The 288,358-nt window shown below is 41.1% G+C and overlaps 1 protein-coding gene across 1 annotated transcript; it reads right to left on the reverse strand.

The window, feature by feature from the left end:
• Positions 1–90,926: 90,926 nt before the first annotated feature.
• On the reverse strand, positions 90,927–206,029 carry SUCLG2 (succinate-CoA ligase GDP-forming subunit beta). The gene is made up of 11 exons (XM_040076414.1): positions 205,919–206,029; positions 184,480–184,621; positions 155,207–155,306; positions 154,986–155,076; positions 148,853–149,005; positions 147,799–147,888; positions 145,233–145,329; positions 141,708–141,869; positions 140,171–140,313; positions 100,565–100,685; positions 90,927–92,890 (listed from the first exon to the last, which is right to left on the reverse strand). Exons 1-11 carry the CDS (start codon positions 206,000–206,002, stop codon positions 92,775–92,777), a joined length of 1,299 nt encoding a protein of 432 aa, XP_039932348.1. The 5' UTR covers positions 206,003–206,029; the 3' UTR covers positions 90,927–92,774.
• Between the last annotated feature and the right edge of the window lie 82,329 nt (positions 206,030–288,358).

Consider the following 288,358-nt stretch of genomic DNA (forward strand, 5'->3'; position numbering starts at 1 on the left):
AATGGTGTGGTTGGTGGGAGGAGAGCGAGACCAGCACTGCACATTTACAGACAAAACCAAACCTGCCTTTTTTATAAATTCCCATATCCTTCAGTTTGGTTTCTTCCCACTCCATCGTGGCTATGTGCTGATTAGGTGTTTCTGTCTTTCCCTGAAGTGATCATGGATTTAGTGACAATATTATTAGCCCTTGTTGTGAGATGCCCAGCTGGAAAATAGATCACGGGAAAATAGCTGCTCTAGAGGCAGAATGGAAACCATTTGGGATGAAAAGTATGCAATAGGCTGTGCTAGATCTGTTCAAATTATTCTTAATCATATCTTCTTTAATTAAGGCAAGGTTATGCTTCATCTGGAAAAAGAATGCCTATTTCAAAGGACAGTGATGGTTGAAATAATTTTCAGAAGTTTGTAGGCTCTTCTGCCTAGACTTAGGCAGTGCTCATCAGCAAATGTTATTAATTAGCAGTTGCTAATGGAATATGCAGAGTACACAGTGGGGCTGTGGGTTCCTGCAGCTAATAAAAGAAAGCTCCTGTATTAAGGGGGTGTGAGCACACAGAACCATGTAAGTGGTGCTCTGGATGTGTGGTTTCTGTTTCCATGACTTGTCAGAATTACGCAGAACACAAAACCATACAGGGACTGACAAAGCAAGAGCATCCTCACTAAGAGAAAATTAGTGGGTTTAGGTTGTACAGCACAGCCCAGAGTGACATGACTTACCTGAAAAATCTTACATTATATAACTCTTCAAAGTACATAATGCTTATAATTTTGGTCTATTTTGAAATGCTCTTTGGATTTCTTCTTTCCTCCTAATTTCTGTAACTGGTGGCTAAAAGGCACTTGGATTTCCCAGCTGCCTTTTCAGAGACTGATTTAGAAATAAGAAAGCTCAAACCAGGCACTCATTGGTGCCCACTTGAGCAAGAACCCCTTTGCTGATGGCACAAATGTGCACTTTCCTTAATGTGGAACTGTATTTTCCTGTTGGAGTGGAGCTCTTTTATTCCAAAGAAATAATATCTCTTTTTTTTTTTCCTTCTTGTTAATATGCATGCAGGGCCACCACCTATTTTTGTTGGAACTAGGAAGAAAACCATTTAAAACAAAAGAAAAATATGTAAGGTTTGGCATTTACTTCTCCTTTCTCCAACTTTTCTCCTTCCATCAGTCATAGGAGGAACTAGATTGCACATGACAGGGAAGTAAATTAAAAAACAAAACAAAACAAAACAAAAAAAACCCCAAACACAAAAACAAGTATTCAGGAGAGAATAAAAAGAAACAATCGTTTTGAACAACGACTTGGAAAATTCTAGGAAGATGGAAAATCGATGTTTTCCTTTTGTATCCAAACAAACTTTGCCGAGACGCCCAGCACCCTAGAGGAGCGCTGCTCCGAGAGATGCGCGTAGCGCTGCAACAGAGACGGCTTTGGAGGGAGAAAACACTGTTCTTGTGAAACGCGTTATTTAAAGGTGAAAAGAAATGACCCGGGCGAGTTCGGAGCCGTGCAGCCGCAGCCGTGCAGCCGCAGCAGTGCAGCCGCTAGAGATCAGCCTTGTTCCGCGCCTTGCTCCGCGCTGCTCCTGCCCCGCCGGCGCTGCGGGATGCGAGCATCCTCCCGATTCTCCTTGGGGATGCGAGCCCTGTGCGTCTGCACATTTCCCCCGTGCTTGCCTCCAAACCTTCCGTGGTTAATTAGCACGGGAGGTGCATTTTTCCTGCAGAGAGAGCGTGTGCGTCTTCCTGCAGCAGAGATGCCGAGCTCCCTCTGTCCCCCCAGGTTGCTCGGTTTGGTTTAGCTGCTTTTTTTTATACTATTCTCTATTATAAACTTTGAGAGTTTTGTTTCTTCCCCGACTCCCATCTGCTGAGAGCTGACTGTCTTAATGCCGTGCCTGACGTTTTCCATCCTAAGATACACACGGGTCTGGGAGGGGGGGGGATGAAAACAGACAAAGAAGAAGGACATTTTGATTTTCTACAAGAGTTCTCCTGTCCTCACGTCTCTGAGATTGGAGGCAGTGGGTGGCAGGACAAGCCCAGCACTGCTCTGTGGGCTCAGGGCGGGGCTGGTGGGCATCCATCGTCCATCCCACCCCAGTTCATTTTTACCCCGGAGATGCTGGGGGCAGCGACATCGCGCTGCTCAATAGCCTAAATGTCAAGGCGGTGCACAGTGTTCCCCACAAGGAGCAGCTCTGCAGATGCTTCCCCTGGAGCAGAGCTCTTCCAGCTCCCACTCTGTGCCACACTCAGCCTTAATGCTGCAATTAATCTCCCACTTTCCCCGTGTCAGGTACTTCAGAACTTCCCCGATCATCTTTCATTTTGCGCCTGGGAAATGTATTGAACATGATGTGCCGATGTAACCAGCTGTGACAAATTGTGGCACGGATGTGAGGAGCACATGGCATACCAAAAGATGTGAAATGCCAAGGCCTGGGCTTCAGCTTCACCTGTGTTACAGCGCCTCAGTTACAAGTTTGTGTCGGGCAGAGCTGTGCTCACCCTCAGGGTTTGCCCCAGTTCTTCACCAAATCGCTGTTTATGTTCATAGGTGCATCTCACATGATGTGAACGTGTTTTGGACACATGCCTCACTGCTGGAGTGAAATGGTTAAACTGCAATGGATATTTTTAACTACTTACAGCCCTTTCTGGGAAAATGTACATCGGTTTTCATTGTGCCACACTGCGAAAATCTACCCGTGGGTTGGTTTAAACTGATGAGACCGCTCTTGTGATTCTCTGCTAAAATGAAAAAAACCTGAAAATGAAATCTTAAAACCCCATGTGACTGAGTGGTGCACCAAGGACAGATGTGGGCTCAGTCTCCTCCAGCTCTGAGCTGGCCAGATGTGTCAGCCTGAGGGGGTGTGCCTGCCTGAGGTCACTGCTGCTCTGGGAATAATCCTGTGCAACTCTCTGAATGGGTGAATTTGAAAGCCACTGTCCTCAGGGGCTGAGAATATTCCTCCTCCTGCCCATCTCTGGGAAACAAACTCAGAAAGCACTGGAAGGTGGCCAAAATTAATTTATGAATTCTGCAGAGATTGCAGTGCTCAGTTTTCTAGAGGAGGAAGTCAGTGTATGCAGCATCAAATATCTTTTCCTGCTGGAGGGAGAGTTATTGGCCAGCCAAAATTTCAGATTCTGAGCGCTGTATCTACCTCAGTCTTGAAAGCCCAAAGTGCCATTAGGCCTGTGGCGTGCAGGAAGGCTCTTTGGAAAGCCAAAAGTGACAGCACCTGTCCTGGGTGATGGAAACCAGACTGAAGGAGGAGAGCCAGCAGTTCTGCAGGAACTACTAACCCAAAGGGATCCCTGCAAACTGGGGTGAGAGCTTGGGAGTCGGAGTGGAAGGAGAGAAGGCTGAGTGAAGGGGGAACACTGCAACAAGTGTCAGCCCCAAATAACCTTCATGTCTGCCCCGAGTGAGAGGTCTTCTCTGCTTTCACAAGTGGTACGTGGGCACGTGTTACTCTTCCACATTCATTTGGTGTCACCAACTCCCTTATGCCTGCAGAGGACAAGGATGAGCCCAGCATCATAATATCCACTGTGTGCAGTACAGAGGATTTTACAAGGAATGTGACAATATCTGAGAACCCGATCTCTTCCAAAGTGAGAAAATAACCAGGAAACACTGGCCCGAGTCCCAAAAGAGATGTCACTGCATTTAATGTGTATTTATGCAGCTATTTAGAAGCGAAGGAGAAGCAGTGATTATGTATAGAATAAAAAGGAACAACAAATTTCGATTGTTTTCGTTTCCTCTCTATCTGATTAGGCAGGAAGAACAACAGACTGATACACTCTGAGCAAAGAGGAACACGCTAAATGCTCTGGTCCTTGGAGGATTTCTTTTTATTTATTGCACGAAACAAGGAGGGGGGAACAAAAGAGATTTGTTTGGAGTCAGCTGTGGCTTTTGGCAGCCCAGGCTGAGCCAGCCCTTCTGCACACCCACGTGCTGCTGAACTGAGCAGGGATTCTTGGTGCCACCTCCCTGCTCCTGGGCTGAGGTCCTCCATCAGCTGCAGCACCAAGTGACAGCTTTGCCAGTCAGCCCTGGGTGGGAATTGTGGCACGGGAAAGGGCTGCAGCACAAGGTGTTCCTCTCCTGGACACATTTAACAGCAGAGTGTGTGGGAGGGTCCGTAGTGACACAGGGTCCCCAGGCAGGTGCAAAGGAGAGCAGCTTTATTGCAGAAAACAAGCCTTTTTAAGCAGTTAGGCCTTTACCAGCTACACAGTTTTAAATCATAGCAGGCATAATTCAACCAACCACCACACACCACGATTGTGACAGCACTTGTTTTTCTACCTCTGATTCAGCCGAGTCACTTTCCCTTAGTCCTCTTCTACTTAGCCAAAGCAGCAGGCCTGAGCCATGATTTACAAAGCCTTCCTTTTGTAAGGTTTTACCCATATCCCACAGTAGAGCATTCGGTGGAATGGCTGAATGTGGTGCCTCAGGGTCCTCTGGCTCAGATGTCCTCTCGGTGCTGCGAGGCACGAGCCAGACGCTGAGAGAACAAAAATCCATGATGGACACCCTCGGCAGGGATGGACAGCGGGGATTTATGGAGACAGCCAGGACTATTCCAAACTCTGTGCACAGCCACGGGGAGCAGGGGACACACGAGATGTCTGGCATCATCCCAGCACAAGATGTAGAAGGAAACAAGCTGAAATTGGACACGAGCTCCTAAGTCTATAATGTGCCACCTCAGAAAGATGGAATCACCAGCTATGGCTTAGCTCTTGTAGACCTTGACAGCCACAAAAAAGGATGTGCTGGGCTTGAGCAGGAGCTGCTGGATGAACTCCCTGCAGTTGCATGATTTCATTCATCTGCCCTGAGGACACACCGTGGGTTCACAAAGCACTGGGGAGCATCACTGCTCAGTGCACCAGGAGCTGTTATGTATTATCAATGCTTAAGTAGTAGATTGCAAGGGTAGGCGACAGAGTGGCTGCAAAAAACATTTTGGTGCTAAAGGTTTAGTAGCTTTTTCATGCAGCAGTTAAAATTCTACACCAAAAAGTCCTCATGACCTAAGTGACACTACGGGGGCAGGAAATAACAGCTGCACGTAAGTGTTTTGTGTACATTGAACCAAGCTTTTATAAAACCAGGGAGGTCACGCTAAATCTTGTTTTCTTCCTGTTCTCTCCTATGGCCATGGTGGTGTAGAGCAGCAAGACACTCAATTAATTCACCACTGCTGGCATCAGAGCCCTGCTCCCTCCCTGCTGTGTGGGGAGACAGTGGTGCTCTGCCTGAGAGGGTAAACCTGTCTACACCCCAAAAGATGCAAAACACATGCGGTATGGCTGAATAAAGGATGGATTTTATTCTCTCTCATCCAAATATAGGACACCAAGTGCTTCAACATATTAGCTTATCCTTGTCTTCTTAAATGTTTTAATGATAGTCTTTCAGTTTCTTGGTTATGTTTTATGTGGAATGATGAAGTGAGGTTTTCCCTCAAAAGATGTGCTGTAAATGCCATTATAAATACCACTTTGCCCTTCAGTGGGCATGTGCTGGCCTTTAGACAGGTATGAGACCCTGATTCTCTGTGGAGGAAGGATGCTCTAACTTGTGGCTTTGGAGAGCTGTGTCCAGTTCTCCCTTAACCATGTCACTCAGTGCTCAAGCCTCCTGGCAGTTAAACATTTGTACCTCACTTTCATCTGCACTGACACTGTGGAAGCTGCTCTGCTGTTCCACCCCAGCCCCACGATCACTCAGCTTTCCACCACTTGATGAAATTCAAAACACGGGGAAATTTCAAAGCAGAGCTGAGGATGGACAACTCCTTCCCAGCAGGGTGTGACACTGAGGATTTGAAGAGGAGAAGTCCTGGCCTCTCCTTCCTCCCTCTGCCTCTTCATTTCACAAGTGCATCAGGTGCTTTCTCAGCTGAGAGCTGAGGGTCTGCACTGTTAGATCCTACATTTCCCTGTGCCAGCAGGTTTTGGGGCAGGTTAGAGTTGGATGCTAACAGCCAAATAAAGCAAAGCATATCCGTAAAGAGACTCTCTCTCCATTCCCCAGGACCCAATCTGGCCACACCACAAAACTGAGACAAAATAAGCAAAACAAAAACCTTAATCAACTACAGCCATACAGCAGTATAAATGCCAGGAAAATGTATGGGAAAGCAAGCCTAACCCATCCTGAGAACCCTTACTTCCAGGTTGGAGCTGTTCTTACTACAGGGTGCTGCATTGCTCCAAATAAAATTCCCACTGAAGTCACACTGGGTTAGGCTTCAGGGATAGCTCAGGATTCATTTCATGATGTGAAGTATGGTTATCCTTGAACTTTTGTTCCAGCCCCAGGGATATCTCATAGTGCTCTCCCAGATTTTGGGATGATGAAGGCAACATCTTATTAAAGCTTTGCAGTGTTTCTGTGCTGTCTTCCACAGGTAAGAGGAGAATGGAAATGTTATTTGCATGGATAAGGAGAAAACTGGCTGAATTGAGAAGCAACATTTGTAATCCTGATTTGAGGAAATGCCTGTGTTTATCAGGGCATTACACCCTCTGTTTATCTGTCATCTCTTCCCGTCTCCAGCTGACCAGTGAGATTTTACCCTGGGCAGATTTGGCAAGCTTTGTTTTGTGTATTTACTTCTTCCTTGTCTTCCCTGCAAACAAACACACGCAGCACACCCTGCCTGGCGTATCCACAGAGCACACACAGACTATCATCTCTTATGAATGCACCAAAAAAAGGTCAGAGTATTCATCTGGCATTGCAAATCAGCACCAGTTATGTACTCTGACAGCACCAGATGTCAGCTCCAAAATGAGCTGCATCTGTTCAGCAGCACACAAGGAGCAATGCATGAGAGGATGAGAGCAGACTCTGGAATGGCCCCTCAGAGCCAGGGCTGTGGGCTTGCATGGCAAATGCAGCAACGAGTCCATCTGTAGAGACAGCTTTGGGCTTCTGTCCTAGGCTTGCTGTGCTTAAGCTGAGATGAGGATGAGAGCTGCAGATACAATGCAGCAATCAGACCGACTTTGGGGCAGGCCTGAGCATGGCAATTCCCTTTGCCAGCTCTGAGCAACTCAGGTCTGGTTTTACCTCCATCAGCTCTTTCCCACTCCAAAGCCTGTTCCCACCAGCTAAGGGATGTTAACTGGGGTTTTCTTCGTCTGGTCAAGCCCTCAAGCAGCATCTTCCTTCCAGGGTGCCATTTTCCACTGACACCAAGGGAAGAGCTGGTTCTGTAGTGACAGCCAGGACAGGTGACTTGCCCTGCCCTGCCCTGGAGAATCCTGGAAGGGCTCCTCAAAGTCACACCTTTGGGCTAATCATGCCCCTTGAGAGGCTTGACAAAATATATGCCCACTGGACATGATGAGGATGGTTTGGCTTGTTTTGTCTGTTGGGGTTTCTTTATGGTAAGGGCAAGGAAGATTTTCCTTTCCTCCCTTGCACATTGCAGCTGACATGATAAATCTTGGCACAGTAATGAGAACAAGTTAGTACGGGACTATATTTTCTCTTCTCATAATGAGCTTTGTCACAGAAATGGATTGATTTTATGTCACTTTCTTTCCTCTTTATAATTTTTATGGGTAGAATGAGTTAGCAAAATTTTCTCTCTCATAAATTCAATATAAATTTGTCTTAGCCTACGTAAGTCTGTGTTTATTTTGGCCACCTATTTCACAGCTCCCCTGTTTACAGCATGGGAAAGAGGGGAAATGGCCAATCAATCAAAATCTGGAATACTGAAAAGGTCACAGCCATTCACACGATTCCACCATGCAGCGTCGGGCATTTCCCAGCTGCTGCACCGCTCCAGATGTGCCTCGTTCTGCCTTCCCTGCAGTGTCCCCAGCCCCTGGAGAAACTGGGGGAAATTCAGACCTCGCCTAAAGGAAACCAGTGCAGGAAGAATGGCAGTGAGAGGTTTCTGCCTCCCGTCCAGCCAGAGCAGATGTCCCGTCTGGCACAAGGCGAGGAGCGCGCCGAGCCGCCGCGAGCCACCGCGCTGGCCATGGCAGCGCTCCCGTCACTGCTGTCACCCTGTCACTGGGACTGCCAGCCCCACGGAGGGAAAAGGGATTAAACATCCACCATCTTCATCCAGCTGCTCCTCCCTGTAGCCCCAAAAAGCTGCAGACCGGATTAATGAATCGTTTCCTCTTGAGTGCTGCGTAGTTTTCTCCATCCTCTCCAAATTTCTTGCTTACCGCCTCCAATAAATCCTTTTTTCCCTCCAATTCGACAGCTGCCACTGTGGCAGAAAAGCTTTTTTTTTTTTTTTTTTTTTTTTTCCCCCAGCTACACACAAACAAATGAGGGGCTGAACTTCAGGTGTTTCTCCTTGTAGAGCTAAACTAGACACCTGCATATTCATTGGTGCTCGTTTGTCATTGCACAGACTAATTTGAAACTTGAAAATCCTCTAGAATGAAAGCATGGAAATAAAAAGGGATTTCATCTTTCTGCAGTTGTGTGCAAAATCACACAAAATGCCATGACTACAAGTAGGACTACAAGTTGCCTTCTGCTGCCCAAAACAACAAGGCACAAGGTATGGGTGGCCAGCACACACCACAACAGCCTCAGGCTGTGCTGAAAGGTGGCCTAGCCCCTTCCAGGTAAGAATCTGGCCTCTAGAAGCCAAAATTGATCAAAAATTTAAACCCATAATGAACCTCATCTCGACCCTCTGAAAGTTGTAACTCTTTGCAGTAAAACTTCACGTAAAAGATAAACCCATTACTTAATGGGGTTTTGGATGATAAGTCTTTTAAATAGAAAGACTATAGAAGAAAAAAATAAGCAGAGGAATTGCAATTTTGCATTTTATGTAATAAAAGCAATGAGGGGATAAAGGGAATACGTGGCTGCTATTTTACAAATTGAGTTGTGGAAGCCAAGCTCCATCTTTGCTCCCATTAAGGATTAACATCTGGATATAAGAGTTTAAAATCCAAGATCGCTTTGAAAACGATGCACAGACACAGCTTTACGTTGTTGACTTAGCTGCATTTTGCAGTTACTGTGGGCACTACACAACTGCTTTGCAAAACAGCCCCATCAGACACTGCAGAAAGGGAGGGAAATCTGAGGTAGACCCAGGGACATGCAGAGGGAATCCCCCTCTCCCTTTTCCACGAGGATTAACTGCTCTCTATCAGCACCTCAAAACCATCACACTAATAAGTGAGAGAAGAGACCCACTCACTGTTGAAAAAGATTCATTTTTATCTTCATCTTTAATGAGAAGCTTCAGGAAATGTGGAAAAAAAATAAACCAGCAAATATTGGTTTAAACCACTGGAAAATTTTAAAGCCCATTATATAAGGGGGACAAGTCCTAGAGAAGGAGAAAATAATTTTAGCTGTTGAACAATGCCAGCATGTCGACAAATGGGTGTCATCTGGCTTTTTGAAGGCATGAAGCCTGGAAATTAGAAGTTAGCTTCCATTGAGAGAGAGGGAGCAAGAAAGGAGTATATTTCGGTCCTGTGATGCTAATATTAGCAGGTTTGTATCTCTTTTCCTTTGACAGGGTAGTTGAATAAACAGCCACTGATACAGGGAATAAGGAATCTGTAATGCATAACCACTGCATAAGAGGAAACTCTCACTGTGTACTCACAGGAGAAGATAAATAAAGAACTCAAGGTATTCTATTTTTAAAAACCCAATTTCTTGGGTTTTTTTTTACAGCAAACTGTGTTGTTTTGCCTCAGCACTGTTGGGAACAAATGTAACTGTAACTAAGCACTACTAGAGGTAACAGAACAAAATCCCCCCAACCCAGTAAGCAGTGATGGGTTCATGCCAAAATCCTCCTCGCTCTTGCTACCATGGGCTCTGAAGTTTGGCAAAGTAAAATTTACAGAAGGAAAAAAAAAACCCCTTCTAAATCCACCCAAACACAAGGCTGAGGGGGCAGTGCAAGTGCAAAACCCAGGGGGGCCTTCTAAAATTTGTTTGTACTCCTGGGTGCATCCCAACACTCACTGAGAAGGAAGCAGGGCAGGAAGGTACATGCTAAAAGTGAGCTCCTGGTTCCAGGCTCGTGGCAGTCTGTCCAGCTGCACAGTGATCAGTGCTGGGCACATCAACCAGCTAATTGACAGTTAATTGGCTTGTCAGACACTTCTAAATATTCCTTTCTGCCATAAGTAGTAGGGATGGGGGGAAAAAGCCACCTGGGAGAGAGCCTCAGTGTTCTGTGTTGCAGAGTTTTTGGATAAGTCATCTTTTCTTGGCAGCTAATACAGATTTGTTCACAGAGCTGTTCACCTCAGCTTGTTAATACAGAGGCCCTCAGACATTGTTCACATATGACTGGAGTTATGAAAGTGTGCTGTGATTTATAGGCACCTTTCAGTTTACATCTTTGATTTACCCACACTGGGATTTGCTTCTTTAGGGAGTTTTGCAGTGGCATTTGCAAAGCACCAGACCACAGCAAGTCGTGAAGGGCTTGGCAGTTCAGGAGCAAGAGTTGCAGTGCATCCTTACAGAGCCTGAGTGCTCTGAACAAAGGCAATAAGAAATGTTTACCCTGCAGAAGCTCTTCCAAGTCCTCCTTCAAAAAATCTGGTTCTTCTGCAGCATTTCCTCCTGAGTCTTGCAGCCTGTAAGGGGCCACTCAGGACACAACTTTGAGAAACTATCTCCTTCATTTCCTACACCTGGAAAAGTATCTATTTCCCTGATTGGTGCATCTGGAAGAGGTCAAGTGATTTGGGCATTTCTCCTTTCCATCACCCTTTGGTTGGCTTTGTTTGCCACCCCTTGCTCACTCTGCAGCAGGACAGAGCAGCCCTGTGGTGCACAAGACACCCAAAAGAAGGGCTTGGTCTGCAGATGCTGAGAAACCTCAACACATAGACTCTTCTCCCTCATCTTGCCCATTTGGAACTGGAGGATAATCCTGATCTCCTTGGGAAGCTGCTGTGAGTGGCTGTCACTAATTTCAAGCAGTGAATTGTGGTTTACAAGCTCCTTGGCAGCAATATTTAGCGTCCACAAATTATTCCCAAAGGCAGTGGGAATGCTGTCACATCCCCGTACCTCCAGAGTCACAATCACTTCTTTGCTCTCCTGTCACTGATTTTTACTGTTCACCCAGGTCTCCCCTCTCTGCCCAGCCCATAAGTGCTCCATGCTGGAGCCATTCAGGGGGGTGGGTGCACACACAGAGGGCTGGTACCATGACAAATGTATTATTACCACAAAAAGAGAAGGGAAAGGGATTTGACAGGGAGTGTTAGCTTAAGAGAAGCAGCCAGTAATGTGATTGTATCATTTTAGTTCTCTTTGCTGTCTGACATGAAGATTCCTCTTGGGTTCACGCCACCAGAGATGAAAATTTAAACAAAACTTACATAATTTAACACTGCTTGAACATGGGTGGCAATGATCTGCCTTCATTTTTGTTTTCATTAATCCCAGTTTTGCTGTTAGGTTTGTTTGTTTGTTTGTTAATCCTACAATTGAAATTAAACCAAAGCTGTTATACATGAAGGGCTTGCATGGATCAGATCTTTTAGCATAATATTGTGTTATTTTACACAAAATGATTAGCTAGTAATTGGTTTAATGGAAGAAAAAAACCAAACAAAAGCCTCAGTGAAATATTTCACATGCCATGCATGGCTGAAGTTATGCTAACTGTGCAGACTATCAGTGCTCTGTGCTGGACACAGCCTTGTTCCCAGTGAAACCAGCAGAGATATTCCAGGATGGGAGCAGGCTCAGATGCAGGATGTCATGGAGCAGATAAGGAGCAGATGTAATTCACTGTGGGGTTACTGATGCTGGCACTTGTGAGCTGGTGGCAGCATGTTCCAGTTACAAGCACATCTCCTCCCTCTGTGAGGTGTTCCCCGTGGTGCAGGAATATCCCAAATTCTGTTTTTCTGTCTGTGTGTACAGCACATCTCCCCAGACTTGCTTTCCTTTGCTGCAAGAGCAGCTGTGATGAATGGCTCTGTCAATCACGGGGACGTGCAACCTTGGTTCACCACCCTGTGATATCTCTGATTATCTCCTCACAGCTCGGTGGTCTGCAGTGGCTCAGCTTCCCCCAGCTCTGCTGCTCATCCATCTGGACCTTTGAGTCTGTCCCAAACCCACTGAGCACGAGTTTTGATGTGCTGCAGTGCCTGAACAGCAGCAGAGAGGCAATTGAAGCTTTTTTTAAGAATCGATAAAATCTTTTACATACTGCATGAAAATTTTAAGCATCATTTTGCCTTGATGTCTGCTTAGAAATTCTACTCCATCCCGTTAATACCAGGGGAACTGTGTTAATTTGCCCCAGAAGAGGATTTGTCTCTTGTTTTGATCAGTGGCATGACCTGGATATTTGTGTATTTTCTGTTCTAATGTCAGAGTGACTCGATGACATGCACAGGCTATTATTCAATAATGATGCCTAAATGGAGCTATCAGAAGGGTTATTATCAAGGTTATTAAAAAGCAATTCTTTCTGCCTTCAGTTTAACCATGAATTGCAGAGCTAACCATCATCTAGGTGAGGATGTGCATATTAATCAAGAGGCTTCCTATGGTCTACCTAGATATCCCAAGTCTGGATAATGATTGATTTACTCTGCTCTTAAATTAGCACACAATCATCCAGGGGTGTTGAACATCTGACCAGCAGAGTTAATTCATGATGCTTGGCATCCATTTTGCGATTTTCTCACATCTGTTCTTCCTGGCTGAGACACTACATTTCTTTTAAGAGCCCAGAAAATGGCACACAGAGAAATGTTTGTGGTGCAGGCAATGGTCCTCCTAAAACCACTTCCACTTCAACATTTTCCAGGAGAAATAAGCTTTCTGTAGAACAATATGCCAGATGCTGAGACATGGAAAATGCCAATAATTTTTTTAGCAATCATTTTAAGGGAGCTGCCCAGAACTGCATTCCTGGGCAAACCAAATTTAATCAGGGTAGTTCCTAATGAGCCTGTGAGCACCACCTTTAGGGAAACTTATTTAATTTCACTTCTTGCCTCGCTGAGGTAAAGGGCAGCTCCACCCTGCTGTCACAGGCTTGCAGCAAACCCTGAATGCAAGAGGAGTTGCATCTGTTGAGCCTCAGAATCACCAGCTTTGAACAGAATCATCAGCCGCCCCAGGACTTTCCTGCTGACTCTGCGCTGTCAGGACACACATTTCAGGCTTGGCAAGACTCTCACAGTGCTGTCAACCTGACCAACACGTCTCGTATTAACTGGTTTCCCATTTGCTGTTATCATCATTTCCACAGGCTGCGCTTCAGCTTTGCTGTGCACTTCTAACACTTTCGATATCGCTTTTTGCAAGCGAGGAGACCAGAGATGCCGACGTGTCCAGCCCAGCTCCTTCCCCTGGCAGCCCCAGGATGACAGCCAGAATTACAAATGGTCACTAAAGGCAGGCAGCCTGCTCTGGTCCATCTCCAGTCATGTTATCAAAACTGCTCATCCTGTCCTGGGAAGATGTCAAAGATGAAGTGTGCACAACAAAAGCGAGGGTGGATTTAATAGAGATCCTTCTGAGTAATGTTGTTTGCACAATGAATAAAAAGCTTTGGAGGGGCTCTCATGGCTTTTTGGGCAGTGATTTGAGTATGGGGAGCTTCAGCAAAATGGGAGATAGAGGCATTTCAGAGGGGGCACTGAGATTCACCTCCTTAGGTTTAAGTGTTGTGTGGCTGGTGGTGATGTGCTGATGGACACTCCCGTGCTATTTTTTAAAACACTGCTGCCAAGAGTGGCAATGATTACACTGATTTGGAATAGCTGCCAAAAATGAGAGGAAGAGAAGAGTTATCATTTGTATGCAGAAAGACATAACTATCAAGAAGGGAAGTGTATTCTGAATTTCATACCAATCATGGAATCAGTAGCCTGGAAGCTGGATTCACAGTAAATATTCAGCATAAATATGAGCAGGGTCAACCAAAACTGCTTCAGTGGAAAAGTGAAAAGCCTTGCGGAGAATCATCCCAAAAACCTGCATGCTCCTATTGAATAATTCAGCACTTGGAAACTCATGTTTAGTTGTTTCTTCTGCTTATAAAGCACAAAATACCAGGACTCTATATTTCTGATGTTTTGGCATAAACTAAGGCGAGTAGCTCATTGCTCAGAGGAAGTTTAGATATTTTCTGATAAAAATTCCTTTGTACAAGCACTCTCCCTGTTAGGAGAACAGATCTTACTACACACAATTCTATTAGAGCCCAGCTTCCCATGCTGCTTCCCCACCCACCAAGCTCAACTAGAGAGAGATAATCACTTCTGGAAAAGCGTCTTTATTACAAGTTAGGATGTACTTCAAGCTTCTCCCATGCAATAACAAATTCACACCCTGGGAACAAATAAAGCAGCAGAGTTCTGCATCCCCCCCTTTCAGAGCTGAGTACCAAACACAGACATCCCATCCTGCTTTAGAGTGAAGCTGTTGGATTAGATTCTTCCTGGAGCCCTCTTTTATGAGAAAACCTATTTTTAGACAGGATTTAGCAAACAGAAGAAGAGCACCCAGCCCACAGATCTCTCAGGGGCAGAGCCTTGTGGGAGCTACAGAGATGGAAAGCTGGTCTGGCAAAGCATTTTAGGTACGTCCAAAAGAAAAGTTTCAGGGAGCAGAGCTGCTGAGGGCTCTGTGTGGAGCTGAGGTGTCCCCAGGGTGGGACATGGGTTCTGGGTTGTTTGGTCCTTCTCATCATCAGGGGTTGCTTGAGCCCAGCCCAGCTCAGCAAAGTGGACTCCTGTGGCCTGATAATTTATTCCTTGTTATGCCTTAGCTCTGTAATTTACCAAAATAAAGAATAACATTCCTGTAACAGAGATTAATGGCTGTCAGGCTGCAAAGTAATTTTTCAATATGAAATGGAGCAAAACTTACATTTTTAGCACAATTTCCCAGCTCAGTGATGCACCTGGTAATAATTATGATTTACATTAACCATAACATCATCCTTCTTATATCAACTTGCCTTAGTGAAGAATGAAATAGGCTCTTGTTAAATATTTCATGAAATAATTCAAATTACATATGCTAAAAATTTCCCAGCTTCCACTAGCCAGGCTAAAAATCAACAAGAATAAAAATTATTTGCTGCTGTAAACCCCTGTTTCTATGTTAAGAATTAGGCAAGTGGAGCCCTAAGACCTCTTGTGGTTAAATTAATTATAAGAACAGTCGACAAAAACTAGAAGTCTAAAATAATGATGCAACTGCAAAACTCATTTATGCAGATTTTCCATGTGCTGAGACTGAGTTCAGGCTCGCTTTCTCCTGTAAGAATTTGCCTGTAACAAAACAAAAGAGGAACAAAACCTCTGCTCTCCCCAAAGCCAGAAAAGTTCAGCCCTTCAAGACCACCTAATTAATTAACTTCCAGGCAGCAGGGCTGCAGAAAAGCAAAGGAGTGGGTAATTTGTTGCTTTGCTAATCTAGGGCCTGAGTGAGTCCCTCATTCTCCAAGGCAGGATGAAACACTTTCCTAGTGGAGTTTCTTGCCAATATATAATAAACTCCTACAACAGAACCAAAAGACAACATCTTTTCCCTGGAATTTGTGAGGAATGCAAAAAATTTACATGCTAAAATATTACATTTATAAAAAAAAAAAAGGTACTGGAACAGAGTGAATTATTTGTCTTAGAAACACATATAAATGAAACACAGAACAAATGGAACCCTAAAGAGCAGCTAAATTAATTTGAATAATAGGATTATGATTTATGATTTCCCTATTGCAAGAGCCAGCTTCAATTCCACAACCTTTAATTATGCACTGGTTGCACAAAAGCTGCTCTGGTGCCGTGCGTGGAGCACCTGGACCCCAGGACAGGATTCAGGGGAGAGCTCAGGCACCAGGAGCAGCCATGGTTTCTTCCCTGAGGTCCTGCATCTCTGCCAAGAGGAGCCCCTTGGCCAGCATCTTCCCAGGAATCCAGGGAGCTAGAAACCCTCACTCCCCATAAATATTCCCCCTTCCACTTAACCAGTGCCTGGAGCCCCTGCTGCAGACCGTGCCTTTGGTGACAGGGACAGCTGATTTTGGCACCACCGAGGGCCAGCCCTGCCTGGCACGGGGGTGCAGAGCTGCCCAGGAAGCAGCTCAGCCCCTCCAGCCCACAGGGCTGCTCCCTTTCCTCTGGCTCACTCCGTCCCCATCAGCTGAGCTGGGAAATAGCCGGGTGCTGCTGCCACTGCCAGAGTAAAGTTCAGCACTGAATCATTAATTAGGACGGCTGGATACTCTGGGATTTAAACTAGTGATTAATGAGCCTCTCCAGCTCTAGCTCCGTGTGAACAACTATCTAGTTCATGTTATATTTAATTTATTTAAAAAAAAAAAACCAAAAAAACCCCCTCGCCAAGGCAGTAAATCTTGCTCAGAAGAAATTAGTGGAGAAAGAAATAACACACCACATTTATTACATTGCTTGCAAGATTATATTCACACTCCCCTGCACTAATTCGAACGTCTTCTTTAGAGAGATAATAAAATTTATGGTTTAAGGGTTTATTTGAAAATCTGTTTTGATTGGAAATGGTGAAGGGGGTAAAGATAGGGTAAAGGTGATAGGGTAAAGAAAATGGGTATGGCAAAAAAATGCAAAATAATTCAGATAAAGCAAAAATACAATGCCTTATTCTTAGTCCTTTTGGTATAAAGCTCCCAAGCCCTTTGTGGTAAGACAGTATATTCTGCCAAACCAAGCAATCCACTGTTAATTACCTTGCAAAGGAAATTTGAATTGTACTGGCTGCATCATGCAGGTGTTCAGACATCCTGGGTTTCCTGGTGGTTTTTGCTTTTCTTTAAGCAAAGGTTACGGTGTGGGGGTGCGTGGCAAAAGCATCGGAAACGCAATTTTGAACTAATCTGTTGGGAGCATTAATCCACACCTAAGCTCCCTTCGCTCCTGTAGGATCCATAATCAAAAGCTGGGATCGTGGCTGCTAGGGCAATGCTTCCCCCCACATCTGCAGGCAGGCACTAGGAACTCAAACCCACCAGTCTTAACTAATTCCTCTAACTGTGCTCAGTGATCACCTCACCAGGAGTCAGCCCAGGGTATCTGCAAATTTCCATGTGTTTGAAGTTCTCCTCTCCTCTTCTATCTTTGTCTGAAAGCTGTCAAAATGCAGCTACAATTTCACAGGGTAATGAGAAAGAGATTAAGGAACACACACATCTGTCACCTAAATACATGCAATAAGGAGAACATTAAATAAATAAAATCAGGATCCCATAAAAACAAACAGCCGAGGGTGAATTGGCAGCTTGGGTGCCTCCAAAATCCAAGGTTAACTCCTGCAGCCCCAACTGCAGCAGCATCACCTCTGCAAGGCACTGGCCCATCCACAGCAGCTCCTGGGATGTTTTCATTATGGCCAGGCTTGTGTCCAGGCATGGAGCTAAGAAGGACAAGCATGTTCTCCATCCAGCCCATTCCCCTTTGCAAGTGGGGCGTAGCCCAAAGCCCCTGCGACAGCTGTGCTGAGTGAAAACACCCGAATTTCAAACTGGCTGCAGAACCCTAAGGAGAGTCTGCCTGCAGCACATTAAAAATGCACCGTTATTAAGCCTAAAATCCTGACATATCATTCTTTGGGATCACTCCAGTATCATCTGTGGAAACACTATCAGATTTCCTTCTCTGTACAAGGCTGAAGAGATCAACCCAAACCCGTACACAGGCAGGAGAATTCCACGTTCCTGGGGCTCCTTTCCAGACCTTTGAGCTGGGATGTCCACACAGCTCTCTCCACAGGAGGTAATGGAGATTGTGGAAATGGGCTCATTCTCTCTGTGTTTATGCAATAATGTCCTGGCAAACCTCGCATTCTCAGCCTTTACTCAGAAACGCTCAAGCTCCTAAATTGGATCCGTTATCTCCCAAATGAAGACACATACCAGTAAGCTAATTATGTCCCTCACCAAACTCGTGAATAATTAAATATTTTATTGTGATGTTACAATTTGTATTTATTATCCTTTGCTAAGGAGTGAAATTAAACATAACGAGGTCTGTTAGTGCCTCTCTTCAGAGAGGAGCCCACATTACAAGCACCTATATCATTTGCACCAATGGTGATTAATGGGTTTAATTTACTTGACTCGCATATGTTGGAATTTGTGAGGGGGAGTGAGAAGGAAACTCGGATTGTTAAAATCCTTTTAATTAGACTAATAATGCCAAGTTTGCATGTGTTAACTAGGGTGCACTATTAATTAGTTTCAGTAGGCTGTTTTCTGAAAGGTGACACTGTAGCATTCAGGCCTGTCGTGTGATCCCAGGAGAGCTCGTAAGATGACAAACAGAGCATGACATTACACATAACTGCAAACAAACAGCCTTTAATCTTTCTGGATGAAGAATTGGGGGTAATTGATGGGCAAAACACTTGCTGCACTCCGGCTGCCTCTTCCTCTCGTTGCCTTTACCGGGTGTCGCTCGTTCAGCTGCAGCACAGCCTCCACAGAGCAGCCCATCCTCAGCAGTGGTAAAGTTGCAGGGTATTTATGGTTCTCAAGCCAACCCCCCCCAAAATGACAGCTGAGGGCTTGTTCGCACACAGGGTGCTCTGTTCTGGGGTTTCACAGCTAAAATAGCCCTTCCAGTGCAGGAGGCAGCAGGCTGGACAGCCTGGTCCCGCTGCCAAACAGCTTTTCCTGCAGGTACCTGAGTGCCCTGAGCATCACCAGAGCAGCTCTGGTGCTGGGAGCCTCGAGGCACCACCAGAGACACACTGTGCTCTGCTGTGGACCCTCTGCTACTAATGAGTCGTGATCTATTTGTTTAGTGGGGTTTTGTAGGTCTTGGAAAGATGCTGCAACACAGACGTGCTCATGGCCTCAATCCTGCCTGGGTTCTGGTTCAGAGGGCAGGGAGAGCAAGGTCTGCTCCATGATCAATAGGCTGCAGCTCCAGGTCCTAAATACACACCCTGGAGACCATCAGCATCTCCAGGAGCCACGGGCAGGAGGTCTGCACAAGGGTTCCCTTGCTTGTGTACTAAAATTAAAGTAACTGAGGGAGGGCACAATACAAATCTGCAATGAATCTCCGCTGCTGTCCCACGAGGGGCAAACACAGGAAGGAAGGGACAGATTCTGCCTCTGATCAGATGGCATGAGAAGGTTCTTGCTTCCTTTTTCCCTTGCCAAGGTGGGGGTTAAGACAGGGGAAACGTAGGTTCCGTGTTTGGACTTGGATGTTTATTATTTCTTGTCTATTTACAGACTCGCGAGCCGTGAGCCCTAACTAGCAGGTTACGGAAAGGAGGTAAAATGGAGCACCTGTAACTCTCCCCAAGGTTATTTAAGTGCCAATTACTCAATAACCAAGGTGACATCTATATTATTTATACTTTTGACCCAATAATGACCACCCAAGGCCCACAGTGCAGACCTTTTTCACCCAATTACAGAAAACCACCTAAACCCATGAAGAAGAAGGAAGAAGAAGGTGAAGAAGAAGGAAGAAGAAGGTGAAGAAGAAGGAAGAAGAAGGTGAAGAAGAAGGAAGAAGAAGGTGAAGAAGAAGGACTTAGACAACACCTAAAATCCTCCATCTTGACTCATGAGGTTGGGAAGGGAGATGTCAGTGGTGAGGAGGGCATGTGTGAAGCTCCCCAGAATAAATTTGGCTCCTATTTTCACAGAGGTTAAGAAACACACAGCTTAAAACAACTTAATCCCATACAGCTTCCCATGAACTTAAAATTCCCTTGTGTGAGCAGTTGGCACCAGGACCTGTGAGGCCTGAGCCAAAGCTTCCACCTGCAGCTGGGTGGAACAGGGGATTCCCAGGTTTTTTTCTAACCCATATTAATCAAGCTGGGCCACCACAAGCAGCTTTTGGGGTGTTCTCAGACGAAAGAAGCAATAAAATCCCTGCCTTTTTACTGGAGTAAAGCTGGAATTCAGCTGCACTGTCAACAGGCATTTGTAACACTTAGCAGTGCCATGCTGGAATGGATGTCTGAAGGACTGAAGATTTCAATTTTCACTTGGCTTTCTCTGTTCATATTCAATACCTGTCGGTGCTCTAACGTGTGGAATTTGCATCCACATCCGTGGGGACATTTTGAGTGCAGAACAAGCCGGGATTGTGCAATAAAGATCCATAGTGCAGACAGGAACTGTAATAATGGAGGGAAAAATGTCTTCAGTGCATTTCTTCTGCAGCTCTGTCACACGGTTCCATGAAACCAGGGACAGGTTTCATGTCCCTGCAGGCTTGATCAGCTCTAATGGCAGAGAAAGTCGGCTCCTGTTGAAGCAAACTGGAGAGGAGAGGAGATGTTTTGGCCATTGCTCCAGGGGAGGAGTTTGGAAGCCAGTGTAACCCTGTGGGAGGGCAAAGGTACATTTTTTATCACCCTAAAATCCACACTCATGGCTGGGGGGAGGGTGTCTGAAGTCACCACTTTGAGGGATCACAGGACAGGTGGATGCAGCTGCACAAAGATTATTTCTACAGATGCCACAAGGCTGGGGGCAACCAGGGTGGGTTTGGGACACATGGGTCCAGAGCAGAGAAACCACTTAGGAACGAGGAATTTGGGGTTATTTTCAATAGCAATTTTAAATTAATCGAACTACAAAATGGCCTCCATATCATCCATTTTTCTTAAAAAAACCTCTACTCCCATCAGACATGTAGAGTCAGGAGAGGAAGGAGGAGAAGACCATGCTCTTCATCAATCTGAACAGGACACAGACACGTGCCCAGGTTTGGTGTTCCCAGGGCTGCTGGCCATGCTTAAATAAGTTATTGCTTTGGACATTTCTTGCTTTGCTGCTCATTTACAGGAATTTCTAGGCTAATATCCTCTCTCAAAGTGTCCAATAATTGATTCTCTGTTTCTTACAACAATTGCATGGTCTTGAGTTATCCAATGCCCTCAGTTCCTAGAAATCTAAAAGCTAGAGATATATTAAATAGCCTCTAATGGATTTTTTTTCCCCCAATTAATTTATCTTTTTTTCTTTTATTCTCTTGGTCCTGCAGCACCCTGCAGCTATGAGTTCCACAATTTCTTTAGGAATTTCCTTTTTGACATTTCTGCTCAGTAGTGCCATGTGAAATCTCCCTCCTTTTGTCACATTCATGAAAAATTGAGAATAAAGTTCCTTGATATTTGTAGTAGTAAAAAAAGGCTTTTTGCTTCTCAAAGAGGGGAAACATTTCACTCATAAGACCAGTGACTCAGGGATACTAAATACATACAAATTATCTGAATAAATAAATGCTTAATGCAAGGTCTTTGATTCTTAAAGGACCAGATATTGAATCTCTGAGTAGGATATCCACGAGGGATTCCCAGGAAATGAACAGCAGTATTTAGCATTAAGTGGAGCTTAAAATCCAGACATGTCAAAAACGTCTTTTGATTAATTGCTGAAATGTATTTACAGACTAAATAATTTCCTACATGACAGGAAGCCTATTTATTGCTTTGATCTCTATTTGGGCAGCGTATGATCAAATAGGGATCTGCTCTCTTGCTAGAAACATCCAAATTTCCTATATTTAAGGATGCTTTTTAGAGACACTGGCCACATTAAGTCCCAGGTGTCTCACACAAAATTAACTACAATTAATTTAATAACTTTCAATATACTCATAAATTAAGGATATTTAATATTTTCCATCCTCAGCCTTTCAGCTCTGCTTGTTAGCAGCCTTTAAGATAAACCTTGTCCTTCTTAAGGGTTAAAAAAATCTCATTAAAGCCAGGTTCATAAATTACAAATATACCCCTACTTGCATAACTGAAGCTAGATGATGTTTGAGGGGAACAGTCAGGCTACAGACAATGGCATATTCTGTTCTTTGGAGCCACAACAAAAACAGATATTCAGCAAATCTTCCTTCACAGAGGACACGGAGCTGAAATTGAGTTCTGGCTGAGGCACATCCCTTCACTCCCTGCTACAGCTGTTCAACTCAAGTATTTCAAACATCCTCCCAGCCTTGGAGTCAGTCTGCTTAATTCCCACTGAAGGCTTGCTGAGCTGTTTTCAGCCTAAGCAAAGACAGATCAGGAAAGCAAAGCCGCAGAACTCAAGTCTGAAAAAAGAAACCCCATCATGTTCCCACTCACTAAAGCAGGGGCCAGGGCAGATGCATCTTGCAAACGTCACAAAAGAGGTTTGAGGCAAAGGAATGCACTCCTGGAAAGGCTGTTAGATCCAATCTACCTGTGCCAGGCAGACCTCTGCATCTCAGGCAGAGGCTTTCCTGCATCCTCCCACCCCCATAATTTCATTTTCACTCAGATGAAAGCTGGTCCTATCATCCTTCTGAGGGACTACTCTGCATTGCCAGGCCAGGTGTTTCTAGGAAATATGTACACATTTTTTAAACATATCCAATCACATTTTTTTCCTCCCCTGCATCAAGCTTTCCTGATTCAAAATGCCCTGACACAAAGGGAAAGGCGCCCATGACAGTGGTGTCAGGTCTCAGGTGGAGGCAATGCTCTGAGGATCAGGCACCTAAACCCTGAGCTCATTTACTCTGTCATCGTCTGCCACACCCTAGAGCTGAGAAAGCCATCAGCAGTTTAGTCCACAAAGAAGCAGATGTTAAATTAAAGCTGTAGCCACACAGAACTGTCAAAAATCCTAGGAAAGAGTGATGGGTGTTCAAAAAGGAAGTCAGAAGAGAGGGGAGACAGTACCAGAACGTTTGCAAGTCCCTGTTTCTGTGTCTCAGCTGACATCAGAGCAGCTTGGGGCTGGGCAGGCAGTGCCCAGCACAGGTGAGGGTCACAGCTGAGCCAGAGCTGCACATCTATAACAAAATTACCTCTATCACAAAACCTCCAGCAGCACCTTATTGCATCTATTCTGAACGAGCATCGAGTGACCATTTAGACATTTCCTGACAAGTGATGTGTCTGGCAATGCACTCTCTGTGTACTTCGACTTCCTCCGGTGATGAGTGGAGGAGTTAGTGGCAAATAAACGTATTTTTTTTACCATTTACCAACTGCTGGGCTGTGAGCTGGCTTTTCAGTCAGGTCTTTTCAGCTTAAATAGCAACACACTCTGAAGTGCTGTTCTGGGATTTGAAAGGAGACACTCCAGATCTTTCAAGGAAAATGGGTTATGGCCATCTATTGCTGTTACAAGCAGTTTACACCTGGTGCTTTGCTCACAGCCACAGTTTAAAATCTGCCTTGCAATAAGGAATGAACCTGCAAATTTATCCATAAATATGGATGAAAGCATGTTTTGTTTGGCACAGGTTCTTCTCCTGGCTACAAGGAGATTTTGGCCATGACCAAATCACCCATGGCAGGTAGAGGTTGCAAAATTGTGATGAAGATTTCTGGCACGAAACCCACCTCCAAGTGGGAAATCCAAAAGGTTTTCTCAGTGAATATTTTGGGCACTCTGAGGCATTTTATCCCTAGCTGGGATAAGGTGAACTCTCAGTCATGCTTGGATAGTATGAAATGTTTCAGTCCAAGACTTTAACCTTTCTGATAGAGTTTTGGACCCCAAACCAAGTAAATTGTGGACTAGCAAGTATTTCAAACCAATGCTATTCAAACCAGTGCTATTTCACATTACAGAGGTAAGTTTAATCTTAAAAAAAAAAAAAAAAAAAAAAAAAAAAAAGTGACAGAATGTACTTTCAAAGAATCTTCAAATTCTAGTAAAAAAGACACATAGGATCCACAGCTCAAAAACCAAAAAAATCAACCACACCAATTCGAGGTTGGACTCTGATGACCAGGATTTAGTTTCCCAACATAAATGAGAGAAATAACTTCCTCACAGATGAGGAAATATGCTTATTTTTAATTCCTTCCGGCAACCAAAGAATACCTGTCACAGCTGGAACAAAGACACCAAAAGAAAATACCAGAAGGAGGTTATGATAATAAGCTTATTTTCATTACAGTAGGATTATATTTTAAACCTTTCATTAGGCTCTTAAAATTTCAGAGCGTGCTTCTCAGAGCCTACATTTTTGAAAGACAAAAGAAAAACAAGAAGAAAAAGTAAAGTCTGACTCCTGTAGATGAACTCAGTTTTGTTGCATACAGAATATATTTTTGTACAGTTACTTAATTATATTCAGGGGACATCTAACTCGGATTATGACTAGAATCATGCATTTCTTCATTTACAAAGTCCTATTGGAGTCTGTGTGTCCTAAGCACAGGCCCTTTGAAGCATTGCTAAGTGGGGTAATTTGATTGCACGAGTTTTCTTGTAAAAATTATTGTCTTTCTGGATGTCTAATTAAAATAAAAATGTAATAAAGAATTTATGGTTTTAATTAGAGCATAGATCTAAAAGCAATTATAATGTGATTAATAATTCCTTAACAGGCTTTCTTGGACAAGATGAAGAAAAGAAGATTTGGGCCCCATGAAAAATCAATGTGCATTACTCAATTACATTAACGAAGCTACACAAAGCAGTCTGGGTCCCAATTAAATTGCCCCTCATGTTAAACTGGCAATGGACTCTGTGCTTACTAATGAGTCATGATCTATTTGTTTAGTTATTGCTGGGGTTTTGTGGAACTTTTATTGGAAAGATGCTGCAACACAGAGGTGCTCATGGTCTCAGTCCTGCCTGGGTTCAGGTTCAGAGGGCAGGGAGAGCAAGGTCTGCTCCATGATCAATAGACTGCAGCTCCAGGTCCTAAATACACACCCTGGAGACCATCAGCATCTCCAGGAGCCACGGGCAGGAGGTCTGCACAAGGGTCCCCTTGCTTGTGTACTAAAATTAAAACATCTGAGCGAAGACACAACACAAATCTACAATGAATGGTGAATCAAAGCTAGGCAGGGAAGATTATTCCTTATTTCTCATAAAAGCAGGAGCTCTAGAGAACCCGATGAATGTACCAGGGAGCAGGTATGAAAGTAACCAAAAGAAATATAACCCCAAGAAACATGCCCACAAAAGTTTCTGACAAAAACATTTTAAAGATCAAAGATATGAATTGATTCAAAAGGGGAAGAAGAAACTCAGTGATAGAGAGGTTTTCCCCTAAAGGTCCAGCTGTCAGTTTGGTGAAGCTCTAACACAGGGATGGCCCAAAGCCATCAGAGGACACCTAGACCTGCCCATCCTTGTGTTCTCAACCATCTGCACCTGGTTGCTGTCAGGGTCAGGACACTTCACCCAGTAAAGCTGTTCTCTTCTCCCTTGGTTCTCTTTTAGGTGATGGTTTGGTAAATATTGATGAGAGGGACTTGGGGGGATGAGGATTTAATGTGCAGCTTGTGTGTCATCACTGAAATTCCTACTAGAAATGTTATTTTACCTTTAATTAATAACCTGGCTGAACTGGTGGAGCAGAGAATTGAATAAGTTCATATTTTACAGATCAAATGAACTTTAAAAAAACCAACATAGTTATACATTCACTCATGCAAAGACAGCTCATCTGACCAAGCTGCCCAGCAAATGAAGCCACACTAATTTAAATGTACTGCAGAAGGAAAATGATCTCACACCAAACTTCTAATTTGTCATTCTGTAATATGGATTGTGGCTTGGAAACTCACTAATTGGCCATTAAGAACACATTGTTATAGAGGTGGACTTCTTGGTGTGTGAAGAACAAAACTCCCAAACTTCTGAGAGAAAGAAACAACCATTCGCTCCAAATGAAGGTAGAGGACATTGACATTTCATTATGTTCACTCTCAGCTATCACAGAACACAGATTTATTTTGGCCCTGTCAGCTTGGGTGCATCCCTGAACCTTCACTGCTGTGTGTGAGTGATGCTGCCCTACTGCAGCCACACACAAAGGTAAAGATGCTGTCAGAGCTACCTCCAGATCTCATCTCCTGGGCACACACTGTGTTCCTTTAAAGTTCTTAAAACTCCCTTTAAAAACGCAGCATCCTTCAGCCAAATTACTTCATGAGTTCATGGTGATTGCAAAGAGTTGGTCATATTAAGAAAGAAAAGATTCAATCATTGCAAAAAAAATTATTCCCTATTTTACTCCAAGTTAATACTGCGATTTCAGTTCCTTAAAAATCTGATTGTAAAAATCCTTTAAAACCCTTCAAGAGGAGTGCAAGGTATTCCCAAGATTTTCCTTTCATGTTTTTGTCTCTCCCATCCAGGATCCTTGGGTTCTATGCTATCTGTGACTGGGGGATTCACCAGACACCAGATTCACAGGACAGGGAGGCACAGCACGTTTCAATTGCAAGGGGCACATCCCATCCTTGAGGACAGCTCCTGGCAAGGTCCTGTGCTCACTCCCCTGTCCCCAAGTTCTATCTTTGCTTAACACACCCTTTCCTCCTGATATTTCTTTTCGTATCTCTTTTTCCATCAGGAAACCATTTGCCTTGGCATGCTTTTTCATCTTCTCATTTACATGCCTCCTGCAAGACAAACTCCAGCATTGATTTTACCACAAGATAATGTTAATAGGATCAATAAACCACAATGACTACATCAAAGTGTCTGTTCTTCACCCTCCAGGACTGCAGAAGGTGCTTCAGTCTTAAAGTACATCCAATACAGCATCTCTCACTCTTCTTGTCTACTCTAATGCATGAGAGACTCTCTGTCTGCCAGGTAGAAAATAAATTACTAGCTTGTTGAAATATTTTAAATTTTAATACTGCTTCAGCACATATAAAATATTACTGATGCAATTAAAAAATAGACAATCGGCTCAATGCACCTTAAAATGGGTGCGGGGCACCCTGAGAGGAATAAATGAGGTCTGGTGGGAAGATTATTGTAAATACAGATTTCTCCTTCATCTAAAGAATTCTCAGCTGGTAAAAATCAAATGTCCTATTTCATTCAGGTCAGCCACTTAAGGATTTTTCTAGGGGGAGATTGGAAAAGAGTGGCTCCCTACAAGCCAGATCCTCTAGGATGCACAGAAGGGTAATTTTCAACAGAGTAAAGGAAATTATGTCGGCTTTAGTTTCTCAGTTGCTCCATGTGTTGTTTAAGATGGCTCCTTTCCCAAGGGACACAAAATAGGAATGTCCTGGTTAAAGGATTGGATTACAGGTTTCAACAGGAAGTTTGCTCCAGCTCCTTCAAGCCCTGTGCACCCCCAGGAAAAGCTCACATGGTCCCAAGGTGGCTTTTTTTTGTTATTCCTTTTGTTTGCAAGCAATATCTGACACCTGAACTCAAGGCATTTTGCAGACAGTGATAAAAGACCTGAAAGTCGACCTAATTATTTTTTCTCTAGACCATATGAAGTGTTTCAGTGAAATGCTAATGATTTTGTTCGACTTTTTCATTTTAACTGGCAAGTCCTTTGGCGCTGGTGAGTTTGGAGGTAGTGAAGGGTCTTGTCCAGGTGAAAATTGGCCTGGGCTGACACCCAAGGACATCTCTGTGTTGGGGTGAATGGGAACCAGGTTTCTACCTCAAATAATCAATTGTTCCAGTGCCTGATAAGGGTAAGCAGGCGTAACTCTGAGGAGCCCTGAAGGTTTAGACAGAGGATACAAAGGCAGCCCAGCTGAGAAGCAGCAGCTAAAAGCCATCACCTTCCAGGAGAGCCTGAAACAGGGCAGGGCTCAGCACCTTTGCTAGGAAATGTCTGCAGAAAATCCATGTAAAATCCAGCCAGTCTGGTAAATCAAACCCAGCAGCCTGCATTTGTGAGACTTCACTGGAGAAAACAGCTGAGATTTATAAAGTGCAATTCAGCAACACAGTGCTACCAAAAATTCTTCCCTAAGGGTTCTTGTAAATCCAAAACCTCTAAAAACCAGATTTTCTGACTCTTTTCCGGTTGATTTAAATGGAATATGTTATCCTCAGAGCACTTTAAAGGCCTCATCAATTTTTTTTTTTTTTTCATTTTTTTTTACTTGTACATGCCAAATAAAGCCAAGGCTTTAACATTATACATAATGAAGCAGATTTATTCTGACTGATTAAGTCTGCTTAAATTTAAAACAAAGTTCAGGACTTTAAAAACCTAGATGAGACATTATCATCATATGTTAGAATGCCAGTTTAGCCCCATAAATATGAAGTCTCTAGCTCTCTATTAAAAAACATAGTTCTGGAAACTAAAAAGAAAAAAAAGCATCTGTACTTGGATTTAAATATTAAGAGCCCCATTATAAAAAATTTGCTCTAAAAATAAGCTGACAGCAAGAAAAAAACAGGACAATGTGCTCAGTTACACCAGTGCACATCAGTATTTTGGAGAGGGGCTGATTTTTTTACAGTGATTTGGAGCAAACTGCTGCTCCATGCAAGAGCCAACGTGCATAGCTCAGGTCGCCTGTGTTTGCCTTCCTGAATCTTGAGATAATGAAATAACTTCTGATTTATTCCAAATTTGCCTTGGTGTAGAGCTTGTCTACATGGCAAAACTGGGGAAATGTATCCACATTAAAAGCAGACACAAGCATAAAATTAATTTGTTGAATCATATTTACTTTTTTGTAGGGATCATTATTCATGCCTAAAAGAGCAATAATTTGATTTTTTTTCCCGAAGTGAATTAAGGTAAGCTCAATTAAATCCAGTCTAATTCTCTATAAGACTGTCTTTTCAGAGGTTTAATGCAATTCAGTGAGCTGGTTTTAAAAGATGCTTTGGAATGGTTTTACTGAGGGCCTCCAAGTTGGACCAAGGACACTATACATACTTAAAATGCATACTTAAAAATTTACTTAAAACCTTTGGTGACAATTAGGAATAATTTTCCGGTCTTATGCATACCTTTTTCTTTTTTTTTTTTCTTTTTTTTTTTTTTTTCCTTACCATATGAACCTAGAATAGCTGGTTTTGAATTAGAATTTTATCTGAGGGAAAAAAACCACAACAAAACACTCAGAAGAAATACTGCAGGCTTACTCTCAGTAATGTCCAAGGGAGATGGGAGGGAAGCCCAACGCTGTTCCATGGGATTAGCCAGGTAACTGGGGACTGGGACCCAATTTCATTACCTAATTACACTTTCCCTTTATTTGTTGTGATGATTTAGCTGTAGGTCGGCTTTCTAACGTCTGTCATAATGACTGAGCTAGCTCTGGGAGCACGAGCAGGGTGAAATAAGAACGGACACGATGCATTCAGCTAAATTGAGGTCTCAGCCAAGCCAAGGTTCCCACCCGGGTGCAAACGTCCCACCAGGGGCTCTGGCCACAGTCTGGCTCATGGAGCCTCCAAACAGAATTTGGTCAAAGTGCAGCTGGGGAAATGACTTTAACCTTTTCATAAGCGTCCAGAGCTAAGCAGAAATGAACAGCATCCAAGGCAAAATGTCAGAGCAGGACAACTGTGAGCAGGGGGGGAATCAGTGAGGGACATCAAGACCAAGTCACACTCGCAATGACAAACACTGCCATTCCTTTGTCTCCCCCTTCCATAAGTAAACAGACTGTTTGACAATATGGGTAGCAGATTCCTCTCGAAAAAGTCAAGGCTGGCCGACTTAACCGCCACTCTTAAATAATTGCAGTAATTGCTTTCCAAAATTCTTATTTGTGTTTTTACTACGACCACTACTGAGAAAATCAGACTTTTCAAACCCGCTTCAAAAAGTCCTCCGGATTCTACTCTCAGGCTCATTATCCACGTGGTTTGGTTCACACAGATTTTAGGGCTGTAATCCTTGTCTGAGGATGTGAGTGCTCAGAAATGGCAATGAGGGTGAGCAAAGGGCAGAGCTGGTGCAGTGAGAGCCCCCCAGAGCAGCTGCTCCCTGGGTGCCTGTGCTGTGCTCCAGCCCAAAAGGAGCCTGCTTGCATGCCAGGGAGGATGTTCTCCAGCTCTGTGGGGAAAAGGCTGATCAAAGCTCTGATTAAAGGGGGATCTCACAGGGTCAAACTGAGCTCCTTTGTTCTGACTGTTTTAAAAAAACATTCACACTCAATAAAGCTCGCTGTTCTCTTAAGGACATGTTGGCAATTAAATCCCTGCTTGGCCAGCTGGACCAGCTCAGATTTAGTTTAGAAATGTGGAGGAAGGTGGTGCATCTTGAGCCTCATAACCCGAATTCTCCCCGTGTCATTCACTTTTGTTCAAGCTGTCGAAGTTTCATTTTAAGTCACGTTTCCATAAAGGCTGGATACGCAGTTTCCTGCATATGCATTTTCTCAGCCACTCAGCACTCTCATTTAGATAATTTCTTTATGCCCTTCAGTCAAAACTGCAATAACAAAGCCTAATTACACCAGAAATGCAGCAGTCCCCATCAAACTTGAGGGTGCAGCACCCACAAAACAAGTCAGCTTCAGGAAAGTTTGGCTAGAAAGGAAAATAATCTTCGTGAATGTACAAACTTTAAAAAAAGGTCTGTTAAATGTGCACACAGGCAGGGAATAAGTTGTGATTTTCATAAGCAATGCCAGTTTTTAAGTGCAGTCCCCATCATTTAACTACTGCATCTCCCTGAGGATAAAGAGGAAAGCACAAATCCAGTCCAGCAAATTTACAGCATAAGAAGTGAATCGTGTTTTCCAAACCCTTTGTTTCTCAAACCAGAGCCTTAAAATTGCTAAGCTGTAGCACCATTATTTGAAACTAAAAATAGAAAAACAGGAAAAAAAAAAAAAAAAAGGAAAAAAGAAAAAGCAAAAGCACTGTCTGGAAAGACAGTGTTAATTTCAAAACACCCCATGAAGATTTTGTTCACAAAATGCTTGACAAGATGGAAATGATGCTCCTTCAAAAAGTCTATATAAAAATCTAACCTTCTAATTCCAGTTCCTCAAAAGTAGTGACAAAATAACAGAATTATTCTGAACATATCCCTATTCCCAGGCATATGCAAAGCTGCTTGCATGAGGTTTCACATCTCCAACTTGTATTCTCAAGGCCCCACAGAGCTGCTCCTCCAAGGAAGCCACTGCCCAAGGGTTATTGAGTGCTCACCACTGAAAGACAAATGGATCCCAAAGAACTTCAACCACAGCACTACAGAACCAAATTAAAACCTGACCTTTTACACCAGGACTTGCCTCTTGCTCCGTTGTGCAGGGCCAGAGGACACAAACAAGGACAGACCCCAGGTCAGAGAAGACACCTGAAAGCAAAAGGAAAGTGCCCACAGCCTTTTTAGCTTTTGTAGGGTGAAGGATGATCAGGAGCAGTGGGATTTGGCCACACAGGATTGGTCTGATCCCAGATCACTCTCTGACTCCAACCAACACCCCCAAAAAAAGGGATTGCACACCCTAGGCTTCCTCTGGAGGCAGCAGCTGTAGAGTTGCCACCATGGGATCAGTGAACATGGGCTTGCTTCGATCCCATAGAAGTCAGCAGCAACGTTCCCACTGCCTGTGGCTGCACAGGATGGGGACAGCTGGGACAAAGGGTGCCCTTGGTTATCAGGTGTGGCTGTTCTTTGCATCCTCATCAGGAAACACGTGAAAAGCAAAAGAGCAGCCAGATGTAGACTGATGTCTAGACAAAGCAGCCCTCTTCCAGCCTGGCTTCACAGAGTGACAAAGTCAAATTGAATTAAGGAAATAAAAGCTAAATTCTCTCTCTGCTTGAGGAACATCAGGTGCTGAAAACCTGGAGTGTAAGTAGGCAGTCCACCCATCTTCCCACCAGATTAACATCATCAGAGGATCAGAAATGAAATGCCATATCTTGCACCCAAGTAATCCATTCTGAAGAGGAAACAATTAATTAGCGCCGCGTAATATTGTCACAGGCTGATTAGGTGACACAGTACATTTCCCCCAACCAGCTCAGAGCTGCAATGAAGACACAGCAAGATTCTCTTTCACTGAAAGCAAATATTAAAACAACATTCATTATCTTTTCATGAAAGGGAAAGAAAACAGTGACCTTGGCAGAAATTCTTTCTCCTTCTCAGCCTTTCAAAATAAAACTCAGCCAGGCAACACTTCTCCCCCAAGCCCATCAGAAGACAAAGCCACACAGCCTTTTTAACCACTGAAGATGTTTCAAGATGGACTTTTCCTACAGGGATTTCAGAAGCCCCACTGCAGCTACAGAAGCCAATGGAGTGAAGCATGGGCCACGGAATCCGAGAGGGAAGGAGAGCAGTGTACTACAGAGAGCTGCTTTAAACCATTATTGGAGATCTGTAGCTAAGCTCTCCAGTGGCCTGCTTCCAGCTAAAAGGCTTCCACTTGAGTGCTTCAGATCATGTAAGTTTGTTTAAGATGCATAATTCATGGAGGGTACATAACACCATCCTTGAATAACTTTTCACTCAGCACCTGCTTGACAGGGAGCGAGCTGACAGAGCAGTGTGACTTCAGAGATCTGACATTAGCACGCTATGTGTCCCAGCAAGGGACAGGGATCACCACACTCCCTTAACCCTTCTGTGGGATGAATGCCTGATAGAGCCAATTGCACTGTCTCACTCCATGATTAGGACTATTTCTGTTTGTTGCCATTATCACTGAAATAAAAGAACGACAAATGGTGTGAAGAGTTATAACTACTTGCATTGTAGTCCTTGAAGAGAATATGTAAAGAAAAATGTCTGTTTTTATAGGCTTTAAAAACAGATCTATTGCACACGAAGGCTCTGAGTACAACCACCCCCACCCACGCTGGGCAGCACCTCGTAACTCAAACAGTCCCACTGAAATCAATTGAGGATTATTGAATGCAAGGGAAGAAAGAACCACCTGGTCTTTTGGTAGAAAAATAAGATGTGTAAGGAACAAATCTTCAGCTAAAATTAATGTGATTTGCCTCCCTGTGCCTAATGGAGCTGTGCCCATTCACATCAGCCTGGATGGAGTCCACTGTGACAGTGTTCTGGTTGTAGAGCACTTGGGTTTTAATTACCAATGGTCCTTAAACTTTATAGACCTTATATATTTGCCCTACTTTACTTTGTAGATAAAAGCCCAACTGTGACCTGATAGGCAATTTAGGAATGATTTATGGACTCTGTCTGCTGTTAGTAACAGTTTGGAAGTTGCTGTGTGACAGGAAGGAGGCTTTTTTTTTCTAATTTATTTTGGGAGATAATGGTTGGAATAAAACTGTTATATATTGCTTTCCCTTATAAAATCAAGAATTTTTTTTTAGCAAAACTTTACAAAACTAGAACAAAAACAAAATAAACAAACAAAAAAATAGGGTAAAACAAGATATGAAGAGAACAATGGACACAACAAAAAGAATGTGGGATCTAGTGCACGGTTGAGGAAGAGCACAGCTTCCATAATTTATGGTGTGGGCCAGCAGTCCCAGCAGTGAGCCTTGTCCCACTCTTACCCCAATCCCAGGGTATTCTCACTAGAACTCCATTTATTCTGGCTTCTTTAATGCTGGTAAAGGATTTATGCCTCCTGCTCTCAGACTTGATGTGAGATTTGGGTTAAGCACAAACATCTCTCCATTCCACATAAAAGAAACAGCAAACATGCACACACAAACCAGGAGGGGTTCATTTTCAAGCCCAGAGTATTTGGGGATGGTCACCCCCTGGTACACAAAGCCTCCAAAAGAGACATTTCACACAGAGCAATATTTTGCCTCCTGTGTACTGCAGAGCAGTGAAGTGAAACAGAACTTCCACCCAGGGCATTCTGAGTGTGCACACTTTAAAAGGAGTAGGTTTTTCCATCCAGGAGTTCAGAGAGTTTTTTTAATTGGTGGCTTCTCTGACCTCACTGTGATTTCTGCCCTATTACCAGAGTGCTGAGCCTACCTGAAAAGTGATTTCTAACTCAGAGAGTAATATTGAAATCCACAGACCTGGGTATTGACAGGCACTTTATCCATCCTGCTGTTACTCTGAAAGCCAGCCTGGTTCCCTGCTTTTACAAGGGTCATTTCAGACTTTTATCTGAGTCAAATCCTGCTCTTGCTTCCCGCAGGGCATATGAGAGAAATGACACCAAACATTATTCTCTTACCAAGGGAGAGAGATTATCCCTGTGACATGGGTGCTTCCTGGGGACAGCCAAAAATAAAAAATGACAGTAGCAAAGAGTGTTCCATTCCTCATGCTGAGGTTCCCTGAATAGTGGGCTGTTGGTTGAAAAGGAAGCAGTTCAGTGGGCCTTTCAGTGTAATTATTTTGCATCTCTCCCTGTATAAAACTGGACAGAAATCTGGGCTGGTGAGGCAGTAGGTGCCCACGGGATGCTCTGGCTCAGGATTCTTTCCTCAGTGTCCTCTGGACTGTCCTGGAAGGGGCACAGTTGTTGCTGGCAGGTGTTGTGGGGTTCCAGCAGCCTTAGGGAATGGAAAGATCCCCATGAGGAATGGGGGCTTATTCTGGATAGTTGGGAAAGCAGCCTAAGTGAATTTGGGGAATAGGGACTGCTTTTGGGCATCATTGGAGCCCCCAAGGAGGAAAGCTGGCAGCAGAGCCAACCTCTGAGCCATCAACAGAGGGGCAAATTGGAGAGGAGGGTGGGAGCCCAGCGCTGCACTTTGGCTTTCAGGTTATCCCTGTTCCTGCTGGGCCATTGTAGGATAAGGCAAAATGACTGTTGAAATATTTAAGTAGCTTGTGGACTTCTCTCATTCAAAAAGCTTTTGTTCTGAACTGTTCCCACATGTCTCCTCTGACCTGGACCAGAGGCAGCTATTGAAGGGTTTTTTAAAACTCTTATAGCTCTGCCAGATTTCTGGGGTCTGCAGATCCCCATTTAATCCAGCAGCAGTTCTGCAAAGGGCCCACATTGAGTTAGTTTGATTTGATCCATTATTACCTCTTTCAGCCTCTGTCCTTTTCCTGCCTCTCACTAGTCATCTGGTTTAATTGCCTGATGATGAGGCTCTGCTCATATCAAAAGTACCTTCTCCCAAGGCACTGTTGAAATATAAATTGAAATAATCTCCAAAAGTTTATGGAGTATTATGAGATCAGTACAGATCTGACCATTACTTATTAATTGTTCAGTTCAAGAAATAACTATTTGATAGAAAATGGGGTGGAGACCTGGGAAAGGATGACTTAAATGAGATCTCAGTGACTGATGTTTGGAACTATATTATTAAGTTTCTGCAGTGGAGCACTGAGATTTCCCAGTGCCTTCAGGAATGGCACCCTCTGCTTTTGTGTCTCTTGCAGGGTAGAGATGTTAGAGGTCAGCTAAAAGCAAAGGATGCTTCAGAAATGGCTCACCAGGGTTATGCTCTGCCTTGTCAAAGGGTGGAAGAGCCTGGTTTGCCTCTAGAAGTTCTTTTGCTCTAGTAATGTTTTTCTTCTTTCCTTCTCTTCCAGCTTTTCTAGCTAATTTAGTTCCTTCAGCTCCACACTGATGTACAAACAAGCTTTCTATGAATCACCCTCTTTAAAACTGAAATTAAAAATACTTTGTCTTCCTAGAAGTAAACAATGAAGACAGGAGGCAGGAGGACTGCACCTCATCCCTTTCAGTAGTTCAGAGATGTAACACACGCACAGCAAATGAAACAGAGGGTGCAGTGACATCCCACAATTATATTCCATCAGGAATAAATGTGGGAAAGTGTGGACAGAGCAAAGCAACTTCAGGTACCAAATCTTCTCCTGGCACACATACATGCAAATGATGCCAAAGAATTGCAGGCTCAACCATCCAGCCAAAATCTGCAGACAAGGTAATAAAAAATAATAACTGTGCTGATGCGCACTTGTCTCTGGCACGTGGATGTGAAAAGAATTACATCTGTCCTCTCCAACTGGCGGTTATTCATGATTCCTGATGGATAACATCAGAAAGCATTCAGCCAGAGCCCTGAAAACTCTGTAGCCACAGGTGGCTGATGGAGGGCAGGTTTTGAGAGTATTCTTTTGAGACATCATTCAGCCCTGCAGCAAAAGGATGGGTTAAAGGGCACTGTGCTGCACTTGGGAGGCAATGCACAGCCCTCCCCAAGTACAAGTGTCCTTTGTGCCCACGAGAAAGGCTTGGACAGAGCTCACAGAAAATTCCCAAAGAAGACTGATGCCATACCAGAAAGATAAGAGAGAGATCAGACCTCTGTTTCCTGGGGTGCATTGTCCAGTGAGCAGGCAGAAGCCCACGTGCAGCCTTTATTTGCACAAGGGTGTTGTACAGAAGAGAGAATTTGTCTTTGCCCAGGAGGAGCCCAGGTCCTGACCCAAGTGCTAACATTATTCAGTTGACACTGTGGCAGCCAAATCACCCCCCTGCTGGGGCACATCCTGTGCAAATACAGTCACATCTGCACTGGTGAGTGCAGAATAAATACAAGTAAATGAGAAAAAGGTTCCTGCACATTTAGTTGTTCTGAGCCAGCTTTTTGGCTCTGTTCCTTACCCAGGCTGTGCCTGCAGAGCTGCCCAGCCCACGGCCTCAGCCGTGGCAGGGGGATGTCACAAGTTGCTTTGTCACTGAGCTACCTGGGAAGGGGATGGAGCCCACATCCAGCAGCACTGTGAGGGGTGAGGGGACACAATCCAAGCCTCCCCCTCCTCAGCAGGGCTCCATTTGCCAAGGGAGGTCAATAACCAGGCAGGGCACTCATCCTGCACGGAGCGGCGGAGGCGCAGTAAACCTTGACGTGCAGCATATATCCACACAGCCAGAAACAGGTTAAGGCTCTCTTGGTAGGAAGCAGCAGGCAAGAGGCTCAGGAAGGATGATTTTTCTTTTCTGACTGCCCTGTAAGAGAATACAGGGAACAATTCCTCCTGCCTCAGTTAATGGTCTCTCCCCCAAGAGTTTCGTCACCTGATTGATGATGACATTGTTTGTACAGGGATTCTGTCAGAACTACCAAAGTTCTATCAGGAAGGAAGAGATGACACCCAGTCTCCCCAGAGCAGCATCATGGGTGAGAATGAAGCAATTAAACCACTAGCTAGATGCAAGCTGAATGTAATATTCATATTTGTTGTGCTGTGTTTTGGGCTTTCATTCTTTATTTGGTTCTTTGCAGAGGTGTCTCAAGATTTATGATTTATAAAACTGTCAGGCTGCACTCTGCTTCCATGGGTCCAGTTAAGGAAATCCAACAACATGTGAGTTTTGTGTTGTGAACCTGTACACATTTCTTCCCCTGTAATGTTAAGCCTGCCAAAATGAAACTGATCGTTTGGAAATGAGAATGCTAAAGAGGCAAAAAAGAGAATGGTTTTACTAGAACTAGTGAAACACAGCAGGAAAGAACCAGAGAGCAGGACTTAGTACACACTTGTGTTACTTGAAGAAGAAGAGAAGCAGTGGGGTATAACTGTCCAAAGAGTTTAGGATATCTAGGATTTAGGTCTGTTTCTACTGACAATCTGTTGGATGACCTTGGACAAGCAAACTTTTTCATTCCACGCTTGCCTTTCTCACAGTTTGTTTTTCCTTATCCATTTAAATTGGAAGCTCTTAGGATGGGGTTTGGCTCCTAATGTGTGTTCAAACAGAAGCCAAGATGGAGAAACTTTCATCTCCATTGTGGGGCTCAAGGTGCTACAGTAATACAAACAATAATAAAAAAAGAATGAGTGATGCAGTATAATTGCATGAATAATAGCTTACATTTTAAGACTGCTCTCCCTGCCAGATCATCTTTGTGCTACTAAGTTCTGTTTACTCAGGGAATATTCAATAAATAATAAATAAAACCTCAAGCTGAGACTCTCCCAAGCACAGCAGGTAATTTAGGTGTGTCATCCATTAAAATTAATGCAAAGTGTGTGTCTAAATCCCTTAGCGCCCTCAGAAAATTCTTACCTTGAATATTTAATTTCTAGGCCACACAATTGGCAGGGTGGTCTCTGCATCCAGGGGGACAGAAATCAAGGGAGGGAGTCAGAAATCAAGAGGAGTATTAGGTGTACTTGGGTGGAGAGCTCTTACTCACCTGAGCAGCTTTACTGGCCACTGGCTGCTTTTGCTCCCCTGCAGTCCTGTGGGAACTCACTGGGAATCCATCACTGTGTCCCGACAGGGGACAAGGCTGGGAGACTTTTGCTCCCTTTGGATTCTGAAGATTAACAGATGAGGCCAAGAAAAAGAAGATTAAAAGGGAGAAATAGCACCTTCCTTGCATGTAATAAGCCATCTATCTCTTCCATCCCCACTGCTCCAGCCTGAACTTGTGCTCCTGAGATTTGCAGTGATACTCTTGCTTTTGGCCAGGGTCAGTGGGGACTCACAGCGGAAAGGGCAAACAGGAAGTTTAAAGCAACTCCAAGCCACCTACTCTTCATTCCTCATCCCCAGATTTCCTAAACCCACTGCAAGCAGGCGGCAGGAACAGCACCAGACTCCTCCCGAGTGCCACATCCCTACGCAGGACAGGAGCGATGTGCTGGGAAAGGTGCTCAGTGCAGCTTGGGAAGATCACTCTGTCTGTGTCAGCATGAGAGATAACATCCTCCAGACAGCTCTGAGCACATGAAAAATGAAGTTTTCTCTGTGAGCAACCCCACACTGCTGCGGCACTGCCTCGCTGAGGGGAGCAGGGAGAGCCCTGCAAACAGCTGCCTTGCTTCAGCTCTGTTTCTCACTATTGCTCCTTCCTGACAAATTTTCCAGCCTTGATAAAAACCCGAGCGAGAGGTGAAAACGAGATGAGCTCTCTCTGACGCGTGCATACATATTTAAGCATTTCTGTCACCGTGCGTTAGAGTTGCAGGCGCTCTAACGGTGCCGCTTTAGCTCCTGGCTTCTTGCGCGGCATCAGGCACCGGTATCGGGCTGTAAGGTTTGAGCAGCTAAACAAATCTCCCATTTCTTACCCTTTCATGTCAGCCATTAAACTTATATTGTCACCAGAATCACAGCAAAATGGAGCAGGTTCCATAATTCTGTGAGGAAATGAGGCTGACAGCGTCAGAGCAAAACACACATCATTAACAGAGCCCTGCTCGCAACACAGCTCTTAAACACGCAGCCCGGTGAATATTCATGCTCGGTCTTTGAGGGACACTAGGCTTAAATTTTGATATTGCAACTGCATCAACAGTTCTTGGGCTTCCTGGGATGGGAGTAGCAAGGAAAAATAGCATTTCTCAGTGTTGTTCAGGGTACCGTGCTCTCAGTAAACAAGACAGAGGCAAGTTTCTCTGTAGAGGAGAAATGCAGGTAGAGCTGTATTTGAAGAAGTGGATTTTGAATATTATGATGCTGGGTCCATCATTAGAGGACAGACCAGATGGTGAAGGCTCAAAATATAGTCTCATCTCTATGCAAAGTGATTTCTACAAATGCATATTAACTTTTATTGGAAGTTTCCATACACATGCAAATCTCTCTGTACTGGACTGAGCACATCCTTTAATGCAAAGCACTTATGAGCATTACAATAAGTAGCAAGAATAGCTGATAGTAATTGTCATTGCAGTTAGAAAGGGTTTGGTCCACTTTGAATATAAACCAGGAATTTTATATGTTCTGTCTTTTATTTAAACAACACCTTTCATGTCAACAACACTTTCCCAGATACAAATATGAAAGCCCAGTTATATATATATGCCAGTGAACCCCAAATAAAGTGTTAATGTTCAGGATGCACTTTGAAGGCATTGTTCTGTTTAAATGTAGTTCATAATTGTGCTAACATCTTATGGATGTACATGTTTATATTTCCTGTAGCAGAATTTTTTTTAGAAGTCTGTAAAACTTAAAAACATCAGTGCAGCTCCAGGTGAAAAATGTCTCAGACACATTTCAAAACCAGGTGTGTGACCCCTCAAGCAACAAATCTCTGTCTCAAGAGAAGTCTGTCCTTCAGGGAAAACTAACAAATCTAAACTCCGGAGGTAAAATATTTAAACATCTGTTCTCAGCACAGTGACCCATAGTCTTCTAGAAACTGGGAGGTGTTTTTTTTGGAGTGTGCCCAGTACTACTCCAATAAAATTACACATTTTCCTCATTTATTCATTCTATTTTTTCGTTATTGTTCCAAACAGCATTTAGTTACCATTCACTGTACTGCAGAATTTTGCTACTTTGGAACAAATTAAACTACCCTGGAGAATTCACCCAAAATTTGGTATTAAATCTATGCCCAAACTGAACTCAGAAAATCCAAATCATAGAAATTATCTAGAATGCTTTTTATTTGACTTTTCTGGCAAACAGAACTGGTAAATATATTTTGCACATGAACTTTCTGTTAGTTCATTGGTGCTACTCATCCTTAAGCTCCCATTAGCAGCATCCCTGGACAGAGCTCAAGCAAATTCACCTGCCAAGTGTTTCAAGCCCACTGAGGCTCTTTATCATAATTATTTTTCTTGGAGTTCCCTTTCCATCCCGTCTGACTACTGAATCTCAGGAACCCAAAACAAGTAGAAATTATAGGAAAAAATTATTCTCTCTCCACCGCTTTCTTTAGAAGAGCAGGACCTGGCCTTGCCTTTCAGGAAAGATTTTGCCTCAAAGTGAATTCATAACACTGAAACAGAAAATGGGAAAAGCCTGCAAGAAATCCAGCTCCTTCCAGCAGCACTATAATTGCACCATTGCAGAGGGGAGAAGGAAGTGCATCCACACCACTCCCAACACAAAGAAAAAGCTCAATCCCTCCAGAAAGCTATAAATTACAAAAAAATAAGTCTATTAAAATGCCATTATATCAACCCTGAAGAAAATTAGTATACTGCTATCCCAGAGTTTTCCTATAAATAAATGGAAACCAATCCTGTTGATTTCCGTGTTGTTTCATGAACTTAATAAAATCTTTGAATCTTCTGATGATTTGAGATTCTTACACTTCCCTTGTCTTTTTTCTCCTCTGCTGTTGAAGAGAGGACAGGTGGACCCCTGGCTGAATGGACACACCTTCAAAGAGAGCAGACATTTCACTCTGGCAGAAAGTTATTTTTGTCCTTTGCTACAGAAAGACTGAACTAAATTCTTCATTAAACATTTTTGTTTAATAAGGCTACAAATTCAGTGTCAGTGGCTGCTGGCTTGGGAGTGTGTGCATGTGTATAAAATGAAGCGCAAACCCGTGTCTCAGTCTAGATGAGGAAAGGGCTGCAAAGGGAGGGTCATTGCAAAGCAGTGCAGAACAGGGGGAAGTCAGCCAAAGTGCCCTTTCAGAAATGGCAGCTTTCCCAGCCTTAAAGCCTTTTGTGAAAAATAAAATATTCTATTACATTATTTTCCAATTTCAGCTGTCTCCCTTGCTGGGCTCCAGGGTGGTATATTTCCAGAAGTTCAGGAATATTTTGCTGCTCACCATCTGCCTCAATAGCTGGACATATTGGACATCAACACCAGGACCAAACATCTGTGGCCCACAGGCACCAAGCAGCCACCAGTGTTGTACCAGTGGGAATATCCATGCTCCAAATATCTGCAACCTCATCGATCACAGCATCATGGGCACACATGCTGTGTGTGTGGGAGGGAAACAAACTTCCCTTCCTCACTCAGCGCCCTTCCTTCTCAGTTAACATCAAAACTGCCTTGCCAGATCAGGATGTGCTTGGGTTTAAGGGAAAATGCTTCACTCTACCCTGTGTCTGTGGAAATGTGCAGAGGGGGTTTCTTGGCAGTCTCTTTTGGGTCATGTGTCACTCTGCAGCTGGTCCCCACACACGTGGCACCTTTCTGGTGCCCTTTCTGATAGTTCAGGCACCTTCTCATGGAATCACTTTTATTATTAAAGAGGAGAAATATTTCAGCATAAAGGCTGCTGGAAGCAGCCAACCAACTCTGCATTTGGCTTAAACGGGCTCATGCTGAAGCATAAAGTACTACAAACCTCCTGCACTGGGCAGGCAATGCCTTACACGCCACAGGAAAAGCTCTTGGGAAGGTCAAACTGTGTAATCGCCAAGATTATCCCCGAAAATACACACTCATGTTCAAAAAGACACTGATAACTGTTCAGGAATATCAACTTTGGAAGTCTCATCCTGGCATTTTATGTCCTGACAATCCAGAGGCTAATTTAGGATTCAGACCAATACATCCTATGGCAAATGCTAAGCAATAAGAAAACCCAACCCAACAAATTAAAACCATGACTTAAGAATAGCAGAGCTGAACTGAAAGCTGTGAAATTTAGAAAATGTTTTGAAATTTCTGTTCTCTCTGTTTGCATATTTTATTGTGAGACCTGACGGAAAAACCTTAAAACTACACAGGCAAGGCCCCAGGCTGCTTTATCCAGACAACATCATTTTAGACCCATTATCCTGGAAATATTTTGGCCTAAAATCCCACTTTGCTTCATGGCAACTTCCTGCTCTTCTCAAAGTAAATAAACAAATCATTTGCATCTGGAGTAAAGCAGGTGAAACGTCTGAACTCTAGGTGTTGGTGTCACACGATTTCTTTGCTGTGAACCCCCTGAATTCCAAGTTATCTGCTCAAAGCTCTCTTTGTTGGCTTTCTGCACGGTAAACTGGACCTCTGCACATTGATTCTGCTCCTGCCCACGCCAGAAATGGGCCATCCACACACATTTACAGAGGCAAGTAGAAAAACCATAACCCACTGTGACCAGGACAAGAAAGAGATGCCTCAGCCTGAACTAGGATAACGTCCCTGGTTTTGGTGCAGCCAGGAAGGAGAGAAAAACAAAAGTTGAAGTCGTGTTGCCCAGTAATTAAACTGAAAGTTCTCATTGTTTTCAGTCTCTCTCTAGAGTGTAGAACCCAAAAAACCCCCACCCTGGGATGGTTGTACATGAGTTTATTGGGTATAGCACCCTGGGAAGGATCTTCTCTTCCCTTGTCAGGCTGAAATCCGTGTTGGGGAAGGAGCTCAAACATCTCTATCCATTTCAGTGGCTTTGCATGGGTTTGCACCATGGGAGCAGCTGGCCCTGCAGAGTTGCCTGCACACAGCTCAGAGCAGGAGGAACGCGACGGATTCAGGGCTGCGCACAACAGCAACACAGAAAATCTGTATCAATTTGCAGCTGTTGTTAGAGGAGACTGGCCATGAGATCTGAGTAACTGATGCAGGGAGAGCGTGGGGAAAGGGCTGGTATTTTCAGGTCAGCCAGAAGCTATTGTGCTTGGAGGTGACAGGAAAAAATTGTTGGCTTTGCTTTTATGAAACATGTAATTTTCCATCTCCCCTGCCATGCCTTAAGAGCTTAATTGGACACAGTTGATGTAGACGCAAACCCAGCTCCCGTCTCAGGCTTCCGTTTCCAAAGGTCACAGATTTCACACTGATCCTCTGCATTATGCTATCATTTCCACGAGAACCTGAGGAGGGGAGCATTAATTGCCTGTGACTGTAATTGGCTCCAGGATGGTTGTCAGGCCAGTGGCTGGGAGCACACACCCCAGAACAGCTGTCAAACACGTAACCTGGCAGAAAGTCACCCGGTGTCAGGAGGGTGCTCCGAACAGGACTGACATTTCCTGCGCCCTCCGAGGCTCTGCAATGCAAGACAGATCTCTTGACATAATGATTCTCAAAAGGGACTAATTTGAATTAGTTTCAGCTGGTGCAAGGCGAAGATGCAAACATGAACAGCCTGTTGGCAGCAAGTCCATCTCAAATCCCCAAAGAGAAACGTGCTTTGCTAGACTTCTGTGTATTCAGGTCATGATGAGATCACTGTGGTATCACTGACACAGCACAGACATTCCTGGTCCAGGGCTGCTCTAAAAAAGCCAAAATCAGAGTAGAAAACCAAGGGACGGTGAGCAGGTCCACATGGTCTAATGGTCATTAATATCAGACATAGTTTCTCTTCTGCTAAGTCAAAACCAGTCCCTCCTTTGAAGCCAAATACAACAAATCAGATCAATCAAAACATCATCAGAAATAAGTTGTGTTCTCTGTATTACCAGCAGAAATACCAGAACTGATCTCTAAGGCCATTGAAAACCAGTTCTCCTTGATGTAATATGCACCAGAGCAGAGAGGTTTGAGTGGGATTTTTAGATCCATATCGACCAGCTATACAACAGCTCTGTGCTCCAGAAGAAATTGCCTTTTCTCCCTGCTGGACAAGTCTCCAGTTGGTCTTTAGCCTGGTGGGATCCCTGCCCTGGAGCACCATATTAACAAGAAGTGAATTCTGAATGAAACACTTAGGGAAAACCCTTATTTCCTGAAGCCCAGCATATAGGAAACTGGTAAAAAACCCTATTGACAAAATAATAAGTAAAACCTAATGACCTAAAATACTTGGAAAGTGACATATCTGTCTGTGGTCATGCATCTAAACAATTTGCTGCATATTTCTACTGCAAAATGTAAGAAGATAATCAGATGAAACTCCTCTCAAAATCACAATTATCTACCTCAAGTATCAAGCATGCAGGTACTCACATGTACAGTTTCAGCTTAGAATTACCTAGTTTTACCTCATTATAGAACACAGCAAAATACATGTATCCAAATGTTGGACACAGATATACTTATTTATGGGTTAAGATGAACTTACCCCTTTAGACACCTACATATTTACACAACTGTAGGAGAGAAAGCAAAACACACACAACACACCCCATGAACACACGTGCACTGCTCAAGAGAGGTGCTTCTAGCAACGCAACGCTAGAACATGAGAAATACAGCAGGACTGGAACAGGCTTTTCTCCTGAGTCCCACAAATTGGGTTGTACAAGAAAAATCCAGCCCAAGAGCCCCATATGTTTATTGCAGTGGCACAAACACCCTTCCCTGTGCGTGCAGAGCATGGCTGGAGCAGCCTATGCAAATCAGTGCCACAGCTGTTCAGGAAGGTGACAGATAGGACTGAGCTTGCTTCTCACCTCAGTAAAATTAATCTTAATTATAGCAACTCATTCCCGGCATTAATGTGAAATACACTGTAAGGCTGAATGTAAATCACAAATTCAACTCAGTTTATACCTGCAGCAGCTCTTTTCCACATGGTTAGAGAAGGTGCTGGGAAAGCGCCACGAAAATGCCTCTGAAGCCTTCTCTCTCAGCTGTAGGAGCAGGAAGATCCAGTGCTGACCAGCAGATATACTCTTGGGCAGAGCTGAGGAACACGGTAACACACCAAGGGAAGCCAACAAAAGACTCCCCAGACTGCAGGCGAGGCCATGCATGTGTTGCTTTGCCATTTGGACCTGGCTTCAGACTGTGAAGCTGGAAAACAGAGAGGAAGAGCAGCAGAGCCATGACAGCGACCTCTCTGTGAACCTGAATTGGGTAGCACTTTGCTCCCTCCCACACTTTAATTCATATTTCTGTGCTGACTTTAATGCTGTGTACTGGCCCCAACAAGAATGAAATTAAATATTTATGCTTTTATGATGAGATACTTTGTTACCCCATAAAACTTGCACATATGGAACTCTATTAATTTATGCTAATTCCTTATTTCTCCAGAAGAGCCTTTCTCCTCATTAGCATTTGATCGTTTAATACAACTTTACAGCACACGCTAAATTGAAGCCCGTAATCTTTAGCAATTGAGGCTTTGTGTGGATCCATTGTCATTTTTCAAAACAAAAGCAAAGGAGGGGGCAGGGAGATGTGTGTGGCAGCATTGCTTGGAGCAGCATCAGCCCTGCAGGGACGTGCTGGCAGTGCCAGCTGCAGGGAGCACAGCTCATCCAGGAGCCCGGACCTGCCTTCCTCTGTGCTGACCTCAGGGAGGGCAGAGCCGGTCCTCTGGCATGCTGCCAGCGCCTGCCAGCTGGGCCAGGGGATGGGGATAGGAAAAGAAAGCAGAGATGGAAATTACAGCCCACAGAGCAGGCCTGCAGCTGGAGGAGTGTCCAGTTCACCTCGTCCAGGGGATCCTCTGTCTCACCTTTGCCTCCTTTCCATTACCTTCCTGACACCACGCTTAGAAGTGGTGCTCTTGGGGAGGAAATTAGAGCTGCTGCTCCTGGGGAGGAAATTAGTGTTTCTTCCCTTGCCATAACACTCCTTTTCCTTTTGTTCAGTAGCCCAAATCCACTTTCACTTAGCCATAAGTCTAATTAAATTAAGCAAATAGCATTGGCTAGTGCAGTCCTGTTCCCCTTGATGGGATTGATCTCTGCCCTGGTGCAACTTCCCAGGCTCATCTGTGGGACCGCTCTAATCAGGAGATTTGCTCCAAGCTCATCTGAGCCTCTAAGCTGTAAATCAGGAGTACATCAAAACATTTCCCATTTCAGGAAAGGAAGACAACAATGTTTTTGTCTTTCAATACGCGGCTTCAAACAGAAACCAGCAGAGAACAGTGGGATGCAATGCTGAGTTTCACATTGCTTTATCCCTTTGTCCCATCTTTCCAGTATCAGCTGGGAATCTCCAGAACACTGAAAACTGGCCAGCTGCTGGATTTTTCTAGAAGTATTTAAAAAAAAAAAAAAAAAAAAGTCTTGAAATCTCAAACATCACAATAAACGGGTGTGATGTATTTAATTATATATTTATATATAAATTTTATACATACATTTACATATATATATATATAATATGTGTCAAATTTCTGTCACTGCACACAGAGGAACAGCTTAGCGCCTCTGGTTTTGTTTCTCGCGGCACTGTTCCCTTGTTTTCCAGGGGACTAGAAGAAATGCATCATTGCAACAATTCAATCACAGTATTTTCAGGATTTTCAGCGCTGCTCTGTGTCTTGCACACAGTGAAATGAGGGGCAGTTTCACCTTGAGGAGTTCCCTGTATTGTTCTTCCTGACAAGAGGAACTTACACATGCTCATGTCCAGCTATCATTGGACTTGAACTGATAGGATTGGAAGTGCCAGTGTTTAAATGGAGTCTAGGAACAGGTTTCAAAATGCAGACTGCCTGATTTTACTAATAAGGATACTCTCATTCAGGCTAGGAGCTTCTGATATACTTACATCAAAATTATTTTGAGTTTTAGTTGCAGGAGTTGTCAAGTAACTGCAGATTGCAGCCTGGATTTATACATTCTTGACATTTACAACTGCAAGGTTTAGGGAAAGGCACCCAGCCTCCACAGCACAGCTGAGTGATAGTTCAAAGCTAGAGCAGAAACCATCCAGCTGTGGAAGATTAATAATTGCAATGTGCAGAGGCCCCACTTCATCTTTGGGGAGGAGTTCATGAGCTCTCCCTTCAATGTATCCTTAGGATTGCACGGAGGGAAGAGCTCTGAATGCTCTCATCTGTTCTCAGGGACACGTTGACAAAGACATCAACAATGAAAAAGCTAAAAATATCCATTGCCCCAGTTACATAAAACACCTGCGGCCAGCAGAACACTTAAAACTCATTTAAGTCTCATTGAGTTTGGGGAAGAGTTAAAAACCTGGCCACTGGCTGCTCTTGAGTCCCGGTGTCAAAGACAAAATCACTCTCTTTGTTTTGTGGATATAAAGCAGTGACTTCAGCAGCAACTGCTGCAGCCTGAGCAAACACAGGGTATCAGCAATTTGCAATCAAAAAGACTCCACATTTTTAAGTTTAAAAAACACTTCCTATTTAAATGCATCTGCTTGCACTGCTGTTTATTTAAATTGTCAGTTAATCAATGAAATGTAGTTGAGCTCGGAGCACATCACACTAAATCAGTGTAATCACCTTCATCTTCATTTTACACTAACTGGACTCATCTCTCCATTCAGCCCCTGGCCAGAGGAAAGTCAGGAGTGAAAAAACAAGAAGTAGCTTTTACCAAATGGAGTGTTATATCTATGTTGATCCAGCTCCTCCTTTTGTGGGAGCACGTCTTTATGTTCTAAAACACTTCCAATATCTCTTTTCCTAGGGCAACGAGATTGGATTACTCACCTAGAAATTAACAGCACAGCCTAAATCGTGTCTAAATCCTTTATCAAACAGCTCCTCACATTTCCTTTACACCTGGCTCAAGGCAGGAACCAGCTGCACCAATGAGCAGCAAAATGCACTCGGGTCTCTATGGAGGTGATGCCACCTAAGGAAGGCAGCTTGACTCAAATCAGTTACTCCATCATTTCACTGACCACAACATGACAGAGTAAGTGCCCCTTAAAGACAGTTACCACATGGTTATTGCTGCTTTGCAAATTGGCTTGTCATCATGAGTGTTCAGGAGTGAAGGATACAGGTAGGGAACTCCTTAATTCCTTAGCCCTGGCAGGTTGGAGTTCCCAATGCTTATTCATTTTGCATTAGCAAGAAACATCAGAACATCTCAGCTCCCCACAACATGAGGTAAATTATTCCTGGAGCACTGTCCTTGGTAACCTCAAATTTAATTACCTTGTAATCTGCAGGTCATGTTTTTGCTCTGTGGTTACACGATTTTTTTTTTTTTTTTTAATATACCTATTTATATAACCTATTAAAAAAAATGTGACATTGGAGTGAATTTCTATAAATTGGTCCCAGGCACACAGTTTTCCCTCCCAATGGTTGAAAAAACGAGATCGTGTATGCTGTTTTAAGAATAAAACTCATGTTTTAGCAAGGTGCTTTTTAGACAAAGCCAAAATATTGATGCCAACATGAATTTCAGTTTTAAGCACAGATAGCTGCTCCCAGCTCAGTGTGGGTAGTATTCCCAGTTGGAGATAATCCAGTAGAAGTTTATCTCAAAAGCTACATGCAGATGATGAGTTTGATCAGTATCAGGGTTTATCAGTATCTTTTGTGATGTTTCCTTATGTTCAGCATATTCAGCCCTAAATAACGGCAGACACAGGCTGTTCGCTGCATGAGAGATAAAGTCTAAGCATGGAAAGGTGGTCAAGTGCCGCATCCTTCTTTGTCCAAAAATAGCCCTCTCATCAAAATTTTTCCAAAAAGAAGAGTCCTACACATGGATTTTGTGCCAAAGAGTGTATAAGTACTTTCACAGGGGAAAAGTGTGTCCTCATTGTTGTCCAGAGGCACATTCCATCACTGAGGACAGCAGCTGAGCTGCAGCCAAAGGTCTGTCCCTGATTGAAGTGGAATCTTTGACATATAAAGACTCTTTTTTCATCCCCCCCTACCCCCCTCAAAAAAAAAAAAAAAACAAAACAAACAAACAAACAAAAAAACAACAGAACCGAAAAACCTGTAGGAAATTACTGTAACTGTCTGTGCTGGTCACTTCTGTATTGTTTTTAACCTTATGAATATTTTACAGGTTTTTTTAATCTAAAACCCGCTGAGATATTAACCTTTGTAACAAAGAATGCATTGAATTCTTTGCTGCATGGTACTTGATTAATGTTAATGCAACCCATTGTTTTGTAGTTCTGGAGTACCTCACAGTGTTATTAAACGGTGTACAATTTCTTTCTACAGAAGAGAAGAAGCACACACATATTTTCATTGCATCGTCTTTTAACTTTTCTTTATCTTGAAAACACTATTAGGTTTTCCAACTAAACGTTCTAAATCTGTGCTTGTATTTTTTTTAATATATATTTTGACCATTTATCAGGTTAAGGGAGGAAGAAATATTTTCTCTGCCCTAGAATTCTAATGATGAAATTTTGATCCAGAAGAAAATTAATTACAAGCAGGTGGTAGTGAAGTTAAGTATCTAACTCTTATCACATCTGGCTTAGAGAATTATCTGATTCCTGTGATGGAGCAAACTCTGTAGGAGGCATGTGAGCTCTCAGTTGTGCATTGCACTTTTTGGTACAAATAGCATTTTTGTCTGATAGATCCAAGCTCCTATCAGATTTTAGCCCCCAGTTTGCTTCGTGGCCCTTTGGATTACAAATATCACAAGTATCAGTATGAGCTGCTCAGTAATACTTGGAGCAGTAACTCACAGGATTTCTTTCAGATAAAGGATGGATTGATATGACGTGATTTGCCTCAAAACTATGAGCAGATTTTTTCTCCTTCCCTCCTCACCCTACTTCCCCACTCCTTTGTGAATCAGCAGTAATCACCAGATGCCCTCTGAAATATGAAAAAGGGATGTGCTCCTCTAAATAGAATTTCTGCAAACCAGGTAAATTGGATGCCTCCGAGCAGTTCTGCTTAGGAAAATTACCTAAGAAGCTTCAATCAAAAGTGGTAATTTGCACACCTGAGGGAATAAATATGATGCAGCTACAGCAGAATATGCCCAGGTGGAATCCACAACTGTGACTTTCTGGGTGGAAAGGCAACAAATATTTTTCCTTCCTTCGGCTGAGGGGGTCTCACTGCTTTTGGTAAAACCAAGGGAAGCTTTCCCGCTGTGTGCAAAAACTCCAGGGTTTCATCTTTTTCAAGAAGAAGTAATAGATTAATAGGAAAACCTTTTCTCTAGACTGATGCAGACTTGTTTCAGGTGCTTGCTAATTGACAAAGCAAGCCTCAAGAGCCATCTAGAGGTTGTTTGGCAAGACTCATTTTTATTATTTTAAGACTGTGGCTTTCCCAAGTCAGAAACAAACCCTTAATTCTTTCAGGTTTTGCCCTTACGTGCAGCATGGTAAATCAAAACAAGAACTTCAGCACTGCAGACGTGCTATCAGAGCAATCTTCCTCTTCACCCACAGTGCAACTCTTTTATTAATGAGCAGCTGCATTCCTGTGGTACAAGAAAAAAGCATTACAGGAGGTGCTACGTGAGGCAGAGAGCATTTGGCACAAGGACCGTGATCTTGTGAGCTCCAGACACATTCCAAGGGAAAACAGGGAATAAGCAGATTTTTTCAAACTGGGATTTGCTTAATGATGACGCTTTTGCCATTCTGATGATGTTATCTGACCGGTTCTGGCTTCCTTTAAATCTGTGTCAAATCAAACCAAAGTCAATGCCCTGAACTGGGGCCGTGGTTTGCAGGAGGATGGGAAGAGAAGGAGGTTTGAGTGGGGTCAGTGAGTTCACTCCCACAGTTTACAGACAGCCAAAACGTGCCAGCCTTCAAACAGACAGATTCTCTTTGGGGGCGAGCATGGGAGACTTGCTTTTGAGGCATGGCTTACAAATAAAGGAGAGAACAGGGTTTTGCAGACAGGGTGATGGGAACAGTCCTTCAGTTCTAGCAGACATTTGTTTCAGTTTGCAGCTCCAGTCTTTAGTGGGCTGTATTTTCATTCAGATTTCAAGACATCTTCAGACACAAGCGGTTTTCAGTGTGAGCAATGGAGATAGTTTTCTATATTGAGTTAAAATCTCTGTTTGTCAGAGAACAAGTATGACCTTTCACTAAATCAGACTGAAACCACTTCCTGGCACCCTTTATTCTCCAAAGAGGAATCCAGTGAAGTTCTTCTTGTGTAAGTTGCTTTGATGTTATTACAACTTGTGTTTGTCTCAACAAAAAACTTGGACTTGCAGGTCTAAATATACTTCACCAAATCAAAACTTTTCACTGACATGATAAATACAACTATACCTATAAAATCCTTCTGAGTAGGAAGCACAGTTACATACAGAAAGAAACACAGCAGGAATGTTATGCATCCACTTTAGGTTAAAACATGTACTTTGGATTTAGAGGGGCCTCTTTGATATTTCCTGTAATTAATCTGCTGGAGGAAGTACTTGAATGCCAGAACAGAACAACAGAAACACAAAGGGGATGATGAATTGCTGGTGTAGCACCAGTAAAACTGAGCCTACAAAACTCTCCAGAGCTACGCAGATACAGAGACTGCCTGCTCCAGGGAAAGGAGATTCCTGAAACTCGCCTTTATTTGGATTTTCCACTGAGGCTGAGTTTCTTGGAGAACGAGAATGCACCGAGCAGCAAGAGAGGTTTAATTTCAGGATATTAAACCCCCCTGAAATATTTCTAAAGGGATAAGCCAGGCAGCTGCCTGATGGATTCCCAGGGCTGCCCTGGGCACCTGTGAGGTCTCTGTGCAGAACCAGCCCAGGCACAGCTCCACTCCTGCATTATGCATCAGCCCAGCACGCCCCAGATGTGGTGCAGAGGGGAACTCCTGCAGATGCTGCTGGGTAATGGCAAAGGCTTTCTGAATCCTGGGAGAGCAAGGAGAGCTTTTATCAATACCTGTTATGAATGAGCTGAAGTGAAATGTTTCCATAAGGGATTTCTGCCCTCAAGATGCATAAACTGGCTCGATCAAGATGCTGGAGGTAGAAAGAGACAACCAAGATAAAGGCTTCAGGGGGGATGTTGTTCTGTTTATGCCAGATATTCCAGCCCTGACTCTGAGTGCCCATGAGAACAGACAAATAATAGAAAGGTGAAAACTGAAAATCACGGCTAAAGTGTTTCTCCGGCAGAGATGCATTTCTCTGCACATCTGAATTCAGAGCACTGGACGTGAAAAATAAGATTTAGGAGTTCTAACCTTTAGAGAAACATCTGCACGAGAAAATGTGTTCCTGTAAAAGCTGCTGAAACACAAATTCACTATAATGCAACAGCCATGCAATGAACAAAAAAGGAACAAGCAAAATATGAGAAACACAGCATGTATGAATAGAACATAGAATAAAAATACATGTGTGTACACACAGACATAGGTATGCAATACGAATATGAGGAGAGCAGCTGCTGGTAGCTCAGCTATGCACAGTCACACTGCAATATGCAATTTATCAAACTGGTAAGATGAAAATAACATAAATTGTTTCACAATGTTTCTCTAATAAAGTATTGCCAGGCCTGGCCCATGGAGAAAGTCAGGGCTCTGTAGGCTGGGTTGGTGTAATACAGACATTTACAAACCTCTGACTTTTGCACACTGATCCAGAGCCTAGAAAGATATAAATTTCAAGTCAGTACTAACAACAGCTCAGAAGAGCAGACCATCCAGTTAATCAGAGGTTCTGCCTAAAATTGTTCAATGGTCTTTTGTAAAATGCAATTTTGTAAAATGCAATTTTAAACTGTCTTCCCTTAACGTTTCCTTATCTCCTTAAAATAAACAGTGGTGATCCTCTGACAGAAAACACGTAGGTAATGCTTCAGACAGTTCAGAGCATTTAGCACCTTTAATGAAGCTTCAGATTCAAACCCTAATAAACAAGACAAATCTAGAATATTTGCCAAAGGAAAAAAAAAAAGGTTTTTTCCTCATTTGCCTACTTAGAGGGATTTAATAGAGATACTCTTCACTAAAAAGAAAAGAATAATGTTGCAAACCCCCAAATCTGAAACTCTAGTCCTTAATGATTAAACCATTGCCTTCAGACAACATCCAACTCCCTCCACTGAGAATAAGCAAGATAAAACAAACAAACAAAAGAAAGACATTAGTAGGTAATGAATTATTGAGAACAAACTAAACCAGCAAGTAAACACCACATCCTTTAAAAAGCAGGTTTTTGATGCCTTTTGGAGGCTTGAGAAATGAGCTGAGATGCCCACAGTCTATTACATGTCTGGTTGCTTCTGACAGGGGGCAACACTTCACACAAAGAGCATAAAACACCCTTAAACATCAGAGAAAAGCAAGAAAGAAATGCAGATGGAAGATTAAAAGGAACATCTTGGGCTGGATGTTTGCTTCTCTTTAGTAACACACATCTGTCTACAGCATGATGTAGGAGTGATGAGGTCAGTGTTTGTATTTCAGAGGAAAATCAGGTTATTTTCCTCACCCAGGGATCAGTGTAATCATTCTTGAGTAGTCCCAGAGAAATGAGTGAGATTCCTGCAGAGTAAGGGAGGAGCACTCAATGCTGCAGATTGCAGGTGCATCTATGCCCAGTTTCAGAGGTAACATATTCTCAAAATTATCAACAAATGAGTCAGAGTTTTCCTTTGTGTGACACAATTGTGAGATGTTACTTTTTAATGTTCTTGTAACACATTTGCAGTCCCACTCAGCCCCTGGAGAATACTACAGAGTTTAGAACAACAGCAAAAATTGAGATATATAATCAAAATCTGCAGCTTTCAACTAAAGTACCCTTTCAAATTTGCCATGCTGCCAGCTACACTGAGCCACACATTTTACATGAGGGAGACCAGCATGTATATTTGAGAACAGATACTTATATTTGAGAATATTTACTTATTCTGTAAGTAAATATAGAACCACATCCCACCTGTAGACATTTGCTATGTGATTTTTCCTCATTTGCAGGCCCCCGTGCTCACAAATTATAGGCTAAGATGTGGTCCAAAGCCAGGAGAGCACTTCAGAGTTACTTTCTTTACTTTCCATCTCTTGAAGAACAGCAGTCTAGCTGTGAGCTCAACAAGACATTTAAATTTGAATTCTGTGAAGCTGACAGACCAAAAGAGAGAAGGAAAAAAGAGGAGGAATGAAAATTTCAGCATGTGCTGATGTATAAATGAAAGGTGTCACGATCCTTTCTCTAGTCCATGATCTCTGTAACCCTCTGACTTTGCCAGTGTGAACTGAGGCTCAAACATTCCATCTTCCCCAGCAGCGTCTTTGCATGACACCCAGTTATCCTGCTGAAGGATTTTCATTAAATTCAGATGTTTTCATCTGCTGCTTTTCATCTGTGGCACCAGGTTGCACTGCATCAGATTGGCTTTTGTCAGCTCGCAGTCCTTGTTTGTCACGAGAGGAGACGCAGCTCAGATGTACTGAGGGGAAAAAAAAGGTGTCCAAAAATGTTTGTCAGGAAATGTCTGTGCTTGGAACAAAAGTATCTGAACCAAGAGGCAGGGTCTAGGGTTCTTTCTGGTTATGGACTTTGTGGTAAGTTGAACTTACATGGTATGGATATCCCAAAGCAGTAGCTGTTGTTTTAGTTCCTGCTGCATCCACATATATTTTACTGTTCATTTCGAGGAAAGTTTTTGCAGAATTTAACATATAATTTCCATACTATAGCATCTAGTGATAGTGTTATATGTTCCACCTATAGATTTCAGCATTTTAACACCCAGGTATGAGACAGGTTCCTGCAAATTAAGATATTTATGATGCCAAGTGGTTGGTTTGCACAGCTGCTGCTTCACGGACTGAACTTAATCAGAGCAGCAACATCCTTCCCAGCAAAGTTTGCCATTATCTTAAACAATCAAGTCACTTCAATCAATTCATTGAAGCTATTAATGTCATTATGTTAATTACAATACATTAATGTTCATAGACTGAACCTAGACTCAGATAAAGAAGAATTGCATATATTAAGTTCACTTAGAAAATGAAAATTTCTTTCAAAATGAGTTTGAAAGGAGGGGACAGAGCTACTCACCAGTTTGGTTTGACACAGAGAAATATTTTCAATTTATCAAAGAAAAAAGATGTTTCTGAAAAATTTGGAATCCATCAATTTCTTAAAAATGGAATGCATTTCACTTTGCCCTTCTCATGTTTCATTTTGTCATTTCTAGCTGATATTCCTTGATTTTCTATTTCAAGATTACATTTTTTCCTGTGAAATTTAATGATTTGTTTTGATTAAACAGCCTGAAGATAAAAACACACTGTTTTGGGCAAATTGATTATTTCAGATGAAGCAAAAATTACATTATTATTATTACTATTATATATATATATATATATATATATTTACAGAAAACAAAGCAACAATAAAAACCAGTGTCATCTACCTCAGTCACCCTCAGCTTCTCTGGCACTTCCCAAGGGTACAGGTGAGATGAGAACAAGCAGGGAACTGAGACTTGGAACCCTTGAACCTAAACCTTGCACCTTGCAGGAGGACATTTATGAAATATGATGCAACATTTCTACCTGCGAAATATTTCAGTTCATATTACTGATATCAGAATTGGAATAGGTCCAGGTCAGAGCAATATATCTGTTTATTACATCTCCAGCTCTTTACTCCAGCTTTAAAGGTCTCAGGGCAAGGATGTCTGACCTGCAAGTGAGACATTTTACTTTAGAAACCCTTCCTCTGGTATTCCCTGGTATCTTTCCCTGATAGTCCCTGAATTTCCTTATTTTCAGCCTATTTCCCCTTAGGCACAGCCAGCTGTTTTCTGCCAATGCCAGAGCATGTATGACAGGCGTAACATAATATTAAACACATTTTATCTATGGACTCTGCTGGGCTATGTCTTCTGTGTCTGGGCTCCTTGCCAAACCTCTTGGCACATCCCTGCCTTTTACAGCATCCAGAATGAATTGATGACTGAGACAACTTATATGATGGAGTAAAGTACCCTTACTGGAAGTGACAACTGTGTTCAGGTCTAAAAAGTGGTGAGTTAGTTAAAAATCAATTTTCCCTATTAGCCAATCAATAAACTAAAGGCAGCTTAGAGGTCATTGGAGCAAAAATGTCTCCCCTGAGTCGTGAGCTGGGATCACAAACAGCCCAGAAAACAAAGCTCTCCACCCTCCAGTGCTGTAGAGCTCACAGTGCAAACACCTCTTTTGTCTATAAAAATGCAGCAAACGTGGCAACAGTGCCCTGGGATTCCAAGTGAATCGTCCTGGGAAGAATTGCACAGAAAAGATTTTTTTATCCCTTTCATTTTGCTCTCCTGCATGGCTTTCCACTTTGTTTAAAATACTCTTTACTTGGTGCCTTCTTGGTAATCCTGGTTTGAGCCACGTCAGCTATGACAGAAAAAAAGACAAAACCAGGGGAAGGACAAACGCAGAGTCATTCTCAGCAGAGCACTTTCAGTGGGTGGGGTCCATGTAAAACACAGAAATCTCTGCACAGAGTTGAACTGGAGGGTTTTTAAACCATGTCTAGGCTTTAAAACCATGGCAGACACGAGAAAGATGCTGAATATCTGTACAGAAAAGCCACAAGGAAACAATTTCCACTGATACGCTGTGTTGCTGTATGAAGAAAATTCTGAACATGCACCACAGTGTAGTTTATTTGCTTATTTCATGTATTTTTACAACATGGAGACTAAACACCAAAGTATTTCAAGAGTGGGGAGCAGGTCTAAGCTTCTGACTCACATGAGGACTTCGAGAGATTTTCTTGGCTGGATTCACTCTGTTCCTTGAGTATCTCACGATCCCAGAATTTACAGCTTCAGAATAGCTGTAAATTCATGAAAGATCCAGTTAACCTCATTTAGCTTAGGGCACAGGTAGGTAAATTACTTCCACGAGCACACTTTATCCTGTCATTTTTTTCTTCATATCCTGTTCCTGTAGCTAGGGGAGGTGCAATGCACATCTGTCCCAGGTACACGTAAAGGAAGAAATCTTTGTAAGGCACAGGAATAAAAAGTGAAATCCCTGTGCTCACAAAATAACCCTTGAGGAAAGGTACTCCTGTAACAGGTTATGGAATATTTTTTCCTCTTTTGTTTTGGACACCCATAGAATAATTGAGAGGAAAAAGGTCCCATGGGAATTGGTCTTCAACATTGCTAAAAAATTATACCAACTGCACAGCAATCACTCGAGCTACATGAAGATGAATGGAGGAGAAAAAATGTCCAATATTCCATGAAAGTTGTCTGAGGTTTTTATGGAGAAATCCAAGCCCATGTATCTGCTAAAATATCCATTGTTGTGAGTAGTTTACCTCACAGAGAAGTTCAAATGCTCTTTTTATTTTGTGACAGGGCAGAAGCATTCACACACATCAGGTTTACACACAGACATAATCAATTTCTGCTTTTCTGACAAAACTCCACCACTGCAAAAATTCTCCATTAAATGCCCGGTAATAACATTCTATAGATGTTTTATTGAAAAATCAAGTTTCTCTAAGCCAAACTGCACACAGCATACTGGTAAAAATGGGAAATAAAATGTTCATGCAATGGAAATATGTTCAAACCAGAAAACACTGGCGTAGAAAACACAGAGAAGAGCTCAGTAAATAAGTTTGATCCAGGCTGTAAAATTCTAGTGGTAATCAAGAAAAGCCTGGTTCAGGTGGTTGGCTGGAATGATGTCAGGGAGACTGGCACCAGGAAAATGACCTTTGGTGCTCTTTCTCCTTGAGAGCTGTGCTTCCTTCTCACTATTTACTCTGTCACTAGCTCAGCTCCCAGAGGATGTGCTGATATTTTTTGAAAACATTTTTGAATGACTTTTCTTAACAAAAAATTTTCTCAAACCCACCAAAATTCTTCCCCTGAAATCATGCTGAAAATATTTTGTCCCTTTGAATTGTAAAAAAAGTTTTGGCTTTGGAGGAAAAGCTCCAAGTTTTCCACAGGGAAAAACAAACCAATTTTCTAGACAGCTATCCCTCATCAGCTGTCTCCTCACCCTCCCGGGAATTGAGCTATAAGGGAGACACCAAAGCAGATTGACCCTTTCTCTAGCTGTAGGAATTGGTTTTGGTATCTTCTCTTACTCTGTTGACAATTTTCAAGCTTCTATTTTAGTTTCTTTCTTCATCAGTCTTCAGTTTTTAGTATAAATTGTCCCTGGTCTCCTTGTTTATATTTCATTCACTTTTTCCCTTGGTGGTGGTGGTTATATTGTTTTCTCCTGTGTTGGTCACTGCACTTTGTCTCTTCCATTATTTCTGCTGTAGTAAATTCCCACATAACCTTTGAATCCTTGAGACAGAAAAACACATTGTCTTTGAGGAGTTTGTCCAGGCTGTCACCCCTTGGATTTAGGAATGTGTGCAACCTGATGATTAAATCCCTTCTCTTGTCTAAGATCTTTGGGTTTGCTACACTTACCTCTGTGGCACAATTTTAAGGGAATTCTTAAAATGAAGTTACAAAACTCTGAATTATCTCACCACACAGGGGTTTTCACTATCCCCCTCCAAATCATGTATTTATTTTTTTCTTGTTTCTTATTCAATTTATCCCAGAACAACAGAAAACCTTGAGAAAAATCAGACTGGATGCACTGAGTAGCGCTGAGAAGCTAAAGATTAAGTTCTGGGGACCAAGAGAGGTGCAGGGGATTTAACTGGTACTGGTGGCTCTTGAAATTCTGGAGACTTGGAGTAACGACTTAGACTCATTCCAAGGTTGTAGAGATTATTCCTCTGGATATTGCACAATGCATCAGACTGGGCTATGGAGTGCTCCAAGATCCTGTTTATTCAGTGTATAAAATTTACCTCTGGGGGCCCCAGCTGAGGAGCAGACAAAACAATTTTCCCCATAAAGTTTTACAGCTGCTTCAAGGGTCCTCCACTAAAAGCTTCCACACTTGTGAAAAGGAGAATAAAAGGAAAAGGCCTGTCAGTTCCTGGTCTGAAGCGGGAGAAATCACATTTATTTTCTTTCCTTTTATTCAAGACTAATTCTCTTTAGAATAGAGACCGTAGTGTCAGGGAGGTCCTTCATGATGTGCATGAGGGATTGCTGGTTTAGAGCCAGCTGGTATGTAGAATGAGAGAGCAAACCCTTCAGCACAGCCACCACCATCACACCTTTGAATCTGCCCTGGCTGTGGAGGGAATTGGCTCTGGCACGCTCAGGAGAAGGGCATGGCCCAAGAACGTGACTGGAGGTGCATCAGGTCGCCTGGTCTTCACCAGGCAGGAGGAGGATGATACCCACCCCTGGTTTTCCCTGTGGACACCCCATTGGCATGTCCACGCTGTGCCCAATATCCAGCCATGCACATCATAGCTCCTAAACCCACTCTCAGGCCAGGAGTGTTTGCAGGGGCTTTATGCAAGCGGCTGCTCTAGGAAATAAAAGCAGATCTGTAAAATCACGGTGTATAATATACTAGAAATGGAATGCAATTCCCAGGGTGATCTTCATTGAGGCCAGTGGGATGATTCAGGGGAATATGATGAATGGCTACTGCCCTTTTCTTCTTCCAAATAAACATTTTGTCCCTCTCCACTGGAGCTGGGCAGCAGATGCAAAATTACGGCACAAAAAAATGAGCATAATTTGGCCATAAAAATGTTGCAATAAGTTGTTATATAACTGAAATGCCGCTGCCTTTAGTGCATCCACCCACTCATTTTACAACCAGTTAATATTTTTCTGAACTTACATGTTGTATTCTATCCCGCCGCCTCTGCAATCTTTTTGCCTATTTTTCTGCCAAAGCCACAAGAATAAAGCTGTCAACATTGCAACTAAGCCATCTTTCTTGTCTGGCAAATTGTCTAGTGGAGACTATAACCTCCTGGCTGCTCCACTGCATAATGTAAGTATCCTGTCTTAACAAAACAGAATTTAAATATTCTTTAGATACAAGATATCTGCAGGCTTCCGTGCAGAAACAAGTTAAATATATTTCCCTGACATTTTTTTACTTTTCTCCAGTGGGAATGGCACAGACATTCATATTAAGCTGAACACGTATTGACATGCTTAGAGAGATGTTATATGGCTTTTCAACTGAAATATCTCCAGGTATTTGAACTGCAATAATAAATATGGCCGCTCCTGAGGGAAGGAAGAAGCAGCGAGAAAATTCCCCAGAAGAGTGTGATTAAGAACTGAAGTGAGCCTCTGGCATACAGTAGTTATGCTTTGAATGTGATTGGGATTTATGATTTCAATTAATGCTGGAGCACAATTTTAGAAAGTTATTAGCAAGCTCCTGGCTGAACAGAACACAGTTCATTTGTGCATTCCTCCAGATTAGCTTTATCATCGTGCTGTTTACAAACACAAGGCTGGATCCTCTGAGATGTGTTTTTGGGGAGGCACAGATGACAGCTGCAGAGGAGCCACATGGACCAAAAATGTGGTTTCATCTGCGGGGTAGTTTTTAGTGCGTTGGAGGAGCTGTAATTTAACATTTGAGAGATCAAAAGAGAGAAACTTGTAAGAGAAGAGAGACCAATCTCCTTTTCTCTGCTTTTCCATTTTGCATCCCGAGAAAGGCTCTGGGCTGCGTGTTGATCTGATGTAAACGTGCTGGATGTACATCACCGAGGAGCTGGGCCCTCCTGAGGTTCCCTCACGATTTACAAACTAACCGAGGCCTGGCGTCACTGTGTGGGCTCGTGCTGGATATATCTACACACATCTACATCTCGGTATTTATATATTGACAAATATAAACATGTCCCAGCTCGCCTCTTTATCCTGTAGACACAGCTTCTCCCCATCTGCCTCCTAATTCCAGAATTTCGGTGTCATCTGTGTTTGTTAGGGCCCTGTCACCTCAGGCAGGGTCTGCTCGAGGGGACCTCCGTGCACCCAGAGAGAGCCCGAGAGCTGCGGTCTGGGTCCGAAACTTGTCTTGGCTCACTGAGCTGAATAAAGCTATTCATAAAGGCCAAAAATATCAGGTGTAAGCAGCTGAAGGCTTGGAGATTAATGAAGCATTCTGGAGGGAAAGCAGCAGAGTTTTCTCGAGGCAGTCCTGCCCCTGGGGAGGGGCACAGATGCCCTCAGGTTGCTGTTGCCCCTGGCAGCAAGGACAGCAAGCACCAGAACTTTGTCCTCCTTTTCCTTGGCCGCTCACTGCCCCCTGTTTCAGTCAGACCTCTTCTACAGAAAGTAGCAAAGGGCCCTTATTCTCTTCTGTCAGGTACTAACAAATATTTATTCATGCCTCATTATGTGGCTAGGTCAGTGTAAATGCTTTGGTTTCTGCGAATGGCAACAATCGTTCTCTCTCAGAAGAAATACCAAAATCTCCATTTAGACTAGGTCTTACATAAATCCTCCCTCTCTGGGTTTGTGTGGTTGGAGAAGGAATGCAAGGGACAGCAGAATTACATCTCCTTGTTTCCTATTGCCAACACTGCAGTATTTCAGACAGGGCAGTTTTCTGTGAGAGGCATTTTCCCTTCCATTTCAAAGAGCAGATTTCAGACCCTGTGCCAGGCTTGAACCAACACTGTGGCTGCCAGCATGACTCACAGCCACTTTGGCAGAACAATATCTGCCAGGGAAAATCTCACTGATGCTCCGGGCACAACTCTGTGACAACAGTAGGGTAATTGACTTTTGAAACCAACCATTTCAATCCGTGCATAACGAGAGTAGGACAAACCCTGCACCTGCATTATCTGGTGCGTCCCTGAGCCAAGACATGCAAGTGTTTTAAACTCTGTGAATTCAGATTAAACTACAGAACACACAGCTGATCCAATGGAAAAGAGATCCTGCTTTACAGTAACGAGTTACTAGTGATTTCTGTCAAGGCTGTGGGAGGAGAAATCTCTGAAAAATAATCACTTTGGAAATTTTGACATTGTGAGAAGCACTGTAGCAGAGAACCTACCTTTTGAAGTTTTGCTTTCAGTGGGCCTCACATGTGTCTAGACCACCGTTCAGCACGGCTCCTGGACACAGGTTTCACGATTTTGGGAGCTCCATTGAGGCTGTGAGCATGGAGCAAGCAGGGAAGAGCCAAAGGCAGCTCTGCTTCCTTCAGATCACAGGAGCCTCTGTGCCAGCCGTTTTCCACCCAGAGCAATGACAGACCCAAGAAAAAAGTTTTGGAGTAAGTTGAGAAATTTTCTGTAGCATTTCAGGGGTGTCTGGTTTAACCCAATAAAGACACTGGAAATGGAAAGGAAAATGAAAACCATAGCTTGTGGGTGCTCTTAAAGCTGATGTTAGTCCTCCATGGCCTCGAGCACGTTCTTACTATTACTCTATATTATGTCTTACAGTTTCAGAAAATTGTGAGTAAAATGTTTTTTGGCTTGTTTATTTTTCCATATGTCAAAGACAAAGCTCTCCCCTTTGCTTCCATTGAATCTAAAACTGACAAGGCTTCTCTTCTTTAACGAATCATAAAGCACCTTATTCTGCCAAGACATCTTTGTTTGTGCACCAGCCACATCAAATACAGTTAGTGCAGGGCTGGGAATACTGTTTATTAGTTAACCACAGCTGCAGAACTAGCAGATGGAGCAGAGCACATTTTTTGTTGAAGATCACAAAAGTAATGACTACTGTTCTTTTCTTTTTCATTTTTAATCTGTCATTGCTTCGTGATGGAGTTGCAGATTTTGTTAGAGACCTCATGGACTGGTACAGAAACCACAGTATCCATTACATTTAATTACTCCCCAATTTGTTTAAACAGTGAGTGATTTTATTAAATTGAATTACTTTCCTCTGCAGCTTACATGAGAAAGGGGCATTACAATTACAATCAGGTTGGCATTTTCAAGTTATAACATTTGTAAGCTACAGCAAAATTTTCCAAAGCCTTGTAGAAATTACATGCATATTTAAATGCCAACAAACTTTGCTCACATACCACCTTTACAAATGTCTTTCTCAGTTCTGTGAGCTGAGACTGAGATCCCAGCTGAGGGGTAACAAGTCAAAATGACTGAGTGGCCAGCAAAACCTGTGTCCTCTGAGGGCCTCCAGAGCAAAGACAATGATGCAGTGCCACGGAGACAGCAGAAAGATTCGGGCTGCTCACTGATACTTTGAACAGTGGATTAACTGTTGGATTAACTAAAAGCAAGAAGAAAACAATAAATGAGATGTAAGAATTTTTAGTCTTTTCACTTGTAGCATCCTGTCCAATGAAGCAAGGGCATTACCCTTGGTGTGACACCAGGATTTCAGGTCACACCAGTTCTCTTATTCTGATGAAGTTCCCCTTCTCTTTGCAGCCTCTGCACTGGATCCTCCACACTTCCAGCTTTCATACCCACACCTAAAGCTTTACAGAATTCAGATGTCTGTCCCAAGGACCTGATCAGTCTTCAGCTTCCTCAGAAGGGGAAGTGGAGGGCCAGGGACTCGGGGACTGACCTGGTGACCAGGACAGGACCCAAGAGAATGGCAGCAAGCTGTGCCAGGACAGGTTTAGGCTGGACATTATGAGAAGATTTTTCACTCAGAGGATGGTGGAGCACTGATTAGGCTCCCCAGAGAAGTGGACACGGCTAAACAAACCTATTGCCGCATCCCACAATGCACGTAAAACACTAAGCTTATACTCAGAATCTATGTGAAAAAAAAGAGTTTTGTCAGGGCTCTTGCCACAAAACATGTCAGCAAAAATATTAATTCCATTCAGGATGGAAGATTACCTCTTCTGCAAATGAGAGTGGGGATGAACAAAAGGAGTAACTGTGCCATGTGATTTTTCACCAAGGCTAACAGGAAAGTGTGGTGATAAGATGCAGCTTTTTTTCTGCTTGATACATCAAAAGAGCTTGGGGTGTGGGGACAGAGAAATGAAGGCTGGGTTTGGCAGGACAGTGGACCAGAAGAGGGATTTTATTGCATCTTTGCTGTTGCCCAGCTGCTTGCATTTGATAAAGACCCCTGGGGCTCCTTGTGCCCGTGCTCTGCTCTCCTGTTTGCTCAGGTTTTGCACAGGAGCCTGCAGGCTGTGAGACTCTCCATGCATCCCTCCCCCCTCACAGAACACTGGCCTTGGCAGAGGGTCCTAAAAATGACCAAACTCCCCCCAAAACTCCCAGCCAATTACCAGCTAGTTGTGATGTTAGCATTAACACCTCCCCAAGGTGCACCTTTAGAAAATACAGCTGTTACTGAGACACACAAAGCAGTCACACGGAGAGATTTTCCAGCGCAGAGGTTCCTCTGATCCGACTCAAGGCTGAACCCAGGTGGAGAGAGCCTCTTTGTTTATTTCTTATTTTTATACATTTGTGGGTCTAGCAGAAGATTGGCTTCTGGGGTTTTTCACCTTTCAGCCAAGTGGCTAAACCAACTGTCAGTTACAATTGTTTTCAGGTTAGAAATATGCAAACAAAGGACAGAGAATGAAAAACAAAGGATTTGTTTATGTTACATATGTGGGAAAAAGGTAGAACTGCTTCTAATATTGCACAGTAACTAAAAGATCTGACTCCTTTTTATGAAATTTCAAAAGGCTTTAAAAAACTCAGAAAAACCAGGGTAACATACAACCTGCAGGGCTGCTCTGACCACGACATGCAGAGGGGATTTATGGCATGTGCCATGATTCCATGACTGACTCTGTCAGGGCTTCAAAGAGCAAATCATTTTAGTGTTTTAAATGCTCAGCCAGATGAAGATGTTGAGAAATAAATGCCAAATGACATCAGCCATTGTAGCTACAGCCAGGGTTGGGTGTCTGTCTCAAGTCAAGGCTTTATAAAATATGAAGGAAATGAGCCATGGCGAGCAGAACCATGACACTGCCAATAAAATTCCCCATTGCCAGTTTGTCACTGGACAGTCTGTCACTCTGCCACTGGACAAGAAGCACCAAGATCAGTGGTGGGAGCCATCTCTGTGGGCAGCTTTTATTACACTGAGATCTATTGCACTGGCCAGGGAAGGCGAGGATGCCGTAAGCCTCTCTCCCCCAGAATTACCCCAAAGTGTCCCTTTCAGCTCACAGCAAGCCTGAAAATGTGTTTCTGAACCAACTAAATGTCCCTCCAAGATAAGAGAAACCTTTGCTGTCCATTTAAAGGAGCTTTAGCCAGCACCAAATACAGACCTTTCTCCTCAAGAAGATAATGTATAGTGAAGGTTCCTTCATGAGTAGCATTTTTCAGTCTGAGTGTGTTTCCTTGCTTGAAGGTACTGGTATCTTGAAGAAAAATAGGAGAGATTTCCCAAACTCAGAATTAGTAGGAGCTGCTAGGATGGAGACTGGGAAACCAAGGCTCTGAATGCACAGAATCAGACTCTGCCAGCAAACTTCTGCTCTGTACTGTCCTTGGGATGTTCAAACCCAGCCCAGACAGTCACTTAACCAGAGTCAAGATTGCTTTGCTGTGAAAATGAACCTGCCTGCACCTCTGGCGTACAGTGCATGGCTTATATCCAATATTAATGTGTTATTGATGTCAAGATTCACACCAATGACAGTCATAAAAAAATGTGGATCTTTTTTGTCGCCTGATGGATTTAAGGAAGAATGATTCCTCCAATATCTCTCTGCCAGGCTTTCCCCCTCACCATCCCTCCGACACGCACGTTGCAGCTGAGCCAAGTGAGGCATGAAGAACCACAGTTGCCAAAAAAAAATAATTTTAATTAATTCCACAAACCAACTAAGGCAGCCCCACTTTAAAAGTTGGAGAAATGCTGAGGGTGAAACCCTGCAGCAGTGCTCCAAATACAGGTTTAGAAGTTTAGCCAGGTAGTTTTTACATCAAATAAACTTTCCTGAGTAGCAGCTGGATGATCTCTTTGCTCAGTAGAACCTGGGGATGAAAAACTCAGTAGAAGGTTGAATCCATTCATCTCTCTAAGATTATTTCTTGCACAAACATGAAGTTCTCTTGAGCATAAAAAAGGGGAAGAAAACAGCATTGGGGGTCAAAAGATTCTTTGAAGACTCACGGAATTCAGACACAGTGAATTCCTCCTGTTTCTCCTCCTCATGACATTTGTCACAGACACACTCAGCCTACATCTCTCTGGGTACTAATCTCTGCAGTGTGAATTTGGTTTGCATTCTAGCAACATGTCCTCAGCAGATACGTCCAACCTTGACTAAACCAAAGGAATCCAACAAATCAGTGGATCTACACCCAACTGATAAAAAATTCTACATTTTTCTTCCCACAGACTGCTTGCAGTTGCCACCCACTTTCTAACCTTTCCTGCTTTGAATCATAAAAGAGAACACAGCAACCAGAGAACAGAATTACAAAACAGTGAAATAAGTCAGAAAACTGCAAGGCATCAGCCAGAAACAGAACATCGTCTGTGACACAGGAGATTTTTGATGCCTCTTTTTCATGACAAAAAATGTGCAATCCTAGTGCCATCCAGTGTTTTCACAATGCTCTGGTGAGCTGTGTAAATACAATAATGAGTGCTGGGCACTTCACCTGTCCTCAGACTGGACTTCACACCAGTAACACGAAAAGGGCTGGTGCAATTCTGCCAGGAGTAAACTGTTCCCTCTGAAAAGAGCACATGGGCAGCAGAGGACAAATCCCTTCCATGTAGAAATCCGTAAACAATGAAACCAAATCACTCAGCTTAAAATTATTTGTGTTTTACATCTGTGTCTAATAGGATCTCAAGTGTTTGAACAAACTGGGTTTATCAGTTTAAAGCATCTTTAACTCAGGAATTGTAGAAATCAATCAAAAACTAACTCAGTCTCTAGGGCAGATAAGTCTTAGAGGACACTTACAGAACTCTGTGCTCTTGAAATAAAATCATCTTATATGTGCCAAAATGGGTCACCATGTATCCAGAGTTAATGGACAAGCTGGCATAGGAATATTTTCCAATTAAGATATTTATGTGCATCTTTATCTGATATAAAAAGACATCAGATATTTATATCAGGTAGAGTTACAGAGAAACACACACACGAATTTATTAAATGATCCCACTGAAAGTTTTATAACTGCACAGTGTTATGGACATGCCATGCACAGCCTGAACATAAGACCTCATCAACACATTCTCTAAAAGTGCCTTTTTCAATTTGAAAATAATTACTGGTACTACACTTTATATGATTTTAAATAATTTAGGACATCAGCTAAAACTTCAGTGCTCCCTTAAAAGTTATAGCTCCAGTAATTTCCAGTTCATAAAAAAACAGCTGAAGGCTTTATTATGCTTTGGGCTCCCAAATACTAGGAATTCCTCCTTGCAGGAGGAATTACAGGGTCTGGGATGAATAGGAGATATGTGATTTATGTGTGATTTATTGACTTACAGAGGTTTTTGTAAAATGGAGTTGGCTGCACTGACTGCAGACATGTCAGACAGATTATTATTGTCAGAGGCATCCCCAGGCTCCAGGTTAAGAAGGGCAAATGTATTTCTAAATTTACAAATGCATTTCTCAGCACTTAGGCATGCTTTTGGCTACTTGGAATTGCTGTCAGAGAAGGGAATCCTTGAAGGAGCACTGTGGTCTTCCAGAGAGCCCAGATCAATGGCTCTGGGAAGGGAACCTCTGACCCTCTCACAGAATCAGTGGCAGATGCTTGGCTAATTCGCTCCTGAAAACCTCCCACAACAGAGTTTCTCATCTCCTCTAAGCTGGTTCTGCTTTGTTTTGCTTTTCCCCACAGTCGTGATTTGCAGGCTACCCTGGGATTCACCACAGGGATGTGCAGCGCTGAGCAGGAGAACAATTCCCACAGACCTGCTGCAGGAACGCTGCCCCCTCCCCTCTGCTGGTGCCTGCCAAGGCTACACTGAGTACAGACAGCCTGGGAGAGGGGAACAGAGAGCAGCATCCAAAAACTTCCACAAAAGTTCATTTTAAAGCCATTTACAGAGTCTTTCATGATAGAAGGTCAGAACCCTTGCCAGTGACTCAACCTGGGAACCCCAAAACGCAGAATGACACATACCCCTGGAGAGTGTCGGCCAGAGAGTGCATAATACATGCTCAGGGAAGTCAATGTTCATCGAGGCAATTAAATATCATGCTTTATATTGCTGTCACTTGTAATTTAGTTACACTGGAAATGAAGAATGGGTTGTCTATGCAATTGCTATCATAAACATCACCGAGCCTGTGTGGAAGGATTCACAATAAAACACTAAGTTGCCATTATCTCAGTGGCAGGTCTGTCCTCTCACAGAGCAGTAAGTAATAACTCTTTCACATTTGCAAAAGAAAGCAATATTTGCACTGCAAGGATGTGTCCTGTTAGTTTGAAAATAATGTCAATAAGGTGCTCTCCTTAGAAACATCTCCACCATCCAATTGTTTCCCAATCACAATTCATTTACTCAAGGACTGCACTCTGCTAGAGAGTAGGAATGATCCTGCTCTCATAATTACTGCTCCTGTGTGCAAACATTGACAGCACAGAGGCAATTCTGGCTGATTTAGCCAAGTGAAAGGTTAATGCTTGGGAGCTGCAGCCAGACTATTTCTTCCAGCAGGAAGACATTCAGTGTGCAATAAAACCTTCTCCCCAGCTCCTGTTAAGCCCTTGTGCCAGGGCTTTGCTAAACACAGCTTCAGAGAGACAGCAAGTGCTGACACACAGGACCAGGAGCCTCCCTGGATCATCCATACCTGCCATTGCACAACCAAAAACCCCAGGAACCCGCACAGTGAAAATCTTCAACAGTTCCGATTCCCCTCTTTGTGCTCAAATCTACCTTCCTGGCATCAAGAGGGATTTAAGATAAAAATAATTATGTTTTATCCACTCCAAGAGGAATTTCAGCCAGAGACATTTTATCAATTTTGTTTGTTTGTTGTTTGTTTGTGGTTTTTGTTTGTTTTTGTTTTTGTTTTTGTCTGTGGCCTCAAATACAGCAGTAACAAGGCAGTTACTGAACACTGGTTTACACTTTTGAAGATGCTCCATCGAAGTAAAAGCACTCAAGGGAGTCAAGTTACAAATTTCTTGGTGGACAGTTATTGATCTTTCTCAACTTTTAAGGTCATCATTGGAACATACAGGGTATTTATCACATCTGAAGCATACTAGAGAAAAAGACTAAATTGAGTGATTAAAAAAATAAATAAAAATAAAGTAACCAGGTTCTTGTGCTGTCCCAGACTAGAAATAAATTGAATTAACAGCTATGTAGGCAGGCAGGTCATATATCACACACACACTGGCAGCCCTCCCATATCACCTGGTGCAGGTACCTGCTGCAGAGGTATTCACTTTCACCTTGGAGCTACATTCACACAAGACCCACACTGAATTTCAGGTGCTGCCTTTTCAGGATGTTACACATAGTCCTGTTCTCAGGGAGGTGAAAGATCCATTGGGATTTCATCCTAATCAACATTTTTTCAGGCAACAGCAGGTCTGTGGTGCCCCACATGCGATGGTTTGGAGGGGACTGATCTTTAGAGAGCATGATCCAGTCCTCTAAAAACCCCTTGTGTCATGTCTCATGCTGAGAAGCCAAAAATGGATGGAGCCTAACACTCCTTATTCCCAGGCTGCGTCTTTAGAGACAGAGGCTAAACCACGTCTCACCTCGGGAAGTTAATTCAGGCTGTTGTAAACCAAAATAAAAAGGGTAGAGGTCTCATATTTTGCTATATTTATTGAAATTCTCAGCATCTTTCCAAGGAGGTGACGCTCTCCTTTGATAAAAGGCAACTTTAATTGCAATAGGTGTTAGGTGGCTGCCTGGTGTATCAATTGCTCCATCCTTCTCCGGTGAGATAAAGTGAAGGGAATTGAAGCTGCTAATGATCATGCACATGAATACATTAGGAAACAACTAAGTTAGTCCTCATGTGCATGTGCTGCAGCACAGCTGAGAGCAAAATGAGCATTATTTTATATTCCTTTTTTTTTTTTAACAGTAGCCCTATTTACTCTGCCATCAGGCTAGTATTTTCTTTTTATCATTCTTCCATAGCCACTGGTAATTACCTAATATATTTTGTAAACTGCAAGTCTGTTTTCAGAGCAGAAAAGGCACTTAGGCACAGATTGACTCCAATTGGCTTCGCTGGCTGCTCCACAGAGGAAAGGCCATCATCTAACTTTTAATCTCCTATGAAACAAAATGATTAAACTGTCAATATCAGGATGAGCCACCATGACGGCCACCCTGATGGAATGGTGCCTCCGAACTGCTCCTAATAATATGTATGCAAGGAATAGATTTTTCTTTATAATGCATGTAATTAGAGTACAGGACAAAATGTTCTGTTCAAATTCATTACATGCACAACTAATAGAGAAGGAGAGAATGAGGCCCTTGGCTATTTATTTGCATGAAAAGGCTCTACTATAGGATATACTTTAGAGAAATTAGTTTTTAATCTAGGTGACTGGATGAGATTTTAACCCTGAACTGGTTTTGGGCTGACCTGGGAGAATTTATGCAGACATAAATGTGATGCCCTGGAAGCCAGACGGGTGTCACTTTTTTCATTAATTTTTGAATATCTTGTGCAGTCAAGGGGAGCAGAAAATCAGTCCTTTTAGAGGCTCACCTTATGCCAATTTGCTCTGGTGAGACCGACTTTAAAAAAAAAAAAAAAAAAAAAGCAGATAGAAACTGTAGAAGGAATGTATTCTTTGTAAATTTGGGCGTTGGAGGAGTTAGGTACATTGATTCAGCAGTGATTCCCCCTGCTTGACCTGTATAAAAGCCAAACCTACAGCTGTGGCTTTCTATGAATACATTAAGTAGGGCAAGTTACTCTCCCAGCACAAGTCTATTACAGACACTATTGCTCTGCAATTTTAACATAAACTGATCCAACAAGTCCTTGATGGAGCATTTCAGAACACAACTGCTGCTTAAACAGTTTGGTTTTCGCTGCAGATTTTGTATCAGGTCAGGGCACACAGCTCTCACCCCCTGGGAAAAAGGGCTTTGAACACATCTGAGGAGGACCTGCAGCTCCACCACCTTGATCCTTGATGAATCAGTGCTCAGAGCATGAAGTAGGGAAAACAATAATTTCTACTGTGCCAGAGCATAAAACTATTGCTCATTCGGCATCTTATTAACTTGAGTCAGATCTTGCAAGTTATTTTTTTATAAAAAAGCAATCTTTTAAATAATCAGCAGGGACTTGGGAGGCACCCCAGCCGTTTCTGGTGGTGTTTGAGCTGCTGGCTGACCCTGGGCATGCGTCAGGGCTGGGACTTGTGCTTATCTGTTCCCTCTCTCCCAGGAGTGCATACAAGCTCCAGCAGAAACCCAGACTCCAGCAATTCTAGAAATCCAGCACCTCACCCTTGGGAGTCCCTGGCACAGTGCTGGTCACCACTGGAACCAGCAGCCAAACATTTCAGACGGGGAAGGAGCAACCTAATGAGCACAGAAACCTTACAGCAGTGAAGGACATGGAGACATAAATAATTTCTGTAAAAATCACCACATTAATTAGGGAGAACAAAAAATTTCTTTCTTTTAGGCTTTGAGGAGGGCAGAGAAAAACTGGTTTTAGGCTTTGAGGAGGGCAGAGAAGAAAGAACCTTTGATGACTGGGGAAAGGCAAGGGCAAAGTGTCTTCTAGTGGCTTGATGAATGAGCAGGTCACAGCAGCAGGGGGAAAGTCAGGGTTTGTGTGCCAGCTGATGAAAAGGATGTTTCTGTGAGCAACTGCAAGGTGGGAGCAGGCCAGAGCCATTTTGGACTTTGCCTAAGGCTTGGGCAGTTTCAAAGACAATCTAGCCACAAATTTCTGTGCTAATTGCTAAATCTAATTTTTGGGAGAAGCCCAGCTTCCAGCGTGCCATTACTGAAAAATAATAAAATGTTTTCCAGTATTTGTCTCCTAATGAAAACTCCTCCAAGTCAAGCTCTTCTGGAGGTTCATATAAATGAATGTTTTCACAAATGACTGTGAAGATACATCCAGAAAACTGTGTCAATTCTCATTCCCTTTCCCAACTTTATCTTCCAGCATTGTTAAGAGCTCTTGTGAGCGTACATATTTTTTTATCTTGGAATATAAAAGCTATTAAAGATGATAGATAATTAGAGAAAATGCAATGATTGATTCCTCATAACACCAGATGAGAAAGGTGAAAGCATTTTTTTCTTTCTTGGGGAATTGAGTCATGGCTTAAATAAGAACATAAACCCATGTAAGGACCTCAAAAATGACCGTGAAAGAAAGATAAAGACTTTTCCCCTGATACTTTATCTGAGCATGTGTGAAGAGAAGGAATAAAGCTAAAGTGTGGAATATTGAAACTATGTGAATTCGGAGGGGAAAAAACCCAAGGGAAAATAAAAGGAAAATACCTGTAATACATGCTGTTCAGGTGTTGTGAGACCTATGACCAGCCAGAGCAAAGCTGACTTATTCCAGTTAGCCCAGAAAATCCCTTACAGCAGCATCCAGCCATTCAAGCTGCCTCTCTGGAGCTCACTTTTTATAACAGGCCACCCTTCAAACCTCACTCGAGCTGAGCAGTTCCATCACCTGGGGAACTCAGAGCTGCCATCAGAAAAGGGGCCTGGTTACCAGGTCCTTTGCACCTTTGACAATATCTTTGTATTTGATCCCAGGTCAGTGCTCACCCTCTATTGCTCCAGAGAAGAAATGGTAAAAAACCCAAGGAAGTTACTTGTGAGCAAATCCCTGTTGTGCAGAAACTGGGGGGCATTTCCCTCTAACCACATGTGCTGCCCCAGCCTGGGAACACCTCCTGACTGCTGTGAACCCACAGCCCTGTGAGCAGCTTTGCCGAGTGCTGAGCACATCTGCACAGCATCTGGCACATCTGGGGGATTTCCTGCAGCGAGCATGCTCGTGCCACTTGACACGGATGGATTTTTGTTTTGCGTCCCTGTTCTGTAATTCTATGATCTTGGCTGCTGGAAACGGGAAATGCAGACAGGAAAGCTTTTGGGGAGTGGCAATGAGGGGCCATAAATGCTTTGCCAACACAGCTCATACATTCCTTGTATCCCCAGCTTTCTTCATGGGCTAATTACTATGCAGGCTCATGTTTTGGTTTCTGAGCAGTTGAGGAACTTGTTGGAAGGTGTATGCTGAAGCTACACTGTCTCATTATGCTACTTGCTTCCTCAGCTGGAAAAATCATCTCTGACAAGCCACTTTCCTGGGTGCAGAGCTCAAAAGACGCCAAGAGGCTTGGGGCTCGATGAAAGGTATTTGATGTCAATTGCATTTGACATGTGCGGGTTTGATATGTTCCTGGCTTCTAAATGATGCCAAAAATGCAGTTTATGAGAATAATATAAAGGCAGAGGACAGAGATCTAACCTCCTTCAGATAATTGCTCTGAGTTGTTGCAAGGTGACCTTCATCCCCACAGAGACAGGTTGTTGGTGAGAGTGCAAAAACATTTATCTCTCCCAATTTTCCATGGGCACATAAAAAGCAGCTGGTGCTGTTAAAAAACACACCAGTGACCCTGTGTCTGCTGTGCAGGTGGGTGAGATGGTGGATGCTTTATCCAAGCACAAAGGGAGCTGTCCTCTGCCTTCCCAAAGAGTTACTGTCTGGGCTGCTTCCTTGTCCCCTTGGAAAGACAAAAAAATTTGGTTTGTAAGGTTTCCTTGCAAAGGTGTAAATCCACCTCTGCTGTCAGCCTTCTCCTGTCAGGCAGGAGTGATCTGGGCACTGACAAACAGGGGCTGATGGCCAACACGGATCCTTCTTCTGATGCCTTGGGAAGGCTGGCCTGAAACAGAGACTGGGCAGAGCTGGAGAATAAAGAAGATATTTATTGAAAGGCCTCCAGGACACACCTTGGGCAGGACAGGGCCTGACCAGGGCTACACCCAAGGTGGACTAAAAATGGTCACAAAATGGACAAATGGTCACGAGGTCTCACAGTTTGATAAGTTTTGGTCCATTTGTATGTTGGGGTTTAATTGTCCAATTACAGCTCCAGGTTGTGAGGTCTCATCCTTCTTGTTCCTCCCTCCAGCCACCCTTGTTTGTGCTTTTGGGGCTGAAAGCTGTCCTTGGTCTTCAGCAGGAAAAGGATTTGTTTTGTTTATTTACTTTGTGAAGGGAACTTACCAGCACTTAACGTGAGGCTCAGACCTGCACCCCTAGGCAGCACAGAATCTGAAAAACACAAAAGCTAAAACTTAGGGCATTGCTTCCTCAGACAAACGAGGAAGGAGGCTGTGAGGGGTGGTGTAGGAATGCATTTCCACACCCGACCAGATGTTTCCATATAGGGAAGGTTTCAGACTCACCCCAAAACCTTTTAAGGGAAGAACACCAGAAGTTTCTTTGTTCTCCTGACAATAACTGGCTCAGTGACAAGACAAAAACGCCGACAGGTCTGTTTACCTGTTCCTCAGAAAAGCAGCTATTCTCTATTGGGCTCTTTGCCAAAAAACCCCACCTAAATCGTCCAACACTGAAGGGAGAGCACGAGGCTTCTCAGTGCATTCTTGAGGTGTTGTAGCAGGTGTGTGGGACCTGTCCCTATACTGTGCTTGGCTTTGTTCTTTGTTTTTGTACTATTTTATTGTTTTATTAAAACCTTTTTGCTTTTTCAAGACACATTCACCACGCCATCTCGCTAAATTTTTAAGCCATTTTCTGTGAGGTGCTGGACACCCTCAGACGTATTGAACCCTCCCAGAGCTGAACACACCTGGCTCTTTGAGAAAGTCAGTAGGGGGAATCCTGCAGAGCCCCGCTCCTGTCTGCATCACCTTTCAAAGGTGAGATTTCCCCCAGCCGAGTCCTGATTTGCACCATGAACTGATTAAATGAATTCGAGGTGAGACAGGGCATCAATGACATGGAAGCACTTGGTGCCCGTGTGCTGAGCTGGAGGCTCAGCCTCACCCTGGCACTGACAGACACATCACCATCAAGGGCTCCATTTCCCTCTGCCCAGGGCTGAGGAAACACTCTGGACACGGCGTGGAAGTGGAAACTGGATCTCCCTAATTCCATTGTGTTATCTGTCTGCTCAGGGGATGCTCCTTCCCTGCCTGCCCTGTGACAGCACCACTCTCCCAAACACTCGAGGCAGAGCTGACAACCCACACGATCCCAAACCCATCCAGGGGGAGGGTAGGATCCCCAGCTCTCTCCTGCCTGCAGGACTCCATCCTCCTCAGCCCCCGTTGTTGCTGGCTGCCACCTCAGCACCTCGCCCTGCTCGGAGCAGAACCCTCCAGGCAGCTTGAACAGCCGTGCTGACAGCTCTGCAGCTGGGAGAGCAGCCTGGGGAATGTCCTGAGGGTCCTGGCATCGCCCCTTTCAACCTCCCAGTCACACACTGCTGAATTTGCCCTGCTGAGTCCTCAGCTGCCTCCTCTCACAGTCCCAACTGGTGTGCCCAGGTCAGGCTCAATCCCACGCTGGCAGGAGAGCACAGTGCCCAAAAATCACCCTTATATCCTTCTTCTGTGGCAGGAAAATTGGTCTCATCCCTGAGGATGAGGCTGAGGAAGGCCAAGAACTCCAAGTTCTCACTGCCCACCCTGCCCCAGCTGAGTGGACACCTGTCCACTCACTGATACAGCCTTACAGGTGGCCAGAGTGTAATGGGCCCCCTGAAGATGTATCATCAAGTCTGAGGGTTGACCTGCAACCCTCCAGAGTGGCTCAATAATATTGTGAGATGGCTCCTTGGGTGTGTTTTCTAAAGCAAAGGTTTTAATAAATGGCGAAATACCAAACAGTACAGAAATAAAAGAACAGAGCCCTGTGCAGGTGCATCTGACACCTGACCAACACACCCCCAAAAAGCCCTGAGCACCTCTGTGCTTCTTAAATACTTAATGGTTTAGGATGAACAGTTTGGCTTTCTGCCAATTGAATCTAGCTGCATTTCTGAGGAACAGTTAAACAGGCCTATCAGTGTTTTTATCTTGGCATTGAGCTAGTTACAGTCAGGACAGCAAAGAAGTTTCTGGGTCCTTTACCTTCTAGGAAGAGCAAGGGGTGAGTCTTAGACCTTTCCCTATATGGAAACACCTGCTGGGGTGTGGGGAGCATTGCTACGTGTCACAGACTGGGGGAACACACAGAATCTTACTGTCTGAACATTTGGACATTTCCACAGAATTCTGCTCCAAGGTAAAAGAAGAACTTTTCACACCATGCTCCCTAATGTAGAAATCAACAGGAAACACATGCTCCTCTTTTCCTGATTCATATTCCTTGGTGTCAAAGCAGCTCAGAGCCACAAGTCGGGAATATTAATGATGCTCTGTCTGGGCTGGGCAGCACCAACAGCCCCAGAGCCCCTTATCAGCACCAGGAGGGAAGAGAGGGTGAGTCTGTGCCTGCCTCTGCTCACTGAGCATTTCCAAAGGTGTTTTCCTTCTTTCAACACTCCAAGAGTGACCTCACCTCTCCCTGAATGTCATCAGCTGCAGTTTGTTCTCAGCAAATTGCTTTGCTGTTTAATGAGGGCAATTTCCATGCTTGCTTAGATTTTGCATCTCTTACTGTTGGGCCCAAAATTAATCTGCCCTTCCTTTGGGAAGAGTCCCTTCTGTACTTCCTCTGGGAAAATACTTTCTGTTCTCCAGCTGTCCCTGTTCGTGTAGCGCTGCCTGCTGAAAGCCCATCTCACCCTTGTGAGATGCAATTGTTCCCAGAAAAGACACAGAGAATTTAAAGATGTCTTTGAAGCCCGGTTCACTCAAGAACTTTGGAAAACTGCTGCCCTAAATCTCCCAGCTGGAAGTCATGGATGGAGCCTGGATGTGGCTGGGATGGACCCACAGCTGCTTTTTAAAGCAAAGTGTAAATACCACAGCACACTCAGAATCGAGCCCTGTGCTTGCCAGAAGCGGTACTGCATTCCGGGGATATTTTGCTAAAATCTCCAGAGCAGGAAATCATTATTTTCTGCTATAAAATTCAAAATTCTAGCCTGTTTTTGCAAGCTGCAATTCCCAGCTATTCAAATTCACGCCTTTCACCCACCACTGCAGTATTTTACTGAGAATGTGTATGCTTGTAAATGCTGTGTCTCATCCAGTCGCTCAGATTTGGTTTGGGCTGGAAATTACACGTGCACATAATAAGATATAATCCTGGTTTGAAAGATGCAGACAGATAAATTGTAGGGTATAAAACTCCAAAGTGGAACCGCTGCATAGAGTTTATATATTTCACACAGGTCCTCCAGGAACTGGAAATGCAAACACTTAACCTGGAGATGACTTTGGAAAACACAGGCCAAAGAGAATGAAGAATTTGCCAGAGACATTTGCAAGAGCACCAAGAATGGGAGCGAGCCATCTCAAGTGAAATTTAAAATGCTTATCCTAAAACTCTCCCTGGTACGACAATGCACAGCTGATTCTCTGCTTCCTTGCTTAGGTTTCTCACTCCATCTGCTTAAATATCTTTTAATAACATTAAAAAGAAATAACAGATACACAGGTGCTTCTATTTATGAGTAAGAAACTTCTTTAGAAGTTCAAAAGAACAAAAAAAAAGCAATGTGTGTTCCCAGGCACAGTAAGATTTCTGAGCAAGCCTTTTTTATTATTCAATTTAAGCACAAGTAAAATATATAGCTGTTTCAGATTTGGTTCCTCTCTGAAACACGCCTTGCAGAACAATGTTTCTCTCCCCTTGTAATTCTGACTCCACAACACCACTTTTATTTGCCAGGCCTGGCAAACAATGATCTATCCATCCACGTCATGCATATTATGTCAAATTTATTACGACAGCTTTCCAGCCTATTTCCAGCCAAGGTTTCATTCTTCTTACAGATTCTGCAAATGAGCAACAGTTTTAGTTACAAATGCCTCCCCACGAGGCTGCACTCCTGACAATAGAAGGGAACTCGCTGTATTTCTTGCAGAATTGTGACACCCATACAACCAATCATTGTGACACACTGCTGAGGAACGCTGTTTTGCTCTGTGGTTGATATATTCCCAACTCAAAACCAACAGGAGGGATACTGGGAGTCATTCAAGCCCTGATTAGTACTTGGCTGGATCACAACTACATCTTCATGTCCTGACAGGAGAGGACAACCTAAAAAATCAGCTGCCCACAGCCAAGGGAACCTTGGGAGAGGTTTGACCACAGGACAAAGGAAGTTTGTGGAAACATGAATATCAAACATGCACGGAGCAAACCATGGAGCAGAGAGAGCTGCAAGATGTTCTTGACAAGTGGTGGAATTGCTAATGAGTGTCTGGACTAAACGATTCTCTTCCGTTTTTGTTGGAAAGCACTTAGAGCTTGACATTAGCTCTGACCCAGCAAAGCTTTAACACCTGCTCAGAGTGAGGCTCACTGACTCACGTGCAGGTAAGATAAAGGAACTGGGATTTGGGCAGGAAAATGCCCTGTCTGGCTCTTCCCATCTGGGGAAGCTCCCAGTGCCAGTGGAATATTATTTTCAATCAGGAAATGAAATTCAGTCCCCGCTTTGCAAAATTCTCAGCTATGGAACACTGCAGAGACCAGCTCTGAGCTGCTCCAGGAATAAAACAGCTGTCCTAGCAGCCCCCCACGATATTTCCAGTCTTCTCCTCCCTGCTTACAGCACTTCTTCCCTTTCTGTGCCCGGGAAACCTGGCCATGGTCTCAGCTCTCTTTGGTTTTGCCTGCAGAGGAGTCTGGAGGCAGCCCTGGCCACTTCTGTCTGCTGAAGGCTGCTGGACAGCTGCGTGCAGGCACCAGGCAAGGGAAGAAACGTTTGGGGAAAGCTGTTTTAGCTTTTGCTGAAAGATTTCCCAACCCTTCCCACACTGCAAACCTCACAGCCCACGGGAGTTGTAACAACGCTGGGATTTCTGCTGGCAGGGGTACACCGGGGGGCTGAGTGTTGGGAGCATTATCTTCCATCCCACTTTCTGCTGCTCGGACAATCTCAGGAAGAGCACAGCAATGCTCCATTATCAGCATCAGACCCCGAGAAGAGGATTAATGTGATTAGTCATACATGGACAGAGAAAAACTCATTTTGGAGTTTAGAGTTGTTCTGCTGGAGAACTTGCAAGTGCAAAGATTTCGGGCATCCAGTAACTATTCTAACTTAGTGTGCCAACATTATTCTGCTTTGGAAGCTTATACCAGCAACTGGAAAGAAAAAAAAAAAAAAAAAAAAAAAAAAAAAAAAAAAAAAAAAGGCAAGCAGGATTTAAATAGCTGTCAGAGAAACTGAAAAGGCTTCAGAGCTCTAAAGGTTTGAAGGAAATAAATGCAACCACTAAGGGTATTTTTTAAATCATGGAAAAATGACATTGAATAAGCTAACAATGGTGAATTTCATACAGCAGTAAATAGGAATATCACTCTTCAGCCTTGGGTTTTACAAAAGAAACCAGTGTCATTTGTCAGACAGCAAACTGAGGTACAAAGCAGTAAGAAAGGGTTTTGTCCTGGTACCCCAGGGGACCAGCTGGGAGCTGTGAACAAAAGGCAGGTCTCCTGCACAGCACCCCAGGGCGTTCTTAGGAGCAGCACTGCCCATCCACGCAGCCTTGCATCTGCTGCTGATGCTCAGGAGCACAGCAGAGCTCAGGTCTGAAGGGGCTGAGCTCCTTCCCTGCCATGGCAGCGGGGTGAGCCCCTGAGCTGTGGTGCCGCTGCAGCTGGAACCCCTCCCTGCCCAGAGCCAGCAGCATCAGCACTCCAGGGCTGACAGAGGCTAACTCAGCCACAGGGCAGCACCAATCTGATCTTCCAAATCCCACCCATCTCAGGACCTGGAGCAGATTTGGGGGGAGTCGCTGATCCCTGTGGATGTGCTTTGCACACATCATGGAGCGTGCACAGCTTAAACTTCGAAGGGGACTCCCACCAGGTCAGACCACCCAGCACTAAGCCAGGGGTGCAGCTTGCCACAATCAGTTCTCCAGAAAAAATAGCACCAAGGTCTAATGCCAAAGCAGCAGTGCTGGGTGACAGCTCTAATGCCAAAGCAGCAGTGCTGGGTGACAGCTCTGAGAGCCAGGCCCAGAGGGACAAGGTGCTCTTCCAGGCTGGTGTGAGCAATAAACTCCCCTGCAGGACCCAGTTACGATACAGCTGCAAGTAGGTGAGAGCCTAATAAACCCCTCAGAGATAAAAATGAACTAAAAAAACACCCTTCAGCACCTCTCCATCGCTGTTCAGGGAACTCAACTTCTCCCTTCCATCCCTGCTTAGCAAAGCACGTGCAGAAGTGGTTTCCTGCTGCGGGATGTCTTTGCTGAGCCAGGTCCACAGGAGCCATTGATCACTTCCACGGGTAAACAACCTTGTTTTTCACCAAGCAGGGAATACAGGGATTCAACATGCAGCCTGGAGAGTCAGAAAATTCAGGGAATCATTTTAGTGTAAAATTAAAAATAGAAAAAAAAAAAAAAAAAAAGGAATAAATGTTGATTCCACCTCTCTCTGAAATCCCTTGGAACCCAACATGTTCTTTTCCCATAAAGGACACACAGCAGCTTCCAAAATGTAACAGCACATGTTGAGTACAATTCCTGCATCCAAAGTTCTTTTTATCAAAACAAAACAACAACAGCAAAAAATTCCAGGAAGAAAACTAGGCACTGGCTCTACCACAGGAAAACTCAGATTTTGTCACATGAATCAATCAAAACCAGGACAATATTCCTTTGGTTTCAGTATAAACTGTTATTTTCTAACTTTCAGTGAATAACATCCATTCCAAATGGTCATTTATCTTCCAGAGCGAAAATAAATCTTCAACCACAGTACTTCAAGTGCAGATTATTGCCCTCAGAGGGAAAAAAACAAGTCCCTTTTCCAGTCACCTGTGAGTAAAACAATTTGCTTCCTAATTCTAGAAAGGATTCCACTGAGCAGAAGGCTACCTGTGGCTGCCAGATCATGGATTTCAGGTGGTTTAAGTTGTTGGGTTTTAGTGTTTTTTTGTTTGTTTGTTTGTTTGTTTTTTATTTTTGTTTTGTTTTAGGGTTTTTTTTGTTTGTTTGTTTTTTGTGGTTTGGGTTTGGTTTTTTTTTTTTTTTTTAGTGTTATAGTATTTAATTTTGTGGTCTCTAGTGATGGTATATAAAAGATCAATATTTTTATGTAAAACCCCCATTAATGGAAAATTAAATAATTCCAGGGTCAGGAATTACTATTAAGTTGCTGAATATAACCAGGATCATTCAAAATATTCTCAGTTTCTGAAGCAATGGGGAATTCTTGACCCTTTACATGATTTGCTTCTAATGGGATTTTTTTTTTTTTTTTAATTCTCTCCAGATTTTCTCCATATTTTTTTGATATTTCCAAGACTGACCAACACTACCCAAAGTATGAGCGTTAATCAAGGAAATCAAGGCCAAGGAAAATCGATTAAATCCATCTTTTCATATAGATTGTTTTTTCCTTCAGCTTCAGTGAAAGCAGCAGATTGACCTCTCACTTCAGCAGCCACTGAGTATTTAAGAGACCATCAGGAATTTAACAAGCCAAGTGCTGTATTTATCCCATAATTAAAAGCTGCCTTTCCCAGAGGGCAATCCCCTCCCGCTCCCTTGAACATATAATTTTTTTCAAAACACATATCGAGATGTTATTTTCTCTTAAACCTCCTTTACACTGTCCCCATCAGTCGCTGGGTGCAAGTCTCTCACAGCCCAGGGAAAGGATGCAGCTATGTTTTGGTCATCCCTTGTGACACCAAAATTGCAATGTGTTTAAACAGCGAAACGCTGTGATCTCCTGTTTCACGTGGAAATTGGAACCTGTGCTATTGGAAACTGGAACAAAAAAACCAAAACAAAACAAAACAACAACAACAACAAAAAAAAACCCCACAAAACACCTCAGATTTCTTGAAATAGATTCTGCCTTCCTTTGGGCTGGTTTTGATTGGCTTCTGTATAATTAGCTCTTGCTCACCGTTTCTGTGATAATTGCACTCTCTATTAATTGAGCATACATCGTGCTCCATGCAGTCAGCAAGTGATGAAGCTGTCAGTATTTTGTTAGCTATTACACCGCCTGATTCTTATGGGCTGTTTGATATTGGTAACAAATTAGCCAATTTATACGTCATAAATAAGATTCAAAAGCCCTGCTTTCAAAAGCCCCTCAGCTGGAGAGAAAAAATACTGTTATCTTGGTTGACAAAATGCTTGTACTAAGATTCCAAGTGCCTCTTGGCAGGAATTCATCAGAGCAGATGTATTCCTTCTATCAGGCACCATTTGGTTCAATTATTCTTAATGTTTAATGGCAGAATAATTGAACCAAATGGCAATATATACCCCCATAAAATACTTTCATCAAATGCTTTAATTGCTGGATCTCTATAACTGCGGAGTCTGAGCGCTTTATTCTGCTTACTGACACTTGACACACCATGATGTTAATACATTACTTTCATAAATCTCTTGATGAGCTTTATGAGAGGTGAGCACTAGACCCATGCAAACAGGTTCTCCACTGGTGAATGGGCTGAGGAACTGGAACAAACAGGGGGAAAAGCAAAGTGACACAAAGCTGCTTCCTCACAGTGCCAGGCACCCCCGAGCAGCCACCCCGCAGGAGGAGGAAGGATGAGGGTGGCCACGCCTGTTCCAAACCTGTACCAGACATCTTCCCCCTTGCTAGGGAGCATCTTGGTCTAAATGCCAAAGCAATTCCTTGTTTTCTACTTACCACGCTTGGTAAGTAAACTTATTTAAGTGCTTGTGCTCAACAAGTCCTTCCTTGGGCTAAATCTCCCCAAACCCACAAGAGTTGTGACAGCAATAATGTGGGGTCTGACCCACACTCCATGGACTTGGCAGAGGCTGGGGATGAAACCCATGGCTCAACACACCCCTTGGCAATCTGGAATGCCTAGACAAAAGCAGCCAGGAGGTGAGGTGAGCAGGAAGGAGAGGCAGAGCCAAGGGAGAAGTTGCCGAGAGGGGTTGGATGACTGTTTGCATTCCCTGCTGGATGCAGGGAATAAACATCTGTCACTAAGGAATAATCATGATAGGATGGAAGGGTTTGCAGGTCAGGGAGAAGACTTATGAAGCAGAAGGGGATCTCTCTCTCTCTCTAGCGCTGCATGTTTGGCTACTGCTGGGCACAGTGGTGGTCACTGATCAGGGCTCCTCACTGCCAGGAAAAGGATGCGACAATCCAGGTGTTGTGCATCCAGAAAGGACCAGAAGACTGTGAGGAGATGAAGCCACCTTCTCCCTGCTTCTGGGAAATTCCGAGGCTATCAATAGCAACAGATTTCAATATTAAACTGAGGCAAGGGAAAAGCACAGAAATGCCTGCCTGTGTTACAGATCCATGTCCTGATCTCCACACCTCCAAGATCACTGCGGGCACTGGACATGGACACACTTGTGCAGGCAGCTGCCATCCCAGCTTGTGCCAAAACAGAGAGAGTCCAGGAGGACAGAGCAGCAGAGAAAACAGCAAGAAAAGTGAGTTCCTCCCAGGTCCCCAAAGAGCCCCACTCTGCTGAGACACCTGCTTTAGCTGCAGACACTGAGAAAACACAAACACGGTGCAAAATCCTTTGTGAAGAATACTGCTGGGCTTCTGAGAGGATTAAACAGAGCAGAAGGAATAGGGAAGAGGTGCATTTTTAAAGCTTCTCGATTGGTTTCTAATTGCTGTCATCCAGCCAGTCTGGAGATGCAGGGAAGGGAGGGGAATCAAGGGGCCACAGCAGCAGCTCCCAGCCCGGAGTTTCCCCAGTGCCAGCAGATCAGAACCAGCAGGGCTGCAAGAGCAGCCTTCGCCCTGCGCTCCTATTGTGCTTTAGGCCTGAGAAATGAAACATGACAGTGTTATGGATGTATTCACAGTTTTGTTTTTACCAGTCTGGGCTTTATTCACTCTTCCTGGGTAAAGACAGAATTGAATGAAGATTGAAGGGGTGAAGCCTGTGGAAAAATCCTACCCACTGAAGTTTTCATCATGCTATGGCATTTATGTATACTACAAGAAAAAGTCACTTCCAGGGCCTAAGGGAGGCTACAGGAAAGATAAATGGGACTATTCCTTGGGAAGTGTGGGTTTTGAACAGAAAGATGGTAAATTTAGATCAGATATTGGGAAGAAATTCTTCTCTGTGAAGGTAGGGGGGCCCTGGCACAGGTTGCCCAGAGAAGCTGTGGCTGTCCTATCCCTGGAAGTCTCCAAGGCCAAGCTGGATGATGCTTTGAGCAACCTGGTTTAGTGGAAGGTGGTTGGCAGGGAAGGTTTGACTGGATGATGTTTGGAGGTCCTTTCCAAGCCAAATCATTTTGTGGTTCTGTGAATGGGAATTACGGCAAACCATTAAAGCAGCACCTGCTTTGAATTGCCAGATGAATGTTTCATTGTGATTCACATATCCTGAGTTGGGGATCCTGGGACATCATAGAGACACTGCACAGCTCTGTCCTGAGCGCTGGGAGTGATACAGGCACCTTCTGAACCACCTGCTTTTAACACCCATCTTAGAAGAGACTGAACACAGAGCGTGTGTGGTTCTGTTACGCCAGCAACAGGCAGCGGAACGAAAGGCACGCTCCATACAAGCCCTGAAAACGTGGGCTTTCCTGCTGTTGCTGCATTTCCAGATCTGGAAACAACTGGGGAAGAACTGAAGCTGTGATGTGAAAAAGCTCAAGCTCAATCATGAAACCTGTCCTTCCAAAGGGAAGTACACAGCCTCATGACACGGAGATGGGAATTTCCCAACATGGAAATCCAATGCAGCTGTCATGCAGAACAAGCCACGTTCAGCAGATGGAGCATGACAGTGAGAATCCTTCAGGTTTGAGAGCAGAAATTTCTGCAGTGACTATAATCCAGGTGATAGCGGGGAAAAAAAAACAAAAAACCAAAAAATCGAGATGGCTTCTGTTAAGGAAATCAATAGGATTGAAGCTCCAGGGCTGAGTTGGGCACATGGAGAGCTGACAGTGACACTGCTCTGCTGTTGCCCTCAATAGTTTTGCCTTGATGAGGAAGCACCCAGCATTCTGAACAGTGGGATGAGAACAGCAGCGTCCTGCTCCCACCATGGTAAACACAGAAAAAAGATTCATTCTTTTGCAAGCGACATTCTGCATGTCTGAGAAAATTTACTTTCTGCTCTGAGTATTCTCTGAAGCGAATGCAAGGACTGACTGACAGATGTTCAGTGGACAAGCTGTGGAGGTGTGTTATGTCAAGCATTCCACCAGGGCTGCAAAACAATAGGTATGGAAAATTAAATGCAAAATAATGTATTGCTTCATTTTCCCTGGGTTTTGCACATGCTTGTTTAGAGCACAGCTCAAAAGGGATTAACATCTTCGTGTGACATTCCTCCTGCTGCACAATATGGGAAAAAACACTTGGGAAAACAGCAGAAAAAGCCTCTGGCACTGAGGGTTTTCCAGCACTTCAGGAATACAAGATTTAGGCTGAGCAGTGCTAACCACTGAAGCTAAACTTCAGTGAATGGACGGGATTAAGAAAGTCCAAGAGAAATATTGGGAGTTTGTCTGACTTAGTATTGATACTGGATTCTTTGGGAAAGCCCTAATAACTTGTCTTGACATCAGAAAGGAATGCTGCAACCAGAATTTCTAGAAGGCCCCTTTTTCCCATGTCCGCCTCAAAAATGGAAAAAAACAGAGGGAGCAGAGAGAAAATCACCTGACCAACTTTTCTGCGAGGAGAAAAGGGAGGGGCAAGTCCACAGCTCCTCTTGCCCAAACATCTCCAGGAGCTCCCTGCACAGAGCTGCCAGCACCAAGCCACTTCCTTGGCACCCATTTCAGGGGTAAGTCAGGGCATCCTAATGACCTGGGTAGGGTCAGAGAGGATTTTAGACCTGGCATCTGTTGATGACAAAGAAAAGCTTCACACCTTCCTAGTAAAGTCTGAGCTTGAGAGGCCATAAGGGCAGGGCAGCACTGGTCTGCACTCACCATGCAAAGCCCATCTGCCCAGGGCTGGGGAGAGGATGAGGAGGGAGGATGAGCCCCTTGAGGCTCAGTGGCAGCTTTGCTGGGCTCCTATTGAAGGGCAGCAGTCCCTCCACAGCTGCAGGGGGTTCTTTGCTCAGGACTGGCTCCCCTCAGCCAGGATATTGCAGCAGTGGGGGATCGGCTCCACACTGCTGCCGATCCCCTTTGAAGGAAGCCCCTGGTCCCACGCTGCTCGGCCACGAGGTCGGTTTTGCTCAGCAGGCAGCCGGGTAAGGCAGGGCAGAAAATGCCATGTGCTGCCTGAACTGTGCTGCCCTCCGGGGTAAGGACTTTGGGTGGAAGCTCAGGGAAAGAGAGTGGTCACAGGGATTGAGCTGCTGAGTGCTGGCCCATGTTTCGAAGCCAAGCAGAGCAGTGCCCCTGAAATAAATGGCATTTCCTAACCCCCTTTACTGACCCATCTATGAAACAAAGCAGCAGCATCCCTCCTGAGGACTTGCTGCAATGCCCTTTCTCGCTGTTATTTTCTGTTTCTGTTTTGGAGCAGCGGTTGGCACCCAGCTCGAAAGAGGCTGCCACATGCAATTACAGGGGGAAGGTCTTGAAGGACACAGTGCTGCAGCAGAGAGACATTTGAAATAAACTTAAAGGGAGCAGCTTTGTTCAGCTGTGTGGCCTTTGGCTGCCCTGTAATTCTTTATGTCGATTATAATAGAAAGATCGAATTTCTCATTTTCTCACCTCTGTATCGAGAGAAATGCAAAAATTTCTTATACTTGATCTCTCTGAGCCCCCCTTTCCCAGACTTGCTTACCAATACTTTGTCACTGTCACCTCCTTGATGATGACCTGCTTGTATTAATCTGTGCAGTCAGAAGAGTTGCTCTGGTAAACACAAAGGTCCCAGTTCCCAAATCCCATCATGCTGCACATCCCAACAGCATTTAATTCATGGAGCAACCTATTTCTGTCAGTTGCTTCCTTCTCTCCAGGCTTGGCTATCTCTGTTGGATTTCATTAAAAATGAGCATGGAACTAATTGTGAATTGAGGGCCAGGATGTTCTCCCATCTTTGAAAACACAAAGAGGTCCAGAATGAGGCATCTTCTGTTCCAGGGAGTATTATCCTCATGGCATTGCTCTTACTTTCTGCTTGATGATGTGTGAGGACTCCAAGTGATGCCTTGGGAAGGCTGAGCTGAAACAGAGACTGGACAGAGCTGGAGAATAAAGCAGATATTTATTGAAAGGCCTCTAGGACACACCTTGGGCAGGACAGGGCCTGACCAGGGACGCACCCAAAATGGTCACAAAATGGACAAATGGTCACGAAGTCTCACAGTTTGATAAGTTTTAGTCCATTTGCACATTGGGGTTTAATTGTCCAATTCCAGCCCCAGGTTGTGAGGTCCCGTCCTTCTTGTTCTCCCTTCAGCCACCTTTGTTTGTGCTTTGGGGCTGAAAGTTGTCCTTGGTCTTCAGCAGGAAAAGGATTTGTTTTGTGTCCCTGCTGTGTGCAGAGAGCTGAGTGACACTGAGTGTGAGCTCAGAGCTGCACCTGGGCAGCACAGAACCTGAAACACATGAAAACTAAAGCTGACGGCATCACAAGGACACAAGGAGGGCAGAGGTGGGAAACCATCCCAGTTCCAGTGTGGAGGATTTTCCTTGCAGGCAGAGTGAGGCAGAGCAGACCTGAGAAGCAGAGCCCTGCCCCAGGGCCAGTGAGGATCCTCCTGCCATCCCCACCCAGCCCTGGGAGCTCCCTGCCCTCTGCCTGCCCAGCAAGGCCACTCTGTGCTTACAAAAGAGAGTCTGGCAGGGGGAACTCACTGGAAGCAGCCTGTGTCTATCCTCACACCAGAGTGGACAGAGGTCCTGTCTGCAGCCCGACATCATCCAAGGTGCACAGGAACCATTCTCCCTGCTCAGTGCTCTCAGTCCTACAGAAGAGGAATGGCCTCAGGACATGGGGAGCTGATGCAGTCTTACTCGTGGCCAGAGTGTAATGAGCATCCTGAGGATGTGTCAAGTCTGAGGGCAGCCTGCAACCTCCCAGAGCCGCTTAATAATAGCAAGACAACTTCTCTGGACATGCTGTGTGAAAGAAAAGGTTTTAAATGACAATGAACAATATTAAAATAACAAACATTATCAAACAAAAGAAACATGAGTCGAACACAGTGTGGAGAACACTCTTACCCTGCTAAACTGAGCAGTTCTGTGCAGTCTTTTAAGTACTGAATGGTGCAGGTGGGCTTTTTTGGCACCTTGCCCAATGAAACTGGCAACAGGTTTTGAAGCACATTTCCAAAGCCCAGCCAGTGCCTCTGGGCTGGCACTGGGCCAGCGCCGATGAACAGGGCACAGAACTTTCTAGTTTGGCTTCCTTATACGTTCAAAGGTAAACCAAACCCCTTTTCCTTATACAGAATCCTTTCCTTGGGTGTGGAAATGCGTTCTGACAGGGAGCACCACGTGCTGGGCAATGGGCACCGTCCCTACACTACCCAGCACCCAGCAGCACGGGGAGAACAGAAATGCAAAAGGCCAAATTCACACATGCACTGGAGAATCTTCTGCAGGCTGCTACCAGGTCTTGGATAAGTCAAATTTTACCTCACAGCAGTTATCCCTGAGGAGTAACATGCAATAATCCATGTATAGTTTTATTTTTAATCTTTAGCTGGTACTTTGGGAGGCTGAACAAAGACACAGGCGTGTTGAGGATTCTACCAAGGGTGCATCTGTCTCCAGATGAAAGGATCCTGACTTCAAACTGACTGCAGCTGTGCTGGGAAAAGTTTTAAATCACTGTGATCAACACAAGTTTTGCACCAAAGTACAAATACACATGCCATGATTTCCTCCGGGTGACAGGCAAATCCTGTTATTCTGCTTATGAATGGGCCTCATTAAGTAGGAAAAAAAATTGTTGGTGCAACCTGTTCCTTTTTAAATTAAATGTATTAAAGTTGATAGATACTCCTAATTCTCTGCTCAGCCTTTTATGCATTGCAATAACACTGCTCCCATTGTTAGGGAAAGTCTTGAGTTTGCATAATCTGCTCTTCATTTCCCTGGCAGCTGCAGATCATTCTGGGTGGCTAAATTAAAAACAGTTTCTTTCAATAATCCACCAGATCTTGTCCTCTTTTTTCCTCCCTGTACCTACAAGTTAGGGAGAAAAAAAGAAAACAAAACCATCCCAACAAGCATTAAATCCTATCAAATCAGGCTGGAAGGTCACCTCATCCATCCCTCTGCCCTGAGGCAAACTCTCCTTAAGCCATCCCTGACAGATGCTCACCTAACTCTAAAAAACACCCCCAGCTGATTTCACAGCCCATCCCTTGCCTTACCTCATGCCTACCAGCCTGACCCCAATGTTACCACAGCCAAAGCTCCTCACTGCTCGTCCTGTCCACACTGAATTTGGGGAAACCATTTCTCCTTGCAGAAGAGCACTTCTCGCTTTGAAGCAGACCTTAACATGGGTGCCAAGCTTTCCCAGGCTTTCCACTCCTCTCATTTACTCCAGATATATCTGTCCACAGCCTGGAAAGCTCAGCCCTGTTTCAGAGCCTCAAGTCAAACACTCCTCAGCCCATTCCTGCTCCTGCTTTAATTCCCATCCCACAAAAGTGAGTGGAGAACACAGGAGCTCTGGGACAGGCCCTGAGAGGATTCCAGGATGGCTGGGTGGAGGATTTCACCACCAGCTCCCAGGTGGGCAGCTGGGCTCTCACACAACTCCTGCAGCCCCAGCCTTGCCAGCCCAGCCACACAAACCCAGCAAACCCCAGAGCTGTGGGGAAAGCACAGGAAGCGAGCTGTGTGTGGGGAGATGTGGGGAAAAACCCCTGGAAGTTTAGAAGAGGAAGGGGAAAGAAGCTGGGTGATAAATTGAAAGGTGCAATGACCTTCTTTGCCCCACTTCGGCCGTGCTAGAGCTGGCCTTGACTGCAAAAGACACTCCAATTTCCCGAAAGGCAGCAAAAAAACCCCCCAAGGAATGAAATCTCACAATCATCTGAGGCTTAGTGCAGCCCTGAGAACATTCTGCATGCCACGTAATAAAGCCCTAAGCCTTGGAGGCTTGGGGATTTCTCTAAGTTGACAGTTTTTGCTCTAGGACACAGTTTGGCCACTGCCCTGGCTCTGTGCACAGATTTCCTGGCTCCTCTTGCCCAGCCAGGCTGCTCAGTCCTGTGTTTTGGACCACCCTCAGCCAGTCCTGGGCTCAGCTCCCAGCATGAGGGAAGCCTCAGGGCCAGCCTGACCCACAAGAACCAGAGGATGTGATTGCAGGTGCCCAAAACGCACTGGCCAGCAGGGCAGGGCAGGGCAGGGCAGGGCAGGGCAGCCCTGCCTGGCATCTCCTCTGGTGACTGATTTGCCCTGCCACGCTGTTCCAATCACAGCAATTCTTCAGCACTCCAGCTGCTCTGCCCAGCCCTGACAAACAGGATGCTAAGTGCTCGTTAAGGACATTACTCCAGAACTCCCAGCTGTTCCACTTTCGCTGGGAGAATTTAAAGGTATCTTGTTAAAGATGTAACACAATGTCAGCATTAACGGTTCCCTCCTGTTTTGCCCTCCGAAGTGACCCGTCCTGCAGAGCTTTATTAATACAGGTTGAAATATCCAGATTTAAAGGCTAATTAAATCCCACTTGAAGCTTTCACAGAGGGGATTAGCTGGAAGTTACCCACTGCTAATGCTGCTGTTTGGTTTGTGCGGGGAAAATGCAACTAAAAACGCCTTTCCTGGGGACACCACACCCAACTTCGCACATTGTGGAGAGAAATGATCCACACAGATCAAACAAAGCAGTGCACACCACCACAGCGAGCCTCTGGTTACAGCCAGTGCACAGTGCCAGTGAAATACCAAACCTTCAAAGATACCAAACCAGAGCGTAGGGAATTTTCCATATTACATCTGAAAAATTAGAATTATACTGTTCCATTCTGTCTATGGCTTAAGAGGAATAAAACTTGTGTGTACTGTCATTGGCCTAGATATAAGAAGAGATATATAGATAAAATTATCTACATTTTTAGATAAAATGCAAATTGTTGGAGTATAGCAGTATCACCCAATTGAAACTAAATTCCAATGCATTTGATTTCACCCACGTCATAAAACGCTGAATGGAAGAGCACAGGCAAATTACACGTTTTTCCATTTTACAGAAAGGACCAAGTCAATAAACATGTTCATTTTTACATTTATTTGACAAAAAGGTGTACACAGTATTAATCTCTGCAAAATAACAATTGTGTATGCACAGTGGATGGTTTTGAGACCAGAGTTAGGGACACAGTGTGTGACAACATTGCACAAACAGTTCTTCCACAGAATCTTATCTTTCCAGTATTAAAATGTATAAAATAGGCTGTGGCTCTTTCATTTGTTGTGGTGAGGTAAACATTTCTTCCTTCAGAGCAGCGTGGCTTTTATGCACCTTCAAGAAAGCTGCTAACGATACCCTTCTCCTTCATTCTGTCAATAACTACAGACCTAGTGGCATATTTATTGCTGTTCTAATGGTCACACATTTTCTCCTTGAGCAATATGTAGAGAAAGGAATGGAGAAGGAAAAACCTGCAGGAATTGATGGTAGCAACCCATCTGCACTATTTGTGTCAGGAGCCAAGGATTAGTGCAGATAATTTGTTTTGAATGTAACAGTTCTAATGGAAATGTCAAGAAAAATTTATTTACATTTTTCTAAGCAGAACACAGTATTGATTAGAGCTGCTCAGAAAATCACAATTAGGAATTTATTTCACAAACTTTTCTATCTCTGCCCATTTACAAGACCGGATCATAATATCCCCTCATTTGTTCACCGTTCAAATTTATTGATGATTTTCAGCACATAATTCCTGGGCAGAGTGAGATTTGTACAAAGTTATTTCGTTACACAAGATCTTTAGTATTGCCTTCTGTTTCCTGAATGAATGATTTGTGTAACTAACAGCTTGAATTTTGACTGCTACAAAGGAGTATATAATCAAAATGAATCTTGGTCAATATCTGAGTAATGAAACTTGGGGTTTTTTTGTTTTTTCCTTATGCATGCTTTTACTGATGCCTGAGAAGTCAAATACTTTAAAAATTAAAAAGTTCATTTGTGTTTTATTCCAAATAAATTAGAAATGGTTGTTGGGAGTTAAATCAGCTGAAGAATTCTCCGTGCTCCTGAGAGAAAACTGCTTCAGCTTCTCATCTTACTTTAATACCTCACAGCAGTGGCATTCTCACAAAAGAGGTTATTTTAAAAAGTTAGCAGCCATTTCCTCAGTGGCAGAAACATCCTCCTGTATGGCATTGCTACACCTGGAAATACAGCAGAGCATTTCTAAAACTAGAAAAGAAACGAATCACATTTCAGTGGTTTGTAGGCACGGTAAGAGTGGGAGTTCCTTTCACTACCAGCTACTCAAAATCCCCTGTTCCTATTGTGAGGTATCCATTGGCATCAACAAAAGAGAATCATCTTAAGGCAAAACCAGTGATTTCCAAAAAAAAGAAAATAAACATCATTCATTTGAATGAAAATAGGATTGTAAGCACAGCTTTTTACATTATTGAAAAAGTCCATAGAAAATATAAACCCACTGTTAGTTCGCTGACTCTTTACAATATAAAAACATGAATGAAAATATTGTGAAATAGGTGACCTAAAAAGTGTTTGATTAAAGAACAAGTCTGTTGACAGAGGTAAATTATTACTTATTTTGCCTTACCATGAGTTTATCAGTGACAATTTTGGAAGGAGAGACAAAAAAAAAGAGCTTTAGGGAGTGAAGTATTACTTATTACAGTTGTGACTAACAAAATTACCAAAATCAGATAAAGACATACAAACTTCTGACGATTGTAGCTGCGAGATTTCTGAAGCCCAGCTTGCAAGCCCATGGCCTGGGTCGGCCACGTGTCTCCAAGGAAGCCCACCAATGATGACTGCTTAGGAGAACTCCAATAATCCTCTGGAACACCAGCAGGAATGATGCCTTGTGAAACACAAGTACCTTCCAGGAGAATAATCCTCAAGGTGTTATTTTTTGGCCACACTTGCCACCGCCTTCTTGGCTGCGTCCTCAAGGTCACTGGCAGACGTGATGGGGAGGCCGCTTTCACTCAGAATACGCTGGGCTTCGTGGACGTTTGTTCCTAAATAAACCACCACAGACCAGAATTAGTAATTAATATTAATGAATAAATGAACACCTCTTAGCCTTACTCTGAAAAATCAGGGAATGCCCCAAACCACACATCACCTCAGTTTAGCAGCAGATGGAACGAGTGCCTTAGACCGAGCTGAGAAGAAGGAGCTCTTCATCCCAGTGACAACTGTGACAGACAAGGCAACCTGAGAGTGGCACTTGTGTGCACAACAGGGGCTTTGGGAAGATCAGAGGGTCAGTGCAGCATCCCCCAGAGTCAGCAGGGACATCCAGCAAGAGCACTGCATAATGGACCACGTACCAGGCTCTTTTCAAGGCATTTATTAGCCACAATCAGCTACAGCTAATCAGTGGAGTCAACAATAACTGAAATTCACCTGTGATAACTGAAAGCTGCAAAACGGGCCGTTGAAAGGCAAAGATTTGGGTAATCCTGAAAATTTAACCAGGTTTAAGCTGCTCCTGAATACGCTTTTGCATTTTTTACTAAAAACGGGGACTACAAAGGTCTCTGAGGTATTCAGCATGACACCAATCCCTCCTCCGTTTATAATTATAAATTATTATAAAGTATTATAATCACAGAAACATTCAGGTTGGACAAGACCCTTAAGATGTTCGAGTATGACTGGAAACCCAGCAGTGCCAAGCCCACCGATAAAACCATGTTCCTGAGTGCCACATCCACCCCACCTCAAGGAGAATATGTGATTGCACAGCACAAGGCTCCAGTTTGTGTGGAAAAAGCTCTACTTGAGTCAACAGGCTAAAGCACAGGAAAGGAAAAATATCTAAAGCTGATAAAGATATTTCAGGAAAATACATTCTCCCCACTTTTCACACTTATCTAAAAGACAAGAGCATTCCCATTTAGTCTATCCCATTCTTTTTGGAAAACTAAGACTAACAGAAAATCTGAGTTCTCCAGAGCTTTCTCCAGCAAAGGCAAGTGACAATTTTGATCACTGCTATGCCCTGCACCACAGAAGAACCTGGAGTCAGACATCCTACTGAAGAATCCACACTTTGGGATCACACACTAGTCACAAGCACCCTGAGCTGATCCTCTTTAGAATCATTTCTCTCCTCCTCCTCCATGTCATGTTCCTTGTTCATTTGCCATGTCAAAATGCTTAATTACTTTGTAATTCCTAGACCTAGCAAAATGAATTTTAATTATATTTGGAGCTATACACTAATTATACCCGTAATCATTAACCAAGCAAGAAGCATACTCTTTACTGTGCAACTTCCAGAATGCTCATTTTAAAGGACCATTTTTAATTTTTTTTTTTTTTTTTTTTTTTTTTTTTCGGGCAGACTTCATAAAACATCTGAAACGCGGAAGCAGAGCTTTTCAAAAGCCTGTTTGATCAGCATGCTCAAGTCGGGATTCCCACTGAAAGGGACCAAAGCCACCCCTGTCACAGCACTTTGTGATGGGAGAGGCAGGATCGGGGTGAGGAATGTGGGACCCCATCTGCTCCCTCTGCAAAGGCACTGGCGGAACAGGTCACGCTTCCCCACCGCTGTGCAGAGGGCACGCTGTAGGGTTTGTGGAGGAAGGTCAAAGACATCTGAAATCTTTGACAGAAGGGGGATTTGGTTGCTTAGTAACACCCAGAACTGTACAGAACTTTTTCAACAGGAAAAAAAATAATATTATGGGCCAAAAAAAAAGAGCATAATATTTGATTTTTGTTCAAGCATCCTATATAACATAATGTGGAGGCTGCTACTCGTCAGCCCAGCACTGCACAGGGGAGGCAGGAGCCATTCCCGAGGTTCTCTTCTCTCTGGAGTCCCTCCCATTTGTACAATGATTCCCAACATGCCTTAGAGGTTTTGTCTTTTATTTAGATACAAGTGTGATAAACATTTAAAACAGTCAAGAATGCAGTGATGTCTCAAGCAGGATTCTACGAGAAAAAGTGTTATGAGGAAAAAAAAATAGAAAGAGGGAAATTTTCCTGGAAATTTTCCCACTCAGAAAAATATATTGTGCTGTTTGTGATAGCCATGTATTTAGAACTAACTTTTGCTCCTCACTAAGTGGCCAATATTAATTTACTAACAGGTCAGAGAGGGAACAATACATTGGATCTGTTCTGCACTGCATTGATTGCTCTCCACACCACTTGTCTAACACGCATTACAAAATCAATACAAAACACAGGCTCCTGAGAAGAGAGGGGGAGTTTATGCAGGGAAACGAAATGATGAAAGCTGAAAAAAATCAAAAAGAAACCTCACAGTAGTCAAAAGTGTATGAGTACATTTTGTATTTCTTAAATAAAACACTTTTATAGGCAGGCCATACAACTAAACACACTTTTCAGCACGCATTTTCCTTTGCTGTAAATATATATATTTTTTTTTTTTAGTGATAGCCTTTTATCTCATTGTGATTAAGTATTTTAGCTATGTGGAGAATATGGAAATTATAATGAGCCTGCTAAAAGCAGAGGTAAAAGATTTAAAATTAAACACTCTGAAAACACTGGAAACATTTAGGAACCTACAAAGAATACCATCTTGTTGCAACAGATGTGAAAATAAACAAATAAAGACTCCCACTTTTCCAGCATTAACCTCCTGCCACTGGATGGTGTCAGAGAACTGTAAACAGAATCCCATACTCGGGCTATCAGAATAACCTGCCCTTCACCTACCCTGCAGCCAACTGAGAAAAGGTGAAAATTCACAGTGCTGGAGGCTGTGGGTCTTTTGTTCTTGCTGAGTTTTATTGTTTGGGGGTTTTGTGTGTGTCTGTTTTAGGTTTTTTTGTTTTTTTTTTAACTGGATTCTATGAAGAGAATGGCTTTCTAATTAGAAGTTTTTGTCTTCTGACACATATTACTGTCAACAACACTCCAACAGAAAACCTGGAAAGACGTAATTTTATCGGCACGTGCCTTCAGGCTTTGTAATCGAAACATCCTCCTGCTGAAAACCTGGGTTCTGCAACAACCTCTGGGTCTGTGCAAATGCAATCTCACATTTACACTTCTGTGGACCTGAAATCCCTGCTACCAGCAGCAAAGCAAATGTGTTCAACTCATTACCAAAAAAAAAATCCCAGTAATAAATATTCTAAGCATGTCTCTAGCAGTGGTAATATCACACCAGCACACGCTGTGAGAGGTTGAATGAAAATCAAACAAATAAAACACACCCAGTCACACTCCATATGAAGGATTTGGATTACTTTCCCTTTTTCCCTTGGACTGCCATAAACCCATCAGGACCAGGCCAAATGGTGACTGGTTAATGCTGGTGGTTAGAGAGGATGCAGGATTCTGCAATGCCATTTCTGGCTGCTCAGGTAAATAAGCTATAGGGGGCTAAGACCCAGTTATATACATTTGTTATGTGCTAACAAATAGACGAATAACATAAAAAAAAGTTCTGATCTACCCAAAACATTCTGCTATGACAAAGAATGTCACAATATGCAGAATGTCATTTATTATTAGTGACATGAGCAGGTTGTGCCCATGTTACAGAATCCCTAGGAAGGGTCCAGCTCTGACATGCTGCACTGCTGAGTGCACTGAGCCAAATCTCCCCTGGCATGGATCCAGGCCATGCTCTCCTGAATTCCCACCAGCTGGGAACTCGTGGCCTCTCAGGTCCCAAAGGCAGAGAGCTGCTGCAGAATCAGGTTTGAAGTTCACCACTGGTTCACCTTCTCCAACAACATTTGATTTGAGGTTTGGCTGGTGCCAAGCTTTAATTAGTGAGCTTTAGGTAGGGAACATACAAAGTTTTGGTGGCTTACACATCTCACACCTGTTGGCTCTGCAATCAAGACTGAACCAACTTCCACTGCCTACCTGTAAGAGACAACTCAGCTTTATTCTGTCCACTCCATTTGCCCTTTCCTACCTTAAACTTTCCCCAAAGAATATTTTAATCTCTCCCTCTGCCTCATGTTTACATCCTAATGGGGAAGGGCACATTTAAATTTATGCTGAATGTTTAAACCCAAGATGTCTGAATAGGCTGATCTGAATGAAGCTGTAAGTGGGATCCCATTCTTCTCTCTTGACAGGCAATTTGGGATAGTAAAAATCAAAAAAAGTCACATACTAAACTAAACCTGCAGCCAAGATACACAAGCTGGAGCAAAATTTCACTTGTGTGTAAAAGATTTCTGAAGATACTAGAGTATTTTAGATTCTGAAGAACACACAAGGTCACTAATCACACGAATGAAAAATATATATTAAAAAAATTGCATTAGACATTTCTATCTGAATGTCAACGTATTAAGTAGTTATGATTTCTCCCAGTCCTTTTTGCCCTATGACAGAGAATGAGAGGATTCAAAGGAATTGAGAGGAATTTGAAAGAGAGAGGATGTAAAATTTCCAGCTGATTCCCGTAGATATCTAATTCACAATTCTTTTTTATTCTTCCCTCTTTCCATCTAACTCTGAGCTACATAAATGAGAAGCAAGGTTTGGCTTCCCTTCAGCACTCCTAGACAGTTTTCACAAAACTTAACTGAAGTGTATTACATTTTAAAGGGGAAAAAAAAAATCCTGCATAAACCCAGCAGCAGTTACTTTTCTATCTGTAGGAGATGAAATCTGGAATATGTGGTTTCTGCATTTGTCCATGAGCTTTTTAAATAATAATCCTGTGTCTCAGCTGGTGAGTTCTTTACTGATAAGGCAAGCAAACATATGTAATTATAAAGTTACCATTTTCAAAGAGGAGAGTAATCCTTTCTTTATCCACTGGTAAAACGGCTTGTAATTATTACACAACTGAGAACAAAGATTTGTCCACAGAATCCTACTAAATCAAGACAGATTTGACTGATTAAAACTCTAGTCATCAAGACACTTGTAGTACAGCGCATGTGGGCAAAGAGTCTTTAAAGTGCAGGTCACAAATCTGATAGATTTATGGGAATAATCACAAACCTTCTGCTGGGAAAATGTTCCAAATGGAAACCCAAAAGAGTGCTTGTTCCTTTTTCTCCTTTTGAACTGTAAAATGTTATCAGTGATGTTTTAAAAAGTCTTGGGTGGTCTTATTACTTCCACAGTGCTCATTTTTGATTCAAAATCCCTGTAAGTTTAAATAACTTGGTGTGAGTTCAAAGAACAATGAAGACGATTAAGGATCCAGAGGGATTGATTTCTGAGGAAAGATTAAAGGGACCAAACATACATGTATTGCTTGGTTAGGTGATTAAGGAGGCAGAGAAAACAGCACTGACTTGCTAACAGATCCAAAGTACAACATCTGAAGGCTGTAAACATCACAGCTCTTTGTTTAGGATGAACATGAGGAATAAGAGGAGGAATTAAAAAAAACTTTTGAGATAAAGATTATGCAAAAGTGGGAGTTTGCTGCATGTGATCGCGACACGCAAAGCAACCACATGGAGACAAGAGATTTGCAGGGCAGAGATGTTCCTCCGAGAGAGCCCAAGGCTGAGCCAAAGCCGAGAGCTCCTCTGCCTGTTTATTTCTTACTTTTTACACATTTGTGGGTCTGGCTGTGGATTGGCTTCTGGAGTTTTCACCTCCCAGCCGAATGGCCAGATCAGCCTTTAGTTACAATTGTTTTCAGGTTAGAAATATGCAAACAAAGGACAGGGAATGAAAAACAAAGGATTTGTTTATGTTACACGTGTGAGAAAAGGCAAAAACTGCTACTAATATTGTACAGAAACTAAAAAGACTGGCTCCATCTTATGAACAATCAAAAGGCTTTAAAAAACTCAGAAAAACCAGGGTGACATCTGTATTATTCTGGGAGAGAGCTTCCTAAAGAAAAAGCGGTACTGCCATTTCCAGAGTCAGCAACCAGTCTAGGAGCAACATTACTCCAGCTCTCGTGAAGAGTGAGCACTCCTGGGAAGATGGCAACCCAGAGATGTTTGCTTTCAAATCTGCATCTGACACTCCAAAGATTCAGCTTCGATCTCTGTGGATGGAGCAGCAAATGGCTCAAAGGCTGCAGGCACAAGAGGAACAGGCACCTCTGCAGGGCTTTCGCTCTTATTTCTGTACAATCATGGAATTACCAAAATTACAGGAGAAAGGCCAAGCAAACGCGGTGACGGGCCCAGCAGTTTAAAATGACCAAGTTGCTCTTCTTGTTTCTTTTATAACAGTTTCAAATATCACAACAGAAACATCTTGCTCACAGGAAAAACTAATGGCTTTTTCAAAATCTTCTCTTAAAAAGCAGCAGCTACAACAGTTGAGAAGTCTCACAGATCTGACAGATAAACTTTCTCCCAGCTGTGAAAGACAGGAAAAGTTTCTTTTGCTATGACAAAAAGTGAAACAACATTGCCTAGAGCTGATAAACAATGAGATTTTGTATAATGAGACTTTTCTGCTTCTAACATCCAGCAGTCTCTCCTTCATCCATATTAAACTTTTTACTCAGTCTCTTAAGGTGTTGACTGGTGCTGCACCATCCAAAGAAAATTTTCACAATTTATTTCTAAAATCTGTTTTAGGGTGTTTAAACTTCCCTTCACTCACCAGAGGACTCATGCCAGCATGAGAATGAGGGAGGGGACAGCTCTGCTTTCTCCTGAAACACAAAAGGAGCATCCCCCTGACCAAAGGCCTCCGTGGGCAGTCTGCACCCTCAGGAATCCTGGTGAGGGTAATTTTTAAAAAGTAAAAAGCCTGATGTTGTGTTCAGAACGCATTTTCCTCCCCCTTCTATCACGGTGTGAAAAACCAGCTCAGTGTTGCATCTCAGGTCCATAAAGGGGTGCATTTCCTCCCTCCATCACCAGTGCAGAGTGACAGGATGTTTTATGCTCTTTACACACACACAAACATGAATATGGATGGCTTTGAGTAAGAGGCCTGAACACCCACCCAGAAATCCCTCTGTTTTCCAAACCTACTTGGCCAAAAAGAAATATTTTCGGCTTGCCAGGGTTGTGTGCTGATTGCAATCAAGGCACTTTTCACTCAGTGGCAGGAGACTCTCCCTCCTTCAGGGCACTTCTCAGAAATGAGAGGCAGAACTCCACAGCCACTGCCATTAAATCTGTAACTCCCAAAGAGCGCTTGTCCTCCCCTCTCAACGGCTTTTTTTGTTTCTTGTGAAACAATGCTGGATGCACTCAAGAAAAAATATTCCTTACCACCACCAAATCTTCTGGTTTTTATTGGATGTTAGCTGGAGTGGGGGAATTTGGGCAGAGGAACACGTTACAGTCATTTCTTTCTCCAAAATACTGTTTCCACCATCTTTCTTTTAATTATGGCACTGACGTAAATTTAAGAAAACTGTATTTTGCTGCAGGTTTAGCAATAATGGAATTGCATTCAGTAAAAAAAAAAAAAAAAAAAAAAAAAAAAAAAAAAAAAAAAAAATTGAAAAAGAAATACCTTCCGGTAAACATAAACCTGCATCCACACAATTCCTATTTGCATTGCAAATCTTACAGGCAGACTCATAATGCTTCCATTGCAAAATTTCATTGCTTCCAGTATCATCAGGGACCATAAATGCAGAAATATGAGTTTATTGACTTCAGGTTGTGCTATGGCTGAAGAATTGGACATATTCTTATCGTGTGGGACCAATCTGGTCAGGAGAAGAAGAAATTCCAATGAGTTACTGAGAACCCGAGGGGTGATTTTGGAGTGAATCCAGCAGCACTCACCTTCCAGTCTGACCACCAGCGGCACTTTCAGCTCCAGCTCTTGGCAGGCTTTGGTGATACCATTGGCTATGATGGCACAGTTCACAATCCCACCAAAAATGTTGACAAGGATTGCTTCAACCTGTAGGGAAGAAACCAAGCAGGGATTGAGTGGGCGTGTGTTTATGTTCTGACTTTGTTTTTTAAATAAACGCAGGTAAAAGATCCAGACCAGGCCACCAATTCCCCTCTGTCAGGCACATTCTCATTTATGGAAGGTACAAGCTTCACCTCTGCACCCAGAGAACTTGAGCCTGAGTCTATTGTTGCTCCAGGGTAAGGCAGTGATTAATTGTCTTGGTCTAAACTGGCATGGCAATTAATGTCATAATTAAAGTATTTACAAAAAAAAAAAGGCAATTTCTACATAGAAATATAAACATAAATACCTTAAACAATCTATAGTTTGATTATTTTTAAAATGTATTGAATAATCATCAGAGGCTGGAGCTTAGTAAATGCAGGGTATGAACGTGTGATGCACATGCAATGAAATATTCATGTGGGCACTTCACAAAACAATCTGGATCTTCACTTTATCACAAGCACGACAGAGGAAAAGGTAATAAACTTGCCCTGACTTGATAAAGAGGAGTAAAAATCCCTTCTAATTAACAAGGAGAGGCATGTAATGAAGAGCATTCATTACAACAGGTTAACTGATAACCTCAAAAAACCGCTCTCCATCAGTTTCTGGAAACCGCAATTTCTCCACCCAATTCACAATTAAATTGCCCTTCACAACATACAAGGCATTAATAGATAAGAGATATTAATAGGATTTCTTTCCACTTGGTAAGGTAACATAATATTAACCCAAGCCCTTATCCCAGGCTCCCTTTTCACGTTGAGGAGAGCACCACAGGGACGCAGCCCTGCTGCTCCTCATTCCACACTGGGGCTGACCCACAGCATTGGGGGTGCTCTTACAAGCACCGGGTGTCACAAACCAGCTCTGCCAGAATTGTGTTGACTCCAAACCCGCCAGGATAAAGAAGGGATTAGGAAGGGTGTGAAGGAATGAAATATCACTGCACTGGTGCACGATGTCAGCTGCGATTATGTTTAACTCACTGCACCAGAGGAAGGGATTTTGCCCAGCTCCAGGTAGCCAGGCTCATACCAGCACCTGGAAAATCCCCTGTGGCCACACACGTTTATAGCTCTGCACAATCAGGTTTTGTATCTCTCCACAGACAAAACGTGACGATTAACTCCAGTGATGTGCACTCACACGCTCAGCACCGGTAGGAATACTGCCATCCACAGTACAAAAGGAAAACAAAACATCAAATTCTATACTTTGCTTTACTTCCTGTAAGACAGGGCCACCTTCCACTAGACCAGGTTGCTCAGAAGATGATGCAGTGCATTTTGAGCTCATGGAGCCTGGGTATGGCTCATGGTATGGATTCCTCATCCCAGGCACAGCACAGGCACCAGAAGGAAATTTATGCCCCAGTCAAACAAGAACATGCAATGTAATTGTTTGTAACTCTTCCTTATAGTCACGTTAAATGCATGCATTTACCAGTTAAGGGTTTTCTGGATTTTCAGCTGGTGATGCCATTGCAATTATTTATTCCACCTTTGTGTTACAAACCCCTTAACTCTGCAGAAACTACCAAGAGTAAAACCGTAGAAGGCCCCTTCTCTGCCTTGCTCCCATTGCTTGTGCACACACAAACATTCCTGGGGTTAAGGAGTAAAAACTAAGAGGAAAAACAGAGCCCTGCCAACTCTTATCCCTTATTAACCCTTATGGCAGAGATGCCTCTATTTGGTGTTAAAACATCCTGGTGATGGATTCTAACACCAGGACACGCCACAGACAGCACTCCACCCTCTCTAATACATCCTCCTAATTCAGGGACATTGCACCAGACATGTGACAGATCAACTTAACCGAGTGTGTTTACATTATTAGAGATAAGGAGGAGGGTTTTATGCCCACTACAGATATTTTAATTCCTAGCGCAGACTTTTTCATTTAGGGATCTGCTTTTCAGCTTTCAAGCTGAATTCTAATCATGTCTTCTAATCCATTGGCAGCAAAAGGAAAAAAAAAAAAAAAAGAAGGAAATTAGATGCAGCTTGGATAATTGATGTTTGTGTGCTTGGCTTTAATAAAAATACACGGTTAAATTAGAGAGGAGTCTAAAAGGATTCAATCAATAAGAAACTGAATCAGGTAGGGAATTCGGTCTTGGGTTTTATGGTAATCTTCCCAATAAGCCAGAAGATCAGTTCAAATGATGCTGAGATTCACTTTAACTCTGCTGAAATCTGTGAACATTGTTTATATATGCTTCTGTAGCCTGACTAGACCCTGCATTTCCAGCTGAAAGAACTTTAGCATTCAGACACAGTGGATGGATGAAGAGGTTTTCAGTGTTTCATGTGCACAGTGAACACACTATCTCTGTAGTGCTTAAGTCTGTGAGAAAAATCAACCTCCTGTAGCATATCAGAACCATTACATATCCACACACTCAGCATCTAATGCCTGTGGACTATTAGACATATCAAGGAGAGGGCAAACCGCCTGCATACAAGACAGGTTACGAAATAGCATCATTATTCCAATAACCATTTTAACCTACCAGAATGCCTTATAAATGCTTTTTGTATTTCAGCAACGTTCCTAAGGAAACAAAAGGTAGGTAGAAGCATATTCGTGGGTCAAGCTTTATTAATGCAGCAAAACAGCTGACAGATGTGAAATCCCCACAAAATGTACTTGCAACTGGTTATGGATTCCTCTGGAGAAATAAGGGAACCCACAAAGGCATGGAAACATCACCACCAGTGTTGGTAAAACCCCACAGTCTCCCAGGCCTCAGCACCAATGTTGGGAAGCCAAAAGAATAGGAACTGAGTGCTGTTAAATCTTTGCAAATACTGGAATAGCCATTAGTCCTACAGCTCCTGAGTGCTGTATGAAGAGCTGGGCAGACACAGAGAGTTTTTTCTGTATATATGAAAGTAGATGTATTTATGGGTTGCTATATCTATGTAAAATCTATGCCTGCAATTCTGCTCTGAATGTTTGGCACCAAAAGAAGCCCCACACTACAAATAAATGTAATTGTGTCCTAACCAAAGTAATGGTGTTGGGAGATTCCTGCTAGCACTGGATCACCAACATGATCCACAAGGCTGCCAGGTTCCACAAAACCAAGAGCATTTTAGGTCGAGCAGAAGCAGCTTTAGCATAGCTGGCTGCTTTCTAAAATCAGATGGAGTGTGTGTGCATCTACTGTATTCTCTTCTCATTATTATTTCCTCTAAAAATGTTCCCAGCCTTAACAAAACGCACGCTGAGATGTGACCATCACAGGCTCCAGCATGAATAGGGGCAGCACCACGAAGCATTCCACCTTTCCACAGCCTATAAACCCACACTGGGGATGTCTGGCTGGCTTCTCCTCTGCTTCTCACCCTGCTGACCTTCCCAGCCTGACCACCCACACCAGCCCTGCACGCAAAAAGAGAGAGGACAAAAGCTTGACGCTGCCAAGTTGCTGTTCCTCTTTGATTTCCCACTTTTGCTGTCACCACAGAACAGCTGCAACAGGTGTAGGTTTGCAACGTGCTGCAGCACTAACAGGTCCTTCCCACAAGGCAAACTCTGAATTTCACATAAAGCAGACATCCAGATGAGGATGCATTGAACTTAGATGAGGTTTCACCAACATTGGGAGGTGGCCCAAGCACGGGCAGCCCCATAAAGAAGTTCCTGTTTTCCCTCTCCCTCCCCAGCCCATAAACAACCCTTACCCATGCCTAATTTCTGCTCATGTATTTTGGAGAACCTTTTTCACAACTCTCCCCACATTATCTCATCTGACATCAAAGACTTGCAACAGTTTCCCATTATTCACAGTGTACCATGCACGCCTTGAGACTTTGTGCACATCTTTTCACACAGATGCATGAACATTCTCAGAGTGAACTATAAATATCATAAAATCACCAGTATAATCTCTGACCTTGCGGGAAATTGTGACTTTGAAGTTCAATCCATGTATTTTAGATGAAAACAAGCTATTCAGCAACTGTCAGTAAAACTACATCTGCGGCACATTAAAAGCTGCGCCAGCAAAGAATGTGCTCGTGGTTTGTCTGATTGAAGTCTGAAAAAAACCCCCCACCTTTTATTTCAAGCAAACTGAATTAATTTATTGACCCCTCCTAACTCTTTCTTCAGCTGGAAGTGCACCCAGACAATATGAAGCAGATTAAATTAGTCAAGTTTCCTTCTCCAGGATGGCACAGGGCACATCTCTGTGGAAGACAGTGGGTTTGCATGGCACAGCTGGCAAACACGCTCCTGCCTGCAGGCTCCTAGCATTTTTTGAGGTTAAAACATGCATTGGGTCTCCCAGTCTTTCTGGTCAGCAGAGTCATACTTTGTGTCTACAAAAGCACATCCTTTTACCAAACGAAGTTGTTAAATTGCCAGGAAATAAGCAAGAAAAGCAAGTTGGCAGCTCACCGCCAGGCAATTTGTTTCTTCCCCCCTCTCCCTTCAAGAGAATAAACCCCAGTGGAAGGATGACATCTCAGATCACTCAAGTCACAGACTGGAGGATGCTCACACTGCTGGATGCTGGGACACAAGCAGTGAAGATCCAGATGTATTCCCAACCCACGGAGGGAAAATAAAGGCGCTGTCACCTGCAGCTGCATCCAGACTTCCAGAACTGCCAACATCCAGAAGCCTGACAATCACTGACATGTAAAACTTTTGTATTCCCATTCTGATTTTCAGAGATGTTTTACATCTCAAATCCCAGAGAATCCCAGTTAAAAGAAAGACATTGCCTTTTAAGAAGTAGATAGCAGTATTAAGAAAAAAACAACAACAAAGCACTGGATAAAATGGGATACACAGTTCTTCACTTTGATTCTAATGTTCTGCATTTAATCCTTTCTACTAGTCCACTGGTGTTTAATACTCATTCATTCATAGTTTACCACGTGTTTCAATGTAAAAGAAGTAGATTACATCCAATTCTCAATACAAAGTAAAAAAAAAAAATGTAATAAAATACATTTTGCCCACACTTGTGTCTTCACTCTTTATCCTTCTGCTCCAACAGATAAGTCAGATGCAAACACTTTTTATATATCTCTGTATTATTACAGCTTGGACCACAGGTCAAATGTAACTTTTTCTTATTCAGTTTTGAAATATTACTCTAATCTTCTATCTTTTTATATCAGAGAACTTTTATGGTTCATTTGAAAATAAAGATTAAGCTTTCTGTATCTGAGCAGTATGAAAGATTCACAAACACAAAAACATTTGCTTAAAACACCCACTAGAGGCCAGTGCAATTCAATGTGGAAAAGGGACATAAAAATATCTTTGGAGAGGAGAGCAGGGTTATTTTTTCTACTTAAAGCCAAATGCTATGATTTAACTTTATAAAAATCATGCAAAATATCATTCTGTCTCTTTGGGATGGAACTTTGAAAGTCTGAAAGTGGTAAGTTTAAAGAGGTTGAATCAGCAAACAGCAAAGTAGGAAAGTCTGCAGTCAGGTTAATAAATACTGATGCAATTTTGAGCGTCTTGCACTATTCTAAAACAGGTCAAGGTTTAAATTTCACTGGTGATGTACCCTGTGGCCCTGGCAGGAAAGGAACTTTTATGAACCTCCAAATTCAGATTTTTCTGTCTGGAGCACCCCAAAGTGCTAGGCAGGAAAAGCAGATTAAGGATTTTGTCCAAAATTAATTTTTGGTCTGTATTCAAGTGGTAGCAATGCAAATCTCACTGAGAGCAAATACCTGGCTCTGCCACATCCAGGTTGTGACCCTTCCTTGGGGTATGAAAAGCAGCAGGCCAGGAGGGGTTTGGAGCAGGGAGAGCTCTGGTACTCTCCAATACCAAAGATTGGACCACCAGGAACATCCCTGCTGTGGGATTTTGTCTTAATCCTCTGTAGCACTGACACAAAAATAAAACTTAAGGGATCAGAGCTCATTAATGGAATGAGATGAAATGACGACTGGCAAATTACACATCAGAGTACCACAGTGGAAACAGTCCTCAGAGACATTCCTTCAGTCCTTTGCCTAGCTCCAAGTAATGCACGTTTTGGGAACAGAAATATTCCAATTCCATACACACAGCCTCCTTCAAATTCCAAAATATATCATGGCAGGCAGCAATGTGATCTTAGGAACCTCCATTTCAGTGAATTTCAGTGGGAAGTCTCACGCCAAGCCTGTCTTGAGAACTTTTCCTCATGTGCAGGACAAACACTCTGCCCACCCTGAGCCCTGGCACAAACACATCCATCACAAAAATCCATCATTCCCGGGCATCCCTTGCCCTGGGATCAGCTTGGGATGGTTTTAGGAAGCTGCAAACCATCCCCTGCTTCCTGTGCCTGTGCTCCCACCTGGCCAAGCCTCAGTCAGGTCCTGAACAGAAGCCACATCCCCCCCACGTTAATGAGAGCAGAGTTAATTAATCCCACTTCATCCAGGCAGAGCAGGTGAGTGCCTGCAACCATGCAGACGTTCTTTCACGGGTAGGAAGCACAACCAGCTCCCAGCATAATCCTTGTTTATGATAATAAGGGAAAAGAATGAAGAGAGGGAAAATAAAATGTTGAGACCACAAAGTACCATTCTAAAGTATACTTGAGAATAAGGACAATAGCCTTTAGTACTGCTTTGGGGACATAATGCAGCAGGTAGATGATAGAAAAATTGTATTTTTGCTGCAAATATGGCAGGATAATTTTTCTACCAGATCATGGGTATTTGGAATAAATCTGTTCTGACTCTCATTTGCATTTCTGAGCTTCAATGTGATGAAGCCCTGGATGAGCAGAGCAGACTTCAGAACAACCTAGGGAAGACAACTACTTAAACAACCACATATTGCAAGACTGAAAAAAGCCACACATCATCAGTTCCCGTGTGTCAGACAAGAGCACAGTATTTCAGATTGCCTTAAAACCCTCTTTGTGCACCCAGAACTAAGGGCAGGTGCATGTCTGGGTCTGATTTGGGGGGATTAATCCAGCAAAACCAAGATGCACCCACACCACCCCTCTTTAGTGCACATTGGTCATAAAATACTCAGGGAACTCCTATTGACTGCTCCATATTAGCATGGTAAGTTATAAACACCCTCCAAACCCACTCATCCACGACAGTTTATACAGCAGCATGCCTTGCAAGTAGCTCTTCCACAACAGCAAAGTCTATAAAAATTGATCCAATATTTGCTGAATTTTGCCTCTGCACTTCAGATTAATTTCTCAGAGGCACATCATACACTTTTTCTCTAATGTTTTTACTGCCTGAAGTTTCAATTAGATTTTTGCTAAGCAATAATCAGCTTTATGAAAAAATAATGCAGCAGTGTCATCATTATTGAAACACGTGACACGGGGGGTAGCAACGTGTACCTGTTCCTTCAACAACATGTTCAGCCCTGGGGTGCCTCTGAGCACAGTTTCATCATCCTTTATGGTGTGTTAAAAGGCAAAAAGGTCAGATGAGTTTAAATAATTTGAACTAAAGCATGTGACATTCCTCAAAAGAGGGAGCTCCTGGAGAGCGTGGATATGTGATGAACTGGACAGGAGAGGACACAATCCACGGCGTGGGCTGCTGCCAGGGAGTTGTTCAAAGAGTAACTTACACTGGGTGCTGTGTTGTGGCAGGCACCTGGCAAATTGCAAAGCCAGTGCTGTGAAATGGCACAATCGAATACCCACAACAAGGCTTGATGAAACAGAACTGCTGATTTGATGGCTTTCTGTGCAAGACTTCCTGTTTTATTCAACAGCCAGATAAAAATGTATGTATTATCAGTTTGGAGACATCTCAAGGTTTGACTTCTCCTTCTGGTTTGAATTTCTCCTAAGCCCTGCTATGATGTGCCTTGCTCCAAACAGAGAGTTACTTCATAATTCAGGCAAGGAGAAAACCAAAAGCAAACCACCAAAAACCAAAGCCCCACTGAGATCTGAAATCTTGAGGTGAATATTTTAGGTATACAAGTGAAATTTATTTCCCGAAAGGGAAAGTCACCAGAACCTATCTTTATTTCCTCTTTAGGAATAGCCTTAGAAATACCAATACTATGTTTATTTGGAGTATCAAAGTACTAAATAAAAGCACTTATCACATGGGAGAAGAGAAATGAAGAACAGTTATGCTCTAGAAAGGCTTGGGGTCTTCCTTTTTGTCACCTGAGAAATATCCCTGACTTCTGCTCCCCATGCAGAAGTGAGTGAAAGGCTGTAGAAGCCACTATCTAGGTCAGGCTGCTTTTCTTACTGAGACAATAGAAACTTCTAAAAAGAAATTCTGTACTTCAAGAAGCTTAATTAAAGTACAAAAATGCATTGTCATGGGTACTGAACTGCACATACATCTGAAATCTCCAAATAATTAAAACACGTTCTTTTACAGTAACATTGCAGTCATCAAAAAAGTGAATTGCTGTTCTCATTAGGTTCCAAATTACTACCACATAAAAATCAGCTCACTTTTAACATGTAGTAAACCAAAGCAGAACTAGTAAAACTCAGAAAGGTGCTTAGAAGAGTGATAGAGACACTGGACGAGTTTTATATACAGAATATTCTAAATAAACCACAACCTTCCATCTTAGCAAAGGAAACAGAAGGAGGATTCAGAGCCAAGACTGCAAGTAGCAAGGGAAAAAGGGAACCAGGTGCAATTATTTTGTACCTGCCTGCAGGTAGTTTTATTTCTCAGTCCTTAATTCTTGTAATGAGACGGTGAAAATACAAAAGGGGTCCTTTTTACTCTTGTTTTCAAATACAGCATACAGCTATAGTTAGAAATGCTGCCACAGGATATTGGTCACGTCAAAAGCTTCTATGAGTTGAGAATATACAGCACCAAATTCCTGGGAAAAAAACAACCAAAGACTTGTAAACACAGGAGTATCAAAGATCACTGGGAAGCATCCTCAGCCACTTGTCCTCTTCTCGTGTTCCTCTTTACCTGCCTCTGGCTGCTGCTGGAGAAAACATCAGATCAAGGCAGGTCCAAATCTTACTCAATGCAGTCACATTCTGGCAGTAAAGCACAGCTTAATTTCTTTAATATATTTATGCTACCCTTTTCCAAATTAAATCACAAAATAGTTGGTGTCTGAGTCATATGTTCCTTTATCAGTTTCACTGATTACAAAACTGTCTAATCTCAGCACCTACCACGTAGCATCAATCAGGAACGTGGCACTGGACAAGTGATTTGTGATCCTGATTACTTCTCCTTTCATTTTAATACAATCAACTCCTTGCTCTTTCCTACCCTTTTGAGGATCAGATTCCAGTCAGAAGAAAATGTCTGGCACATTTCTGGTACAATCTGGAACATTTCTGGGTACAGAAATGAATGCCTATGACTCTGCCCACATGTGGAACAAGCTTAAAAAGAGCTTCTGTGTCCCCTTCCTTTTGCTTTGTCCAGCCTCTGGTGCTCAACCAGAGAGGGAGGAGCTTGTTTCCGGGACATACCAAGCTCCAGATGGAACACAGCCTGAGGAGAATTAGGAAATTCTGCTCCCACCTTGCTAAACTCAGCCTGCAACATTCCCTGGCCACCCAGCAGCTCACGCTTTTCCCAGCAGTTGGTGACCAGCAGGACTTGCTGCCACCTCAACATCAGAGAGAATTTTTGTTCCAGAAATGTCTCTTCCAAAGGCTTTCCACTCTGGCATTATATATTAAAGACATTCAACTCTGGGCAGGACTGCTGAAAGAGAGATAATGATCTTTATCTTCTGTAAGGTTTGTATAAAGGAATTCAAAACAAACAAAAAAGTGCGACAGTTTAAAAATTAATGACCAGTAATAACATCCCCGCAATTAAGATTCTCAGCTAAGAACTGGATTATTGCAAAACAGGATGACTCAGGAGTTGACAAAATGGTTCTACATACTTTTTTTGGACTGTCTTGCTACTTGCAAAATCAGAAAGTGCAACTTAACATTTTTTCCTTATAGCAAGGGGGAAAAGACCGACCTGAATCTTTGACAAGTAAAAATCAGTGATGTTGCTTCAGTCTTCCTAATAATTTAACCTCTTGTCTTCATCCTTACTAAACTTTTTTCACCTGTTCTCTGCATTAAGAAGGGAATCACCTTCAGAGAAATAATTATTCGATAATAATCTCCCACCCACTTTTCACAAGTTTATCAAAGTATCTTGTAATAAAACCAGAACTGAATGTTTTAGCCACAAATCCAAAGTGATATAATCAGCAAATCTGAACTGTGAAAGAAGTTATAGAGTTACATTAAGAAACAGATGGAGTGAGCCTAAAACAATCACAGATAAGCCAGCATAAAGGAACTTAACTTTACATTAATCAAGGTTGAGATGCTCAAGGCAACCATGGGGAGCCAAGCACATTAAAATTAACAGGAGATGCATGCAAATCACAGGCTGCTTCTTATATCTCACTCCAGTTCTGTACAGAACAACACATGGAATTGTAGGTGTCTCTGTTAACCATATTCCCTTGCTTTACAAGTGATTTTGCAGCATGGTCAAGGAAAATATCTGTCTCAAAAAAATGGCTCTCCTAGACTTGTTAACTTCAATGAGAATTGGAAAAAGCTTATGAGGATTTAAAACTCCCACATTAAATTGCAAGAAAATGTCAGAACAAGCCTCAAATGTACGCTCTCATAACACTTGAAACTAAGCACGATGAAAACAAACAAATAGCCAGCAAATACTCCAGTTATACAACCAACCACATTTCACACAGCCAAAAGCTGTCACTTGGCTTCAGTAGCACTTTTTCTAAATTCAGATTTTCTGCTGGGCATTGGCAACTTAAACATAGTTCCTTGGTGTAGGATTCCAAAGACACAAAGAGGCAATTCACAAACAAAAATTAATTCAGAACCTTAATACAGTGCAAAATTCAATGGCAATATTTAATGCTAAGCACACAAGTCCAGCAGTCTCTCATACTTTTTAATCTCAAAATCAGATGAGCAAGTACATCCAAAGTACATCAACAATTTGTGACCATAAAAGTAAAGTTGCACATTTATATCTTCTCATGGTGACTTTTTTTTTTTTTTTTTTTTTTTTTTTTTTTTTTTTTTTTTTTTTTAATTTCCTGCTGGATGATCCACAAAAAGGAAAAATTCCCATTGTTAGAATTTATTTCCTCACCAGAGAAGCACACCTCGTTTTCCAATACACAGTACCACGACAAACTTGTGATCCAAACTATAGAAGTGAATTGAAAGTCCGTATTTCAAAAGAAAACAACGCAAATGGTAATAACCAAGGAAATTATTGCAGGCAGAAACAGTTTAATGCATGCTTTGCATGTACTTTTCGTTAATTACTTTTTAAGTACTTATGCACAGTAGTGGCTAAAGAGGAATTACATAAAAGGGAGATTACATAAAAGCATTTCCAAGTGGGTGTTTCAAGCTGAGCCACAGTCTGGAACAGCAGTGCTGATTAACCTGGACAGCCTTGGCTGCACTTCCAAGGGCCACCATCATCTCATTCGTAGAATGGCTTGGGTTGGGTTGGAAGGAAACTTAAAGGTCATCTCATTGCAACCCCTCTGCCATGGCAGGGACACCTTCCACTATCCCAGGCTGCTCCAAGCCCTGTCCAACCTGGCCTTGGACACTTCCAAGGATGGAGCAGCCACAGCTTTTCTGGGCAGCCTGTGCCAGGGTCATGCCACCCTCAATAGGAACAATTATTTATTGTATCTGATTTAAAAGTATCATTTCTCCTTTTAAAGCCATTCCCCTTTGTCCTGTCATGCCATTCCCCTTTGTCCTGTCACTCCATGCCCTTGGAGAAAGCCCCTCTGAAACCATACTCCCCTCTAGCCACCCCCCAGCTCTCACTAGCTCAGTTATTCAGGGGTTTTAGGGAAATATATTTCCAGAGAGACAGAATAAAGATTTAAAGATTTCAAAAGAGTGGCTCTCACCCCCAGCTTCCGTCCAAGCTTTATTCTCGATGTGATGTTCCAGGAGGCCAAGGAGAGAGCGCGATAACCCAGAAGAAACAGGGGTATATCTAGTTTTGGGCCAAGGAAAGATATTGGCCCTGAGCCAGTAGGGTCAGGAGTAGGTATGATAGGGAAAAAGGGTTAAACTACATAGCACAGGCTTCAGGGGGACTCTGAGGGGAAAAACCATTCCTCAGAGGAACACAACACCCCTCTCCAGCTCTCTTGGAGCCCCTGTGGGCACTGGGAGATGCTCTAAGGTCTCCCTGGAGCCTCCTCCTCTCCAGGCTGAATAACCCCAGCTCTCAGTCTGTCTTCACAGCAGCGATAGTGCAGCACTCAGATCCTCTTTGTGGCCCTCCTCTGGACTTTCCCACCTCTTCTTTTTTCAAGCATCAACAGCACAGATTCCCGCCTAGATTCTGCCTGGCCAGGTGATGACTGAACTGCTGGGCTACAAGTTCCTGTTCCGGATGCCCTTCTTTTTCACGTGGAAACCATCACAAATGCGTTTGTGTGAGACATCAGCCCAAAGAGCTCTACCACACTTTGGGGAACCAGCACACAATCAAGGAACTTGAACCGAAAAAGGGTTTCCTGAATTTGTTACTTGCTTTGATAAAGCCATCTCCCAATGAAGCGTGGACTGCTTCACTACAAACCTCAAGCTGAGCACTCTTCAAAGCCAAGATACCCTGCAGCACTCTCGACAGCTCTCACCTGGGTGACACCTTCGAGTGTTTACAAAGAGCAAACAAAAGGACTCTGGTTTACTTCTGCCTAATTAAAATGTTTTAAAAGAATTTAATTATAAAATGCCAAACTACACAAATGCAAAGATCTTTCCTACAGAGAATTAGTGATGAATTGAATGATTTTTTTTTTAATCAAACTGTTGGCAAGCGGTGTGGGTTTCCTGTTTGTAAACAACCATATGAATGCTAAACATATTTATTCACAACTTGACACAAAATGCAGCTCTGTAATTAATCATTTCCCTATCTAAGTCAGAAAAAATAAACCCCCAAACTTGTACCCCCTCTTATTATGAAATAGTCAGCTACACATAAATGAATAATTATCTGAATTATCAACTATCTACAGATGTGCAGCTCTTTTCAGCCCAGACAATGGCATTCCCCTGATGCAAACTGCTAATCCCACACACATTCTCTTATTCTTTGTTTAAAGTGAGAAAATCTCCTTACTTATTAAATACGCTCAGTCATGGGCTATTAAAACTATTGTTTCAGGTTATCTATTAATTGCAGGCTTCCCTGTCTGTATTCAATGCTAAGATGCCACCCCTCTTATAAATTGAAAAATGCCTGCCTGAGTGGGTAAAATGTTAAAGGCCACGGGTTAAGACTAATTCTGAAAAATAAGGTAACTCTTAAGCTGTGAAAAGTTGTCACTGGAATTAATTGCTTGAAACCCTGTCTTATTTTGAAAGGCTGAGTTTCAGACATAAAAAAAATACTCAGTAGAACTTATTTAATTTCAGGCTTAAATAATTTGCAAGAATATTTTGTTTTCTATATCAACAAGTTGTTTAGATCTGAAAGGCTGGGTGATTGCACTCCCTGTAAGACCTTACTTTAATCTTTTGAAATGCCAATAATTAGCAGTCAACATGGAGACAGAGGAAACCACATTGCTCATGGGAAAAGACTGAATTCTTTGTGGGAATATCATATTAATACAAAATAGACCAGAAATGTAACCTGCTGCTTGAATACAGTTCTGAATGTAATGGCAACATTTGTATGTTTTTTTCCCCACTTCAATAGGAAAAATAAATCCTCAAGATCTTTACAGGCTCAGTAAATTCAAATGGAATAAAAGTAATATGCAGTCATAGTGACATCTTTGACAGATTATTAAAAAAAAGCTGGTAAAATAAACAAACAAAAGTTACAACACACACAATGCAGGATATGGAAGATGTGCCAAGGCCTAGACTAGAACAGCATGATGCCACCTCCTTCTAGAAGATCTTTTTCATTATGGGGAAGCTTGAACTAACAAAACACCAAATTTCTCACAGACTTAATACGAGATTGCTCCAGAAATTTAACGCAGTAACTTAAGAATCAATGATTTTGTTTAGATACCTGTAACTCACGTACAGCATTGCCTCGGTGTTATGGGAAGAGAAGTGGGGAAGGTGGAGAAACGATTTAACTTTATAATCCATGAAGTCAACAAGGATGATTCTTGAATAACAACAGATAATAAAACATTCATTATCAAAGTTTCACTTTGTCATTTGTCTTCAGTGTCTGCAGCTGACAGATACACTCATTTATAATCCTCTGCCAGTTGCAAACTGGCAAACGTTTTGAATTAGTCCCTTGACTTGAGCCTAGGAACTTAATTGTTTCCATAAAAAACTGGGAAATGTTTCAAGACTTTGCTTCAAGACACCCAAACCCTCCTATATTGTACTAACAGAAAAACCAATGGGCTGTTCCCTGGCATTTCCTGAAATGGTGATTCTGCTCAGAATTAAACACAACCTGGATGAAAAATTCAAGTGTCAAAAGTAATGCATCAAGAAAATCTCTTTGCCCAAAAAACATGAGTAGTTCCAATTTTAATCCAAATTAGAAGCATATCTAAACCTCCAAGGATTTCCATTAAGTAGTCAAAAAAATTTTTTTTATGTGTGTTTAAATCTGCTCTACTGTATGTAATTTACCAGAAACACTTTAAACAGAGTGAAAATTGCTGTTCATATCAATGAAGAAAAATGTTCTTCTCAGCTTTGTTACAAAACTAGGAGTGAAACACTACTTAAATTACATAAAGAAGAATTTATACTTAAACAGAAAAAAACATCAACAAATTAAAGCCAAGGTACATGGTACAGTGATTACTGCATTGCTCCTTTCATTTGGGACTATTCTGATCATACAGAATTAAACAGATTGTTCACAAAATCCTCTATGAGCACTCGATCAAAGGTATCTCAGAAACACGATGATTACCAGTCACAACTCCAGGAAACACACTGCTGCAGACAAAATTGGTGTAAATCAGAAATGAGAAACACTGGAAAAACGTGATAGATCCTTGTTGAAACAGTCAGTACATGTCTAATAAATACTCAAATACTTTATAGTCATTATTTCTTGATTTTTTCAACCAGATAAGAAACTCCAAAGACTTGATTAACGATGTATCAAGGGGCTTTGGAATTCAGAATTAACGAATGAACTGTGTCAGCAAATTATGGCCACTCCTGCATTATGATTGAAATGCACAAGCATTTGTAAAGGTCCCTTTGCAAGAGGTTGCCAAAGGAGTAACTCAATGTGGAAGGAATAGCTTGGCCACAGAGTGAGAACAAGATGGGCTGGATTTGGAAAGCAAAGTTCAAAATGAAAAGGGTCAGTTTTCACCTTGGCAGATATCTACCAGCAGATGTCTCAAAGTTTAATTTAAAACATGTAAAAGTTCTCTTGAAAGGTGAGGGGTGATACAATCAGTGGTATGAAGAAAGCAAATTAACTGATTATAGTTGACAGAAAACAAAAGGAACAATACAGTGATATTGAAATGATCCAATTTACCAGTTCCTGCACTCTTTCACCTGTGAATTACTTCCTCTGCTCAAGCAGAGCAGTGAGATTATTGTACATGGGAGTGGTTTACTCATCCTGTCAAAAAACCAAAACCTGCTCAAAGCTCAGATAATCAAGTTTGGATAACAAAGCACCAAAATACACAAGCGAAATTCTTCATTTTTCTATAGGTTTACAAATATTCAGTTCAGCAGAGATAAGAAAAAAAATCTCATGCAGGACTTCATTGCAATGGATTCAAATGTAAACAGGTGTGGTACTTGAGGGGGCAAACAACATAAATATACTTGTATTTCATGAATCCTTATCCATTGAATATATTCACTCATAAAGAGAATGTTCTTTTATAGTCACCAGTATCAAGAGTACAGAGATATATGAAACAAGTTAAATTAAGCCATTGCTATTAAATTATAATCTTACATCCATCTTTACAAATATATTTAACCACTCCAAGCATATGGATTTTATAACTGAAAAGTCAACACAACATTTCAGTAAATTAAAAAAATATATATACTTCAGGAAATCTGAATAGGATGTTTTATTTTTGGTTTGTAATTGGCTCTTCAGGGGTTTCGTTAACCCTTCTCTTTTAACTTTGCCATCTGTTAATGGTTATCATCAGAGATACAACAACTAGTAGAGGTGACAATTCTGATCCAAACTGGCAGTGCTTTTGCTCATGTCTTGCGTTTATTGATTCTGTATTCTCTTCCTTCAAGGACGGGCACTTGGAGTACAGCAAACTCACGGTACTGGTGTTTCAAAGGAGCTTAGCCAACATCACCACTTAATGTAAATTGCCAAGGCAAGCCCAAGGACTTGACAGTTGTCTGTCACCAGGATATTTGGATTTTTGGTCTAAATACTTACAGCTCAAACTGGCCATTGCTTTTTGCACTAGCTTACAAAGAGCCCTCATTCAATGTCATGACCTCAGTTATTTTCTGGCCTGGACTTCAAGTTTCCATAAAATTTCCCTTCCTGTAAAACAACTGTGGTTCAGTTAATCAGCATCATAGCGAGGCTTCTAGTATTACCTGCTAGGCTTTGATTACCAGGACTTCAGCAAATCCAATATCCCTGATTTTCTCTTATGGCTGCAGCTGTGAAAATGACTTCTGGAGAACACTGGAACTGGCAGAAAATGCCAAAGTGGTTCTACACTGAGAGCTTGCTGCTCTCCCCCTAGTGTGTGTATAGAATTCACACACAAGTTACAAAGCTACTTCTGAAATAATTGTCCACTCTTCAGGCTTTGAAGCCAAAACCAGCAAGTCCTTCTTGTGTCTGCCCAAAGCTTTCCACCCCACCCAACACTGAGGAATTACAACCCTACTTTATGCCCAAAATTTTTTCTTTGACAAATGAACTCCATGAACCCAGGTAATGGCAGAGTTGAATGTTCACAGTTAATAATGCTTCATGTGAGGAACGAACTGGAATTCTTTCAAACATTTTAGAGCCAAAGAAATGAGAATTTACTTAGTGTTAAATTACAAACCGTACAGCTCCTTGGTCAGGATCTACATTTAGCTACAGCCATTGGTTGCAGTGTAGGCAGGATGTTTAAAGCACAGAATAATGCAATAGTTCAGCCTGTATACTGCTGAATGTGGATGTCACCAGGATGTTTGGGTTTTTACTTCACTCACTGGCAAGCATTTGCAAGCATTCTTCTAAAAGCATGTTGGTCCATTCAAAAAAGAAGTAAAAAAAAATGTATGAACACTGTTCAACACTGCACACAGCTGCAAGTGGTAAAGACTTAAATGTGTACAAACCCTCAAAGAAACAAAACCCATTGTATTGATTTCTGGATAGCTATTTTGGTTTCCCAATTATGAAAAAGCTACAGGTAGCAGTTTTCAGCATAACATGATGCAGCAGTTGTCGTCTGTTTCTCATTAATTTTTCATTCCTACAAGAAAAAGTCTTTCCTGGGAGCACTAAGTGTCATTGCAAGTCTGTTTCACTCACTTTTCAACACCAGACACGTATTTATTTCTAAGTTTTCAATCCCATTGCATATCTTGCTATGCAACTTGCACACATCAACCCCAGCAGCAGACAGCTTTTCACCAAAAACTTGTAACTTGACATATACCTTGTCTTGCCTTAGGCTTAAATTGATTAATTCATCTTTCACTTGAGGTAAAGCCTCCCATTTAAAATGTTTTAGTAGGAAAAGGCAGATTTTACAAACTGAACCAGAAAAAGGACTTTTAGCATCTTTGTCACACTTTCAAATTTGATATTATGCCCAGCTGTTAAGGAAGTCTTTACCTAAATTTTGCTGTTGCTATCTACATGAGGTTTCTGCTTCCTGGATACTCCTTCCCGTACAAAATATGAGGACTACAAAGCAATGGTTGTCTCAGCCTTTTCTCCTCTTAGAATTCAATTTGAGTCTCACATTCTCAGATTTTGGCAAGAAAGTGGAGTCAGAGGAGTTATTCAGAATATCAAAAACTCACTTAAGAAACTCATTCTATTACACCACGGAGTGGAACACCACAGAGTAACTTTTGACAGGAGACAGCTAATACTCCAGAAGATAACATACTACAGTGGGCTAACTATGGAACAGCTTCCAGGAATATATGAGGTTATCTGCCTAAACTAATGATGAAGGTTGAGAATTTCTTCTTAAAAAGACATATGCTAATTCAGTCGCAGAACTCTGACCTCAAAGCGCGGATTTTTGGTGAAATGCTTGTGGGAAGTCAGACTGGATGATCCTAAAGGTCTTTCCTAATTTTCCAGTCTGTCTCAATGAGCACCTACCGATTTGGGGTTGTGTGACCTCAATGTACCTCAATGTTTTTGGCATATTACTGACATGAATTTGTTTTAACTCTGGAGTAACAGGGTAGCTTATCATCAGAATATCCATCAGCTGCTCCCTTGACAGCTCATTTTGATGGTAGAACACAAGGTAAGAGCTGGGGAGCTCAACCTGGAACAGAAATTAAGAATATATGGAAAGCTGAATGGGGCAGAGAAGAAGAACCCCCTGCCCCAAATGTTTTGCTCAAGAATTTGCTCAGTTTTGTAACCCTAACAAAGGTAAAGATGAGCTGATTTTCATCTGACATTTCCCCTTAAATAGCACAAACACCCCTCATGTGCTGAACTTGGGACAAAGAGCACATTAAAGCTGTGCATTTGGAAGGTAGCTGGAAAAAAAACATTTCCAGGTTAGACTGCAAATGTGCATCCACTCTTCCAGGTGTCACTGTTCTCTGTCCTGCAGCTGAAGGCAAGGAATTGTGAACAGCAGCAGGACTGCCAGCTTGATTTTCACTTGTATTTGAGGCACACAGGCCACTTTGAACCCTTTTCATCCACACAGCAAAGCTGACTTTCAGCAAATGAAATGCTACATCACGTTATTCTGTGAAGAACTGCTGAGAATAACACTGCTGAGCACTTAAATCAAGGAAAGGTACGTCCTTTGGCAGGGAAATAAGACACAGGCATGTACCTACCATGTGCCTGAACAGAGGAAGGGGCTGCAGAACAAAGGGTTTTAATGGAAGCCACAACATCTCCTTTAAAGGTGAAAACAATGTTAGAAGCAAAATTACATGGCCAGTTCTCTGACCACACAGCTGTACACACTCTACAGTCACATTTCTACAACTGTATTTATCCTGATGTTATGAATTTTACAGCTGAATTCATGAATAAAAAAAAAAAAAGCAACCTCAGCAGTGAAAAATCAAAACTATTATTAATCCTGTTGACTAATAATATTAGTGACTGTCCACCTGCAATGACAGAAAGAGAACTACTAAACCATTCAAACCATGTATTTTAGAAGTCTGTATAATCCTTCCTCTCTCCCCCTCCTCAAATATTTATTTTCCATAGCACTAATGACCTCAGCGCTCAAGGCAGCCTTTGAAGATTAATGACCAGTGGAGGTTAATGGTCCTCAGCTATTCTTCAAACCATCAACTCCTCCCAGCCAGTCATTAATCCACAAGAAATGCCTTAATGCTTCCCTTATTACTGCTTAAGCATCAAGCCTGTAAATTTTCAGGGCATTAAATCTCAAAAAGTAACCTTTTTCTCTTCACAGACCTCTATTTCAACAAAGCAGACAGATGAGATGAAAGTGACTTCATTTTACAGGGATTCTCTTCAACTTCTCCAAAGAAGAGCATTTATTTATGCTTATTTGCATCTATTTGTTTTGGGCACTAATAAATAACATCTCCTTTCCTGTCAAAATATGGGTACCAAACCTTCTTCAGCCAGCATGTCCCTGACACCTCTATAGATGCATGTTCTCTCTCAGCTCAGCCCAGCAGGAGAACACAGTGGAGGACGTGGCATTGCCCAACTCAGGCCACACATCCTGGTTTCTAACACCAACACCTCTGCCTCCAGCTGCTGGGTAACTTGGGGGAGCATTGCCACCTCCAGAGAACTTTTCCCTTTCATTCCTCACCTGATCAGGTTAAACTGCTTAAGGAAAGGAAGGGTTCTACTGTAGGATGAGGACGGGGAGACCTCGATTTCAGCCCAGGTTTCTATTCCATACTTCATAAACAATCACAACAAAACTCTCCCAAGAGCCTGTTAAACTCAGCATTCCCCTGTACACAATTTTGTACACTGAACTGGTACAGCATGTAAAAACCATCGAATCACAGAACGCTTTGGGTTGGAGGGACTGGAAAACTCACCTAGTGCCACCCCTGCCATGGCAGGGACACCTGCCACTGTCCCAGGTTGCTCCAAGCCCTGTCCAACCTGGCTTTGGGCACTTCCCAGGGATCCAGGGGCAGCCACAGCTTCTCTGGGCACCCTGTGCCAGGGCCTCAGCACCCTCACAACCATCACAACTCCTCACCTTTCCTCCACACTGTTTATTAGTCTGTTAAAATGTCATGACAAATGATTTGCTTTATTCTTCCTGGATGTCAACAGAATAAGCCATCAAAAATTACAAAAAAATCAAGTCTTTCTTTAAATAGTGACATCATCAATCACACAATCTATATCCATTCAGAAGGTCAATTATGAAAAAGTATCTAATTTAGACACATTCGATCTAGACAGCCCATCAGTCATCTAAAGGGTAGCCTTTCTTCACCCTTTTCTTTCCCTTTCTCTAATTCTTTTAAATGGACATCAAGTTTTACATTCTTTCCTTATTGTAACGCTCTAGCTAATAAGACGTGTTTTACAAACTGTTCACAACTCTGATGTTCACAAGGAAATGAGAAATTCTTTGTAGGGTTCAGTGTCACATGACAAACACAGCAAGATTTCATTATTCCTCAATCGTTTTCCATTGAGGAAAACACCAGACCACAACAGAGTCAGAAAAATGTTGACAATAAATTTAGAAAAAGACTAGACATAATATCAGACTATTATCATGCTCATTTATATTGGCACTCAACGAGCATTACTTGTGAAGGCAGCAGGGTTGGCTGTCAAATGTGAGCAAATTGACAAGCTATTAGAGTGCCAACTGGAGGGATTCAATTAGAATATTTACTCCAGCACCAGCTAAGCCTTGCTTTTAAGATAAGGCAGAAATGTGGTGTGTGTTGACCAGGAAATAAAGTTAGAAAATTAATACGCATAGAGAGAAATGTATCACTTCCTTTCTGCTATAAAAGCTACAAACAAAGAGATCAACTTGAAAGCATTAACTCTAAAAAAAGGCAACATCCAACACAAAGGAAAACAGTGTGGGCAAGTCTGTGTCATGGTTCTGTCCCAGAGACTGACAAGCTCTGATCTCCTCAAAGCCACTTTGAGATCCCAGTCTCGGAACTCTTCAGCCTTGGACACTGATGCTTTGACACTGACTTTCCCCCCAAGTATGGAATAAATTTCAAGAAGAGCTGGGGAGATTTTAACAATCTTTTAAGACAGAACAACATAAAAAGCACAACCCAAACCTGACAAAACCTGCCCCAGACACATCTTCCCAGAATACTCTGAGCTTTAAGGGAGCCCCACAGATCATCAAGTCCAACTCAAGGGAATGCACTGAACCCCTGATATTGGCACTAAATAACACGATTCCCATTTCCTTACTCATCTTTTCAGAGCCTCTGCTCCCTCCACCAGCAAGGTGTTGAGCAGAGATGTACTTGGCTGCCACTTCCTACCAGGGAGGTGGATTTGGCTCCGTGTTCAGAAGGGCCACTGCAAACCGGGGCGCAGGGGCTGAAAGGACAATCCATACGTGAGGAATGGAGAGATGTTGGGAACACAAATTCCCACAGGAAAGGAAGAAGGCTCAGAAGAAGAGGGAGGAACCATACAAGTGACTCCTGCAAAAGTTTGGGCATACTGAGAGAACACATCTGAAGCCAGATCCTGTTTCCAGATGCACATCTGGAATTACACCACAGCCTATGGAAACTGCATTTAACACCTGCCATCACCTGTGCACAACCAGATCACTAATTCAAGCCCAAAAAAATACCTGCAAGGAGTTATGGATGAAATGTCTTTCCTTTTTCAGCCTACTTACTTTTAAAGTTTTCCAGATAGATGGCTTGCACTTTATTTCAAATATGAAGTGCCTTTTGGCAGGACTCTGCAAACAGAAACGCAGACTGAGTGAGGGAAGAACCTACTCAGCAGACTTCTTGCCTCATCAGGAAGGGCACACACCGAGCTAATTTCAGGATCAAAGTCTCACACTATAGCTCCTGCTGATAGGATTTTTTTTTTTTTTTTTTTAATGATATTCACTTCTCTTTGTTTTTAAAAAAAGATCAGTTCCAGTTTTACTAAGATTAAATAATTATACTCCCTCCTTCATGTTTACGCCTTTTATACACTTCAAAATGCTCAGCGTGTCCCTCCTCCCAGGGAGTATAATTTTTTACCACTTCTCTCTAACCCTTTCACCCCCTGCCTTCATTATTTTTGATGTTTTCTTTGATTTATTCAGACACAGAAGTTTGACAGAGGAACAAAATGAAAGCATTTATGCCAGGTCCAATTTATCAAAATCTACACAAGAATGATTTCAAAAGACAGGAAATAAAAGTTTTCCCTTTTCACATATTTACAAAATGCAATCAAAATTCAAAAAATCCTTTAAAAAATATTAAAAAGGAAAAAAAAGAGAGAACACTTACTGTAGCTCAGGGTAGGAAAGGTACACCAGAACTTTAAAAACTCTGGACTGGAGAATAGCAGCAAGATAAGGGAAGTTTGCTTGTAACTGTTATGATAAAAATGTGTACGAAGCATGCATGGAAAACTGGTATGTGTGATAGGGAAAAAAGAAGGGAATAAAAATTAATAGGAGATGGTGTGGGAGCCTCTAAAGGTTTCAATGCTGTGAGCTTGACGTGACAACATCTCTAATGGGTGCCAGAGATAGGAATGTCCTACATGGATTTTCCCCCCATGAGTGACAATAATCATAAAGATAGAGCATCTGCACCATCACATTCTGTTTCATGCCCTTTATTTGATTTTGGCTTTTTGATGTTGGTCTTTGGAGGAAATCAGTTTCTGTGGAAACAATTTTGTCACTGATGCAGCAGGTGAAAAGTTGTGCCAGTGAAAAGTTAGTTTATGCACCATTTTGAAATCTGAAGGGTGTTTGGGCAAAAAAAACAACATAAAGGCATTGAAATGTGTATTCTGCACCAACTGCCCTGACCCAGTGGACAATCAGTGCTTCACTGCATTGCATTCAACACAGGGAGAAACCTGCTCCCTTCACTCTGCAGGCAGCCAGCAGCTGAGGAAGAACGGTAACTCAAAAATTTCCAACTCCAGCAGAATTTGGACCTTTCAGACACAGTCCAAAGGGAAGGATTCTGTCTTGGCATCCCTCCTTACGCAGGTGAGGAATCCTGCCTTCAACAAGTTCTTTGCCTTGATCCCAAGTCTCAAAAAACAGATCATCCCCATCTCACATATTCCTGATGGTTCTTCTAAGCTGACTGATGCCTTGGGAAGGCTGACCTGAAACAGAGACTGGAAAGATCTAGAGAATAAAGCAGATATTTATTGAAAGGCCTTGGGCAGGACAAGAGCCTGATCAGAGCTACACCCAAGCTGGACCCAAAATGGTCACAAAATTGACAAATGGTCACAAGGTCTTACATTTTTATCAGTTTTGGTCCATTTGTATATTGGGGTTTAATTGTCCAATTCCAGCTGTAGGTTGCGAGGTCTCATCCTTCTTGTTCCTCCCTTCAGCCACCTTTGCTTGCGCCTTTGGGCCTGAAAGTTGTCCTTGGTCTTCAGCAGGAAAAGGATTTGTTTTGTGTCCCTGCTGTGTGCAGAGAGCTGAGTGACCCTGAATGTGAGCTCAGAGCTGCACCTGGGCAGCACAGAATGTGAAACACATGACAGCTAAAACTTAAGGCATCAAATGAAATTACTCTTGTTTTTCTTCGAAGCTGAGACAGCTCCTCCTGTATTCCTAGAATGATTTTCCAAGGAGTGCTGCTACAGACTGTTGTGACCATAGGAACTGTGTTGCGTTAGAATGAATCTCAGAATGGGCTGGAAAGAACCTTAAAACTCATCTCATTCCACCTCCTGACATGGGCAGAGGCACCTTCCACTATGCCAGGTTTGCTCCAAGAGCCATCCAGCCTGGCCTTGGACACCTGGCTGCAGTGAACACTGCTTCAGGCTCTGTGCATGTGCATAACTACATAGGTGCATTACCTAGGGGAAAAAAAATCACTTCACACTGCACAGGAAAGAATTAAACAGGTATTAAGGATCCAATATGATTTTACTAGATTAATGCAAACCAGCACTAACACTCCAGTACCAGGAGATTTATAAATAATAGAAATATCCCACTGAGGAGAGAATCAGACCTTGACTGCTGGTGGAAATAAAACTTTTTATCTCCTTATGGCAATTTTGAAATTTCACCTCCAACTCTGAAAATAGAAATTTCAGAAATATTCTCAGTTAAATCCACAGACACGCCGACCTTCAGTAACTGTAATGTTCAAAGAAAAATACACTTGCACTTCTGATTGACAGATCCATTGCAAACACAGTCGCAGCAGCTCCAGTGTGAGTGTTTAGAAATGCGACCTGAGCATCTGCAACTCACTCATTCTAACTTATCGAAGCAGTTTTTCCTTGTCAGGAGAATTGCACAATCCAAGATTCAGCCCTACAGATAGCAGCAATCAGGAAACCACTCCCATGTATGAAGTGATCTTAGGCATTGGAGCGACAAAATAAAGCAAATCTTCCTATAAAATTCCCTATCAATAAGAAAGTGCCTGCTTTCAATTAAAATCTTGAGTTGTCCTTTGTATTTACTACTTGGAGAATCCATAAGCAATTTAGGTAAAATACTTATGCTGAGAAAGCCCCTTACACCTTAAAATAACCTTCAGGCTGCAAATTAGGCAAACCTCAACTCAATGGCTGAGCAAGTGTGGTTGCAAAAGATAAATTTACTTTGTTCATTCTGGAAAACAGCTGGGAGAGACCTTCCTTGGATCTTTCCAGCTTGAGATTCCACAACTGATTCCTGGAAGCCTTGACATCCCAGCCCCATCACAGACCATGCAGCACCAACACAAGTGAAAACCAAAGTACAAAAACGTCACAGCCCCTGCCCTGTGCTCCTCAGAGCAGTCTCCAAACGAACCCTAATCAGAAAAAAAACCAAGTTTCCTTAAAAGCTAGGGATTAAGGAAGAAGTTTGATATTACGTGCCTCCATTTATTTTAAGTGAAAAGTACTCAAAAATACTTTGAGAATTGCCTTAAAACCTTTCCAGAACTGGAAAACATTGTTACAGCTTTAAGTGCTTTTGCCTCCAACCCTTCCAGATCCTCTGCTACCTAAAATGTTAGATAATGCCTCAGTGGGTTACCCAGTTAAACCCCCTTGTTCAGGGCTGCAAAGCTCTTGAATACATGAGCAAGATGAAAGCAGGTAAGCTCAATAAACTGTGTAGTCCCTGTTTAGGGACTTGAGGAGCATCACTCCCCCAGCATGTTGGAAGTAATTTTCTCTGGTGACATGCTATGTTTTCTCTTACTGAACATTTAACCTCTAGATCTGGACAGCACACATTTGGCACCAGCACATTTCTTTAGGGAACACCAGAGTGGTTACTTCAAGTGACAGTTTTCTAATTATTCTGTCAAGCATCAATCTGTGAAGTTCCCAGTTCCTCAGCACCCTGATTGACAGGGCAATCAGCACTTTACTTAAAGCCTCTAGAGCTGCTCTGGCCTAACAAATGCTTTTTAAAAAAAAAACCAACCAACCAACCCCTCCTTCCCAGCGTGAAAACGGAGCGGAATATTTGACTTCCAAAACAAATCCCCACTTTCTGCAAATATGATTCCCCAAAGTAACCAAAAAATTGCATTAGCATATAAAATGCACCTACGGAGAAGAAAGAGCTGACCAAAACAGTATTTTCTTTTACACTACAATAATTCATTTGTGGCATTTTATTGTGGAGCAAATCAGCTGATGGAAGTACATCAAAAGCAGAGAAGGAACTGAGACAGCTCAATCATTTTCACTGAAGTTTTCCTTCTCTTCTCTTCAGAGAGGGAAAAGAGCCCCACCTTTGAAGCACTTTTATCTTAATTCTGAGTTCCCCTGATTTCTGATAAACATCTTCCTCTGCTGAGGGTGGTGTTGCGACTCTGGGGCCTTACAGCACTTCTGACTGTAAGAAGTGAGAAAATAAGGGACTTGGTGAGTGATCAACAATTATCCCTGTACCAAATTCAGGGAATAGTGAAAGCTATTTAATAGTCATGACCACATTTTCCTAAACAACATGAAAATCCTTCATGCTCTTTATCCACCATGTAATTAATGCCAGGGCTGAGATTTTGACCAAGAAATTGGCACTAGAATTACACAGGGTTTGATTTAAGAGCCAAGATGCTGCACCTGAGAATTCAAGAGTGGAGTTGCTCTTCTTGGCTTGCTGGGACAATCTCGTGTTGGTATTGTTCAACTTCATACAAAGGGAAGCTCTCTCACCACACAGAACAGCTGCACCAATACCAGCCAAACACTAACAATAGCTTCTACTGAAATCAAACTTGTGCCAGATTTTCTCCTTTGGTTTGAAATGGTAAATTATGAATAATGGAAGTTTGGTGGCTAGCTTTTTATGGTGAGCGCTCTTGGAGCGCTGTGTGGTAAAACACACTGAACTCAGCAAGACTAAAAAATAAATGAAATACCAAATCAGGTGTCAAACAAAGGGTGGAAGACGGCAGCACATTTTATCCTTAATGAGAGCCTGCTGCAGAAAACCTCTCTCTAGATTTCATCCTTTTTTTAAATCTTTTTTGAGGACATTAAATATGAAAACATATTCACACACACAAAAAAACCCAACCTTTTTATGTCCTTGGATTTGAAAAAAAACCCAAAAAACCCCTAATAGTTCTTGACACTTTCCACAAGAAGGGAATGACAGAGCTGACCAAGTGGCAGAAGGAAGTTTTTTTTGATGGAAAGGCTCACACTGCAGTGGTCAGTAAGGTGGAAGCCCTTTCACTGCTCGGGGGCAAGGCTGAGCCCACCTGCTTTTCTTATGGAAATTCAACAGATGTTCAGCATTATTGAGAGTTAAAGGAATGTTGCTGATATGTAGACACCATCCTTGCTGTAATTGTTTTTATCTTTTCAGTACAATTACTTCCACAGTTGTTATGACGAAGTGAAAACAAAAATGTATTTGAGATTCTCTCAAAGTAATACACACAAAAATCCCAGAACAACTGTGCAGAGCCCCATGGAAGTTTTGATTAAAGGCAAATCCTTCACAATTCAGAGAGCACATACTCAATCAGTGGTTGAAGAGGAAAAACCTCCAGGGAGCAGCAGGAACTAAACAATTCTGATAAGGTTTCTGTGACTTTTCAGCAAACAGTAATTTGCTCCTTCATATTTCTTCAATGAGAAGTCAAGCATTGCAGTCCCAAACCTTTAAATCAAATGATTTGCTGGGCATCAGGCATTCAACTTTCACCAACTACTATAAAATATTGACTCCGCACATTCGTTCATTTCTACCCAATAATTGATTCTTCTTTTTTTGCCTGTTACAGGCCCATAACAGTATTCTGGGAGGTTGACTTAATCAAGATTTAGTTAAATAAAAAAAAAAAAAAGAAAAAAAAAAAAGAAATCCTGAGTTTTCAAGTTTTACTGTTGTCTAGATTAAAGCTCGCACCACACAAGCAGGTATACAATCTATTTTCTTAATGAGATGTTTTTACTCTTCTCCTGTGTTATCAAAGTTAATTCCAAATCTACCACTCACAAGTGCCATCCATAGTTTATACAAAGGTTCTTGCTTTAATCACAGGGTTGGCATCCCTCTGCCACAGGACAGAGTTTTATTCACACTTCTGCTGAACAACCTTCTCAGCAGAGCCCTGTCTGAAGGTGCAGATTTCATTATTCCCTTTTCTGGTAAGGTGAATACTGACTTCCATGGTCAGCTCACCTGTCAGCCACCCAGAAATCCAATTTTATGGCACTGATAGCAGGATTGCTGCGATTCCTGCACTGAGGCACTGCAGAGTTGTTTCCTGCCCCGAGCAGGATTTTTACAGCAAGGGAGGCTCCTTCTCCCCCACGTTCCCAGGGAATGAACATCTGGTGCTCTGCAGCTCTTTGGTTACTCAGGCTTACCCTTAAATAATTAGAAATGGTTTCTAAAGTACAGCAACAGCCAGCAGTGCATACAAAACAGGCAGTGGAAACGTGCACCAAGTTCTGCCGGAGCAGCAGTCGGGTCCAGATCTGCACATTTACTCACCTTCACCATCGCAAACTGCACGTCAAAATTAAAAAGAAACTTCTCTTTCCCCTCTACTTATTTGATGAGTAAAATATGTATGGAAATGAAACAGGGTATGACAGCCATAGAGGAAGATTCAAAGGGAAAATGGTTTCGTAAAAGCAGTCAAATGCCTTTTAAATTCATTTGGAATAGATGCAGCAGTGCAATACCAGCTCTATCCTGGCCAAAAAGAAGAAATTATATGACTGTTTGCAACGAGTAAGGCTACCTTATTCCTAATCAACTCCTCTAATTGCTTGGGGAAAAAAAAGTTTGGTATTTTTCTTTAAATGTCTTTAAAATGTTTGGTATTTTTCTGCTGAAAACATTGGAATAATTTCTGTAATTTCAGCAAAATCTATTTGGCCAGACATTACCCACCTGTCTTTCCATATACAGGCTCTAACCGTCTTCTTTTAGCTGGAATTTTCCCAGCAATTTGGCTCAAAAATGGTTTAAGCTTTTTCCATAAAAAATATTATGGAAAAAATAAGTTTTTAGGTCTTTCTCTTGAGACACTCCTCTTCCCCTGAAACATGTGGTTGTCTACCAACCCCAAGGAAAATCAAAAAGTTTCTATTAAAAGGATCTCAGATTTCCAAAAAAAACCCCTTCAGTTAAAGTTTCTGTTAACATTCAGGTGCTACCATTGCCAAAAAAAAGCAAAAAACCACAACCCAAAAACCAAACTAACAAAAAAACCCCACAAAAAAATCTCTTTGCATTTCTATTCTGCTTTACAACAGAGACACAGGAAAATGCTTGGGACTTGTGACCCTGTTTTCCTTGATGAGCAGAGCCTGTGTAGGATCCCAGCCACGTAACCTTTGCCAAAAGGCAGCAGGAGCCCAGTTTGTACCTTCAAGCCCCCTTGGCCACCTGCTGCCTTCTCCCAGATGCCATCCCTTCCTTGGGCATCCACAACCACTCCCCTGCAACTCAATTGATGGCTTTTCTGCCCACATTTCAGAAAGGAATCGTCATTTTCATAATGCAGAGGGAATGCATTCCTTAAATACAGATATTTATGATTATTTTCCCCTCCAGTGCTTTTAAAGGCACCCACATGGCAAGGAAGAGTTCAATTCTCTTGAACAAAGAGGACACAGAAGAAACATCCTTTTGTGCCAGCTCAAAAGGAGTGGGAAAATAGAACAGTAAAAATGTTCTGCTTTCTGTTGAGCAGAGTGAAGCCAGAATCTGCTATGGTGCTTAGGACAGAGAAACGTAATATACAGACAAAACAAATACGTATTTAATATAGAGAGAAAAGCTTACAAAACAAATGAACAAGCCACCCACAGGAAGAGTATTTTCCTCCTCAAAGGTTATTAGGTATAACCATAAAGAAAATTCAACAAGTTGCTTAAGCTTGGGGCTATAAATACATATAACTACATATACATTTCAAACCAAAGTCACTGAAGGATCAAGAGGCTGACACGTGCCCACTGCACCTGACACAAACAGCACGTAATGTGCTTTTTCTCCAGATTAGTTCAGGTCTGGTGTATGGTCATAACTGTGTGATACCCACAAAATCCAATATATTCACACAGACAGCCCCCAGGCTTTGCCCAGCTCTGACTGGAGTGCTTCTTTCTGCAGAGCTCATCCCTCACACTGCTTTACACAGAACTCTACACTCCACTGTTCCTTACTCAAGGTTTCCACAACTGCTGGAGCCACCCAAGCAGCTGAACCCCTGAGCGACTGAAGGGACTGTGGGAAGATGCCCAAGAGTTATTTGGGAATATTCCTCCACACACCCAGGCTACAAACATGAACAAATTGGCCACTGGGAGACGGAAATCGAGTAACTCCTGTTTTCTGCAGACTGCTGTCACAAGTAGGAGCGCTAAAAGAAATAAACTGTTCCCTTTTCACCACTCTAAAGAAAACCCCTGACTTTAGAGACTGCTGAGTGTGGCAGGTACAAAAAAATGCAACATCTTTTGAGAAGCAGGACTAAGCTTATCTTCCTATGAGAGGGCAGTTTTTTTTATTAGAAGATGAAACTAAACCTGGAGCAAAAAGACTAAGAGCTACTCATTTGTGGTAGATGTGGGCTTGCTGTGCCAACTACTTAAGCACATGATAAGCTTTAAAAGTGAATAGACTCATTTATTTCAGCTTTATCAATCCACTCAGAAAAATAAAGTATTAAAACTTGAAACAGGCTTGAATTCTTGTTGAATTTGAGTGTTAATGTGAAACTGTGAAATAATTCAATCCTACCTGAAGCAAAACAGAGCTTCAAGAGAAATAGCTTTTGTCCTCTTTTATTAAGCTGTATTTCAAACAATTTTTGTCTTTTCCAAAACTTTTCCAACACCCTATGATACCTTTTTTTAAAAAAACCCCTATGTATCTTTACTCTAAAAATCCTAGCAATATCAGGCCCTTCTGTCATTAAAAGATAATTTTATGATGGGAAAATGCTTGTTAATTTAGTCATGGTTTACCATTTTTTCCCCAAACTGAGTCTTATCAATAAGAAAAATATGAAGCCCTATCTACCTGTGCTCCATCCATCCAGGGTGCTTCCGAAGTGATAAGTAAAACCAGCTGTTATTTATTTCACTGTCACAAGAGTGTGCCTAAGCCAGCACAAATGGCTGAAAGCACCTACCCAAAATGCACATTTCATCATCTGGGCCAGTTTATCAGGAACAGATGGAGGCAAGGTGATTAAATTTCTTCATTTTGATTGAAAGAACAAACACTTTCCAAGGCTGCCATAACACCCACTTAAAAACAATGAGAATTAAAATGCGATTTTCTCTACAGAAGAGTTTAAGTAAGGACACCTACAACTTTTCTTTTAATATACTATTTCCTACTTGTGTTATCAGATTATTTGTCTTTCATTCTCCTGTATGTGTGCTAGACAGATCATATAAAAGTAGATTCATAATAAATGAATCTCACCAACATGAATTACCAAATTGACTTTCCCAAAATATCTTCTCTTTTTATCCTCGCTAATTGTGAAATGAGTCATATAAATTTTCAAAATTTAATCCATTTGGAAATCCCAGTGAAGGATTAACCACTTTTCTGATGTATTTTACATGGCATTTCCTTTTCCTGGGCAATCCCAAGACATGCAGATACACCTGAAGCACGTTCTATTGCACGCTCTGGATGTGACATCAGGTCTTTGGCAGGCAGAGATGCTGGGAAGTGTCACCGAGACACACAAAGCACTCACACGCAGACAAGAGATTTTCACAGAGGTCCTTTCGATTCCAACTCACAGCTGAAAGCCGAGAGAAGGAAGAGACCCCTTTGTTTATTTTTTACCTTTTATACATTTGTGGGTCTAGCAGAAGATTGGCTTTTTGGGGTTTCCACCCCTCAGCCTCAGTGGCCAGACGAATTGTCAGTTACAATTGTTTTCAGGTTAGAAATATGCAAACAAAGGACAGAGAATGAAAAACAAAGGATTTGTTTATGTTACATCTATGGGAAAGGTAGAAAACTGCTCTTAATATTGTACAATAACTAAAAAGATCTGACTCCATTTAAGAAAATCAAAAGGCTCAGAAAACCCAGGGTAACAGGGAAGATGCCCAGGATGGAGATTTGCTGCCTGGATCCATCACCTCCCATCTGAGGCACTGGTTTGGAGTGAGATGGTGACACCAGGCTGTGACATTACAACAAACAGGTCCTGTAACCAAACAGCTCCCAAAAACTTCCCACCACGGGCTCAGCCATCCCAGCCCAGCACTGGAGACCTCAGGAAAGTCCTCACTCTCCAATCCCAAGCACTAACAACCAGTAACCAAATCCTCTCTCACTCTGATCACTAATTGTTGGACTGCAAGCTCCTCTGGGCTCCCCAGGGGGACAGAAGGATACAGGGGTTGAATTAAAGCCTTTAGAGAAACTAAAATATATTAAGCCATGTAAATATGAAGTTTAGGCTTTAGTTTTAAGCAAATAGACTCTGCACACCTCCAGACAAGCAGGGGGACGCACCAAGCCTTGCCCACAGAGCAGCTGTCTCAGGAGGGTGATGCTGTTTGTGCTCCAAGGAAATGGAAATGCCTGCTCTTCTTTCCCTGCTCTACAAGGGACAGCACTACAGAGAGGATAATTAGCACACAAACACTTCAAGCTCCATCCAAACCTAACAGCCCTGTTTGTGTTGTGGTTCTTCCACAAATTTGCCAGCATTTACCATCTACGAAAATATTCATGAATTTTTCCCTATTCTGCCACAAAGGGAGCAATTACAAAATCACTGCAAGTTTTCCTCTTGCTTAGGAATTTTATTTTCACATCCAGTTTTTAGGATTCATTATAGCCTACTATAAAATGCCAAAAGGCATTCAGCTTGTCAGCGCCCATAAATAATGGCAGATTCATGCTGAAGTATATTTACATATCAATTACTTAGGACTCAATACTACACATGCTCTTGAAAAATATTTTACTTTTGGTTATAAATCAAGACAATTCAATTATGCATTTTAAATGCATAATTGTCCTCCCATTTTCATAAATATTGTCAATATGCTATCAGTCTGTAAAAGTGCCTCAGTGAAATGAAAGAATGACTTTTCAAGATTTTAAGTGTTTTAAAAGATGAACAGTCATTTCATATTAATTCTGAAAAACTGCAAAAGCACATTAGAAAAGAATCCTTGCTATAGTTCTATTAGTGTATATTTTCTCACCAATGCAGAACTAATTAAAAATGTGGGGAAATTCCTAAATTACTCCTATAAACTCAAAACCTACAGTATCTTTAAAAGAACCATGAGCCGCTCCATTGTCTAAAGGCAAAACACTTGTACAAATTTCTGAGACAAAAAGCACAATATGCCTTTGTGAACTTTACACATCTTTTCAAGACATTTCTGTGCCCTAATAGGTATTTTCTACCTCCACAAATTGTCATTTTATGAGAATAATCTTAAACTTCCAGAGTCAGGACATTATTGCTCTTACAAAATTACCAGTCACAGCTTTATGCTCAGAGCTGTTCTCTGAAACACAGAAAAGGGAGCTCCAGACTGGCTCCAAGGCAGGATCAACTCTCCCTGAAACTTCCTGGATAACTGCTTGTTTAGCTAGCCCCTAAAAACTTGTGGGGCTGGAGAGCGTACAAATTCCTAAAAAAAGCTGCTGTAGGACTCCACTTCCTTTTTTGGCTGCAGTGTTTTCAGAACAGCTACCCTATACAGCCACATTTCTTTGCTGCTCTTAACCCTTATTTCCTGCCTGAGGCAGACATTGACCTGCAACACCAGGCAGATTGCTCAGCTTAACTGAAGGCTCCTTCACCTTTCTGTGTCTGATTCCTCCTTCAACCCCTGAATCTTTCATATATTTGAAATCAGAGAAAAGGTTGGTCTCTACCTACCTGTTTACACCCCCTCGAGACAAATCTCTGCTGTGCTAACAGGAGGTAATACTAAGAGGATGTAGCAAGATCCAGCTTCCAAACACTGTGCGGAATATTTCAGTGATTGATCAGACAGCATCCTACAGAAACGTCAACATTTGGAGCAGAAAATACAACAGGTTTACTGATTACGATTTTCTTTTTATAAAATTTAATATTGCACTTCTACAAAACCAGTGCAGAGTGTGGATGCTGACAGCCAGATCAGAGAGGAAGCACCAGACAGCAGCAGAGCCTGTGAGAGAGAAAGTCACGTAACTTTCCCATACACTGATCTGGGAGGCTGTGAGAAAACTCCTGAAGGAATTAAAAACAATCCTTGCACCTGTTGTTTTGCACTTGTTGATTTGCAAGATGTTTACAAAGAGGTGATGCTTCTAATTAGCCAATAACGGTGATGGGTGCTGATTGAAGGACCAGTCATGTCCAGCTTTCTCAGAACAGTCTATAAAAGATGTGATTTCTAATAAACTGTGAGATTTGCCTTCTGAGAAGACTTGGAGTTTGTGTTGATACTCATCCCTGACACAACAGTGACACAAAGTACTAAACTGCCAGGAGGAGAGGGCTCTGCAATGAGCAGTGAAGGAACAGTGATAGCTTTTATAATTTTCATAGCACTTAACTTCTTTAACAAACTATTTAATTTTTGATCCATGTTTGTAGATGGTAGATGACGTTATAAATAACCCGTTTCACAGAGAGGGGTAAAAACAGCAGTCAGAGCCTGTACTTCCAGAAGTGTTCACTAAATTCAAGTGTCACCATTTTGAGACAGGCAGCTGGAGCTGTGAGGGCCATGCAGAGTGTGAGCACTGCAGCAAACACCTGTGCAACAGTGCACACCTGTGCAACAGTGCAGTGCAGCACAGATACTGTGCACCAGTGGCTCCTCAGCTGCAGCATCTGAGGGTGCTCAAACCAGCACAGGACGCGTCACCCTCTTGTGTAAATCAGAGAAACACACAAGGTGTAAAGAATTTTCGTGCTGTGTAAGGAAGAGCTGGGTAATGAAGTGTGTAAAGGGTGCTTGCTATGAGAATGAGAAAGCAAAAAGATTCCTAATGAGTCTGGGTTCCTCCGCATTATCTGAAATGACACGAGATCTGACAATTTAAACAAATTCAGTGCTAACACTTTATTTTATGTCCACAACTGAATCTTATTTACATTTCCCTTTTTTCTCCAAAATTATGTGCACACTGACATAGGCTGCATGTGTGATAGGGAAGGTTATCTGTTCCTACTGATTTATGGGTTTGCTTTATTGTAACACTGAGTAATCCACTGCTGACAATCAGTTAAATGCAGCAAACTGCTCAAAGCCAGCCAATGCTCTAATCATGAGGAAGTTCCCAATTACAAAAATGCAGCATTTGAAATTCTAGTGTTTTTAAAACTTTGCCCCTTGAGCAGGTCATTGTTTAAATTTGTAGAGTGAGAGCAAACAATCCAGGAACAGATAAATATAGTTACTATGCCCCAATCTGCCTGAATGTTTGGTGATGTCTTGAATAGCCTGAACTGAACTAGCTCACTCAATTTTAAATCAATTACCTGAAATAAAGACCAAATACATTATACATGGCAACTTCATTTTTATTTCTGAAATCTAAGAAAAGAATATCCCAAATTTTTCCTCTTAGTATAATGTTATCCTTCCTGCTGCCACACAACAGACTGCAAATGTTAAGAAAGCTAATACTAAAAACCCCTGAAGCCAAAAGGATAAACTGGCGATAAGAATGCCTTGTATAATAAGGATGTATAAACTGTATTACTTCCACAATAAACATGGCTGGAAAAGAAGTGAATTGCAAAGTTATGATTTAATGATATCCTCTTTCAGAATCCTGGTCACTCTCTTGGATGCCTGGAAAACAAAAGCCCCAAAACCTCTGCTTGACACACAGCAGTGAGACACATCAGTGCCAATGATGTGGTGGGCACAGAGATACACCTGAACATAAACAGGCAAAGCAAGGTGACAGGAAGGATTGTCTATTCCATATAATTAAGACAATAATCTGAATTTGGACTAGATAAAAATATAAACTCTTGTGTGTGTTTTATATTAATTATTCCCTGGATATGAGCAAACAGATGTCAATATGGAGTATTTTGTCCCAAGAAACGTTTGTCTTTCTGTCAATAGTATTTCGCCTAAATAACAAGCCAACAGTTGTTAACATCAGTAGATTTGGTGAGTCTTTAGTCATATCATCAATGACAGACTTCAGAAAAAGGGTTTTCAAAGGATCTTTAGTGGGAACAGGAGAAAAAGAACAACAAACCGTTTAACTGCCTGTGTTCCAGTGACACTTTCTAATAGGAGTCCACTGCTATGAGCAAGGCTAGAGCATGCTGATGGTAAAACAAACCTGCTTACAGCTTAGTTGGCTTCTGTATGAGTTTGTGAGGCCAGGGTCAGGTAGCAGGGGATAAGAGGTGAGGAGCTGCCAGGAGCCTTCCCTGTGTCCGATGGAGCTGATGCCATCAGCTCGGAAATGGAGCCCGAGCCCAGCAGGGACAGAGGCATCACCTCTGGATAGCAGAGCTCAGAAGGGCACAGAAAACTGTAAAACAGCAGCTGGAGAGAGGAGTGAGACAGGAGGAGCCTGCCCTGCAGACACCAGGGTCAGTGGAGGAGGAGGAACAGGAACTGCCCCAGGTGCCGGGGCTGAGATTCCCCTGCAGCCCATGGAGATCCATGTGGGAGCAGCTTTTGGTTTTTCAGCTTTAGTCTTTCCAAAAAACCTTGCTGAATCCTTCAAACAGTCAACCTTTGGTAACCAGGTCTTCAGCATGAGGCAAAACAAGCACCTGTGGAGCTTGGCAAGGATGTGAGAGTACTCAGGGATGAGGACAGGAATTCCCACGTGCAGGGGAACCTAAGAAACACCAAAGGAAACAACCACTTCTACTTCACCGTGGGACAAAGGGGCATAAATGAAGCTCCTGCAGTGTCTCCCAGCAGCTTGAACTGCCAGAATTGAGCCATCTTTCCCTTTTTTGCCACTATCTAAGAACAGGGAAGACTGTCCATTTCCTGCCAGAGCAGATGCACAGCACAAACTTACAGACACAAGACAGGCAGGAAGAAGGAAAAGAAAAGAAGAAAGAAAGAAAAAAAGCAATTGGAATTTAGACAGTGAATAGAAAGGAATTCAAAACCATTGCAATGACCTGTCTAACCTAGGAAGTATTGGATATGGCAGATAGCAAACAAGACCAGCAGAGTGTGAAAAGGGTCACCTGCTCCAGGGACAGCGTTTCCATCCAAAAGCCAGTGGAACACCTTTTGCAACAAAACCCCTCACACCTTCTTTTCTTCCCCAGGAATTATAGACGCTGACAGCTGACAGATTAAACCAGCAGCAAACCAGCCCAAATCTTCACTTTTCCTGAAAACAATATCCTCAGCTTCACTAAATCAAATCATGGCATATCTTGATTTGTTTGTCTGGGGGGGAGGAGGGGTTGTGTGGATTTTGTTGTTGTTGTTGGTTCTTGTTGTTTTTGTGTGGCTTTTTTTTTTGCTTTAATACAGATAGACATTTTAAAGACAACTAAAGAGAGAGGAAGATCTTTTCCAAAGTGCAGTTGAACCTTTCCTTCTGGAAGATTTCATCTCCCGCAATGTCCTTAACTCTGCCAGCACAACTAAAAAACAGCAATTCTCCATATTACAGCCCTGAAAACCTTTTTTTTGTTGTTATTTCTTTAGTCTCCAGACATTTGAATATTTACAAAAATTAACTGAATCTCAAGTTCCCAAGAAATATTTTCATCTTATCAAACCAGGTGGGAATCAAGTTAAAGGCCCCAGGGAAATGACTGACCACATACAACCTGTGAATGCTGCATTAGCCACAAAAACTCTTGGGACTGAAGCCCTACCATCAGTTAAGAAAGAAGAGGATTCATTCAATTTTCTGATTATATATTGAGCTAATGGACATGGTATCAGGAGAGGAACTAACAAACATTTGCTATATTTTCGGAACAGAATGAAATAAAACATGAAACGTTTTGCCTTCTGCATCTTCAGCCAGTCAATGCCAGGAATGGCACTGCCCGTATCAGCATAAATCCTAATCCAGGCCCTTTCCATGCTCCCTTTTTTTGCTTTCTCTCAGTAGCAGAGCTTCACTAGCCCTGCTGTATGCAGTCAGAAATAGTTAAGCAGTAAAATATAAGCAGAATGTATAACAGGAGGAGATAACTACAAGTCAAATGTTGGGCATGCAGATGTTCTGTAGCTGAGAGCTACTAGAATGCCTTTTTGGTTTAAAATTGTTTAAACTCAGTAAGCTTCATCACCAAAATTAATACCTGCTGTTCGTGCTGCAGCAGACAGTAGAAACTACTTAGCAGGGCGATAATCACCAGCTAATCTGTGTATTTGAGACTTTACTGCACCTGCCTCTCCACCACTACCACGAGTTTCCGAACTAAATTACATCTCAGGCAAAGCCAGATCATCTCACGAAGCACGCACGGCAGAGCACCTCAAACAAACAACTCAAACAACAAGCACTTGAGACATCAAGGTACCAGGTGCTAAAAAAAATATGCAGGGAGAGTTACAACTGCAAAGAGCTTACAGTGTGAAGCTGACCTGTGCTTATTTTGTACTGCAAATTTTCTTCTGAATTTTGCCTTGAAATTTTGCTGCAAACAACATCCACCTCCATTTGAAAAGCCACCACATTTTTGTCACTTACTGCTGCACAGAGCATACAATTACAGCAATGTAATTGTCACAGGAAGGTGGCATTTAGAAACCAGCATCACATCACAATGAACATGAGGAAAATGACTGGAAATCACAGAAAACGTGAGATAAAGGAGATGAAGCCAGATCCACGAAAGGAAGCAATATGTTGAAATAGGGACTTCAGCTGTGATGCTTAGGTGCAGGAGATGGGAAGGATGATCAAAGCCCTCCGACAGATTTCCATTAGTATAAATATCAACAGCAACGGAGCTCTGGCTACACACAAAAGCAGAACTCCATGTTGGCAGGATGGGCAGCTGGCACTGCTCCAAAGCCCACGCCTGATCAATATTCTCTCGGCAGATCCTCCAGTTCTGTCTGCAGAGGGGACCAATGACCTCAGCACACATCTCCAGAAATAACTTCTACTCAGTACACACAGAATAATGTCTTCTCCTCTTGCTCAAAAAAAGAAAAGAGCAACTGCAGCTCCATCTGTAAAAGGAAGTGTCAGAATGTTCCAGGCTATGATTCCAGCTTGGGAACGTTAATTAAATACAGATTATCCTGCAGTGCAGAGTCAGATATTTTAGAAACCTTGAGTTAAAGACTACAAATCTGCCCTTAAAATTAGCTATTTGCTTAATTTTCCCATTGTTCTCCTCAGTCTACTATAAAGAATGATACTTTAGGCATCTAAGTCTCACAAATTCCATTTCAGGACAGAGATGTTCTGAGTTCAGCAGTGCAATGCCCAGCATTAGCACACCTGCAGTTCTGTGAAGTGCCTTGAGGAAGCTCCCACTCACAACTCACCAGCAAACCTGAGCACGGATCAGGAACTGAAAAGTCTGTCCAGTGGTTTACACTGACAATTTTCCACCCAGACCAGTCCTTTAGGAACTCACTCTCAGTGTTCCCACCATGATCTGGGTTTTTCTGTGCACTGTTCATGGTCCTACTCAGCCCTATTGCTGCACAGGGAAGCTCCCAGCCCAAACCCAACATTTTTACCTTTGGATCAGCAGTCAGCAGCTTGAATGCTTGATAGACTTGTGCTTCCTTCACACCTCCACCCAGATCCAAGAAGTTGGCTGGCTTTCCACCATTCAGGGATATTATATCACACGTTGCCATTGCAAGCCCAGCTCCATTGACTGCAAATGCAAATATCAAAGTGCTTATAATTCACATGGATAAGATTTGTGAAAAGGCTTCAAATGCATCAGCACAACCCCAGAACACGGCCCAAAACATTACATAGCTGTTTCTAAGTACTAGTAGCTATTCAAGGATATCCAATGCAATAAATAATTCAAAATTTGGCGCAAACACACCAACATTTAGGGTTTTTTACAGCTTAGATGTGCACCCTCCTTTAAGCATTCTCTGGAATGGTAATTGTGGCAAAGCAGAACCTTCTGATTTTATTAAAAACAGAGACATAAAAACTTCTGGAATGGTGATATGAAGGACAAATTGACTCTTTGAGCTCCTCTCCCATCACTCTGAGAGCAGGAGATGCTTTGTGTTACTGCATCACACATAACTCGGTTTTGGGGACAGACCTCAGATGTTCCTGAAACTGCCTTTTATTTTAGATTTGCAGCAGACTAGAAGCATTTCCATGGGTAGGAAGATGTAAACTGGGAGAAGTGATGAGAATTATGTGTCCCTGTTATGTTGCTCCTGTTGGACAAAGGCTTCTGTGTCACCCAGAATACAGACCACTAAAAAAACAGCATAATGTTGGCAATTATTATTTGGGTTTTAAAGTATTTTGGTTGTTTTTTGAAATTGAGATTGAAGTCTCACTTACTCACTGAATCAACTGCAACACATTACCACAATCTAGATTTGTGTTTGGAATACACATCAGAGCCAATATAAGTGCTGGGCATTTTCTCACCAAGTAAAAAAAAAAAATACCTAATTTAATTAGATTAATGATAAAATGTTGTATTGGCTAAAAGAATTTGTACAAAGTGAAAATTATTTAGAGCACAGATGACTTTTCTCCTTATCTCTTCTAAACAGCAGAGTAATTTCTGTTCTACAGGAACTTCAGGAAAATAAAAAGCCTGACATTTCCAAGCAGATTCTTTAGCAGCTTTCCTAAAGGGAAATGGAGTTTAATATTCAATTGTAACTGGGAATGTCACATTTATAGAAACATACTTTTCAAGCGTCTTTTAAGTAATACACACTTTTAAAAATTACTGATTAGGTTTTGATGACTTTTCTTGTTCTAATTGCTGGAAAGACCAATCACATCAGGTTAAAAATTCAGAAATTGAAACTGCTCAGCCTGCCTTCTCTCTGACACCACTCCTGCCCTGCTTTTGTGCTGTGGCCATCAGCACAGTTTCCACACAATTTTTGTTTCGTTCCTGCAAGAGCTTGTGGAAGGACAGACAACACTGCAGAAATCCTCAGCAAAACAGACTGAAATTCTGTCAAGGGTGGCCTGAGTGTCAGATCTAAGCAAAGTCTATCCACTGAACAAGTGTAAATTTGTTTCCAAATGTCTTTTGGATGTATTTGTTCTTACCAAAGCAAGCAATGTTTCCATCCAGTCCTATATATTTTAAGTCATATTTGGCAGCTTCGTTCTCTATGGGCTCATTTTCAGACTTGTCATCCATGGCAAATATTTCTTTTTGCCTAAATTCTGCGTTGTCATCAAAGTTTATCTTGGCATCGAAGCAAACAACTGGAGGAGAAAATAAAACAACACCCAGGCATTTAGAGTTCACAGCCAGCCAGAGCTTCTGAAATATTACAGCTGCTCCAGCAGCGAGGGGGAGGTTGGTTTGGAATGAAGCTGCCTCCAACACAGGAGCAGCTGAAGTTCTAGCACTGAGTCCAGCAGGAAAAGGCAGGTTTTCCATAAATCCTCTATGGAGAAAAGGCACTGCAAGATCTCCACACCACACAGGAAGATCTTCTGTGTTTGCTACAAACAAAGTTCCTGCATGTTATGAGGGCAGTGTTTGTGATCCGGACAGGTGGGCTGCAGCTGTGATACAGGAGAGTTTAGCTTTCGTATTTTGAAAGAGTAACAGATAAAACAGGTAACACCAACCCAAAGCCATGCAGTCGTCAGAGTTGAACAACACAAAATGCTTCCCTTAGCCACATTTTGAATTTCTGATGTCATTAACTGTATGCAAATTATTTCATTGAAGAGCTCAAAACACCTGAAGCCAAGCATGTCAAAAATGACCAAAAGATTACTTTTAAATAAAGGAAATTAAGAAAGTAAATACAAACCTTCTCATCAATCTCAACATCCACTGTGGTTGTAAAAACAAATTAAGAAGTTGCTAAATCTGCCTACATTAAATAAAAGATCCAAAGGACTGGCTAGCAGCCACAATATTCACATAAACACACCAGTAACAGAAATGCCTGTAGAGTGTTATTTGCCTATTTTCTGACTCATTATTTCTATGGGTTTGCATAGGCAAATGCCTCATTAGATTAAAATGTTCTAAGTAAATGTAAGACTATATACTTTTCATATAACTATGCCAGTAATTTCCCTTGTACTATGTTCAGATTATAATTACTGACTTAAGCATAATTGATTTCTCAAGGCAAACCAATCAAATCTAAGTGCCTTTAAATGCTGTGTCCATAAAAATCTAATCGTTTTCCTGTCTGCTGGTGTTTTTCAGTCACATTGCCATTGAGACACGTCCATGGTACATGGGCACGTGTTCATGAGCATTGCACACATCTGGAGGTCAATGACAATTAAGAGGACAATTTTAGTCTTTGCTATAGATACACAACAATTAAAATATCAAAACACAAAATTTTGTTTGATGGAAATGTAGCTGTTTAATATACAGTTTCTTAACTTAGGAAAAAATAGCTAAGGAAACAGCAAACCAGACATTTACACAAGCAGGAGAGTCTCAGCTGTCTATCGTGATTTGCATTGGGTTTTCTTGTTTTGGTTTTTTGACGTTGATTTTTAAATTTTTTAAATATTTGACTTGCAACTGATAACAGATTAAATTAAAACTAACAAATCTCACTTCACTGACTGCAGTTTCAGAAAATTGTTCATCAGTGTGTATAATAAATCTCTTGGAAGAGTCCAGATCCTACCTGGTCAATCATCATGTGGGAATGTGCCAAAACGAGAAATAGCTGCACTTCCTAACATGCTTCTAATGCACTAGAGCTGCTTTAATTATTTTTTTTTAGCAATGAAATAAGAAAATTTTTCTTCATCAAGCTTTCAGGTGCTTAAATTGCTAAACCCACCCAAAGCTAGAGTACAACTGCAGTTTCAGAGCTCTGTTTACCTTACACACAAACATCCTCCATGTCACATTAACAGAAACCCATTTGTACAGAACATTCATCTCTAACAAAGGCCATGCTGTACAAAGTAGTGGCAAAAAAACTTATTAATATTTATCAAACCATTTTCACTATCAAAAGCACATTGTTACATTCATGATAGATTATACAAATGGATTTTTTTTCCCAAACAAATATCAAAGAATGCTCCAACACTTATATTCATGAAGTACTTCTGTTGTTTCTGTTAACAGTATAGGATTTTTGTCATCTGCCAATTCAACAGTTTACACTGAGAGCAAACAAAACAGAAACAAACAACAAAAAAAGGGAAGTTTCAGGCTTCTGACCCACTAGTGTTAACAAAGAATTTGCTAGGATATTAAAGAAGGAAATACATACAACCTGATGGAAATCCACACAAGTGATAAACACAAAACACAGCAAGAAATAAATCCATCTTATCCATTACTTTGACAAGAATTATGGGCTTCATACAGAGACTTATATTTTATCATTAGGAAGAGCTGCATTAAGCTACGCAAATGCTCTCCCATTTGTTTTATCTTTATTCTCCTTTAAGACATTTCAGATGGAGAAACTGCTAGCAAAAAAGGAATAAGCACAGGAAGACTCCTGTGCATTTCTGCGAGCAAGATGGGTTTCACAGCTTGAAACCCACTCTGTTTCTGCTCCTCAGCTTCCTGGATGCAAAACACATGGGGAAAAACCTCGGAGAAAACAGCACAAAAACTCTTACCATCCCTGAGATTAAGCCCTTCTGACTAAATATGCATAGTTATCCCAAAAGAACTAACTTGATAACTTATCCAAACCTTCATTTCCACAGTGCCACCTCGCAGAACTCCAGCAAGGATGCAAAGTGAGTACCACCACGTCTCTTTCCAATCTTTAAGGAACACTTTTTATTTCCTCTCATTACTTATTGTCCTATCCCTCACTGGCCTCTGCTTGCAGACCAATTTCCCCTCTTGGTACCCACCAAATAAGCCTTCAGCACCTCAGAGAAATGGAACGATGAGGAGGTAACTGTGATCCCCCTGGGTCAGCCCTAGAATATTTCAATAACCCACAGGCACCTTTAGTTCCTCCCCTCTTCTCCTTTGTCCAAGTTACTTGGACCAAAAGGAGAAATGGAAGGAAAGGTTTCTGCTGGAATATCAGCTATTATAAGGAGATGAAAGCAAATTCAGCTCCTTAGTTTTACCCTGCACCTCCTCAGCCCTGCAGTCGTGGCGCAGGAAGAGTCGATGACCCATCTCCTTCCCAAAGGATGTGGCCAAGTGTCTGTTTCAGCTGAAATTTGGTCTGGGCTCTAACAGACTGCAGAGTCATGCACTTTAAAATTTAAATTACCCATATGAATGCAAACACAAAAGAACAAGTTTCTTTCCACACAATCTCAGTAATTCTAGCAGCATTAACACACACACAAAAAACCGCCCCACAAAACAAAATTAAGAAAACCCCAACTTTGTACATGAGCAGAAGAGCAGAAAATGTTGCTGTCTCTCACCAAGCAGAACATGTAGAAGCCAATACTTCCACTACTCGGATGAAACAACAAAAGGTATTGAAATATAAAATATGCCGAGGGAATATTTATGAATGTTGTTTAAATTACATTACAAAATGAAATTAATGCAAAGCCGCTGCTACATCCTTCTATGCAATTTAATTTATAGTTTGCATAAATAAAGAATTATAATGCATTCATTTGTTTCCTTCAATTTCTTACCTTGCCCTTCTGGAGTTTCACCAAAGGGATTGACTTCAACCTGAGTGGCATCAATTTTCAAGAAAAGATTATACAGCTTCTTAATTTGATCTGCTGCCTGAATGTGATCAAATGATTAACAATTACCACACAGAAAAATAAAAGTTCATGTTTTCAAGGCAAAGGTAAACCATTATTGATTATTTTTAATGTATTACATTGCAGAGTAATTCTAGATAATTACTGCTTTTATTTCTGTTTACTTAACCACATTCACATAGTCTCTTACTTTGTTATAAAGTAGCATTACAATACAGTGTAACATTTAATAAATGTGCATTTAAAGTCTACATGAACTGGAGATTTTCTAAAAATAGTGCAATTACTATGACAAGTTTAATTTGGGAAGACACTGTTAGGCACCAGCATAATGAGATATTCTCTGGCACGCCGAGGTCTGAGTTGCATCCACGTTCACCAGTCTAAAGTCAGAAACCAAAAAATAGTTTGTGCATTCTGGTGACTTCAGAAAAAAATGATCTATTTCTCCTTCCTACAACAGTCTCAAATATCTTCTTGAAGAACTGAGGTCCGAAGCATTGTGTACTCATTACAAGATACACCTGCTTGTTCCCTATTACTCATCACCATCTACCTCCATGCCTGATTCCGTGGCTGAAAATACCACCACTGACAACTAATTTCCAAGTCTTTTGTTCTTCTAACATTTTTCCACTAATAGAACTACTTAAAAACAGCAACATGAATGTATGAACGTATATTAAAAAATCCCTTTGAGTCATTGCACACTGTGAACCTATTAGCTGAAATAAGTTTGCAGATGAAGTGCGCTAATAAAGAACCACTCAATTTTTTCCCTCTCATCACTGATCAGCTAACTGAAGTACACAACCCAAAAATACTCGAGACCTCTCCTGATAAGTAAAATGAATTAGAATAAAGAAAGCATAAGTCAGCTTTCCCCTACAAGGTGAGTCATGCAAAATAAAACTTCACAACTGGAAAGACTCAACCCCAATCCCGTTTTTGCCAGAGAGGTGGTACAGTCCCCATTCCTGGAAGTGTTCAAGGCCAGGCTGGATGGGGCTTTGGGTGACCTGATCCAGGGGAAGGTGCCCCTGTCCAGGGCAGGGAGGATGAAACTGGATGGTTTTTAAGGTCCCTTCTGACCTAAACCACCCTGTGATTCTGTGACAAGATTCTTTAGAGTCACAGCTGGGAAGCGGCACAAATTGCTTAGGAAACCTTTGCTGCTCACGAGTTATCAGTTGAAGCATTCTCAGTCGGTTTGACTTAAAAAAAAAAATAAATATTTATATATATATATATATATATCAGTTGTAAATGTGCAGCAGCTTCCTTGGCACAAACCCTGAAGTTGGCAAACCACCCCAAGAGCCCAGGGGTGAGGCTCTCAGCAGTGATCCTGGGCAGGCAGCCCCACCACGAACCCCACATCGACTCTGGGCCACCTGAAAAGCTGCTGTTGCCAAAGTCCTCTGCTGCAACTGCACCAGAACACCAGAATCACTTCACTTTTATTAAAGGCTGCTCCATCTTTCAGCACCTCTCTGAATCAGGCAGCTTAATGCCAACACTTCTCTTTCTCAGGGTCTGTAAGAACTGAGCCTCTTCAAGCAGAAAATCCCAGCCTAGAACTAGAGAATGTATAAGTAAATACTAGGATTTGTCTGGATAAAAACTATGTCCCTATGCTTCAGTAAATTCCTTTTAGCTGAAAGCATGAGGAAAGAAATGCATTCCTGCAGCATTATTTAAATGTGTTGTTTAAAAGTCCACACATATTTGCTGTGAATTATTAAGTACCAGAACTCTTCAAGGGTTGAAAGGTTCTACATAATCATTCCTCCTCATTAGATATACAGCTAAATCTTCAAATGTGTGTTAATCAACTTAATCATTATGCATTTGTTAATTGCATGTTAGGATAGAAAATAATTAAAACTGCTGAATTAAAAATAAAGGAGTTCTACAAAAATAACAGTTTGATACTACAGAAAAAAAGATCCAAAAAACAGGCCAGCTAAAATGAGCTCTCTTCTCTCCAAAATGATGCATAAAGGCAAACATAAAGGCAAACAGATATATTCATTATCTATATATATGTACAGGAAAAAGATACTGAAAACACAACATGCTGGCAGCCTTTTCTTTCTGAGTTGAAGAATAAAAAAAATTAAAAGATTTCAGTCAAAAACAAAAGAACACTTTTGTTTCTCCCTATATTAAGAGCCAATTTTCAAAAACAGCTCTACCCATGCCATTCATGGAGCTCCAGTGGAATTCCAGTGAAAGCAAAGGAATCCCACATGGTGGAACAGCACATTGCCATTGACTGCCTCAAGGACTCTCACTTTAAAACCGCAAGGAATTGATTCAAAATGCTAAAGCCTAACGACAATTACATAGGTGCAATTTAGTATTTAGAATTTAAAAATTATCCTGATTTAATGGACATTTGGCCTTTCCTGCCTACTAAAAATATTTTGAATAGAGCTGGGTTAAAAAATCTGCAGCCTAAGCCCGGGGAGTGCAATCAGGTTACCTGCTGCTGCAAAGGTCCTTGGAATCCCAAATTTTTTGCCATCTGCAACGCCTGGCGATCCTTTACGCCTTCAAAAATATCTATTTCCTCCTGCAACAGTAACATGCATAAACATAACTAAATATTCAATCGGAATGGAGCTTTATAACTCCAAAAGGAAAACACTTAGCATACATGTGCAAATTAGTAATTAAAACCTGGCTGTTTGCCAAGGCTCCCCGAGACTGAGGCTACAGCAGGTGCCTATAGGGGATGTTATAATTACCCACATTGACTATGAAACAGTCCTTCCAAAAAATATATAGAATTCTTCAGGGTGGCACGCTGACAAGACAGTGTGACACCAGTTTTCGCTTTTAATTACTGTACAGATGGCATTGACGAATATTTAGTCTGTTAATTTTTATGACATATTCTGGAATATTTTCAAGGCAAAGAGTGTCACTGCCCAGTAACACTGTGAAGTTTCTATAATTTTTAAATGCATATTAAATATTTTTACAATTTTTTGCATAATTATAGTTGATTGTATCAATTATTTTCTCAGCTGAATAGCTTGTCTACTCATTATCTTGCCACAGTAACTTAAAAAAATTTTCAGTGTAGTCATCCTCAAGAAAGTAATAACAACAGTTGTATTTCAGATGAAAAAGTCTTGCAGGTACAAAAAATAATTAACAGCTCTGTAAATTAGAGAAAAACAGACACAAAACCAATAAGTATCTTGGCACCAACCCACTTGTGAAAAAACCTGTATACCTTCCTGAAAGTGAAACTCACTCATAAAACGTTTCAGATATGAAGTTTAACATATCACATAACAGCCAGATTTAAGATCTTTTTCTAATTGAAAAATTCTAGTAAAATCAGATGTTAAATATGCTTCATTTACTGGATGACAGGTATGATCCTGTATTCGATGAAACACTAATTTTATGGTTCTTCCTGTCTCCTTTTTACACAGAAGAAGGAAAAATGAGAGGAGAAAGGGGGGAAAATATTCTTTTGGATAACTGACAAGGAAAATTGTTATTGTAAAACATTATTTCAGTACCTTAAAGATAAGTTCTGGGCTAGTTACTGCAACTTCTTCTATGTCCACACCACCCTGTGGACTACCAACCATGACAGGTCCATTGCAGGCTCTGTCCATCAGAATTGCAAAGTATGTTTCCCTGGAAATATCCAGTGCTTCTGCAACCATCACCTAAAAATGGAGAGAGGGAAGAAAAGAAAACATCAACGGTTCTGACTGGTCCTTCCACTTTGCCTTAAAGTGCAGTAGCTTGACACTTGCTATCCAGAGAAGAAACATTTCACTGCTTTTACTACAGTACTACAACCCTGGGACCTTTTTCCCCAAGAAATGCTCTCTCTTTAAGTAAGAGACTCCTCTAATGCTGCTCTTCTCACTGGGGCATGCAGCCAGCAATGTCACCCAGGAACATCTCAGTGCTGGGGCTTTTCCAAGAGCTGCTGCTGTGTCCATATTGCAGACCTCTATGTTACCTTTTAATCCAAATAATTTGGGATAATTCTTGCTTATCAAGAATTCTTGTCCCCAGAAAGTCTTGAATCACAAAGGGCTCAGTGTGCTGATCACACAGGTAGAAGGAGTGGCATGCTGGATTTTGGGTGCATCTCACCAGCAGCGCTGTTCCTCACCAGCAAACCCTCAGGCTTAAGTCGTCTCCCTTATTCTGACCAAAGGCCACCCAACCCTTGTAATCTCTGCTCTGAACTCCTGCCCTGCCCAAGTATTTCCTAGAAAATGGGTTTACAGCTAATTCTGCCATCCAGCTTTTTATTTTCACTTTAGAGTCAAGCAGGTGTGGGTCCTTCAGATACTGGCACAATCTAGAAACACAGAAATTTATTTTTCCAAAGAGCTACTACTTCCTATTTATTACTATAAGCTACAGAGCCATTTTGTACCAGTATCTGACAGACACCACAGCACAAAACAGAAAGATGATTCAAATCCCACGTCTGGAATTTACAAGCACCACATTAAAAGTGAAGGAAATTGGCCCATATAAAGTGTTCGCTTCAATTTTTTCCCTCCTCCCAAAAACAAGACAAGGTCCTTTCCATTTTAGTATTACAATAACTGCACCTTTCTCCTCACCTGAACTGTTTTTGCAATAGTTTAACAATAGCTATTGAAGCAATTTCAAGCTCTGAGTAGTTTTACACTTGCAAAGGACTCACAAAACCGTTTTGTTATAAGAATACAAAATTTCTCCAAATATTTTTAATGTTAGGAAAAATATCTGCATATGTTCATTAATGATTGTTGCCTGTGATCATAACAGATGCCACAATCAACGTTGCAAAGACTGCAGTTCTGCTCTGCACTACACTCTTGCTTTTCAATCTGAATGTGAAGCAGCCACCTCTGCAATCTAATTAGCGTTACAATCTTCCTTAAGAGAGCTACTATTTCCCATCTTTCAATGGAAGTGGTAGAAATCAGGAAAATCACTTCCCAAATATTAATATAATTAAGAAGGATTAAGTGGCAACATCTTTCTAACAGGGTCTGTTTATGAAGTGACAGTTTTGAACAATGACTGCAGACTATGATCATCACTGAATATAGCAAAAGGAGAGATTCCTTCTCTCAGTCAGCAGATCCAAGAGGCATTTTTATACCTGCAGCCTTAAAACTCTGCCTACCTGGCACAAGGTGCTCCATCAAATGAGTATTCCTTGGGCTTTCATAGTTCAAGGACTATAAACAAGAAAGATGCACTATACTTTCACCCAAGTTGCATTTTTGACAGTCTGCTCCAGAGCACATAAGAAAGAATGTAAGGACTTTCTGCCAGGCAGTAGGCATTAGAGAAGAGGAAAAAAAGAAAAAAAAAACCAAAAAACAGTAAGAAACAAGGAATCAAATAAAGCCATCGGTGCTCAGAATTGAAGGAAAGATGAAATTTCTTTATGGTCTTTTTGGCTTGGAAGAAATCTGCTTCACAGTAATTTTGTTTCCTTCTACTTTTACCTCACTTGATTCACACAACATAGGGGGATGTAAAGGAAGAGTTCAGATAAGCGACTGTTCAAAAGGAAAGTAAAGCAAGCCAGGGTGAAGGAGAGAACCAAGAATGCAGAAAAACTACTGTACTACTTAAAAGCATCTGCTTATTTTAGTCTACTACAGAGGGATGCTAAAAGACAACTTCAGAGACATAGCTTGGCTACCTGCCAAGATTCGTCAAATTAACAAGCAAGGGTAGGGAAAGCATCTTTGATTCGCTACTATTTTTTACCTGCATCCATGTTTTCACCTTCTTACATATCCTGCATCACTGTATCTGAAAAATGTGAGTCAAGTTGCTTTAGACAGAAGTCAGATAAAACCAACTGGTCCTACTGGGTCTTGTCAGAGCTGGTCAGCATCCACAGAGCCCAAGGGCAGGCTTAGGATGGGAATACACTCAACAAGTTTTGAGGAATATATCTGCAGGCACAGCAGGTGGAACTAACATTATTAAATCAGGTATCTTCAACTGCGACTTCCAGCCAGAGTGATTGTCCTCATTAATTAACAATGTCAACATCATCAGATACTTCTCTGTCTTACTTCACAAAACTACTGAGAGTTTGCTTTGTAGTAGGCAACCTTAGAGCAAAACTTGTCAGATTGTGAAATATCTCTGATTTCTGCTAGCTAAATAACTTTCCTTCACCATCCTCCAGCAAAGCCAGGGAAATTGGTATTCCAGGTCTTTAAATATCATTTAAGTCTCTCTATCACTCACATGACAGAACTAATGCAAACACATTGATGAAGAGTTAAGAATAGTGAAAATGAATCTACAGACTGTTGACTCTTCTCACATTTTGTCTGTTTTGCTTTTGATAAAGCATGTGACACCTCATTATCTGTTTACCATATCATATTTTTATTTAAAATGTCCTGGGGAACAATCAGTTTTTATTAAAACCTCCTGACAACTTCAAGCTTTCCTTCTCTGTAACAAATCGTTACCTAAAACTTTAAGTCACACATCTAATGTCATGAGGGTAACTGGAACAGCTTTTTTTAAACAGAATCAAATATGTAAAATGTTCATTCTGTTATTTCTTGGAGAGAAAACACAGGTAGTGCATTCTCAGGTTGTCATGATAAGAGAAGAGTGTCATCAGAGACAGCTAGGGTCTCCAAATTCCAAACTGCCATAAGAGGACTTTATGTAAGCTCACAAAACAGGTTCCAGATTAGGAGGGAATTGAAGAGATTGCTATTAATTTGGGAAACATCAATCTGAAGAGCCACTTTAAATTCTGTAGCAGGTGCACAAGCTGAGAAAGAAAGCTGAAACCACCATTTTCTGTTTCGTAATTATTCTAATTGCGGAAAATTTCTACCTTTTCTACCTTCCGTAAAAATACATGTAAAAGGTATGTGACATTCACTCCCTGACTTGACACTAGCTCGTTGATTGCCTCACAAAAAGTGACATAACAACTATTTTCCTTCTGAAAAATGCTTATTACTTAAATTTTTAAAAACATAGTATTTTAAACCACTCAAACTTTCCAGAACACTGAAAAGTTTAAAAGGCACCAATCCTAAAAACATGCCTTTTCTTCCTGAAATGCAATTTTCCTTAAGTACATGTAGAACATAAATTCTTCCATACATGCAGAGAGAAAGCACGTGCCCTGAAATAGAAAATAAAAATGCCAGTGATTTGTTCTCAACTTCACCACTGCCCTTAGCAAGCCCAAAGAGTCTGCCTGGACTTTTCAGTGCATTAAGTTCCCACTGCATTAAATGATATCTCAGACATATCAATATTTTTATATTTAATAATATTACTGTAGTTTGCCCCTTGATTAAAATTTCAGTATTGGTTTTGACACTTCAAGCCTGAACTCCTCAGCTCCTCTAACTCTCTTGAAGATCCCAATGTAAGCTAACTTTGTAAATGAGAAATTATTTTAAAAAAAGACATAATTTTGCTGGGAAATAGTTTTTTGATGAACTAGTGCATCATTCTAAACATGCTTTCTTCACTATCTAATAAGCAGAACATTGGGCAAACTGCTATAGAATTAATTAATTTAAAGCAGGGAGTATGCTCTTACCATTAATTACTAAGAATCAAGAACTCAATACCAAAAGATATAAAACATACTAGCTAAAAGCCAACATACTTTTAAAAGCCAACTCTATAATCAGAATGACAATCCATGACAGCAGATGATCAACTTCTCCCAGTGAAAAACATCACACTGGTTTATCATGCATCAACATCAAAGTACCAGCTCACCTGGAAGTCTGGAGCAAAGGAAAAATACACAGTCTCTCAAGGCTGTAAACAATCCTGTACCACCAAAATAAATATCTGAAGTGCAGTAGTCACCTTAAACTCCACCTGTGCCCCAGCTGCTTAGTCCTGCCCACTGTTCATCCACACAGACAACTTGTGGAGGGGAAGAAAGGAACCACAAGTTAAATACTCTATAGCTACATGGAACAAAAGTCACCCTAATATAAATCCTTCGAATAATCCACGTCAAAAAACCCCAACACCCATACCCTTCTTCCATCTCAAAGAAAATTAGAAGTTTCTTGTTCAGAATGCAATCTGTCAATGATGAACAGGCATGCACTCTGACAAAAGAGTAGAATTTCTGTATGGATGTATTCAAGGCAGGCCAACTAGGGCAGAAGAATAAAAACAAAAAACTTATAAAGGAAAGCTGCTTTTACAATGCTAATCTTCCCAAGCAAGAGTGCCTTAGTATGGCAGAAATATATCCTTTCTTATATCCTTAGTATTAACAGGATCTCCGACAGACATGCCTTAATGGTAATACTGAGTCTCTTATTTTAATATATATAGTATTTCTTTTTAAGAACAACCTGAGGAATGATGGTAATCTGTTCTTCTTGCTCCCCAAGAGAAGAACTCCCTGAACACTTCTTCCAGCCCTCATTAGACAGGATCTTTCCAGATAGGTGTTCCTTCCCCTTCTATGCTAATACACCAAGCTGTTCACAGGATATTAAATGAGAACTGCAGTTCCTTCAGCTCATGCCAAATTATTTCCTGGCACAGATGCAGTGTGGGTCTTGACTACTTACCTGTATGAGGAATGTTGCTCAGTCAAAAAAAGCAAGGGATAAAAACAGATACGGCAGATAGGCAATTGCAAGGATTTCCTGACTCACAGCATTTTACTAATTTGAAGGAGGATCTTGCTGAATCTTTGCTTCTCTTATTTAGTCCAATACAGAGCAAATCATTCATGCTGAAGTGAACCTTGGTGCCTTACAGAAAGCACCATCCTTGGAAAATTAACTCCCATGTTCATTTGGTACCTCAGCCACTACCATGAACATATTTTAGTCTCTATCTGCAAAAAGTAGAAAGAATCTACTGTTCAGACATTTTTTTTCAATTGAGAAAAAAAATCTCAAGCAAACCTTTCAATACTTAAAGGGGGCTTACAATAAAGATGAGGACAAACTTTTTCATAGGGCCTGTTTCAATAAGTCAAGGTAATTCTAAACTAAATAAGACAGATTTTGACTACATATCAAAGAGGATTTTTTTTACAATGAGGACGGTGAGGCACAGGTTGCCCAGAGCAGTGGTGGATGCCCCATCCCTGGAAATGTTCCAGGCCAGGCTGGATGGAGCTCTGAACAGCCTGATCTGGTTGCAGATGCCCCTGCTCATTGCAGGGGGTTGGACTGAAGGAATTTTCAAGATCCCTGTCAACTCAAACCATTCTGTGATTCATCTGTCACTCTATTAAGACTTGCCCAGACCTGAGGGTGACTGAAGTACAGATAATATTACCACCAAAGGGAACCATGTATCTATTGTTTCTGTAAACAGAATGCCAATAAGCACGCACAGCTAATGCTACGATGCAGACTTATCACCACTTAGTATGTATTTGATGAAAGATGAGCCTATGACAATGGATTCCTTTCAATATACATTGCATAAAATCAATTGATTTTCCATCAGTGGGTATGCCGAAATTGATGAACAAAATACATACACAAACTGAAGAAATAACTTTTTTTTTTTTAACCAATTAGATGTAATCAATCAGGAATTGGAAAAGGATTGAAAAAAAATGTTGTACATCCCAGCTTATTAATGCAAAATCGCAGATGAACATAGTTTTCAACTTTCAAGAGGCTAAAATCTTACCTTTTTAACTGTCACACCGTCCTTTGGAGTTTGCTTGGTTGACAGATTGTACCCAATCATCTGTTTAGCAAGCTGTTCAACAGTCTTAGGGCTACAAACAAAGGAAAAATGTTAGTTTACTGAAAAATATTAAAAGAAACAGACCATAGCTGTTGTAAACAGCCTAAATATACCAGGAACAATTTTTTTATGCTTTTTTTTTTTCAATTTAGAATACTTACTCTTTAGTTAGATGAACTCCTCCTTTCAACCCACTATTGAAAATACCTTTCCCTCTCCCTCCAGCCAGAATCTGTGCCTTCAGAACAATTTCCTTTGCCTCTGTAAAAGAAAAACACATTGCAATTCTGTGGTTTGTCAATTATTGAGCTCGTTAGTACGAGATCAAAAAGCATTTCCAGATCGGACTTTTAAAACAACAAACAGCTGTTCATAACTAGTGAGCAATAAAACAAGACTAAATTCATCATTTCTATAAAGCAACCTTGCCAAGAAAGAATTTCTCAAGGAAGTTAAGGGATACATAGCTTATTAAAGTGATAAATAAGTCATTGCAGAGATCAGAACCATGCTGTTAACGTTCCATGGCTTGCACATCAAAGCACACAACCAGCCCAGTCCCGTGGCTGACACACTGGCATGGTTTTTAGACATAAATCAGATCACATTTTGTCTTGAATGCACAAAAAACAACGTTCATCAAGGGAAATGAATTCCATTGCTCGCACTGAGCACGTGGAAGGAGATGCATGGATGTGGTTGTTAAAGAAGAAATCCCTACACCCAAAGGGCAGGTGAGTGCAGAGCAAGGGCAGGAGCTGTGAAAACATTTCACCTGTCTGGGAGGCATCACTTGGATCTTCGGCAATTTGAGTGTAACAGTCTCTAAGTAACACCAAAGTGCAGCGAGACAGCGACAAAAGCAATTGCACCACGTCCTACATTCCAAACAAAAGCAATCCTGACATCCTTACAGAGTCAAACAGGGGGGAAAGGGAAAACAAAACCAAACCAAACCATCACTCATCATCTCTGCAGCTCAGGATCACAGCCACTTCCTGAACCACCAACACCTCCCAGGTGCCTTTAAGATGTTTATTAACACCAGCTACCGTCACTCTGCACATTTATCATCATAGTGCTGGCTGCTTTGCAAAGTCTGAGATCCTAATGTTGACAGATCATTAAGTGTGCCTAGAAAAAACTCATTGTTTCCCTCTCCTGCAGTCTGTGGAAATCTCTGATTTCACTGGTGTTTGGATTAGGTCACACCTCGGACAATATTTTATCTAAGTCCCAATAAAACATAACAATTTGTTGTTAAATCGACAAATTTACCTTTTACTTGGCACAGAGGATACAGATACTTTCATTCAAACACACTCAGGCTTTCTAGGCTGTAAAAACATTTTACAGATTATTAAATATAAGTTTAGAGGCGCAGCAATTTTTGGTGCAGGCAGGCTCTGACACAGCATCATTTCAAAGTGCCTGTATAATAAATTACAGCAGCTACAAAAAAAAAGTTCAATCTTAGAACAGAAAAAATATTAGGAAACAAATATTCTATTTAACACAGGTATTGTACTTTTAACACAGGAGTAGTGGTTACTGTAGCTATTTGTATTGTTTTATTAATTATTTTTAACATAGATCCTGTACTAAGAAATGCTTAATTTCCAAGGTTCTTGAGGCTAAAATCTATCCATATGTTTATCCAGTCAGTAACATTTGACATATATCCCTCTGAACCTTAAAAGCATTCTGCTTGAAAATATTTCATGCATCCCAACATATTCATGTTCTGGGCTCCCTATTACTCCTGCCACTGCAGGGCAGATAACAAGGAAATTTAAATGCAACAAAAAGTTTTATATCAAATGTTTCCTAAACACACAAATTAAGATTAATTAAAACTATAAATCACTTTTTGACCTGCAAAAGCAAACTCCAAAAATCACAGTAGCTGCTGTGACAAAGAACCTAATATGGTATTGTTAATAGATGCTGCAAGCATTTAATTAAATCAATTTTAGCTTCCAACCATCCCAACAATGTGAGCTTTGATTGTCAGTGATGGGTGGTACCAGTCCTGGGGGTGATCATCACCCGTATTCCCAACCACCACCTTCCATGAGCACCAATTATCTCCACTGGGCTCCAACAAACAAAGTTAGAGAAAGAAATTAATGTGTACAGTTTTATAATCCACTAGAGGACTATCAAGGCAATACAGCAACTTCAGAAGAACAACTCTCAAACCCATAAACAGACATGAAAGCGAGCACAGCCACGAAAAGATTAGACCCGAAGAACTAATCAATGCAGCAGCTCAGCAGAGCACAGTACAGCAGGTTCTTCATGCCCTGCAGGAAACCAACAGGAAACAATTTAAATCCTTAATTATTTGCCCAAAGTCTGTAAAATGAAATAAACCATCCAGATCTCATTTTACAGTAACTAGGCTTGATCATTCAGTACCCACCAAGCTGATTCACTACTTAATGTCACCCTTTTATTTAAAGAGTTGATTTCTAGAAATGCTCACTCAAACTTTTTGTTTGCTCCTGCCTGAATTCCCAAATTATGTTACGAAAGACTACACTGAAACAAAAATGTGGGATTAGCTAGAATATTCAATGTAACTCACCTTCACCTGTCGGTTTAAAGGAAAAAAATGTAAAAACGGTAGCTGAAGTCAGTATTAAACCCATTAAAATCAGAAAGGTGTAAGTAATTTCTATTAATGCTCTTCCAAACTGTTCTAGCAACACTGGAAAAAGCAGGACTGCGTAGCTACACATAAAGGATTTGAAGAAATCCAATCACAAACAACACGCCTTTACACCACCATAAAGTACAGCACATTTTCAACACCATTAAGGCTTCAACCACCTTCTGCACGTGGCCACTGACCGACCAGTCTTGTGTAAATTAAAACATAAAAACAAACACAAAAACTCCACAGAAAACCAAGTAACAAACCAGCCTGCTTCTTAAGTGCGCATATGTGGATTTTTAGACACAGATTTATAATTTTCTTTATCATTAGAAGCAATACAAAAAACCCGACAGCTTTTAAGTGTCACTAATTTAGCAACAAATAGCTGCAAACTGCTCTGTGCAGAATAATGACGCATTGCTGGTAACAGCATGTGTTCTTAACTAATTATAACCCAAACACATTAATATCTCAGACTGAGCAGCTCTTGTATTTGCCTTTTTTACATTAATCCATGGAAAAAGAGAGAGGTGCAGGTGTGGTGTTAGAGACAGGTTTAAGTGCTGCACCTGGCAGTATTGGGTTAAACGGCTGGACTTGGTGATCTTTGTGATCATTTCCAAGCAGAGTGATTCTATGATTTCTAAAGAATCCTTTAAAAAAGAATGGAACCAAAATACAGCTGGTCCCTAAGTCAGATGCCAATAAATAAGCAAGACCTTTACTCCTCAGTAGAATACTCAGAATTCAACATTTCAGAACTGTGTCTGGCTCTATGTTTCCAATAAACTTTAACCACAGAGAAAAAAAGCCTTAAGTACTTATTTTTCTGCAATAAATTCAGATGTTTCAGCAGGGCAAAATAGAACACCGAGGGACAAACAGCCTCTACACTGCATCCAACAAAACCTCTCCTTCGCTCAGTCAGCACTGTGAATACAAACAGCAGTGATATTCCTCGCAATTGGAATAAACTCAGTGCTATAATGAAAGCCTATTTAAAATCAATAAAATCAGTCCTGCTTTTGGGAGCTATGATTACTCTGGTCCACTGGTACTGCTTGCAGCAAAAATGAACAGCTTGTTCTCAGCCCACTGCTGTGTATATTTAACTACTGAATTCTTGATCGTGAAACAATATACAGAGTTCTGCTGGTTATATGCTATGCTAATTTATTACCTGTGAACAACTTTCCATTATTATTGATACGACTGTGCGGCTGCAAATTAGGCATGTTAACAATTACACATAAAATGTGCTGCAGCTTATCAAAAATAAACTGCTGTAAAGAGCACACAATGCACGCCTGCATGGGAACAGGCCTCACACACTCTCCTGTTTATGAACAAAAGGCTTTCACCCAGAGGGAACTCAGGACTGCTCTGACAAGACCTCCCACACTAAAGAATTAGAGCTTGGGACAAAGGGAGGAGGTCTCCCATGAATTCCTAACCAAATTTCTGTCTCACGTGCGACTTTCAGTGGTCTTGGCTTCTCTGTTTGCAGGGGCTCCCTAAATTAATCACTGTCTGCACCTCCTTTAAAAATGCACCATTCCACTGTTACATCAGTGTGGTTTTAGCCCAGTGTAAGGCAGCTGAGCACAGAAGGGCTCACTGCAAACCCCTGGCTCCAATGAAAGCACTGCAGCAGCAGCAAAGTGTCCCTGGAACGTGCCCTGATCTCTGGGAATGAGCTCAGCACACATTGCAAAGGAGATGAGAGCAAGACACTGCCACGGGAGCTGCACGATGAAAACAAAGTCAGGACGTGCCCAAGACAGGTTTTACAGAAGCCCTGTCTCCTCACTGGCCACACACTGAGGATGTAAACACCCAGGAGCCGTGTCCATGAAGGCAGCTGGGATGCCAGGATGCACAGGAGGACTCCAGCCTGATGCCTTCAGCTTTAGTTTTCGTGTGTTTCAGGTTCTGTGCTGCCCAGGTGCAGCTCTGAGCTCACACTCAGGGTCACTCAGCTCTCTGCACACAGCAGGGACACAAAACAAATCCTTTTCCTGCTGAAAACCAAGGACAACTTTCAGCCCAAAAGCACAAACAAGGGTGGCTGAAGGGAGAACAAGAAGGACGGGACCTCACAACCTGGAGCTGGAAGGGGACAATTGAACCCCAATGTGCAAATGGACCCAAACTTATAAAAATGTGAAACTTTGTGACCATTTGTCCATTTTGTGACCATTTTAGTCCACCTTGGGTGCAGCCCTGGTCAGGCCCTGTCCTGCCCAAGGTGTGTCCTAGAGGCCTTTCAATAAATATCTACTTTATTCTTTATCTCCGTCCAGTCTCTGTTTCAGGTCAGCCTTCCCACTGTGGCCAGGCAGAGAGTCACTGGTTTCAAGAACTTTGCTGGTCACCCTTCTCTAGCTAAAATAATTAAGTTGTGCTTGATGAGCGCTTGTTCCTCCCTGAATCTCAAAAGAGCCAGATGAGGTACAGGATCTGCAACCAGCTCCAAACTCTCCAACCCTACAAAGAGGCAGAGGGCAACCCAAAGATGTATTTATCTGGTAAAACTGCTCTGAGGGACACAAATCACTTCTTTGTTTGGACATGTGCAACTTCAAGCTTTGCTTTCACCATCCAGGCTTTCACCCACAGCTCTTTCATGGTTGTCTAGAGTATTACTCCATGAAGGACTGGCTGGGAATCTCACTGGATGACCAATTCCATCCCCCAAGCATTTATGCTTAACACCTTTCTCCTAAAAACAGAAGTAAATTCAGTGTTTCCCAAAGCAAGGGGTTTTCCCCCATGCTGCTTAATAGTTTTGCTTTCATAATATGAGATTTGAGGAAAACAAGGCAGACATTACAGGCATTTTCTGACAGCAATTATTCCTTATTTTGGGTAACACAAGGACTATAAAGACACCCACAAACCCCAGAACACCTACATGCCATTCCTACTTGTTTCCTCACCCATGTTGATGCAAACCCACAAATGCTCAAGTGTCCTGTAAGGGTTCTAAATAATCTCTCCCAAACTGCATCTCTGCAGCTCAGGGTCTTTCCTCCAAAACCAAGGGTTCCCCTTGCAAGCTTTAAAAGGGTCCAGTTTGGACTAAGTTTGGGTTTTACTACCCACGTCTAGATGATCCAGCAGTAGGGAAACCTACTTTTGGGGTCTCATTGTCCTGTTTTGTTACTGTTGCTTCTTTCTTGTTTTAATTCTACCCCCACCACCTGAGTTTCCAACTTCCCTTTGGGCAGGACAAGCTATAATTAATTTCCCAAGTTTTGGCCACCCTCTTACACTGCTCCTGTCAGGCTCTTACTACCTTTTACCAACACTTCAGGCCAGAGACATTCTGTAGATTACTCCAGCAAGGAAAGAAGGGAGAAGAATAAAAGCAATAAGGAAGACCACAACAAGCATAATACAATAATAGAAAAATTGTAGCAAAGCTTAGTTTCCACACTGAACACTGAATCTTAAAGTTATTATAACAACTTTTCCCATCTGGGTCTCTTTACACCAACTTGGTCTGAAATCTGAGACAGCTTTTCCCAAGAATTGCTGCCACTTCCACTGCTGCCCATCTTCTGGGAACTGCAGGGATGCAGCATCCGAGGCAGTTCCCACTCTCTGCCAAGTGAGCAGATTGAGATGAAAAAGAAGCTGTCCACAAGATACTTCCCACATCTACAAAACTAATGTTGTGCTTAAAGGCCTTCTGAATGAAGATAAACAATGATTTTCTCCCCCCACCCCAGTTTGATTTTAATTTAAAATTACTTCTCTTATTTTCATCCTTCTGCTCCATAACACCAAAAAGAATTATGTTCTTACAAGCCTACTTTCTAGAACCTTTGGTTTGCAGACTACTTTAGAATGAAAGTTAAACAAAACATCCTTTTTATAATTCCATACTTTCGAATATATTGTATTTTTATTGCTAGATTATGAGCCTCATTAAAATCTATAATGATAAATTAGTCAGTCTCTTGATTCTGTCACTACTGTTATTAATTGCTTTCATAGCCATTACTACACACTTCACCGGTGATAAAAATTTTAAGGCTAGATAAAATCAGCTAAGCTAAAGCTCACTTTCAATATTACAGTCTTAAACCTTCTCAGAGTAAAAGCAATCAAGTATTCACACATCCTACATTTAAGTTAAACCTAATAAATTACTTGTACAGCAAATGGAGCCTCACTAGATCCAGCAGCACCACTATAATGCATGGAAAAATATGCACATTAAGGCAAGGATCCAAAAGAAACAGTTCTCATATTAAAACTGCTCATTGTATGTGCTTGTTTAAAACTCCATGGGGTGTCTTATTTCTGATATTTTCTAGCCTTTAACAGCTTCTTTTTTCAACCTAACTTCTCATTATTTTTTCCATAAATTTCATCTGTAACAGACAAAGGGCTTAGAAAAATGGCTATTTTCACATTTGCTTACAAACTTGAGAGCAGATGTGGTTTGAAACTCAATCAGGAAAGGAACAAGTTTGTCCTTTTGTGGAAGAGCACTGAAGTTCACCGACAAGACAGAAAAAACTCTTTCTGCCAGCTCTAAAGCAACATCCATTCTATGGGCAAAACAGAGAAAGGCAACTTCTGTAACCTGCAGAGTCACCCTGGCATCCTGCAGCATATAAATAGTAAATACTGAACAAAAATAGAAAAATCCATGCAAAGGGATCCAGGGTTCTTCCATCATTACACTCAACAGGTCTATTCTTGCTACTTTTAGACTTCAAAATATTCTTTATATTATGTCCAAGCCAACATTATTTTTCTTCTCTTCAGATGATTTCACTTTAAGAGGCTGCAAAAGCAAGCAAAGAAGACTTTTGCTTCTGTATTAGTCACAATCCCTATGACCTCACAGTACCACCATGGAAGCTTCTCAGGATACCCTGAGAAACCTGGGGATGCAAAACCACGTGCTTCAGTAGCCCTGCTTCCCTTTTAAGTATAAAATACATGAATAAATCACCAGACTTGATTTCTAAAACCATCATTCAAAACTTCAACAATTTTAACAGATTCTTATCAAGCCATTTCTCTCTATCCTTCCCATTTCCCTAAACTACAAAAAAAAAAAAAAAAAAAAAAAAAAAAAAAAAAAAAGAGAAATGAATGTGCTGACAGTTTTCTTTGCATCTTTACCTTTTAAAGCTTACAAGGATTTCAAGTTTTCCTTGCCAAAATAATATGCAAGCCTTCCCCCCCACACCCCCCCCCAGTAAAATATTATTTAAAGTTAGTAGACTCAGGCAGATCAACTGTGCCCTAAATTCTTCACTGCATACCATAACACAATTTGTTTTAATACAGTTCAGGGAACAGGCTTTATGCAATCTGTAGTGTTGAAGTCAAGCAGCCATTAGGAACAAACACTGTTCTCGCCCCTTGCTGCAACAATACACACACCTGCTTTCCTGGAACGTGTTCAAAATTTCATTCTTTCTGATTATATGTAAGGCACAAAAGACACAAAGCCTTCTCTGACTGATTCTAATTCTTTTATCCATTATTGAACTGCAGAGATGATTTTGAAAAAAAATTGTATGTAGTGCAGAATACATAAAAACCGAAGCACACATATTAGTTTCTTTCACACTTCACTTTTAATCATAAAGGAGTTGTTGTAGTTGGAGATATTCTCAGAAATGGAGCATGAAATAAAAAAACCTAAGCAAGGAACCAGGGAGTTCACATGGTAAAAAAACAAGTTAATGTGAATTGTAGAATCCCAGAATGGTTTGGCTTGGGACCTTAAAGCCCATCTCATCCAATCCCTCCCATGGGCAGGGACACCTTCCACTGTCCCAGGTTGCTCCAAGCCCTGTCCAACCTGGCCTTGGGCACTGCCACGGATGGGGCAGCTGCAGCTTCTCTTGTTCCACTGATCCCTGATGAGGAGGAATTTTTTCCTGATACAAAATCTAAACTTTCCCTCTGTCACATATGAAAATATGCAGGGAGTAAAGACAACTGCAGAGTTACCCAGCACTACTTAAGAAGTGCTAACAAATCCAAAATGTGACAGGTGAACCCTGTTCAAGTAGAGACTTGATACTGGCCCTTTGCCAAGCACAGTCTTTCCATGCAGGCCTGCTATGCACAGCAGGATCCTTAAAAATAAGCATTAAAATGCTTAAAGAAATGGGGAGGACATCACACATTCCCAAAATGCACAGGACGTTTTCCCTTGGCAGAACTTCCAGTCAAAACCAAGCTGGAATGTTTCTAGAAGGAGACAGTAACTGTGAGATGCAGTCACTTCCACCATCCCTACATCTACATACAATTTAAAAGACAATTTTGTTACATTAACATCTCATAGGAAGCAGGGGAACACAAATTGTTTTTCTGCAGAAAAAGTCTTCCAAAGGGCAAAATAACACACAATATTTGTAGTCTGAGTATAAATACATTAAATAATGTGGCAGATAAAAAAAATGAAAGCATTCTTAGACAGCTGTGCATTTTGGGAGTGGAGAGTGGGCAACCAACAGCCTTTGGAAGAGCGAGGAACAGGCCACAGGCTCCAAGGGAGAAATCTCATTGTGCACCAACTTTAGACCCAGTTTCTGCAAGGCTGCCAATACTAGGCCAGGACCAAATTCCTTCAAAGGCTTGCGTCATCTCTTGCTGCCTAAAATCTGGGACAAAGAGACCTGACAGGTTCCCATGTGCAGGCACTGCCCCACTTCAAGGCACCTCACTTCTCTACTCACCACCACAGTGGTCATTTCTCCTCTTTCCAACAATTTACAGTGACACAATACAGATTATTTCATCTAACAGGTAGTTATCTGCTTAATTCCAGGCACACTCTGATGCCAGCTTGGCATTTGGGTGCCTGCATAAATATTTCCCTCAGTGGGGCTTTGACACATTTCATGAAGAACTTCTTAATGAAGCTCCAAACCTAAATCTCTTCTACAGTTTGCATTTTTACCCAAAGCAATGAAAATACTGAACAGCTCTCAGCTGAAAATTTACATTTTTAGCAAAATTAACATTTCTCTCCCAGAGACAGTTCTTGTTATGCAATTCTACTCTAGCTCTTAGCCTTGTATCCCTTTGCTTTCGTTCAACTGTGTAGGGCTGCATTAGATACCACAGGTTTTGCTGCTTAGACCATAAATAAATCAATCCAATCAGTCCAAAACTAGAAACATACAAAAGAATAGCAAATCTGGCAGTATTTTGATCTGAGCCAAGCCCAGTAGGATTGAAACGTCCTCCAGTAGCCTGATTCATTATCCAACTTATTCAGTGGAATTAAGTATGAAGTTTTCAGTGTATTGCTGAAATAATTTATGGAGTCTCGGAAGAGAATCATGCTAGACTGGTCATTATCCGGGAAACATCTGGATGGGAAAATGATCACATTGAAGAATTTATGTCTGCCTCAGTAGTGCTAAAGACAGAAAGTCGAAAAGTATTACTTTGGAGCTGTTACTCAACATATGCCCTTGATTCCGTGCCCTGATTTTGAAGCAACACACTGATTTACCAAAAAACTAACTTTGCCCTGCCAAAACTAACTTGAAATACCTGACTTTCCTCTCCCCACAACCAAAGAACACCACCACCACCTTCCCAACCTTCTTCACTACTTAACAGACAGAAATCACATACTTAAAAGAGGACATTTTTAAGACCCCAGTATTGTCCTCTGAGATAGAGCCTCATTTACTGAAGTGTTTTCTATTTGAAAATCAGACTCCACAATGAAAATAAACACTATCTCAATTTAAAGAAGGAATCTTTTTCCAGCACAGCTTCTAACAGACACCTGGCATCAGGTGTAAAATCCAGCTGGAGAAGGAAAATCCAGTAACCGAGATGCTGGCCTGAGGGATTGCACAAATGTGACATTCAAGTTCTTTTGCAGATATAAGTGGGACTAAAATGATGAACAGGTATGGCTGTGGCCATCTGGAGTAGCAGTCAATTTCACCCAAAGTGAAAAGAAAATCCAAGAAGAAGGAACAGACTTAGTTCTTAGGTTTCCATCTTGTCAAGAGGATGTTAACTAAGTGGAGGCTCTGGGCAAAAGCTCATTCACTTCCAGAGCTCCAGATCTAGTATCCAAGTATGAAACAGACAGAGAAAACTCGCCACATAAAGGTTTAAAGAAGGCAGGAGACAATGGAATGCAAAAATGAATTGAGAGATACCTATTTAAAACAGAAACATTGCAACCCATACAGCCACCATATTTACTGCTTGGGATATTTTCCTGCAGATTTTGCTTAAAAGCCTTCTAAGGATTCCTGTTGTTGGATTCCATGGTATCTAGCTTTTAATTGCATAGAAAAATCCTACTGCATTAAGCAGTATTAAAAGAAATATTTTAGTCCTCTGGCAATTGGTAAATATTAAATGCTGTAAACAGATAAGTTTCAGTTGTGGTAAGCACCTGTGTTTATAACTTAATGTCAGATAACACCAGTAATCACTGAGCCCAAGTAATAAGGGATGCACTGCCGTTCTCCTCTTGTTTTTGTTTACTCATCGCTTATGTGAAATAGAAGCAATTGCCAAAATAATCTAATACTGGAAAAAGGTTAAGAGCAGACCTATTATGGGAATCTTTAATATCTAATTCAATATTCCAGACTTAATTACTCCATAAAAAAGCCATCTCACTGATCAATGATACACTAGTTAATTTAGATTCAATGCCAAAAAATTTTTGTTTTAGCTTCAAATCTGTATTACCTGAACAATGTTCTTTTTATAGCTTTATAAAATTATCCAACCTATAGAATTCCTTCTCACACATACAGCCAAGACATTCAACACAAAACCATCCAGAACACATCCCTAACAGTGCATCCCTGCCAAAAATAATTAGTTTTCTATGAAAAAAACAAACCACCAAACATTTCTTTTGGTTATTTTTTCTAGATTTCTTTTTTGTTCTGTGATATTTTTCTTAGTATCAATCATCTGCAGATACTTTTCAGAAATGCTGAAGAAAGGCAATTTAGGGAATGTTCCAGATAAAGGGAGAAAAAAAGTCCTTCTGTGCTTTCCACAGCTTGGTAGTTTTTATACGCATTCATCTTGTGATGTATTCTTTTTTCACACCATTGTATTAAAAGCCTTCAATTTTAAATGTTTGGTGGAAGCAAGATAATGCAAACTTTACCGTTTCAGCGGACCAAACAAGTTTCTACCCGAAAGATGAAAATAAAAAAACGGGACAAGAGATTTTTATCCTGAGATGAGCCTTTAATTCATAAACCACCTAGGAGAAAATATTAAGTATTTCAAAAACATGGTAAAACAACTGTCAAAATCCATGTTGTATCCCTGATTTTCACCAGCAGCTTGTTAGCTGGGCCATTCATGACCATGCCCAGTACCAGCAAATGGAGCTTCTTGGCTCAGCCCCTCTCTGCCATTTCATTTTCTCAGTGGTTTTATAAGGATTTGCTTTTTATTACATGCAGCTACAACATGATCTGTATGAGGACACTGGACAAGCTGTTAGCTCCATTAACTTAATAATAGATTTCTGACTGCGATTTCCTATTAATTTCATTTTCCTCATTCCACGAGAAGCCAAAATTACAGACAGCCATATGGCGCCTCAGAAACCACAATTAAAAGTTATTTTCTGATTTTCAGGCACTAAAAAAAAAAAAAAGCCCATAAAAATACATATGTTTGGAATGCAATAAGGGAAATTAAGCTTTGGAATGTCTGCATATAAGATGCTCCAAACACTTCCTCAGCCTTTTTCCCATTCACACACTACTGGTCCATGCCAGCCACTGGAGGTTACAATTAATCACAGTGCATGCCTCAAAGATCATAATTAAGATTTTTCTTCTAGAAGTGGAACTTCACAAGAACAGCTTGTATGAACTGTGTAGCACAACTTGTGCTGTGACTCTGACTCTTCACCTTTACCCACTCCATGGATTTGCTAACAGGATGGTTCCTGCCCAGCCAGAATACCTGGCAGAGCTCTGCCAGTCAGAGAAATTAAATCCATGGGCTGGAGGCTGGACTGGGAGCCTGTCAGCTCATTACAGGCTCCCAGTAATGTAAATTACCTTGTCATTTTGCAGGGACTAAGAAATCCCAGTACCGAACACAGCAGCTGAAAAACCAGCCTACTCCGAATCATTGCAAGCTGCTCCTCTAAATGACTCCAGAACAGCCACCTTCTTCTTCCCTGCCCTTTATTACATCTTGTCTATGGGCTGATTGGAGAGCAATTTGGCCTGAGAGTCCCATCTCAGTACCAGAAGTTACAAAAACTCTTAAAGTCTCTTACTGTAAAATGGAAATAAAAAACTACCTGCATCATCAGTGTGGTTTTTTTTTTTTTGTTTGTTTGTTTGTTTTTGTTTTTTTTTTACTAAAACATCTGTAACAGGAGAAATTTCCTTAAAAGCACCTGGGATAACTGCTTTTACTGCTGTCCACTACTTGAAGTCAAGAGATTTTGACTAATATACATAAATATAAATAAATAAATATAGATACACAAATACACACACACACACACACACACACGCATATATATATATATATGCTTAGAGGGCAAAACCAGGATCTGTAACACTTACTGATTGCTAGCACAGTCCCAAGTAAAGGAAGAGCAAGAAAATCCCAGTGGTTTTAACAATTCCACAGTAAAAATAAAAAACGGTTCTTCCTTAGTAAACCTTAGCTAATTAATAGGAGGTTAAAGGAACATTATAAACCTTATTCACGTTTTAACTCTTAACAAATACTGAAAACCAGCATTTAACCTTTACAGAACACTGCTGGTAAAGTTTGGTAAAGCTGTCCATCTTGGTGTGGAGTCATTTATCCTAGAGTGACAAGGATATTGCAGTAACTATCATCCACACTCACAATTTTCCTACTTTTTCCCCTAAAACAGATTATTTCTAGCACATGTCCTAAACAAATCTACATGAATGTAAACCATTCCTTATTTTCTTCTTGTGCATTTTTTAGCACAATCTGTTTCGTGGTTTTTTTTTTTTTTTTTTTTTTTTTTCCTATGTACAAATTCCTTTGTTTCACAAGGAAGGACTTTTTCAAATTCATCACAAAAGTCACTGTTGTGATAATAATAGATTTTTCTTCAAAGTAAATCGGATGCAAAGCCTCTGGACTAGAGTTTTAAAGCCAAGTATTCTGGATATATGAGAAATGAAATCTGATAATGCACATAATAATTTTCTTCTACTTTATTACCACTGATCCGAAACTGAACGTCCACAATCATGTCTTTCTTTCAATTGACTATCACCAAAGTGCTTTTCTGACATTACCTCGGCTGATTCCTGCAGAACCAAGTCTGTATTTGTTAAAGGAATTTTGAAGCAGCAGCACCTGAACTGAGGGTAGGTCCTGCTCACTTGCAGCCTGCAGAAAGGTTGAAATGGCAACAATTCCCTGAGTTTCCAGCACAGCAAACATTAGGAGGCAAAAAAGATTTAAACAAACGCCCAGCATGTTACAGAGCAATGGCCTGAGTAAAATGAGATGTTCCACCCTCCAGCGCAGCCTGTGTGGAACCCCCAGGACCAAGCGAGAAGACAAACAAGGCACAAAGGTCCCCCACCCTCAGGGCAAAGCCGTGTCACTGTGCTTGTAGCCCTGGAAAACTGCAGGGGGACAAGGCACGAGAGCAGTGTCAGGATGAACAGGAAGGCTGGTGTGAAATCAAGTAATTTCCCCCAGGAGTGGGCTGTTTCAGAGCGGTGCCCAGGGCAGCTCTGGAGATGCTCCAGGCAGCAGTGCAGGAGAGGTGTTGATGGAGAGAACAAGACATCCGAGGCTCTGACCTTGGCCACCCCGGCCAGCCACGTGTGCTCCGTGCAATAAGCTATTCATAAAGCTCTCAGCTGCCCCAGACTAATGAAAGAAGAAGCAGGACAACAAATAAAAGTGAAAATGAAGAGTGCATTACTTTCAGCAGCGAGCTACAGCCAACCTCTGCTCTCCTGTCTAAGAAGCGGAGTGATGAAGCACCACAGTGACACTTCCATGGCGCCGCAGACGGAGCAGGTGGAGCTGCCAGTTTTCTGTCAACATCTCCCAGGAACTCTCCTGCTACACAACTAATTAATGAATAGGCAAAGAAAGAAAATCCTGCAAATGAGCACAGGTACAAAATCAGGCACATTTCATTACTATCATCGTAATTTTCCTACATGGCTTCTTACCGCTCACCCAATTCAGAGCACTTTGTCACCACAAATTAAGATTTAGCTGCACAATAAACAAGCTGCAAGCAGTTTGGAGTGCCTCAAAACCTACACAAATCAAACACACAGACCTATTTTTATTGGTTATGTAATACTGACATCAGCTTTACAATGCTATTACACATGCACACAAATTTAAGGCCTCAAATCGACGGATTTGCTTTCAAAACTTTCCTTGGGCACACCTGATGGGAACGGGGAGGTCTTGGAGCTAATCAGTGCTGAGGGAAAAAAATCATAGCCTAAACTTTATAAATCACTGGTCATTTGTGCCAATCTTCTGGAGGCACTGTCTAAAGGTTCTGCTGTTCAAATGCTACGGTGCAGAAAGCCTTTCCCTGCAAACACTCCCAAAAGTCCCAGAGCTGCCAGCTACAGTTGCTGCTTTTGAAACCTGGGACCATCTGTATTTGAAATGAGCATCCTGCACATAGTTATTTGCATCCCTACCATGCCAAGACACGCCAAACACAGAGTCCCAAATGGAAATGCATTCTGCCTGCATGGGTAAAGACCCAACACACTGACACACAACATACAGACAAAAATATCCTCCTGCAAAGATGTGCCTTGAGTCAGATGCAGCCTGTTTATTTTGTACTTATAATATCTATTGAATTAACAATTAATATGGTTACAGAATTGATGTCTACACAATAATTCTCTCAAAGAAGTGAAAATACATTAAAATCATATCCTTTTATATTTTCATATACTATTTTATTACTTTATACTATTTTCAACTTTTTACATGTATGCAAAAGATAACTAATACACTTCATAAAAGCTCTGCAAGCTGTTTTTAAGTTTGGGGTGCTTTTTCATTTGTGTGTTTTAAAGAGTTTTCACACTCCTCCTTTCTGTTTTTCCTGCTGACACTTTAATCTCCTCCTCTTGTAAATATGAGCTTATAACAATAAATCATGTTTTATTTATTAAAGATATAAACAGGAATCAATACAAAGCAGGAAAGCCAATCTCCATAAAGTTTCTCTCCACCCTGACTGAAACGAGTTTTCATATGAAGATATAAATATGCTTTCGGTTGGCATTTAAGCAAGAATAAAAAAAACCTGCTTTAAAAAAAAAAAAAAAAGAAAAAAAAAAAAAAAGAAAAAAAAGAAAAAAAAAAAAGTACTGGCTTTGACCAGTTCTAGTGAAGTAAAATAAGTCAAGTCAATGACAATTCTTTAGCATGTAAGTATTCTGCAATGAGGAACCTGACACATCTGAGAACTGTTGCCTAAATTAGCACCAAAGAACTCCAGAAATCGTAATATAAAGTATGGGGTTTTTTTATTTTTATACTCAGGTCACTTTTAGTCACAACACTGTTGATTTGGAGATTTAAAAAAAAATACATATATACCCTTGATTCTTCTGTAAATATATTCTGCTTGGAATAGTGCCTGTATGAAGCACACCAGGGAACGGGAGTGCAAGCAGCCCACATCACCTTGCCCTTTGTTTGGATTGTCAGTTTTTCCTTTTGATCTTTCTTTGCAGTTGAGGAACCAAAAATTGATTTTCCCAGCTGAACTAAGGTAGAAAAAAAGGACTATGTTTTATTTAAGATCCTTCACTCCTACACATAAGCCTATTTCTTTCTTTATATACAAAAGAAACTGTCTTTTTGTTCTTGTAAAAAAATATTTCCAAGCGGGGAACGGTCTCAGTGTACTGATTCTGGATTCATAACAGGGGGAAGGTGTTTAAAAATCCAAATACTGGCCTCCTGCAGAGAAACACACACACACAGCTCAGGAATCTTCTAGAGGTACAGAAGCTGTTCCCTGAGCTTCAGGGAAGCACGTCACACTTGTTAGGTGTCTGCATAAACCTAAGCCGTGAGCAATGTTACACTCAAAACCTTGTTTACTGGCAAAAAAAATTGCACAATTTACATATTTAGACACATATAAAGCCACGACTATATTGCAAATATACCCACGATCTCAACAATGTAGTTTTTTTGTTTGTTTGTTTGTTTGTTTGTTTTTATTCTGGATTTACTTGTAAGAACAAGAGTAAATGCTTATATGTGGGGGGGGGAAAAAATAATGCAGTTAAAGTTGTTATACAACTATTTCCTAATTTGCTCTCTCTTTTCCTGGTGTTATGCTCATCCTCCCACTGCACATCTGGGTCCAAATGTGGACAGTTTCATTTTGATCTAGGGCTGTTCTTTGTTGGAAGGAATATATTTGTTTTGATGGCTCCTTCTTCCTCACTCTTTTAAAATGGGCTCTTGCTTCCCACTGGTCCATGTTCCCCTGAGTTTACTGTACACAGTGAATAGTAGGGACATCAGATACCAGAGACACATTTTAACCCACTGTGAGACCAAAATTATTGAATTCACTAATTAATTTCTTTGATTTTTTTTTTTTGTTGTCACAACTTCTAATGAAGAATAATGCGTTGATATTGGCAGAAACCAACATTCCCTAACACCTGCAGGTATTTACTGGTACTCCTGGACCACAAATTTCCTGAGTTATTTGCACAAATCCTTATTAAGTCCTTGAAGAAATCCGAGCTCACAAACTGCTGACCTGCTCTTGAACCTCACAGGGAAGCTGAGGACACAAAAAATGCCCACTGAGAAGTCCAAGAACCTCCTGCCAACTGCAGGTTCCCCGATGCTTCCCTTGACTACTCCAGTCCTTTTAATCTCTTTTTTCCTTTCATCTTGGGAGGGTTCACGCCGCTTTGCCCAAACATTTCACCTGAATCATTTCAGCCCCTGACTCGTCACACGGGACCCTGCTTGAGCAGCCTGCTGGACAGCACAGCAAATTAATGTTTAATTATGACCCGACAGGTTGCAGTGAGGCCAACCACCGGTAATTAGAAACCCAAGGAATGCAGTCTGTGATTCTCCTCAAGAAACATGATCAGTTTTAGAACTTGGAAAGAGCAGGGAGGGTGCATAGGAAAAGCAACTTTGAGTACTCAGTAAGGAACTTCGCAGTGAGTTAGAGAGCAGAACATACCCTCACATGGCACAACGCTCAATTACTGATAGCTCTGCCCTGCCTAATTAGAAGCCTACATGCCTTTTTCACACACCAGGCTTTTCCCAGTCTTCTGAGGGAATACAAACATGCTACCCCCTCCCAGTTCTGACTCTTCTGAAGTTTCTGACAGCTTGGCATTTGTCCCTCAAGCTCCAATCACCACCTCAGCAGCAAAGACGTAACTATATACATTAAACTTCATGTTTTACAGGTTTCATAACATTAAATTAGCCTAGAAAAATGAATATAAAAGCAAGAGAGGCGCATTAGCTTTTGGTTTGGTAATCAGCATTTGCAGGAAAGGATGTATCTCAACGTGATGTGGAAACCAGCAAAGCTGTTTCATTTAGGCTTCCTGCAAGTTGAGCTCTGTGGGGATTTTGAAGGCAGATATTATGCTTGGAAATTGAACTCTACATATATTAATGAAATTGCACAGTCTAAACACCACAATGAGCGAGCAGTCATATCAAACAGCGGAATTTGGAGCTTTCTCAATTACTCACACATAAACTGAACTTTTCTGGGTAGAAATGCAAAATTGGACTAAGCATCAATTTGGTTTGCAAAGAAGGAGAATGCACAGCTGATTTAAGTGCCTTGAACCCGTGCTGAACCTATGAAGGGACTGACACCACAGCTGAGTGCATCTCACCTGGTCACATCCTTCATTCCTGCTGTTCAGTACCTTCTCATCTTCAGACGAGCAGGACCACGGATCAGAGGTGTCAGCAGCAGCAGATCACACCTGCACACCAGCTTCATAACCCTGAGCGTGCAGGTCCAGCCAGTCCACCGTGCAAATGATGAGTATGTGACCCAAGCACCATCCCCACCGCCCCTCCTATGAATCCTCAAAAACAGAGGCTCTGTGTCATCCTGCTGACTGTTAAGCACTGGTTAATATTTTGTTAACTTAAGGGCAGCAAGCTGCTTCACCACATCAGAAATCCCACTTCTCAGCTTCTGCAGAGTCATGTAATCGTGTCTGCCTGGTTTACAAATCAGATGAGGTAACAGCTGAAAATAAACCTACAGTAGATTACTCCTCTCTGTGCTGCTGAAATGAGCTCCAGATTTTGCTGAAGGATTGGATATACAACAGGGCAATCTTCCTTTAAAGGCAACACTTTCGCATGCTTCTGCCATTTCTTACATTCCAAACTCCTCACTTCAAGGTGGAGTTCAGAACTGGTGTCTAAGGCAGTATAAATCACGTTTGTACAAATGGTAGTCACAGTTTACCCTCAGAAAGTCTCTTGCAGTATAATTTACTTGATAGTATGTAAAGAAGGCGGCTCTAAATAGCTACAACAATTCATAGAGACAAAAGAACATATAATTAATGCTGCCCTACCTGCTGTTAACTGCACTAATTGCATCCTTTCTGCACAACTGAAAATTCTGACACGGAGACATCTTCAGTGACATGCAACTCCTGAACCTTGGCCCTTAGAAGTCTCTCTCTAGTATTTAATTTGACTGGTTTATTTTGTTTATTCAGCAGCAGAGCGATTTCTGAAGGAATGCTTACTCCAGTCTGTGAAGTCCAGACATCTCACTATTCACAGGACACTAAACATGAGAAATTCAATGTAAAACCCAGCCATAAATTGGAACCCATAAATCAAAACTGTGAAAACAGTCACAAAGCTGCATAAGCTCAACGACACAGGAGTCTTAGCTTGTAAAACAACAACATAAAATATGAAAATACATGAATTTTTTCATCTTAAAATTGTAATATAACTTTTCCACACAAACAACTTTAAGCACCTAACTTGGCTTCTTATGGATCAAAGAAAAAACTAAATAAATACTATCTGCACGTGCACTTCAAATACGAATGTCACTCAGAAGATAAAATAAGCAAGTTATTTATAGTATACATTAATCACCATATTTAAATGGCATATTACCTTATGGCATGAGACATAAGCTTGTATTTAATTGGGGGGAGGAAGATTGCATAGGAACAGTTTTTCCTAAGATAGTCAGATTTGCAATAACCAGCCTCAGGTCTCTCTTGTTCCACTTTTATTCCAAAACATCCCAGCAAAAGCTGTATTATACTGAAGGCAAGGTGTGGAAAGGCCGGTAAGAAAATCAGCCACACTGAACATCTAATGAGCTAAAACCTGGCTACAAGATTTACCTGTGGGAACAAGGGCAAGAGGAGGGACTGGACATGCAGACGTGGCATCAGGATGAAAATCTTCAGTGGGGACAAAACACACCAAGATCAGGAAAGGTACCACTAAACTCTCCAGGTGAATAACTGGAGGAATAGAGGAGTGAAAGACTTGGCAGGGAGTCGAGAGAAATGCAGTGAAGCAGTGGTGAAGCTTCCAGTGACTTTATATTGTTAATTGTTTATACAGCAAACTCTTCTTGGTTGCCTTTCTCTTCTCTTCTCTCTATCCAAAACCCCCAGGGCTGTTCTTAAGTATTTAGAACAATAAATATATTTAAGATTTATAGCCTGAAGTTTAGCCATATTCATCTTACTCAGGTGAGCAGCCCAACAAAGCCCAGGGGAGGTGCAAGAAAAATGTTCCCTTTCATAATGATGCACAGAAGAAAAGCTAACTTTAACTGTAGGACCAGGGAGAGTATACCATACAGAGGTAAAATTGTCAACTTCAAATTTTTCTTAATAAAACAAAAATCACTTAAAATAAGAGCACAGCTATCTTCTGGAACTAACCTGAACATGATTCTCACTAAATGTTTTTTTTTGTGGTGACATTCTCAAGGGTTAGAGCATCATTTAAAATATACTGTGATGCAGAGAGTCAGATAATATCTCCCAGCTGAATCCAGCAGGGTTACAAAGACACATTTTGTATTCATAAACGTGTTGAAATATTTTACTTTTCTTGAACCGCAAATATTTGAAGAAATGTAGGCAAACATATTTAAAATTCACAGCACTTTCTCAAATATGAAGTAGCAGATTAACAAAATGTCAGAACATCCTTAGCTTCAAAAACTGCTCCACCATTTTAGGTAGAGATTATCTACCAAAAAAAAAAACAAAAACCACCACACCAAAAAAACCCCCACAGCCTCTTATGATCATACTTCTCAACTGCTGATATATTCAACTTGTAAATCACTCCCACCTTTAAAGACAAAATAAGCTCTTGCAAGTCATCCCAACCTTTGCAAAATACGAGTTAATATCATCTCATTGACTGGAAGAGGCTGAGGATGGAGATGGGAGTCATGGTATGGAGGCTGGATGCTGGGTGTTCTCTGAGCTTCACAAGAGCTGAAAAGCCAGCTGTGAGAGATTCCTGGCTTGGTTCAAAACCGTGTGCTTTTACAGCAAATGTACGAGTTAATATCCTTACTCATCAATCCGGCCCATCCTAAGCTACCACCTGGTCCATAAAGACAAAAGGCGTAACAAATTTAACAGAAAAAATTGACAAAAAAAAAAAAAAAAAGAAAAAAAAAAAAAAGGCAACTTTTTATATAATTAAAAAGCAACTATATTATGTTATATTGTATTATTATTTATTCTATTCTATTCTTACAGTATTTATACTATATATAGTATATATACACTATATATATTAAAATATATATAAATATAAAATATGTATATAAAAAGCAACTACATATATGTTTTTTCTTTCCCAAAGAAATTATATATAGCAAGTGGCTAACTAACAACAGTATCTTCCTGTGTCCCCTGAGGGACACTACAGGAGATCAGGGAAATTATGACAAAATCAATTATAAGCGATCCTATCTTAGGACTGCCATCATTCCTTCTTAGATTTTATTCAACATGATTGTGCTAGTAGTCCTTCCATTGAAAAATTTAAATGAAAAACAGGCATAAGCATCAATTTTGTATTTGAAGCCACTATACGTGGGATTATCCACTGGGACTGATCACAGAATTACACAGCACAGAGTAATAAGCAAGAAAAAGAAGAAAGTAAACCAGAGAAGAATGATACTTGCTTTCAGTAATCAGCCCCCGAATATTTAGAAGCTGATGGGCATCCAGAGAATGTAGAAGGAGTGATTTCTCTCCTTTACACAGCTGCTAGTGCTACAGAGAAAACATTGTTGTTTAGTATTTCATACCTTATACATAAAGTGTGTCTAATGGTTCTGATTTTATGCATAAAAAAATGAAAACTTCATGCAGCTGCTTCTCAATTACGCATCTGGTTATTGTTCTGCAGCTGCAAAACTACCTTGAAGAACCATAAAATACAGTGTGACAAGAGTGGAATAAATACCAGCAGTCATCTTGTACCCTCCTTGTAAAACTTTGCATTTTTTACCACCTGATAAAATTCCTGAATCATAACTATAACTTCTGTCGCCTTCTTCTCTTATGAACAAAAATCCAGTAGTGTACTTAACACAAGTGAAACCTGCAAGTGCCCACACTCTGTGGCACACGTCATGTTCTGAATTCAGCACCCCGTTTCCAGAGTATTTTTGACTTTGTGTTTTACTTTCATGCAGCTATTTTGGAAATTTGATCAGAAATCCAACACAGAGAACAATAAATCAGCTCAACATTACTGTCAAACATCTGAAATGAGATTTTGATTTGTTAGCCCCCAAACCATTACTCATATTACTATAAATCTATTGAATATGAAGACATTTGGTGACAAAGAATGGTTATAAAATATCCAACTAATGTAAGCAGTCTCAAGCTTGCATTTACTGACTCACACTCAGCACGTAATTCTCTAATGAAGGGAACAGATAAGAAAAACAAAACAATTTGTTTTTCATAACAATGCACTTCAAATTAACTAGTTCTGTAATTCCTCTGGAGACAGAGGGTCCATAGAATTTCCATACCTAAAATATTTTTAAAAAGCCACAATTTTTAAGTTAACTTGAAACAGAAAGGTTCAACTCGAAACAAAACAATACCCAGCAGTGAGCTCTGACAAAATCTATTATTAACTTTCTTCGAAAAAGAATAAAACTCAAACTCCCAGTTAGAGGAGCTGGAAGTTTTCTCTACCCTTTTCTTTTTTGGCACGCAGGATGCAACACATGCAGCTGTTACCAACAAATGCACATGTGGCTCCACAGAAAACACCGAGGTGCCAAGGCTTTATGTGGAAAAACATCACTGAGCCGCAGAGGTGGGATGAGACAAGCAGGACAGCAAAGCAGAGAGCTCTTGCAGGGGGTAGGATGCAAGGATGCTGCACTGCTTAAATACTGCTGCAGATAAAAGTTTGCCACTTCTCAAGTTCCTCAGCATGAGACACAGAGGGAGGAGGGAAGCAAAAGGGGAGGGAGCAGCAGCAGGATTACAAGATTCAAACCAAACCAACCCACACACACAGAGGAGAAAGCAGCACAGCTTTAGGGCTCCTGTCCAGGGGAAAAGTCCTGTAGCACCAGCAGCCACTGAGTGTGAAATCCTGAAAAGAAATCCTAATTCCACCTTGACTGTGCCTTGTGCAGTTCAGCTTCCAAGGCAGATTAAGCTAAAACCTCAAAAAGCAAGGTGTGAGAAAATGAGGTGAAGTCCACAGAAAGAACTGCTCTGCATAGGTGTTTCACCCCTGGTTTATTCTGTAGCTGTATCACAGCAAATTCCCCAGGACTTTCTAACAAACTCCCTACTATAGCACATTTGGTGAAGAAAACCCTGGAACAACTTTCCCATCTCCTCTGATTTTCCATGACTGATCTTTCTCACCCAGCAGATGAGGTAAATAAACTGGGTCACTGACATATTGATTACCAAGCCTCCTACGAAGGATTACTTTAACTGCAGCAAACAACATGTTGCCTTCATAATTTTTACCCTACTTTAATATTTTCATCATTTTCAGACACAAGTGAGAACCTTAAAGTTGTTTGTACAACCATGATATTTGGGGATTTTTTCCAAAACAATCAAATCACTGCCACATGGACAAATGTAGGAAAAACCCCTAATATTTGCAATATTATTTGATAATATTTAAATATCATTTAAACCATGGTTAGCCATCAGTATTTGTCTTCTGATCACACACAGAAACATTACTTTCTGTGACTGCCAAGTCAAGCAAATGTGGGTCTGAGCAAAGCACTGCAGCAAGCAAAAAACCAGTATGCACAGAAATGGCTTTTAGCAGTACACAACTGCTAAATATGCGCTCTAACTACGCTAAATAGGGTAACAACTGACTGTTCAGCACAAAAAAAAAAAAAAAAAAAAAAAAAAAAAAAAAAAAAAAAAAGAAAAAAGGAAGAGGATTTTCTCAATCAGAGCTCATAAGGTGGGAGAAGGGCTGAGAAGAAATGAGCAAGTGGGCACAGAGAGGAGAGGGCTACAAGAAAAAACACAGAACTGAACAAGGGACAGAAAGAGAGTAAAACCACAGGCATTAACAAATTTTGTGGAGCTTTGAATTGATGCATTCAAGGGATGCCTATGAAGACTGCAAATAATGGAGTATTAACAGGTATTTTCTATCACTGAAAAGTGGCTGGAAAATGTAGATTCACTCTAATCTTCGATTTCATCCCTCTGACAAGGCAAAATCCATTAAGTGGAACAGAGAAATACTCATGCTCAGTAACACTGAATGTGGTCCAAAGGCAGCTCATCCACCACCAGTTTTCTATTAAATTTAAAAGATTGTTTTCTAAATACTTACCCATCTGAGAATAGCATCATATTAGTCAATAACTTACAGCATTATTTTGCCTGAAAGAACAGTTTCAGAAAGCTATAATTTAAGTCTAAGGAACTTTAATAAAAGCTGTCAGAGAAAATAAGAGGACTTGTGGGAGAGCTGTTCCTCACCAGCGAGCAAGTTCTCTGTGTACAGCTCCCTGGAATGCTACTGCAGCAACACAGGATTTTTTTCAGCATATGCAGAAAAGGATAACCTGAGTGGCTTTAAAAAATAACTAGTTATAGCCATTGAGGGTTTTTGAGAAATAACTCATGATGCACAGGTGAAAAATTATTACTTCACAGTGAAGCAGGGAATGGAAAGAAATAGGAAATCACAGAAATGCTGAAAAGCAATCCTGCTACCTATCCTGATGGACAGAAACAGAGAGGAAATTAAATCATGCAACCAACCCGATGATGACAGTAAAAAACATCAGCTAAGTAGCCAAGTTTCTCAAATAAAACTTTATATAGAGGGCCACTCTGTACAGGATACTCATAGAAAAGCTCTTCCTGGTATAACAAAAAAGGACCTGAATTCACATTTCAAATATCCCCAGAAACATCCAGTTCAAGGATGTTTTTAATTTTCCCCAACATAAAAGCTTATATTAAATGCAGACAGCATTATCACCAACAAATTCTTCATGATCTACACAAAAAGGACACCATCAACCTAAAGGTCAATTTTTGATCCCTTCTGAATGTAAATTGCTTTCAAGTGGTTTTCACAACTAGTACTAGAGAGGGGAATTTTCAGACAAGGGATCTAAAACAGCACCTAAAAATGCAATCTTCCTTTTAAATTAAAAAGCCATGAGAAGAAAAAAAACTTCAGGAGCTGATAGGAAGGAGACTGGCACTCACATGACCAAGAACTCTTTCAATATTCTAAATGGTGAATAATAGGTGACAGGTAAATGACCTCATGAAAAGATGCTTCAATAAACCTTTTCTGTTCTTTATAAAATACATGTTTACCTCTCCAGCCTGATATAAAAAGCATGCCTTCAGTCCAAAGCCGAATTTTATGAGTTCCCTCATGCATAAGCAATAGAAACAGGACATGCAGAGGCTATATTTTGTTTTATTTTGTTTTATTTTTTTATTTTATTTTGAAGAGTGAATAAAAACCTTGCACTCAATTGAACCGCATTTCTCTGTGATAGAGTGCGAACACTGCACCTGACTGATTCCTAAATGTAATGAAACACTCTAAGCGGCTATTGCTTTTGTTAAAATTCAGAAAGGGAAACGCGTGCCAAGTTGCCGGCATCGATTCAGGACTGCCAGCAGTGCCAGCCACCTCTAAGCTCTCTGCTGATTCAAAGAGCCAAAATGACAGTGCACAGCAACCCCCTCCAGCATAATTACAACCCCTCTCAGCCCTGCCCACCTCCTAGTTCCAAATGATGGGTCCCTGAATAACTTCTGCATCAGGCAGAGCACAAAGAGGCAGAGCACGGGACTCAAGGGCTTCTGCTGGAGGAGCCCAGAGCAAATGATGGCCCTGGAATGATGCACAGAGCAGGCAGTGGCAACGCACACACAGCACATACATAAGGATTATTTCCTTATATATGTGCTACAGCGCAAGGAAAAGAAACAGCAAGTAAGGAAATGCCTCCTCTGGCTAAACAAGCCCAAAATTAAGTGAGAATTAGATGAGAACACTTGTGAGTTAATACAAAAACAGCCACATGAGCTTCTACTCCAGACAAAAATTTGGCTCCCAAGCATTATTTTTTTTTTCCTATTAAATAGTTGCACTGAAGCTGTAAGAACTTGTTTACAAATTAAGTTTCTTCGGAGAGCAGATCAAGCAACAGCACACTGTGCAGCAGAACAGGACAGCATCTTTCTTTCCTCTCTTGAAAACCAAGGAACTTTAACACAAATCAGAACACTATTCTGACTGAATTTCTTGGCACTCTGTAAATATTGCCTTCTCTATAGAAGTTACACCTGAAAATTGCTTAGAACATGGAAGGCAATTAATTCCTTGGGGCTTAATTCTGTATTCTTTATTGTGTACAACTTCTTTTGAAGTCAATATTGGTGATGTCATGTTAATTTTCCTTACATCTGCCATTCTTATCTTAGAAAGGAAAATAAATCAGTCCTTTAGTTCCATTAAAAGTTCTTTGTAGGCTGCCTTTTGTGCAGTTGGTAAGTTTTGAAAGTATCTGAGGAAATTAACATTCAGCATACATATTAATAAAAATAGAGAGAAACAGGGGAAATGCGCAAAGTGTAACAAAACTGCTGATACTGGATAAAGGCAAACTCCTTCAAGAAGACATGCATTAACACCTTCCTGACAAGTGAAGACAGTAGAAAAAATCATCTAATCTCATCTCTTTCCATTGCATCAACAGGAAATCCAACAATAGCAGAACTGGTGAGCACAGGCCCTGCAGCAGTAAAGACAGCTCTGTCAGGCACAAAATAGTTGGTGAAATTGTGAAATTAAACTGTGAACTCCAGACTTTTTGCAGACATCCATCCATGACAGAAATTCCTGTCCCCTTATCTGTACCCCTTTATCACACACACAGACCCATATGAGTGATGTAATGCTGAAAGACTAAAAAGGAAAATTCTCATTTCTCCTGTATTCTTCAGGGCTATAGAAATAATTTCAGAAGAAAAATACTGAACCTTTGACTTTCAAGTTTTGAGAACTTTATCCTGTTTTCACCTTTAAAATACGTTGACAAGCACCTTTTCTTGTTTGAAGAAGCCAAAGTGAAGGACAGCTGCAATGTGGCAGACAGCACCTGAAACATCAGATTTTTGAGCAGGACTTGGCAGGGGAGGTTGGCCTCTCCCCATTATTTTACTGCAGAATGCCTGTCTATCAACAACATCCCCAAATTGCCTTCACTGGTTATTTTATTTCATAATATTTCATGCCTCCTGTAGGCTGAAGTTTCCCGTTTTCCCGTCTTTTTACTTTGTGTGGTTGCATATTCAGTTGCAAATTGTGCAGATAAACCTGAGTGACAGAGACAATATTATTCTGAGGGGTCATAAAAAACATAAACTCAGCAAAATCTTGGAACAACAATGACCACAGTAGCAAAACTGATGTTCTGGATTCTTGGTTTTCAAAGTGCATGTTAGATGTACAAGGACAGCACACCACCAGAATGATAACAAGGATGTTTTTAATTATTAAGTGGATCAATGGAGTGTCAGTCATTCCAACATGAAATAGATTCCACACCATAAACCACAATTCTTTCATGCTCAGTAGTGCACCAGGGCTGAATGCAACTACATCAAATGAAGAAAGGTACCACTAATTTCCACTTCGTGAAGCGCTATCAAGCCCACACAATTAAAATACAATTTACCTGATAAAGTTGCATGAGCAAATGGGTTTTTTTTTTTGGTTCTGGATTTTACTTTTGCTTATTTAAACACATTTTGTTTGTTTTTAACAGATGGATATTTCTGTGGTTTGCAAAGCAAGCAAGCTACAGAAGTTATTAAAAATAAACTTAGCATCATAAAACAGAGGAGGTTCACTGCCTTTAATGGAGTAATTTTTACCTTCAAATAGTCATGGAGATCAAGAATAGCAATAGTTATTGGACAGGCCAATCCATTTATGAGTTCAGTCACGAAAAGCAGAGTTTAAATGCTGTAAGACTGGTGATAAACCTGCCACAGCTTCAGTTAGCATTCCTTGATTTTCTCAGACATCCAGACATGAGGAAACATTCCAATTTCATGTGCTTTGCTTTATGTCCAACTTTTCCAGTTTGTATTGCTGAATGACCATAACGCTTGCATTTAATTTTTTGTTTCAGATATATTTTCAAATATACTGATTGCCATAAGAAGGTTTTGATCACTGAAAAATGTATCACCTCAATGAAGTTCTGGAGATTGAACAAGCCATTATGCTAATGCTACTCAGCTACTCGAGCTCTGATGAGATCTTGGATATGAGTAAGTTGTGTTAATTTACCTTCCAGAGTGCAAAATTGAAATGCATTTAACTAAGTGGCCTGTGCATTATGTAAAGCATCAACCAAAAAACCTTGCTGTTACTCCACAATTAGACCACAATAATGTCTGACCTCTGGCATTTTGATGTCTGATGTATTAACAAAAGCTAAATGAAAAGAGGAGACCTGTACAACTTTAAAAAGTAGAAAAAAATACTTCAGTTAGAACAGATTGACAAAGTACTTCAGCCCTTTCTTTTTGAGAGAAAAGCTATTACATAAATTTCTTTCTGACCCCCATTATCATCTTTTGTTCACCACACCAGAATGAGGTTGTCAGAGAAACAAAATAAAGCTCCAGAAGCAGGGTCTTCTCTTTGAGCAACTGTCAGATTCTTTTGTGATGGTAACTCAACTCACCTTTTCTATTTCTTCATTTGGACACACACATGAACAAATATCTAAACATTTTTTAAAATGGAGAGGCCACAACCTTTTCCTTCCTTTGCTTTTTAATTGAGTATTTTTTGTTTGAAAACAGCTTTTTACGCAAGTCCATTTGTCGCATATCCTTATATTCTATCAAGTATACAAAAAAAAAAAAAATTCCTCAGCAACTATTCATGACATTCTGAAATATTATAATGCTAATTAAAGAATTCACATTGCATGCTGCATACAAAACATTCAAGAAATAAAGTTCTAGGTATTGCCACTATAAACTTGTTCTTATATAAAATCAAGCATGCATTTATAGTCTGGATGAAATATCAAAGCTTTTCAGTAAGCGTGAATTGAAAGACTGTTTAGGCTTATTAGAAAACAATTTATTTTCCAGATTGCTACCCAGTGAACAAGAGTCCCCCCATTATCAGTCAACTTACTCAGTCTCTGAGCAGCCTCCAGGGCATCATTTGCAGAATCAGCTACAAAGAATCTCTGAACTGTAACCCCATGGTCTGCCATTATTTTTTTGCTTTGGTACTCCTGCAAGTTGAGCCATCGTCTGGGGGTTAATTGAACAGCCTACAAAAAACAAGAGGGGAAAATAACATAGTGCTCATTAAGAACAGTTCACGAGACAGCCCACTGAGCTCTTCCACCTTATGGCTGTCTCAAACCAGCAGTTAAATAACACCCAGAGAAAAGGTAAAACACATACTGATTTACCTAAGTGCTTTTTCTTAACATTTGTGCATCCCAAGTACTCTGAAAGCCACAGATATTTTTTAAAAGCTCCACAAGGCTCACTTGGCCAGACAAAATGTCTTGCATTTAGTATCAAGGCAAATTTGGCTTGAACTCTGAAGTCTATTTTTGCTTCCATGTTATCATCTGCTATAAAAATAGTAACAGACTTACATTAAAACAAATTCAGTTTCATGTTAAATATCCTTATTATCCAACATTTCATCTAACCCCTCCCTATAAAATTACTTCCAGTGATTCTGTGTGTTTGTTGAAGCATATTTGAGAAGAAAAAACAACTGGAATTAGCATTGGAATTAGCACTATTCTGCAAGAAACTATGCACTAACACACGTATTTTCAGTGGTCTGCTATCTCTGCTTTGCTCATTGTGCTTCTTCTCGGATTTTTGTCCCGAGATTCAGGTGGTTTTAGAGTCTTTCTGCCTTCTGCAAAGCCCTGAGCCAGACGCAAGAAAGAGACGGAGTCTTCAGGTTCTGATTTTTCAAGGTTGCACGCTTTGTTTATTGTTTCTTATCTTACAATTCTCTCAGTGCCCAACTGAGGTCTGTGCAGCTGTTCGGGCATCTGACGACTCCCCCCACACTGGGCTGTCTCTGTCTTTTATACTAATTGTTACGTGTTCTTTATTTATAATTATTTGCCAATACCTATCACTTATACTAAACAGGTCATCTCTACTTTGACCCAATCTCCTGAAAGTACTTTGTGCCTCCGTCACTGCAGAAAATTGAGTGAATGAAGAAGAAAGAAGAAGCAAAAGACAACGCCTAAAATCTTCCATCTTGCTCCCATCCACTTCTATACTAAAAACCCAAACCCACTGTTTTTCACCCTGTGATAAGCTAAACTACTATCTTTCACACTCTTGTAACCTGCAATCCATCCCGGAGTGCAAGAAGCCTCTCCCATGGACTGGGATCAAAGCCAGTGTCTTCCTGGGCTCTGTGCCAGGGTCCGAGACCCCTCTGCCCAGGTCTCTGACCTTCCAGGTCAACCAAAGGAACGCCCTGGACTCCAACAGCTTCCAAGCAGGTTTTGCTGAGGACAGCAGCACAGCCACATCAGCCATGCCAGGCCAGCAACAGCTGGAGAACAATTCCCTCCCCATTCCCAGCGTGCCAGTTCAGATGCCCTTTTGGGAATACAAACAAATCAACACCCCGCGGGTACAAAGACACAGCAACCTTACACACACAAAAACACTTTTGCTTGTCCTGGCAGGAAATGTGGAGACTCTACAGAAGTCACGGGATCTTTACTGAATGGTTTGAAGAAAGGACACATTTCTCCACACTGGAAAAATCGCTCCGCACAAAAGCAATAATTAAGGAGCTGGAGCTGACTCCTGGCAATGGTATAATCCCATTTTGAGGCAGCCAAAGATGCTTTTCCCACATGGAGAGACAAACTGCTGTCCCCCTGGCAGCCAGCCACAATCAGTTCTTGGTCTCTCCTGAAGTAAGGAACACAGCATGCAAGCCAGTGCTATGTATTTAGAAATGTTGGGCAAAGAGGATTATTTACTATATCAATACTTTCATCTCTAACAGCTTGATAAAAAAATTATTAATCTAATGCAACTTTATACTGAAAACAAAAACCCTCCATGCTAAAGTCTTTCAATAACACACCCTCTCACAATACTCAAGGTTTACAGGCTGAGTTGTCTCAAAAGCAAACTCCCATCTGTTCTATTCTCTTTGAAACACAGCACAAAAGACTGATGCATAAAGAAAAGACAAACCCATCTTTCACAGTATATAACTGCATGTTTTCTGTAAAAGTGACTCCCACTGAACTTAAACAGTTACAAATAGGTCAGGATGACATTTTAAACCCTTTTATGCATAGCCTGATTAACATATTTCAGAGGAACAAAATGGCATTGTCAGTTTGCTCTATGGCCATCTCTAATTCTACACATCATACAGACACCTCATATGATTTATATTCCTCCATTCTATTCACAGGAAAAATGTTATTACAGTTATGCAAAACTTCAAATGTAGGGTCAAAATTTAAAGTCTCTTTCATAATTGTTGACATTTAATTTGTTTTCCTGTTATAAATTCTCTTCTAGGCTCTAACAATTACCACTTCAGGATCATTTCCACAATGGAATTAACACTAGGGACCAGGAGGAACCCTTTTGGTTTATCAAAAAATTTCTACGGGTCAGTAATAGAGCTAATAAAATTTTAGTCACTGGTTTTATAATTTAAGACCAAGTCTTCAAAACAGCTTTTATTCATAACTTAGAACAATACATCAGTTTCACATGTAGGTATTATTAAGCTGATCTAAATCAAATAAATAAGAAGGAAAATACTCCAAAAATTTCTTTCTGGGGAAGACTTTTGTGGCTGTTGCTTGATGGGAACTGCAGTGACCTCTGCTCCCAAACACCCTCTCAGCACCCCACAGGTGTTTTTGGGATGCAACACCTTTCCAACTCAAAAATATAACTCAAAATGTCCCACAGAGATATTCCACTGATGAGATGCTAAAAATTCTATTGCATATGCATAAAGTGCAGATATACATAAGCATAGGGATACACGTTCTCTTATAAAAATTGGACAATTAATATTAAGATATTATGACAATATTTCTTTCCTAAATTATGAATCAGACCAGTCTGAGGAACACAGAAAGGAAATAAGAGAAAAATTCCTTTGAGAAGTGTCAAAGCAGTCCTAAGGGACTGCTAAGAGAGACCATCTTACTGAGTGCCAACTGAGGACTTCCAATCAAGTCTTTGCACAAAAGACAAACTGCTGCTTGTGAACAAACCGCTTGATAAAATTAATAAGTATCTGAAGTCTGTACCAGAAGCTCTGAAGAGTGAGGAACATGAAAAACTTGCTTTAAAGCCCTTGCAGGATACACACCATATGTCACGAGGACAGCAGGAAGACTAAAGCAGTTACAAGAGATGAAATAAAGCACAAGCTTTGAACCTGTAAAGGTGATGGCTCTTTCAAGACCATCTTGAAAAATCAAAACAGCTGTGGACATGCATTTTAGGGTGAAGACAAAAAAAAGTGACCACCAAATCTCAGAAACATGATGCTGCTTTGAACCAATTTCCAGTCCAAGATGCTTTGGGTGCAATCAATTGGAATTTATACAAGAATCTTGAATTCCTACCTTCCAAATACATTTCAACCAAGCATTCTCAAAAATTTCAGATGGGCTTCAAATGGCCTAAATTCTTGGGCATCATAAACTTTTATGCATTCTACAGATAAATGCACACATGGGACTGACAGTAAGAGCGTGAATGCACAAAGGCACAGCCTCAGAACTCGAGGGAAGAGCCTAAAAAGGATGGAGAGAAAGCTGTTTCCCACAGACAGTCTTCTAGAGGCAGCCATAATCCAACCCTACCCCCTGAAAGTCATTAGGAGACTCTAATCCAGCAGAGAACACAACTTTGCCATCACATGTCTTTGTTTTACTAATTTTCCTGTTTTACAGCTGTTTCATTGCTTGCAGAGCATTAAACAGCACTGTCAGATTTGCCAATTCAGGTCCAGCTCTCAACGAAGACAGACTAAAGAATTACATGGTAAAACAGCATTAGAAAAATAATCTCAATCTGAAAGAGAGAATGGGGGGAGCAACTTAAAGAGAACCTAAAACACTGGAAAGCAGAGCCTAGATTTTAGTAACTTCTGTTCATTATTGATTCTCATCACCTTCTAGTCCCAGCTTATCCGTACTTGAATATTTTTACCTCCTCTCCCCACACATCAGTCAGAAAAAAATATCAGAAAACACCAGAGATGTCTCAAATCTTTCCATGAAGCTCAGCTGACACCCAGTATGTTCCAGAAGCTCAAGATGCACCTGTGTTTCATCTGTGTCTTTACTGCAAGGCTGGAGTAGATCCTGTCCCACCAGCCTGTGGAGAAGAGACTGGAAATTGTGTGTGGATTTTAGTAAACCCCCACTCCCCGTGTCACACCTCATCTTTCGTCTTCATAAGATGACAGACAAAGAACAAGAAAATTTTCCACTGGTGGCATTTTTCTGTTATCCTTTCGTAGGGGAACCTTGTGTTGTGTATTGATGTACACCCTGAAGATGCAGAGGGGCTCTGATTCGAGATTCAGATCTGCCTGGTAAATCAAAAGGTGTTGTTTATTTTTAAACCACAAATGAGGTTTAATAATAAATCAGTTTGTAAAGCTATGAAAGCATTACTAGCAGCACACAGAAAATAAAATGTTGTTATTTAAAATAATAAAGCTTTAAAGAGGAATTAAATTCATCCTAGTAAGATATTTCTTGAGATTAAATTTCTAATGTAAGTGCTTATCAAAGAGATTAATATGGCTCTTTTACAACTGATAACATTTCCTGAGAGGCTGACAACAACATCAAAAATCACAAAACTCAAGTAAGTGGAACAAAAGGCCTCAACTGAGCAGTAACATGAAGTGAGATGAAGGGAGAATTATTTAATCAAGTACAAATTTCAAACCCTATTTTCTCCTGCTAGAAATTATTTGGCTAGAATTATTTAGCAATTTCCAAAAGCACAAAGTATTGGTTGGGCTTTACCTCTAACTTCCCTTCCCTTCTCCAATCTCCAAGATTGTTGTTACCAGACAGAATCACACTAATGTAGACCAAAAGTATAAAGAGTAAGAAGGATTTAGAAAACTGCTGTTACTAGGAATTGCGTATTTTGTTCTGAACAAGTTTTGTGTTCAAAGTTCCTTCTTTATATAAGCAGAGACCATATTTGGTCCCACATCATGATTAAATGAGTAGCACACACATGAAGAAATCAAGTATTTCTTTTTGATCATCTTAACAAGGTCAGGTTTTGCAGAATTGTATCTGTGGTTTATTGACTACTACCAGAGAAAAAATTGATTCTTCATATAACCTGCATAACCTCTTATTTACCACCTTTTTTTTTTTTTTTTTTTTTTAATAAAATGCTAAAGGCTCTGTACAAACAACATATTTGTGGAGCAGTTGCATTATTCTTCCACTATTCAATTTTCCAATTCTTTAGATATCACATGACAGGAAAAAAATATATTATTTAAATAACAAGGGCTAAGAAACTAGCAACTTAGTTAAACTGGAGTGGAACTACAAGTACATTTTCTAGCAGAAATTTGCTTCCATATTAAAAAAACAACCAAACCAAACCAAAAACCAACCAACCAAAAACTGCCGAAAAACAAAAAGAAAACAAAACCACAAAAATAACAACAAAAAACCCCCAAAGAAATAACAACCCAAAAAACAAACAAACAAAAACCCTCCAAACCCCCCCCCCCCCACCACCACATTTCGAAAATACTGCAACAGAGGCATCATTGTTATATATGCAGCATTAACTGCATAAAACATCTTTCGGATGACCCAAGAGGTATCTTTTGAGTGCTTGCTTTTGGAAAAAGAAAACACACACACATAAAACCAGAAGAAACTGTCTTAACACATTCATCAAGTAGTCTGCAAGTTGCATGTTAACTATTTTATAAGGTGAAAACTTTGCTCGAAAAGACATGTTTCATATAAGCACAAAACACGGGCAGCATCAATAAACCCAAACTCCATCAGATTATATCACTGATTATTTCTTACCTGAACCTATATGCTCAGGATAAGGTTTTCTCATTCTTTGGCCTCCCTGGTAACACATCCAAGGTTGACTTTTTAAAATTGAATAAATAGAATAGAAAGAATCACTTAAGTCTGTTCTGTAACAAGTATATGAAGAAGCTGTCAAAAAGAATAACTGAAAGGTCAAGTCTGACAAACAACTGAAGATTTAAGTTATATCCTCTATTAAAACTGAGGCCTCTCGGTCTTAAAAATATCAAATTTTAAAAAATGTAGTGCCATTTCATGCCTAATTCCTCATGGAACTACCTTGGTTAACCATCCACAACTAAGTATTTCACCTTATAAAATCCAGCATTCATGTGTAGACCACTTCCCTAAAAAAAGCTCTAAGCATAAAAACTTATTTTCTCTTGGTAAGACTCTACTTTTGTAAAATGCCAAAGGATTCTAGCTTGGGGAAGAGAATCCAGTGTTAATCAACTATTAAAGAAAACAAAACCACCACTAAGCAAATTTCTAGGATAATTGAACGTCCCTTGACACACCTATGTAATTTGAGCAGCTCTACTGTTTTCATTAGCATAGCTTAATGCATTTTATTGCATGCCTGTTCAAAGGAAGACACACTTTAACATCCAACATTCCCTTTTCATTCCCAGTATTAGTATCAGAAAACAAAGATGGACTTCTCAAAAGCACCTGGCAGAAAAGCTGGTCAAATAAATGCCCACTTCTTTCTTCCCCCTCTGTTGGTTCCACTGAAGCCAAGTAGCTATAACTGCTCATAAATCCTGTGCCAGTATGAAACAATTCTAGCAACAGAAATTAGCTCTGCATGAATGCAAATTCTATGTCAAATATATAAAGTATCAGGTTTTATAAACTTGGACTTTATTGTAATGGTTGTATTGGAATTAAGTCGACTGGGAAGAAAAAATGTGGTGTTTTTGAGGAGGCGGGGAGATATATTCTGTATCTGAAATTAAATGATGTATTTAGTGCATGTGATCAAAAAGAAATGTCTGTCACCAAAAAAATCTATTTGCTTAGCCAACACATTCCACAGCATTCCAGTTTATTCAGTTTGTGCACTCTGACCTGTAATACAATTCCAAGCACATATGAAGGAAAGCAGATACACAAAGATGATAGTAATGAAAGAGCAGACCATTCATCAATATGAGGCATAAACCTTTATTATATTTATTGACATACAGTCTCTGTAATTGACAAAGATGTAGACGTTTCTCTCAAAAAGAAACCATCAGAAATAAACTAAACTGAATAGCCTCATATAAACCACTTCAGGTAGAGACACATTTTATTGGGTCATGTACTTAAAATATACCACACAGGCCACTGAAAACAAACGAAAGCACTTATTTCAGTTTGCTGGCAGTGCCCACAAAATGAGTAAGTTAACTCGAGAAGAAAACAAAAATTTAGCAAAACGGCACCACACTAAACAGAAGTTTATCACAAATATAAGTCATGAAAAGCAAAAATATACTCTGTAGCAAAGCAATTTTTTCAAGCACAAAACAAAATGGAAAGAGTTGTGGTAAGGCTGATGGGCTCTAAGCTGTCCCATGGAGCCACACCACACATTCCCTTCTCTCCATGGATGGCCAACGCTGCAAACCTGGGGCACTTTATGGAAAACAGGACAGAAAACGTCCTTCCCAAATAATCTCCTGTTGGCTGCCACAAACCAGCAATTTTAATCTTCCAAAGCAGCAGCCAGCATCCAGGTCATCCCATTCAAAAGCCATAGAGGAAACTGTCTTGCATCAACATCCCAAATTGGCCACTTTAGCTGGGATGCCATATGGCAGCCAGGTCCCTCTGGTACCAGCAGAGTCCAGCAGCCTCATCCAACACCGAGCATTATCATCAAAGTCTCAATCGAGACCTCTGTGATATATTTATGAGGAATGAAATTGATTCTCTGAGCTAGTTTAGAAAGAAGCCTTGAATATTTCCCTGACAAAACCAGTGTCCATACTTTTGTTCACAGCAGTCAGGAATTGCTGATTTCTTAGTCTGCATAAAAGCACCATAAGCAGACCAGGCCTTAAACAAGAGCATTTGGTTTTAAAATCTACAGGTACATCTTTTAACATTCCATTACTTATTCCTACAAATGGGAATTCATTTTAACTGACTTAAAACCAACACACAAACTCTAGCTAACAGCTGTAGGGCTTTTAGTTCCATATTTATTCCTGAAAATATAGCACAAAAAATAGCTTGAGCAGTAAAATACACAGAAAAAACCCAAAAAACTATCACATTTCCCAGTTTTCTAAAGGCTAAGGCATTTTGATCAATAAACTGCAGGGGCAATTTACTGTTTTATACCAATGAACCATATACTCACTTTTCAGAACAAGTGAGATGTGTCCATGCAATAAAGGTTTATGAAACCTAACTTCAAATAAAATAAAAAACATATGTGAAGTATGGCCCTACATTTTTGTTTAGTAAATCTAGGTTGCCTGTACTGGTGGATAATTCCTACTATTCCTAACATCTATGACTCTTTGAAACAAAATGCTTGTGTTAAATAACTAAATGGTTCTCTTCATATACTCAAAAAATACAGAAAAAAGAAATGGGGGCTTTTTTATAAAAGCTCACTGTCACTGTAATGATTAGGATTACTATTGCTAAATTGTTTAAAAAAATTGGACTCAAACAGTTGAGGGGGTGGCCACGAGCTTGGAAAGCATAAATTTTAAGTATTCCAAGTTTACAAACTTCAGAGGAGTGAAACAGGCCACCACCTCTGCTCAGAATGCAATCAAAACAAGTGCTTAGTTAAATTTTCCCCTGAATACTTCCCACAGTTCAAGGAAAAGCTGATTTCTCTTGCCACACATTGCAAGATTCCTTTTAAGAGGAGCCACTGCAAAGCAGAGAGAGGAATCACAGTGCAACACAGCAGGAAAAACAAGATGGTGACAAACATGAAAGAAACAAAGGGAAGAGCTTTGTTAAACTCGTAACATGTCAATTTTAGAGAAGGAAGCTATTTTAATGGAAAAACTAGAGAAGGTATATTTAGGGATCTCATCCTGTTTAGTTAAGAGAAACTACTTTTCTCCCATCACCAGGCAGCTGTGATTATTCTACCACAACCTAATAAATCACAGATACCAAGCACAGATTACCTACCTGTAGGTAACAAAGCACACTAAACTAATTGATGCCAGTTGACATCACTCATCTGAGGCAGTCACCAATTACTGACAGAACAATAATTTGTTTGTTTAATGAATATGCTAATTTACTGAACTCTCATTAGACAGATACATAGGCAATACTGATGAGTTCCATAAGACATTATAAAGTATGGCTGAATTATTTCAAAACAAATTAAAGCAGAAAATACTGTACACTTTTTAATGGAATGATAAAAGCCTGGTAGTGAGTGAATCCCCTGGGTGAACTCTGAAAAAGGAACAAGTTCTCAGAAGCGCATAGACCTCAACACCTACTGCTACTGATGCCTTGTTGGGACTACCTAAAAACTAGAGGCTAGACAGAATTAAGAGAATAAATAGCTATTGTATTTATTGAAGGGTCTTCAGGTACATTTAGGGCACATGAAGTCCCCCCCGGGCTAGACCTGAAAATGGATGATTGGTCATGGGTTTTTATACTTTTATAAGTTTGGTCCATTTGCATATTGGGGTTAATCTTCCAATTATAGCTTCAGGTAATGAAGTCATTTACCTCAAGTTCGCTCCCGCCAACTCACTTTTGTTTACATTTCTCGGGGTCTGAGACAGTGAGGTGTCTTTGATTCCCATGCCTAGAGAGGAACTGTTTTCCATTTCTAGAGGAATGGGAGAGCAGCAGCTAACACTGTATATGGAGTTTAGAGTTATACCCTAAAGAACTGCAGGATTACAGAAATGTGAAAAATAGAAAAGCTAAACCCCTAAGGCATCACTACACCTGGGAATTCACCCCAAGGGATTTGGATGCTCCTGGACACAGGTGAGGGACAGTGCCCACCTGGTGTGCAATGCCAGAGCTCTACAAACCCCTGCACAGGCACGCGTGAACCAGGACAGAAACTGTCCAGGGGATGCTCTGAGCCCCAGGACTGAGGGATTCCCAGCAGGGATACTGGAGAACTTTGCATTTCCCACACAACCACCTGCAGTACTTCTGTTACTAATAAATCCTATGCAAAAGCTGGCTCATCTGCAGATTTTGTGCAATGCAACATGGCCCTGGAAACAAAAGCAGTAATTAAATTTTCAATTCGTAGCTCGTTTTGCTTGTGTTGGGGCTGCATCTAGTTTCTCTTTTTCTCTCTAAATAATTTTAAGTTCCCAAATTAAGAAGGAAATAGAAATTGGTTTTTCACTCAAGAAAGGAATCACTAGAAGCAGTATCTGTCAATTTGTAATCATTTATTCATACACAATTTAAATGAGAAACAATATTAAGTTCTCTTTTGAATTTCAGTTTTACCAAAGGAGTTTCATTCCAATAATACCACAGAAATGAACAGAAATTTCTATCAAACAAACACCTATAAAATATCCTCTATGTGATACAGCCAAATAAGCCACATTTCTGCTTTTTAAGAAGAAAATAGAGTCAAACACAAGGGACAGCAGCAGGGAGCACTTTTAGGCAGAGTAGGAAGGTTTGACATTTTTTGTAATACAGGACAGTTCAAAGTAGCAAGATCCTGCAGAAAACAATTATAAAAAGAACAGTTTCATCCTCAACCTGAACAGCCTACCCAGAATGTTAAAATTAACCTGGGAAAGTGAATGATTTAACTAAAGAAATAAGCCTACTGGATTTGACCCCAAAGTCAAGTCATGAATCAAACTCCCTCACTCTCCCCCAATCCGCTCACTGAAGTGGGAGAAACCTCCCAAAACTCATTCACTAGCTGAATATTCCAAGATAATTGAATCTAAAAATATGTGCCTCTATTAATTTTTTTTCACATTAAAATTAAAATTCCACCATTACTGGGGGGGTGTGGGGGTGTTAAACATTCCATTCACTATCCAGTGACTCAAAATTAACTCATTAATAAATATATTAAATATTGATGAGGATTTACCTCTTCTACCTTTAAAACAATGTTCCCTTCCACTAAAAGATGTATTAAAATGCAATGACATATCAATCAATATTTATTAGGAAACATATAATGATACTTCAACATTCCTCGTTATTTTTGACTCAGTGCTTCCTTTCCTCTCTCAATGGTGGAATCCCTCGCTGGTAAAGAGGAACATGAGGAGTGTGTCCATAATTTCTGAAGTGGCTGGATGCTGGTAAGGCTTTCTTTGCTTTGTTTCATTAAAGCCCACCATCTAAATCTTTCCACAGTGGCTCCAACAGAAAACAGTACAATTTTCAATTTTGCTGTGCTTTAACAAATTTCACGGAAACAGAAGAGGATTTCAGAAGGCAGCACTCATCTCTTTCACAATTCTGAAATTTAGATTAGAAAACCATATAGATTGGATTAAAAAACCAGAACAGTATCTATTCATGAACCTTTCCCTTTCAACAAAACCATAGCAATAGGCACATAAACCCCATAAAGTTTTAGAAACATCTCAGTTATGTCTTGTATGTTTCACAGTATTGTAGATGAAATGGTAAGGACAGTAAATGTACTCAGGGTGGAAGTGGGACTGAAAATCCTGACTGCATTAACAAAATGAATGTAATGACTTCCTTACCAGTTCTCCTGAACGTTCCTGCTCGCTGTCTACTGCAAGAAACCCTTTTATTCAAGGGTTCCTGAATGCCTGCCCTACCATGATCTTTTGACTTGATCCTGTACTCCTCCTTGTCCTTCCATAATCAGTCTGATTGCAAACTGATTGATCCCAAGCTTTACCTCTGCCCACTCCTGGACATGATGGAGCGTGGTGCGATGTTCTTCCACTGCACGGCTCAGTCAGGTCATTAGCTGCAGAAAACACAAATGAAACTACACAATTCTCTCCCAATATGTACAAACTCAGCTTTCTGATTTATCCTTCTGCAAGGAAGCAGACACAAGAATGAACTTGCAGCGAGTCCTTCACTCATTGCAGATCTGAAGTCTCCAGTAATGATTACACTTTACAGACTCATTTACAGCTTGCTTACACTCAGGGATTTTGACAGCTATTCTGTAAATACATTCTCCTACGTACTAAGCTCCATTGTAAACTTCCAGGAACATGCAGATTTGAGTTTCTTCTGTCATTCTTGTTCTCCTTATCTCACAAAACCAGAATATAAGCTCACATCCTCGTGCTCTACAAGGCAGATCCTAGCAGCCACCACCTGAACGATACTTCTAGGTGTCTGCATGTATGGGTTTGTGAGGACTACAGTCCTCAAAAGTAAAAGAGGAGAGGGTGGGAAGAGTGTCCTCTTCAACAGTAAGACCCTGACCTCTCTTCTCCATTTCCCACACCTTGTTCAGCAGCTGTTTCAGTCAGGCTGCTACAGACTGACCTCCTAATAAAGCAGGACATCACCAAATCCCTGACTGCATCCTACTGCCCACTCAGGGGAGTATTCAGGACTCTCTTTATATGTGATCAGTAAAATAAAATGTCTGCAAATTAAGTGACAGCACACTTGTGACCCTGAGAAATTCTGGGATGAATTTTGGTTAGTGTGGACAGGCTACCTGAGCAGGGCGGAGCACACCCCAACCCATGAACCTTCATCTGAACAGCGAACCATCAGCAGCTTCCAAAAACCTTGAATGGCAGGTTCTTTATTCTGTGGGATAACGTGAAAACTGTCTGGTTCAAACAACATGCAGAAGGTCACATCACAAACAGGATGTCACAAAACAAAGCTGGCTGCCCAAACACCCAGATGCCAGTCCACTCAAAGGGCCAAACGATGTCCCCCCGCCCTCGCTGCAGAAATTGCTGACAAAATATTTTTCCTAGCATTTTTAAACCAAGTTTCAGCCTAGTAAAAAAAGTATTAAAATTCCTTATTGTACATCCACATGTGTCGGAAGAGCAAAAGTATCTACAGAAGTTTTACACCTCTGGAATAGATTTTCAGAGCCTTTGCTTGGGTAAAGGAAGAACATGAATTCCCAGATTCAATTTCTGCTTTTGTCAATGTTCTCACCATCAGAAGTTCTGCTTTGCATTAGTAATTAATTTTAGTCAAATTATGTTCATTTTGCTTATTTTGAACTTCAAAGCTTTAAGAGAAGCATACTTTCCTGACCTAAAAAGTAAGGCTTTGAAGTATCTGATGAAAATAAACTCACTACCATATACAACTGCATAATCAGTTGCAGAAAATACTGTAACACAGCCCTTGCCTTGGCAAATGAAAGAAGATTGTTGGTCATATGCACAACACATTCAAGAAGTGAAATAAGCCATCCTCTCCATATAAATCAGAAATATTCTTTTATTTTAAGTATCTTGAGGGGAAATTTTGTATCTTTGTTCTGACCTTTAAAAAGTGTTTAAGTTCCTAATTTTCTACAAGATTAAAATGATATTTTTATGCAACTATGAAGAAATGCCCTAAATAGTAAACATTGACAGGAAAAAATAATTCTAAAACTCTTGTACCACCAAACATGAGACAAGGTAGCCGCTATCAATTTGTTCCTTTCCTGCATGCAAATTCTGCTTCTTAAATTATTACAAAACTCAAAGCATATTCAATAAGGTGAACAGAAATGTTTCTGTATTCATATCTCAAGTAATCATATCTATCAAAGAAGTGTTTCACGCCTACCATACCCTGGAAGAATGCTTTTTCAAGTGTTAAAAGTCGCTGGTATTTCAAGAAAAACACCGATAAAATGCCAATTTAGACAGTTTGAGCTCCATTTTTCATCACAGAGAATGAAATATGAAACATAATCACAGGTTTTTTGTTCCAGTTCTTTAATATTGAAGCCAAATCATGATAATTTCCAACTACCCGACTATGTCATCACAGAATATGACTTTGAGCACTAAGCAACATAACACCTCCAAGCAACAAAAATGCAAATGCCCATGGTAGTAAAAAAAAAAAAGAAATATAGGAAAGTATCTACAGAAACAGTTTCACTGCTTGTCTAAGTAATATCTGGTTTATTATACCAGTCCAAAATAATCTGTACCAATTTCTTTCCTAGAAGCAGCAAGAAAAGACTGGTACCCATTTTTTGTTTCAATCTGAATGCTTCACACCCTTTATTGTTAATAGGCATTGGTTTTAATTAGATCATTTGACCTAGGCTGACATGAGGCAAACTCTAAGAAACAAAGATTCAAGAGGCAGAAAGACTTCGGCTACTTGGGCAGAGCTGGGGAGAAATCAGAAATTGCCCAAAATAATCAGTGAAAGTCAGCCTTTAATAGGAAGCCAAACATTAAGAATATTTTTCCTTCCTTTGCAGGTAATTTCTTTATTAATATTTCTCCACTGTTTATACCTAATTATATAAATTCATTCTGCTGCCATTCTCAAATCTCAAAGCAAGCTTAGGACACTACAAGAAGCATCATTTCATCATCCTCAGAGACTCTGACCTTAAAGCAGATTTCTACATTTCTGACTGTAAGGTAAACTTTAATCCAGTGAACAGCACTTCCAAGCCCAAAGGATGATGGCATTACTCCACTGGTTAAGGAAACTGGGACTATGCCCAGCCTTGTTCCTTGTGTCTTACTGCAGCCCATGCTGTATCCAGAAATAAACAACACCAGAAATAAACAACAGCCACTGTTCTTCCCTCAGCTTTTCCCCAGAGGGAGCTCCCAGGGCCCTGCCCAGTTCTCGCTCCATGTGAGGTTCAGTAGTTTCTCCTGTTGTCAGCTCCTCAGACATCTGCATTTGGAAGATGTTATCACTCTCCAGAAACCTCCTGGAACTCCTGATTATGCGTTCCCTGCGGTGCTGTCACTCCAGCAGAACCTGGAGGGAATGAAGTCCTTGGTGAGGACCAGGACCTGCTGACTGAGCTTCCTCAGCCGTCTGCAGCTCCACCTGGTTCTCGCTGATCGAGGTGCCTGCAGCAGAAATGCACAGTAACCCTGTCAGTGATGTCGGTGTGCCCACAAATCCTGACCTGCGGGTTCTCAGCTGGGTCATCAACCCTCCCTGGATGGAGCTCCAGCACTCCAGCTGCTCTGGACTCCTGTTAAATCATCTCGCATCATCTTGAAAAGCAAGCTCTAAATATCTGTTCCTCCACTTCCAAAATTTACGGCATTACTTCGGACTATTTTAATCGGAGCCATTTAACTGAAAAACAAATCTAGACTGAAACTCTGCATGAAAGAATTCAATTAAAGAGATTCACTGTTTCCAGTGTGTTTGGAGTGACAGAATTGAAGACGATAGAAAATTTAAGGGAAAATACATTTCCATGCCATCTTCAGACCTTAGCAAGTACTATCTTGACAATAAAAAGGTTCCTTTTAATGGGCTTTTCATCTTTAATTATCATTAATAACTATGTTTTGTTCTACCCATCAGTGTTATGTACAATTGGCGCACAGAACTCCAATAATTGGAATTTCTCTGACATTTTTATACCAATTCTCTCTATGAACACTTTTTTTTTATTATTATTACACAAGGCAGTAACTGCTTTCTAGGCTCCCATGAAATTAGCAGATGTCAAATGAAACTGTCCTTTTGTCCACAGATCCTTCAGAGGAAGATCTCAAAAGACGATGAAGTGTTCCATTAGTAATCTGTGTCTGGTTTTTAATTTGCGGTTTTGTATTTTTCAGTCAAAAGTCTCGGACAAGCAGGCAAACCTACCAAATACTATCAAATATCTCGCTTAATTTTTCATCCCTCCTGACAATTCTTACCGAACTTTTGCATCTCATGAAGAATTTAGGTGGACAAGAGTTAAGACATCAAAGGTAAACTACAGAACAAGCAATTCTCTCTCCTCCTGACACAAACTGAGGCTGTTTCTCACAGCTTACTTCGCTCAGACTCCAACCCAGACTGTGATTCTATGACACACAAATTAAAGACAAACAGGGTAGAGAGAAACTGATCTGTCACCAAGTGCTACCCATGAGCAAGGTAAGTAAGCACAAATTAATACTAATGTATCACAAAATATCTTAGAAAGTCTTTTCTCAAATGAAAGAGTCTTGGAGTTAAATATCCCCACCCACATTCAAGCCCAATGGGCTTGTGAGCTCCTAGAGTTTTACGATTTTGGAGTCAAAGCTTATAAACTCTCAGATCATCACAGAAACAAAATTTAATTCAATTTTGGGATACAGACACTTATAGTTTAGGGAAAGCCACAAGCAATTAGAAAGAGACCAGAGAGAGCACGGGAAGAAAAAAAGCTCACGGGTAAATCTGCTCAAAGCAGCAAATTTTAAACAAAACAAAACTTGTATTTATTGAATATTTTTTGAGCTATCTGTATAAATTGTTGACTGAAGAATTAAAAAAGATGTTCCAACAAGTAAGTGGAAATATAGCAAGTCTTTAAATTCTTTCACAGTTAACATTTAGCCACTAATTATACAAAAACATCACCATCAGCATAATGTCACAAACAAACAAAACGCCAACCTAGGGTTTTCATTTTCATTGCCACATTAAAGGATGGCTTCAGCTTGCAGTTTAGAATCTGTTTTAAGTCTCACTTGTGCTACAAAGAATTCAGCAGCACAGCATAACTCCACTATTAAGGTATTTTTCACAACAGTCAATCTTAATTTCTATTTGTTTCATACCCACTCCTGCTGTAACCTAGTTAAAATAAAATCAAGAGCCAGCTACTAATCATGGATCAATGTTTAATTACCAGTTCCAAAGTTACTGTCATATGCAGTTGGACAGGTAATATGACTTCTCTGTCCTGTGTTTTATTGAAGTGCCAGGGAAGAAGTAAGCTGAGTCACAGATGGTTAGAAACTGCTTTTGGAGTAATAGAGGAGGAAATTTTCTGGAGAAAACCCTCACAGTATACACTCAAAGCTGTAGATGACAGTCACAGCCACAAATATGCACAGAAAAATTGGACTGGCCAAGGCAATAGTGAGCTGAGCTGCTCACTACAGGTGTGGCCAACAATAAAATATCAGCTGAGGTTAAATCATCTTGGAGTGAGTCCCCAAAACAGGGAGGGAGACAACCTCATCTCTATGCACTAAACGAGGATATTGCCCATTTTTGTGAAAATGAACCTTCCAAACAAGAGAAAGGATAAAATAGCAGAGAAATTAACTACTTCTGAGAAACAACTATACCCCAACTGTGTCTAAACCTTCATCTCACTTCTCTGTATTCCCAAAAGAATCTCAGTAGCTTCACACATTTCAGATAAAATCCCTGCAGACAGTCATCAGCCAGACAGACCAAATGAAAGGCGACTTAAAAAAAAATAAAAGGAAAATTACCACACACACTGACATTTCCAGAGAAAAACAGGAGGAAACAATCATTTAAGGTAACTGTAAAGAAGACACAGTTTGTCTATTGACACTTTATCTAGTGCCTTAGGAGGCAGATCAATGAAAAGAAACCACTTGCTTTTAGATAAAAGAACTTTGACCAATCCTACACATACCCAAGGAATGTAAGGAGTCTCTGGGTAAATTGGTTGGGAGTTCAGATGGAGGGTCAGGAAGAAGGATTTATTCATCCAGAGCCAGGTTTAAGACCACAGGTGTGGTCTCCATCCAATGTCATTCATGATGGCAGTCTCTTCTTAGCTAATTAGCCCTATCTCCTGATTATGCATACCTCCATGAGGTACAAAGGAAGGGAAATCAATGCAGCAAAGTGCAGCTTTTCTACTTCAAGACAGAGCTGTGAATATCTGTGTCAGAGCCAGATTGCTCCCAGGGTAGAAGCTCCACTAGCATAAAACTAACTGGGAAAAAAAAAAAACCCACAGTCTGAGGTTATATTTATGTTTTCATTTCCTTCTTTCATCTCAAAATAGGATTCAATAACCGTGTGTTTAATGGAACTGCCGGGGAGGAGTGGGCCAAACATCTGCTCCACTTTGGCATTTCAGTTTTGTCTGGAGTTTTGAAGAGGGCTTTCCTGTCATTTGGATGAGGTGCCTGTAGAAAAAGCGGTTTGTCAAAGTCTGTAGGCTCATGTATTTCCTGCCTAAAAATGTAAAACCTTGAAAATATAGCAAAACTGCCAACCAGGAAAAGCCAAATAGAGAAGCAGCCCAAAGAAATTTTCAAGAGCACCAAAGAAAACTAAGAAAAAAAGAAGGATTCAACATTAAAGTAGCTTCTGAAGCCATGAATTGAAGGGTTTTGGTTTTTTTTTCAGTAATGTTTTGTGTTGCATGGAAGATCAGCTACCACAGCTGGTAATTTCTTAGAAAAGGCATAAGTTTCTCTGTTCAACATTAATGAGGTTTTATAGAAATACAAGTCTAGGAACCAAAGGCATCTGCAGTGAGCAACCTTGCAGTTCCCTATTTTGTAACATCTATAGATTCCAGCAGATTTTTTAACAGAAATATTGTTTAATTACATCTTCCCCTCCTCCTTTTTTTTTTTCTTTCTTTCTTTTACTATTTTCAACATGTGAAATCTAATGTGTTCTGGCAGGACGGAGGCCCACTTTGAAGGCTGGGATAGGGCTCATAATGCACCAACCAACCTGCTCACTCTATTAGAATATCGGAGAGTTACCTTAAGCGCTTTTTTTTTTTTTTTTTTTTTTTTTTTTAATGATTCTGATTTAATTGTTCCTCATTTATATTCATCGCTGAATTTCACTGCATCTGAAGCTATTTTGAAAACACAGCATTCTCCCAAAGGGCCCAATCCAACTCCCATTCAAATAAACAGCCTTCAATGGAGCCTATTTGTTGCCAGCCAACAAGATTGAATTCTGCTGCCTAGTGGTCCCCGGAGCGTTTGTCACAGCTCTTTACAAATATTGCTCCAGCAAGAGCAGGCCTGAGTGCTCCTGTCCACATGCACTGCACACAACTCAAATCTATCTTTTATCTTGAAAAATTCGGTCAGATTTAAACCTCCAGCGGCACAAAGAATTGAATCTACCAAGCAAAAGGAGTCAAAAAATGTTTAACAGTTATAAAAAAAGCAAAGGGAAAGCAAAAAGGATGATGAAATAATTTCATGTGATAGGATCAACTAGCATTTACTCCACCCCTAAAATGAAGCTACACAGGAAAGTGTGTGCAGATTACAATGACAAATTTCACAGCTACGGTTTTGAAATAATAAGAAATTTTGCTACAAAGTGCAGAAACACCACTCCAACAGTAAGACCTAAGGGTAACAGGGAAAGATTCTAAATCTCACACAGGGTTACCAAAACAATGAAGTTTAACACTGGTATTTCTTGAACACATTTGCACCATATGGAAGACCCTCATCTGTGAAAGAAACACTGTGATGGGCTTTGAGGACAGGTTTTGGTGGTTTATGCTAAATAAAGTAACAGTGCAACTTCTCATCTGAGCAACAGACTGAATGATACAAATGAGAAAACCTTTCAATGGAAGGGCTCTTACTCTCAGAACCTTTATCCTATTTTGTAGCACAGAAATCCAGACTCTGGCTGATAAACTTATTTGTAGCTTAAAGTCTGAGACAGTGGAAGATTAAGAGACTGTTTAGATGGGAATTCTATAATGCAGCATTGCAAAATTGCAGACCTTTATAAAGGAAAGTGGTTTGCTTTGAAATTAAGAACTTGATTTGTTGTTATACAGTATTGACATGGTTCTTGAAAATAGCCTACTTGGAAAGCACAGATCTCAGGAGATGCTCTCAGTATCTGCCAGAGTTCAGAAACGGAATAACAAAATGTGATTTATAATACAAGTTCAACATCTCTAGTTCAAAAATAATGCACAAAAAAGGTGCTTTTTTTTAAAGTGGGCCACCTTGATATCCTAAGAATACTCTGGAGAATCTGAGCTGATACCAAATTATTTCAGTGGGGTAATTTACAGGGTGCCTCCGTGCTTTGAGAGATGCTCCTTGCTTTGGAGCATGGGTGCCTCCACGCTTTGACAGAATAAAGCATGAGTTCCTGATTTCCACCGGTATCTCAAATCCCCACTGCAGCACCAGATAAAGACAGGGTTGAAACCAACCAAAGCAACTCAACCAGAACATCTTCTAAGTTCATGCCGAGATGACTCTTTCCAGAGAATGCTCCATACTTCAGCCTTTCCAATCCTTATGTATCACATCCTTTCATGTTACCTCTGAATTCCTTATTGTAGGATCAAACTCACCTAAGCCTTGATGGCAAGAACACATCTTCAACCATACAAGGCATACTCCCCAAACATCCAAATCAGCCGTACAATCCATCCTCGCCATCCACATCTGCTGCTGTGACTGACAGCATTGCTCATCCACGCTGATGAGATTAAATCTGTATACATACAGATAAATGCATGTATATAGATATCACTGTGTGTGTATATCGACACATAAACAGTCTCCCTGTTTACGAGCGTATACATGAAATGGACGAACGCTAAACTGACAAATCAATTGCACTGAGTTCTCAAATACTGTACCCAGCATTCAAACAGGAAAGTCGGGCACAGAAGATTGCAGATTTACAACCGAGGTGGGTAACTTCCTTCAGGTCAAAAGATAAACCACACAGCAGCAGTTGTGCAACACAAGCTCAGCACCAACACCACCCTTTACCCCACAGCCCCGCACCTGCAGCCAGGAGCATTCCCAGCAGAGGCGGAGAACCAGACACAAACATGCTTTGTTTGCTCCAGGGGCTTTTGCTTTGGGGAAAACGCTTATACTCATAAGTGTAGACCAAAAAAAGATTCTCATGCAGCTGCTCATGATGAAAAGGTAAAATAAGAGAGTTGGTTGCCAAAGGCATGAGGGCTGTCCAAAATGTGCGTTATCTCACTCTACCTGAGCATGGCTGCTTGTCGAGGGCAATAATGAACTGCTACACCTCAAGAGAGCCCCTGAACCCTTCCAAGGTGCTCATCTACTCCTTCCCGTCACTCTGCTGAGGTTCGGGACCCCCGGGAAGCCTGAGCTAGAATGGATTTCCCCAGGAGAGCGCAACCAGGCATCTTCACCCTAGCCTGACCTCAGCCAGCCGCGCTGAGCCAAACCAACGCGATGCTGCCACCCGGAACGTGTTCAGAGAGACGGGACCGCTTCGTGCACAGCGTCACCCAGCTCTGCTACTGAAACATTTCAGAGTTCTCTTAGGTGTGGGGGCAGCGAGGCGCTCGGAGCGGCAGTTCCCGGTCAGCTTTGGCCTGCCCAGCCCTGAGCCGGCAGAGCTTCGGCCCGATCCCGCAAGCGCCGGGGCTGCAGGTTGGACGCATCCTCCAGCCCGAGCATCCGCAGCCGGCGGGAGAGGAAAGCTCCCTCCCGCTGCCAGGCACGGCGCGGGGAGGCTGCGAGCGGAGCGGAGCCGCGCCGGCCGCGGGGCTCGGGCGGGCGCAGCGAGCGGGGCGGAGGCTGCCGGCGGCGCGGACGGCGGGGAGCGGGGCCGGGCTCGCTCACTCACCGGGAATTCGCCCCGCAGGCGGGCGGATCGCAGCGCCAGGTCCCGCAGCACGACCCCCGCATGCCCGGCCAAGGGCGCCGCCATCTTATCCGCTGTCCCCGCCCTGCCCCGAGCCCCGGGCGGAAGCCCCGGCGGAGGCGGAGGGGGCCGGGCGGGCCCCGGGAGCGGGGAGCGCCCTGAGGGGCTGCGGGAGGCCGGGCACGGGGGTCGGCACCCAGGGGAGCGCCACACGCCCGTGTGGGGCAAGCTGCGGTAGCTCTCTGACGGGGAGAGGCCGAGGGAGTTGTGCCTGCTCAGCCTCGAGAAGAGACGACTGAGTGGGGACTTGGTTAATAACTGTGTTAAGGTTTCAGGAAGATGGAGCGGGCTCTGCTGGGTGGTGTGCAGCGATAGGAGAAAGAGGAAATTGACAGAAACTGATGACCCCGGGAAGTTCTGCCTGAACATGAAGAACCTCCTGGCTGTGCACTGACCGATCACAGGAACAGATTGCCCAGAGAGAGTGTGGAGTCTCCTTTGCTGGGGATGCTCCAGAGCTGTCTGGACACGGTCCTGTGCCCTGTGCTCTGGGGTCACTCGGCTTGAGCAGGGAGCTTGGACCAGAGGAGCCACTGTGGTCCCTTCCAGCCCGACCCATTCGGTGTTCCCATGAAAGTGTTTGGGATGAGTGTGCCCGGCACGGCCGGGTTTGGCACTGGGACCCGGTGCTGTGACCAGAGCAGGAAAGGGCTCTGTGGAGAAGGCAGCACCTGGGGACATGTGGGGCTGCGATGAGTGGAGGGGCTGGGAAGTCTGAGGTGCCAGCCTTGAACTGCTGGAGGTTCCTCTGACTTCTTTTTTTAATGACTAAAAGGTCTTTTGGTTTTTATTAGGAAATAATCAAATTAACCCAAGCTAATAAACACTAATAAGGCCTGCTGGGATCCAGCTGACTCTTCATAGGCACTTTAATCTGAACTCCACAAAACACCTCTGTTCTTCATCCACCCCTAAAATATGTCAATGTCAGGTTGAACATCAGGAGGAATTTTTTCACAGAGAGGGTTGTCAGGCATTGGAATCAGTGGTGGTAGAGTCACCAGCCCTGGAGGTTTTTAACAAAAGACTGGATGTGGCACTTGATGCTGTGGTCTATTTGACAATGTGGTGATTGGTCACAGGTTGGACTTGAATATCTCAGTGGTCTCTTCCAACCTAAATGATTCTGTGAAGCCTGAGTTAATGCCAAACCTGAGAAGCCAAACTCAGTCCCACTTGGGGGATGGAGCAGAAGAGCAGAGCCCCGGTAAATTTATGTGCATCTTGTGGGCTTAAAATCTGACGTGAGTTCACAATCGGAGCAGAGGTTTCATGAAAGAGTCCCAGAAGCCAGATTAGCACAGATTGTTCCATGCATCAGGAATGACCTGTAGACACGGGTGTATCATGTCTACAGTCTCAAGCAAACTCAACAGTCAGGTGGCCTGCTCTTTGCAGATACGGTCACTATGTTCCTTATCTGTTTCTCTCTGGTGCACACTTTGGATAATCCACCTATGAGTGACAGAGAATTAACCAAATATCTCACACGAATTGTCCATTTACAATCATGGTTAAAAACAAAACCAAACCCTATACTAAAACTGAGCGGTGGCTGTGATACCCTTACAATTTTACAGCAGTTCATATTAAATTCACCTATATTGAAGCATGCAGAGTTGACATTATATGGAGGCATTGTTTATGCTGAACATTATTTATTCAGTGGTTTATGATGAAATAGTTGGATAAACACTTAAATCCCCATCTTCCAGTCCAGGATATGAGCGGGAACAAAGGAAAGTGCTCCTGTTGGGGCTTAGAACTTACACTCCCAAATGTGTTTTTTAAAAAATCAGGACTGAACAACTCTTTTATTGGAATTTAATCAGCAAATAAATTATATGTCTAATAGAGGAAAAAAATCTGCAATTTCATAAAAACTGAGGTGCTAGAAAAGTCTGAAATTGAACACTTTTGTCTTTGTCATGACAATTTAAGTAATGTAATATGTTTCAATAAAGAATCTGGAGGTGCTATTTTTGATAGCATTGAGCAATAATGTATGGTACCAGTATTAACCCAGGTATTACTGTGTGCTTGTTCTTTCAGAATATTATATACTGACTAAGGTATTATGATGGAGGAACTATAATTTCATTTTTAGTTTCATGACTGTGGTTCAGTAAGCGCAGCGTTCCCTATTCATACAGACTATTATGGCTGTCTGCATTAGGTTTATATATATAGCAGGTATATGAGCTTTCAGATAATGCTCGTGAATTGCATGCAAGGCTATCATTTAATGCTATGAGGAGCATTCGCAGTGCTTAATATAAATAATGCAGAACCTGCTTTACTATATTTTTATTGTTTAGATTTAGTGGAAAACCGCTGTGCAAATGCACAGCGCGGAGTAGTCACCAATACATGGGGTTTCTGTTGTTTTTTTTTTTTTTGGTATCTCTTTTACAGAACATACCTGACCTTTAAAGTATGAGGAGAAAAGATAGAGAGATTCATTGCATTCACATTCAGTTTCCTTCTGTGTATGTGTGAACCAAAGAAAATGTAGATGAAACAAGTCTCTGTAGCAATTAGAGCCAGAAATTTTGGATCCTGGAGTACAAGATGTGTTGATGTGTGAGAGGGGGGACAAGTAGTGAATAATTGTTGGGGAACACTCTTGAAATGCAGGAATTTGGGAACAACTGAGGAGTAGTCTCAACACACCATCCTCACAAATAAGGAGGGGAGGGAAGTAAGGTGCAAAATAAAGTAGAGGCTGGATAAAAAGGTCATTGCTTCTAGACTTCCAGACATTTCCTCCCTGTATTTCTCATGGATATGCAGCATTTGAGTGTGCTTCTGTTCTATCTTCCCCAGGATACACAAAAGGTTAGATTGTAGCTAAGTTTTTAGCAGTGGTCTATTTAATACAAAGCAACCAATAATGGTTTTTCAATTAAGTTTAGAAAATTACATTGTGTGAGGTTTATACCTCTTTTGAAGTTATCATTAAGGATAAATGGTTGATAGTGTTCAAGTGAAAAAAATTAAAGACAAAAAAAAAAAAAATCACCTTATCCTAGGTAAAGCACAATTTGAAGTATTTTTGCAGTGATATTCTATATGCATTTTCTTATCTGTGTGGATTACCTCCCAAACCATTGGGATTTTTATTTTATAATGTGTTGCTCTAGCTGGGTTTTGATAGTTTGTAGTTTCATTTCAGAGTACTGAAACCAGTGGGCTGAAAGGCATTTCCTCATCTGCACATTGCCTTGTAATTGTTCTTATGTTAACTACAGAACTTGAGCTTCATATTCACATGGATTTCATAGGGAATAAGTTTATAATAAATAAGTTTATTTGAAAGATACTCCACACACAGCATCCTCAAGAATAACAAGTGAGGGTAATAAAGCTGCAGCAAACTCACTAAAATAATCCCACTGTAGGTGGCTGAGGAACAGGAGAGAAGATCATAGGGTGAGTCTGACAGTTCCACTGCAGAGTATGAGTCCTGAAGCACAAGCACCTCCCAGGTTATGATGCTCATTCCCTATCTCTGTTCAAATGTTAAACCAAAAAGAAAAATATATGGTAAGTGGTAAATACACCAATGGGTGGAGGAAGGGTAACAAAGAATTAAAATAACAATGTTTGGGTCTAAAAAGAAGGATGAAAATAAGGAATGAAAAATAGTGTATTGGAATTGTAAATTGCCTCCTAGGTCACCAAGTTCAGTCATTGCATACTGCCACAAAATTTCCATTCATTAGAACATCATTGAAATATACTGGAAGGTATCCTGGAAGGGAAGCAGGATGGGGTGGTTTTGGCTAGGTGGGATCAAACAACCTGGTTTTTCTGTCTGCAGTAACATAGGATCTCTGTGTTGCTGCATCACCCGTCTGTGTATGTAAATATCAGTTTGCAATTTTCATTTTCAGATTGTCTGCACCTCCTCTGTACATAGTGGAACTTGTATGTGGCTCAGAATGAAGGAACCAAGAGAAGCCTTAAAACAGCCTTTGCATCTTCTGCTCAATGATGTGGGAAGCCAGGCTGCTGCATTTTAGCACTGTGTGATAACTGTGACATGAAAAGTTGAAAAGAAGTGTCTAAAACAGGGAGAACTTTAAATAATAACATGGAATAAAGGGAAAAAGTAGTGGAGTAACCAACTTTAAAAATATTTATAGAAAGAGAGGCAACACCAGGCATAGCAATGGTAACAATAATGCTCCACCTTTTTTGATCTCTAGCCACCTGACTATGTAAAAACGAAACTTTCAGGAATTATGACATAAATTAATAGGCTGTGAAAACAAGAGAAGTGCTGCATCAGTTTACAGGAGAGCTACTGCTACCTCTTACCAGTGGCCTGCTGTATAATGAGACAGATGGGAGCTCAGGTTTTGCAGCAGAGATAGAGTGCAGGTCTATAACACTCAGTTCCAACAACACAGAGAACCCTGATATTGAGGGTAGAAAGACAATTTTATTGAACTTCTGTCAGAGACGATATGGGACTGTGAATACAAAAAGTGTAATGATCTGATCTGTGGAATACAGTGAAAACAACCTCTCAGAGTCTGGACCTCTTTGATAAGATGTCACTATATCCTTACAAAGACTTTGAATTCTCTAAAAAATATAATGAATCTAAATTCAGGAAAGAAATATCTAACAGTTAAAAAAACAAACAAACAAACAAACAAACAAACAAAACCAACAAAAACCGAAATCTAAATTTACTTGGGGGAAGGGATGGAGGTTAGAGTAATGAAAAGACAGCCTCTGCTGTGTCTGCTTAGAAACAGTTTATTATGTAGAAAAACATTCTAAAAAGAAATTAGATTTATTAAATATGAAGCAAAGCATTGAATAGATCAATAATCTTCTGTACATTGTATTTTAAAACATATTTAGCAGCAAGCCATTATATTTAGAAGCATTCCTATCAGCAAGCTCTGTAGAGTGTACAGGAAAGTTCCCAGATGAAGAGTTTAGAACCCCCACATCCAGCATGCTGACTGGTAGGAATCTGTGAATTCCATGTGAGCCATGCAGTAAAGCTCTTCCAGTCTTTTCCAGCAGGGCTGCAATTCCCATATGGAAGAATAAGGGCATGATGTCACTGCTGTAAGAGAAATTACTTGGATGCTGATAGAAAAAGCTTTGTTTTATGGGGTTCTGTGTGTTCTGCACAGTTAGCTGCAAACAGGTGAACGTTTTCCAGGAATGAAACCTGGTTACTGCTTGAGACTCTTGAAGGCTGTAGCTAAAAAAACAGTGTTTGCTCCTAACAGAGGGAGGCTGGGCAAATCAGGAAAGCTGTAGGTGTTCCCATCACAGCTAATCCATGTTTTAATTCACAAGTTGCAAAACACCTTTTTGCCTCAACCTGTTACAGGTTTTGAAATTGTCCATTGTAATTAATTTCCAAACCAGTAAGGTGAAAGGGCTGCTAATATTCGAGGGGTAATTTTTTCCTGATGAATTTTATGGGTTGCAGAGGCAGGGAAATTGATTTTTCTGCCAAATGAAGTATTGATCTAAAAGAAGCTTACTATGCTACCTAGTTTGGGGTCATAGGCTACTATTTCTGTGGATGTTGTAGATTGCTTGCTGTGTTTTCCTATTCCAATAAAATCTTTTGTCACAGAGGCAGGTTTCACTTCCATTACAATTGGTTGGACACCAGCAAGGGGTTCAGTGATCGTGGAAGTTTATAAAAACCATAACCTTCCTGAGGAGCCTAACAAAGAAGTGCAGCACTGTGTGATAAAGCTTTGAACAAAACCTGAATGCACCACCAGAGGAAACTGAACTGCCTAAACATAAAGGAGGGTGACAACAGTTACTAAGGTGTTTGGTGCATATGCTCACTGCTTTGTTGTCTAGACAGCATATTTGAACATTTACAAGTGTGTAAAATAAAGGAGGATTTTTTTTTTTTTTAATATATATTTTTACCTTATCTGGTGGCAAAAGCAGTTATAGGTGATGGAGCCAGGCTGTCCCCAGTCACAACTGCAGGCAGGTTCATCACCACTGCTTTGAAAAGTTCTCAGTGCCTCTATATAAAAAAGGCCAAAGTTTGTAAATTCTTTTCATATGTTTCTGATTTTCTTATGTCCTATGGTGTCATCTCTCAGACCAGCTGTGAGAAGAAGGAGAATACCTACAAAAGCAATTACACAGAGGAGACTGTGCTGATTTTTTTTTTTTTTTTTTTTTTTTTTTTTTTTTTTTTTTTTTTTTTTTTGTCATCTGTTCCCTTTAGAATAAAACTACCAGCAAATAACAATCTTCCTGCAGGTGGGACTGGCAAGGGGTGCTTCCAAGCATCTCTTTTGCTAGTTGATGTATCAATTACCAGCTAATGTATCAAGTCTTCAAAAATGGAAGTGTAGTCAAAATGTAAGTTCCTAGAGTAGAAAAAACAGACTGTGAGTCTTTCTGAGTTCCCTTCAAATTACACTCAGGGAGCCTTTAGGAACCTGATGAAAACATTAAATATAATTGACTGAGAACTGATCATACCCATGGTGGACTGTAAATAGTTTCCTGACCATAAAGACTAAATGCTTTAACAGAATTCTAACTGTATTTGCAAGCAACACCTCCCCTACACGGAGGTTTGTAAATCAGATGCATTAGTATTTGCTCTTTGAATGGTGTTTTCAAATTTTATGGAAATTCAAAGAGAAAATGGGCAGAGAGCAAAGTCTGTATCCTCAGGGGACAGTATCTATATGAACAGATGAGTAGGAAGGGTAAAGCCTCATGCTTGCCTTCTATATACAGGCATTTTATTCAGTAAAAGAAGCCATATCATTTATTGACTTCATTTCTGTAAAACTTTCTTTAGCCTGTAAGCAGAATAACTCTAAAATGTTTTGCTTATGAAGATTATTACAACATACAGCTAACTATCTTCATAAACTCCTGGAAATGGACATAGATTATCTCACCTTCAAGTGTTATGTGTGTGTACATATATACATTATTTGTTTTTAATACTTTGGGAAATCATAATATAGATATTTTTCCTATTAGTAGAGCTAGGAGGAATCAAGAAGAACTTCCCCATGGCCTATTCCTTTAATAGCTTCTACAAAAGTATGTAGGAATTACCATATTTTTAATTAATATTCATTTGTTATAAAGATCAAAATGGGAATGCTTTAGCCACCAGCTTAGTTATAGCAGAGCCTAAAAAAAATTCTTTTTCATTCTGCCTCATAAAAGAAATTGGAATAAAGTTTCTCTAAGCAACAAGTTCTAGTATCCATCTGATTTATTAAAGTAGCATTTGCAAGCTTAGCTGTTACATACAGCACTGTCAGGTATAGCTTCTGCTGTGTATATTGTTTGTCCTTAATTAATGGGGTTTGATGATTTTGTTTCTCTAAAACACTGGGGAATGTTTTAGTGCGTACAAGCAAATCTACAATCAGAATTCCATCCCAAGGGGTATTTTTATGGTATCAATCTGGGCTTCAGAAAATATAGACTTTTTTTTTTTTTTTTAGAAAACCAGTGAAGACCAATTCATTAACAAGTGCCATAGGAGGTATGCAATATGTTCTGAGAATCATTTAGGATCAAAATCCCATGTACTATAATAAAAATTCAGGGAAACAACAGAAAATCTATATGGACAGCTCATTTAATGGCTGTGATAATTTTATGTTTGAGGTGACATGCATCTTAAGTGTAGTATCCTGAGCAGGTCACCAATTATTCACTTTGGATTTAGCTTCCTTAACTTTTAACATGTATCATGAGTGTTGAGCTATATACTGAAATGAATGCCTTTGTCACTCAGGGCTACATGTGGCTTACTTGATGGAATTCAGAGTAGGATTCATAACAAATAACAGAGTTTGAAGGGATAAATGCTGGGAGTAAACTTCCTTATCTCTGCTGGTTTCTGGGAACACAGCTATTACAGTGTCTATGGCCCATGGTTCAGTTCTCTGCAACAGAGGAACTCCACTACTAATCATCCTGCAGACATTAATGCGAGTGCATAATGTAGGAATGCTCAAGTCATGAAGTCTTATTTATAGCTGAAAGAATTCAAAAGAATTTTAATATTGCCAATGAATACTCCCCCAAATTTCAATGAAATTTATATCCATGTAAGAGTTTGTGCGTGTTTCATTCAATAATTGCATCTAGTATTGCCAACAAGGAAAGAAAAACAATAATGTATGCCTGGTATGACACATGCCATGTTTCAACTGAGAGCACGACTATTGCCACCCTATAAAACAGAAAATTATTGCAATTAATTCATTACTTCAGAACAACAAATAACTGAGGAATTTGCAAAATACATCAGTCTTCTGTGAAGAAGAGAAGACTTTATTAGGCAGTAATAGTTATGAATTAATCACTTAGCTTTAATGCTAAGTATGATCTTGTGATACAGCATAAAAATACGAGTGCCAGTCAATAAGCAGACAATGAATAGTCTTGGGAAGGGATTCGTCTCTTATCCAGAGCTCCTGGAGAATGTCAATGACTTTTTATTTTAACCTCTCATTGGAAGCAGCAGTTCAGTTCATGCTGCCTTACATCAGAAGCACAGGCTTCAGCAGTGGCACTGTGCCTAATGCAAACTTGTCACCACTATATCCTGCAGAGGTGTCTCATTCTTTTGAGGCCAGTGGAAGTGATAAGTCAAATATTTCTTGCACCATTTAAAGCAGAGAAGATACATATACATATATTTTTTTTGTCAGTACACATGTATATATATGTGTGCATAAATGTATATATATTTAGTGGGGACCTTTACTGATAGATTTATGTTAAAATATATGCTGAATATTATTTAAGATCTTTCTTCTGCTGGCTTCTGTGACATTATTTTGCAGTACTTCCCTTCCTAATTCCTCAGGTTTCCTCCAGTTTATTCAAAATGGTGAGGAAGTTTCAGTATACCTCGTATTCCAGGGATTTCTAGCCAGCATGAGTAGATTAACTGCATATAGCACAGATCAATCTGCATAGAATTGTTAATGTAGCCCAGTCATGCCCTGTTGAGTCTGTGCTGTCAGGCTGAACAGGTCTCTCTTAATAACCTGAAAGAGGTTGAGAGAGTGAAAATCAGCTCCATAAAATTCCGACCAAATGAGAAAATCAGTCCTGAATGGACAGTGAGTACAGACCATCAGAAATCATTTTTCTTGATGAGCAGAAGGAGAAATGTGTTTTTGAAGGTAGGTTGTTAAGTGTTTCAAAGGTAACTATCAGAGGTCATTTCAGCCTCAGCTGATTCTCTCTTAGGCTTTAGCTAATGCTAAATGGCAAGTTCACAACTGTGGTCTGCAGAACGAGAGGTGTTTATGGAAAGTTGAAGAAAAGAGACAAAGTCAAAGACCACAAAAAGGACCTTTTGGGACATCATGCTTATGATGGGAACTGGGAACTGAAAGCCAGGGATTGGTTCATGTTGTGTGGCATTTTGCTCCCTCGTCTATGTCGGACCAAACCAGAGGCCCCGTTTGTTGTACAATTTCTGCTTGTTTTGTGAAGAATGCTGGGTTTGTATATCTGAAAAACTCCATCATTGTCCATGAAGATAAGACAGTCTACAACTTAAAGAAAAAACAAAAAACACAAAGAAGGCAGCAGGAGCACACAGAAATTGTCCTCCTAGTCAAAAGGCATCAGCAGCATGTCGTTGTCTTCATGATATACTTCATAGCCATGGAACAAAGATGAAACAAAAACTCACTGAGAGAATTGATATTCAATTATTTTGCCTCATTTCTTTCCTTATCTGCCAAAGTGTACAGTAGTCACGTATGACAACTGTCCTTTACGGACAAGGCTGCCATCCTGACTTCATCCAGCTCGTCTGTCTTTTCATTGTCGCGGTGTTTCAAAGCACCGTGGCTGCAGTGCTGCTGAGACTTCTGCTGCTGCAGTGACACCTGAACAGCCACCCAGTCTTAAGGCAGTTCCTCTCATTTGTTGAAGTAAGCTGAAATTTTCATCAGGGAGGTATTGCTTCTCATTTATAAAGAAAAACATCGGCTATTATGGTAATAATACAGAAAGCCTCATTAATTACAGCACACAATAAAGAATAAAGTGAGTGTAAAGAAGCCAAGCAGATGGTGCATTATAATCAGACTTTTTAAACAGTAACCTTCACAGTAGGGAATGCTGTAGGTAAGAGTGCAACTTAACTTTCATTAAAACATTTTTATTTCTATGTTTAGGACATAAGTGTATTTCCAGATATGGTTTTTGCTGAAAGTTAAATTATTCTGGAAAGCCTGAGAAAAACAAAAAGCAATACAATTTTCCTTCTAATTAGAGAGATTATAGAGTGTGAAGTGGAGGAGAAGGGGATGTGCTGTAAAGTTTTTCACTGGTTTCTGTCATTTCTTCTGCAGTTTTGAAACATACTGTAAAGAAAAAAAAAATTAAAAAAACTTTTTAAGAAGAGACGAAAATAGGGGCAGCTGTAGCTCTCTATTTTGGGAGTGTGGAGTTGGGGAAGAAGAGGCTTGGAGAGCATTGCATAAAACTAGGAGCCTTTGAGGTATCATTTTTCCCAAAGGGAGGGAAGAGGAGGGTGAGAAAATACTGCTATAGGTTAGTGGCAGTTTTAAGAGACAAACCCAGCAAAGAATCCTCCTCCCATATCTGGCATTCTTGTGTGCCCAGGAAATCATAATGTAACCTGTCAGCTGCCCTTGCAAGTATTCAGAAAATAGGTGTAATAGAAACCCATAAAATATTTTATTAGAAAAATGATAACCAGACAATTGTACATGCCATAAAGCAAGCAAAACTAAACCTGTGAGGTGTAAGACTTCAATTCCCATATGATAATTCATTAGGAGGAGGCATTTTAATGAATGAAATGAATGCTAAGAAGAAGCTTCTCTCTGCTTCAGCACAGCAGTAAAGAGCATTGTTCATCTCTGCTGGGTACCTGAAGTGTCCAGCCCTAGGAACAGCAGCTGCTCAGAGAGCACTTTGTGTCCACACCTGCAGCCTCTGTGGGCTGTCCAAACTCAGCCTGCATGCAAATCCCATCTGCCTTTGCTGATGCTGCAGTGGGAGCGACCTCAAACCCTTTTTTTTTTTTTTTTTTTTTTCTTTTTTTCTCCCAGTATCCTTTGACTCCCTCAGGATAACAGAGGATAACAGAACTATCTCTGTGCTGGGAGCTGAGGAGGATCTATGAGAGATGGAAATCTTGGCTATTGGGATGGTTTGATGAAGTAGCCTGAAAGCTCTAGAGCTACGTTTGAGAGCTTTTGCTCGGAGGTTTACTGCAAACATGGGCTTTGTGTTTGGAGACAGTGAGTTTAAAGTTGTTGTTCAATCTGATATTATTCAACCAATTAGGCTTTATTAGATTGTGCTTTAAATAATGTGTATAGTGTGTAGCTGTTCCCAGTAATTCTCCTGGTCCTCTCAGCTATGAGCTTTCCATGGCCTTAGTGGCACACGTGTTGCATTTTATTGCCAATGAAAATCTAAGATTTATGGCAATATACAGACATTCCATTCCTTTTTTTCTTCTGGATGTCTTTAGCAATTAAGTCCAGTATATTTTTATTCAGGACATTGAATGGCAAGAAAGCAACAATCAAATAGTCTATGTTAAAAGAAAAAAAAAAAAAAATAGGAAAATACATCTGTATTCAAAGAAGTGTTACTTTAATTCTTAACTGTACAATCAGGTGGAATTGGCAAAATCACTTCTGTTCAACTCTCTGGGTTGGCATGTTTTCAAAGTGGGCAGTAGGAAGTTTGGATTCCTTATGCTTTCTCCCGTTGCAGTTCTCCTATATAAATATCAGTGTATGGTAGCATGTACAGAAAATATTCAGAGCATTGCTGGGTTTTTGCTGGTTCTTCCTAGGTCTGGAGTGGTTCACTGGCCAACCCATCCATACATTACACCTTGTTTTACAGGTCAGAATGTGAAAGGCAGCTCCTGTGATGCTGCACTGTTCTCCTTTGGGTACCTTACCCCTGACCTTGGCCTGCCCTCATGCCACTCATGGGCAGCTCATGAGGGTTTTTGATACATCACTGGTCCTGTTTATCTGCTCCTCGAATGTGCCAATAGAAAGAGACAAATCTTATCCCTTGAAGAAAATCTGCTCTTGTTAATGAAGCTTTCAGTCATCCATCCGAGAGGATGTTTAACTCATGTGTTCACAAAATACCCGTTTGCAGCTGTGGCAGCTCTGAAACTGAGAAAAGGAGCACTTTGCTGCCACCTCTCAGTGAACTGAGAAGAGAGGGAGCTTATCTAAAAACTTTTGGGCCTATCTATTTGCCTGCATTCTTTCTGAGGTGCATTTCTATCAATTTCCTGAGGAATTGACTAAAACTTGGAGAATCAGAGAAATGAAGTATCGTTAGACTTGTTTTATGCTGGAGAAAATCAGAATGGTATTTAAATATTGTTTTGGAGTCACCACAACTGAACCTTAGTCTTGCATGGGGTAGTAAATGGAACTGAATGAATATGAATATGTAAAAACATCTATTCCTAACTGATCTGGTGTGTTGAGTGTGCTAAAAAATGAAGTGCAGGTATCAGCATGACAGAAGAGGATGGTAGCAATAATAGGGGATTGGCACCGACAAAGGCTGTAAATGGGGGAAACAGTAAACTACTTCCTCTATGAAATGAGACAGCCCTTTCTGAGAGTGTGAATTTGTCTATTCCCTTTCTTTAAATGATGAAGGGGGTGCAGCAGGGTAAGAAACAAAATCATTTGTTCATCAAATGTTCAAACTGTAACTTCTGAGTCTGGTCCTTTTTGTTAGCACCAATATTTGGAGGTATAGTTCAATGTTTGTGTGTTTACGGGGAGTTTTCTTAACACAATACTCATGAACAATCTCATTAAAATCAAAGACTGTGGTTCTGGCTGTGCAAACACCCAGAGGAGGACGAGTGCTGGAATTTCTGTGACACCTCCAGGGATTGCACCACTGCACTTGATTTTACATGAAGGCTTTCCCATGGTGCAGTGATGGACAGCAGAGTAAAACCCTGGGAGAGATGGATGGACATGATTAAGTGTTTATTGGCCAGCAGTCAGTGCCTTTTCCTATCCTCTTAAGTCCCAATCCACAGATGATATGCTGTTACCACTTTCAGCTCCAGGGCTGGTCGTTAAACTCAAGCAGAAGGAGCTGATATATTTAGGACCAGAGGTCTCCAGTTCATTGCTTGTTTATCTGCATGCTGCAGTCTGATATCATTACAATATTGAGGCCTAAATAAACAACGGAGTTCTGAATACTTAATTTGCAAAACCATTTTATTCAAATATCTTAAATCTCTAAAAGTTTTCAGCTCTTTTGTTTGTTCCGTGGGGAATTTACAATTTCCCTTGAGACTGTGGTCTGTTGTTATTCTTTCCAAAGGAAATATAAAAACCATATTTTAACCTGAAAGGATTCTATCCTCCCTTCATGTTCTGCTTAATGTTTTTTTTAGTTGAATAGTGTGAACTTTTCTCGACACATTTCTGGGATTTATGCATTAATATCAGGCTCCAGGTGGAGAGGCTTTTTATCAGATAAGCAAACCTGGGAGAAAGTCCTGAATGTTAACACTGAGGTTGGAGATGGTGTGGCACTTTTTCTTTGAGCAAATCTGATTGCATTTCAATGACACAGAAGATAGAATACTTTTATTTTATTCACTCATTCTATTACTCCCACAATAAGCTATATAAGCTCAGTAAAAAGTTTCTGAGATGTGGAAAAATTTGATAGCAAGATGTACTAAGGAGCAATGGACATATTTTGTAGTTTGCTCCTGCTTGATATTATGGTGGCCAGGGTTTTTAAGAGTGCTTTCAGATCCTGCAGATCAATATTCTGCTGGGTTCTGATTTTAGTTGAGTTGATGGTATTGCTATCAATGCCTTGCAATAAAGCACAAAGTCTCTCTGGAATGAAGCATGGGGGCCTCATTCAGAGAATATTCAACTTCTTTTTCAGCTCCTGACATCGGCTGATAAGGCATTGCTGGTTCTTGTCTCATTATGTCTGATTTTATAATACAGCATCAAGATTTTAATTTCACAGAGGTCTTTTTATTTCCTGGGGGGGGAATAGTATAGAGTTTCATTTTAGAAGCAACAAGCCAGATCTACTCTGGGTAGAGTAAATAGCCATAGATGATACTTGTGTAAGCCACAAAAATATAAAGAAAACTGTACCCCATTCACCTTTGTCACTCTTTCAGTAAAACATAGCTTACAACTAATATAGAGCAGATATATCTGATTTGATTGGAGCTAAGTAGATAACTCTTGGTGAACACTAAATTAATGCAATGTTTAATTGGTATTTTCTGCTCTGGAGAGGGCTGTGAGCTGCCCTCATTTCATTCCTCATAGTGGTTATGCAAAGCCAGTTTTCTGGCACTTCTGGAATCAGTGAATTTGGGAGGAAAGTTACATCTTAGAGATGATACCCCAGTGCTGCTCTTCAAGTGAACTCATATGAGGTTGTCTCAGACCAACACTCTTTCTGCTCTCCTAATATTATTCTTTGTCAAACCTGCTTGCCACAGTTCTGTGCCTAGAATGCATTTTGGGCACTACAACAGGATGGAAATGGTCAATTGCTGGTGCCTCAAAAAGTTTAGGTAAACCAGTGACTGAATTGTCATAACAACCTTCTTCTCCTTCTTTCGTGGTATGTATCTTTTTGCAATAAAAAAAGTGTGATTTCTTTATTTGCTGACATTCCCTAGTGACATGTCAGTGGTTCTGAGAACAAAAGCCTTTAAAAATCTTGGTGTGCTTTTCTGTCACCTGAAAATACAGAACTACAAAGTCTTTGCCCAGACAGCCTGGCTTGTTGTCTATTGTCACTTGCTTCCATTTATCTAACAAATACTGCCAGCTCCTAAGGTTTGTCACAGACTCTGCTTCACTTTCCTTTCACCTTATGATGTGACTTACAGCTCCATCACAGAACTGTTTAATAGATGGCTCAGCTTCATTTCTCACTCCCTTGTCCACACAGTGTGGGGAGAATGTTTCTGATCCATTTTGCTTGCAAGGGGCTCTGGAGCACACATGTTTTTGTCATAGAGTACTTCTGTCAGCCTTCCTGTTGGGACTGAACTGGTGGCTCTTCTCAGGTGTACCCCAGCCTGCGTGTTTCCAACTGCTTTCCACCTGATCTGATCAGATATCCTTATTTCTTCAGTGATGTACAGGTGTGAATGTTGGATTTTATTTTATATATATATATATATATTTAATGTGGCTCTGTCTTGATTTCTTTTTCACATTCATTCTTCCACATTGTGAACTTGACAATGGCTGGAAAATTCATTTTATTCAAGCCTTCTCTGAAATTTCACTGGAAATATTGCATTGTGTATGTAATTACGCCTTCTTCCTCAAGATTACCCCCTCAATTTATACCCCACTAGGATGTATTTCTCTGGGAAATCGTGGTTGCTTGACCAGCTCAGTTTTACCATGCATTACAGAAGACTTTGCTGCCATAAAACTCCACAACAAAGCATGAATAAAAGGATAGGTGGAAATTTTATACAAATTCAAGTAGTATGCCAACAGTATATAGCATTATGTAAACTACCCAAGTTATATTGGTATTTTCCACCCCTACAGTAGAAACAAGTGCAGATATTGTGTTAAACTCCTCAAGTGCTTCAGCCATTTCAGCTTTTTGTAGGGTGTGTATTGGAAGCACCCTGTGTCCTGCAGCAAGGCAGCTTGCTTGTGACAAACTGTTTCACACCTTTTCTCTAGATGCTGTTCATGTTTTACAGGCAATTTTTTACTGAAAAAATGGCATTTTCATTACGTCAAAGTAATTGATGAAGTATTTAAGAGCAGGCAGAAGAAACTGACTGACATTCTGCTAAATGTGCCAGTAACTTAATCTTTTCATGCACACTTCCAAAGAGATTTAAAAGGAGCTGGAGAGCTCCTACAGAATGTGATGTATTTTGGACAATTGTATTCTTATCTCAGGAGCTGGAGAGGATTGAATTTGATTTGTTGGGAGGTGTTTGATAGTGACTCTTCATGTGATTCCTAGTGGTGGTGTTATGGTCTGATGATCCCTGGCCCCGGGAGCTGTGCCTGCTCCTTCTGGCACAGGAAGAGCCCCAGCTCACATCTCCTGAAGCTCCAGAAGAAGGAACACTGTGAATGGAATGTGAAGGAATGCTCCTTGCCTGTGGAAGAAAATGACAGAATAAAGTTCACAACTCTTCCAGAAATGGTGGAATATTAGTTTACTTTATATACTTTCTGCAGAGACTCAGAGAATTTCAGAGGAGGAAAAGACAGTTGCAAATATTACACTGAACTAGAGAACGGTGATAAGAAACTGATAGAAGAATGTGACCTCCAGCTGCAATTTGAGGTTGCTAGCAGAAATCCTAGTGAATTCCAATTCCTTTCCTCGAGCTAAAAGAGGTGCATGGTACACATAATTTCTGTAGGCAAAGGAAGAAAACCTTTGCCACCTTGCTGCTGCCTGTGTTTAACTCTCTCTTTTATTATTCCTCCACCATTTCCTTTTCTTCAGTGATGCATCACCTCTCCAGGTAATAAATCATAGAATCTTTGTGGATAATGTCTTCATTTTGCATGGCAAACACATGCCATAAATCTAGGCGAAGCTTAATAATTGGTATATGACATCTTTCTTCCTGTGAATGGCAGAGACAGAGGATCCCATTTCCATTCTACTTTCCCACTAGCAGAGATACAAAACCTGTTGAACTATTTGAATACTGCAGTGATTGAGATAAATGCTAAAAAAAATCCCAAACAAAACCAAACAACTAGAGGAAAGAGACCCTAATACTGGTCTGGTCACTTTCCAGAGTTCTACTGGAAAACTCCACACTGGTCAATGTCTCTGGAAGGGGGTGGCATACAACACTTGTAAACACTTGTACCTTGTCACTACTCATGTGCCAGTGCTGGCCCAGTTCTCTCTCAGAACTGTTCTTATCTGGCACCAGATATTGTCCTGGAGACCTCCTGGTCTTGCTTTTCCTCGAGAAGCAGGTTGGACATGGTGCTGCTTCTGTGGGACAAACTGACCAGGTGTGAAAGGACCGTAACAATTCAAAGTGCTCTAAAATGGAGTGGGCTAATTCTAGAGTTGACTGGATTAGTACAATCATTTTCCTAAAGACATCTCCACACTCCTTGCACCCTGACTGCTTGGGATATTTTGGCAGCCAGGTGCTCACTGTGGTATGGAATGCCAGATCACAGAGCCATAAGCTCCCAAAGTGGAACTGACAGCTCTGAAACAAAGGCAAGGGAAATTTTCTGTGAGCAGGAGTGGTAGTACGAGGCCCATCAAACGTAAGGCAATTACAGTGCCAGCTAATGAAATCAGATGCCAGCTTTGCTGATATAACTAGTTTCACAACCTCTAGCCTTCCTAGCATAACACAGAATAATTCATAATGGGACTGCACAGAACTCTTTCAATTAGATTGCAGCAGTGGAGCGAGTTATTTTAGCTAGACAGAAGCATGCAAAGCCTGTAGGCTCAAACACATGGTAATTGAATGAATAGACTTGGGCTTTTGCTATCACACAAAGAAAATAAGATGTACGAGTCTTCCTGTAGAAGACACCCATTCAGCTGAAATCCTCTGCCTGCACTCCATTCAAAAATCACACTTCTGGATGAGGGGACAGGTTGCTGTTTCTCAGAAAAGCTCTCAGTGGTGAGGATGCCTTCAAGTGAGGACTGGGAGTGCGGCTGTAACTTTCAGATGGCACAAATGTCAAGAATGCCTGCAACACTTTAAAAACAACAAAAAAAGCAACGCTAATCAGTAAGCAGGGATTCTGAAGGCAAGCTCTTTCATGGATACTATCTTTATTGAAGGTAATATTTCAGCATTTCAGGCAGGTATCTCTGTTACTCACATGAACCCAGTAAAGGACAGGAATTTGTGTTTCTGTGTGGACTTTTTTTGTATCTCCACACCATCACCTGCAGCCTTCCTGCTGATGGGATTGGAAACAGCCAACAAACATCACAGCACCTCAATGTTTCTGCCATAGTGCATGGAAGGTTCTTTCTGTCTACATGGTGGTTTTTGCTCTTTCCTGATAGTTATTACTTCTAGGATTGAGTTTAGGTCACCTTATCTTTCCCCTTGTGCTAGGAATTCTTTCTCATTGTTCCGCAGACTGATTATTTCAGACAAGAATTTTGATTCAGGGCTTTTATTCTGGGCTTCAAAAAGCTTTCAAGCAGCAACTCGTAGATGGACAGAGTGGCCTAGCTGATTCCTGGCCTGCGAATGGATTTGAGGAGAACAAGAGAACAAATTCAGGGCTCTATGGAAGAAGTCCACAATTGTTCTTTTCTAATTGCAGTGTTATACTGGAGAGGAAGCAGTAGTGTTGATTGTAATAGTTTTACACAGTTTTGCAGAAATTATCTATATCATTCTCTTGAGTGGCAGCGTTGCACAGAGAAAGAAAAGTGTGGTCAATTTGCAAGGAAACTCATGGGAATTTTGGTTTTGGCTTCAAAAAGAGAGAACAAATTATTTTAGCTTCTAGGTTTGAATAAGAATTGAGTATAGAGAAAGAGATTTTACAGGCCATTAAGTTCAGTCAGTACAAAATGAACTTAACTGGCCAGATTGACACCTGGAGAATACACCTTGTGCTAGAGGGAATCGTCATCTGTGTAAAGTTGATGTAGCTAATTTTATCTCTTGCTTTGGGTTTGACGCCTGTGAAGTTTTTGCTGCCGGAGCTGCATTTTCTGGGTGATTTGGAACAGGCTGAAACCATAGGAAATGAAGGAAGGGTCGAAGGAAAATCAATACTATTCTGCTGTGTCCCATACTCGTTGAGCAAAATAGGCAGACAGGAGCACAAGGCTCACACTCAGTATCCTACAGCTCTAGGGACGTCCAGATTCTGCACATTACTCCTCTGATCATCATACCTGAACATGACGGTTGTGATAAATCCAGTCCATTTGATACTCCTGTTTTTCTTAATTATTGTGAAGAACAGACAAGGGCTAATGTCCTCTCTCCGGTGGAAATGGCATACGACAAACTGATGTTGTGAATTACCCAATGGTGTTTGAGATCCAGGCACTGAGAAGAGGATGAGAAGGCAGATTTCTTGTGTAGAAAAGAAAATCCTAATTCTGCTCAACTCTCAAAATAAAAAATGAAAAAAAAAAAAAAATCCTGTCTGAAAGTGATCCAGAATATTATGTCCTTCACAGGAATGAAGAATTATGAAGTTCAGCTCAAGTGTTGACAGAATAGTTTATCAGAAGGTAAGCCACTTTCTTTAGATAACTCTTGCTTTTTAAATTCCTACGCATGCAATTATTTTCCTTTTGAAGACATTTAAAAGTAAACTGTCAAGCAGAATATTTCCAAAATGACAAGAGCCTTAATCTTCAATTGTATACAATAATATTTGGCCAATAGATTAAATAACATTTCCTTCTACCATAGAGTTAAGTGGTAGAGTGTGAAGCTGGCCATGCACATGGAAAAAATCAAAAGCCCCCAGAATGAGTCCTGTGGCAATCTAAACAGTCACGCTTTCCCAGAAAATTTGTTGCCTTGCACATCTAAAGCATCAATCACAGTGTTTGATGCCACCTCCACAGAGAATTTCCATTCTCATTTCTTTGCTGTGGCGTGGGATTATCTTTACAACAATAGTTGTGGCTATGTGTAAATTGTTGTGCAAAAATAAAGGGGATGTAAGTGACAGGCAGTGAAGTCTGGCAGCACAGTTTCTCCTGTCACTCAGGGTTCGACAGGCATTGCACCAAGTCCTGCACTCAGCTGACAGGACCTCTCATTATTTGGTCTTTGAAATTTGTAGTATATCATCATTTGAAAAATTGACTGTTTTTTTCCAAAAATAAGGAACTGTGAAAGTTGGTTACTTCTTCTATATGTTGTTTGGCGTTCTTTTGTTTGTTATTTTTTAATTTAATCACAAAGGGAAGTCCTAGAATTCATAGTGTTTTCTTTATGAACTTAGGTAAGAAGTTTTCATCTGCTTAAGGTACTACCATGGGGACAAAGAAATCATCCAAAGTGCTTCAAGCAACCTCTGAGCACCAGTTTTCAAACACAGAGGGAAGTTGTGTGTTTTGTTCTGCTAAAAAGCAGGGGCCAGATTCGATAACTGGCTGGACTCAGAATTGAACACAGGAGGACCAAGGATGCATCACTCCTGAGTGCTTTTTCTGGGAGACAACTTTTACTTGTGCACAAGTGTAAAGCCAGAACTCCCAGTCAGTCAGTTTCTCAAAAATGGAAAGGGACTATGAGATCCTCACCTCTGGAAGTGTCCAAGGCCAGGTTGGATGGGACTCTGTACGACTTGGGATAGTGCAAAGTGTCCCTGCCCATGGCAGGGGGGCTTGGAACAAAATGATCTATAAGGTCCTTTCCAATCCAAATCATTCCATGATTCTATGATTCTTTCCATTGACTGTAACTCAGATATTTACACTCCCTTTTTTTTTTTTTTTTCATTGCCTTCCCTTTTGAAGAATTGATTTCAATAAGGGAAGCAGTACCAAGAGAAGATTGGCTGTATTGAATTCACATTGAACTGATTAAAAACCACTGAACTTATTAGAAAAATAAACATATTTCCTTTTTCATTATGCAATATTTCAACAACAAATTTATTCGTTTAATATAATGTCTAAGTAAATATGATAGGGAATAGTATTAAACATGATTGCAGAACAGTTTTGGAAGCTGGAGAACATGTTTTTATATGTGCAATACAGTTTTCAATTAAATATGACTTTTTATGAAAGCAATCATAGAATTTTTCACCTTCTGTAGCAAAGAACGAATCGTGTGAGGATAGTCTAAATCTTCATAGAAGAGCCTAGTTTTGTTAAGATTTTTCCAGATTATTGTAATATCCTAGCTACTGAAGAAAATCTATGTAAGGATAATTTGGATGATAAGCAAGTGTCAGTCTGGACAGGCAGCTGCTGATCACCATTTCCTGTGTGCAAAGCTGGGATTCTAGCACAGAAAAAGACATGCTGTAGCTGAGATGAAAATCTTTTTTGCAACTTTCAGTAATGGGGAATGGGAGCTGCTCTTTCATCATCCCAGTTTGTTCCTTTGACTTTCCGTAGATTTTCCATTGCTGAGACTGTTACTGGCTATTAGCTGATACAATTAGGCTGGGGAGATGAGATTTTGCTGGTGAAGAAAGCGGAAAGAATTGAACTGACACAGTTGTACCAGCAGTGTGAAGGCTGCACTGGCTCCAGCCTGGTTGTGAGTTGTGCTGTAATATTACAGATGCCTTGTTTTGTTGCAGGGAAATTAGATCAGTGCCCATGGGCCCCACCACAGAACTGTGAAATAATGCAGAGTTCCTTGTCTCTGTACCAAGGATATGCACTCACTCTGCAGAGTGACTGAGCTGGTACAAGTGTTAAACCAGAAGAAAAACATCATCTCTGCAAAGTGAACTGACAAAAATTCAGGCAATGTTCTACAGCCAGTGCTATGTTCTTATTGCTTTTAATAATTTAATTTTAGATTATTCAGGGTCTAACACAGTGTTTGGAGACTCAGAAGCAAACTGTTCTTGAAGTATTCGTGCTTCAGGCACAGGCTGTGATTCTTGGGGCTGTTCTGTGCAGATGTTGATGGCCCTGGTGGGTTCCTTCCAGCTCAGGATGTTCTATGATTCTCTAACTCTGTAGTGTTGAGCCATGATCTGCACACACTTGGGGGTAGAATGGGGCCCTAAACCTCTGTGAATGATGGCTACAGGCCCCAGTGATTTACAGCCACTGCAGGGCAGCTGCTGGGCTGTGCAGCTGAGCCCAGCACCGCTCTGTTGGAGCTGGTCCTGTGAACTGGGGCACAAAGACTTCACCCAAGGCAGTTGTTGAGTACTGCTGCCTTCTAAGCTATGCCTTGGTTAAACAGCTGGAGTCTTCAGTTAAAATATCTTAAAATATCTTTCTAGGTGCTTTCTTAGTGGTAGGGAAACTTGCCTTGGGTTACATTTGTGATAGAGACTTTCCCAAGACAGCTTAATGCCTTTCTCTTCAGACTGCAGGGCCAGACACTTGGCTGACATAACCCTGACCATTTTCTCTGACGTAGAGGGACCTTTTGGGGATTTGGACCAGCTGAACAAATGATGTATCACTTTGCCACCAATACTTGTTTTATACATATATATGCATGCATTAGCAACTCAAACCCAAACATTCCTTCATAAAATGCTTGAAATCGTGAGTCTCATGTCTATTTTGTACCTTCATACTTTGGCACTTCACTAGTGATAGTGTCTACATGCAATCCTCCCAACTTAAAAATTCATGCAGTCAGTTATACGCTAGGCTTGGAACATCCCTTATCTTTAGAAGATAAATAAGGCCTGTAACAGTGCCTTTTCTTCCAAAGTGTAAGTATTTTTTCCGTCATTACGGCTGAGTGCTGAAGTTTGCTGGTTAAGAGCAGTAACGCACATTCTGCACGTATGAGTGACGTGGGAAATGAGGAAAATCAGGATAATTTAACCTCTTTCCTAATTTGTTCTAAAACCAAAGAGCTATTTAATGAAATTAAGTTTTGGTTTGGAGAGGAGAACTCTTGCTCTGCATAGGCAAATGACAACATATACCACAGATTTAATTAAAGAGAACAGAGATAAGTACCGCATTGTATGCTAAAGTAATGTTTACTATAGCAACTGATTACTCTACAGACGGCTTGTTATTTTCTTTTCCAATTTAAAGTGAAGATAAGAAATATAGAAGGATGATAAATATTTGATCTGAATTGTACCTTTTAGGGAGGTGACTGAAAGATATTGGGAACACTTATATAAGAAATAAAGCTACAAAATCCTTGGGCAATATGAATTGGCCGATTTCCATGTGACATTACTGAGCGTTGTTTTACACCAGTTGAGGAGCTACCTCCCAGGAGAGCTCATAAAGAACTTTTGTACCTTCCAACCTTTCTGTGAAGAGATGGACTTTTTATATCCATGTGCAATGGCCTAATAAATCATTCTCCATTTTTTTCTGAGAAAAAGTGAAGAAGTGATTGGAAACAGTGCTCTGGAGGAAAACTGCATGACATAACAAAGAGATGGTGACCAAACCCTGGTGAGTCCTCATCCTGTCACAGCCTCCACCTTTGTCATTGCTGCAGTTGCTGTACAATGTCACCTCCTCTGTTTTGTTCTTCTGGTTGGTTACAGGAGGTGTAAGAGTGGCTTTCTGCTGAGGGAAGAGATTGAGAAACAATTCTATTCCAGAGCCATTACAAGATTTTTGGCAAACTACAGTGCTACTGTGTGCCTGAATTTCTTCATCAACATGCTCCTTCCAAGTGACCCTATCTCATTCCTTTTCTTTCTGAAAGGCAGGAGTGAAACATGAGCAGTCCATGGGAGAGGCAATGATCCTGTGCAAATCAATTGAATTTAAACACCAGACAACTTCTCACCAAGAGCAATCCTGCCTATTCTGTCCAGGATAGAGCCAGCTAAATATAAAACAGGGACAACAAAGCTTAATTGTTATCAAATCATCTGGAAATGGATGGGGCTCCAGCTTTGCATTTCCACAAGATGGTGGTGGTGGTGGTGGGAAACAGCTTTTATCCTAAAGTTAGCAGTGAGAAAGTAGCTCCTTGTCCTGGTGCAGCAGGACTTTCAGGATCGTGCAGGAACCATGAGGTTCAAGTCCTGCAGGAGGGACAGTGCACTGCTGGCTCTGTGCACTCCTCTCAGAGCAAGCACTCCCTGAAATCCAGAGTGTTCCAAGCATTCAACTCACGTTTCCAATGTAGCTGGGCAAAGCCAGGCTTTACTTATGTCAGATTTAGCCAAGAATAAAACCAGATTATGTGAGTCTCATTATTCTATTACTATTACTATTACTATTACTATTACTATTACTATTACTATTACTACTATCATTATTATTATTAATGTGTATGTATTGCATTTAATTGTGGCATGAGCTGATGCTAACTACTTCCAAATAGCCTTTTTAACTAGAAAGTTTATGTTGTATTTTATTAATGCAATAGGTTCTGACTTTCCAAGTTTCCTCAAAATGAAACAATTTTCTTTTCAAGTGTACATCACTGAAGTCAAAGAGACATAATATTCCCAACTGTATAAAACAGCCTGTGGCAACTAGGTTAGAGCTGTCAGTTTTACACATGGGGTGCCTGACAAACATATTATACATACAATTCAAGGCTGACCTTATACTGCACCTGAATTTAAATCTGCGTGCTGCGCAATGTTTTATATCCTAAACAGGCTGTTAACACCCTCTTGCAGCCCTTCCCCTTATAATGGGCTATAACTGCAAACTCTGTATTGTCATGAGCAGCAGCCAGAAGGTAACACCATAAAATTAGTTAATTTTAACATAAAGATGCCAAATCAATGCTGCACACATTTGAAAAATACATTTTCTTTTAAGTAGTGTGTGCTTGCAGATAGGAAGAATGTTCCATAAAAATTCACCATTTTCTCCAGGGTGTCCAAAATAACATGGGACAAGAAAACAGTGAGCATACTGAGGACGTTCAAGGCAGAAATTCAACTTTGAAAGAGGCAGAGACATTGAGGAATTATTAAAGAGAATTTTTATTCCACATGCTGCTGTAAGGAAAGCTGTATACCGTAGGGGAGTACCAATAATCTCTATAGACCATGGTTATAGGATACAGTTTATCACAGGAGCAAGTCTTGTGAAGGCACTTCATGGGCAGTAGGCTACTCGCTCGCTGTGGGGCTCTTGTTCATCCAATGTGGAACACACTTTGGTAGCCTTTCCTTTCTGGAATATCCATGGGGTTTTACTCACATCTCTTAATCCATCTATGAGATAATCTCCTCTAAGCTAGAAACTTCTGTTTCTACTAGTTTAGAGATGCTGAGATATAAGCCAGTGCTTTCCAAGAGTGTAGCACAGTCATTTTTCAAAACTCCTGGTGTCTTCAGCAGGGTGGAATTTCTGCTGTAACTAGTGAGAGTGCCACAGAACCAACCAGCAGTGCTTCCTCTGCTTGTGTGCTGGGGAAGTTAAAATTTCATTCCTCTCTTATTATGGCTGGAAGATTTTCATTCTTTGCAAGGGATGGTGTGACTCCAGCCAGTGCAGGATAGAAGGAGGGAGGGGGAGGTGGGAACAGGGAGGATTGGAGCAATACACGAAATCTCAGTGTAAACTTCTGTAGGGTATGTAGGAGGCTAAAGAGGGAGGTGAGATGTGGAGACCGATGCTTTGCATCTCTTGACTCTCTCTGCCTGTCCCCCCTTATGCCTCAACCTCAGGCAGGAAGTTTTCAGAGCTTAAGTGTGGATTCAACTTGTTTCCAAAATGAATTCTTCCCACCTATGGTCACAGAGGGCAACTGTTTGGAGTAGGTTTAGGACATTTGTTATTTAAAATTGGAGCACTTCTCCTTGCTCAGAATCCAGAGCAGTTCTGGGGCTTACTTTACGGCTCTGTGTCTCTTATCTTTCATGTTCTTGATGTTGTAGAGATGTGCTGTTTGCATGTCAAATTATCCCAATATTCCTGCTCAGAGGGGAAAAAAAAAAAAAATAATAATAATAATAAAAAAATTATCCAGCCAAGCCAAGCTCAGGAGAGGCTCCAGAGCAAGGAGCCTGATTTCAGACTGACCCAGGCAGTGGGAAGGTTGAGATCAAGATCTCAGCCTGAGCTCTTAAATCAGGCTTGGTTCTTTGGCTGGTTTCCAGTGCACAACAGGAACTGGCTGGGTCTGGCTTCCTGCCCTGTCTCTGTGAGCTCCTACCATGCCTGGCACCTTGAGCAACAATGGAAAAAAGACTGCTTTTCTTGGCATGAATAAATCCTTTTGGAAATGTTTTCAGGCATTTGGAAGAACTGTTTGGAAGAATCCCATTTCAATCTGAAGATTCCCTTTGTTATTCTCCTACATGCTCCTGTCAAGCATTAATAGGTACTGTTTCCATTTAAATCCTTTTGGAAGTAAAATCCTTAGGATTATTGGGTTAGTCTTTTGATTTGGGTAGTTGCCACTCATTGATTCATGTCAGACTTTAGAAAACTGGCTGAATTAGGGCACAGCGTAGCATGTATATTGTTATAGTCATTGAAATGATTTCTCACCGGTGGTGGTTTGCTAACTAACAGTAGTAATTCATTGACTGGATTAGTTTCTATAATTGATTGCCAACTTTCTTAACAAGCTTGTACTCCAAAACTTTAAATGTAAGACGACTCCTGTACCTCCTCTGGAGACATCTATCTTGTATGCATTATGAAATGGGTACAGCCTATTAAGGTATTCTTCCCTGCTTGGGTATGACAGATATTCTCAAAGGAACTAAACTCATTTCTGCACACTGAGCTAGAGATCTGAAGAAGTAAACTATAATTTGTCCTCTTCAAATAGCACTTCTCAGTTCAGTGCCCAACCTGGATCACCTTCCCATGAACTTTACCCACGGATGTTTATCTGTGGACCCAAAAGCCATATGGATTTAGTTTCATAATATACAAATCATTTTGTAGATAATGTTGGAAACAAACATTTTATTACCGATTTCCTATAAATTAGACAATGTCATTGGCAAAAATTTGACAAGTTACACAGATTCTATTATGGTTTTGCATATTGACTTTTAATTATGCACTGTTTAATCAAACAAATAACAATATCTTTCCCATCAAATTATAGGTAAAATATGCAGTCTCTATCATAACTTATTTTCTTAGCTCATCCTCTAGATTCTGTGCATTGAATATAAAATCACAACTTTAAATGTGTGTTGAAAAGTAAGAAGGAAGCCTCTAATATTCTAAATATTCTTACTTGGAAGAATGCGTTGTTAAAGATGGGTTAGATGTCTGATTGACACTCATTTAACTGGCACAGGCAATTGGACTGTTTAAACTCAGTCCATATGTTACAAAGAGAGGGGTTTTCAAGGTGTCCTTATGCCGAAAATCTTTCTTTAGGAATTTGCTTTCATAGGCTGAGGTTTTGGTTCAGGACAGGAAGTTTTTATCTATTTTCTGTGATCAATGTGATAAAATAGACTGAATGTTAAGCATCAGTTCTCCTGTTAGGATTAGCATGCTACTATTCACAGACATATCCTAACCCTTAGTGCTAGCAGGTAAAAGGGGAGGACAGTGTGAGCAAGTCCTTTCAGGCTTTTTAATCCAAGCAGGGTTGTTTGAACAGCTTTTCCTCTGGGTCAGATGATCACTTAAGCAAAGTCATGGTACTGCTTCTCAGAGAGACTTTGTCTCTAGAGATGAGCAGATGTTGAAATCAAGACCTGTTGGCTGTCCCAAGTGTGAATAGGCTGCTGAATCCCAGTCTCAGTGTCCCTCTGAATAATCTGAGCTTGCTGCTCTGAAGCCCAAATCCGTGAGATGATCCAGCAGGTCAGTGCTTCTCTGCATGCTCTTGGCCTATTTCTGACCTGGAGATATTCCCCGTCTGCAAGACAGGTGGGAGAAGTCACAGAGAAAATAGTTTAGGAAGACAGAAAATGCTTCTAGTAGCCCTTCTGAAAGTGGTAGAAATCACAAGCATATTACCTTTCCAAATAGCCATCCTTCAGTTTATGTGGCTTCTATCTTGCTTTTGCTCATCCCAGGATTCCTCTCAAGCTCACTGTTTCCCTGTAACAACCCGTTCCTAAACTACACTTTAAAAGCACAAATAAAATGAAACTATTATGAGAATGTTATTCACATATGAAACTGTGGCCTGAACAACTTTCCATGTGTTTTATTTGTTATTTATTTGTTAATTAATCTGGAAGCTTCCAGAGCTCATTTGAAAGAGTCCAGTTTATAGACACGTGCACCCAGTGCAGCAACCTGTGCTAAGGAATATGTTTAGAATATATGCATGGACTTGTTTTATGGTCATATAAAGTATAAATGTTGTTTTCTCCAGGTTGTAGTATCATGATCCTAAAAACTGAAGACAGAGGGTTCTGTACTAAAATCCTGCCAATGGAATGAACAATAGTTATTAGTACTTAAATTTTTTTATTGGAGTGTTAAAAATACTTATCTCTGCTCAACTCTGCATGACGTCGGGGGAGAGGGGGGGGACTAAGGAGTGCTAAAGCATTTGCATTTGCTGTTGTAGGAAATGCACAACTATTTTCCATTGCTCTCACTGCCAAGCAACTTGGTAGCAGTGAATTATTTGAAAAGCAACCATTTTCTTCAAGTGCCAGAGCTGTTCCTTTAGCAACTCCTTCTGTTAGAAAGTTACTCACACTTAAAACCATAAGAGAGATTTTCCAAACCTCCTTCTGTAAGAGAGAGTCAGCCTCTAGACATAGTGGGTGGGTATTCTTACCTTTTAATTTTCATTTTAAGGTTCCATTGAAGTCAAATCCTGACCTTCCAGAGTCAGAGTTTTCTCAATGCTAGGGGGATTATGCAGGCACTTTGTTAAGACAATTGATAAGTTGGCTGTTGCCAACTGCATGTTAATTTGCTATTAATAATTGTTATTAAATAACTCCAGGACAAATGCAAGTAGTGTAAAAGGTTCAGTATCATTCTTGTCTGGAATTAAGCCTCTACTGCAGTCTCTGGTTCCACAAGGAGCACATACTCAGTGGCCAAATTCGGATGTGTACTTCTCACAAGATATGCACTGCCTGCCTCCAAGAGAGGCACAAGCCACAGAGAGCTGAGGATCAGCCAGATATCCAACATATTTTTATTCTAGCACTGCAGTATATGCATGTGGGCTCAGAGTCCCAAGTTAAGCCCTGAGAGCCAGCTAACCTGGGCAGGTGCAGGGCATCCATCAGTGAGAACAGCTATCTTAGGGCTAATGAAGGAAGTCTCCAAGAACTGGGACTTTTATGCCTAATCGTTTCCTTGATGTACAACACAGGTGCACTAAAGCATTTGGGAACCGGAATCCCTTGGTTCTGGCTGTGCTTTTCTGAACGTGGCTGCTTATCTGTGCTTCTACATACAGCTAAAAACAATGGAAATATCTTCAGAAGTGGGCTCAAGAGGCTGAATCATAGCTCCAGCAGAGATATATCCCACTTTTCCTTATTGACCTTTAATATAGCTTCCCTGGCACTCTGCAATCAATGTAATCTTTTCACTACGATCATAATGGCCATTATCCTGGAGACAACAGATAGAAGTGGAAGCAATATTAAATTAGAAAAATAGCTTAAGGATTTCTTTGTTTTCTTTATGGATTTCTCATGAGTTTTTCTTTTTTTCTCTCTCTTTGTTCTTCCCCTGGAGTCAAAAATATTTTTACACTGAAGCAAGAGGTTGGCCCCATTAATATTGCACACTTTCCTCTGTTCCACTACGTTGCCAACAGTAAGGCGTTATTTAGGGAAAAATATAAATGCATAATAAACAGATCTATACAATCATTACTGAACTAAAATAGCAGTTAGGAAAGTATTTTTATTGTGAAAAATGGCCCTGTAAGACTTGCTGGCTATTTGTAATGTTGCAATGTAACTCAGATAAATTGGTGCCCAGGAGTGTGACATTTCAAAAGCTTGGAAACACACTGCATTTTTCTGGGCCGCCATTTTTGTAATTCTGCTAGCTATTTCGCAGGAGCAAGAAGCAATTCCTCTATGCCCAGGCAGTTCAATTAGAGTGTTGTAGATGTTGTCAGAAAGGCTCAGACATGAGTGCCCCTGAGCAACGGTTGCGATTACATGAAGTATCCTGTGCCCCTTCTCCCTGGTAATTGACATTTCTGGTCATTTGTGTGCAATGTTATTGAACAACTTTTTAAGCAATGACTCATTTTTCTTGTAAACTTTGTATGAAAAACTCTCCCATTTGGGTTTAGACACGGATTTCTTAGTAAAAATAGGTTAATAGATGAAGTCTTCCACAGGGACAAAGGCTTTTTTTCTATTAAGTATTTCTGCTAACATAAGTAAAAGTTCACCAGATTCTCGAGATGGATGTGGGGCAGCCTGGTATTGTTATCTGCTTATCTGTCATTATTCATAATGCAGATCAAGAGCTCAGGAGATGCCCAAATACTTTGGTGGATTCAGGCTGTGGAGCAAGAAGGGGAGAAGCAGATCAGGCATTGACATGGCTGACCTGGGGTTAAATAGCAACCCCAGCCACCTGAAGGCTGAGCAAACAGCACTGCACTTTAGGGGCACAAATCAAGAGCATTTGAGAGTTTGGATGTGCAGCACAACGCTGGATAAACTGTACAAAACGCAATGGGAGTGGAGCAGTGGATCGGGACAGGTGGCCCCTCCACCGCACTCCCTGTGGCCAAGGCATCAGGACTGGATCCACTCTGGTTCCCTGGACCTTCCTGTCGCTCTTGTGCTTTGCTGCTTGAGTCTCTCAAGTCGTGGCAGGGCTGGAGCCCCTTTGGCCCCTGTGTTTCTGTGTGCAGCAGGCCGTGGTGCAGGGAGCGTGGGCGAGGCGGCCGTCACGGCCATCCTGGATCGGACACAGCTCCTGCGCCTTGGAGCGCCTCAGCACCCCCTGTACACACACAGCCGTGCAGGTTTAGGAACTCGGCTCACCAGCAGCACAGCAGCACTGAACACGTCGCATTTCACAGCCTGAGCAGCTGGCTTCAGCTCCAGTCCACGGAACCATCCATGGGATGAGGAGATGCAGCCCTTGGTCTGAGTGCTGAGCCTGCCTACAGGGCACCTGCTCTTATCCTCAAGGCTGCCCCAGTTGCCTGAATAATTGCAGTCTTCAGAACTTTCCCCCATTGTTTCTTCGCTGTCTTCATGCAAAAGAAAGATGATTTGTGCGCATTTAGGAGTCCTAGATTTGCTTCATGCCTCTGCTGCAGTTTTCAGACAATGGCCTTGATTTTCTTGCTCTGAAATGGGACAATAAGATGTTTTCTGATCTATCTATGTAGTTGCTTTGTAAGGACAAGAACGTTTTCCTACTGTATGTGCATGCAATGCTCAACACAACAGGATGCTGATTTTCTAAAGCAAAGCACAGTCTTGTTAACCTCCAGAGTCTTCTGAAGCCAGGAAATGGGAAATACTTCTTATAGGTGAGCAGTGACAAGCCTATTCCTCTTAATTTTCTGATTTTCTACTAGAAGTTTGCAATGACTGCTATGAAAAATGGTTACTGACCATTACTGACCATACTGTCTTAAAATCCTCTTGATAACAAGCAACAGTTTTATTTTTGCAATCTGGAAATTGATTCACTCTTGTGATGATCAGCCTTCATAGAGGTGTGACTTAAAAATCCATTTCCTGGTGATGATAAATAGCAGTCTGGATTTAAAGCCTTTGAAAATCTCTGTATGTGACTTAACACCAGGGGATGAGACAGCATGACATGATGCAAACTTGGTGTTTTAACCTCGAGGCTTAAATGTCATAATGCAGCATCACTTGGTGTTACTACTTAAGAGACGTGCAAATAATAGAAAATAAAATTATGGAGTATGGTTTCGACGGTTTCGGTTTCATGTTATAACTCTTGGAACTACATTTGTAATGTTTCACATGGAATCACTTCATGTCTCATTAAGTAGCTGTTTTAGGTTATTTTTTTCATAGGTATCCACCCAAATGACATCAGCATCATTGTCTACATCAAATCCAGCACTAGTACTGAGTTGGGAATTTGTTCTTAGGTATATCTTAGCAGGAACTGCCTATACTTTCTGGTACGAAGAAAATACTAAACCAAATGCCCTAATCACATTTCCTGCTACTATCTGCTTTCTATCTCAACATTCATTTGACCTGGAATGTTCCCTTAGAGGAAAGCATTACCATTTTCTGTTGACAAAAGCACAGTCAAGAGGTCTGGGGGAGAAAAGCAGCAATTATTTAACAAGCACACATCAATTCCTAAAATTGCTGTTATGTTAAATACATGGTGTACCACTTGAAAATCTGTTATTATAGGCTGCTGCTAAAGAGAGCAGCAGTTGTTATCCCTGTGCCTGTGGCCTGATAAATAATCATGAGATGAGGAGCCTGAAGAAACTTTTTAATGCACGTAAAGGGTTAAATCAGATTTTACTCCCTACGTCCAATTCAGAAAAGAACAACTTGCTTTTCCTGGAGCATATTCCAATTCACCTTTAGAAATGATCCCACTCAGTCTCTCCACAGTGGTTCAAGATCCTTTTGGGATCTGTATCTAAATCCCTGCCTAGTGGGAGCTGCAACAAAGGTCACAGAATATACAGATATTACCCTGCATCAGAAATAAAAACTGACCAAGCCACCAAACAAACAAATAAACAAGCTCGAAGAGCTCCAGCAAAGTTATTCAGAGGGTAATAATACTACAGAGAGGAGTTCTTATTGTTGTTATAATCATTGTGTCTGCAGTCTGTCAGATACTGACAGGCGCCTCTTCACCTTTGGAAAAGGGAAAAATAAATGATCAGATTGCCAAACCCATAGACTTTGATATCTGATCATGTCTAGACAGCCTCTGTCCCTGCCTTCTAAAGACAGTCGTCGAATGCTTTGCATCAATAATTTGAAATGCTGCTGTTTTCAAGACGTTGAACATTAATGTCACCTCCCTGGGTCCCAAGTGCCTGCCTGTTCCACACTCGTTATTTTTAGGTAATAATGGATACTTGCTTGTGTTTAGTTTTAATGATCATGCAGAACCAGCAGCTTCAATGTCTGAATAAACTGCCTCACAAATTAATCAGTGCAGAACAAAGCTGTTTTAAGTCTATGACAGCCGATAAAGTCGTTTGTGATGCATTATCTCTGCTCTGTGCTAAATACTAGTGCGAGCTGTGGAGACAGAAGAAAATTTTATTAGCAATCGAATTCTCTGGGACTTTTTGCCAAACTGTAAAACTGGATTTTCTACATTATACATGATCATTTAATGTAAGCCCTAAAATTTCAGAGGATTATTTAAGAGACTACAAGCTTTAGGGAATTAAGAGACAGAGCTGACAAAGGAATTGCCCTTGTGATCAGAAGTCTTGGATAGGTTAGATGCCTTGCAGGCAGTCACAGTGCAAATCCCTCTCACTGGCAAATAGTATCTATGTCTTTGAGCAGAACGGAGCTGTTTGTGGTTGAATTGTAATATACTTACCTTAGCTCAGCTGCTCACTTTTTGGGCATTTAAATTGTATGATTGTAGGAAATAACTGAATTATGTGCAGCAGTTTTGCATCAGCTCATCAGTGCAGAAGGAACTGACCAGAGCTATCATTCATTTATTTTCATTTTTTATGTTGGATAGGGAAAAAAAAGTAGTTGTATATTGAGCTAACTATTCCTCTTGCTTCTGATTATTCTCAGATTACATTTAACTCTATCATCTATCTGTTCAACAAATCTATGTCCCTAAAGCATTTATGAAAATAGCATGGGGTAGAAACTGACATATTAATGCTGATAGATATGCAGAGATAGTGAGGGTTTTGAACGTAGCACATTGTAGATGTGAAGACCTTAGTATAGAAATGATCTCCTGAGTAAAATCTATGTGAGATATATAGGAGTTGCAACACAGAATATTGGCTTATTGCACTCCATAGATTTGAGACCATCTCTCTTGGATGGCAGTGGAAAACTTCAATATACTTACATGAATTATAAATGATGTCTGATTCTCTTGTTGAAGTAGGTACTGTATGTTTTTCTAACATAGGCTTTTCAGCCTTTAAAAAGCTCCTTTGTATGTGCAAAGGCGAAAGATCTGCATTTGGAAACATTTACTGCTGTCAATACCTTTGTGTAAATTGTGTACCCTACTGGAAATTTTTCTGTTTTAATTAGGAGGGCCACTGTTATTCCCTTAAAGTCACGGCTTTTAAACAATTAGTTTGGAGATGGAATTGATCTGGAAGAAATAATGCTCACAAAGATGCAGTGTAGGAAACCAGAATTGATTCAAGGCGACAATTCCTAAATGGTTCAGACATTTTGGTGCCTTGAAATGAACATCTTTTCTGTCAGCTCAGAAATATAATAATGCGCAACAAGGCAGATCAAAGGCAAGAAATCATCGCTTTGCTTATCGGATTCTCAGCAGTGATACAATTTACATTCTTTTGGATGTCTTTGCATTGTTTTTATTGCAAAACAGTAAAAGTGGAAGTGCCTATTGCTAGTCTGAGATATTAACCCTTCATCATAATTACAGTAATGGCCTCAGGACATGAACAACTGGATAAAATTCTGGACAGGATCTTTTAGATTCTACAGTGATGATGAAATTGGTTCTTTTTTTTGGCAGAAAGAAGAAGCCTTTCTGATCTTTGTTTGGAGCATACGAGGTTCCAATTAATTCATCAATCAGCAGAGGTTTTAAACTTTGCATGTGACTCCTGAGGGCTGGATCCAGATGACTTTTCCTGAATAATGCCATAGACCTTCCACAGCCACAAGTGAATTAAGTAATTTTGGCATAGTGAGGCAAATCCATGCCTAGGCTGAGAATCTGAATTAAAAATTGAAGTGTTGCACATTGACAGAAATAGGCAAGTGGCTTCATATTAAGTTGAAACCTGAAGATTTTGTCCCTGTACAGATCTCATCACAATATCGGCTGGGGGAAGTGGCTGCTTGCGGTGCTGTATCCGTAATTCCTGGAAAGCACTGCCCTCAATATGAACAGTGAAGCTGGGAATGATGGAACTGGTAGGCAAAGCATTAGCCAAACCACCCTAGCAAAGGTCAGTCAGGGATAAAGGAAGCCTGGCAGACTGCTTGATGTAAGAATAGCTTTATGCAGAAAGGACTAAATGGAAATAGAATGCATTTCCTGAAAGAACAAACAGATAAGGATGCAGTGAAAAGGGTTATTGTGTGTGCCAAGAACAGAAGGTGGCCCAGACTGGAGTGTGCCAGTGGGAATGACTTTTACCATGTTTCAGGCCCATGCAAATGTGGGCAGGCTGTGCAGATTCCAGCAAATCTGGAGGATGTTTACTTGGCTTAAAGAGGATATTGTCAGAATTGGGTTGCTCTAGAAACTGTCTGATTTCAGCTCTTGCAGTGCCTGGCATTCAGCTACTCCAAAACTAAATGGGAATCACAAACCTAATGCATTTCCCAGTCTGATGGCACAGCTTGGGTCATTATCACTGATCACAATGTAAGGCTTGTCCTAAAAAAGTGTGTGGAGAGCATTGTGGTGGAGAGTCTGAGCAGTTCAGTGGCAGAGGGACAGTGTGACTGTGCAGGAACACGCCCAGAGCCACCTGTGCAAGGGATGCTCACGGAGGGACTGGAAAAAAGGTCACAGACTTGGAAACAACCTGAAGTCTTTTAAAAGAACCACAAGTTTCAAAAGGTTGCCTAACAGAGCTTGGAAAGAAAAATGAAGCCAAAGAAGGAGAAATTTGCCAGCAACATTACGTTATCAAAGCTCTGACAAAGCAGTTTTTCATCAAATATCTCAAGACATCTTAAAACCAGAGGTAAATATCATTATTTCTGTTACATAGCTTGGGAAACCCAGAGAAAGAGGAAATTCTACTTGCCTATTCTCATTCAACGCTGAGTCTAAAGCTGGAAAAGATGGGTTTCCTAATTCACTTCATGCCTGCTATCATGTGACCCCTAAGTCACAGATGACTGAACGGTAAAATATAGAAGAACAACTTGATGAATATTAAAGTCATGTTTGAAATATTTGAACTGATATTTTTGCACCTTGATCTTGCTTCTTACTGTACCCAGCTGCCTTTCATTTTCTGCTGCCTGTGTGCTATGCATTTTTTTTTTTTTTCATATTCATGATATAGTTTAGCTCTGCTAATGGTTTTAAGGAAGTTGTTCAATTTTTGTTCTGCATTCCTTTGATGATTCTGTACCAAAATCAATTATAAATATCAGAAGATGTCGGGGTTTTATACAAATTATAAGCCAAATTCCATGTTAGAGTCGGCTGATTAAAATAAAATAACTGGAACAATGTCTATTTATCCTAGAAAAGAATTTTTTTTTTTAGCATTGTTATTGCCCCTGTCATTTTCAGACTTCAATTCTACGAGTTCAAAGCCTTCATCTAGAAAATATGCCTTTTTTCCAATTTAAGGCTCTCACTGCTGTCATTTCTTAGTGGTGATGTTCAGTGGTCCTGCACCCTCAGAGGGAGCTGATAGGAGCTGATGGACTGTTGCAAACGCAGACCCAGAGGAAGTGTTTTTACAAAAGAGAAAACATGAAGCACATTGTGAATACATTGTCAGAAGACGTTACTTTCTTCTTATTTTAGTGAAAAGACAGTGATCCCTCCGTGCCACGTGTCAACTACCTGTCTGCACAGCTGACATGAGAACATGTACCTGGACCAGTGTGCTTTCTGCACAGGAGTGCAGGGACAATTTCCAGTTCATGAATCTTTAATTGCAGCGTGCAGCATCATGAAAAAAAAACAAAAAACAAAAAACAAAACAAAACAAAACAAACAAAAAACCCCAAACAAACAAACAAACAACAAAAAAAAAAAAAAACAAAAAAAAAAACCACCAAACCCACAACTACCTCCTCTGATTTTTTTCTTTTTCTTCTGCAGCAGTTTTTTATGAAATCAGGAGGAGGGCAAATGGGCACCGTGAGCAAAGAAGCCTCCAGCAGGTTGCTCTGGCTACGCTTTGTGGTGCGTGCCTGCCTTCTCACTGATGGTAAAGAAGGGATGAAGGCGCTGTTCCCGAGGACATTGTGATAGCATGAGGCTGGCCCTGGTGCTTCTCTCTGCACCAGAGCAGTCAGGGATGAATGTGTGCTCCTGGGAAACACGCCCTCCCTCCTCAGGGACAGGGATGGGGAACGTGGGGCAGCTGACATTCTTGTTTCAGCTTGCATCTGTTCTTAAGAAGGAAAACTTCCTCCAAAAAGCTGAAAAATGTTTAGTAGAAATCCCATTTCTCTTTAGGAAATGGGTTCAGCTCGTTGTACCAGTTAGATTCATGACGATTTGGGGAGTCCAGGTGCTTATGCAGGTAGATGCAGCAGTCCTGTATTTGCTGTTTGCTGCATGCTCCTGGCAAACACTCCAGAGGGACACCCCGAAGGAGTTCTGTGGTTGGATTTGCACTACAGCAAGGTGGGGTACGTGGGGTGAGAGATAAACAGCAAATGAATGACCACTCTGGGTAGCAGCAGCTGCTCCTGTTAGTGAGCTAAAGACAGAAATTGAACTGAGGCTTTTGTCACTCTGGAACGCAGAAATACTTAACTGAATGGGTGAGAGGGTGACTGTAAGATGGAATGACAGATACTTGGAGTAAGCAGGAACATTTGAGTTCTTAAAACAGATTTCTCTGAAATCATCTTATATTTAAAGTATGTTATCACTTGTTTGAATTAGAAACAGATTTCTCCCCTTTTTTTACCCTTATTCACTCCCAGACTTTTCCTGAGAGATTACATAATAACTCCTGTCAGGGTCATGTGTTTGTGCAGTGCTAAATATTAGGGAAGTCAATATTTGATTACAACACTTAAAGCTGTAATTTGTCTTCGAAAAAAAATTATCTCTAAAAAGAGCAAGTGGCAACTGGTTGCCTTTAGCTTTATGCAGGAGGAACTGAAACCTCAGGAAAAGCTTCTATGTTGAAATTTGCCTCTGTTGGCCATGAGTTGATAGTTCAGTGTGAGGAAGATGTACTTCAGCCTTTTGGGAACTAAGGAAAGCCCTTTTCACTTCTGCCCTCTGACTCTGGAGCTGGCCCGTTTGCTGTCCCTGGGTGGCAGCTTGTTTGTGCAGAAGTCCATGAATAGGTGGTATGGACTGAGTAAGAGAGAGCAGATGGAGATTTCACATTTAAGGAAGAGGAAAGAGGAACATTGGGAAGTGCTGTAGTGTAGACAGGAAGAAATGGGGCTACGGGAGAGCAGAACAATTCTTAATTCATCCCCCTATACACACAGTTGTGCATGGCAGCTAAAGAAATAGGAAATGTAGCAATCCTCATAGGGTGTTCATTCACTAAACATTTTTTCATATTTAAGAACATGTTTTAGAGGTCTTCCATTTCTGTTGTATTTATCTTTTTGCATTAGCAAGTGACTGCTTTGCCTTTCCCATTACCTGGTTTGTGGTTTGTCATTTTTCAACTAATCACGCTTTGTTGTAATGCACACGATCTAAGCACAATAAAACTAAAAGTATATAGTGCAGAAAATACAAAGGTTCTCAAATAGCTTCACATAAAATAATATATAGGAGTTTTAAAACTGAGCTGCATTTAAGGCTGGAAAAGCCAGCCTAAAAAGATAAGATTTCAATTTTGTCTTAAATGAATTCACTGAATCTGCATTTCTGATGTCAAGTAGAAGCAAATTCTGTAGCTCTCATGAATAGCAAGCAAAAGCCCTACAGCTATGAGAATTTAATATGAATCTTTTATTTTGCATGTCTGGGATTTTTAAAAATATATTTCTTTTCAAATGTTCTGAAAACCCTGTAGATTTTTGATCATATGATTTTCATGGGTTTTTATTTCCCACACTTGTCCTTACATTCCAAATTACTAAATGAAACATTCTCCTGGAAAAATATTGTTAACACAACAAATAGCTTTAAAATGACAGCCATGATTCTTTGGAGCAGGATGCTTTTAAGTGGAAAACTTCCTTGCTGTACTTATTCCTCTTTGAAAAAACCCCAGTCATTCAAGAGAAGCTGTGGTACATGTGATGAATGCATATGGAGACACTTAGAATTATGCGTCAAAAAAAGAAATACAAATTAATCTTCCAGGAGATTTCAGTTCTGAGTCTGCTGCTGTAGGGTCATTAACCCAACTTAGAGTGCTCAGAGATGAAGAGAGGAGAGGAAGAATGATTTTATGACTAAGGTTCAAGAAATCTACATTAATTCCAGCCTCTTTGGCGCTTTCTGTCCTCCACTGTCAGTGACTGATGTCCAACAGTTTTCCTGTCTTCTTTTCCCTGTCTGATAGGCTTCACTTATAAACTTTCTGGTACAATTGAGGTCTCCTTTTCTGTGTCTGTGGAGCTGAAATGGAGAATTTCCTTCAGAACTGTTAAGTGCAACAAGATAGGTAAATACAGTGATAGTGGATAGCAGACAGATGTGACACCCAAGACTGAGAACACAGTTATTACTCTTGCTGGGGTACACTTCTCTCCCTCCTGCTGAGCTCTTCTCTATGGCTGCCATCTCCACGTGTGCCTGTTGCCATGACTGCAGAGTTTATCAGCATATCTGAGGCAGCTTTACACCACCTATGCTGAGGCTGCAGCCCCCAGAGCAGGGTTCATTTCAAGCCCAGCGCTAGATCCACTGAGATGGATGGTGCTTTGGTGACTGCCACATTTTTGCTCCCTGAGCCAGCTGGTTTAACCAAAGGGGCCAATCCATCCAAAGAGCTCGTGGCCCTTACTTAGACAGCTTTATCTTTGCACCACCTGCAGGAGAAAAATGCAGTAGCCAGTGAGGGGCTGAATTCTCTGGAACATTTCGTTTACACTTGCATACTTCCATCTATAGCCAGGAGTACTAGAAAAAGAGTAAGAACTCTTCAATCCCTTGTGTGATTCTGTCCAGAGAAGAGGGGATAATAACCCACCTTCTCTTGTCCCCCAGGCTGTGCTCTGGCAGTGCTGAGGGGGTTTCAGTGCCTGTGGTGAGGTTTGGGAGCACAGAACAATTGCAGAACGCACCAGCTCTCATCCAGGTACACCCTTGTGCCAACCATGCTGCCTTGCAGAGAGGGAATTCTGCTCCTGGCAGAGACACAATATGTGTTGGGCATGTGGTTACAGAAGGGCAGATGCACAGGACATTTTTCAGATGCCTGGCTCTTCCAAATTCCCAGCAGCCGTTATCAATATTTGAATAATGTTTCTAGTGTTCTTCATGTGGACTTGGCAAGCTCTCTTTTCCGATTCCCTCGGCAAACTCCTAAGCCATGTGCTTCCTTAGTGCCATGTTCAGTCTCCCCTCAAGTCAGTGTGGAGCTGAGAGCATAAGAACCATTTCCTAAGCATGGTTTAGAGCAGGCTTGGTTTGGGGTTGCTCTTCCATCTGTCAGCAGGAGCCTCCAACTTCCTGCTCCCACCCCCAGCCCAGAATAACATCTCTTCTGGTGAGCATATCTAGTGAGATGCTACTCTGAGTGCTCACCAAAGAGTGCTCCAGCCTGCAGGTAAGGAACAAACTAGTAAGGAAATACGCTCTGCAAGGCTGTCCAGTTTTGCTCCTTGTAGGGGAAAATCTAGTTTGATTGCAAAGTCCCAGGAAGGGTGGGTAGAAGAAAGGACAGGTATGGTTCTGGGGCTTTGTCCTCAAGAAAGATGAGCTGGAATTCCAGATCACAATAGCTGATGTTTAGTTTTGATTGCTGCTAGCTGAACTTCTTTCCCTTTTATAGAGTTGTTAATGGCCATCAAAATCTCCAGGGGTTTCCTAGAAATTATCCCCTTTCCACAGGGAGGACATAGAGTGATTATAAAAGGATAAAAAATGTGAGCAGTCCCTTAAGGGTGTTCATAGATCTGTGGTGTCCCTTGTTCCATCTCCATTCCTCCCAGCAGAAATAGTGCTGCCATTGTATATTCACTTTGTGCTTATTCCCTTTGTGCTGTTGTGAAATATCTTTGGCTCTCACGTGCTCGATATATACCAGATTGTTACTGGGAGGTCAGAGCTCACAATGTCAAGAGAGATGCAGGTGAGCAAGTACAGCCCAGGCACAGATTTATCAGAGATGGTAAAGTGGTAATAACTTTACCTAAACTTTGTACAATCCCTTGCTGTTCATCCCTTACTTTTTTTTCATATCAAAGTTATATCTGAGTCTATTAGGGTCATATCCATCAAACCCTGGGCAGAATATAACATTTTTCTTCTAACCCTGTTCCCTGACGCCTCAGCCCTGGATTACACCTGCATGGGCAAAACATGAACCTGAATGTCCAGTGCTAAACAACCAACGTTTTCCAGTGTGGGAGGAAAAAAGCTTCAAGCCATTTGTAATCCTTTCCAAATGAGAGTGTGCAGCAGAATCAGACCCATCTCCCTCTGCAGGAACACCTGGATGGAAGCAGAAGTACCTGACAATGCTCCCAGGTGGGAAATGGGTTTCCCAGTCTGCAACAGCTTGTAAAATTTTAGAAATAATAATTTTGAAGTAGGATAAAATTGAAAATGGAAAAATCCAAAGTGACTGATCATCTCATGCTGTCTCCCTTGAGCTCCTTGTTTCAATAATTCTGAAAATACTGACAGCCTATTAGACCAGGAAATGAAACTTCTTGGCAAACAAGGTATTTGCTAATTTCGGTATTTTGTGTGAGTCAGAAATGTGTGGAGGGAAATATATCGAAACTAACCCTGTCTTGTGAACTCTTTCATATTGCATAACTGACATTTGCCAATAAAAAATGTTACATCATATGGTTTCTGAAAACATCCAAAAAGAAAAGGCATTAAAAGCTACTGCAAACACTTTCTCACAGAGCATTGGAGGCCACTGGTCACACTGGATTTTCACAATGGTCATTGTGATGAATGTCTCTTTGTGTCTCACACCAACTAATTGCAAAATAATCATGCTCATTTATGAACTTACGCATTCCTACATAATTTGCTTGATCACAGAACTACTCTCTTCCATTTCTTTTGGTTTCATGCTTTCATCTGCTTAGTGAAAGCAAGTTAATGGAAAAATCCAACTCTTTGATATGGGAGTTCAGCTTCTAGAAATCAGTAAAAAAGTTATGTTTCCCTTGATAGCATTTTCACACCCACATGTATTCAAAACCCTTAAAATTTTCATTTTGGCTTCTGGAAAGTACATTGTAAAGTGAAAATTATGGCTACAGAATTAGAATTGTGGTGTTCAAAAATCTACAAAGTAGTCTTATTTAAATTATCAGCAATTGTCTGTTTTTCTTCTTACTGAGAAATAGTGTGTTACAGGTTCTCAGGATTTCCTTTGAATTATGCTAAAAAGCCTTGCACGTTACTTATTTGCTAAGTGCACTTTTGAACTGAAGCATTTACTGTTGGAAAATAAGCAGTAAATATATCGTAGTTAATTGGAGAGAAAGATGGATTTTTGGAAAGAATTTGAGCTTCTGTGACAGCTTTAAAGTTACAGTGAGATGTGATTTTATTGTCCTGATTTCTGAGACGTATGTTGAATTCTAATTGCATTAAATGAGCAAAATATGTTAAAAGCTAGCGAAACTTCCAAGAGACAAAATAATTGGATCAAATGTGTGAGTAATTTGAAGAATGGAGATTCCTGCTTAACTAGCCTCTCTTGATAGCAGGTCATTCAAAGTTCTCCATGGTAACAGTGAAAAAATATGCAGATATTTTTAATTTTCAGGAATACTGAAATCAGTATGACACCTGAAAAGTATCTAAACACAAAGTTACAAGAATTTGAGTGAGCAGTGAAGAGTCAAGGACATAATCCACTAAAGACTGAGTGTCCTTTTTGGGGTGATTCTAGTTATTTCTGGGTCTAGACCTTCAGCAGTAGATCAGTGATGATTCAAGGTGTGGAAGGCCGGGGGGGCCGATCCTCAGTGAAACAAATCTCTGCAGAGAAAAGGATATTCTTTTGCATTGGCTTCACCCATAGCTTTTAGCTCTGTAACTAGGAAATTATAAAGCCAAAAGAAATGGATGACATCTTGTTGTTCTGGAAGCTTCCAAAGACATCTTAGTGACAGCGCCTCTAAAATAAAAACTCTACATTTTCCACTTATCCCATATAGTTTTATGTAAATCAGAAGGGGGAGAAGAGATGTGGCATTCTCTAGGTGACAATAAAATAAAGCATCGCTCTGAAACTGCCACACTGATCCCATTTAGAAACACAAAGTGAAATAACACATTGAGAGTTTCTTTGTGGAGACAGAACTGTTGAGATGAATTGATAGGGGAAAAAGACACTGGCCTAGAATCTGACCTGAATTACAGCTGCAAAGCAAGGACCTCAGGAGTTGCCTGGGTGGAAAGTCAGGATGGATGCACAGAGAACTGGCTGGTGCTGGCAGCTTGTTTGGAGCCACAGGTGTGCCAACACAGGGATTGTGGTGGGATAGCTGTCCCAGGCAGTCTGTCCCTCTGAGCTGCCCTGCCCTGGAGGAGCACAGACACGCTCTTGTGTACAGGCTTTTTGAAAAAGCCAGATGCTAATTCTTTTTTTCTGTTGTTTCTCTTGGGAATGCTGTAAAGACCTGGTGTTTCCTTGCAGTGAAAGCTGCCTAGCCATGCAGGGCCCTGCAGAGGTGTGAGAGGAGAGTCTGTGCTGGCCAAAGAGAATGGACAAGGCCAGCCAATCCTTTCCCCAACAGTTTGAAAGGAAGTTGGCTTGGAGCAGTTACAAAGATCTTACCCTGTCATTCTCCAAGAAGATAAGAAGTGGTCCTTTGTGTGTTTCTTTATCTGCTGCCCCAGTCTTTTGTCCCCCAAAGTGAAGCCCCAGCACAGGAATTGCTGTGTGCATTAAACAATGTTTGTGCCCTGTGTATTATCAGACCACGGGGCATCTCTTAACTAAATTTTTGGGCCAATAATCATCTTGGTGCCATAGCGCCAAATGATACAGAGGAAGGTGATTTTTTACTCTGACTGCATCTTGTTGCCCAATCTTCCCACTCTCAAAGCCAGTGTAAAGCCAGGGGTATGGCACTTTCAGGATTTCAGTGGTCCCTCACTCAGAAAGCCTTTGGGACCAGTTTTTGCTGGTGGGGAGTGTGTGTGTCACAAGAAACATCCCAAGTCATGGAGAGATGGTGAAACAGAGAATGCTATCAGAAGTCAAAGCTATCTTAGCTTTTCAGCACCAAATGTGGTTCTTTGTGGAGTTATTTCCAGTAATGACACATGGTGGGTGGTAGGTTGTGTATTCAGCTCCCCAATTAGTTGTCTTTGCATGAGGTCTGCTTTTATCAAATTAAATAGAACAAAACTCAAGACAGATGCTACCTGCTGATCAAGATACTGTGGTACAAATGCCACGTGAATGCTGTGACAAAACCCCAACGGCTGAAAAATCCAGACTGTGGATTAGTTACATCTAGAGTTAAAAATGATACTCATCTGAGTTCCAGCATCAAAACATCTGTTCACTTGTCTTCTCTTACAAAAGTGGTCACAACCTGGAAACATTCAGAGCTGATTTTATTACAACTTGCTTCAAAGTCCTTGCAGTTGTTCCAAGGACTCTTAGTTATTAGAATATTCCAACTTGGCATAGCCCAGCTCGTAGTATTTCTATCACAGATAAATTCGCTGGGAAAAAAAGGGAGATATGAAATAGAAACTATTCTGGACAAATGGGTAGCAAGAAGTATGACATGAGTTATTCTCCATCTCATAATTCAACCTCTCTTTGGGATGCAGCAGAGTTGGTGTGGTGTGCCCTGTGTCAGCTCCCTGAACCAGTAATTCTCTTTTCAGAGTGGTTTGTAGCTCCAGAGAGCTTCTGTGACCCTCTGCCGTGTGCAAAGGGTTCACCTGAGCCCACAAAGCTGGGAGCCTCTGGCACAGAGGGATCTCAGCACCTGCCCCATGCCAAACACAGTGATCTCAGTTGTTTTTTCCCTCATGAGTGGGTGAAAAGCAAGAAAAGAAATATTACAGTGTTGACAATGGCTGAGAATTAGCTTTACAAATAAATTAATATTATCTGGGCAGATCATGTCCAAACCTTAAAAAAATGAGTAGAACTTTCTCTAAAATTTGTTTCAACACAATGCTTGAAGCATCCATCTCTGTCAGCACAGATTCTCCTCTGCATTGTGTGTACACATGCAAACTGTTCAAACTACCTGGAATGGAAAGAAAAGTGTGAGGACTGTTTCCCACATATGCTGAGAAAAAAATCTGCAGCAGGCAATAAATAATCTGATAACGGGAAAAGTATCTGAAGTTATGTTACAGGGTGAAAGATGAGACCGCGGCCGTGAGAGCAAACTAAAACAAGAGAAGGAGATAAAATACCTTTTCACCAGATAAAGTGATAGCACTGTGAAGCCACGGTGTGTTGTGGGAAGGGGATTTTAAGGGTTTGGAACCTGGCCCAGCTGCCTTTCCTGATGCTGATATTGCTCTCAAATGCTCTCAAATAACCATATAAATGTATTTCTGACCAGGAGGAAAGGCCAGGAAGTCTGAATCAAGAAAGTGGGAGGTTGCATTACCCTAAGAAGGAGCAAGATGTTTGCCACAGTGGGATATACAGGCCAGGGAAGGAATCCCCACTTGGAGCTGTAACACTGGAGAGCTGTGAATAAATACTTGGAGAATATACTTCTCTTGGCATTAATAATGTGCTGCCTAAAGTATGTTGGATGTGCTTTAAATATTATATGTGAATCCCAGGCCTGTCTTGTAATAATTTTAGAAAGTATCCATAATCTTGTCATTTTAAGAGCAGAACAACTTTTTTGGCCTTTTCATCTTTCTTGGTGTATTAGGAGCTGAGAAATGTGGACTTTCTCCACATAAAAATTGCATTTGCTGTTGTTATTGCCTTTGCAGCTGTGCAAGTAACAGTCGCCTTGATTTCAGACAAGCAAAGTAAATGAAAAGAAGATGAAGATCCAAGCACAATAAAGCTACTTTGGATTCATTACAAGACAGAAATACAGAGCAAATCTCAGGACAAATCTGGCATCAAAAGTCGCAGCTCCAGCCTCTGCAAGAAGTACCTGCAAACATCAGGGTTAACTTTATCAATAAACATTTGGGTTGATTGGAAAATAGTGTTAGACTTTGGAGAACAACATTAACAGTACAGCAGGATCACAGAACCATCAGTGAAAGGCTCTTGTCAACATGACTTCCATTCATTTATTTCACAGTTCAAAAGCAGCATTACTGTGCGTGCAGATGAAGACTGCCCGGTTTTGTACAATATATAGAATGTGAAACAAAACTGATTTACTTTTCTACTTTCAATTTTGCCCTAAAATAAAGAAGAAATAGTAGAAGGAATGCATGGACAGGAAAAAGCAATTAGGGGGAATTTTTTACCATGAAGAAATGTGTCCCCTTGCAGCTAGTGTCACTGGGACTTTTGAAATATGTTTGTAAGAAAACAATTTGTTCTTTAGATATTAAAAGATACTCAGCCTGTTGCTGTCAACAATGCAAGATGGGCAAGTGACACAATTCCTGCCTGAGCTAAATGAATGGCTAAAATATAAATGGATCTTTTTTGTTCCATTTATCCCATACCTTTGATATTGCTGCTTGGTAAAGGTCATGGTAACAGCTGAATCTTTCTTTTGCATTGCTTAATTAAATTAATCTGGAACTATTCTCTGACAGCAGCTCTTTCCCCCTTAAACAAGGGGCTGACAGATTTAATCTGATCAAGAGCTATAATGATTATTTTCTCCCTTCCTGACTATTCATTTATGTACAGTTGTAGTTTAATTTTTTTCTGTTTGATACGATCGCCGTGCCGTTTTATTTGCTTAGCTACCCATACTGATAAGTTTATCTACTCTCACTTTGTCTGCAGAGCAGCATTTCCAACGTGAACTGTAACCATCTCATTCCAGCAGTGGTGGAGAGGGAGGAAGCATCACACTGGGGGTGGGAAAGGGAATTCTCGTGTTTGTGTGTAACTACAGCCAGGTCACTTCACCTCCGCGTCCTGCTCCCCTTTTCATCTGCTCTGACCCGCTCTGAAGCAGCGATTGCCTCTCTCCTTGTGAGAGAAACCACAGAAACCTGGTGTGGTTTCTCCCTGATGGCAGCTCTGAGGGCACTGTGTGGGTGTTTCTGTCCTGCTCAGTGTCCACACGGCAGTCGTGATGCTGAGCAGGTGAGGCAGAGGCTCCAGCCGCAATTGCTCCTTCCAGCTCCCCGCTCTGAATCTCACTGGTGCCGTGTGAAAGCTGAGCCCTTCACAGCACAACAGGGACCAGGAAACCGTGTGAAATGCACCTTCTGCTTCATTTTGTCATCTCTGGAGTAGGGTGTGCTAATGGGGGCTTGCAGTCTCTTTCACTCCTTTATCTGCTCAGGGAGTAAACAAATATGCTGCACACACCCCCCGAAAGCAGAGGAGATGCTGCGGGAAGCGGTTCGGTGGGGAAGTCATAAATCACCCAAAAATGAGTGTCTCTTCCACGGCCTGTGTTGTATGAGGGCTTCCTTAGATAACAAACACTGCCTAAGAGAAGGTAAAAATGGCTTCTTACGGCCGAGACTGCGAAAATGCAACATTTTGCTGTGGAAGAGGGAGGCTCTGGCAGGGCTCCCACACTTCAATTGTCACCCAAGGCAGGAGAGTGAACGTGAAAACTGGGGAAATGGTAATGCAGAGAAGAAGAAAGCTGGAAAGAAAAAAGAAAACCACACAAAACTTGAGCTGTTAATCACATTCCTGTGTTGATAAAATATTTATGAGATCTCATTCAATTAATTAGAATAAACTATGTAACACTGCAGGAAACAAATTGAAAATTTAATAAAGTAAGTTCACTTCCAATTTCTTTTGAAGAAAGAAACTAATTATATTTAGTTCTGTAATTATAACTTTAATTAAAATATAATGCAAAATATTTCATAGAATGAATGCAGTTCTGTGATAGAAAATTGAATCTTTAAGACAACTTGCTCCTCAGACAAAAATTCCTAACAATTTCACAGGAGCATTTTAATGTACTTGTTTTTAAAATCTTTTCAGGGTAATTTCAATACAAATCCATCTTAGAAGTGCTCATTAGTGTTAGCTTTTACTTAAAACATAGTGGCTTACCTTCCTGCCTCTATCTAGAAATGTTTCTTACTCTGTGTTAGGGGTGTGTATTTTACTCACTCTATTTAAACCAGACACATTCTTTATTTATACTTACCTACTGCAGCCTACAGAACCCAATTTTTATTTAGAGAATAATTTCAAAACACACTGTAAAGTATATCCACATAGCAGCTGCCTTCACCTGAGCAACAAGGAAAGAAAGTGCCTCAGGCAGAGAGATCCAGGCAGGCACAGGGAAATTTGGATCTGGCAATATAGAATGAGAACACTGACAAAATGACCTTTCAGTGATGTTTTCCGTGATGATGATTTAGTAGCAAGAGAGTCTTCTAGGCTGGGATGAAATGAATTTGTCTTTAGGACGAAAAAAAATAATTTTACAAATGATTTCTAACACACAATCCCACTATTCTCTGCCCTGACACAACCTCACCGTGAGGTTTTGGGCACCACAATATAAAAACGACATTAAGCTATTGGGGGATATCCAGAGGGGGCCACAAGGAGGGTGAAGGGTCTGGAGGGGAAGCCAAATGAGGAGCAGCTGATGGCACTTGGTTAGTTCAGCCTGGAGAAGACTGAGGGGACACCTCATTGGGGTCTTTAATATCTTCATGAGGGGCAGCACAGATCTCTATTCTTGTGCAGGAAATAGGAAGAACAGAAAACTCTCATAGCAGTGTGAATGTAGGCCTAAAGTTAAAAGGGTACAATAATAAGGACGCAGAACAATAAGACTGTGTTTTTGTGCTGTGTAGAGTTAGGCCTTAGCAAGAAGAAAAAAATATGTTAAGCAAGATAATAGAAAAGTTTAATAATGAGGCTCTGTGCTTTGTTTATAGAAGAGTATAAAAAGTTCCTGAATAGCAAAAAATATGGAACAAGAACCCATTGTTAGATATAAGGTGTACATGTAGTTTTAATGATTGGTTTATGCAGATGTCTGTAAGCTTTTAACAATTCTCTGTTGGTTAAAAAAATTTTAAAAGGCCTTGTAACACAGAAAACTTCAGCTTCTGTTGGCAAGATGTGAGCTGTTGCCATTTTGCAATTGTCTCAGCCTGTATTGGGGCTGATGTTGCAATAAAAGCTCAAGGAACGTCTCCCGGCTGTCCCGTCCCGTTATGTGGAAACATTTAAAGCACAGAATCACAGAATCACAGAATCATCAGGTTGGAAGAGACCTTCAACGTCACCAAGTCCAACCCTCGTGGTGCCCAGTGGCAGGACCCAAGGGAATGGCCGGGAATTGCAGCAGGAGAGGTTTAGGTTGGATATCAGGAAAAGGTGGTTGGGCACTGAACAGGCTCCCTGGGGCAGTGGTGACAGCACCAGCCTGACAGAGCTCAAGGGGTGTTTAGACATCACTCTCAGGCACAGGGTTTGATTCTTGGGATCTCCTGTGCAGAGCCAAGACACGGACTTTGATGATCCTGGTGGGTCCCATCCAACTCGAGTACTCTGTGAACTATAGATTTTCAGTGCTAACAAAAACTCCTTCTGTTCTCCTGAAGGAGGATCAGCTGTAATGAGAGTGAGTCAGTGATAGCAGTGTTAATTGAACAAAACAGGAACTGAAAATAGAACAGTTTGAAGAAAATGCTGGATTGACATATGCTGTTTTCGTACATTTGTTGAACATTATTGAGCATTTCTAGTGCAGTAATGGGAGAGTAGGAAAATATCTGGGAGTGTTTATTTGATAGAGTTTACATTACACAGCCTGCAATACAGCCACGGCAGCATTCTGTGATCTTTCTGATCGTACAGTTGGGGATTTTTTCTCCTCTTTGCCAAGGCACTTGTTATGATCAAAACTGACCACTGTGTGAGCAGAGCTGGCGTTCCGAGGTCTGTCTAATGAACACGAAGCACGGTGGCAGTGACACCCTGATCCTCTCGGAGTGGATCAGAGGCTGTGGCACTATTCCTGAAGGAGATGCAGAGCTGACTCCTTTTCTGAGGCCATGAGAGTGGATGCTTTAATCTCTCACAGTCTTTCGTTTGCTCTGCCTGGTGAGTCAATTGGGGTGCTGGCCATTCATCCCTTTCACCATAAAACCCTTTGTCCTTCAGGCCCTTTTCATGATGGAATTTCTTCATCTCAAGGAGAACAACTAAAGACACTTGCTCAGAGCTGGCTCATTTAATCCCTTTTTTTGGCAGGACTGGTCCTCCAGTGACATTTCAATCACCCTGAAGAACTGAAAAGCTAAAGATCTGGGATGGTGGACTCATCCAGATGAAAATCAATACTGAAGTCAATGAAACTGAATCAGGACATAATTTGTGCCAATCACTAGTATCGCCACTGAACTTATTGGATTTGCTGCCATGTCTGATCTTAATTAACTCTTTACTTTAAATAAAGTTAGAATATGATTACTTGCTGACACATTTATACAGACACAGCATTGGTTTGTACCCTTCATCCACAAATAAACTCACTGAACAGGCAAAGCTGTCACAGGGAAAGATAATTTAAAACCGAAAAGTGTTAAACCCCCTATACTTTGCCAGCACAGAGTTGGGTTGGAAAAAAAGTGGGGGGATATGGTTTGAACTACAAGGACTGAGCACGATGAACAGAGGGTCAGATGAACATTTACTTTGAATTGGTTAATATGGAATTACTTATTGTATCTTTGTCATGGTGGGATCAGATCCTCTCATACAGACAAGAATTTGTGCTGGGTTTTTAAGTGGCTTTAGAGAATTAGGGGCTCAGCTCCAATTAATTATTTTTTCAGAAAGATGTGGTTTATATTCTTTTTTTCCTGTTGGTTCTCTAGTATAGCCTAGAAACCGACTGTGGGTGAAAATTATCTTCTGCTGGGTGTTATGGTTATGATTTGCAAAGGCCTTTCTGAAGTGTCTGCAACCAAAGTATCATCTTTAATCTAAATATAATACCTTGTGAGTTCTGCCAGGAATCTACTACACAACTATTTTCCCTTCTTCTTTTTTTTTTTTTTTTTTTTTTTTTTTTTTTTTTTTTTTTTTTTTTTTTTTTCCCCCCATCTCACCGATCTTCTGCCTGTCTAGTTTACATAACTTCTACACTTCACTGCAGGAATTAACCTTTATGGTATGTCTATGCATTACCCAGAAAAAAGGTGTGTTAGTCTCAGTGGGGGCCTCTGGACAGAATTACCCTGAAAGGAAGAATTTAATCTGTAACATGTCTGACCCTGTTGTTTTCAATGCTTCTCTGCATCCAGAGGAAAACTAATAACAAAGGGAAACAGGCTCAGTTGTCATAGAGGAGATGTGAATACTTAAATAGCTGCCTGCTCTCTTTCATATTTTTAAGACTTAAAGGTTCATGTTTTTTTTTTTCCCTGCCTGTGTTAAATGAAAACATCTTTACTTGATATTCATCATTCTACAATGGCCATTTTATCACCTAGACAACATGAATAAAAGTTATTATTCTTACTCATTAGTCACTCAGTCAGGGAAAAGAGAAAAATGGAGCATTTTAGAACATTTTACTTTTCTGTCATTTTAGAGTAAATGACACTCCTAAATGATGGCCAGTCAAACCTACAGAATCTATTAGTAACTTGATAATAAGTGTGAAGGGATGCTGGGACCCAAAGGAGTCTTAAAGTGGCATTTATCAGGCATGTCACATCATTGCTAGTGGTAATAAAAGCATTTTTGTTTTATGCTGCAGCGTCTATAGAGGATAATATTTTTTGTGCTATAGCCAAAAGTGATATTGCTACATTCATCACACTGTTTGATATGAAACAGCCTAAAAGCACTGGAAATTGGCTGTCATTATTTGTTTCTTCCCTTTTTTTTTTTCCCTAATGAAGGAGCCTTCTCCAGCGGTGAGAAAAGTTTTCTTTCTCTTCAACATGGACACACAAAAGCTGCAACATTTTTCCATTAGAATTCTGACTCTTTGTTTTTGGCACCATCTTAAAGTTTTAGTGTTATTTCAAGAAGAACATTTATGGTTAACTCATTTCATTTTCACTTTGTCTTTCCTTATGACAGCAAGGTTCAGTGTGTTTGGTTTGCTCTTGCAGCCTTTCCTGGCAAAACCTTACTGGCTGCTGGGAAAATTCTGTGTGCTTGGGTACTGCAAGATGGTGACTGTGAATGGTGGTTTCCAAGTACTAAAAATCAGAAATTAATCCGTTTCCTGACAAAAATATTTGCTTTTTTCCTCTCTGTTTGATATTTTAAATAAGATATTGTGAACAAGGGCAGATCACCAGGTGCAATTAGGAAGGTTCCAGTGCTACAGCCCTGGTATAGAAACCCCTGGTGAAGGGATAGTGTGCACAGATTATATTGCTGAAAATAATTTTCCCTGCTGGCCCATAGCTACTGATGATAGAAACTAAATTCTTCAGGGGGCAGTTCCTGAGTTATGTAAATTTTATTTCAGGCCTGAAAGGCACAATGAGACCAAGTTAACTTTTTAGTGTAGCCTCGGCTGGTGGCACTGTGGGAAATTAACACTGCATCGAGAACTCAGTGCGTGACTGTGGTAGACTCTGTTCTTCCTGAAAAACAAAACACAGTGATAGCACTAACTACATGTGAAAAATAAAAAAATAAAAATTAAAAAAAAATAAATCCACAGAACAAAAAAACCCAAAATCCACAGAAATGCCTAGAAGGGTTTTTCTTCTTTTCAGTTTCCTTCCCTGATGATGAAAAACCCCATCAGTTATGTTGGATTGATGGGTCAACCAGCCACAGACCTTGTGCTGTACCCCCTTTACAGCCACTGCAAATTTGCATGAGAAACTTGTGCTGCTTCCTCTGGAATTATACAACTGAGATAGACAAATGCATCACAGGAGCTCGTTTAATAGTAGAGAGGGAACATCACATTCATCATATTGAATTCTTTCCCTGAGATATTCATCATTTGCATGTAAAAATGCCATCTGATTTTCTTGCTCATAAACCCAGTGCAATGTTTTCCTGTTTTCCAGTTGTTGTTTTGGTATGGATTTAAATCTGTCACTTTTAAAAACTTATGCTTTTTAGGTGCCACTGCACTCTGGAAGTAGGAGAAAAAATGGGATTTTGAAGGACTAGAGAAGTTAAAATACTCTTTGTGGAGTGTGCTTGTGCAGAGCAGTAGATTTTACAATTACTCGAGTCTGCTCTGGTGTTGGGGTTGCCCTTTGAAGCTAAATTCTGCCCTGGCCATTTCTTTCAGACTACGGGGTTTGTCATATTGACTGGCTCTGTTAAGATCTGGCATGTCTTATTAACACCCTTCAGCAAAGCAACCCACTCTTTGTCTGAAACACAGAGTCAGGCAAGGCTGCTAGAACAGCCAGAGCCACCTTTGCACTTCTTAGGGGCACGGTGGTGCCAACACTGTGAATAGCTCCCAGCACTTCCCTCACATTAATCTTATTCTGTCTTTGTAATGTGCTGACATATCAGCTGACTCCATGGGACATTCAGTCCAGTCAGAGTGCAGCTCTATGACAACTTAGTTCAGGTTTTTAGAAGTTCATGTAGCCAGACAATAATAAATGGCACAACATGCAGGAATGTGGAAAAGCACCACAAATGCAGAAACGCTATACCTTTAGTGCAGATCCACATTTAGAATGGGTGAGCAGCTTATTCCTGCCTTTTTCTTTGCTTTTTATGTAATCATTGCTCATTTTTGCCCAGCAGTTAAGGACTGGCAGATGCAGCAGACTGTCACTTTGAGGTAAAATACAACCACTTGTGGAGTATGGTGCTAAGGAATGCCCCCAAACACAAAAACTAATTTGTAAATAAGACTAATTTATTGAACTCAAGACCTCTTTGGATGAAGCTGTTCATCCTTTCAGAGGATACGACATGCCTCAAACCTCTGGTTGAAATACCCATCTGTTTAACAACCTGCAGACCACACTGAGAAATCACAGTCACAGAACAGTTTGGGTTGGAAGGGGCATTTAGAGGCCACCTAGTCCAAACCCCTGCAAGGGGCAGGGGTGTCTTCAACTAGGTCAGGTTTCACAGAGCCCCATCCAACTTGACCTTAAATGTCCTCCACCCTCACCATAAAAAAATTGCTTCTTTAGATCTAGTCTGAATCTACCCCCTTTTGTTTAAAACTGATACCTATTGTCCTACTGCTACAAACCCCATTAAAAGTCTGCGCCAATTTTTCATATAAGATCTGCCTTTAATCATGGAAGGCTTCAATAAGGTCTCTATCAGGAGTGTTCTCCAAACTAAACAACCCCTGCTCTCTCAGCCTTTCCTTGTCGGAAACATATTCCAATTCTCTGATCATTTGAATGAACTCCTATCACCCTGCACAGGCTCAATTACCTCTATGTTCCTTTTCCCCAACAGCATTTCTTTCTGAAGCTGTTTCTGGCAGAGATCAGTTTGGTTGGCCTTAGGGTGACTCTTGTGGGTGCTGCTTTCTGCCACTGGTTGTTTTCCTAAGCATTCCTTAGCCCTTTTGCTGGCAGTATTTGCTGATTTATTTCTGTAAAGCTAATGCATGCACTAGCAGACAGTTCTGTAATAATCATGTCTCAGCAGTTGTCTTTGGTCACCAGTAATGAGAAGAAAGGGATGAGCTTGAGAAAATGCTCTAATTAGTTCCTGTAGATCAGAGTACTTCTCAGCTGAAATAAGCCATGTGTCTTCCCAGAGTTAATGTCACTGCACTTAAAACTAGGGGTTTCTGGAGGATAGAAATTGCAGAATGTTTTAATGGACAAACCAAAATAATTTGGTTATGCAAAGCAAACAAACGCAGTAGGCCGAGAAGAGGGAGTTCAGGGTTTGTATCTGAAAATCTCAAAATCAAATATGCTTGTATTTATGTTATGTACTTATAGCTCATATTTAATTTGTTGTGATCTGTGCTCTTTGGCTATATTCAGACTGGGTCTCTTAAGATGTTTGCAAAAATTTTCCTTTTGTTTATTTAATCCCCAATTTCTTTCTTGCTGGTTTCAAACATCACTCCCTCTCACTGGATTTGAACTGAGTGAAATGACCCACTCTTTCTTCCATTAGTAGTTTCCTGCAAATCTAGAGATGTTTGCAAAGGATCCATGAATTTATTGTGCAAGCAATTGTGAGCAAAGACAATTTTTCTGTGTGAGCACAGTGAAATTTCACCAGGAGCAAGCCGCAGATGTCTTTCCCAGAGACAGCTTGCCATTTGTTAGAGGAAACAGTTTGAAGCTTCTGAAATTCACTTCTTTCAGGAGCAGCTGCCTCAGTCCCCAGTGCATGTTGTGGTGGGTAAGGCAGGTGTGTGTGCATTGCTGTCATCTCCTGCACACTCTCATCTCCTGTGCCCTCACCTTAACTTATCCATCATTATCCCATGCCCTCTTTAGACAGAAGGGAAGCAGAACAGTGGCTTTTTCCTGCCCAGATATTTCTTGGCATACATTTACCACACATTTCCTTCAGGGCTGTTTCACCCCCCTCTCACCATAAGAACGAGCTGTGAGTCAAACAAGGAGCATCTACACCAATACACTGGCACTTGGCAAAAACCAATACCTGGGAAGGAGTAATGACTCTCTTCTCTAAATTCGTGATGAGAAATACTTTTTTTCTGTTATTTGGTTGAATGTTTTGCTGTTTCTGTTTAGTCTGGTTGAGAGTAGCAGAAAAAGTTTGGATATAGCAATCTTTTTCCATCCAGGCAAGTGGTGACTCTCCGGATTTGAACAAATACCTGAATTCGAAAATTCTCCTGTCATGTGAAACTTGACATAAAAAACTGATATCCTAAACAATTTAGCTCACATAGAGTTAAAGCTGGAAGATTAGAATTAGTATCTCTAAAGTCCTTAGTTTTTTTACTGGATGTTTATAACTACAAGATGAAATTTCCTCACTAAATGGGAATGAAGGATATCAGCTTATCAACTTATAGCACATCACTATTTATTATCCAACCTTGCAGAGACCATTCATTTCACTTGATAGAGAGTAGAGCCAGATGCACTATGTTCTGTTGAAGTTATGAGTGTTCAAATGTTACCCATCCTTAAAAAGAAAAGTAGTGGTTTTGGTTTTTTTTCGTGTTCACCAGTTTGCTGCAGTCTTGTATTACTTGTGAAACGTATGCAATGGCATTTCTGGGACAATCCTGCACTCAGAAAACTTGGCATTTCCTTCTTCTTGAAGAGGCACATCCACTGCTGGCATTAGCAATGATGCATAAACCAGCAGTGATAAATTAGACATTACATTTCCCAGTCTAACTCTGAATGATTGTTTTGAGAGGCACCACAATTTTTTCAGCTGCTCCTTTAGCATCTCCGTATTTGTGCGTACAGTCTGTGTGTGTGTAGCTCCAAATCAAAGCTGATGAAGGTAGGAGGAATACAGAAAGATGGAAGAGTAGTGTTTACAGGAAAAGAGCTGAGAAAAGGAGATTTTCACTTATCTGGACAGGTGGATTGCTGTGGATGGCAATATTTGATGGAAGACCCATGCAAATGTCAGGCAGGAAAGCAATACATTCTGACAGCCATCAGAGATCTAACAGAAAGATGCCTCTGAAACGTAAAGTGAAGATCTACAGCAGCAAACCCCTTCAGTGCTTTCTCTGGAGTGGAGATGTGGCAGGTAAGACAGAGCAGAAATTGGATGCTTTGGTACAACATTTCTAAAATCTTTCTGGAAATGGAAAGCAAGGAGGGGAATTGTTAAGCAGACTTTTCGCAGAACGGCCAGCCAAATATTTGAGCCAGCTAGGAAAAAAAAAAAAGGAAAAAAAAAAAAAAGGTACAATTTCTAGTGAATTTATTGCTTTTCTATATCACTCAAAGCTTGAATAAGCAAGTTGTCAACTGTAGCTCACAGGGACAGTGAAGAAAAATGGAAGACAAGGCTATGACAGGTTGGGGTGTTGGGACTGAATACAGAAAGGGAGAACATCTGTGAGCTGAATTTGAACAGATTCCAGGCAGCGGAGATGCAGACATGTCACCTCCCAGTCTCTGTGCACAAAGGAGCTTACACGGTCAAAAATCATCTGGTCACACAGAAAAGTGAATACTGCAGAATGGTTTGAAGAGGTTCAGTGTTGTGACCTTTCTGCTTGGGAAGAGTGATACAGATATAGTAACTCAAATAACCACTGTTCCCACTGCCTCAGTCATGCTTGTATGAAAAATAAATCAAGATTCGTGCTTATCTTTCTGGATAACAGTTTATAGTCTAGTAGGAAGGCGTCTGTAAATTAATCATTCTTCTAAGACCTTATCTCCTTGTTTAGCCCCTTCTCCTAAGGTAAGTAAGAGATGATATAAAGCAGTCCCTGCAGCTTGCAGAGGAGCAGAGCCTGCTTTCCCAAGTGTAGGAAGAGGGCAGTGTTTCTTTCAGTTCTAAGCTTGCCTTTTCAAGGAGAAAGGGGCAGTATGGGTGAAATAGCTAAGGTGCTAATTTGGAGGAGGGTTTCTATCCCAAGTAGAGATGCTTCAGATGGGATAAGCCAGAAATTCTCAGACTTGCCCACACAGGGAGGTATCAGAACCACAGATTTAAGGGAGGAAGCACGTATCCAATCTTAGGTGTGTTTCCTGGCACTTAATTTTTACATCTACATAAATTTCTGGCCGCAATTTGTGAGTAATTGTTTGCATCCACCCATCTGACTAACCTCTGCAAAACTCTTACCTACAGGTGCAGCCAGGAGGATAATTATTTAGAGCAGCATTTTGCATCAATTCTTTTCAGCTTACCCATGAACGAGTATTGTGTAGATACTAAGATATAAGTTATACCCTGCTCCTGGATTATATCAGATTTAAATTATTCAGGGCTATAGCCTCAAAGCTTGTGAGTATTTGAAAAACTGGTTTGGAGTATAGTGTTGTGTTCCATCTCAGCTTCCACCACTAGACATCCAGGGTGTTTGGTAATATGAATCTCAAAACCTAAACATTTATTTTTTTTCCCATTTAGTCTTGAAGCTCTTCTCCTTTGAAATCCCATGTTCAGCAGAAGTTGCTGGCTGTTTGTTTTTTTTTTTTTTTGTTAGGTGAGCCAGCATGTTATTTATGTAATTTTATCCTGCTCCCCTGTCCGTCTAAATCATCCCTGACTTAAATAACACACATAAATAGTGCATTTTTATAACATGAACTAGGAATGATTGCTATCTGGCCAAGTGGAACAGAAATAAACCTTGCAGTTTGTGATAATAGCTTCAGAGTGTGTCCTGAGGGCTGGTGAGCCACTGCCGTTCTATTGATTTCAAGATATTGCAAACAAGTTCTTAAAACGTGCTATTAAATAGGATTTTCTCCTGTTATTTGCTACAAGTAGAATGTGAAACACCCCCCCAAAATCCAAAATGCTGTGGTAGAAGGACAGCTGGGGAGGCAGATGAGTGCCACTCGAGTCGCTGTACTGCTGGTGATGCCACCTCACTCCAACAGAGCTGCCTTTGTTTGAAGCACAGCCACAGCAGCTCACTGGTGAACCTCTCAATTTTATTGCATGCTAAGTTCATCCTCCTCTGACTCTTTATTGAGAATTTTAATCCCGCAATTTAACGGAAATGAATTCCAGCCACCGGCTTTTGCATCGCTTTCTAATAGCTGTAAAATTGCACAGGTTCTCTGGAAATTGCCCAAGAAGCATGAACTACAACAAACCTTTGGAAAATATTGTTATAAGTTCCAGATGCTCTTAGGAGTGTTTCCAACAGCCTTCGGTAATAAAGGCTGGAAGCTTTCCAAAGCTGGTAAATGCATCTAATTCCCTCCAGGTCCGAGAGCTGCCACAACCTCCCCTGGAGCCTTCAGCCAGAAGCACGCTGCACTTTTGTTGGGCAGCTCAGACTTTCCTTTAGCAGATGATCGGAGTGTAATCATGTTAGCAGTGAATTTTACATTAAAGCAATCCCGAAAATACTACCAATCACTTTAAGTTTATGAACCACATCTCTCAGAAATGAACCTGAGTAACGGGAATTGTGTGAGAGTCAGATAATCCTTCCAGCGGCAGAGAACTCGTCTAGCAATTGTTTTAAGATGTTATTGTGGGATGAAAGCACTGCTTTAGCTGTCCAACAGTTATAAATGGGCTTTTTCTTACACAGCATTTCTTTTTCTGGCAATCACCTGATCAACTGTGTATTTTAATCTGATGCTGTAATGGTTTACCTCAGTTTTTCTCTTTATATCATTTACTTGCATTCCCTATTACTTCCCTATTATGCATTTCCCATTATGGTGATGTCTATTGTTTTGAATGGTACTTGATCTTAAAGATACTGCAATTATTTTGGCCACATGAATTTCAGCCTTGATGGGGTGCACAGCAGGACTGCTATTTTGTGTAATAGCAGGTTTTCTATGTTAAATCTTTTCCTTTGACCTGTACCACAGAGGATTCAGACCTAATAGCTGGAGAATGTTTGGAAGTGAGCCCATGACTGGCTGTATCCAAGATGTGAGAACTCACCAAGTCCACCTGCCCAGTCAAGGCATGGCTGGGGACAGTAATATCAACTCTGACAGCTAAATCCAGTTGGAATATCTGTGGGGAAAACCAAGAGCAAATATCTGTTCAGCTTCAGAGCTCAGCTAAGCTGTACCTGCCAATCTTGAGCCTTTTTTCACTGGATGGAGCAACCTAGGCAGACAGGGGCTTGTGTATGGACAAGTCCAAAACAGTCACTAAAGGCTTCAACACTTGTCTGTGGGATGAAATTTGGATTGCAAGTGTACCTAGACCTTCCAGCTCTTTCTCTGATCATGACTGACATGCTTTCCTTGTCTTTGCAGGGATAGCAGAACATTTTATGAAAGATTGCCAGACTCATTCATTTGCTAAATCAGTGAATTAAGTGAACCAGTCTCAGAACAAACAGAAAACTTGAGTCTAATGGCCATCCATTTATCCCCACCATGGTGACACCTACCATCCATGTGACAGCTGACAAGCTGGGGGCAGTGGCCTCTTGGTAAGACAGAACCCACCCTGCTGTGTGGGGCACAGTCCCATGGTTTACATTGATGGTTTAGGAACCTGAACATCTTTGGATGTACAAACATCCAAACCTGTAATCCACAAGGGGTCTTCTCTAGGTCATGGGCTGAGATCAGATGCCTTCTAAAGGATTTTATCTCTGTGGTTCTATGTGGGATTGTGAGGAGGTTTTCTTACTCCAGATCCTGTTCAGGCTGAAATTTCAGGACAATAAGATGACCTGGCTCTAGTCTCACACAGATGTGTTTTTTAATCTCCCCTTTATAGGAGAACTATAAAAGTCACTAAATGTTAGAAAACCAGTGATGAAGACAAATCTGTCAGCAAAACTTTTAAGAGATTTTTTTACTTTCACCTGCTTCCAGTAATTCATTGGTGCATGGATTATTAGACTTTGAATCTGTGTACTCTGCTAGTGATTTAGGTTTTAAATATGAACAGGCTTCAAAATGGAGTGTTAGACTGCACTAACAATGTTTCTCATCACACAAACTCTAAATTTTGTGTGTAAAACTATATTTTCTTGCAATTTTTCTGCAGTGTTTGTGGTGACTGTAATGTCACCATCTGTTCAAGAAGAAATAGCTCAGATGTGTCAGAGACATTAAAGCCATGTAATGTTCCAAAATTTCACGTTATGATAAATCTATTTGTTTTCATTTAATATATGTCTATACTAGTTATTGTCTGCAGTCAGAATGCCCAACTATAGCAGCCATAAGTGAGAAACTCGAGAATGGTTGGATACTTGAGGTGAAATCTTCCAGGGAAGTTGAAAGCAGATTTTCTTCTGACTTCAGTTTGCAATGTTTCTGAAATTAGCTCTAAAAATTACCTGCTTATTTTGGGCCTCTTTAATAAAACCGCTCAGTTCAGAACACACACTGCCTTAGCTGATCATGTTGTGTTCAGCCTAGACCTGCATTTCAGCTGTAGCAAACATCAGCCTTGATGCTCTAGTGAGCAGGATGCTTTTTTTTTATCCTTGCCTGAGACAGACTGCCAAAGACAGGATTATACCAGGTGTAAGGTCTTATACTTTGGCACATGCAGTTTTCAAGCCCAAATTTTATGACTAAATAATTCATTGTGCATCCTGGTTTTATCTAGTGACTTTTGGGTCAGTGATCCCTTTGAAAAATCAATCACAGATTTTTTTTTTTTTTTGCCATAACTGTTTCTATTCTTACAGTGTTTATGATGAGATTTATTTAAAGACATTTATGTAAAAGGATATTTGCCAAACAGATTGCACATGAAGCAATGTTTGTGCCATGTATTTGCAAGCTGCTTGATTCTGTAAAAATTACCAATGAGACTGATGTCCCCTTTGGAAGCAGTCAAACCAAACTGGAACCTACAAGGGGTTGACTACAAAATGACTACATTTTGATCCTCTTCTGGTGTTCAAATCCATCAGTCTGTGCAATCTTATAGTTTCTAAACTCTTCGACTCATTCGAAGATTCCTCCTGCCATGAAGAATCCTCCTCTGTGACAGCACAGATTGGAATCATGGTTTGGGTTGGAAGGGACCTTAAAGCCCATCTCGTGCCACCCCTGCCATGGGCAGGGGCACCTTCTGTGGAAAACATTAAAGGTAAAGAGGCTTTCAGAAAGCTGTAGAAGCCAGGCACAGAAACAGCAGAAGACTTTAGAATTAGCTGCAACCGCAAAGCTTGAAGGTATGAAAAGTTACGATAGTACAGCAAGCAAGGAACAATAAAACAATAGTCTGAGTCTTAAGTTTGGCTAGGATAGATCTCAAGGCTGCAGAAAAATATGCTTAGCAAGACAGTAGAAAGTTTTAAGCTCAATGATGGAATATTGTTTATTGTTACTAGAAAGCATACAAGCAAGCAGTGTTTGAAGCAGGTGAACCTGTGCTCTCAGTGATTGGCTAGAATGATTGTCTGTAAGCTTTAGCAATATACTATTGGCTGGAAAACTTTTAAAATGCCCTGTAACAAAGAAATCTTTAGCCACTGCTAGCAAGATGTGAGCTGTTGCCATCTTTCAATTGTCTCAGCCTGAGGCTGATGCTGCAGTGAAGGCTCAAAGGAACATCTCCCAGCAGTCCTGTCCTCTTTGTGCCATACACCAACACACCTCCCACTGTCCCAGGCTGCTCCCAGCCCCAGTATCCAGCCAGGACACTGCCAGGGATCCAGAGGCAGCCACAGCTGCTCTGGGCACCCTGTGCCAGGGCCTGCCCACCCTCACAGGGAAGAATTCCTTCCCAATATCCCATCTAAACATCTCAGTTCAAAGCCTGCCATTACATGCTCTTGTTAAAAGTCCCTCTCCAGCTCTCTTGGAGCTCCTTTAGCTGCTGGAAGGCTGGTGGAACATCTCCCCAGAGCCTTCTCTTTTCCAGGGTGAACCACCCCAGCTGTTCCATGCCTTCCCTTGACAAAGCTCCGGGGTTTGTCACTATGTTAATATCAGATAAGAATGAAGCCATGCTAACGGTGATACTTGCATCAGCAAATAATGCTGTCAGCGCTGTGCCTCTTGTTAGGTTCTCAACAACTTCTGTCTTCAAGGCTTTTTTAGGACTTTTCTTATTCTGCCCCAAATAGAGTTTCAACCCTCACACTGTAAATTTTAAATACATTCTCCTGCCAGCATGGAGCTGCTGCAGCTACTGCAGGTTCAGAAGCAGTTGCAGACATCAGAACGAGGAGTGAAGGTCTGACTGAGGAACTGTTCAGCTTTGCAGATATTTTTAGGTGCATGAACATCACACTCAGAGTGACTTGTAGAAATCCTTTTAAAGATATTTACATAATAGTTCCCTTCCATGTGCAGAAGGAATATTTCTCAAGATTAATATCGCAGAAGTTATAAACAGTGCCTGTACTGAGTACCTAATGATGACAGCCAGTCAGGAAATCAGTGTTCAGATTATGCCAAGACTCTTCCCCGTGAGTGTTCTCCTTCCTTGTCTTCTGAATCTGGCCGTTATTGGACAGAAGGATTAGACTCTCTGTAGGAAAGGCTATTTTCCTGAATATTGACATAACCAAATAGAGATGGGAAAGACACTAGGACAATAATAGGCTCATATCTAATTAAAGCAAGCAAAACATTTGCCAGCAATTGCCTCACAAGAGGCTATCATAGGCTGTCATTCTCCTTCAAGAAAATGTTGGAATTTAAGGTTCAAATTTGATTTACCAACATGGCCAAGCACTGGATAGATGAAGATTTTACTAAATTAGCTAAGTAATAAATCTGCTTAATCTCACTCTAACACATAAGGCAGCCATCAAATGCATAAATGCAAGGGAATGCAGTAATTTTCCTTCTGGCAGCCAGGCCAGTTTCTGGGAGTGCTATCTGAGCAGGAATGGATTTACCCTGATACACTGAAATTGTTCCTCAGTTGTGTCTACAGCAGTTCCAGCAGCTACGCAGTGTAAGGAACCTGACACACACTTCAGGATCAGACATTATTTGAAGAAATAGTTATGTTCTAGAACAATTTGTCTCCCTTTGAGGAAGAATCAGTGCATCAGAAATATTCATTCTTTCCAGCTGGGCAGGAGGGTTGGCACATTCCTGGTGAAAGGCAGCAGGTGGGATTCAAACAGCTACAGTTTGGAGGTCAGGAGCTCTCCTGAGAGGCTGCATCGTGGAAGATTTTGTCTGTTCAGCAATTCCTTTATTAAAACAAATAAAAAAAGGAAAAAAAAAAAACATAATAACTGCTAATCTGTGTGAGTTGTGATGTGTAAAGTTCAAGCTGAAGTCTAAAGCATGTTTCAGCAGTTTACATTAAATGCAATATTTCAAACTCAGATACTTTGGTATCACTACAAAATGAAAGTAGGAGATACAATCTGGAAAATCCCTAAGGCTGCTTTTTTTTTTTTTTTTTTTTTTTTTTTTTTTCAATTTCAACCAAGACCTTAATCAGTGTAAAAAATGGGTGGAAAAAGCTTTAAGCATGTATAAAACAACCCAAAAAATCATAGTGACAAATCTCATGCAATGGACAGGATCGGATGATACACGCAGCCCTGTCAAAACCCTTTTTTACACTGACTTAAGCGAGTCCCTGGGCAGGTGAACTCAAGCATGTGAAGAAGCGAGCAGACGTTTCTAGAGAAGTTTAGTTTCTTCATGACCTGTTGAGTTTGCTCTCTTAGCTCACTTTAGCATGAGATACTCACAGCTGCCTCAGGTACAAAGTAACAGGTGCTAAAAAAACATGGAGTGATTATGGAGAAGGCGAGATCAGAGGTCAGATCCCCGCCTTTTAAAATAGCTTTGTCTCCTGTCACGCTGTCAGTCACCTCTCGAGTAGTGGCTGGTACCTAAAACCAGAAGAGCTGCATAAAAAGTGAAATGGTGTAAACCAGTTGTTCCCTTATGTAAAAAGGGGGGAAATAGTGTTTGACCCCTATGAGCTGACTGGCGTATGTCTGGAAGTGTGAGATTTAATTAAACAGATGGCAGCATACATTACCGCTTTAGAAATGTGATTAATCATTATAAATGTTCTAGGTCCTTTAAAAGAATGACTAGAGCATCTGGCTATGCACAGTGAAACAGTGAACACCCACCTGACAGGAATCCACCTCCATAAGGTAGACGATGCTTGTGTTTATGTTAATTATTTGGAATCTTTATGCTTCAGTTGAACGAACGAGTTCTGGCACGTTCTTTTAACGAAGGCAGACTCATTCTGATGTTAGACTGCATTTTCTACCTACTGGTGAATTTTAGCATCAACAGAAAAGCATGAAGTGGAAAAAAAATCCAATCTTATCCCAGCAGTTTTCAAAGATCCTGGAGCTGAAATTTGATATAGAATTTCAGATTCATTTCAAAACAGCTCTCATGTTACGCACACATGTGATCCAGCTTTATCAGAAGTCAGAATTGCTGCCTGGCTGAAGTACTCTGGTGTTCATATGTGTGATCCTACCACTCCTAACCACAGTCCAGGTTTTTTAGGAGTTGTTCCTCGTGCAGGTTCTCGACAAGTGCCTGTCACCTTGCATGTTTCTCTGAGGAGGCAGCATGAACGCAGGGAGAGCTTGGCTGCTGCTGGCCAGCCGCTTCTGGGTGCCTTTGGTTACCAGCTTATTTGCTTCAAATAGATATTATATTTTTTAGTCTCCTATATTTATCCACGTTCTGTCATTTAGTTCCATCTGCTGTACATGGGAAAATGGAGTCTTTATTTTAGAATCCAAACTGCTGTCAGGTTGAGGCTTTCAGAGACTGGCAGTGCTTAGAGCTGCACAGGACCCTTGTTTTCAGTCTGTTCTCTGTTCTCAGTCTAGAATCATGCATTCTATGATTCTGTTCCATGAATCTTTGCCTCTTAATTCATTTTTGTTCTCCAGTTGCACGTTGCTGGCTGATATCCAAAGCACAGAGCAACCGTGCAGGAGGTGTTTGATGCCTTGCAGGATGGGGAGATGCCCATGCAGCTCTCTGGGATTCCTCTTCTTGGGAATATTTTAATGCTCAGAGAAGTAAGAGATGAGACAAGCCTGAGACTGACTGACAGCCATCAGGTCAGAGCTAGTGTTCTAAAGCAAGAAGTGTAGGCTTAGTTGCCAATCTATATTGGTTTTCATATGCTAAAAATCCCAGTAAGAGCCAAAGGTACTCCAACAATCCCGTTTGCTGCTCCTCTTGCTCAGCAGATCAATGGATTAATACTCTCTGTCATTTTCATACGGCTCTGAAAGGCTCTCAGAAATAAACTTGCCGTAGAGGATCACCTTCCAGTTTCCGTGCATTTATAAACGCCATCTGTTCCTATCCGAGAGCTGGGTGTTATGGTAACCTGAGTGTTCAAACTTGAGCTAATTGCAGAGCACATGCCCATGCTCAGGGAGCACAGATGCATGTGGGTGCATAACGCTGGCACGGGGATGGCACAGGGAAAATCCAGGATTTGGGAAGCCTTTGGATGGGTCTCTCTTGCGACAGGGGTGTGGTTGGAAGCGAGGAGGGCGTCTGCTCCACAGCCCCAGGAAGCAAGGAGGGTTACTTGTGGTACCACCACGTGCCCAGAGGCCAGGTAACATTATCTGCTTTCTTTCACAGTGTGGATTGAACTTTGGAGGAAAGATGAGGGCAGGGTGAAGCCTCTGTGCTGAAATTTTATTTTTCGTATAAACTTTGAGATGCCTTGTGTGTGATTCAGTGTGAAAGTACCACAAGTTCATTCCATCTGTACAAAGAAAAGCTCATGATCACTGTGGCTATGAAGTGAATTGGAATCATCCTGCACACAACTCTGTGTGCCTTTACTGAATTTTAAAGATTATTCTTACTTCTGAAAGAAATTTGGCATAGGTACACAACGTTTTTCCAAATGCCTTGTGCATTTTTAAGTGTCTCTCTGCATGCAGCCACTTAGATCTAATGAAATTTAATAAAACAATTTCCAAAAGCTGGACAGGTACACGGCCTCATTCCCCGTGGTTGACTCACATTAATAACCAGCGTCCTGCTCCTGTTTTCCTGCTTTGTGCATCCATTAATTATGGATCAATTATTCAATTCTTTAGGAACTCAGGTGAGCCCTGGGCTACTGAGTTGTGAAATTAAAGCAATGCCACAATGAACAGGAAAGGACATACATTTACTTCAGGGCCATCCTCCTGCACTGATATTCCTGGGAAAAAAGTGCTTTGTTTCACTCAATAATTAAGGCAATTGGTGTGGTTTTCCTTTTCCCCACGCTGCTTCCAACTCTTCCAGCGTGTTATTTATCAAGATCTTCTTTCTGAGTGACAATCTTTCCCCATTTTTTAATGGCACAATCAAAATCTGAAAGCCAAATGCCTGTTATCACTGTAGGCACAATTCACTCTGCTCTGAATGTTTCCTAAACGAAGCACAGCACAATTGCCAAAAGAACAACTGCTTTACAAAGTGAACCTTGTACTTCAGTAAAATGCAGCCACCAAGGATCAGCTCAACAAATAGAGCATTAATTTTCTATTTGACATGCTGGAAAAGGTGTCAGCCCAGAGAGCAGTGGTTTCTCAGCTCCTGGGAGCAGAAGGAGCAGCACTCTCCATCACATTGCTCATTTTGCAGTCACCCTCTTTCTTATGATTGCACTTTAATTCCTCCAGCATGTAGCTGGTTAAATCCATTTCTCTTTACCTTTGGGGAGTGAAATTTCTGGTGACAAGTCTTTTGCTAGTAAAAATTGTTTGCTTTTGAAAAATGCTCTCCAGTGTAAGAATCTGAATAAATTTGAAACAAAATATTTACACAAAATCGAACTATGCTAACAAATGAAGATAATGGTCTGTTTCTCATTGCCTTACCCTTTGTTCAGTCATCTACATCAATCAAGTTAATCAATTAAGCTAATTACAGGAAAGATCTAACACTTTATAGCTTCTTTTTTTTTTTTTTTACATAGAGAAGAAAGAGGAATTAGGCTGATATTGTTTTCAAATATCTGTTCTTCTGCTAAAGTGCCAGGTCTTTCTAGAGTGCTGTATTCAATGCACAGTCTCCCTGGTAATAACTGCTGTATTGTAATTTATCTTTAACAATGCAGCAGGAAGTCAGCTCTCCGTACACAGTGAGGAGCGTCTGTGCTGCTGAGAACCAACCTGCTGCTGTCAGAATTCTTTAAAACCTCAGGACAAGGGGTGCAAACCAGTTTGGGCAAAGATTTCCTTCAGCTCCTTTACGAAATGAATCTTCTGTGCTGTGTAACAAAGGGTTGATCACACAACTAACCTGTGGCTGCTTTGGATATCTCAGAAAAACACTACTTAGAACAATCCAATTTGGGACCACAGACTTCCTCTCTTATTAGTGAAAAAATATTTAGGGCTTCTAGTTCATTTGTGAAACCAAAGCTGGATATGGGATGATGCATAGTTAAAAAAAAACCCTCTTTACTCTCTAATATTCCAGATGGACACATTCTGTTGTTCAGTTTCCAGAGAGATTATCATGACCTCCTGTGATGGGAAAGATTGTCTTCTGTCATATGGTCTGTGAAGGTGGGAAACACATAAAACAAAAGCTTAAAGTGTTTCTTTTGTAATTTATTTTTAAGTTGAAGCATTTGAAATAGGGAGAAAACTTACCTCAGGGTAGTCACATAGCAATGTTTTTTGGATCATGCAAGTAGCCTGCAATAATAGGCTGTTTAGGCCTGGCTTGTTCACGTGATGCTTCCAGAAGTTCTCCCTGAGCAGAAAGCAATAGTTCATCCCAGGAAATTCAGAGAAACTTTTTGGCTGTGTGATTGACACTGAGTTACAATATAGAGATTTTTTTTTCCTAAATAAAAATGATTAACCTTTGAAAAAGCTGTGTTGAAAGTTAGTTTGTCAATTTAGAAATGAAAGGGTAAAGCTTCCCTTAGTCTATTTTGAAAGCTCCAGCCTACACGTATTTGCAAGTTTCTCCCAGAAAATACTGCTCAGGTGTAATAGCTGCCAGAGGATGGTGGGACAGTGCACGGCTCTGGTGTTAGTCACTCATTGACAGACTGCCTGCTTTTGCCACTAGATTTATACAGCCATTTAAAGAGAGAAAATTCAGCAGCTGTAGATGAAACCAGAGCAGCATAATGTGCTATTCCTCCATCTAATGGAAATGTCGGCTTCCGTGGTCACTCTTCTGTCTGCCCATGAAATTCTGTGCTTTGAAAGGGAGGCTTGTTTTATATAGGACAAATCTAATTAAAGGGCTCCTTTTTTCTCCTTCTAGGGAACTTTTTTTTGAGGTTTATTATCTGTCTATGCAAGGTTCAACGCCACTCTCAAGGCCAGACTTGTCCATCCTCATTGATGGTCACACAGTCCATGTGTGGAGCTCCCCAGAGAGGGATCTCAGCTTTGCTCATTCTGGTTTGTCTGGAAGGAGCACCAATAAACTCAAGTCCATCCTCCTTCAGGTTTCAAACCCATTTCTTCCTGAGATGAACACAGACATCTTCAACTTACCAGTGCTGGAGTCATAATGATCCTGTGGATGAGTTTGCCCAAATCCCCTCCCAAACCAGAACTCATCTCGCAGTACAGACACAACAGGATCCGTTGGTTTGTGCAGGAACCAGGGGCTGCAAGCTTAGAAAAGATCTCTGGACCTCAGTTCAGCAGTGTTTTTAATGGGGCCAGTCATATCATCTTCCAAGAACACCTTGAGCAATTCAGATAAGGCATTTAGCAAGCAGTGCTATTAATAGACTCTGACAGCCAAAGGGGGATAACTCTTCTCACTGCCATAAGTTAAAGGAGAGTTTTTCCTTTTCTCATGAGGAGTTGGAATAGTGCTAGCAAACACATTTCCTGATTGCTTTTTCCTTTCTGTCTAACTTCAGAAAACATCTCTTTGGGGACTGTATCACTTCCTGAATTGCTCCTGTTTGCCTCTGTCAGCAGTCTGGGATGCAGCCCCTGACATTTTTCGCTCCTTGTCTCAGAGGCACATGGTGCTGAGCCCTGCCCAGATGCTCCTGCAAGGCCTTTCTGTGAAGTCTAAGGATAGAGCTGTTCAACTGAGTGATACTCACAGCAAGAGAGGCAGTCTTGAGAACGAAAATCAGGCTAAAAACAGCCTTGCCTCAGATGTTGCAAACTGTTGAAGAAGAACTTGATTTCAATTTAAAGGGCACTTCTTCTTTGCCAGTTCTGAAGTGCAGTATGTGGTAATAAGAGATGATTATGCCACACAATAGCCTGAGTATAGTCACTGAAGCAGGGTGAAATTAAAACTGATTTTTTCATATAAGGCATGATGTAATGGTTTCTGTCATGCTTACAGCCAGCAATGAAATTAGCAACCCATTACATACCCAAACTAAGCAAATATTCAAGGCTGCAGGTAGTACAAGGTAATAAAACCAAAGCAAATCTAAGGACCCAAAGGCTGAGTGCATTTCCTACTTAATTCATCAGACCAGAATAGAAGAAACTAGAAATAACCATCCACCTGCTCTGAGCACCCTGCCAATTATTTCAAACTACAAACCCAAAATGCAATATGAGCAGCTCCCTGTTTCTAGCAAAGCACAATACCCACTCAGATATTCTTACCCCTCCTTTCCAACCAGCACTTTAATTCATTTCTCTTTCTCCCAGTGCCAGGTCAAGTAGATGAATATTGCAAGCACTGCTGATAGATGCAATACCAAAGCATTTTTTTCTCATTTTTCAACGAAAAGTAGGGAATGTTGCCTGAAGTGCAATGAAAACGTTACAGTGTCTGTTTTTAGAAGCAGGCTTGTAAATTACTAGGCTTTTGTTCCTTGTTCTGAGTTTTCTTAAGAGACTGCTTTTTCTCTTCTTTTCTGTGCTTAGCTACTCGGTAATATTTTGACCTAAGACCTTCTTCTCTGCTCTCTTCTACCTTTTAACTCACTAAAGCTTGAGAGGATGAGTAGCAATATTGCTTTTAGCAGGAGAAAAGTATCTGAAAAGCTGCTGATGTTCTTGCTGTTTAACCACCACATCTTTCTCTCCTTTAATCTCACTAGGGGTTAAGTTTAACAGTATGTCATGCACTATCCTGAGAGAATTAACACCCTAACAGTTAACATTCTGAATAATTGATTTCACTGGTATTTATTTAGTTATAAACCAAGAAAACTGTTTTTCCCAGACACATAAAAGCAATTCTCTGTTACAATAGTTGTGAAACCATAGATGAAAACCTATCACCCTGGAAATCTATGGCAGGACTTCTTAGAGTGCCAGTACTTGTACTTTCAACCAAATCAAATGCCTGAATCCCTTTGAAAAGCTCAAATCAGTCACAGGCAATGTCATTGCAACATACAGATGGTTTGGGTGGGTCTGTGGATCTGTTTACATCTGTGAACCCATGGCAGTGAGAGCAGAATTTAGCAAAGCACAGCTGAAAGAATTTAAGAGATTCAGATGCCCACATCCGTGATTTCTACTTCCACTCCCTCTACAAATATTTCCCATTCATGCCTCCTCTGACTGCCCACAACTGGGTGTGAGGCTGCAGACACACATTCTCTTCTGGAGCATCTGTGCTGCTCAGAGGTTCTGCCCACAGCCCACACCCATCTGTCTCCTCTCCCTCTTACTCTGTCTCTAGTTTTTTAAAGTCACTTGATTCCCTCCAAGCCTTCCAAGTGTCTGTCCAAATCTCACTGATATAGCCAAGAACCACTGAAGGCTGGGCCACAAAATGGGAAATGAGGAATTTTTTCACTGAAAGAGAAAAAAAATTATATTTCAACCCTTTTCTTATTAAGGAAAACAAATTGAAAGGATGAGATGTTTTTGTGGGGTTTTTTTTTTCCCCAGGCTGAAGTCCAAGACAAAAGGTGGATTTCTCATTGTCTTCAATTTGTTTTTCTTTCATTTTCCGTACAGCAGACAATCCAGCATGGTGAATGTCCATTGTTTTGCAGATCTGCTCTGAGCTGTGCTGCAGGGGACCAGCCCTTCTCTGGGGGATGCACACAATCCCCAGCCACGTGAGGCTCTCTGTGCCTCTCCATCTCCCGGCTCCAGTATGTGCCCCTCGGGTTTTGGTACAATATATGGCATGTAAGCTCTGAGCTGCAACTCCACGTACATATTTTTTTGCTCTTTCATTTCAGGAGACATGCTCACTCGGTGCTTAAATAAATCTGAAGGTGACTACACCAGATGAAATACCAATAAAAACTCTTCCTTTGCATTTCTACCGTACCTTTGGTGATTCTTTGCATCCATACAAACCAGGTGAGTGACTTTCTGAGCTGCAGCAGATGCTGCCTCTTCTTTCTAGTCCCTGTCATGTGTCCCTGCTGTAGCTCTGGAGCCCTGACTGGCTGCTCCAGTCATTTTGGTGTGTGCTTCAGCCTTCTGCTCACCACATGATGGATTCCCCGAAACCTCTCTCTGGTCAGCTTTAGTTGCTCTGTCGATCAGGAACAACATTCCTGATCCCAAAATATTGGATTATCTGACAGCAAAGGTAATACCCTTTCAAAAGTTCTTGCAGCAGAGACTGAGAATAAACAGATGATTTCACTCATGGGGAGACTGAAAATCTTTGCTTAATCAAAAGGTGTCGTACAGACTATTTAATATTAGTAAAATTGTCTTTTAAGCATAATTCAGAGAAAGCTTTGATACACAGCTTGTTTTCTCTGTTTTATAAAAAGGTTAAAAAGTGTTTCAACATTTTTAGATTGTTCCTTTCCATTGTTTGAGTTGCAGGAAACAGTAATATGTTACTCACAAGTGCCTTTGTTTGGGTGTAAAATCTTATTTGAAGTGGCATCAAGACTTCTTTTGAATCCCCTGGCCAACAAAAAGGGAAAAAAACCCCAATTTATGGATGTGGCTTCTAAAATTCCATACTCAGTGCCCTTTAGTATTGCAATCCCATGTTCTTGAGATTCCTTCCAGATATATTGTCAGATTTAGTGTGTAAAGTGAGTAAAGGTGAACTTTAGTCAATAAGTCCATTGTAATGGTATTTCATGGGTTTGGGCCTGCGATTAATGGATTGTAAATTTATACTTTAGGACTAGGAGAACATGATCATATAAATTGTCTTATTGAAGTTAACAGGGCTGTTCTTTGAAGAAAAATGCTACTCAGCAGAACACTTAAATGTACATGTAGCTCTAAGCATATGTTTAAGTTCAAATGAAGGCAATCTTTTGGTTTTAAGAGAACATGACTGTGCTTGGGTTCCTTAAAACATTTGTATTAATATATAGGGTGGCTGCTGCAGTAGCCTTGGGGTGTCATTAATGATTTAAAACCCATAGTCTTTCTAAGCACTCATGAACATAAGGTAAGAGAACTGCTATTAGTTGGCAACAAGGTTAAAGCCTTAAAAACTCTGTCATCTGATATGTTTATTAAACTTTCATATGCATTTTGCAGACACAGAGAAGAGCATTTAACTGCATACCAGTTGCTGAAGACTGGCACCTGCTGCCAAGCGTTGTAAATAAAAAGTTGCCAGAGTGCAGTTCAAGAATGGTAGTAAGGAAAGGATTTGCTATTGATAATATTTCCTCCTACATATTCAGAAAAAAAAAGTGGATTTGCTCCGAAAATCATTTTCCTTGGGTTATTTTGGAATATCCGTTCCCTCACAGACTAATAGGACTTTGTGGAAGGATGGGAAGGAACTCTCTGTGGTCATACTTCTCTGTGGTGACACAGCACAGCGTGATGAAGGAGCACTGCTGACACAGCAGCCACTTCAATGTATCTCCCTCACAGGAGAAACTGCTCTGTATAAGGGTAGTTTGAAGGAAGAAGTTAATTTATTATATTTCTGTAACTAAGACACCTGATGTCTTAATTATAAAAAAACAATACAAAACAAATGGGAACATTCTACATTATTAAACAAGGGTATCGAGGTTGAACTTATTTCTTGCTCTATACACATAGGACACTATATATACAAAGGAAACTTTTGAAGTAAGCCTTCCAAATCTGAATCTCAAGGTCCTTATCATAGGTAATCTGTCAAGAAACACAAAACAAACAGCACGGTTAATCCCCCACTTCTGAAGTGCATCTACAGGTTACTTGGCAGCACAAAGAATTAACACATGCTCCACAGAGGATCCTCTCCCTCACTGAGAGAAAAATCAGCCCATAATTTTTTCCCCCTTTAAATTCCAAGTTAATTTTGACTCCAGGTCCTTCCATATTTGCAGCCACACCCCTCTCCAAAACTGAAGGAGTGCACTACTGCATCAGTGTCTGGTGATCACACCTTACATCAGCCCCAAACCTACTGATTTACTTCAGCAAGGAGTTCCCTTCGCATCACAGAGGTGAATAACAGGTTATAGCAAAGGGTACTGTACCCTTTGGCCTTTTGTCTGAACTAAGAATAATGAAGGACAGAACAGCAGTGATGATGACTGATCAAGTCTAATGCCTTGTCTTGGTTTAGGAAGAGTTTCCCTTGGAGTTGAGAATGCCAGAGTTTCCCTTGGAATGGAGAATGTAAATCCCCTCCCTCTGATTTATTATAATTTTGAAATTAAGGGGCTTTCAAGGAAAGATATGGGAATAGGGATAACAGTTCTTTACTAGGAATGTTAAAAAAAAAAAAAAAAAGATGTAGTAGTACAAAAAGAGCAAGCAAACAAAAGAAAGAAACACTGTCATAGTCAGAATACAACCTGACACCCTGTTGGTCAGGGTGTTGGGAGTCCAATCAAGTCCTCCTGCAGTGACAGATGAGGTTCTGTTGGAGCAATGCTCCTGTAGAAGGGTGTAGTTTTCCTGAGTTTTCCTGTGAAGGTCCAGGGGTGGTGAGATGGGTCCAATGTTCCTCTGGCAATCCAGTGCACACAGGCTGTGCTGGTGTTCTGAATCTCAGGTTTTATCCAGGTAGGAATGCTGGGCTCCTCCCCCTGGGTGGAGCATCTCCCAGTGGGATGATGTAATTGTCTCAGCCATGCAGTGAGCCTCGATGGCCCATGAACAGCAGATATCCCCTGGAGGGAGGACGGGTCCTGGAAGGGATAAAGAACACTGCCCCAGCTGTTTTAACAGCTGGTCCGTTACAGAAGACACCCCCTCTCTCCCCCCCAGAGATATGAGAAAAGGGTCATAAAATAGAAAAAACACTTCCCCAACCGTTTTCAACAGATGGTAATAGAATACATACTTTTGGTTGCATCTTGCACTGCAGTTCAAGATATCCCTTTATATTTGAGCAAACTTCCTGATCACCATTTTACATAGCTAAGATCAGTCATGGTTTTACAAATGACCAGGCGCACCCATAAAACCATGGAGAGGGAGGGCTCATGAGGAGATATCTCCAGAGCCCTCAGTGGCCATTTCTTACCTGTAGCATCAACTCTGCTCTGCAACGCTTGATTGCTGCTGTCTTGGGAAACACCACTCTCATTTGCACAAATGGGTTGATAATATGACGTCATTTAAAGTTCTGTTCCACATAAATGCACAGAAGGAGTGGGTTCATATCACCAGGCTTTCTGCTGGACACTAAGTGGTGCAATTCAGATGAAATACAATACTGCCTCTTTTTTAAAGCCAGGCACAGGTATCATGCATGGAAAATAACAGAAATCCTTATCAGGCTGTGGGTATTGAGAACTAGGACAATGGGTAAATGCTGATTAAATTTCAGATACACTGCACTGGGCAGTGCTTTAATCATTTTTTTTTTTTTTTTTTTTTTCATATATTCCCCAAAGAGATGCATATTTTAATTTAAAAGTTCTGGAGAAATAAGAAAGAAGACAGTGATGTGCTCACAAATAGGATGTAGAGAAATATCAGAAGCCTCATTCAAACCTTTTCAGGCTTTTGTACAGCAAAGCTATGAAGGGCTCAGAAATGTACAATATCAGAAATGTAAGTTTTTAACATTGCTCTTCTGCTCCAGTGAATGGCCATAAATATGATATTCATAAAGTTTTGTGTTTGTCACTCAAGGACCCAGTATAAAACCTATTAAGTTCATGATCAGAAATATGTTCTGTTCCTTTTCCAAATTCCATCCTGTACTCTGGAAGTCAAAATGCATATTTTCTATCACAGGCATTGATAATAAAGATGAAGATTCAATGCCAAATTATGGCCTAATCAATGCCTCAATACCTTTAGATTTTAGTGCACCTTCCCAAGATTAAAACTTAATTAACAGCTTTTGGGATGCTGGCACAAAGGAGGCAACATACATTCCCCTCTTACCTTTGACTGGCTCTCAGGAGCTGAGAAGAATCAAAATAATTTCTGTCATAATAGTAGGATAAAGGTGAATGTTGTCTGTAAACTACCTAGGGCACAGGAAAAGGCACCGTTCTTACAGGTTCTTTTCCAGCTGGAACCGCGGTTTGAATTGTAATGAATACTCTTTTGTTCTCATACACAAAATTCTCTCTGAGATTGTGTGCGGGAGCTGTGAGCAAGTTATTCTCTGGATATTCATTGATTTCAGCTAAAAAGCAGAACATAGCAGTAGTACACCCACAGCTGACCAGTGAACAGAACTGGCTAGAATTAATCTTTAAAATTCATTGTGCTATGCAAAAATATGGCGTGTGTGATAAAGCGATGTGGCATCTACATGCTTGCTGCTATCAAAGTGCAGAGATGTTGTGGTCTAATTAATTTTCCAGCAGAAAGATGTAGATATATGTTTTGGAAAATCCCCTCACTTAATATTTGGCACTTTACTTCCTAACAAATTATTTGAGTTATATTTGAGAATCAAATTTTTTTTTTTTTTTTTTTTTTAATTAAAACTTACAGAAATAATATAAGGTTGGCCTGTGAGTTGTCTGAGCATTCTTATAAATTTGGTTTTGTTTTCAGTTCTTCTTTGAATTAAAAATAAACTTCTGGCAAATGGAAATTTCTTCTGACAGCTGCTATTTAGAGAAGCATTTCTGTAGCTGCGGCTTAGCGTGGATGTTAAGGAATAACAGAAACTTTTTAAATTATAGAACTAATTATCCGCACGCAGCTGATCAAACACTTTGCACTTCTAGCTGTGAGCACAGCTCACCACATCTGTTGGCCTCTCCCTGGGTGAGCCTGCGCTGCAGTTGCTGCTGTGAATGTTATGGGGTGGAGACACACCAAAGGCAGCATTAAACTAACAAGCCTTGGATTTGTTACGTGACAGCACAAAGCTTCGTGGTGGCTTTTTGCCTGGAGTCTTACCCAGCCACTTGCTGGGTGCTGGAGCCAGCAGAGAAGTTGGGGATGCCACAGAGCTGGGCAGCTGCAGCTGCTGCCAGCTGTAAAGGCTGATGATGCTTGTCCTTCACAACCCCTTTCCTCTACTGTTTTTTGGGAGTTTCTTTTTTAAAGTTGCTTCAAAAAGCTCACTGGACTCACAAATTGTGCTTAATGCTCTTGGAGGATGAAGGGATGTCTGTGAATTGGCACGACAGCAGAAACAGAAAGAGTCCAGGCAGACTTGAGGTAGTTTATCTCTCCATGAAAAAGCTGAGTACCCTTGAGTTGTACAAAGGGAAAGAGGAAATCTGTTAAGATATGTACAGTGTTTGAGTACATTGCATTGTGACTGCTATTTAACATTGCAAATCTCCTTGTCTCCCTTTGATCATGAGGACTCCTAGAGCTGCAGGATAGAACCACAGTTAGTAAACAACCTGCTCCCCCTCACCTGTCACAAAACTGTGTCAAGAGTTGTTAGACTGCATGAAAAACCTTCCTGCAAACAACAGAGAATTCCTCCTGCAGGGCTGGAAACCCTGTGTGCCTTGGCAAACCCTCTGCTCCTGTCCTGTGTGCATCACTGCCCTGTGCCGTATGTCCAGCTTTGCGCGTGTCCGTAACAATGGAAAGCCATATGATGTTGTGTTTCATGTTTATGTATAAGAACAGTGCTACAGAGCTTGCTGATGCTCCATATTCTCTTTGCAAGCAGAAGAGAAGAAGCAGTTGCATCCCTTTTCTTCAGACTTCTGCCATTTTTCCCTTTTCAGGATCAGCAATTGTCAGCCCGTTGTTTAAAAGTCGCTTGTGCTGGTGCTGTTTGTGGTGCCTAAAATTCTTGCTTTCTCTAACAAAAGGCTTTTTATCATTACTTTTTCCTCCACTGAATGAGAGAATCAGGACAAGCAATTTTTGATTTAACCTCCTACTGCTGAGTTTTCGAATTTTAAAATGTTAACAAAAGGGAATGCATGTTTTCAGTGTTGAAAGCTCTGATTAAACTATGGTAAAATTTTATAAAAATCATAGGCAGGCAGACAATAGCAAGCTAGAGATATGTGACTCTCTTTACCTGCTGGCCTCCTGTAATAGAAATAGAACTTTGTCAAGAAATCAAGCTGTAAAGAGAGACTGTTCTACCCAGTCTTAGACTGTATCCATTTTTGATAGATTTAGTTAACCTGCAAGGGAACAACAGTATTGACATATATCACTTTGAAAAATGCCAGCTGAATGAGGTATTTTTGTTTCCTGGGTTACATGCTGAAGCCATGTCATTTGTTCTGGGTTTTTTTCAGTCCCTGCTAACACATTCTGTTCCTGTATTTCATGATTATATGTTCACTCTCTGAACTACCCCAGAGATATTGATTGCATTTTTTTGAGACTGAACAGTATTTCAGTCTATATGAAACTCTCATTTTTGTTCCTTTTTATGTAATCTTTTGGACTAGAAATACAATTAGATGAGTAAAATTACTATCCTAAAGATCCTGGTAAATTATTTTTGGTAGGGAAAGTTCTGGTTCCATAGTTTTCCACAGCTGACATAACACATAAGAAAGATTTACTCCCAAAGGAGGGAGCTAGTGAAATTTGTTAAATTTGGGTGCTGTCCCAATGGGGTTTTCCTAATAATTAGTCACTGCCTGGTCCTGTGCCTTTCAAGTCTCCATCCTGGAAGGATAATGAATATTAAGGAAAGTAACCTTTAGATTTTTTGAGTCTTCATTAAAATGAAGGCTACAGCTGCCTGCTGAGGCACCTCACGATGCAGACACGTATCTGGGATTTTAAGATTCAGGTCTGTTAAGATTCAGAACACCAAACCATTATGGTCAATGTCACCACCGCTGCTACTCACAGCTCATTTGGACAGAAGAGTTTGGATCAGGCTTGCCAACAATGTCTGATATGAACAGAGCTTTTACAAGAGAATTTTTCTCTTTTCCTTTCATTCTCTTGCCTTCTACTCCCTACATGTGTAGTGAGTGGACATCTGTGTGGGCAAACTCTGCTCTCCCTGGTGTGCTGCTGACTCCCCAACAAATCTGTGTGCTGGTAAATTCCTGCTGGTGTGGTTCAGGACCCTGGTTGGAGCTTGGTGCTCACTCCCTGCTCCCTTCCTGGGAAAGCCATCACTCATTGTTTAGGAAGGGAGCTGATAGTGTTGATAGCAGCTTGGAGCAGCTCTGCTCCCAGGCCCGTGCCAGCAAACAGATGTGTGATGTTCCCTGTCCTTAGCAGATGGACATGCCACATGCCATTAAAAGTGGTCCTCCAACTTTCCCTCATGTTGGGGGTGAACAGCTCTTCTCCTTTGCATCAAAGCCTTAACAGGCAAAAAGAGTGAGCTCCTGGGAGAGGTAGGGAACTCAAAAGAAGATTTCCCAGAGTATCTCAGCACTGGATGATTGTGACCCTTTGAAAAGTCTCTCTGTCTGAGAGGTTGCTATGCCCACAATCTGGGATTACTCTAATGCACATCCAAGTCTGAACTTGCCTTTTCCTAAGGCAGTTTGGAGCCCAGCTAATGTGGTTGTGGGGCATCTGGAATGGCTTGGCATGCATGAAGAGCCAGCTCCCATCTCCACAGAGAAAAGGCAGGGATGGCAGGAATAAACCTTTTGTGTCACTGAATTCCAGGAGGAGCAGTTGCAGGAGAACTCAGGACGGAGCAGAAAGGTGCACAACAGCCTAGGAACAGCCACAGACTGTTCTTAATAATTGATGTGCTGGTTGGATGTCATGTTTAGGTGGGATGTTTCCAGCCTGTGCTTCAGGTACTGAACTGCTCCTGTGTTTTAAGCACACACTTGGTTTTGGTGCCATGAGCGATGCTGTGGAATTGTGTGGTTAAGTGGCGTGATGGACTATCATAGAGGTTCTTTCTGATACTCAGGAGCAAAATTATTGCCATCCCACTAGCCATTTACGGCCTTTATAGGAAAGCTGTGATGATCCATGTTTTATTGTTTTAGGGTATAACCAAAGGGACTAACCCCATTTTGGCGTACAGCTGAAAATGTTTACTATGGAAAAAAAATGAAATTATACTGAGAAACGTTGCTTTTGTAAAACAATTTGTGCTGAGAAGGTGAGTCTGCTATGGAAAGCACAGGATTTTGCTGGAAATGTGCCAGAGCAGTACTGTCCCAAAATGATTGATTTGATTTCATTAGAAATTTGCTTAATTCAGATGAATGGCTAGGCTTTGGGCTGGCTGATATTTTAGGTGGAAATGATACAAAATGGGAGTCGAGTGGAAAAGATTTGGGAAAATTCTTCATAGATAAAGACTCAGACACCAGCCAGCTCCAGAGGATGGTTCTTTTTCTGTCCCAAGTTATTCAGAAACCCAAACTGCAGTGAATGGATTTGATTTTGAGAGTCTACAGCATAATGTGAGACAATGGGCACATTAAAACCTACATTGAATTGAATAATGAATAATGAAACTACATACAGATTGAATAATGTTGAATCAATACATGAATGGGAGTATGTGACATGGGTTGCTATGGCATCTCCCTTATTTAATAAAGGAATAAATAAAGGAATGGAAATCTCCATAAATGGTCTCAGCAGAAATTAGAGCTGCTCCTGGTGGCTCTAACACATGCAGCAGCATTTTTTGAAAATTAATTACCTTCCTCCATAAACGGGAATGGGTTTTTTTGATCTTGTTTAAAATGATTTTAATTTGTCTAAACTTATGTCAATTCCAGTTGAACTGCCCCTGAAGCTTCACTTGGGGATTAGGAAAGTTTTGAGTGGAGATCTGTACGAGTGTTTTGTTCAAATTTCTGGTTTGTGCTGGACATGTCAGAGGACAGGCAAAATAACACCCCAAAAAGCTGTTCCTTGGAGAATGAGGCACCTAAGCCTGGAAGAGCTTGAGCCCTTAATTTTGTGACTTGACTTAACAAAGAAGGGAAAGTAACAGAATTTACTCAATGCTCCTGAGCTGGAAAACCAACATTTACATTCCAGATGGAGATGCCAGACCACATCCTCACATGTAAAATCAGGGTGTCCACGGAATTAATTGAATTACACAATTTGGGTGTGCAGACATGAAAGGGCAAGGGAGTTATGTACAACAGATTATTAACCCGTGAAGTTACGATCTAGTTTTACTTGTCAAACATTGATTTTCTCATTTAGCCTTACCAGGATGTGATGATATCACACACATTGAAGCAGTTTTGCCTGATCTGGGCTCTCAAGGTATGGTATTTAATTGTATGTCATCAATCATGTGTTGTAGTTCTTCATCTTGAACAGGACAGTGCTGAAGCTGCACATCACATCTCATAAGTGCTCGGATGTGTAATTTATTGGCAACAGATATTTGTATTTTCTCAATAACATCTCTTATTGATAAAATCTCTATTATTCTAGCAAACGTTTCCACACAAATCAACAGCAAAAGGGCATATCATGACAAATGAAAATATAAAGAAAATTTGGATGAAGCTCCTTAAAATGCTTTTTTTTCTTCCATTTAAAGGTTAAGTGGAGGTTTCTCTGTGCTTGAGCATTTGTTACCCCTTAAATGTAACACACCCACCACATCTCCTACTGTTCCTGGAGACTGTATCAACCTCTAAATGAATAATTTAAAGCTAAGTTAACTTTCCTGAGAAGGAGTTTACTGAATAGATGTAACTGGTGCCCGCTAGTTATCACATTCCAGGGTACTTGATGAATAAATTATCTTTTTTCCCCCTAGCATGAAACAGTCCTAATTTTTGGAAGTACATTTGCTCAAAATATCCAAAAAAAAGACAAATATATTTTTATGTGTGAAGTGCCTTCGCTCACTTGAGTCACAGGCATCTATTTCCACAAAAAATGTAAAAGCCTAATGACAAATGATTAATGTTTTCTTTAGGAGAAAATGTCATTGTTTGCTTGCAGAATCAGGCATTTCCATGTGCTTGATTTAAAGCTTATCAGTCACATGGAGGCTGTGCACCTCGTGTAGGTCAGGCAGATGAAGAACCCAGAATTTTGTCAAAAGAGAAAACAGCTCATGGGGATATTTAAAAGTAGCCCAAAAAGTTCATTAGAAGGGCTCCTTATCTCTTGCTGTTTGTCTGAGTTACAGCTGGGGAAATGGAGCAGATTTGTGAGAAAACCCTTCACCCTGTGAGCTGTGGGCCTGTGCAGCCCCCCTGATAGGAAAGGGATGCACTTCCAGTCACTTACAGTCAGTGAATTGCTGGAGTTAATTAAAAGTATAAATAATTTACAACAAGAGGACGAATGGGGCTGGGAAAATTATTTGTCCATGTATTGATTGCAAGTATATTTTGCAAGTTCCCCATGATCTGATTTTTTTTTTCCCACGGGTGGGGAAAAAAATTGGGGCAGACCATTAACTGGAAACTCAGCACCGTTTGAACTGAATTCATGGGTGCCAAAATTACAGTTTTGCCTCTCTGTAACTCTGCTCTGTAAATCAGCAAACAAAATTTGGCAGCTGAATGTTTTATTCTCAGTAATAAACTGTACTTGAGAATGAATTTGCTCTCTTCTGTGGATTTGCACAGACACATTTTTCTTTGGATTATGTCACTTTTCTTCCAAACTGTATTTTGAAATTTAATGAGAGGCTAAAGGATGTTTATTGAGTTATTAATTGCTTCTCACTTATCCATTAGGCTGCAATTTCATCTTTTTACAAGAAGACGTCCAAGACACCTTTTGACCAATAATTCCCAGCGGGAAAGGTTGTAGCCACCCTGATTCACAAGGGGATTTTGCACGTGCCTCGGATAGGAGCAAAAAACCAACAGAATTCACTATGATATCACTCCACACAACTTTCTCTTGCCACTAGTTGGGCCTTAATGCACTTAGAAGGTTGCTCTTCTAATTTGAACTGTGTGAGACTGTGGCTGGAGGCTACTTCTGTGTCCCAGTGATAAAAGAAGACATAAAACAACCCAGTGCCTGATCA

Source organism: Hirundo rustica, chromosome 12 (genome assembly GCF_015227805.2).
Source record: "Hirundo rustica isolate bHirRus1 chromosome 12, bHirRus1.pri.v3, whole genome shotgun sequence".
Taxonomy (NCBI): Eukaryota; Metazoa; Chordata; class Aves; order Passeriformes; family Hirundinidae; genus Hirundo; species Hirundo rustica.

Coding starts and splice junctions, on each gene's coding strand:
- SUCLG2 (XM_040076414.1), bottom strand. CDS start 206,002: ATGGCGGCGCCCTTGGCCGGGCATGCGGGGGTCGTGCTGCGGGACCTG. Junction 155,307..184,479: donor GGAGGCTGCTCAGAGACTGA/GTAAGTTGACTG, acceptor TTTCTTTTACAG/AGGCAAAGGAAATTGTTCTG. Junction 141,870..145,232: donor TGAAACTCCAGAAGGGCAAG/GTAAGAAATTGA, acceptor TTTCTCCTCCAG/TTGTTTGCTTCGATGCCAAG.